The sequence below is a fragment of the Natrix helvetica genome (assembly GCF_964273705.1).
Source record: "Natrix helvetica genome assembly, chromosome: 3".
Classification (NCBI taxonomy): domain Eukaryota; kingdom Metazoa; phylum Chordata; class Lepidosauria; order Squamata; family Natricidae; genus Natrix; species Natrix helvetica.
Window position 1 is genome coordinate 91,907,161 of NC_138549.1, and position 227,952 is coordinate 92,135,112.

At 39.1% G+C, this 227,952-nt stretch overlaps 4 protein-coding genes and 1 long non-coding RNA gene across 11 annotated transcripts; 3 read left to right on the top strand and 2 right to left on the bottom strand.

Moving 5' to 3' along the window:
* Nucleotides 1-1,686: 1,686 nt before the first annotated feature.
* On the bottom strand, nt 1,687-4,822 carry CCN1 (cellular communication network factor 1). Its single transcript, XM_081948484.1, has 5 exons — nt 4,363-4,822; nt 3,776-3,992; nt 3,072-3,416; nt 2,718-2,920; nt 1,687-2,604 (listed from the first exon to the last, which is right to left on the bottom strand). The coding sequence occupies exons 1-5, from the start codon at nt 4,423-4,425 to the stop codon at nt 2,305-2,307; spliced, it is 1,128 nt and encodes a 375-aa protein (XP_081804610.1). The 5' UTR covers nt 4,426-4,822; the 3' UTR covers nt 1,687-2,304.
* A 2,170-nt stretch (nt 4,823-6,992) lies between these two features.
* Nucleotides 6,993-174,213, top strand: DDAH1 (dimethylarginine dimethylaminohydrolase 1). 7 transcript variants are annotated; one of them, XM_081946098.1, is made up of 8 exons: nt 6,993-7,192; nt 7,976-8,950; nt 69,177-69,236; nt 151,981-152,080; nt 152,640-152,713; nt 154,071-154,190; nt 167,165-167,308; nt 169,761-174,213. In XM_081946098.1, exons 4-8 carry the CDS (start codon nt 151,990-151,992, stop codon nt 169,875-169,877), a joined length of 546 nt encoding a protein of 181 aa, XP_081802224.1. In that variant the 5' UTR covers nt 6,993-7,192; nt 7,976-8,950; nt 69,177-69,236; nt 151,981-151,989; the 3' UTR covers nt 169,878-174,213. The 7 variants fall into 7 exon arrangements, with proteins under 7 accessions (XP_081802224.1, XP_081802223.1, XP_081802225.1 ...); XM_081946099.1 differs by lacking the exons at nt 6,993-7,192; nt 7,976-8,950 and adding exons at nt 24,814-24,920; nt 49,371-49,467; XM_081946100.1 differs by lacking the exons at nt 6,993-7,192; nt 7,976-8,950 and adding exons at nt 24,904-24,920; nt 64,373-64,502.
* Nucleotides 174,214-186,380: 12,167 nt separating this feature from the next.
* LOC309389665 lies at nt 186,381-189,523 on the bottom strand. Its single transcript, XR_014174986.1, has 4 exons — nt 189,394-189,523; nt 188,442-188,546; nt 187,915-188,007; nt 186,381-186,517 (listed from the first exon to the last, which is right to left on the bottom strand). It is a non-coding gene; the product is annotated as an uncharacterized lncRNA (long non-coding RNA).
* BCL10 (BCL10 immune signaling adaptor) lies at nt 189,394-196,939 on the top strand. The gene is made up of 3 exons (XM_081948270.1): nt 189,394-189,586; nt 192,840-193,128; nt 195,045-196,939. The coding sequence occupies exons 1-3, from the start codon at nt 189,515-189,517 to the stop codon at nt 195,398-195,400; spliced, it is 717 nt and encodes a 238-aa protein (XP_081804396.1). The 5' UTR covers nt 189,394-189,514; the 3' UTR covers nt 195,401-196,939.
* Nucleotides 196,940-200,574: 3,635 nt separating this feature from the next.
* On the top strand, nt 200,575-203,853 carry LOC309388856 (UPF0690 protein C1orf52 homolog B). The gene is made up of 3 exons (XM_081946550.1): nt 200,575-201,036; nt 201,950-202,157; nt 203,269-203,853. The coding sequence occupies exons 1-3, from the start codon at nt 200,590-200,592 to the stop codon at nt 203,346-203,348; spliced, it is 735 nt and encodes a 244-aa protein (XP_081802676.1). The 5' UTR covers nt 200,575-200,589; the 3' UTR covers nt 203,349-203,853.
* The last annotated feature ends 24,099 nt before the right edge of the window (nt 203,854-227,952 follow it).

The window sequence follows — 227,952 nt, forward strand, 5'->3', positions numbered from 1 at the left end:
CAAATGTGTGTATTTTGTTGTTTTTTGACTTAGTGCTATGGCTAGCCTGTCATTTAGTAAATGAAGTTAAGCATAATTTTTCACTCTGTTTATACTCTGGTTACCAACAGAGGCCACTCAAACACCTCAAAAGGCCATAGATGTCAAGCAATGTTCTTGATTGCCTTAACATCTAATTATTCAAAGCTACACTGCCAGTAATCAGGGAGGATTCCCCCTAACTAACATGGTGGTTAACCATAATAGATTTGTTCCAATGGATTTTGAGCCATTTAAACTTACCGCTTTTAAGGCCTTACACTCCCACCTTTCATCTCCGGATTAACAATGGAATAATAGGTATTTGGTGGGTCCATATCTTAAACATAACTGCTATCTCACAAGGGCCTTGGGAATCAACTTTTATCTGTGTAACAAATATTAGTGGATGGAACTTGAAGACGATATTGTAAAGTGAAGTTCCATTCTGCAGGCAACTCAGTTAGCCATGTTAGATATTCTGTATTCCATTCCAGTCTCATCTGGTTTCTTATATTAGGCTATCAGCAATCTACCATCAGTAAGCATACCTGGTCTGCACTGGGTTATGGGAAGAGATATACCTCCCAGGATTTCTTTCTAAATATTAAACTGTTTATATTTTCACTGATTTATTTCCAACCTCCCTCAAGCTAACTGGTGTTTCCAGCTCTCTGCATTATTGGCCACACAGGGCTTTTTGCAAATGAAAACACTTGATAATACATCTATATCAGAATTAGAGTAAATGAGGCAACTAACTAATGTGTTCCAGTTTAGACTGGGTAGCTTCTAGATTGTGTGTGGCTTATTCACCAGGCCATTAAACCCCATTAGATAATGTAGAAGAATTCCAAATCCATCAGTCCTAATCCTTGCAACTAGAGGTTAAATATTAATGAGATTTGCTGCTCAATTATTATGGAGATTAATGAGAAAAGAACAATGTTGCATGGCTTAAGTGGGACAAAAATGTCTAAAAGTAATGGTTCCTTCTGTGCCCATCTCTTTAGTTATTTGCCTGAACAAAGGTTTATATTTGCAGGTAAAGGGGAAATCAAAGGCAAAAGGAGAAGTTAGCTCTTAGCCTGCAGCAAAAAGTGAGATGAATTCCTGGCATTCTTTTCTTTAATAACGTGTTTACTTTGAGTAAGACCAGTAATTGCTTCACCCTCATTTAAATTTGAATTTAGTGAAACCACCTCCTGCAGACTGTAGAAAAGCATACAAAGAGCCTATTCACTTGCAGGAAGTAACCGTAGAAATCATACAAAGCACTGTCCTGCTTAGTTGCTGCTGTCTACTTCACTGAATCATGAGTAGAACATGTTTTAAATTAACAGGGTCTCTACCAAAAAGCAATGGTTGATCATCATAGTTATTAAGAAGGCACATCCTGATTAGAGATCAAGAACTGATATGGGAAACTGTGCTTAAAGATTACAGGTAAAGAGGGTTTCCTATTGTGAAATATTTCTAATTCTTCCACTTCATTCCTGAAAAAATAATTAGTTCCAGGACCCTGGTAAGATGGCAGAACTTTTATATTTATCTTGAGCATGTTTATTTGAAAGCAGGACTCATTTGTATGTTAAAAGTGCTACACAGTAGATGGAGTTAGGATCCTGCTTACCCCCTCCGGCAGTTTGAATCATATTGACTGAAAAATTAGGTAAATATTTCTTTATTAAATGATTAATTCTATAAATAAACTTTCTTAATTCATTGAATATAAAATTAAATTATTTACAACTTATTCCAGTATTAAGGTTTTTTCTTCTCCCTCCAAGAACAAAGCTACATTTTGATAAATAAAATATTCAGCTTTAAAAACATCCAATTTCTGTTTGTTGATATGAAATATGTAGCTGATGTTTATAGCTGCCATAGATGGGCACTCCAAAAGTGCCCACCCTGGAAAGGAGTGTTAACTTCCAACATGACTTTCAAACAACAAAAATATGATGCTATGCTGAACAGTAGAAACTGAAGGTTTTCACTGCCCAAACAGACAAAACTTTGCATAAACAGATAGAAACAGAAATCAGTAATCACAAGTGCTCCAAATTGAAGCAGTAAATTTGCTCCAGTACTATGAAGCTTTAAGTATGCTCAAACTTTTGTAAGAGTAACCAGTCGCACAGTCTTTTCTTGTTGTTCTATGTTGCCCTCCACTGGGTAAAGGCATCACTTCAATAAGAGTTCATTTTTTTCCACACTGGTACTTCAAAAATAAAGTCAGATATTAATTACAATCCTCCTTCTCAAGCCTGTACACATCACCACTTAGTCCCTAAATTTGTGGATGTCATTGAATAGCTGGTAATTAGGATACGCCTCATTTCCATGGGGACAATTGTAGCTGCATCTGCAAGACTGGATCATCATGACATTCTTGGTGAAGGTCTCTCCATCATCACAGTGAAACTGGACCTTGATAGTCCTGGTTTGTTGAGGAGTGCAACATCGGCCATCCACACATGAGCCACAGTACTTTGGGCGGTACTTTTTTACACTTGAGCATCCTGCATAAGTAAACTTGACTGGAATTTGAGACTTTTTGGTCTTGGTGCATTTCTTTCCCTTCTGGAAGAAGAGAGATTGTGTGGTTAGGCAAAACTCTTGACTAAAAGACACACAGCCCCACCCAACTAAGAAATGACACAAGAACAGGGTGAATATAAGGAAGACCCATTTACCTTCAAGGAGTCGTAACTAGGCTGACCACATGGCCTCACTTCACATATCCTGGTCTCTTTAACTAGCCTACATCCAGGATTATCATTGGTGACTCGCGTAGAGACTCCAGTCCCACAGGTCTTTGAACACTGAGACCATGAAGTTGTTTGGACTATGCATTTTGGATTCTCAAAGGAATGGCTGCGAATGTCGGTTTCAAAGACTAAAAGACAGAAAGAAGAAAATAATAATGTAAGTTTCTCATACTTAGGACTTAGCATGCATAGCAAAACCCTGTAGACATCAATATATAACCCCACCACCATCACCACTTGGTAGCAGAGGAAAATGTGGAGCTAATATTTATAACTCACCTGGTAAGATTTTCACTTTTCTTTTTATTGTGGATAATTCATTGTTGCTGGTCAATTTTCCTTCAGAAGCATCCACATCAAAACCTTTGCCAAAGAATCCTTCCACATGTTCCAGGTTACCTTTGGAGTCATCACAGACCCATTCCTCACAACACTGACCAGGGACTTTTACTAGCCTTGGGTTAGGACATCCCAAAAATGGAAGGGAGACTTTTTGCAAGCAGAGTGGGATGCATCCAACAGCTCCATCAATGCATGTACACTGATGCTTGCAATTGGGCTGAAAGCTTTCTCCATTCTGATAAATTTTGGAGTTGTATTCGCAGGGTCTTCCTTCTGACTGTGCTGTAAAGATTTAAAAAGAGAGAGAGAGACCGTAAGTCGGGCTTCAAGTCTCCTCTAGCAGAGTGGTTCCCCCACCCCCTGCTCTATTAAATCCAATTTAATGGTAAAGAGCCCTACAATCCCCCAGAGCTCTGGGCTAGAACAATAAGTTAGTCAGGAATCACTTTTCCTTATGTGCTGTTACTGCAGTCCAGACATAGTGAATTGCATTCCAGACTGCTGAAGTAATATGCCCTTCTGCCAATCTACCAACAACAAAGCATAACCATACATGGACTGAAAATTGCTAAACTTCCCGAGGAGAATGTATGTATCTGCATGAATGAGATATTAAAAGAGCCAAGCTGCCAGCTTCTTACCTCTGCAGATCCCTTTCAAAGCTGTGGAACTGGCGCCAAAGTTGCATTCCAGCCCTTTCGTGTGATCACAAGGCTGCGTCTTGCTACAGTCCTCATTGAGCTGTTTAGCACAGACTTTACAGCATTTGCAACCATCCAAAACCAGACCCACTCCTGGAGCGCATTTGGGGACCTTCAGAGGACATTCACAAGTGTCTGGGCAGGAAGAAGAAATCACCTGCAGAGGAGAAGGAAATGAATCATAGCTATGAGATATAACCGCTACTGTAAACAAGGTTGTTAAAGCCATCAGTTTTCCTGCCCTAAATAAGCAAAACATTCAGGAAGTTCACTCAGTTACAGCCATTCAAGCACTTTCTTCATCTGGAAGTTATTGAATAAGTTTAACTTTGGAGTTGTTTCTTAAACCCCGAATAGGAATGCCAGCCCCCTGTTCTAACACACATTCACACATGCTGTGTTTTTTGTTCCTTGCAAGCAAACTTTATTTAAAAGAGGGAGGTGCACATTTCTCACTGAAAATACACAAGGAAGGGAGGAAAAGCCCAAACCCTGCACCCCAATTTGAAATCAAAATCCACACCTACCCTATTTACTAATTGAAGGACGGCAAAAGCCAGGATCCAACAGCTGGTTCTCTGCGAGTTCATCTTCAATCGTTTCCAGACGCTGCGGATACGCGGTCCTTTTTTTCCTTAGCTCAACCCGAAGGAAGGAGGGAGGGAAAAATAAGGAGAGGGAGGAAAAACAGCAGGACTTGGGGTTTCGTTCTGCTCTGGCGGCGCCTTTCAGAGACGGCTCGAGTCCTGGAGGAATGCTAAACGCCTTCGCCACCGGCTCTAGCTCCTTTTCTCGAGAAAGCGAGAGAGAGAAGACACCGGGTCTCTCTTTCGGCTGGTTTTTTTCTTTCTTTTGCTCTTCCGCCTGACGTTTCTCAGAGCCCTTTGCCTGTCTGAGCAGAAGCGGAGTGGGAGCCGCCTTATATACCGTGCCGCCGCCGCCGCGTGCTGCAGCTCCGCTGACGTCGAGCCAGAATTCTAAAGCATCAGGAATTCTAAAGCATCTCAGGAATGTTTCCTTGGCGCGGTTTGCATCCAAGCTCCTCCCTGTCTAAGGGCTTTATGCTTTGGGGAGGTGGAAGGCGGGAGAGCTTACAGCAAGGGCTTTCTTTCCTTCTTCCCCCCCCCTCCCCTTAGTTTCAACCTATTAAACCACCACACACACCGCTTTGGGTTTTTTTTTTGTCTCCCCTACGCGTTGTATTTCCTCCACTTGCGGCCTGGGAAACCGGTGTCTTGTAGCAGATTGTCCCGCGGACAATTGAAGCTCTAAATTAGCTTCCAACGCCAGAGGAGCCTGGGGATGGGGGGTGTGTGTGTGTGTGACGGACGACGGGGAACGGGAGAATGGGAAGGGTACGGCGGGGTAGAACAGCCATGCAAATCGTTTCGATGTTTGGGTGGGATCCAGGGCTGGAACTAAAGGGTGTATCCCCCCCCCAAAAAAAAAAACCTGGTGGCGTGGTTTAAGCTTTATGAATGGGGTTGTGAGGAGAAACTCAACGCTTGGTCGTCCCCGTTTTCTTAGGCATTTGAAGGGAAATATTTGTTTCTCTGCTTTTACGGTTTTTTTTGGGGGGGGTTGTAGTTACAATCCCGCCCCTCTGCTCCTGAAAGCTTTGTTCCCCCTAGTCCAGGTCAACGCAAGTTAGCAAGCAAGCGTTCTGATGTGCTTTTAACAAATCTTGAGTGTCTTCCATTATTTATTAGATTTTTTAACCTGCCTTTATTACTTTATCAGTGAACAGACTTAATGCTTCTTCCACACACACACACACACCCAACAACCATATGAAGTGGGTTGGGTTGAAAGAGAATGACTGGCCCAAAGTCACCCAATCTGTTTTCATACCTAAGGTGGAACTGGAACTCATGGTCTCTTACTTTCTAGGCCAGCATCTTCACCGCTACCCCAGCCTTTTGATTGGGCTGTTATAAGGCCTCTTCACCTGAGCAGTGGGGTGGACTAGAAGATCTCTGAATTCCCTTCCAATTCTATGATTCTAGGTTCTAAACTGGCTTTCATCTTTGCATTCATACTTGGATGAAAATGTTTTGGATTAGCTTTCTGCTTTGATTGTAATGCACTTTGGAAATAAAGGTTTTTAAAAAAAGACACTTGATTCTTGATGTGCCTGCAGGTTGGGATACAGGCTGAAGGTGAGAAGGGACAAGCGGTTTCAATAAAAGCAAATGTGAAACCTTCAAAGCTGTGCAAATAGAACAGTTGAACTTGCAGTGACCTTTATTCCAACCCTAAGTAAATATAATAAACACTTAAATTGCATGCTCCAATTTACACATCAGTTATCAAAGCAATGGCTTTAAAATGATGAAATAAATTGTTTACATCTACTTTAAAAAAAAAGCTTCATACTATATCTTGGCGTTTTAACATTTGCAATATGTTCAAAAATACATATGATTCCAAAGCTCCACTATTTAAAATTCTTCAGAATCCTACATTTTGTTGAGGGCCTGACACAGTTTTTTTAGGCCTGTCAGTAATGTAATGCAACAATACATCTTCAGACTATTTCTCCTGTTAATACTTAATAATATTAATATTTACTGATAATTAATTCTCTTTGCTAACAATTCTTATCTTGTTTGAAGCTGGGGGAGCCAGTTGTTCCTAGCTTTTGTTGTTACTATTTGACTTCAGGACTGTAAGTATTTCCAGATGGTGATTCAGACACTAGACGTAACAATATTTCCATATTTGGTAGAGCAGTAGCCTGCATTTTGCACATTTTTCTACTCTGTTATCCAACCACAAAGCATTCCTGACAGCTTCAGATACTGTTAAATATAGACTTTACTTTTGTTCCCAGGGCAGGAAATTCTTTGGAATTCCTGATGGGGTGTATTTCCACCTCCCTCCCACCCCCTTCTTCAGTGGTCTGCCTATTATGGTTTAGGAGGAACAGCATTGGAAATAATAATAGTGGTTTGCTGGGGGGGAGGGGGGTGGTTCCTTTTTTGTGAAATAAGGAATCCCATTTGAGTTTGTAGCTAATTTTATTTCAATAGAAGTCTTTTGTTTGTTTTCAACAATTAAAACAGACGAGCAATATGCAGAATGCACTTGCAAAAAAAAAGCAAGTGATTAATAGGAGGGGGAACAGGGAGGTGTTGGGATGGGAAAGCAATGGGATCGACCTGGCTGCCTTGTTGGTGTCTTACATGTGCTACTCAGTCACAGGGGGGTGGCCATGGAGGGGAGGGGAACTCACCCCTTGCCAGCCCTACTGCTGCTTAGGAGAAGGAAAACCCAAGCTGCCTGCTCTTGCCAGAGTTTAAGGAGGTTTTAGTGCATGGAAGGAGACCTGCCACGGGGCTGTGAACATGTGTTGGGGTAAGTTGCTCCTGAGTCTTAATTTGAAGAGGTGTAGAAAGATACACAGAGCTGTATGTGTCTGTTAGATATTGTGAGGAAGGAAAGGAAGGAAGGAAGGAAGGAAGGAAGGAAGGAAGGAAAGGAAGGAAGGAAGGAAGGAAGGAAGGAAGGAAGGAAGGAAGGAAGGAAGGAAGGAAGGAAGGAAGGGGTAGCGTTCTTGAATTTTAGAAATGATCAGATTTTCTTTTTCTCTCTCTCTTTGGGAAAAAGGTTTGGTTGCCTCTGCAGCCAGGGAGGTTGGAGCAGTATAATAGAGCCAGTGTCTTGTATAGGTGGAGGCTGGAAGCCCCAGGCTGACTCGAATCCAGTGATGTTTCCACAAACAGGCTAGGTTTGGTCTCAGACATAAAGCATATTTTCAACTTGGTTCTAGGCATCTCTCTCTGTCCCCCTTTCCCTCCCACCTCCCGCACACGTCTCCTTCCCTCTGCCAAAGAGCAGACGTGAGGCTGATGGATAAGAGTCCATCTTCGGGAGTAAATTCCCCACTCTCCATCTATTTCTGCCCTGCTGAAGGCAACATGAGGAAACCATCTGGTCCGCGAGGTTGCCAAAAAGAAAGAAAGAAAGAAAGAGAGAGAGAGAGAGAGAGAGAGAGAGAGAGAGAGAGAGAGAGAGAGAGAGAGAGAGAGAGAGAGAGAGAGAGAGAGAGGCTCGGGATAAAAATAACTGTTTGGGTTGCCCCCCCCCCCCGCTTTTTTTTCTTTCTTTCACAATTCCTGCCCTCTCCTCTTGTTCCAGAACGAATACCCTCCCCCAGACACTGGCGGCAGCGAAGGGGCTGCTTGGAGCAGGAGCTCGCTGAGAAACGGCCGAGGCTGTAAAGTACCCCTTCAGCTGCCCGGGTTGTGCGGTTGCTCTTTGGGAAGAGCAGGGAGAAGAGAGAGTCTGCTCCGCCCTCCCTCCTCTCCAGCCTGGCTCCCAGGACCCAAGACTGAGAAGCGGAGAGTGGGATGCGGAGCGGAGGGCGAAGCTCCGGCCAAAGTGATTTCCGGCTTCGGCTGAAGGAATTTCCAACTCCCGCCATATTTGGTGAAAGCTTAGAGGACCTCGTCATCGGCGCTTCTACTAAGACGATGGCGTAGAGGGATGGAGCTCCGCCAGAAATGCTCAGAAGGACCTTGGATTGCATACCGAAGATGCATGTCACTTGAGAATCCCTAAGAACGTGTTTTATCTCTCCCTGGAGAGGGTTAGAAATATTGCTTCCTCTCCTGACGGAAAAAGAGTGCTCCTTAGGCAGCCTTTTCCTACCTTTGAATGGCTCTAATGAGTCCTTGTCTAAGTTGTTTCAGGGTTCATTTGTGAATCCAAGCCAAGGAGTGTGGAATAGATGAAGTCTTGTGTGAGAGAAACGAAATTGATATTTTGGCAGCACCAATTGGTTTGTTTGCTGAACTTACACCCCATCTTTCCTTCAGGAGCTCAAATCAATTTGCACAACACACACACACACATTCTCCCCACCCCCACCCCAATTTTCCTCACAACATTCTGGTGTCAAGTTGGTGTAAAAGAAAGCGACTGGGGAAAACCACTTAGCAAGCTTCCATGGCTCTGGGTGACCTTGATCTGGCTTCAGGTCCCCTTTGTGAAGCAGCGAGGCCCAGAAAATGTGCCTTCCTTGTCATCCACTTGTTTGACGGAACATCTGCTTCTTGTAGATTCAGATGGCCATCCTTGTGAAAGGCTGTGAAGACCTAGCTTTTCCTCCAGGTATTTGGGGCAGGCTATTAATGGAGCCTAGCAAGATTATCTGGGATATGTGGATGTCATTTTTGTTGCAGTACCTTGACATTTTTTAAAAAATATTTTTTTGTATGATGCTTTTATTTTCTTTGCTCATTGGCCAGAGGTCCAATGGTAGATGGACAACCATTTGTATTTGCTGAATAAATAAAGCTGGACATCTCTGTGCCAGTCCAACAACTTCTGAAGAATGTTGCATTTTACTATAGTCATTTCTGCCTTGCTTGACCAAGTAATCAGAGGAATTTGACTGGAAATATTACTGTAGAAACATTAGTCAAGTACTAAGAAATCTGAGAAGGGCACTTAAAATCATTCTTGAAATAATGTGAAAACTTGACTTATTCTCCAGCTCCATAAAAGTACTTAAGAGGTAGCTCCAAGCCTTAGGAACAAACCTCTATCAGAAGCAATCCCTACATAAAGTAGGGGTGCATTTAACAGCCTTGACATTTTTACATTAACTCATTAAATATATGTCTTGATCCAGTTCAACATGCTGGATGATACATGCTATTTTCTTGTATGCAGAAAATGCAGGCATCTTCTTGGTGACATTAAGGCAATGAAAATGCCATACATGAAAGATTGATATTTAGATGTAAATTATTAGAAGCAAAGTAATTTTTTCCACAAAGGAAACCTGTTAAATGGCAATGTTTGTAGAGATTCTCAGTCATCCAGGTCATGGTTGTTTCAAGAGGCAACTGAACTTTCTGGTTTTTCTTTGAAGATGTTTGGCCATCTGAACCATTATATATAATGTCTTCAGCTCATTACATGTAATTGCCATTTAACAACTGTTAAATGGCAATTAGATTGTAATCTAATGAAACCAGTTGACTTTAGGTACCTAGAGACATTTTTCAAGCATCCACAAAGTGGAAAAGTTTAATGCTATCTCATCAGTCCCAGCTTCTGTATGGGCAATTGGGCTCTTCAGGCCCAAGCTATAACTTTTCTAGAGGCATTCTATATTCAGATCCATCAATCTGCTTTTTCCCCCTTCTCTCCCTCATTCTTACCAAGCATTTTTCTTAGTTCATCCACTCATATAATACATTCAAAACATGATTTTTGTTGCCTAAACATTGTTTCGAAGAGGCAGTCAGCCTTTACTTTTTTCAGGAATGATTGGTTCTTTTTGTAATCCATATAATCCTAATACTTATCTTCAAATCCATAATCCAGAAGTGTGCTTTCTTATACTCATTCTCAATGGTCAGTTTTTACATCTATACATCATGATTAGGAAATATTGCTTTAACTAATCTAATATCTATTGTCATAGACACTGCCTTAATATATAATACTTTATGTAAGCTTGACATTGCCTCTCCTATATTGTTCATTGTTGCCTATGCTTAAGATCCCAAAATAAATCTAAATACCACTTACACTTATTTACCATCAATTCTCAATATCAAACATGCTGATTTACATTATTTTTGTCTTGTTAAACTTGTAATATTTCCATATTCTACTTTTCACATTCTAGCTTTAGTTTCTTGATTTCTAAATCTTCTTTACTTTTAATTAATAGAGTTAAATAATAAAGTCTATAGTAACCTTCAAACTCTGGTTTTGAAGATGATGCCTAAGAATACTGTGCACAGCCAAGAAAAATAACCAATGGATTATTAATTATCTCACTCAAGGCAAAAATGACCTTGCTCAAAATATATCCTACTTTGGACACATTATGCAAAAACCTAGTTCTCTGAAGAAAGCTGTAATGGTGGGAAAGACAGAAGGAAAAAGAAGTAGCATGATGGCTGGACTCAGATACAGTGGCCATGTTTGCACCACTGGAAGACCTAAAAGACCACGTTAGGGACAAATCCTGGTGAAAATCTATCTGTGCGGTTATTAAGAGTCAATGCTAACTTGATGGTACATAATTAATTAGTCAGTTAATTTGCACATTCTCTTTCATCTTGTTCTTGTTATATATTAGCCGCTTATACCTTTCTTTTCCAAACTGTAAGTGATATAGTCTCATTCCATATTTGTTGGCATTGTGCTGTGAATCCTTTAACTGCTTGTTCTGCAGTTTGAAACAGTTTAAAACCAATGCCATTTTTTTTGCTTTTACAGTCTCAAATAATGTTGCCCCCAGCAAACTGCATTGATACCAAAATGAAGACATTTAACCAATGATATCCAAATGCTGGCATTGAATATGTATCCAATGCCAATCAAATGCTGGCATTATAGTTTTGTGTTACGATGTCTCATGCAGTTTTGTTAATTATTATTTTGTGTAATGGCATTGTCATGCATACATTGTCATTTGATTCCCTTGCTCTTGCCTCCAGATGCCCACGTGTTTCATACTTCTCTTTCTAGTAGAGTCATTTTGTGAATGGATTCTCCAGAAATATTTCTATCCTTTCATAATCTTTCATAATCTTCTTAAAACAACTTTATTTTCCTACTTTCTGTAATTTTCTAAATTTAATACATATTTCATTTTCAATTAATTCATAGATTGTTCCACAACCTATACATAGAAGCATCTTGAGTAACTGGATTTAACTTTTTTATATTATTTCTCCTATTGTGTTATCAATTTGATTGGAAATTGTCCACCTGATGTTATTCAATACAGTTTTCCAGTTTTCACACTTATGATCATCAGTGTAGGATTTTTATATTCATGAATTATTAATTAATATCATTATTAGCAACACCATCTTATATACTACTTCATAGTGCTTTACAGCCCTCTCTAAGCAGTTTACAAAGTCAGTATATTGCTCCCAACAATTGGGGTCCTCATTTTACTGACTTCGAAAGGATGAAAGACTGAATCAACCTTGAGCCTGGTGAGATTCGAACTGCCAAATTGCAGTCAGCCAGCAGAATTAGTCTGCATTCTAAGCACTGCACCACCGCGGCATCATCATCATTATTATTATGTTAATCTTTGGTGAGATTCACAGTCTTTGGGACTGGTTGGTAGCTCAACAGCTCGAGTCCTGAGCAAGGACCTAGGAACTGTTAAGGTAACATCGGAGGATATAAGCTGTTCCAAGTAGGGTGGCTTTTTGTAGAGTCAGAATGTTCAAGTCAAGTAAATTTAGAATTAGTAAATTATTATTATTATTATTATTATTATTATTATTATTATTATTATTATTATTATTATTATTATTATTATTATTATTATTATTATTATTATTATTATTATACAATTGTATCACAGTGGCCAGTTGCTTTGCCGGATTTGGCATTGATTACTAGTCGGGCCCCACCCAGGGGCCTAGGACATCGTAACATATTTTCGTAATATATGTGCGGATCCAAGCAGTGCAGCTTTTTGCATTTGACTGATGGTGATTTTGTCAAGTTTTAGCTGTTTTAAATGTAATTCCAGTGCTTTTGGAATTATACCCAGTATGCCGATTACCACTGGAATTACCACTGCTGGTTTGTGCCATAATCGTTGAATTTCAATTTTTAAGTCCTGGTATTTCGCAATTTTTTCATGTTCCTTCTCGTCGACTCTGCTATCACCTGGTATTGCGATGTCTATGATTGTAACCTTCTTTTTCTCAACCAGTGTGATGTCTGGTGTGTTATGCGCCAGTATTTTGTCCGTTTGTATACGAAAATCCCACAGGATCTTGACCATCTGATTTTCGGTGACTTTTTCAGGCTTATGTTCCCGCCAGTTTGTTGTTGTTTTAATATTATAATTTTTGCACAAATTCCAGTGGATCATTTGTGCTACTGAATTGTGCCGCAATTTATAATCAGTTTGCGCGATTTTTTTTACAGCAGCTGAGTATGTGGTCAACAGTTTCATCAACTTCTTTGCAGAGTTTGCATTTGGCATCATCAGAGGATTTTTCGATTTTGGCCTTAATGGCATTTGTTCGGATAGCCTGTTCTTGCGCATCCAGGATTAGTGACTCTGTTTCTTTCTTTAATGTACCTGTTTTTATTATTATTGTTGTTGTTGTTGTTGTTGTTATTGTTTAATGTCCTTTTTTCATTACAGCGTTTATTTTTCCAACCTGCCACAGGCAGTCCTCGACTTAAAACCATTTGATTAGTGACTGTCTAAAATTACAACAGCACTGAAAAAAGTGACGTATGACCATTTTTCACGCTATAGCATCCCCATGGTCACTTAGCAACTGGCAGGTATTTATGACAGTTACCCTGTCCTGGGGTCATGTGGTCACCATTTGCTACCTTCTCAGATGGCTTTTGACAAGCAAAGTCAATGGGGGAAGCTGGATTTACTTAACTGTGTGATTTACTTAGCAACTGTAGTGATTCATTCAACAATTGTGGCAAAAAGGTAGTAAAATGGGGCAAAACTCGGTTCACAATTGCTGTACTTAATTTAGCAGTAGCATTTAGACTTATATACCACTTCAAAGTGCTTTACAGCCCTCTCTAAGCGTTCAACAATGGAAACAATGGAAAGGCTCGATTGGGGTCAGATTGGGGTCAAAGACTACCTATAAATCACCTGAGTTCTCTTCCTTTTCACTAATTCTATGGAATCTCTTTCAAACTTTATATTTTATTCTGCATGAACACAAAGTAAATTCAAAAAGAGTACATATGGCAAATGGTGAACAAACATTGTGTTAGAAAATGTTTGTTTAAGACAAAGAAAATGCCCTTAAGCTCGGATAGTTCTGTTTTTTTTTCCCTTTGTCGTTTTTTCTTCCCCTCCCCTTCTCAATTTTTCCATAGATAATTTTCTGCTTACCTTAGAATAGGCCTCTCCTACTGCTTTTGCCAGACTACTGGTTCCTGCAGCCTTAAATCATCTTTTTAGTTTTTTTTTTTAAAGTGTTGGTTCCAAGACTCACTGGTGAGCTGAAAAACTGGGAAAGATAGTTAAACATGGAAATTCATAGGAAAAGACAGGGGAACTACAGTATGACCTCAGCATTTAATGTTAATGTGGTTTCAGGTTGTAGAAAGTTAATTCTTTTGGATGAAATGTATACATTTATATTTCCTATGTAACATCTGTATAAACTGGACTCCTTAAGAACTGCTTAGAGGGGTTTTTTTGGTTGCTCATTCTTGCATTAAGCTTTCATCCTTTGCAAAATTTACTTCTGGATCTCTCTGCTATTCTAGAATAATAACAATGGCACTAGACAGTAATAATAATTTTTAATATTATTAAACAACAACATCTGCCTATCACAAATCCTTGGGAAGGACTCAATAGGACACAAATGCCAAATGCAATCTAAAACTCTGGCTCTGTCCAATCAACCACCATAATTTATTAAACATGTATGCAACCTGACTCTCGGCAATTCTGAGCATCTCGCAACAAATAAAATCAATACAAAATAACATAACAAATATAAAAACATAAAATACACACAATACATAAATACAATAAAGCAAGGGGGCCTGTCTCTCCAAAGTTGTGGATGAAGGACCAGGTCTTTAAAGGTAAAGGTTGCCCTTGCACAAAGGTGTTAGTTGTCCCTGACTCTAGGGGGCAGTGCTCATCTCCGTTTCAAAGCCGAAGAGCCAGCACTGTCCGAAGATGTCTCTGTAGTCATGTGGCCAGCATGACTAAATGCCGAAGGTGCAGGGAACATGGGGGCATCCAGATTTTGGGAGACTTCTTGCTAGATTTTCAAACCTGATGCCACCAGGTATGTTATTAATTCTCAGATTTATATCTACAACACATCTGGGAAGATGTGTTGGGATATATATGTATTTATTTTCAGATTACAAAGTGATCCGGGAGAGGTCCCTCATCTATTTGAGATATACCTAGAATCTTCCAGTTTGAGTGAAAGTCTAATGATCTCTCTTCAGATTTTATCAAACACAAATGCATCTTGGACTGTGTGAGTGAGACATTTTACAACTAGGGGCGGGGGGGGGGGGGGCAGAAATACTTGTAAGAATTTCAATAGCTCTGCAAGTGTATCAGGTTTTTTAAATAGCATAGATTCAGATAGGTTCATCATTAGTTAACCACAACATCTTCAAAATGCCCCAGCAACCCAATGTTCTCTGTATCTACTAACATCTGGCTTGTCTAAACCTGAGTCCATGATTTACATAGCATTATCTTACTGCTGTTTCCTGTAAAACACCTGTTCTCTGCAAAACAAATAAAATGTTTTGCCAACAGTTGTTTCTATTGCCATAGTAAAGCTTGGGTTATACTAAAGTTTGTTAGTGAGGAAAAGCTCAAAGTCCACCTGGTATAAAAATAAACAAATTTTCCAGGCTATTATGGAAGTGAACACTCCTAAAATCGAAGTTTAAAGAAGTAGCATAGCCTCAAACCACAACTTTCCACCCTGCAGCTTGATTTCTATTGGCACATTGGTCTCTGTTAGTGGTTTGAGCTCATACTTTTCTTCCTGGGGTTCTAATCATATGTGTTGTGTGTGTGTGAGTGAGACAGCGAGAGTGAGAGAGAGACAGAGAGAGGGGGTGGAGAGAAAATTTCAGCTCCCTTGGATTCTAAGAATGACATTAGCAATGTGACATAATCTCTAGATTCCCATTCAAAGCTAATGTTAGAAAGTTTTCCCTGTCAAACTTTATGAGTTTCAACATTGCTGCTTCTCAAATTTCAGGAAGCAGCAATCATTTTGGAATGAACTTTCTATTCTTTTACTTTCTATAACAGATATGCAAATATCCTGTTTTCAGATTATTCTAGACTGGAGTCTGAGTGTTTTAGACTGTCAATGCTCAATGGAGATTCGAGATTTAATATCTCCATCAGACATTCTGTCAGAGAAACTTAGATGTTTCTGAATTGGTCGCAAGTATTGGTTGAGACAAAGATGGAGAGCAAGGAAGCGTAAACTTGATCTGCTATGAAATTATATTAGGTTTAATAAATTTTAATAATCATCTCAAGTTATCTTAAAATTAACTGTAGTGTTAAAATAGCAAGTTGCCGGGGAAGAGGTGGAGAGAGACATTATACACTACTATAAATATATTACTATAGAAATATATCTTTATAACAATTTCATTATCATAAGAACTTCACTTTTCCACAAACCATTTTCTAAAACAAGTCCACAAATTTCTCAGCTGATTGACCCCTTTATAAAGGTTCAGATTGTTCATCAACCCCCAAACATTTGCAATATGAAAATAATGTAATGAATCATTATTTAACTAATTGTTAAATTAATTGTTGCTAATTATTTAACTAACAAACAACAACAACAACAACAACAATAATGCATAGTCCTATTTATCCTTAGGTTCCATATTGATCACTTTGGAGGGTCCTAGTCTATAATCTAATTGAATTCTTCCTTCCCTTTTGCCCATCTATGTCAATATATTTGAAAGTAACTCTGTAGTTATCAGGTACAAAAAAAACCTGGTCCATATATGCTAATTAACTGATTTATTTACAAGAGCCATGGTAGCAAAATGGTTAAAATGCAGTATTGCAGGCAAAGTCTGGCCACTGCCAGGAGTTCGATCCTGAGTGGCTCCAGTTTGACTCAGGCTTCCATCCTCCTCAGGCCGATAAAATGAGGACCCAATTGTTGAGGACAATACACTGATATTGTAAAGCAGGGGTGTCCAAATTTGGCAACTTTAAGACTTGTGGACTTCAACTCCCAGAATTCCCCAGCCAGCTCTGCTGGCTGGGGAATTCTGGGAATTGAAGTCCACAAGTCTTAAAGTTGCCAAGTTTGGACACCCCTGTTGTAAAGCATTCAAAGAGTGCTGTAAAGCACTGTGGAATGGCATAGAAGTCTATTGCTCCTATTCCTTAAGCCTATGCACAGGAATTTTCTCAGTCTATGGTTAGCACCTGGACAGAGGTAGGTAAGTGTTAGCAGTGTTCAGAGAGGAATGGCGGATTTTGTTCTTTTGTGGCTATGTAATGATTCCAAACTGATACCTTTTTAACTCCTTCCCCTAGCTCTGCCAATCTCTCCCCTATAGTAGTTTGGACCTATAACTGCTTAAAAGTCTTTCTGTTCCCACAAATTTTATTGCTTTGTTTTCTCTTACCACCATCCAATGTACTACATGCTTATTCTAACCTTTAAGACAAGCTTTTGGAAAGCTTGGTTGAGCATGTCCAATTTTGCACACATGGTATGGTGGTGTTGTTTTTTAATGGGAACCAGTATTGCATAGCTTTAAGACTAATGTTTATACTATGAGATATATTTTAATAAGTGGTATACCAATGTTTTCAATAAATAAATATTAGAAAAAATAGGAACACGTGTCAATACTTATTTCCTCAGTTTAAAGTCCATAACATCATTGCATAATAATATAGTGATTATGAATCTAAATGCTATTAGATAGAAAAGGCAAGTAGTGATTTTAAAATATGCTCATGATATTTTGAATTTACCCCTGGCATTTTCTATAGAAATTCAATATTTTGAACTGAAAGGGATACTCAGTTGCTACAGTCACTTTTAGTCTTTACTGGCAAATATTTATTTTACAGTTTCAATTCTCTGTTGAAAGTATTTTTCCTCAAAGATTCATTTATGGTAATATATTTAAATACATTTTCTTCATTTGCTGTAGTATATAACATTTATGTTAATAATATTCCTACATAATTCAAAATCATTTGAAGTTTTTTGAGTACAAAAAAGGTGCTGTTTTTTCTTCTTCAAGGAACAGAGAATCTAATTTTACACATGATGGGACTGTAAGACCAGGACAAACAATAAGAGAAATAAAATGAAAAAGAACTAAAGATAAAGTACATTAGGTAAAATACATTCACTCTTTCAAAGCAAAAAATATCACTATGTAATTTAGGTGAGTGCTGCTATATATAAGAGGTTATATTAATATTTTTGTGCTGAACACACACAAAGAACAATTACATATTTTAAACAATTTCCATATTTTAAATGCTAGAAAATAATTATATAATTCTGCTTAAAGTCTATAGGTTTTATTTAAATACTAGCTGAATATCAGTGCTCCACTATGAAACTATGTGATCAGGCTTGATAAATTGACACTTAACAGCTTGAAAATAAATGAGTAGTTACGATCAGCCTCTCCTCTCCCCTTCTCTCCCTCAGGTTTGCTCCACAGAGGCCTCTCCTATCTTATCTCCTTATCTCCCTCAGTCTAACTCCTTAGCATCAGAGCGTCTTTTTCAGATGGGGAGGAGGAGTAGAATGTCTAAACTCCCAGCCTGCAGGCCAGATGAGTCATGCACAGGCCATGCCCATGCCCAAGTGGCAATTGGAAGAGTTCTTTTCAGGTGGGAAGGGGAAGTAGAATGTCTAACTCCTTAGCATCGGAGCATGTTAATAATACTATAAGAAATACTAATGATCTGATGGTCATTTCAAAAAAAAATTCTTAGTGAGCACCTAGAAGCCAAGAGGAACAAATTTCAAGTTTGTAGGCTTTACGGTTCTGGAGATTTTGTGATGATGCATGAGTGGTATTTCGCTTTTATATATATAGATTTAATTTTTCTTATTCATGGAAGTGTTTATTGAATCTCTAATTTATTGTTTACAATGTAATTATAAAATAGTAGCAATCATTTACAAAATGTATAAAATAGTGCATGTTCTATTATAAAAGAGCATACAAATCTTATTTTAAATATGAAGTCATATTATCATGTTTGCATTACAAAGTGTAATTAAATGACTATATAATGGAAGTATGCTAAAGTATTACAGATTCAGCTGTCAAGTTGAACACTGCCCATGTCAAAACTATGTCTCAAACACTGTATTATGCCACTCAAAAAGTTGAAAAAAGTTCAAAGCAAAAGTAGGATAACATACAAGAGCCATAGGCAAATGATAATAATGTATGTGGATCTCCTTAGCCATGCGATTGGCTAATATTTTTGGTAATTCCAAAAGTTTACTTTCTCGGTATCTCTGATAATGGAACAGTTTATAAACTTGAGAAATCCATCCATTCATTCATCCATCCATCCATCCATCCATCCATCCATCCATCACATTTGTCCTACAAAGATTCATAGAAGAACACTGAAGTCATAGTTTCAATTGATGTTCTTTCCAGTATTGTCCAAAACATAGTGATTCTTAATATGGAGAGATATGTAACTTTAGTGAAGTTTTTTTAAAAAGAATTTTATTGGTTTTTAAACATTTTTGGGAAAAGATAAGAGGGTACATAGAAAATTTTGGCAGCTTCCACGCTAGTGGTAGAAATCCCTCCAAATCTCACAATTTTTACAATATTAAAAACAACGTGTAAAAGATAAACAAAAAACAGACTCTTATTCTACATTGTATCGAATCATGTGTTCAATCATCTTTTCCTTTGTCACTTGCTAGTATATCAACAATTACAAATATTTCAAATACATTTATTTTTGTGACCTGAGCCTTATTGATATTGCTCCTTCCTCCCTGTCCCCAGGTGGGGCCACAGCCCCCCCTCCTTCATATCTTGTGCCTTGCTACCCTTTTCACCACCTTCCCTATGTTCGTCCTCTAGGAGAGAAAGGTGTTTTTTAATGAAGGCTTCAGCTTCCTGCACTGTATTAATTCTAATTCTGTTTCCCTCCCCAAAAAATCAACATTCCCTCTGGCAATAGCCATCTAAACCAAACTCCTTTATTGTATAATTTTTTTGATAAAGAGGAATACTTCCTCCTTCTTTCTCTTATCTTTTTCGGAATTTGCTTAAGAATGGTAATTTCTTCATCTTTATATTTTAGTGGTCCCTCCCTTTGGGCCCCTAGCACCTCATCCCTTGTGGTCCTCCTGAGAAATTTAACATGTACCTCCCTTGGAACATTATGACTTCTAGCATATGCTGAATTAACCCTGTAAACCATATCCATATCTTACGACAACTGCTCTTTATTTCTCTTAATGTATTCTGCTAAAATTGTATTCATAATATCCTTAAAGTCTTCATTTTCTGTCTCTAGTAGGTTCTGGAATCTGAGAAAAAAGGACATTCTTTCAAATTCTATTTTTGCCATAAACTTTTCCAGGTCTACATTTCCCTTCCAGATTGCCTTAACCTCCTCCCCCAGCCCAGCCACTCCCTCCTCCAACACCACAATTCTCTGTTTGTTTTCTGAAATATGATGTTTAACATCTCTGAGTTCATCTTTGAGATCTGTTACCTCTTTTTTCAACTCATTTTGACCCCTCATTATTTCTTGAAACATTTGGGTAACAGATAGTTCTTTTGAGCTCTCTCCAGGCCCTTCTTGTTGTAGCAATGAAGTAATTTTCGTTTGCTGCATGCTTGAACTGAAGGTGGCAGACGCAGGAGCCAAAAATGACTTGCCCGTTGGTTGTTTCTTAGGCCCCATTTGTCTGAGTTCAGAGATGGTATAAGTCTTTTACAAAGAAAATGGCGTCAGCGGAGTATGCAGCCTTGCCGATCCAAGGAGACAGACAAATCCAAACGGGAAAGGCTAATTCTCCTTCACAGTTCCAAGGCATCGAGGTACAGCAGAAAGGGGAAAGTCAAATAATCAAAGCCCAGGAGGACCACGTAAGAGGAGAGATCCAGGTTTCCCTCAGAGAGGGTAATAAAACAGTACCAGAGGGATTTTTTTTCCCGAAGGTAGTTTCAAAAGGCAGACTTCATTTGTAAGTGCAAAAACAAAGACGGAAGGGAGCCATTTTGGCTCCTCCTTTCACAGGGAGAAAAACGGAGATCTCCATAAAGTTTTTTTTAAAAAGAACAGCTCAGCAATCATCTCTTGCAATTGTGATAGCAATCTTTCTCACATAGTTAGTTCAAGTGACGAGTCAGCATTTATTCTCTCTCCATTCCAATATAGAGAGAGCTAATTTAAATGCTGCTTAATCCGAGGAGGGGGTAAAGAGAAGAGACACCTCCCTCTAATCTTCAGTTTCAAATAAATTGAACACGAACTTACAATAGTCTGCTGCTTATCCTTTAATGAGAGTTAAGGAGATCAGGGTGGCTCCCCCACCACCAGCATTCAGCTGCTCTTCCTTGTATTAATTCCTTCCCCCCGGAGCCCATTCAGCAAAAGGGCGGACAGCCCAAAGCTGTACCATGCCCCCCCCGCTCCCCGGCTCCTGGGGCGAGGCTGAAAAACACCCCCGCCGGCTGCCGCCGAGTCCGGGGGGTTTTAGCGAGCCGCCCTGCGGCAGGAGACCCCTCCAAGCCCCCCTGTGCTCCTTACAGAGCGCACCAAGGAGACGAGTGGCAGACAGCGTGTCCGTCGCCTGCAGGAACTGGAAGTGATCTCCTTTAGTGAAGATTTTTAAAATAACCTCATACTGTAGTTCCTAATCAAGCTCTGTGAGTTCCATTCCCCACCCCTAAAAAAATTCCACTGGCACAGATGTCACCTAAACCAGCATAGCTTTCACTGTCATACTCATACTTTGACTATGAATAAAGTCTGGTCATGCAGGGAGGGATTGAACAAACATAGTCAATGAATGAGTTTCTTCTGTCAAACTTCAGAAAAATCTCCTAACACTGTAGGGCTTGGTCAATTTGTAATAGGATTTGAGTGAAGAGATGTGTCACTATTAACATATATGGAATCATTTCATTTCAGGAAGCCATGGGTTCGTACTTGTTGACAAGAGGCTTCTATAAATAGGATTAAGCATACAAATAAATAAATTACTCTGGTCATGTCAGCTAAGCCTTTCAATTTTATTTCACTGGAAATAATATCCATGTACAAATGATCTGTATAGGTTCTTTTTGTTGTATTGTTAAATGAAAGGAGTGTGGTATTGCATTTTGCTGCTTAATTGTAGTTTTTATGACACTCTGACATAGGAATAGATGAAGGTTAAGGTGCTGCATTAATAATAAGCATGTTGAACATTTAACAAAGCAATTCATCCTCATTTTTAAATAAATGTATTGCTGTTCAGAGATCTAGGAATAAATAGCAATCCTTTCCTCCCAGATTCAGTAATAAGGCTTAATCTGTAAAAAGCTTAAACAGAATATTCAAAAATCTTTCTTCTGTCCCTTTTCTTTATCTTTTTCCAACTGATACTTAATAGTCCTTAGCTTCTCAGTCTGTATTAAACCTTTAAATTAAATCTTATTAAATCTTCCCAACCCTTTTCCAGATTTTTTTCCTATCTCTGCTAAATATGCCGTTGTATTTTCCTTATCTCTTACTAGCCTTTTCTCTTACTGGCCTTTGTTACCACCATCTATTTTTATTATTTAAAAAATAGTGCAGAAACAATGAACAAGGTAGAGCAGGGCTGTCAAACTCATGGATGTGTCACATGCTGGCCATGCCCACGCTTGGTTTAGTGAAGGGGGAAAAAGTCCCGATACATCAGATGACGCTGCCGTGATGACATGAGTTTGACACCTCTGAGGTGGAGAAAAGGCTCCAAACAAATGACAATATATTTTTAATATATATAAATATATATGTTAAAAAAATTTCTCCTGGTTTTTGTGCTCTTTTTAAATAAACAAATTAAATGGAATTTCTAGAAACTGATTCATGTTCTATGGTTTGTACATTAGTAAATGTTATCATGTTGAGTGATAGATACAGCAGATGGATAGATGGATGACTCACAGACAGACAGACAGACAATCTTCTTGCACGTATTAAAAAAGCCATCTCTGTTTCTTTAGTCTTATAATCTATTTTATAGAATTTGAAAGAACTTTCTCCACTGTTCTTTTTTAATTTCTGTCCCACTGAGACTAGTGGTACTTTTTCTGAAGTAAGTGTGCACAGTTCTTATGTTTTCCTTTCCAGAATGCATGAAATAATTTTCATATTCATGTCTCCAAATATTTGGTTTATATCCCAGCCAGGGCCAGCAAGAATCTGGGTTTTAACTTCATCTCCTCTATGCTTTGCTGTTCCCTGAAAGTTACACATGTTTTTACTAGTTTCTATTAAATTATATGTTTTTACTTATTTAACTCTTTCTACTATGCTTTAACTTTGACTAGCTGATAACCTGGCGTTGCCCGGATTTTTATAGATGTCAAAGTGTTTGTCTGATAGGGAGCCATTGAGAAGGGCCTTTCTTCCCCCTTACTCCCATGCCCTTCATCCCAGCCCTCTCCCTTCCTCCTCCTATGCGCTCCTCTTTTCCGTCTTGTCTATGATCCTGGCACTTTGCCCTGAAGTGTTGTCTGACAGGGAGCTATTGAGAGGGGCCTTTCTTCTCCCTACTCCCATGCCCATCATCTCTGCCCCCTCCCTTCCTCCTCCTATGCGCTCCTCTTTTCCGCCCTTTCTACGAACCTGGCACTTTGCCCCAAATCTATCAGACGCTTCCCCATTGGTCCACTGGAGGGCAAACGTCATGGCTGGCTTTCCAGAGGAAGTGGCAAAGGAACTGACATCACAAAAAATTGCCGCTCTAGGATGGTGCACTTGTTCTCCTTAATGGCCCAGGCTCTCCCTTCCCCCTCCCATGACATTACAAACAATTGCCGCTGTAGGACATCACACTCGCTCTCCTTAACGGCCCAGGTTTTCCAGAGTTATGCTGGAACACAGACACACACACACCCCAGGGGTGTCTTACCCCCACTAGTATTTGTTTCCAGAGGGTAAGTCATCTGTGTACTGAGTTTGGTTGAAATTGCTCGAGGTGCTCCAGAGTTATGCTGGAACATACATACTTACATACATACATACATACATACATACATACATACATACATACATACATACATGCATGCATGCATGGATACAGATAGAAAAAAAGAAAAGATTGTGCATTTGCTGATGCAAGTTATCTCTTGAAGTTTCAGTATTTGGAAAATTATCATTTACCTTGCTGTTCTTACCATCTAAAAGTACTCAAGATAGTGATTTTTTTTTCTATTTCCATTCACTATACTTTGAGCAAAAACAGCAGTTGGTCTTGAAGCAATGTAAAGACTTTCAGTTTTGCTATAGTAGAAGTTTTCATTTTATGCCTTAGAATTTAAGGTGTCACAAAGCCTTTGATTCTTTGCTACATCAAACTTACTTTCTAGAAATTGATTTGAGGAATTGTATCATGGAATTCCCCCTGGAAATATTGTAAGGCCTTCTTTGGAAAGAATGAGTATTTGCAGTGTCAATGGTCTTCACTTTTAAGTGGTTTTGTATTCTTGTAAAGGAACTTGATGGTTTCTTAAAAGGAGAAATGTAAACATCTCACCCTCTCTGATAAAATAAGAATGCTGGCAGCCAAAAATAATAGATGTGTTTTAAGAACTATTATTGATGCAGGTGTTCTGTTTAGGAATGCACACGCACCTGCTCTTCTTAGCACTGTTTATCTATAAATTAAATGAATGGAAACCCTTTAGCTTGATTGGTTTCCAAATCATAATGATATTTCATACTTGAGGGAGGTTTTTTAAAAAATTTAGCTAAATACATAAGGTTGAGTTTTGGGGGAATTGGGGAGAAGATAAATTTTACAGTTGACTTACCAGAGCAGTGGTTCAGCGCTTAAGACGTTGTGCTTGTTGGCTGCCCAGGTTTGAGACCTGAGTTCCTCATGATGGGCTTAACTCCCATCCTCATCCTGGCTCCTGCCCACCTAGCAGCTCAAAAGTAAATAAATATGTATCAGTTCGGTGGGAAAGTAACAGCGCTCCGTGGTCACATGATCATGCAAATGTCTTCATACAGTGCTGGCTCAATGGCCTTGAAATGGAGATGAGTATCGCCTCCCAAAGTCAGCAACAACTAGCAGAGTAAAATCTGCAGGGATTCTTTCACTTTATCAGATTAAAATAGGGTATAGCAAAGAAGTCAAATTATGAAGCTATGTTTTAAACTATAGCGTATTTGACTATACAAGGCAAAATCTTCACTTTGATATATTCATTTAATATTCTAATCCAGTTTGCCTGAAGATGCGTTGTGACTCCCAGAATTCCAAGTACACTATAATTCCAATACATCTGTGTGATTCCAGATTGGGAAAGATTATGACCTAGTTATCTTCAGAAAAAGGTATGTGTGTGCAAACCATGTCCGTTTGAATTATCCATTATTCTAAAAGGCCAAATATATGTATTTTATTTGCTTCCGGAAACATTAAATATAATTTTAATTGTGGCAATTCTATTTTAGCCCCAGTGCGTTTTATGATAGTTTAGTAGTATATTCCAATCTATTTACTCCAAAAGGAGTCCCATTAAGTTTAATAAACCATCCATTCCAATACATTTAATTTAATTTTTAATTTAATTTAATGCTTCTAGACCGCCCCCTCTCCCGAAAGGGACTCGGGGCGGTGTACAGTTCATACAAAATATAACAAGATACAATAAAATTAAATATGTACAGTTGACAGTTGACATGGAGGAGGTTAAAATGCCGTTAAAAGAACTGTACAAAGCAGATATAAAATAAATTCAAACCCCTAAAAACAAATACAGTAAATTAAAAAAACCCTAAAATAACCAGATATAGTACGTTTGCCAGGAGGGACAGTTGAATTATGCCAGGCCTGCTAATCGGAACAGGTGAGTCTTCAGTTTTTGCCGGAAGGAGCGGAGGTCAGAAGTGGTTCTAATGTCGGGGGGGAGGTCATTCCAGAGGGTTGGGCCCATCACAGAGAAGGCCCTACTCCTCGGTGTCGCCCGCCGGCATTGTCCAGTGGATGGCACCAGGAGAAGTCCCTCCCTGTGTGAGCGTATTGGCCGCAGGGATGTATGTGGGAGGATGCGATCCCGCAAGTAACTAGGTCCCGTGCCATGGAGCGCTTTAAAGATGGTAATCAGCACCTTGAAACGCACCCGGAAAACCACAGGTAGCCAATGCAGCTCGCGCAGGAGAGGTGTTACGTGGGAGTACCTCGTACTCCCCATCACAGCCCGCGCGGCTGCATTCTGAACTAACTGCAGTCTCCGGGCGCGTCCCAAGGGCAGCCCCATGTAGAGAGCGTTGCAGTAATCCAGGCGGGACGTCACCAGCGCATGAGTGACCGTGCGTAGGGCATCCTGGTCCAGTAGGGGGCGCAATTGGCGCACCAGGCGAACCTGGTGGAACGCCCCCCTTGCCACGGCCGCCACATGGTCATCCATTGACAGCCGGGCATCAAGGAGGACGCCCAAATTGCGCGCCCGTTCCACAGGGGGCAATTGCTCGCCCCCTATGGCCAGCGATGGAATCAGCTGGCTGAACCGAGGTGCCGGTAGCCACAGCCACTCAGTCTTGGAGGGGTTGAGTTTAAGTCTGTTGTCCCCCATCCAGACCCCGACGGCCTCCAAACACCGGGACATCACTTCGACAGCCTCGTTGGGGTGATACTCAACCCCAAAACCACGGATGATCTCACCCAGCGGCTTCACATATGTGTTGAACAGGAGAGGCGAGAGGACCGACCCCTGTGGCACCCCACAAGTGAGTGGCCTCGGGGTCGACCTCTGTCCCCCTGTCAACACACATTGCCTCCAGTCGGAGAGGTAGGAGCCGAACCACCGCAAAACGGTACCTCCGACTCCCATCCCCTCCAACCGGCGCAATAGGATACCATGGTCGATGGTATCAAAAGCCGCCGAGAGGTCTAATAGGACCAGGATAGAGGAACAACCTCTATCTCTGGCCCTCCAGAGATCATCAACCAACGCGACCAAGGCTGTCTCTGTGCTGTGCCCAGGTCGGAAGCCGGACTGGCGTGAGTCTAGATACTCGGATTCGTCAAGGTGTCGTGGAAACTGCTGGGCCACCACATTCTCAACAACCTTCACTAGAAACGGAAGGTTGGAGATTGGACGATAGTTAGCTAGCTCCATTGGGTCGAGTGAGGGCCTCTTAAGTAAGGGCCTCACCACCGCCTCTTTCAAGGCGGTTGGTAAGGATCCCTCACCCAATGAGGCATTCACCAGGCCCAGAAGCCAGCCTCGTGTCACCTCCCAAGATGCCAGTACCAACCAAGAGGGACACGGGTCCATTAAACATGTGGTGGGTCGCAGCCGTCCACGCAACCTATCTAAATCCTCGGGGGCAACAGAATCAAACTCCTCCCAGGATGGTCTCACAAGACTCACTGTTGGCGGCTCGTCTGGTCCACTGAGTGGGGCCCATCCGCTCCGGATCTGAGCGACTTTGTCCTGCAGATATTCCCCAAATTCCTCTGCTCTGCCCTGTAAGGGTGCCCCCTGCGTCCTCTGTGACAAGAGGGAGCGGGTCACCCTAAACAGGGCGGCAGGGCGGTTATCCGCGGACGCAATAAGGGTGGCGCAATATCTACGTTTGGCCGCCCTTAATGCCACCAGGTAGGTCCGCAAGTAGGATCTTACCTGTGTTCGATCAGATTCGGAGCGTGAGGACCTCCACCTGCTCTCTAGACGTCTCCTGTGGCGCTTCATCACCCTCAGCTCCTCGGTATACCAAGGAGCCCGGGTGGGTCGCTGCCGCAGGAGAGGTCGCAAAGGCGCAACCCGGTCCAAGGCCCCAGCCGCCGCCCTATTCCAGGCGGCCGCTAGGTCCTCCGACCGAGCGCGGGTCAGGGCTACAGGTAATGGCCCAAGCTCCGTCTGGAACCTATCCGGCTCCATCAGGCGCTTGGGGCGGTACCAGCGTGGACCGTCTGGTCCCGCCTCCTCGCGGTGGGGGGTAGCGCCAGGGAAGTCAAGCCGGAGACATGAGTGATCTGACCATGACAGGGGTGTAACAGTAAAATCCCCTCTACCCAGATCACTCGTCCACTGCTCAGATACAAAGACAAGGTCCAATGTGTGGCCACCTTCGTGTGTGGGGCCCTGAATTAACTGGGTCAGGCCCATGGCTGTCATGGAAGCCATGAACTCCCGAGCTACCTCAGACGCTGCTCCCGTCGACGGCAGGTTGAAATCCCCCATGACCATAAGCCTGGGGATCTCAACCGCCGTCTCCGAGATCAGCTCGAGGAGCTCGGGCAGGGCTGCTGATGTATAGCGAGGAGCCAAGTATACAATCAGCAAACCCAACTGCCTCCGTGGGCCCCATTTCACACCAAGGGAGTCACACCCGGATATCTGAGGAACAGTGAACTCCCTCGGCTCTAGACCTTCCCGTATAACTACCGCCACCCCACCACCCTTACCCAGGGCCCGAGGCTGATGGAATGCACGGAAACCTGGTGGGCACATTTCCACGAGGGGTAAACCACCCTCATGGCCCAACCAGGTTTCCGTTATCCCTGCAAGGTCTAGCTCCCCCTCAGAGATCAACTCATTAATGAGGGGGGCCTTGTTGGTTACGGACCTTGCATTGTAAAGCATCAGCCGTAGGCCCGGGCTCTGTAGTTCCTGGCCACCTAGGTTGCGGGGGTTGGTGCAAATGACCGGGCATAGCCAACAACCACGGTCTCCCAACCGACCTTGTGATCTTCTCTTGTCCTCGCATCCCCCCCTCCCCGCGACCGTTGTAATCGAACAACCCTCTATTGGAATCACTTGTTCCCTCTCCCCCCCCGCTCCGCTCACTTCCTTCCCGGACTCACCTGTCCATCTGGCACTGGCACTGGCGCCTCTCCCGGTCTGGTTATCACACCCCCCCTCCCTGGAACCCCTTAATAACAATAAAAAACTTCTGAATAAAAAGCCCCTCAGCCTCCGTTTCTTCCACCTCTCGGGGTTCACAAACCCGTCATCAAGGCAGGCCCTTGAGAGAGCCAAGGGCCATACCTGCGAGAGAGGGGCCTCCCGCAGGCGGAGCAGGTCCAGCCTCGAATAAATAGTTCGTTAAAAGTCCAATGGAATCAGGGTGTTAATAAAGGTTGATAGAAAGTTGATAAAAGTTCATAAAAGTTGATGGCTAATGAGTCGGGGTCTTAGAGGGAGGAAGGAGATGTTACAGAATGGTTACAGAATTGTCATGTACATACTTATATTTATTTTATGGTAGCAATGAGATGTCTTTTTTATTCTTTGAATATATTAGGTTCAGAACTGAGTAGGTCCCTTGAGAACTTACACATTCCCTAGAACCACAGCAAGGAGACTGAAGGCTATATATTTGAACAAGTCTAGACATTTTTATACCTGCTCCAAGAGCCACAAGCAGGAAATATGATTGTGGTTGAAATATTTGTAGGTATATCACCATCATGACCAGTAATTGGAGAAAAACATGGTAACACTCCACTGGCATTTTATACATAGCGTGTTATAAAATTATAGCCTTGAGAAACGGGAAGAGATGACAAGGATCATGTAGTTCAACTGTCGGTAACGTGCATGAAAACAAATGAAAGCATACTTAAGAGGAGGCTGTCTAGCCTCGTCTTAAAAACTTTCAGGGATTAAGAAGCCACTGTTTTAGGTAGACTCTTCCAGTACTGTACAATTATTGCAGTCAGAAAGTTGTTCCTTATTTTTGAGCAAAATCTAAGTACCTACAGCTTGCATCTATTCATTTCTAATCTTAGTTTCTATGGCAATGGAACACTGACAATCTTCTCTATGGGATCCTTCTAGATACCTGAAAACTGACAACTCTCCTTTTGATCTTCTTTTCCTCATATTGAACAAGCTAATCTTGTGCAGCTTTTACTCCCAGGACATGTCCTCATTTAGTTTGCCTTCCCTTTAGATTAGGGGTGTCAAATTCACGTTGTCACGGCAACATCACGTGATGTATCGGGACTTTTCCCTCCTTCGCTAAACTGGGCATGGCCATAGCCAGCACATGATGCATCCCGGCTCGCGGGCCAGCAGTTTGATAGCCCTGCTTTAGATAGTTTGTTTTAACCTATCAGTATAATTCTGGAAATGAGGTGCCAAGATTTTTACCCAGTGCAGAGTAGAATAAAGACTTCATAAACCTTCGTTGTCATGCGTCTTCTAACACAGCCTGAAACTGCATTAGACCTTTAACAATGTTCTCACACTGATGGCTCATGTGTAATATCTTACATATCTTCTATTGAAGGTCGTCTTCTTCCTCACTTCCTAACACATTCACACACAACCATGTTGTGTTGCCCACAAATTTTATAACCATAGCTAGATCGTTAATAATAATATTGAATCAATATTATATTCAATAATAATATTCAATAATAATATTGAATTATCTAGCAATAATGAATGAATATGACTAGCTACCCAATTATGAACTATTTTACTCTAGAGCCATTCAAATGATACATTAACATTAACATTGCCAAACAGAATACAATATTAAACCCTACTGTATCTAAAGCTTTGCTCTTCGTCATCTGTTAATATTTCTCTGTTTTAAATATGCAGTGAGCCTCTCTGTTTTTTGTCTTCTTCTGGCTTTTAACATATTTGAAGAAAGCCTTGATATATTTTGTCTTCTTTGCATTCTTTAGATCATTTTTCTGATATCATTCCTACATTTCGGAGTTGAAGGTCTGTAGACTCTCTTGATAATTCTTTCTTCAATTTCCTATTATCAAATGAAGTTATTTTATTATAAATGTGTTTTACTCCTCTTAATTGTCAAAGCATAAAGAAAAAGTGCACCTGAAGCATTTTTCAGTATTGTACTTTCAATGTAGTTGTCTCATAAAGTTAGAGATGGGATCCTACATGAATTATTAACGCAATGCTAAAATAATAAATTACTATGGTGACAGTTTCTTCGAACAGATATGAAAGAAATGTCATACCCTAACCCTACATATAAATAAAAATATTAATTGACCCAGAGCTATCAGTTTTCAAAGCAATCCACTGTTATATGTCATTACACGTTTGACCTTTCTTTTTGCTAGACAATTTAGAGTTCATTCTATTTCACACATATAAGTATTGCTTTGATTTCTGAGAATTTATTTTACTCCTGATCTAGTAGCAGTCTATATTCAAGCACAGACTTCTTGATAATTCAGTAAGTAATTCTGGAGAACATAATGTTTTCCCAAGAATATAAAAAAAAAAACTTGAATTTTGTATCTGAAGTTGGATCAACGTAGTTTAAGAATTTGCATGTTCAGTATATATGTGTATATGTATATGAATGTAGTATAACATAATAATACACTGACTTTGTTCTGGAAACTTTAAATTTTAAAATGTAGCTTCTTTATTTTTCTGGGTGGTATCTTTTTAGTGTTGAACCTGGGCATTTTGGGGGGGAAATTTTGAATGTAAAATGTATTTCTCCATATTTCTCCTAATTTTTCTCTGCAATGAAAGTAGATAGTCTGTTTACATTGGGCTCCATGTAGTAGCACAATGCTATACTGTTTGGCTCTTGGTGTCAAAGGAGAATGTTCTAAAAATATTAAAAAGTTCCATTGACTTTTTTCTTTAGATCAGGAAAATGTACTGTAAATATTAGCTGGTGGAAAAACTTTCTTCTAAGAAAAACAACAACTCAGAACTATATTTGAGTTGTGTCATATTGATACAAGAGAAGGGACTAGTATGTTTCTAGATTCAGTATCATTGTATTCATAGGAAAGGGAATGTAAAAACAGAAAAAAATAATGGCTCCACCAGGGTCTGTTCCGGAAGCAGTCAGATTATAACCCTTAAATGCGTAGACTACAAACAAAAAGCATACTTTAGGAGAACAGGAAAAAGGAGAAAGCAAGATAATAACTTTGACTGGTGTTTGATTGTCTCTGGAAAACTCCGCTTATTATCTGCTGCTCCCGTACAATAGAGTTGTTACGCCTTTGATTATTCCATGACTTTAAATATTCTGTTCTCTTTTTCTGTATAAATCGAAAGCAATGTCTACAAGTTTGCTCCCTTGTGGTTTCTTGGCATTAAGTAACCAACAAAAAGTAAATTTGCCCTTTTATGATATGCCCAGGCATATTTTAGTTGTCACATTCAAATTATCCTGACCACACCCTGACCATTATGAGTTCTGAAAGTCTTGAATATTTTTCAGTTTCCACCCCATGATTATCATGACCACAGCCATTACATTACCATTGTGTTTATAAACTGATTTTCCATGGCAAACTGTGGTCAACGTTGATACTTAATAAAATAATGCAAATAATAATGTTCAACAAAATTAAAGTAATAAATATATAGTTATGTTTATCAAGCAAGTAGTGAGTCTATAAACCTAAACAATAAATATATTCCAAATTGTAGCAAAAATGCAACTCAAGAAAAACTAAACATTTTAAATTTCCATCGTCATTTCCAGTAATATTCCATTCTGTTAGCAATAGGCAACTTCCTAAAAGGCCAAGTATATATTCTATTGGTAAGAGTACCATAAAAATCAGTTACTTTAAATACCTAGATGTAGTATTTCATGCCTCATGAAGAAGACAGAAGATTCAGGTCAATCATGCAATCTTTTCATTCTGAAGGACTGCAATAATTATTCTGAGTTTTCTACTCTAAAGTTTGTGATTTTGTACCTGTAGCTATAAAAGTATTTGCATCAAAAACCACTGAGGCTTAGCTATAGCTATATTCTAGTTTTCTCATACTCACAATTATGGAATTTCAGAAATCCCTCCTTTCAGCTCCTAGATGAGCATCCAGTATAACTCTTCTCTTGGTAGCTAGATTGCTGAAGGTTAGCAAACTTTGATGATCTAAACTTAGCTACCGGACTGGCTATATAATGACAATTTTTAATTGTGTTGGATGAAGCAAGCAGTTATATAATATTTCACCAGAGCATTGCCTGCTCTGGGCTATGACTGGGTTAAAGAGATTCTTTGGGCGTATCCACACTCTCTGGTTGACCCTTCACCAGAACTGGACAATCTCAGTCTCTACTAATCTCTCAGTCACCATTGGAGTTACCTCAAGGTGTGTTTTCCTGCTCCACTTCCAAAGTACACTTTTCCATCCTATGCTACCTCCTATGCTACCTATACTTTTCCATCCTATGCTACCTCCTGTCAGTTTCAGAAAGCAAAATTCAGTATATTGTGCTGAATATCCTAGTAATTTATTGGCTACTTCAAAAGGGCAGCAATGCCTAGTAAACGCTCAAATGCCATTTAGAACTTCCTTTTCAAATGTTGAAATGAAATCAACAAAAACTATTAACTTATTTATTTTAAACATCTCTGTTTTCTGAGAGTTGCTGCTTTGTTATCTAATAAGGAAGATGCTACAATTAGAATGTGCAAAAGCTGTTAACAATTGTAAGGGGAATTTGCTGAGTCTTCTGAATAGCCTGGTCTATTTTTTTGGTTACATCTTGTGCTATTATCTTATCAATGGCCCTCTGACCTCAGACTTGCCTCGTTTTTTTTTTTGTATACTCCTTTGTCCTTGAGACATAGCTGCAGTTGGATTTTGTAGACACTTAATAATCTGTAACTAACTCAAAAGCTAAAGAAATATACCCAGAGACTAGAGCTGCATCTCTGCCTTCTTTTTAAGTACTTATATTTTTTAAAAAGTCTTATTTGTAGAAAAAAGATAGATGTGTATTTATCTTATTTATCTACAAATAGACTTTTTTCTTTCCTTGGCCATATTGGAAGAGCCATGAGTTAGCTAAGAGCAGTGGTGGGATTCAAATAATTTAATGACCAGCTGGGTAGATGTGGCTTGGTGATCATGGTCATGGCCAACTCAACATCACTCACATAGATGGGCGCTTCGCCTTAGCTGTTACAATGCAATAAGGCATTTATTACAATGTAATAAGGGAGAGAGGCAGTTTATGTAAGCAGGGCAATAAAGATTAGGCTAGAAACAACACTAGAATGTTTCCTTCTTGCCTTCTTAGTCCTTTAAAATGGAAAAAACAAAAGGAGATTTCTTCCAACAACCGGTTCTTCAAACTGCTTAGAAAGTTAACAACCAGTTCTCCCGAATAGGTGTGAACTGGCTGAATCCCACCACTGGCTGAGAGCTATTTTGTTCAATCCTCCTCCTCAGTTGAAAATTCTGCCTTCCCCTGGTGTCCCTCATACCACACTGAAGAATTGAGTTTGTAACCCTCACTAAAAGGATAGGCAACACCTTATTTGTAGTAACTACACCCATACTATTTTTGGTTTTGAATATAAGCTGGCTAAAAGCTTTGGAAATAAGGAACACATATGCAATAAAGACAGAGTTCACATGAAATAGGCAACCTATGGTTAAACAAAATCATTGATTCCAATGCAATCAGGCAATCCCCCCCCCCCCCAATGCCTTGTCCCTAGCAACCTCTCAGTTCATGGTAAGAATTAAGTGGGCATCTCTCTCTGTCTCTCTGTCTCTCCCCCCTTTCTCCCTCCCTCCCTCCCTCCCTCCTATGTCTCCCCTCCCTCTGTTTCTGCCTGCCTGCCTGCCTGCCTGCCTGCCTGCCTGCCCCCCCCTCTCTCTCTCCCTCCCTCCCTCCCTTCCTGTATGTGTGTATAATGAGTGGAAAAGAAATATCAAATTTGTATGGTAAGCAGGGCATTGATGAAAGTCAGAGAACAGCAAGTCTTGATGTTAGGACATGATATACTGATTAATTTTGCCTTCCTGAATCCTTGGTCTGTTCTGAAAGCTCTCTGCTTCACTGAATAGCAGGGATAGCAGGCACCTTGACGGAAGGTGTGAAAATGAGTGCTTTGCCAGCCTCTATCTGGATGTTACCATGACTCTAATGGTAATGTGGTTTCTCCCGAGTCTTTTTTTCTATCTGAATGTAAGGATCTAAAGCCTCTTGATATTAATGGGATTTTACTAGATTAGCTAGAAACCTTTAAAGCAAAGAGGCAGTTAATCCAGTAGCAGGGGTGTGTTAAAAGTGCCACCTAAGATAAAGCATTTTAGGAGTTGAGTAAGTATGAATAAGATCCTTGAGTAAGAAATGGTTTCTTATGTGCATTTGGGAATAAGGCCAAGAGTATGTCTAGGTTTTAGGGTAATTTATTCCTTGAGGTCAACTGTATTTCTAGGACTCGGAAGTTAGGATGGCAAAGAATTTGGCAGCTGAGTCAGGCACTTCCTCAGTCTCCCTGTTCTCCCTCCCCCCTCCCCCCTCCCTCACAAACACACACACACACATACACATTTTAAAAGTGCTCCTAATGATGCTATTTTCAATTTTGAATGTTATGCTTTTTAAATTGCAGCACATGGGTTAATAATTCTCCATCCCAAATGTAGGAGCCAAGCCAATTGTTCTCCTGAGAAGAGATACCATATGTTAATGGTACCCTAACCCCCTTTTAGAAGTGTCTTTTTTCTCTTATGGCGAGAAATTGCATCTAAACAGATATACTATTTGCCATCTCATTTAACCCAAAACACAATATTTGCTTATTCTTTTAATTTTATATTGAGTCAGACCATGGTTTCTTTAAAAAACACAAAAGACTAAGATACTTCTTGAATTGGTATCCAGTTTTGCATTAAATTTCTGACTCTGTTTGTTCTCTATAAAATGAGTCTAAGGCTTTTTGTCAAAAAAACAATGACCAAATGTATTCACAATAAGTATATTATGTAAACTCTTCTAAGTATTTGTTGCGCTTTTCCTAATGCACATTCTTAGCTAACTCTGACTTCCATTCTGAGTTTTCCTTGCACAAAAAAATATTAGCTCAGCCTTCTTCTATTCCTCAGTTTGGATCACATTTTATGACATTACAAATCCTGGGTTTTTTTTTTCTAACTCCTTTCATTTCCTCCTTAAACACATGGAAAGTTTAATGGGTCTTTCTATGAGTGTTGCGAAAATACAGGAAGTCACAAATGTTAAGGTGGCAAGGAAAGGGCCATGTTTTAAAAACTCCCTCTTCATTTGTATATAAAAAGAGCAAAGAAGTCATTATTGCTTTGGCTTTTCAGTAATTTGTACCACCCTGGCGCCACTGTATGATTTTTCATTTCCAAACAGTCAATCTTTTGCCTGAGATTCCAATTATTGGTCTTTCTCACTGTAATTCTCTTTCTTTCTGTCTATTAATGTTTCTGTGATTTATTTCACTGACATTGTGTAGATATATTTGGTTGGCCTGGGTGATCATCATATATAACAAAACAAAACTGTTCATAAATGGATTTCTATTGTGGGACATCAACAATCAGCTATATGTTAAACATCTCATTAGGGAAGCATACCAGATGGAAAAGATATTAATCTACCCAGCTAGGAATAGACTTCCAGAGAGTCATTAGTCATAGTGCCATTAGTTGTTGGAAAACACCAATTAAAATGCTTACTGATCTACAATAAACCTTAAGAGGCTGCACAGCAGTCTTGAGAAGGATGCTTTTAATTTTTAGCATGTCTTTTCTTCACTTCTGATCAGTTAAGTAGGCATGGGTATTGTCAAGGCTAACTGAACTACTATTTTTTGGCAGTTTCAAAATAATGTCTGGAGCAATTGAGGAAAACTAGTTCATCTTTGCCAATTCTTTCATATTTTCTGAGAAATTTATCTTAGTCCCTTTCATTCATTTCCTGACCAGCAGACTGTATTAAGGTCTAATCTAGTTATCTCACTAGCTTAGTTAACTTTTGGTTGTAAAGTTTTAAATTTACTTGAAAAAAAAATTCTGGCCTACTTAAAAGCATGTCTGTTTTTTCCCTATGAGCCAGCCTGTTTTCTGGAGTCTTATTACTGATATCCGCTGACTCTTCTTCTATAAGTCTAGGAATAAATTTCAGAAATTTCTTTTCTTTAACTTTCCATGCTTTGGCAGCCTTTTCAAGATACAGGTAGTCCCTGACTTACAACAGTTCATTTAGTGACCATTCAAAGTTACAATGGCACTGAAAAAAGTGACTTTTTCACACTTACAACTGTTGCAGCAAGCCAATGATCACGTGATCAAAATTCAGATCCTTGGCAACTGGTTATATTTACGAACTTTGCAGTTTCCTGGGGTCATGTGATCAGCTTTTGCAACCTTCTGACAAGCAAAGTTAATGGGGAAGCCAGGTTCACTTAACAACTGTATTACTAACTTAACAACTGCCATGATTCACTTAACGCAAGTGGCAAAAAATGGGGCAAAACTCACCTGACAAATGTTTTACTTAGCAACATAAATTTTGGGCTCAGTTGTAGTGGTAAGCTGAGGACTACCTGTAATTAAAAAAACCCTGTAAAAGTCCTCATGAAGAATATGCGAATTAAAGACTTTAGGATTAACTTTAATAAATTGTTATTAATCAGAGCGCACTTCCTGCACTTTATCCCAAAATGTTTTAATTTAACTTGTTGGTATCTCTTTTCACGCTATAGTGCAGTGATGGCTAACGCTTTTGTTGCTGCGTGCTGAAAGCGTGTACACGTACCCATAATGCAATGCAAGCGCAACGCCCGTGCATGTGTGCGTGACCCCCCTGCCCCCTACACATATCATGTGACTCCCTGTGTATGCCCCGCCACCGTGCATGCGCACATGAACCCCCAAACTCCCCTGCCCACCCACAGATGCATGCGTGTCTCCCGCATGTGCCTCACCCCCTCTGCATGCACAGCAGAGACCCAAAAACCAGCTGGCCAGTGGGAGGCATGCACGCATGCGTGGTGGAGCTGAGCTGGGGCAACTGCTTGCATGCCCACAGAGTACTCTGCATGCCTCCTCTGGCACATATGCCAAAGGTTCGCCATCATGGCTATAGTGTTTCTTTCAAATATTTAAAATACTCGCTCCCTACTTGGTTGAATCTGTTCGCCTGCCTTTTTCTCTATATTTCCTGCCATATAAAACAGCCTGTTCTGTAAGAAGAAGCCTCATGTTTTCATAAGTAAAATATCTCTTCTCAGGTTCATTTACTGGAACTGCCTTGTTCATTCACCAAAATTTGGCACACCTAGTTGCTGGTTTGTTAGCTTTTATAACAAAAAGTTCTCTATACTCTTCACTTTTGCATCTCCGTTTGCCAGTTACGCACTTTCTGAGAACTTTAACCACACATGCTTGATCAAGTCCATCTCCATTCATGGTCCCCAGGCCTACTAGCAAAATCATGACTTTTGGAAAAGCAACAGGATGGGGGACATTCATACCTTGGGGTGGTGGTGGTGCAATGATGTTTCATAGAGAAGGGGCCACCAGCAAGAAGATCCTTTTTTGTGGTCCCACCAGATTTACATCTCTAATAGATAGGACTTGCAACATAGTCTGCCGTCAGGTAGATGTAATAGGGTAGAGGCAGTCCTTCGGGTAGCCTGTCCCCAAGCCATGTAGGGCTTTAAAGATGATAACAAGCACCTTAAATTGAAAGAGGTGATCTAAATCTAGATTTGTGTAAAACTGCTCAGGCTGCTGCATTCTGAACCAAGTGAAGTTTTCAGATACTTTTCAAGGGCATCCCCATGTAGAGTGCATTATTGTATCAAATAATATGATATATGTTGTTTTTGTTTTGGGAGGACTTTTCCTTTATTATCTTTGAGCTTTGCTAATCTCATTGTCTGGCTTAGAAATTCTTTAGTTCTGTATATGGTAACATGGTTAGGATTAATGTGGGGAAGAAGTGCAATACCACCAACCAGATTTTTTTGGTTAACACAAAAATAGAGGAATAAATTGACTTTTATTAAATAGCTAAAATGTGTTTTAAACTGGTTCAACTCTACAAGGTATGTACTGTATATCTGGTCAATACTAGCAAACTTCAGATCTAAAATTATTCTTAACCTTGGAAAAGAAAGTGTTTCAGAGTTTGCATTCTAAAGCTCCCTTGACCCTATCTTTCATTAACTATTGAAATCCCTCCCTCTAGTTCTATCCTCCTTCTGGAACGTAACCTGTGAGGAGGTATCCCATGTTGTTACACATTGATTGGCTTGTGATTACCCAATCACAGGAATGTGCTTCTTCCAATCCCACTGGCATATAAATAAATAAAAGTTCATTGAAGCTTTCGTGGTGGAATTAAGTATGGGGAAAAATTCATTTAAACTGTATATGGTTTTTTTAATCTTATACTGAATTCTGAAATATTTCCAGTTCTCTTTATTTGGACACTGCTCACTGTTTCGTTCACAATTTCTTTTGCTCTAACGTGTGACAAAACTATTTCATTAAAGTCAACAGTTTGTTTAGAATTAAAAGACAGAACAAACAAAGAACACTAAGTGTCAGGCTCCGTAATTTATTCATTTCAGTTGAAAGAAGCCGCAGAGATTTAGGGCTTTAGTTCAAAAGGGTGAAGCTATTGTGATTTTTAATGAATTAAATAGCATTTGCAAGGCCATGTTTTCTTCTGAGGACGAATTAATATTTGTGTTCATGTCCATGCGGTGCATAACTAGCACAGTGGATACAAACATGATTTCTAAGCCAAGAGGATCTATATTCTGTAGACGTCACCTGTTCATCCTCAGCCTGGGTCAGCTCTCTGCTTCCAAATGCCTTTACAGTTTCTGTTGGTGTGGGGAAAGTGTTTTGCTCCCTCCCCTCCCTCCCCTCCCTCCCCACAAGTCATGGTTTTCTTGAACATCAATTTACAAAAATCAAGATATTTTAGTCAGTCTTAAGTAATAGCATTACTTAATAGTAATAGTAAGCATTATAGTAATAGTAAGCATTACTTAATAGTAATGTTACCAACAGAACTGAATCTCACATAATGTTTACAGTTAAAGATCTGTCCTTTTTAAATGGGCATAATGCTATGTAATTGTTCTTATTTATCTGGCAGGCTGAGTGTGAAGAGGTCAATAAAATGTACTCATACAGAATACATTTTGCTCATCTGAAGCAGAAAGATACTACCAGGGGTGAAATTCAGCAGGTTCTGACAGGTTCTGGAGAACCGGTAGTGGAAATTTTGAGTAGTTCGGAGAACCGGCAAATACCGTTTCTGGTTGGCCCCAGAGAGTGGGGAGGGAAGGGGATTTTGCAGTATCCTTCCCCTGGAGTTGGGTGGGAATGGAGATTTTGCAGTATCCTTCCCCTGCAACGCCCACCAAGCTACGCCCACAGAACTGGTAGTAAAACAAATTGAATTTCACCACTAGATACTATTATTTTAGTCCTGGGGCAGACATTCTAGAGCAGGGGTCTCCAATCTTGGCCACTTTAAGACTTGTGGACTTCAACTCCCAGAATGGCTGGCTGGGGAATTCTGGGAGTTGAAGTCCACAAGTCTTAAAGTGGCCAAAGTTGAAGACCCCTGTTCTAGAGGCAAGAACAGAACATAGATTGTACTAAGAGTTAATATGATTACCCCCTATTTATTTAGTTATATTCTATCACATTATACACTGCAAATTTATATATACCAAATTTTGGAAAGACTCTGGAGGCTACACCCAAAGTTGTAGGAGTGGCCTCCAAATATTTTGAATCGTTAAGTACCATAAATCCCAACCATCAGTGATGCTATCTAGAAATTAAGAAACATGTAAACATCTAGAGGGCATCATTTTACCCACTGACGTATAAAGCTGTCATGTATATTTCTAAGGATCTTGCTACCAAGTTTCAGTACTATTGGCTCTATTTCAGAATCAGAGCATAAATAATAATTTACACACAGAAGAACCAAACCACATAAAGAATGTATTACATAAGCAAGAAATTAAGCACCAAGAACAACTTGTAGGAAATATTTGTACATTTCAGAGCAAGGGACTATGCCACAAACCTCAAAAGAAGACAACACACATATAATTATCTGTTTCTCATAAGCTCACTAACACAGCACATATACAACATACACACACCATACACATGCAGGCAAAGAAACATCTCTCTTTCTCTGTAAATGGTAAATGGTACAGAGGAATAATACAAAATGCAATTGTACATTTCCAGAGTACTTTAGCTGAGTACTTTTGCAAATTGTACTGGCCTAGGTAAAGCATAGCTGATGAGACCCATGCTTGGGTATATAGATGTGGTGCATGATAAGACTCATGCATTGTCATGGGTTAAATGCTAGTATATGCAAGTAAATGTAGTATAAGCTTGGATCCACTATCAACTTATTCCTTGCCTTCTAAAATTAAACAAATTTGTATCTTTTTTTGCTACATGGACAGCCAGGAGGATAAAATTCAGTTACCCTTCCTATTAATTTCTTGGCTATGTTAGTAATCAATAATGTAAAAGTCATAAATACTTTAACATTGAAATCAAATGAATAGGCAAGCATTCTGCTAGCATGCTGAGTTCCAACACTGGAAATCACATGTGGCTTTTTCATTTGCAAGCTGCATGCCTTCTCATATTGGAAAAGTTCTAGGAAGCCTTTCTTAGAAGATATACAAGATGGCCTCTGTGCGAATATATATATATACGTGTGTGTGTGTGTGTGTGTGTGTATTGCATTTGTGCTGATAAATAAATAAAGGGAGACTAGTATAGATCTATTTCAAGCTATTTAGCTCTCATCAGCTAGCCATACCCGTACTGGGAATTGAACCTGGGCTTTATTACATATCAGGCAGTTGTATTAGCCACTAAATCACAGGCTCTCTTCCTTTATCAGCTAAGCCAGGGAAATAGGTATGTATTGTGTCACAACTCCTGGTATGCCCAAATATGGGAGGGAGCATACTGCTTCCCTTTTCTGTCTTTCGGCTCACCCTAGGAGTCATCCAGGCAGAAAGTCATTTTTTTAATGTTGCCTTTGTTACATTTGTGTTGCATTTGTGCTGATAAATAAAAAAGGTGAACTAGTATAGATCCCTCCCATATTTGGGCATACCAGAGTTTGTGACACAGTACATACCTATTTCCCTAGTTTAGCTGATAAAGGAGGAGAGCCTGTGGCTTAGTGGCTAATACAACTGCCTGATATGTAATACAGCCCAGGTTCAATTCCCAGTAAGGGTATGGCTAGCTGATGAGAGCTAAATAGCTTGAAATAGATCTATACTAGTTTCCCTTTATTTATATATAATTTAATTATTGTGGAGAAAGTTTTGCTTTCCATTTCTCCTTCCTCTCTTTAAAGTTTTAATCTTCTCATAAACTCTGTGCGTATGAGAAAAGAAAATTACATATACTTAAGAATATAATTTAATTAGGGTAAAACAATCAGCATCTGATCTAATTTTCAGCTACTCCGGTAAAATGCTATAAATATATACACTCCTGCACTAATACGGAAAGGGGCTGTGCGCCCAGAAAGTTTCTTGGCAGCTTCCGCTGTCTGGTTAGAAAAAGAAGCAAGCAACAATATTTGAACATTCAGTTCTGAGACTTGAAAAATCTCTGGATTTTATTATGGACTCAACAGGGTTTTCATTATGCATGTGCCCAAGTGGAGAGGGTTATGCAATGGGAACACAGTGCCATTGGACATGTTTGTAATTTTATGCATTGTTATGTAATTGAAATTAATAGATAATTTCAAATGGTACCCGGAAAACAAATGCCAGGTGGTCATGTTGAGATTAATTGGCAGAAAGAACAATGATGCATCCTGAATTGAGATCTTAATCTGTTCAATTGTACGAGGAAATTCTCCTTTTGTTCCACCAAATTATAGGCTGGTTAGATATTTAAGTAGATGTCGGGTCTTGTGGACATTGCAACCATGTCTCCAAACAATTCCAAGCAATTCTACTTTCTGTTTCTGACTTATAATAGAATCCTGCTACATCAAAAAACACCAAATTATGGAGATAATAATTTAAAAAAATCTGCACTCAGTATCAAAATGGAGAGTTCCTCAACCTTTCCAGTTTTGTGGCGGGGGAGGGATGGTTCTGTGTGAATGGCGGGCACGCGCAGCTCCATTTACGTGATGGCAGACATGCGTGCCTGCTGCTCGTGCAAATGGAGCTTGTGTGCATGTGCTTGCCTGCTGCTGGGGCAACTAGGAATGTGCACACACATGTGCGCTCATTCATCACTTCCATGACCCGGTTCCAAAGGGATCAGGCCCAATAGTAGGCTGCAGCCTGAGCATTGGAGACCCCTGTCAAAATGCTTTTAGTGCAGGGGTGAAATTCAGCAGGTTCTGACAGGTTCTGGAGAACTGGTAGTGTAAATTTTGAGTAGTTCGGAGAACTGGCAAATGCTACCTCTGGCTGGTTCCAGAGTGGGCTCGAGATTTTGCAGTATCCTTCCTCCGGAGTGGGGTGGGAATGGAGATTTTGTGGTATCCATCCCCTGCAACGCCCACCAAGCCACGCCCACAGAACTGTTAGTAAAAAAAAATGAATTTCATCACTGTTTCAGTGTTAATAGTGAAGAGAGACAAATAGTGAAAAGAGACTGTTGAAGGCTGGAGAGCCAGTTTGGACTAGTGGTTAAGGCACCGGGCTCTCTCTCTCACTCACTCTCTCTCCCTCCCCCTCTCCCTCTCCCTCCCTCTCCCTCTCCCTCCCTCTCCCTCTCTCCCCCCCTCTCTCTCCCCAATTCACTTCATAGGATTGTTCTGGGGAAATAGGAGGAGGAAGATGTCTTGGATACAAGATGTGTTGGAAGATGTGTTGGAGCAATACTGGAATAAGCCATGTCCTGCCAGTTGTGTTACCAACTGCCAATCACTAAACTGCTCTGACATCTCCGCACAAGCTTTACAGAAGGCAGAGATTTAGGGCAATAGTGATTTTGCACTATTTGTCTATATAAATCCATATACTGTGTATTACTCAGCAATCTTTCCTAGTATACCTAAATTCATCCCAAGGATCTCCTAATCTTTCAAAACTTTTAGTAATTTAAAAAAAATGTTTCTTCCCTGAAATAGCACCAGCTAACTGCTTCAATCTTAGCCAACGTACATGAGACTAAAGTGTATTGCATAGTATCTGGCTTGAAATAATTTTGTACAACATTTTCTTTTCACTTTGCTTGCAAATGGCTTGTCTCATATCACCCTAGTCCTGTGAGGGTGAACCTATGGCACATGTGCCACAGGTGGCACGCAGCGCCCCCTCTGTGGGAATGCGTTGGGGGGGCTGCAGGGGTACACACCTGTGGGGGACAGAGTGCATGTATTGCATTTTGGATGTTCAAGTGTTCTTGCGTGCATTCGCGTGCACACACAAGTGCTTTGGGTACTCAGTCAGGAAAAAGTTAGCTATCACTGCCCTAGTCTTTAGCGTGCTAACCAGTGGTGGGTTTCAAAAAATTTTAGAATCTCTTCTGTAGGTGTGGCCTGCTTTGTGGGAATGGCTTGCCAGCCATGTGACCGGGTGGGAGTGGCTTGCCAGCAATGTGACTGGGTGGGCGTGGCCAACTTGCAAAATGTGGTGAAACTCACTTAACAATGCTCTTGCTTAGCAACAAAAATGTTGGCTCAGAAACTCTGGCATTTGAAGCACGCAAGTCTTAAAGCTGTCAGTTACAAGACCCTTGCACCTCTAACCCTTTAGAAAAAAACCCCAGGGGTGTTCAAACTTGCCAGCTTTAAGACTTGTGGACTTGAGAGTTCCGGTTCCGGCGGCGGCGGCGACGGGCAGCTCTTTGCCCGCTCCGGCTCCCCGGTGGGCTTCCCCACTCCTTGGGGGGCACAGGACACCCCGCAGAGGGGTCCTGCCGGAGGGGCGGCATCGCGGAGGTCTCCTGCAGCGGCGGCAGCCGGCGGGGGCTCTCTCGCGCGCCCAAGGCACCGGGGAGCAAGCTCGGAGGGCGCATCGCGTTTCCACGCCTCGCGCCTCGCTACAAGCCGACTGGAGAATGCTACAATTGAAGGAAGCAGCTGCGGTGCGGTGAGGTTGCCTCTCTCTTCATCCCTTACTTTGCATGAAGATTTGATTCAGCTTTTAAAACTTTAAAACAACTTTCGGAGCATTTTGGAGGTGCGGCTGGAGGGAGGGGGGTTTTCCCCCCCCCCCTTGGACAAGCGGCAAGAAACAATTTTGCTCTCAGCCCCCGGGGAAGGAGGAGGGGGGAGAGCCAACGAATGAAGCCTCACTTAGGCTGAGATGATTTTCTTTTCAATTTAATTTTACATATTACAATGATTTGAGGACTTTTGGAACTTTTTAAAACTTTGTTACGCCTCTGTGCCCAAAACTGGCAGGGCAAGATGGCACACTTCCGTTGTCTTTATGAACTCTGAAACCTGACTCCACCTTTAAAATTCAGGCTTCCGGTCTTTGTCTCCGTGTCTCCCAGAGGAACCTCTTGTGGATTGGTATTTTTTTAACCTTCTAGGGGAAATTTTCTATCTATTGCCAGACTTATTGGAGAGATTCTCTTCTGCCTGGTTATTCTGCTCCCGGATTCACCTGGCTACCCTTCTTTTCTAATTGCTTACTTCATATTTGGACTGAACTTTTAACGTTATAAAGGATGGCATCTAAAAGACCCCCTCCTGGAAAACCTGGCTTTGCCACTTCTGCTCCAACATCCGCAACATCCAGTCCAGCCACACAGTCAAAGATAACAGAACTGATGCAACATAAGACTACAGAGATGGACTTTCAACAAATGCTTCAACAAATTCTACAGGGCCAGGAGGAAATCAAGAAACAGTTAAGGGAAATGAAAGATGAAATTAAAGAAAATCAAGCCCAAATATATAAGAACTCACAAAGACTGAATCTTGTGGAAGGGGGGGTGGAGGAGGTGAGGGGGGTGGTGGAAGCTGTGCAGAAAGGGAACAAAGATCTTGACATCCAACAGATGAAATTAGAATTTGAGAGAATGTCCTATTATCTTAGATTTCAAAATGTTATAGAAGAAGATGGGGAAAATATAAGGGACATCATGACAAACATTCTGGCTGACTATACACACAAAGAAAAACAACAGATGGGGTGGGATATAGATCTGGTTTATAGAGTGAACTCAGCTTATGCTAGAACACACAATTTACCCAGGGAGGTTCACATTAAATTCCTTAGAAAAACCACAAGAGATGAAATTCTGGGTGTACAAAGGGGGCAAGCATTGACATATCATGATATGGAGATAACCATTCTGAAGCAGATCCCTAAGAAGATTAGAGAAAAAAGAAAAAATTATTCGCAATTAGCGAATAAATTATACCAGAAAGGGGTGTGGTTTAGATGGTTGATGCCTGAAGGTATGCTGATATTCTGGGAGGAGACAAGAATCAGAATTAATTCACCCATAGAGGCGCAGGCCTTTATGGAAAAAAATAAAACACTCCTAGAGAAACCACCAGACACTACAACGGACACGCAGGACACGGGAGGGGCCAGAGCTCTGCCAGTGGAGGGAGATGGGGCAATAGCAAGAAGACTCAGATCACAGAAATAAATATGAAAATCATATTATTATAAATTGACCGAAAGTGAAAATGGAATTATATTTGGATTTTATATTGTAATGTTTAATTTGATTGAATTTAATAATAGAACTAATATGCTGATTATAATCAATTATATACTAATGCATTATATATAAATGTACGCTATGGGTATGGAGGGAGGGGGGCCTCACACACTTTGCAACTGCCAAAATTTGTATACCTGTCCATTTACCCTTTTCCCTATAAATTTTGAAAAACCAATAAAATTTTATTACAAAAAAAAAAAAAAAAAAAAAAAAAAAAAAAAAAAAAAAGACTTGTGGACTTCAACTCCCAGAATTCCTCCTCTCACTCTTCATCTTGATGATGGGCGGATGGGCGGGGGGAGCGAGCTGGAACCGGTTCTAAATGGCACTGTAGATTTGTGGAACCTCTTCTATAGAAGAGGTTAGAACTGGCAGGAACCCACCTGTGGTGCTAACATATGCAAATGTAAGCAATAATGCTACATAACTTGGTGATGAAGAAAATGATATCAAATTGTAAATATGCACACTAAAAATGATTTAAGAACAGCATGCAATAACCATTCATGTCTGCAGAAATATTTTAAAACAATAAATGCCAATTCTAACATTAGCTTGCCTCATTTTAACTAGTAAAATAATCTGCTGTTACATTTTAGAAGTTTGAGACATGGAATAGGGATAATTCCTTTTAAAATCTAAACCGAAACTTTCAAAGGATGAGACAAGAACCTTGCAGAGTTCCAATTTAATTTTAACGATTGCTATTAGCTTCTGGTATTCCTTCTTTCTGCCTAACTAGTTTCTCAGTTGACTGGCAGCCTAAATACTGGATGCTGTCACATGCCAGGGCAGCCATGAACCCTGGAAGCTGAGGACAACTGAAATTCTATATCTTTCAGCAGCTGATATAAAGGCTTAAGCACTTAATTATTCAACAAACATGGAAACATTTAATATTTTTCATTTAGCCGTGTCTTATATAATATCATATAGAGTAGGTTTGTATTCCACAATCTTTCTATTCTACAATTGCCAGATGATTTAGACCACCACTTCCATCTCCACTTTCAATATAACTATTTTCTCTGCTGGCTAGGGGCAGTGGTGGGATTCAAATATTTTTACTACCGGTTCTGTGAGCGTAGCTTGGCATGGCTTTGTGGGCATGGCATGGTGAGGGTGGCAGGGAAAGGATACTGTAAAATCTCCATTCCCACCACACTCCAGGGGAAGGATACTGCAAAATCCCCATTTCCTCCCGATCAGCTGGAACTTGGGAGGCAGAGAATAGTTGGTGGCGAAGCCAGTGGTATTTACCAGTTCTCTGAATTACTACTCAAAATTTCTGCTACTGGTTCTCCAGAACTGATCAGAACCTGCCGAATACCACCTCTGGCTAGAGGTGGGGATGGGGGTTCAGTACAGTGCTGTTCCCTTCCAGAATCTGCTTTCAGTAGCAATATTCTCATTTTTCACATTTGTTTGTTTATTTATTTATTTATTAATAATCTAAGATACAAAAATACAAAAGAAAATAGAAAAGATAGGAGAGGGAAAAGGGAAGGAAAAAGTGTAAGAAAAAGGAGAAAAAGAAAGAAAAGACATTGACTAAGATAATAACAGAACAATAATATAATAACATCAAACCTTGACTCTTTATTTTTACATAATAGTATAAACTAGCCAGTTCTAGAACAACTAACTTATCTAATCAGTAGAATCCAAAATCAGAGATTCATTTTTTTCCACCTTGAGCCCGAAGTCAACAGGCGGCTTCCAAGTAGTGTTTTTGCCTTTAATCAAAGTAATCAATTTATCCATCTCTACTAAACTTTTCCTAATGACATGGCTAGTCCCTGGTGATTGAAGAGGGTGTCTCTTACAATATATATTTTGTCAAATTCAGCAGCTTGGGCCAAAAAAGTTAGAAGCACGGGGAAGCAATTCTCTGTTACATATTGTTAGGGTTAGGGTTAGGGTTAGGGTTACATATTGTTACATATTGTTAGCAGAAATGGCCATCTGGGTTCAGTTCCAATTGGGAAGAAAGACACTGGAAACATGGAAACTGCTTGGAAAGATGGTTTAATGGTAGACAGGACCACATTGGGTTTTTTTGGGTCCTGGGCAAAAAAGTAGCACATGGGTGGGAGGGAGAGAGATTTATACCCTCTCTTGGGCCCCGCCTTGGAGCTTCCTGTTCCTGTGTAAGAAATGTACTCTGATTGGTTGTTAGACTCCCATAGGATCAGGTTGAATCTTGCTGGATGATGATGTAATGAAGGGGCTTTGGGCAATTCCTATTTTGGCTTAATGTCTTTGCCCTGGTTTGGATCTTGAGTGAGGGCTAATCCTATCATGTCCTGAGGGCCAAGTCTTTTGTGTTGTAGATAAGCTGGTCCAGCCTTTGTCTTGTAGATAGGTTGGCACCAAAATATCTGTTCAGGGAGCAGGGAGCTGAGGCTCTGAGTTATCTTTAGAAACATGTTTCTCCTTTAGGGAAAATATAATATTCTACCTTTTTAATATTTCCTAGAATATTTCATTTTCCTAGGAGAGGGGTGGGTGCAAACTTCCTACAGTATATTGTGTTCACATTCAAGTATATTTAATGCAATATTATGTTTTCCCAGTGTTTGCATGATTTACCCCCAATTTTTTTGTTCTACAGTATAGAATTTCAGATATACTTGCAAACATTTTCCGATTCAGAGATCTGAGCTAGTAATGCGGACTTGTTTACAAGTCTAGTTTTAAAAAGCAAGAATATAAGCAAAGCTTCCTAGGACTGTAACTTTGATGCCTTGTATTAAATCCTGAACTTTTTCTGTATTTGTGTGTCATCTTAAAATGCATACAAAAAGAATCACATTATGCACATTTCCAAATAATTCAATTACATAAGTAGTAAGCATTAGTGAGGCTTGATTTATGTTATTTACTTCAGCAATCATAAGAAGGAATTTGACAACTCCCTAATGTTACAGACAAGATACTTTTGGCTTGAATCATTCTTTGAGTTTGTTCAACCTGATTCCCACCATCTGTTAAATGCTAAGGAGCATCAGTAGAACATTTCCCCCCCTAAATATCGGTCTTGATTGGATAGATGGCCACTACAATGTAGCTTTATTTAAAATAAAACTTTTGAAATATTTTTTTCAAAACTTTCCAAATTTAAAAAAAAAATCAAAAATTTTGAAATCTGTGCCAATGGGGCTGAAAGAATATTCAATGAACAGGATTTTTCATAACCAAACTATTTTCAAAATCAGTTTTCATATCTCTGTAACGGAGTGGCATTCCTCCTTTCAAATGGCAAAGCTTAGGATCTTTGAATATATATTTTTTGACAATTACATGAATATCATAAATAAGAATTACCTGATTTACACTGAATTACCAATAGGAGAGGAAAATGAAAGACAAACAGAAAGGGAAAAGAACCGAAAAGGACAAAAAGCAGGAATGTGAAATCTCAGTAACTGGAAATCAGCCAAATTTAGGTAAAGCAATGGTTTTTTTCCACAGTTATTTTAACTGCAACATACCTGTGGCCTATATAGATTAAGCAGTAAGTAAACAATAGCAATTGAACTTATTTCTTAAGATGTAAAGAATGTAACCAAATCAATACCAGCTGGGAATACCTTTAGGCCATCTTCTCCCGTATGAACTTGTCTGTCTGTTCCTGTGTCTGCATTCCTATCCTCATCTCCTATAAAATTCAACTTAAAAAAAGAGAGATGAATTTGACCTATATTGAGCATCTTGGATTCCTAATAAATCTTCTCCACAGTAATCATGCTCATGCTTTATGCCATTGGAATTTGCCATAAGAAATAAAACAAGAAGAAATATTGCTCAAATGCTCTGATTTTGAGGAAAAATTATAGATTTGCCAAATCTTATTCATGGATGGTAGCAATGACAGACCTCACAAAGAGAAAATATTGGACTCAAACCAAACTCTGGCATTCCATGCAAAGAATTGATGAAGAATGATTAGTGAGACTTGACTGGAATGCTCATAGACAGAACAATTCTCACATTCGGTTACATCAATATATACCAATATATTTTTATTCCTGTCATCAAAAGGATGTTTCCAAAAAGAAATTTGATTTAGTTCATCTCTAAACAGTGGTGGGTTGCAGGGAGAATGCCCTGGTACGGGCATACCGGATGTCCACCCACCCACCCACGCTCCTTACCTGTCTTTAAAGTCTTCGGCTCTTCTGCGCATGCACATGGTGCATACAGCACCTGCGCAATGCTTCACTGAGCAGGTGGAGCATTGCAGAGGCCCATGGAGGCGTCGCTGGATGGTAAGACACATGTGCATGTGTGCGTGCTGCGCATGTTCATGTGGAGGACGCCGGGGCCCATTGCAACTGTACCGGTTGCAACGGGATCCGGAACTCACCACTGCATCTAAACTACATCTATAGAATCATATTAAAGCCATTTAAGGGTGCTGGAGATTACTTAGTGCTGAACGTGAGCTAGTGAAGAGGCAAATGTGTTCTGTATATGATAAGATTTTTCAGGGATTATTTATACTTTGTACTCTGCTCTTCAAGCTCTCTTTTGTAGGCCTCAAAGCCACTCAGATTCCTGCAGATGCGAGACAGTGGTATTTAAAAGAGTGGAAAATTGCTGCAGTAAAAAGTTAAATAGAACAAAAACCTTTGAAAAAATGTAAGTCAAGGATACATTCATCCATAACTGGTTATAATTTCTTAGTTAGATTCAATATTTTTTCTTAGTAAAGCATTTTGCTATATAGGAATATTGAGTATAAATATTATGCTCAAATATTACCTAAACGCTTTTGCTTATTTACTTTCTTGCTTTTGTTTTTGTTCTTGCATCATTTTTTCCAAGTGAATTATGTCTTCTGGAATAATACAACAATTGTTGTACCAAAATAACAGTAATGAGGTCAGGCTTTATAACATTTCAGTGGTAGCTGTGTGATATTATAAAAATGCTTTATGTCACTATTTTATTTTCCTTTCTAGCTCTATAGCTATAGTTTTGGCCTTTGGTCTTTTTATTATTCAATTTTAAAAAGACACTGAAAGGGCAGGAGAAGGGAAAATGTGACAAATAGGCAAAGTGTAGTTAGGAAAGCAAGGAAAACTTCGAAACTCTTTTTTATAAATCCTTCTCTACCAGCTTACTTGTACCCAATGTGTGGCTCTCAGCATTTCCAACAACTCCTGACCCCCACCCCAAAACTGTCTTTCTGCAGGTAGTATCCTTAGTAATAGGCAACTTGGCTGCAATCCCAAAACAGCTGAAGTACTACTTGAACACCATTGGCATTGAAAAAATTACTCAGTCAATTGCAAAAGGCAGCTTTACTTGGAACAACAGTGGCAATGCCTTTAAAACCATCAAACATTCACATCTGCTTATCCCAGGTCCTTAGGAAGGACTCGATAGATGGATGAAAAGATGACTGTGCGATGAACAACAACAACAACAACAATAAAGCTTACATCATGCGATGATACCTCTCACACTATTAAAACAGTATCTGCCTATCCCAGGCCCTTGGGAAGGACTTGATAGATGTATATAAATGCCAAATTTAGTCTAAACATCTGGCTGACTGTGCAACCAACCATTATAATAATACCAGTAAACAATTTACAAAGAGAAGATTTAATTCTTTGGTTGATGTTTTTGCCTCCAAATCCCTTTCCCCCATTCCATACACATTGTGGGTTTGAAGCATGTTTAGTCCTAAAACCCACAAGAAATTATTTTGAACAGAAAAATGTTGGAAAAAGAAATGTTGAATATTTCCTTTTATGAGCTAATTTTCCATTCAGCATTATTTCTGCTTGAAGCACATACAGTATACACACAAGTATAAAAAGTGTGTAAATACATTGTTGTAGTCTATAATCCCATTTATTTTTGGGGTGTTCAGAAGGTATCCTAATACCAAGTAGGATTTGGTTGAACAAAATGTTAGCGAAATCTGAGCTGGTGGCCTCTTCAAAGTAGAATTTATATGACCTTGGTCATAAAACTGTTCCTTTCTAACAAAGTGACATGTGACATTATTTTATAGTTTTTAAAATTTCTATACTGACCATGCAGAACAAATTCTTCATCGCCTGACTTGGAGCTGGGAGAAAAGGATTAATTCCACATCTTCCAATTCAAAGGCAGGGCTTAAGACTCTTCGTATTCTATGTAAAACTTCCTGGTCATCTATCTTAAGACATTATGCCTGAAATGTTTCTGGGAAATATCACTGGTCAGCCTCAGTGCTTCTCCCTTCATGTGATCTCTTCTGAGATAAAAGAAACCCATATGAAATTGCAGTTTTGAGAGGACAAGAAGTGCAATAAAACAGTGTTGAAATTCCAAGTAGCAGCTGGAGGGTGCCAAAGGACAGATCAAATGGCTTGTTGTGCTGATTGCAGGCTTCTAAAAATGCTTGTCAAGGACAAAGCTGTAAACAAACCTGAGATTTCTAGAGCATTTTGGGTCAAGCACTGATATCTGACAGGAAAAAACCAGTAACAGACAGGTATTTTTATTTCTTGAAGAAAATATTTCTCATACCTTTGAGGAAAGTCTTAAGACATTTGTCATGTTTAGATTTCATAAATATTCATAGCAGGTTCCAACGGAAGAGAATATGTGTAGTTTAGGATTGAATTGTGGAGTCCTTGGGTTGTTTGTTTGCTGACGTTTCATTACCCAACTAGGTAAAATCATCTGTGCTGCTGAGCATGGGGTTCGCTCTGAATTTATATGGGATGTTGCTGGGAATTATGAATGAGGAAATCACTTCCAACAACACTGGCAGGGCAAGCTATGTATATAAATAGGGAGCAAACACCACACTCATTAGCACAAATAATGTTACTTAGTTGAGTAATTGAACATCAGCAAATGAACGATCAAGCTCAGAGAGGACTAGGTGTTGTGTCTGGAGCGTCATGGCAACCGCAAGATGTCTATCAACAACAGTGGTTGCCTGGATTGGCTAAGACGCGCAGGCGTCGTCAACAAGAGTTGGTTCCATTCTGATTGGTTGCCGATTGACAGCTGCACTATAAATAGCTGTCAAACCGGAGTTGCTGGTTCTTGTTCTGTCAATGGTTGCTGTTAGTAATAAACGTGTCCTGTTCCTGCTTAAATCGCCTCAGTAATCTCTTCAGCTGAGTATTTAATACTGGCGACGAGGACTGGGAGTATTCTCCACGAACTATTCCAAGCCTGAAATTGTGATACAACATGTCTGCCATCCCTAGTTTTGCTCCTTTCTGTGCTCACAAAGAGTCTTGGGAAGCCTTTTTAGAAAGATTTGAATGTTTCCTGCTGTCCCATGACTTGACTGAGGTCACGGACGATAGAAAACGGGCTTTTTTCCTCAGTGTGTGCGGTCCTGAAATATTCAGCATGGCTAGAGCACTGTCAGCTCCTGTGCCTGTGAACACAATACTTTGGGAGGCTTTCTTAACTAAATTGAAGAACCATTACTCCCCCGTACCTTCAAAAATAGCGCGTAGACACTCATTCAGGCAATGTACTCAGCGTGAAGGAGAGACTATTTGCCAATATATGGCTACGCTTTGTCAGGAAGCAATTCACTGCCAATTTAAAGAATTAGACGAAGCTTTACTAGAGCAATTAGTTTGCTGAATTAGGGATGTCCGTTGACCACGCCGGCTTCTATCTAAGCCAGATTTGACATTGCAAACTGCTGTGGATGAGGCGAGGGCTGCCAAAATGGCAGAAAAATCGGCTGCCCAGATCCAAAATAGTATTAATGGGAATGGCCAAAATTTTGACTGCACCACAACAGCCCAACTAGCTGGCCAGGAAAGTGAATGCTCTGATGAATATGATCAGATCAGCCGTGTCAATACCAAATATCGCCTCAGGTCAGAGTCTGCCAAAATTCTTAACAGCGGCTGCCTGAGTTGTGGAGGCAAACACCTCCATTCTACCTGCCATTTCAAAACAGCTATCTGCAGGCATTGTGGTAGACAAGGGCATTTGGCTGCTGTATGCCGGGCTAAATTACAGGAGCCGGAACATCCCAGTTCACCCTACAATAAAAAGTCCAAAGCCAAGAGGGCTTCCCTCTCTCAACTCGGCTGCGCTATAGTGATGGGCGAGCCAGACCAACATGCATGGGATGTTCAACATGTGTCTGAACATTGCCCTAAAACCTCAAAGTTTTTCCTGACCGTTCGCATTGAGGGAAGTCCACGTCGTATGGAAATCGACACCGGCTCCACTAAATCAATCATTTCGTGAGCGTGTTTGAAACAAATAGTGTTGTCCCTCCATGGAGAAGAACTTCATATGTCTACCTGCCGCCTGCGGGATTACCAGGGCAACCTGATTCCTGTCCTGGGCCAATCATCTGTCCTGGTGGAGCACAAGAATTTCAAAGGACATCTCCCTATCTTCATTGTGGCCAAGCTGCTGGCTTCGTTTCTCGGCGTTGACTGGTTCCTCGTTGGGACGGGGCTGTATTTTCGTCAAACTTGACATGGCTCAAGCGTACCAGCAATTGCCAGTGGACCAGCAATATGCTGTTGCCCAGACAATTGTTACACATAAGGGCGCTTTTTGTTGTAAGAGACTACAATTTGGGTGTCTATAGCCCCGGGGTTGTTCCAAGGACTTATGGAGCAGTTGCTCCAGGGGTTGGTTGGAATCATTCCGTACTTTGACGATGTCCTCATTGCTGCCACCTGCAGAGTAGACCTCATCATTAAGGTACGGGCTGTCCTCCAAAGGTTCAGGGCAGCCGGCCTCAAACTTAAAAAAAGTAAATGCCACATAGGGGTTCCCTCTGTGGAATTTTTGGGATTCTTAATCGATGGTAAAGGCATCCACCCTACACCCAAAAAGGTTGAAGCCATTCATAAGGCACCTGCCCCGAGGTCTAAAGCTGAGTTACAGGCTTTTTTAGGACTACTTAATTTTTATGCGGTCTTTTTACCACATAAAGCTTCAATTGCGGAGCCCTTACATAGGCTCCTGGATAAGGCAGATGATTGGCATTGGGGAGACAGGGAGCACCAAGCTTTCACTGACATGAAGCGTTTTTTAACATCTTCAGCTGTTCTCATTCAGTACAATGAGAATTTGCCTTTAACTCTTACATGTGATGCTTCCCCATATGAAATAGGAGCTGTCCTGTTCATGTGTTGCCAAGTGGCCAGGAAGCTCTTATTGCTTACTTTTCCCGCACTATGTCAACAACTGAAGGAAATTACAGTCAAGTCGATAAAGAGCAGGGGTTAAGCGGTTCCATGACTATTTGTACGGCCGTCCCTTCCTCTTAGTAACTGACCATAAACCCCTCCTGGGGATTTTAGTGGGTGATCGTCAAACGCCTCCCATATTATCTTTCCCACATGCTGAGATGGTCTGAATTCTTGGAGGCCTATTCATATCAATTGGAACATCGACCAGGTAAGCAGGTAGGGCATCCCGACGCTTTAAGCTGTTGTCCGCTACCCTTAAAGGTGCAGGACCCGGTACCGCGTACTGTCAGTTGAGGACCTTCACTTGCCGCTCACTTCGACAGACATCAAAGCCCATACTCAGCACAACCCGAGGGGTTTGGGAAGCGCCGCCTGGAATTATCTGCACTTCAAGGATGTTTGCTATGGGGCAGCTGAGTAGTTGTGCCAACCACTCTTCGCAGGCAGGTGTTACAAAGGCTGCATGAGGGCCATCCAGGAGTTGTCTACATGAAGCCCTGGGGCGCAGTTACGTGTGGTGGCCAGGAATGGATGAAGCCATAAAGATTTGGGAGGGGCAGTGTGAAACCTGCCAAGCCTCCCAGCCAGCTTTGGCCATGGCGGAACCCAGGGAGTGGGAGGAACCCGCAAGGCCTTGGTCGAGGCTGCACCTCGATTTTGCTGGGCCTATTCAAGACACCCACATCATGGTGGTCATGGACGCCTTTTCAAAATGGGTGGAAATGGTGCCCATGACCACGACCATCACAGAAGCGTATTAAAAAAACTGTTTGCATGCCATGGATTGCCGGATATCATAGTCTCGTATAATGGGCCGCAGTGAACTGCAGCCAGTTTCCAGGGTTTCCTAACGGCACTAGGGGTTTGACAGGTGTTGACAGCTCCTTTCCACCTGGCCAGCAATGGCCGAGTGGAACGAGCGGTCTGCTCAGCCAAAGAGGCCTTGGGAAGAATGACCACAGGAAACATACAGGACCAAATTTGTAGGTACCTGTTATACCAGCACTTGATTCCCTGCCCGGTAACTAACAGGACCGAGCCCTGATGAGTTTTTAATGGGCAGGAAACTTCGAGTCATGCTTGATAGGCTTCAACACCAGTTTAGTAATGTCTCTGCGCCACCAAGGGCTCACCAGACGAGAGAGTTCTCGAGGGGAGACAATGTGTTCGCGCATAATTTTGTGGGGTAACCAAAATGGTTACCAGCCACCGTAATTGAACTAACAGGACCCTGTTCTTACAGAGTGCATCTGAATGACGGCTGGCAATGGCGGCATCACATTGATCACCTGCGCCTCCGCGAAGTTCCGAACGACTTTCCTGCAACTGTGTTCCAACCTGTCAACGAGAGACCGCCTGCCACCTGCCGGTCTAGCCAAGCTACAGATGTCAATCCCAGCATGCACCCTACTGCTGAAACTCCACCGGGGGTCTTACCTGGGGACCAACAGCCATTATCCAGGGCGGGGTCTCCGCAGCTGCACAATGACCATCAGAGTCTCGAACCCATCATAAGTCCAGCTCCTCCTTCTGCGCCGCCCCAGGAACTGCATCACTCTGAAAGGATCCGGCAGTGGCCAGCCTATCTAGTCGACTACGAATGCGCGTTCTTGGGGGGGGGAGAGGTGTTGTGTCCGGAGCGTCATGGCAACCGCAAGATGTCTATCAACAACAGTGGTTGCCTGGATTGGCTAAGACGCGCAGGCGTCGTCAACAAGAGTTGGTTCCATTCTGATTGGTTGCCGGTTTGACAGCCACACTATAAATAGCTGTCAAACAGGAGTTGCTGGTTCTTGTTCTGTCAATGGTTGCTGTTAGTAATAAACGTCTTCTGTTCCTGCTTAAATCGCCTCAGTAATCTCTTCAGCTGAGTACTTAATACTAAGGACTCCATAGTTCATAGCAGCAGCAAGCAGAATAAGCTTTTGAAATAATACTCCAGGACTATTCATGTTTGGTCATTCAGAAGCGTATTTTGAATTTTTTGTAACAAAAACAATTAAAATTAGCAATAATAAATAACATTAAAAAATTCTTTTAAAAATGAGTAGTTTTAGTGGCCAGCATTAAAAGAATACCTGGATGTAATGTACTTACTTTAGTTTGGTTTGACTGAATAATTCATATATCTATCCTGACCCTACAGGATAGTTAGACTAACAATATAAGAGACAAGGTGGGCTTTTTCTCAATTTTAGGAACAAGCTACCACACCATATATTTCCTATTGCTGAACTTTTCATAAAGTAGTTTGAAAACAGGTTTCCTATTCTCTCTTCCTTCTTCTTCCTCTCCTTCTCCTCCTCCTCCTTCCTCCTCCTCTTCTTTTTCATCCTCCTCCTGTTTGGTTTCTTCCTCCTCCTGCTCTTCCTCTTCTTTGATCGTTTCCTGTGTCAAGGTTCTGGTTCTTCTTCTTTTTTGGGGGGGGGGGGTTGCCTCAACCATTGTTAGCTGATGTAGTGTGTCTTTGATATTATCTCTCCATCTTCTTCTGAGTCTGCATCATGTTCTTTGACCTTCTCTTCTTTTTGTATATGGCTTGTAGGGTAAGGAATCCCACAGATGAAAAAAAACACTTTATTACATTTACTCTTAAATATGAAGGGAATGCCAGAAGTGTTTACCATATAGCTAATAAATATGAGTGTAAAAAAATATAATCCAACAAGCATCCTGCTCCCGGAACTACTATAGACTCTGCACTCTCTTTATTTTGACCCATTCAATTTCCATTCCAATTTGACATTTTCAGTTACACTGTGCGTATCTCTCTTGGCCTTGCATGCAGTTTGAGCATGTACTATAAGAAAGAGCTGTGTAGCCGCCAAACGTAATTTCTTCTTGCACTTAAAAGCTTGTTGCAAACTATGGTCATGAAATGATAGCATGGTTTCATATTTGCAACCAGGGACTTTTACCGGTAACTCTAACCATGACTTCATGCTGTTATGGTAGCTGGAGTCAGAGAAAAACATTGTAAACAATGTGTAAACACTAGCACTGGTATTGGGAAAATGAAGTTCAGGGCTAAGCGGTGGGGTAAGATTGAAGTTCCTGAAATACTCACAGAGTCAGCTTTAAGCTGAAGCTGAGTAGCTACTGGTCTAGGGTGCAAAGCTTAGAGGGTGACAACAACACTCTCCTCCTGAATCGTTTTAAAAATATAAATATTTGTGTTGTTGTGAGGTAGCATCATATACCCTTGATTGAGCACTATCTACAAGTTTTGCAAGGTTCCTGTTTTGATAAATAAAAGAGTTGCTCCAATTTCAAATAAACTGGAACAGAACCAAAGAAAAAAAGAGAAATTTCTCAAATATCAGTGTCCACTGAGGTCCCCACAATGCACTAAGGACATTCAGATTGTTCCTTTCTAATATTCAAGTTCATCTAAGATTATTCCTTAGAAATACTTTATTAGTATCAAGCCACCCCACCCCCTTTTTTTTTTTTACTTCCCAATTAATCTTGAAGTCTAGGAACAATACTGTCAGCCCAGGTTGATAGTATAAATAACTTATTTTCCCATCTTTTAGTATATTACATGACAGCTAAAAGAAAACTTGCTGGTTCTTTAATTATGCATAAAATAGGACAAAAAAAAAAACCCAGAACTGATAAGAGAGAAGAAAGTTGCCACCATAAATTGAGGCATGTTAAAGGAAAGGAAACGGTCCTGTCACATACTGACACCATTTCTTCCTGTGGAACAGGAAATAAAACCCCTTTCATGTACATCTGAAGCTTTTCACATACTGAGCATTTCATGGCTAGAGCAGAAGAGCTGACAGCTAACATGTCTGTGATCTTTCCCCTCTATACCTTCACCTCCCATCTGATGAAATCAGCCAAGAACAGCATCTTCTCAAGTAACACAAGAACTTGACTCAAGGTCTTGAAAGGAATTCTCACTATATCGGGTGTATCTCTTGGCGAAGGCCTTGGGTCAAGTACTGCAAGCTGTAATAATAAAACCTGGTTAAGAATGGTTACCCTGACCCGCAGTTGCTGTTGTCACCATAAATTTTTAGACTGCTTAAAATACACAGAAGATGAAGCGAGGCTTTATTAGTGTGTATGTGTGTGCCTATTAATAGGACATAACTGACTGCAATGTTTTAAATGCTTATTCAGGGCTTCTGCTGACGAACTCTGTGAGGATGATGAAATACTCTAGTTAAATTGTGGTGCTATTAACTGAGACTATACATTTCATAGTTTGCCTCTCGTAATCTTTTGGCGCAGTGAGGGCGAACCTTTTCAGCACCAAGTGCTGAAAAGGGAGTGTGTGTGGCACCTAGTGTCAAAAATGGAGCACTTTGCACCTCGTCTGGGCCGTGACCACGAAGAGGAGCTGCCCAGGGGGCATGCGTGCGCTGAAAAAAGGACTTCCTGCTTCGGGCACGCACATGTGCGCCAACCAGCAAGGCCAGCTCTTCCAGTTCCTGGCACTGCTGCACACACAAAGGCCAGATGATCATCGCATGAGTACCAGAAACCTGGAAGGGGAACGGGCAACGCCACTCATGCTGAGCGACATGGCTCCACGTGCCACTTCGGGCATACGTGCCATAGGTTTGCCATCAAGGTTTTGGAGACTGGGCCCTGAGCCCTTAGGCGCCTAAGTTCTCGTGAGTGAAGAATGGGATGTAAGAATTGTCCTGTGATAGGCTGGTAATAGAAAGCCTCTGGATTGATAACATCTTATATGAATGTTCTTGATATTACAGGAAAAAAGCTTGGCTATGATTTTTGCATCATCTACAGAATGTACGGGTAGTCCTCGACTTACAACAGTTCATTTAGTGACCATTCAAAGTTACAAGGGCACTGGAAAAAGTGACACACCTATGACCCTTTCCTGAATCCCCATGTCACATGATCAGATTTCAAATGCTTGGCAAATGATTCAGCATTTGTGACAGTGCTTTGCAGTGTCCTGGGGTCATGTGATCACCTTTTGCGACCTTCTGACAAGCAAAATCAATAGGGAGGCCAGATTCACTTAACAGCCGTGTTACTAACTTAACAACTACAGTGATTTACTTAACCATTGTGGCAAGAAAGGTTGTAAAATGGGGCAGAACTCACTGAACAAATGTTTCGCTTAACAATAGAAATTTGGGGCTCAGCTGTACTCTTAAGTTGAGGACTAGTTGTATCACTTAATTTGAAAAGCTGTTTGCAAATTGGTTGTGATCTACTCTGATCTCTGCACAGATCACTGATCATGATCTTGTAGAACAACAGCAGAACGGGTAGCCATGTTAGAGTTCATGCTCAGAGTATATTTGATGGATGGCATCTATGGAAAAAAAACCAAAACAGGGAAGATGATGGATGTTGGATCACAATCCAAGCTGGGTTATTGGGTTGTCATGCATATACACACCTCTGTAGACTCCACCGCATTTAATATAAACTTCCTCTTCCCTTTGCATTTCTCTTAACTTCATCTTCACTGAAGTAATTAATGTTCATATATTTTATTAAATATTTGTTTATTTTCCTGTGTACCTGTAATGTGAAAACAGCTTGAAGAGAGAGAGTAAGATACTTCATTAACATAAAATATGGTACACGCTAACTTGAATTTTTTGGGGAGTATCAAACAATGCAGGGGAGCATTTGCGTTTTACTTTGAATCCTAGTGAGAAATTCATGCTGTCTGTGGATTGTAAATGTTATTTTAAATACTTCTTGAACTTCAAACAGTAATATTTTTATGAGTGATCAGAGATAATTTCTTCCAGTTATTCATTTCAACAAGCTAATGGTATTTTAATGAATAAATAAGACAAAATTGAAACAACAGGCTGGTTCTTTCAAAAGAATCTTCCTGGATTTTCATCAGACAAGTTCTTCCCAATTAATGTCTTTTTGTGACAACTCAGAAAGTTAATTGGAGAAAGAAATGTTTATATGTATAAAGTAACATTCTTAGGAATGTTTAGAAAGCCTTTGAAATTTTTTTTCTTGTTCCTTTTATTAGGATTTGGGGGAGGTTAGAGATTATCTCATCTCATATTTTGCTAAATTACAGATACAGTTTGATTTAACAAAAAACCTGGAATACTGGCTTTTAATGAGGAACATTTTTTTATTGTTAGAAAAATAAAATTCACTATTCATATCAGCATCACACCCAGAGAAGACAGGTTAATTAAGCAGTGAAAGGAAGAGGGTTATTACCTTAATTTCTTTCTTGGGGCTTCATGATAAGAATGCAGAGAAATCTCTCTTTGATTTTTCTGCCCAACGCAAATACAGTAATCTACTAAAACATTCCATTGTGACATTTACAGAGATGATACTGTCCATAATTTATGGAATCTATTGGTATCAACCTGACATATGCTGGTTACCACAATTGATGTATATTTTGTTTTGCAGTTATTTGACTTCTTATTGATTTGTGCCCCCCCCCCTTCCATGGTTGCAATATTGTGTAAGAATGTAGCTATTTTTGCAACATCCTTTCTTCTTCTTAAGCAATGAATTTCTTTTTTGTCATAAACACCTATTTTATTATTTTATTTATCTAAAGCAATAGAATTTATATTAATCGTGGTTTAAGTCCCACTGATTTAAAGAGACTTTGCATCCTCTGCCATGATTATTGCTTTTTGAGGTTGCAGACCCTCAACTTTAGAAATCACCCAAATTACAGTGGTTGGGCAGAGGTGTAGAAGGGACAACTCTCAGCTAAATTCTCAGTCCAAGAAAGATTTAGATCAGGCGTCTGTATTGCAATTTGACATTGTTTTCAGGTTGCATCATGTGAGATTTTGAAGAAATCACATCATTTCAGTATCAGAATATGTTCTTATTTAAAGGTCGCATCGTTTTATTATAACATCTGAAAAATACATTGACTTGGAACATCTGAGAAGTATAGAAAAATATTAGTAAAGGTAAAGGTTCCCCTCGCACATATGTGCTAGTCATTCCCGACTCCAGGGGGCAGTGTTCATCTCCGTTTCAAAGCCAAGGGAGCCAGGGCTGTCCAAAGACATCTCCGTGGTCACGTGCCTGGCATGACTAAATGCTGAAGGTGCATGGGAACACTGTTATCTTCCCACCAAAGGTGGTTCCTATTTGCATTTTTACGTGCTTTCGTACTGCTAGGTCGGCAGAAGCTGGGACGAGTAATGGGAGCTCACTCCCTTATGCAGCATTAGGGATTCGAACCGCTGAACTGCTGACCTTCTGATTGACAAGCTCAACTGAGCCACGATATTCCCATAGAAAAATATCATGACAGATATTTTTGAAATAAAATGCAACTGGGGTTAAATGTTGTAATAAGAAAAACTCTTATGGCAGCCTGTGGCATGGAGGTAAAGAGACATCAAGTGTGCGTCTCTGATTACAGGTAGTCCTTGACTTACAAACATTCAAAGTTACAATAGCACTGAAAAGAGTGACTTATGACCATGTGATCAAAATTTAGACGTTTTACAACTGGCATGTATTTATGACAATTGTGCTGTCCTAGGGTCATCTGCTTCCAACAAGCAAGGCCAATGGGAAAAGCCAGATGATTAACTTATTAACCCACTTAAAAACTGTCTTGCTTAGTAACAAAAATGTTGGGTTCCATTGTGGTCATAGGTTGAGGACTACCTATACTTATTATGGTATTGAGATTTATGGCTGGCCAGAAATGGATTATACTTGCAAAGATACCACAAATGACAAGTGCCAGATTAACAACATTACCAACTGCTAACTCAAGATGCATGATGCAATATTTTAATCTTTTCTCTCTGGCTCATCCTGGCCTGTTACTTGTGTTCTTAAAATAGGAATCATCTCAGCAAGCAAAAGCACTGTGCATTAATGTTTCCAAAAATAGGCACAATTGTTTAAGAAACTGTTCTTTTCACAGTACTTTAGCATTAGGATAGGTTTAGCAAAGGGGAAAAAAGTCGTAATACGTTACATTGTTAGAGAATCTGAGATGATATGGCTCTTAATATCAGTGAAATGGAGAGTGACGTTGCCTTGATGTCTTCCTTGGAATTTTATTAAAAGAATGTACAGAATCTCTCCTTGATTTTTCAGAATCAAATGGAGAAATAATGGGATCTGCTAAAACAATCTACTCTGACATTTTCAGGGTACATAACAGGGGTGGGTTCCTGCCAGTTCTAACCTCTTCTATAGAAGAAGTTCCACAAATCTACCGTGCCATTTAGAACCGGTTCCAGCCCCCTCCTCCCTCCCATCCGCACCACACTTGCCCCACCCACCGCTCACTGATTGGTTGGCTCACCAATCGCCCCGCCCATCTCTAAGAGTCCTATCTAAACCTTAAAGTCTTTAAGCTGTCAAGTTTGAACATCCCTGGTTTTTTTTTCTAAAGTGTTAGGGGTGCAAGGGTCTTGTAACTTGACAGCTTTAAGACTTGCACACTTCAATGCCAGAGTTCCTGAGCCAACATGACTGGACAAGGAATTCTGGAAGTTGAAGTCCACAAGTCTTAAAGCTGTCAAGTTTGAACACCCCTGGGATTTTTTCCTAAAGGGTTAGGGGTGCAAGGGTCTTGTAACTTGACAGCTTTAAGACGTGTGCTTCAAATGCCAGAGTTTCTGAGCCAACATTTTGGTTGCTAAGCAAGAGCGTTGTTAAGTGAGTTTCATCACATTTTACAAGTTGGCCATGCCCACCCAGTCAAATGACTGCCAAGCCACTCCCACTTGGTCACATGGCTGGCAAGCTACTCCCACCTGGTCACATGGCTGGCAAACCACTCCCACAAAGCAGGCCACACCTACAGAAGACGTTGTAAAAAAATTTGAAACCCACCACTGGTACATACTGTAATATTCATAATTTATCGAAATCACTGGGGTCAATCTGACATATTTTTCAGCTTGAATATTGTGTTTAAAATGTAGATACTTGGGAAACATTGAAAGAAATCCATATATTTCTTTAAAATGTGGGAAATGTTGAAAGAAATTCATATATTTAGGAAATTCTAAAAAATCATACACAGATTTTTTTAAAAGCAGAATAATAAAGAACTTTGATAGAATACATTAAACTCTTTTTCTCATAAGCATTTGGTTTACCACTATAGCAACTGAATGGTTGCTATAAATAATCATTTGGCCTGGTCCAACTGAGTCTTTTTTTATGTTCTCAGGAAAAACATGACATGACATTTACTTAAAAACAGATACTGTGCAGTTTCAACATTTTCTGGCCACCCATTAATGCCATTTATCTATGATATCAAGAAAGTGAAGAACAGAAATGCATGCCTTGAATCAGAGGTGGATTGCTCCCAATTTTACTACCAGTTCGCTTTGTGCTCGCTGTGAAGAGATCTTTTTTTTTTTTTACAGTAAAGAGATATAGAGATAGTTTTTCAAGCTATGTACCTTTTTATGTATATCAAGATTCAATTTTGATTTTTTTGGTTTAGCTATGCAAAATATTCATTGATGCTACATGCCTGGAAATAGTTTACTTTGCTATAATTTAGTTTATACTGTTTCACAATTTGTCTCCCATTTGTTGTTTAAGACAATTTGTTCTTTTATAAAGTACACACTTGTACAATTTTTTGCTACTTTTGTACACAATATGCTTTCCTAGGTACATTTATTTCAGGACATATTTTTATTAGCTTATTTAATTTGTATTTTTATTCTTTAATGTACTTTTAGGTGCTACTCTGAGGATGGACTAATAATTTTTCATCAGTTATTTCCTGTTTGTCACCATTAGTATTAATTATTGACTTTCAGAGAGATGCCATCCTAGCAACTGAAAAATCGCTGAGGAATATACAGACATACAGAGACGGTAAACATGGTTGGAGAGATCAGGATAATTATCACTGGCCCCATTCTTTTACTGTGGCCACATTTGAATACTTAGGCAATTTCTACGACAGTGGAAAATAAAATAAAAATGTTCCAGTAGAATTACAAATTTGTATGCCAATGGACCTCAAATGCATATGAAATACATACACATACACACACCTGTGTGTGTGTGTGTGTGTGTATATCTTCACAAATAAAATATATGAATAGAGCCTAGAGCAGTGGGTCTCAACCCTCCTAATGCCATGACCTTTAATACAGTTTGTCATGTTGTGGTGACCCCCAAACATAAAATTATTTTATGTTTTCCATATTTTTTCAAAAATATGTGTTTTCCAATGGTCTTAGACAACCCCTGTGAAAGGGTCGTTTGACCCCCCAAAGGGGTCCCGACCCACAGGTTGAGAACCACTGGCCTAAAGTGATGGCTGATCTGTATTTTCAGAAGCAAGGAATATAGGCTGAAATCTCTGAGAGGCTGAATAGATATGGAACAAGACATAAATGAGTGAGATAAGAGTACCTGGAATCAATGGAATGCTACATGACAGCAGTCCCAGAGATGGTATTCTACCGGTTCGGACCGGTTCATCCGAACCGGTAGCAGAAATTGCGGGTGCCTTGTGACTCGCCCCAGCTCTACGGCATCCCATTTAGGTGCTTTTTTCACCAAAAGCACATGCATGGAAGGCTGTGCGCATGCACGGAGGTGAGCACGCACACTCACATTTATGAACCAGTAGGGAAGGTAAGTGAGTACCACCCCTGAGCAGACCTAATGAGAAGGGATATATGAAACATATGAGGGAACTATGGATGGACAGAAGAAGATCTATGTCTATACTAACTGAAAAACAGCTACTTACCTAATGCCTCAACATAATGAAGAAGAAGCTGCTCCCATGTACTAGAGAAATGCAGGCCAAGAAAATAAATGCTCTGTTCTCCAAAGAATCATCCATGGTATACTCCCAACTGCTGTGCCACAACATAGTAACACACAGCCACCAACAGTTGAAACTGAACAATATTGGGAGAATATATGGGACAAAGAGAAGACAAAAAAGACTAGTGCAAGAAAGAGAGGGTGTGGAAAATAAATGCTAAAGTGATCCCAGTGGTGATAGGAATACTTAGAGCTGTGAAATCTAAGTTGGGAGAGTGGCTCTAACAGTTCCCGGGATCAACATTAGAGCTCAGGGCAGTGAGTGCAGTGCTAGAACAGTTAAGATACTACAGAGAACCCTCAAACTCCCAGGCCGCTGAGGAAGACACAATCATCCATAGGGGTGAGATGGGATATTTTTAATATACCTCTTCACATATCAAATATCTGATCAGAGCTTGGAATGATATCTGATCTGTGGTCTCAGAATCAAGGAAGATAACCTGAAACCTGTTCTTCAGAGGAGGAGTGCCAGCAGTTCTTGGAGACTTGTGGGCTTGTTCCTCCTTGTGCTATCTGATCACCTGCCAAGAGACTTCTGCGAAAGGAGTGACAGCCAACAGATATCTTCTCTGTCTGTACATTGTGCCCATTGATTTCAGAGAAAGGCAAACAAATAAGCAATGGCAAAGAAAAGATGTACTCAAGAATAGTGCCCATCGTGAGCAACTTGACCTACAATTTCACAAAACATGAAACAAACATTTATGGTCTGATTTTTAGGTATTTTGTCACAATCATTTTAAAGTAGCTGTCCAACTCAGTAGCAAATATCTTGGTGTCTTGGGCATATTGTACTGCTTCTGATATTGATAACATTGACAAAATTAATGTTAGAGGAATAAACCTGAAAAGAGGCTCTTTTGCCATTCGTTTCCTAAGGTTTGTGGTCATCAGCTATATTATTGGGTTTTTTACTTACTCCTTTACTTACAGTGCTATTTCAGATTTCTTTACTCTGCTGCTGTCTGTTTAAGGTGAACTATAATTCCCATAATTCCTAGAGGAAATGACTATAGTTAAGTAGGGATTGTGTAAACAGTATTCTAACTAACAGTTTTGCAATTATATGGCCTCGACATATAGGTGGCCTCGACATATTTCACACGGACTGGTAGTAGTTCTTCAAAGCTAGAAGCAGCCTCATTGCACAGGTGCACATAGTGGTAGTGGAAACAACGTGTGGTCCATACATTAACTTCCTACTCTATAACCAAGATGGTGGAACTGCAGATGTCATCTGGATCTCCAGTTAAACAGGATCTCCAGCAATGAGGCTGCTTCCAACTTTGAAGAACCACTACCAGTCAGTGTGAAAACATTGGCTGGACCAATGTTCTGTCTCAATAAAAGGCTGATTCATTCCACTGTTTATACACACATTGCTGTGCAATGGAGGAGAAGATGTCAGTCTGAACATTCCGATGGCCTGCCACACACATAACCAAAGTGCTCATACTGTGTCTCTCTACATAAAAAATTCCAACAAATCCACTGTAAAGGAGCTTGATTTCGAAAGCAGAAGTACTCCTAGCTCGAATTTGCTCTGTGGTAGAGGGAAATGCCAAGGCTCATATCGAATGAGAGTTTGTGTAACAGAACTTCATTGGGATAGTTCACACTGATACTGAATTGGATACAGACACATTGGATGTAGTGCTTGTTTATGTATACAGCATAGCATGTGGTGAAGCAGATACACATACAGCTTTGTACATATTCGCCTCATTCTTGTGATTGTTTCATGCCTTCACTGAGGTACTTAAGGAATTAATCACAATTGCATACAGATGTATTCATCTGCAGGTAGGAAGGTCATTTGGCCTGGACATCAAAGTCAAAGAGATTTTCAAATTTAGGCAGTTGGCTTTTTAACTTTAAAATAATATACAAATTATTGGTCTCCCCAGTCCATTTTAAATGTGTACTTTATTTTCAAGTGTTCTCGTTTTTCATTTTTATTATAGCTAGGGGCCATAACAAAGCAAGCATCTTCGGCTCTCTTAACAGGGTTTTGTCATTGTGCATGTGCACTGCGACGCGGTGGCTAAGATGCTGAGCTTGTGGATCAGAAAGGTCGGCAGTTTGGTGGTTCGAATCTCTAGTGCCGTATAACAGAGTGAGCGCCCGTTACTTGTCCCACCTTCTCCCAACCTAGTTCGAATGCATGTAAAAATGCAAGTAGAAAAATAGGGTCCACTTTTGGTGGGAAGGTAACAGCGTTCTGTCATGCCAGCCACATGACCACGGAGATGTCTTCGGACAGCGCTGGCTCTTCGGCTTTGAAAAGTAGATGAGCAACGCCCCCTAGAGTTGGGAACGAGTAGAACATATGTGTGAGGGGAACCTTTATTTATCTTTACTTATGTGTACTCTGCATCACTGATGTTACTATACTACTATAAAATAAATTTCCATGTATGTCAAAGTCAGAGCTTTGAGGATGGAAAATCCTTCTGATGTACAGATACTATACCACACAGCTGGTCAACCAGAAGTTACTTACCATTTATGTTGCCAAATCCTAGCACTATAGGCTGTAACTAATTATTGGGTGAGTAATTAGCCGACATTGGTGCTTCTAGGTGAAACTTTTATTTGGCAGCATCCTCATTCTGGCTAATATAATCTTCTATTTGTCAGTCTTTCTTACTTTATCATCTTTGCTTTTACTTTTTTTTTTTTTACATACCTATAATAATCGTCTAAGAAGAGAAAGACAGTATAATTATTTCTGGAAGAGGTAGAAAGAATCCATTTGGAAACTGCTGCCTTTTTTAGTTTGACTCTTCTATCTTGTCCCAAAAGCTATTTGAAGAGCCAGAAAAAATAAATACTGTAAAAAGTAGACTTCGGGATATAACTTTAAATCAGGAAGTAGCAGGCTGAAGGAAATGCCTCATTTGAAAAATGTATTCAGCAGAATCTAAATATACAGATCTTTCCTTACCCATTCTAAAATTTATTTTTGAGGTGTTGGCCTTGAAAGCAGTTTGTGGAAAAAGAAGTCATGATGATCTGCTGGTCGGAAAAATACATTTAAAACTACTTAAACATCAACATTTTGTTTTATGTGTGGCTTTTGTTGAGTAAGTTGTCTGCATGACAGAGTAAGTGGTGGGATGTTATGGTAACTAGTAATGACCCTTGAATATTTTGGTTTACCACAGTACAGAATACCAAATGCAGGAGCTTTTCCAGGAAAATGATACCCATCCTCAGGATTAACTGTAAGTATCTGATTTCAATAACTTTTCTATTATTTCATTTCCCAGTTTTGAAGTTTTCTCCCTGGAAGGAAAAAAAAGGGATTTTGACTTTGACAAAATTCTATTTCCCTGGTTTTATTCCTTCCATAAGGAAAGGCATGTGAAATGAAAACATATTAGCCTGCTTTTCAGATATAAATCATACACAATATAGACTATAGCCTTACCTCACCTGTTCATAGTGGGGACTTTAAAGAAAATGTCAATTGTAAATTTAGATGTTCTAGTCTGGAAAATGGAATCTTAGTTTTCTCAAAATGACTCAAATTACAACTGGAATATATAAGTCACTCATGCCATAAACAGAAGTGGTTTCAAGAGCCCATTATAACAAGCCTTGGTGACTTTTGCTCTGTGACTCTCATGAATATAAAACAAAATGATTGAATTAATTATATTTCCTCCCATCTGGCATAGTAAAAAGAAAGCAGTATAAATCTGCAAACACTTAAAAGGTTTGCTATCATTTGTTTTTTTTTTGGAATCCCATAATTATAGTAATAATTCACCTGCAGCACATACTCAATAAGGCTTTTGGAGTGGGGATGTGACTCATGAAGTTAAAATGGCATATTATAAAATGTGTACTAGCAACCAATAACATTAAACCTCAGGAAAACTATCATTTCTTCTTCATGCTCATAAACATGTACGGTATTTTGAAAGAAGTGCTGCTACTTTTTAAAAAACAAAAGGAGGCAAACACAAATAAGAAAGATAAAAGTCTATTCTTTTCTCACCTGAACTCTGCCAAAAATGTCTGTCTTGCTGAAGAGTTAAAATCTCACAAAACTGCACGTCTGCGGGTCAGAAGATTGTCTGAAAACTGGGAATTTTGGAATAATAGCTAAATTAATCTGATGAGCTGAGGAGTCATATAATTTCAGGTCACAGTTGGATTTAGGGCTGGTTATACTGCATAGTTGATATTGTAATGCTGTTGTGGTGATGTTAGAAGAAATGTCCATCTGAGTACAGTTCCAAATGGGGAAAAAGACACTGGAAACTTGGAGACTACTTGGAAAGATGGTTTAATGGTGGACAGGCTCACATGATTTGAGGTCCTGGGCAAAAAGCCATTTGGGGGGAGGGAGGGAGGGAGGAGGAGGGAGGGAGGGAGGGAAGAAGAGAGAGAGAGAGAGGGGGGGAGGGACAGAGAGGGAGGGAGGGAGGGAGGGAGGGAGGGAGGGAGGGAGGGAGAGAGAGAGAGAGAGAGAGAGAGAGAGAGAGAGAGAGAGAGAGAGAGAGAGAGAGAGAGAGAGAGAGAGAGAGAGAGAGAGAGAGATGTATAGCCTCTGTTTGGCTTTGAATTTGAGCTTGTATTCTGATTGGTTGTCAGACTCCCATGGGGCCATGTAGGGGCAACTCTGTAGGCTGTCCTGAGCTTGGTTGACTCTTGCTAGGTGATAATGTAATGAAAGGGCTTTGGGATTCCTATTGTGGCTCTGCTTGAAGGAGGTAGATCTTTGTTATGTAGAATAGACTGGCTCAGGCCTTAATGGCCCATTGACAAAGGTGGGAGGGTGAGTTTCTGCTTCCCTTTTAGGGGCAATATTCTGTCCTTTTAATATTTCCTAAAATATTTCATTTTTCTAGGAGAGTGGTGAGTGATAATAATGATCACTCAGTACTAACATATTGTGGCAGTAGCAGAATAAAGTGAAGTGGGCAACCACAAGCAAACTCTCAGGGGCCACACTAAACAATGCAAATGGGTGGCATTACCTCTATAGCTGTATTGGTTGTTAATAAACATGCCATCAGCTAGCTCACTTTCCTTTTCTTGCATAGCAACCTTGCACCGTCTTAAAAAAGGCAACCTAGAGAAAATCCTATCCTTTCTGTGGAAGGGCACAGCAGTTGGCACAACATCTTAAGGATTTAGAAACCAAAGCCTCTTTCTTGCTTTCAGTTTGTTGGCTGGACCAGTGTAGCTTTTAAGTAACTTATAATAGATTTATTGCTGCTTTTTTTGTCTGGTGTCCTAAGTGGAAAATAACCAAAAAGCACAAATCACCATCATAGTGGGCACCAAATTATTTCCTTTTTGGAAAACTGCATTATCAAAACAGAAGCCTAGGGATCTTGCAGGGTGGAGGTTTTTATTTTCTTTACAGACACCCTTTGGTGGAAAGAGGCTATTTCTATAAAAAGTTAAATTGTGTCCCACATATCTAGAACAAATATGAGAATTGAATCAGGAAAAAGAAATATTCAGGTTCTTTAAAAAAATACTTTTTGCAAAGCACTGAAAAATAACCCAATTGATAATACTAATACAGGAACTTTATGTATGAAAAACGTTGTATTTTCAAGCAATTACAATTTATTTATTTTTATTTATTTATTTATTGTATTTATAGACCGCCCCCTCTCCCCGAGGGGACTCGGGGCGGTGTACAGACAACAGCTAAAAAACCATCTACACAGTGAAAAATATTAAATACCCCTTAAAAACAGATTAAATATAAAGCCTGTACAGTAATAATAAAAATTAAAAAACAGCTTAAAAGTCTACCCCCCAAAATTTAAAATACCGTCCAGAGGGATTGAAGATTAAGGCTACGGTTGGGCCAGGCCAGCTAATTGAAACAGGTGGGTCTTAAGTTTCTTGCGGAAGGAGCGGAGATCGGTGGTTGTTCTGATGTCGGGGGGGGAGGTCATTCCAGAGGGTCGGGCCCATCACAGAGAAGGCCCTACTCCTGGGCGCCGCCCGCTGGCATTCCCTAGTGGACGGCACCCGGAGAAGTCCCTCTCTGTGAGAGCGAATTGGTCACAGGGATGTGTGGGGTAGGATGCGATCCCGCAGATAGCTAGGTCCTGTGCCATGGAGCGTTTTAAAGATGATAGTCAACACCTTGAAACGCACCCGAAAAGCCACAGGTAGCCAGTGCAGCCCGCGCAGGAGAGGTGTTATATGGGAGTACCTAGTACTTCCCATAATTGCCCGCGCGGCCGCATTCTGGACCAACTGCAGCCTTCAGGTGCATCTCAAGGGGAGCCCCATGTAGAGAGCATTGCAATAGTCCAGGCGGGACATCACAAGCGCATGGGTGACTGTGTGAAGGGCATCCCGGTCCAATAGGGGACGCAATTGGCGCACCAGGCGAACCTGGTGGAACGCCCCCCTTGCCACGGCTGTCACATGGTCATCCATCGACAGCCGGGCATCCAGGAGGACGCCCAAATTGCGCCCGTTCCACGGGGGCCAGTTGTTCGCCCCCGATGGCCAGTGATGGAAACTGGTTGAACCGGGGGGCCGGTAACCACAGCCACTCCGTCTTGGAGGGGTTGAGCTTGAGTCTGTTGCTTCCCATCCAGACCCATATGGCCTCCAGGCACCGGGACATCACTTCGACGGCCTCGTTGGGGTGGTTCTGGGTGGAAATGTACAGCTGAGTATCATCAGCGTACAGATGGTACTCAACCCCAAAACCACAAATGATCTCACCCAGCGGCTTCATATACATGTTGAACAGAAGAGGCGAGAGGACCGACCCCTGTGGCATCCCACAAATGAGTGGCCTCAGGGTCGACCTCTTCTCCCCTGCCAGCACGCATTGCGTCCGGCCGGATAATACTAATACAGGAACTTTATGTATCTGTATACATACAGAGGTAGGAGGAGAACCACCGCAAAACGGTGCCCCTCACCCCCAGCCCCTCCAGACGACGCAGTAGGATACCATGGTCGATATCGAAAGCAGCTGAGAGATCTAATAGGACCAGGATGGAGGAGCAACCCCCATCTCTGGCCCTCCAGAGATCATCCACCAACGCGACCAAGGCCATCTCCGTGCTGTGACCGGGCCGGAAACCGGACTGGCGCGGGTCTAGATAATCCATTTCCTCAAAGTGGCGTGGGAACTGTTGTGCCACCACACTCTCTACAACCTTTGCCAAAAAGCAAAGGTTGGAGACAGGATGATAGTTGGTTAACATAGCTGGATCCAGGGAAGGCTTCTTGAGTAGGGGCCTCACCACCGCCTCTTTCAAGGCGGCCGGCAAGGACCCCTCTCTCAAGGAAGCGTTGACTAACTCCTGGAGCCAGCCTCGTGTAACCTCCCAGGATGCCAGTATAAGCCAGGAGGGCGCTTCATCACCCTTAGCTCCTCGGTAAACCAAGGGGCCAGGGTGACTCGCTGCCGCAGGAGAGGCCGCAAAGGCGCAACCCGGTCCAAGGTCCCGGCAGCCGCACTGTTCCATGCGGCCACCAGGTCCTCCATCCGGGAGCGGGTCAGGGCTACAGGAAGTGGCCCAAGCTCCGTCTGGAACCTATCAGGTTCCATCAGGCGCCTGGGGCGGAACCATCTAGGACATTCTGGTTCCGCCTCCCCGCGATGGGGGGTAGCGCCTGGGAAGTCGAGCCGGAGAAGTGAGTGATCTGACCATGACAGGGGTGTAATAACTAAATCCCCTATTCCCAGATCACTCTTCCACTGGCCAGAGACAAAAATAAGGTCCAGCGTGTGGCCTCCCTCGTGTGTGGGGCCCTGAATTATTTGGGTCAGGTCCATGGCTGTCATGGAAGCCATGAACTCCCAAGCCGCCTCGGATGACTCGCCTATCGACGGCAGGTTGAAATCCCCCATAACCAGTAGCTTGGGGGTCTCAACCGCCATCTCCACGATCATTTCAAGGAGCTCAGGCAGGGCCGCTGATACATAGCGAGGAGCCAAGTATACAATCAGCAAGCCCAACTGTCTCCCTGGGCCCCACTTCATGCATAGAGACTCACATCCGGAAATCTGTAGCACAGTGAACTCTCTCTGCTCCAGACCCTCCCTTATAATCACCGCTACCTCGCCACCCCTACCCAGGGCCCGCGGCTGATGGAATGCACGGTATTCCACATTTCCACGAGGGGTAGACCCCCCTCATGGCCCAACCAGGTCTCCGTTATCCCTGCAAGGTCCGGCACCCCCTCCGAAATCAAATCATTAATGAGGGGGGCCTTATTAACAACGGACCTCGCGTTGCACAACATCAGCCTCAGGCCCTGGCTCTGTAGATCCTGGCCACCTAGGGTGCGGGGGTTGGTACAAATGACCGGGCGTGTCCAACGACCACGGTCTCCCAACCGGCTGCAGAATCTTCGTCTATCCTTGCACCCACCCCTCCCTACGATCGTTGAGATAAAAAGACCCTCTAATGGAATGTTATTCTCCCTCCCCTCCCCCGCTCTGCTCACTCCCCTCCCAACCACACCTGTTCTTTTTTTTTTTTTTTTTTTAGTAATAAAATTTTATTGGTTTTTCAAGATTTATAGGGAAAAGGGTAAATGGACAGGTATACAAATTTTGGCAGTTGCAAAATGTGTGAGGCCCCCCTCCCTCCATACCCATAGTATACATTTATATATAATGCATTAGTATATAATTGATTACAATCAGCAAATTAGTTCTATTATTAAATTCAATCAAATTAAACATTACAGTATAAAATCCAAATATAATTCCATTTTCACTTTCGGTCAATTTATAATAATATGATTTTCTTGTTTATTTTTGTGATCTGAGTCTTCTTGCTATTGCCCCATCTCCCTCCACTGGCAGAGCTCTGGCCCCTCCCGTGTCCTGCGTGTCCGTTGTGGTGTCTGGTGGTTTCTCTAGGAGTGTTTTATTTTTTTCCATAAAGGCCTGCGCCTCTATGGGTGAATTAATTCTAATTCTTGTCTCCTCCCAGAATATCAGCATACCTTCAGGCATCAACCATCTAAACCACACCCCAACCACACCTGTTCGTCTGGCACTGACCCCTCTCTTGGCCTGGCTAACCCCCCCCCCACACCCTGGAACCCACTAAAACATATGGTTAAAAAACCCCTAAGTCTCCGCTTTCTCCACCTCTCTAGATTAATAAATCTGTCATCAAGGTGGGCCCTCGAAGGGGCGGAGGGCCATACTTGCGAGAGGGGGGACTCCCGCAGTAAAATCAGGTCTGACCTCAGATACATGGTGAGCTATGACTTCAGCAGGGCCTAAGATCATTTCTAGGTGCTGTAGATGTTATGGCATGTAAGTCTTTAAGTCCAGTATAGTTTAGAAGGCCAGGGCTTGGGTGTGAGTGGAAGGTGTCAAGTGCCAGAAGACCACAATCCTAGATGGGGGGATGGTGGCTGGTCAGATAATCTATAAGTGGAGGCTGGTGGGTGGTCAGTGGTGGGCAGCAAGGGGCAGATGGTCTATAGTTGATGATGAGCAGGGGGCAGATGGTCAGTAAAACAGTAGGGTAATAGATGGTAAGGAGGTGATCAGCCGGGTGCACACAGATGGTAAGCAAGGAGCAGATAGTTCGTAAATAGTCAGCAGGGGGTAGATGGTCACAACCAAGTAGGCAGCTAGCAGGAGGCAGATGGTTCTTCTGCCAACCTGGCGTTGAAGCCTCCTGCCAGTCACCAACATGCCCCCTGATCCCTGCCTGGCCTCCAGCGTCACAGGCCTCCCTCTTCCTACCAGACCTCCGGCGCTCCATTCCCGCCATGGCCTGCATATACTGTTCGTAGCTCCCCGCATGTTCGGCGACTCCCAGCCACCGCTCCAGGCCCCCAGCGCCGCTCCCATCGGCCTCCAGCGCCCCGGCCGGCTTCCACACTTCCCGCCGGCCTCTGGCGCTTCGCGCTTCGCTCAGCCTTCGCTCGGCCTTCGCTAGGCTTCCTGCGCAGTCCGCAGCAGGCCGGGGACTCGGCGTTCGGCGTCTCCAGCCGCCACCGCCACTCGGGTCACCGCCGCTTCAGGCTTGGCGTCTCCACCCGCCACCGCCTCAAGCTCCCGTCCCAAGCCGCAGGCCTCCGCCGACGCCAGCACACCCCCGAACACGCCGGCCGCCATCTCCCAGCCCTCTTACGTATCTCCTCCGATTTTCATACGGCGTCTCCCCATCAGCTGGTCGACTGGCCCGCTCTCCTCGCTCTCCCCTGGCTGTCAGACCACCCTGGGGGACCAACTTGGGTCCTGGAAAAAGCCAGGGTGATCGTTTACTGGATCCCCGGTCCTCAAGATGGGAAAGAGGACCGGCAGCATCCCTGCCCCATCAAAAGAGCCCCACAAGCATACGGAGCTCAGAGACAGACCGCCATTGCTCCAGGAAGCTCCTCCTCCTCCTCCTCAATTCAAGCAGGAACAAAATTGGTCCAATATTTTCTTAACTACCATATTTTTCAGACTATAAGATGCACCGGAATATAAGATGCACCAAGATTTTAAAGAGGTAATTTTTTAAAAAGTTTTTGCCCTCCCCTGCCCCCAGGAGCACCGTGCAGGCCTCCCAAACCCTCTGCACGCCCCATTTTGTTTGTGAAAAAGGGGCATGCAGAGAGTTGGAGAGGCCTGCAAAGTGCTCCTGGGGTAGTGGTGGATTTCAAAAATGTTTACAACCTCTTCTGTAGGTGTGGCCTGCTTTGTGGGAGTGGCTTGCTGGCCATGTGACCAGGTGGGAGCCAACAACTGGGTGGCGTGGCCAACTTGTAAAATGTGGTGAAACTCACATAACAACGCTCTTGCTTAGCAACCAAAATGTTGGATCAGAAACTCTGGCATTTGAAGCACGCAAGTCTTAAAGCTGTCAAGTTACAAGACCCTTGCACCCCTAACCCTTTAGAAAAAAACCCCAGGGGTGTTCAAACTTGACAGCTTTAAAACCTGTGGACTTCAACTCCCAGAATCATGTTGGCTCAGGAACTCTGGCATTGAAGTGTGCAAGTCTTAAAGCTGTCAACAAGACCCTTGCATCGCTAACCCTTTAGAAAAAAACCCCAGGGGTGTTCAAACTTGACAGCTTTAAGACTTATGGACTTCAAGTCCCAGAATTCCTCCTCTCGCTCTTCATCTTGATGATGTGTGGACGGGCGGGGGGAGGGAGCCAGAACCAGTTTTAAACGGCACTGTAGATTTGTGGAACTTCTCCTATAGAAGAGGTTAGAACTGGCAGGAACCCACCCCTGTCCTGGGGACTTGGGAGGACAAAAGCAGCCCCATTTTTGTGAACAACGGGGCCATTTTTTGCTTGTTTTTGCCTTTCCCAGCCCCCAGGAGCACTTTGCAGGCCTCCCAAATCTTCTGCGCATCCATTTTTGCGAAAAACGGGATGCGCAGGGCAGGGTTTCAGTAGGCCAAAAATGCTGTGTTCAGTGTATGATGCACCCAGATTTCCTTTTTTTAATAAAGAATTGTTTTTTATTTTTGAATAAGCACAAACAGACAAAACACAAAAAACCCCAACACAAAACCATCTTCCATTACAAATTGTAGAAAGTGTGTCGATTGGTTACAAAAGCTTCCGTGCATCCCTTCCACAGTCATCACGTACAATTTATATCAAATCATATATTTTAAATCAAATATATTTATATATATTACTATCATCATACCTCAACCTTCATTTGACTATAATTGTTTTTACATCCTTTTATATAAAATATTCCAGATTTAAAGCAAAACCACATAATGGCATTCCATTAGCTCTTCCCAATATCAACCAGTAACATTCTTTATTACATGTTATAAATAAAAATTGGTTATATTTAATAACAGAGTTTCTAAACCTGCTTTTGTAGTCATCATTTGCAATTTATATCAAATTTGCTCTTATCCAACCAATACATATATATGCATTATTATCATTATCAATCAATTATTTAACTGTATCCATTATCACTTCATTTTATACATAATGCTCTAAATTTATCTAAATTTGACTTAATTTTTTATTATAAGCTTTCATTACATCAACCTGTGTCTCTCCAGTAATAGTGCAGTCTTATGTCTTTTGCCATTTGTGGCATTAGTATTCTGTTATTTCCTTAGTAAGTTTTGTATGGACTTCTCTTCGCAACTTATTGCTTATTGCATATCTTGCATAAGCTCGAAACCCCCCATCTGCTTCTTCGATCAGCTTATCTTTGGTTATCACTAGTGTTTCTGACAAAATTTCTCTCCTTTGTTCCATCAATTCTTCTTTCTTTTCTTCTTCTATACCAGTGATGGCGAACCTATGGCACACGTGCCACAAGTGGCACGCGAGGCGCTGCCCTGTGAGCGCTTAAAACGACCCTCCGAGCAACCCGGAAGTCACTTCTGGTTTGCTCGGAGGGTGGTTTTAAGCATTCCGAAGGCTTCAGGGACCGTCCGGAGGCTTCACTGATGCCTTCGGAGCACTTAAAACGACCCTCCAAGCAACCCGGAAGTCACTTCCTGTTTGCTCGGAGGGTGGTTTTAAGTGCTCTGAAGGCTTCAGGGAAGCCTCCGGACGGTCCCTGAAGCCTCCAGAGGGCCTCCAGGGGGTCGGGGGAGGCTTCTTTCGCCCTCCCCAGGCTCCTATAAAGTCCCTGGAGCCTGGGGAGGGCGAAAAAAGCATGTAAAAATGCGGGGGTCGTGCGTTGTGTGTGCATGCGCACTGGGGGGTCGCACGTTGCATTATGGGTGTGGCACGCCCGCACTCGACCGCCCTGCGCTCCCCCCACTTGTGACACGCGAGCCAAAAAAGGTTCGCCATCACTGTTCTATACTTTGAAATCTGGGGTAGAGCTCCAGTCCATCTATCTCCCCTTTCCATATTCCACTCTTTCCATTTCCAACCACACTCAGTTCACTGTCAGTATCAACAATTTTCTTGTCTCTTTGTTTATTTTTTCCTTCAGTTTTTAGAACTCTGACCTCCACTTTCTTCATTTGATGAACATCCTCAATTTTTCCATCAAATTTTACTGTTCTACAATCTATGTTCTCCAATCTCTTCTCAATTTTCTCTGTTACTTCTAATAAGTTTTGAATTTCAAACATAATCTTTTGTAATGTTAAGGTTTCTTTTTCATGTTAAACCATTCTTCCAACTTGTAAACACTGCCACTCTGACATTCAAAACTTTTTATTAAATTTAAAGCAAGTTCATTTATAATCTTTCAAGACAAGGCTTTGTTTTCACTCCACTACAGCTGCCAATAAAGCTCCCAAAGAGCACCTGTATAAACAGCCCATGCTCTTCTCACTATCACTCTCTGTAAACAAGCTTAGGAACTTTGAAATGCAAAGTCAAATGATCAAACAGAAAAAAGAAAAGACAATATTTCTAAGCCTTCCAAGCCTCCAGCCTCCAAGTGGCAGTGTTACTTCCTTTCCCTCTGTTATTACAGCCCTCTTTGTATTCATTCTATATCTTCTTTATATTCTAGGCTTAAAGAAAACAAAATTCTTAAATGGAGCAAAAAAACCCCCCATCCAATCCAGCATTATAAAAATAAGGAAAAAGATTTTAATCCATAGGTATTAAAAAAAAGAATTTAAAAAGTAGTAAAAGAAAAACTAATCCATTCAATTTAAAGAATAGGAAACATTTGCAAAAGTTCCATCCGTAAAAGAAAAATTAAAAAAAAGGATAACACACAATGTAGCTTAATTTCGTTGCTTGTTCTCTTCTGTTTTCAAATTTAATTTAGCTTTAATTTTTTTGGGGGGTAGTCTCTTTTATAATAATATTTCCTCATCAGTTGGACACACTTTCTCTTTCTGTTTTCCTCCCATTCCGGAGCTGTCCCAACTTCAGCAGTTTCAATGGCTGCGCTTCTGTCGCCGCCAAAAAGAGATTCTCCTGGATCAATCAGGGACTTTGCGGTGTCCCTGAGATCAGCAGGACGTACTCTTCCCTGTTACTATCTCTTTGGGACAGTTTAGGTCCAAAAGGACCATCCAGTGGCAAAAGTATCATGTCGTTGCAACGTCAGCTCCTCCTCCCGACGCACCCAGATTTTCACCTTCTTTTTTTGGGGGGGGGGAGTGCATCTTATACTCCAAGATATATGGTATATGCAGACACTGCCACCAATTAAATTCCATTTGTTGCCTTGTTAAGTATATTCAGATAGATACAACTTTGCAACAGATTAAAATACGAGGAAACAACTGACTGGTGCTCATAATTCACAGTAAAACTGTCATTAAAAGGCCCTGTACATATGAAGTTTTAATATGTGATTATTAATTATGCATAATCTGCAAACAAAATTGCCAGACTGTTAATCTATACCAGTTTCTCCTTTAATAACATGAAACAATAATTCTATTTGGGGCATCAGATCATCATAGCTGATAAAGCTTTATATACACCTAGTGAAGAAAGTTATTCAATTATTTAAAGCTTAATCTTTCTTAATCTTTTAGAGAACATTAAAAGCTCCACATTATTCTGTATATAAAGAATTAGAGTACAGGTAGTCCTTAACCAGGGTCACATGATCAAAATTCAGACACTTGGCAACTGGCATATATTTATGACGGTTGCAGTGTCCCAAGATCATGTGATCACCTTTTGCGATCTTCTGACAAACAAAGTCAACAGGGCAGCCAGTTTCACTTAACCGTGTTACTAACTTAACAACTGCAGTGAGTCACTTAACAACTGTGGCAAGAAAGGTTATAAAATGGGACAAAACTCACTTAAAAACTGTTTTGTTTAGCAACAGAAATGTTGGCCTCAATTGGGATTATGAATCGAGGGCTACCTGTGTGTTATGCCTTTTTACCCCTGCCATTAGCTAAGAAAGAGTTATTGTGTCATCAACATATAACAGTACTTGCAAAATTGTGTGCCCGGTGTACAATTTTAGGTGAAGTTTAATTTTTGGTTAAACATTCAACCATCAAGTTAATATAAAATTTATATAGAGGTAGACTAAGGATATATTGTTGTTTAACCCATTTTATTAGGGCATGCTTAATGACAAATGACTCGTGTATAAACAAGAGTAAATAAGTGGGCAATTAGTTGTTACATTTTCCCACATTTTGTATCTGAGGAAACAAACAACCAAACCAGCATAAAGACCTGAGTTTAGCTTTTTGATCTATTTCTTCATCATTAGTTAATTATACCAGGCACTGAAACAGGCTATAAAGTTGACTTGCTCCTCTTCCAGTATATAGAGATGTCCAGCATAAATATTATTGATTGTATTTAATAGCCTATTTGAGTGTACATGATCATAGGGAGGTCTGAGTTACCCTTATTAAAAATAAAAATTATTATTAATACACAGGATTTCAAAATTCTGGCTAAACTTGTCCACATAAAGCCAGAATTGTAGCCCACCTCACAATATAGCTTTTTTTAACCCACAAGAGAGTCACTTGCTGTTCTGGATATCTTAATAAGTTTCAGCAGGCTGACCAATGAAACTTCTCAAAGTGGTTGGAGCCTTAGACTCTTTATTACTACCTGTAGCCCTGACCCGCGCTCGGTCGGAGGACCTAGTGGCCGCCTGGAATAGGGCGACGGCTGGGGCCTTGGACCGGGTTGTGCCTTTGCGACCTCTCCTACGGCAGCGACCCACCCAGGCTCCTTGGCATACCGAGGAGTTGAGGGTGATGAAGTGCCATAGGAGACGTCTAGAGAGCAGGTGGAGGTCCTCACGCTCCGAGTCTGACCGAGCACAGGTAAGAGCCTATTTACGGACCTACCTTGTGGCATTGAGAGCGGCCAAACGCAGACATTGTGCCGCTCTCATTGCGTCTGCGGATAACTGCCCTGCCGCCCTGTTTAGGGTGACCCGCTCCCTCTTGGCACCCTTACAGGGAAGAGCAGAGGAGTTTGGGGAATATCTGCAGAACAAAGTCGCTCAGATCCGAAGCGGATGGGCCCCCTCCAGTGGACTGGACGGGCTGTCAACAGTGAGTCTTGTGAGACCATTCTGGGAGGAGTTTGACTCTGTTGCCCCCGAGGACTTAGACAGGTTGCGTGGACGGCTGCGACACACCACATGTTCAATGGACCCGTGTCCCTCCTGGCTGGTACTGGCAGCCTGGGAGGTGACACGAGGCTGGCTTCTGGGCCTGGTGAACGCCTCATTGGGTGAGGGATCCTTACCAACTGCCTTGAAAGAGGCGGTGGTGAGGCCCTTACTCAAGAGGCCTTCACTTGACCCAATGGAGCTAGCGAATTATCGTCCAGTCTCCAACCTTCCCTTCCTGGCGAAGGTTGTTGAGAATGTGGTGGCGCAGCAATTTCCACGTCACCTCGATGAATCCGACTATCTAGACCCACGCCAGTCCGGCTTCCGACCCGGGCAAGCACAGAGACAGCCTTGGTCGCGTTGGTTGATGATCTCTGGAGGGCCAGAGATAGAGGTTGTTCCTCTATCCTGGTCCTATTAGACCTCTCAGCGGCTTTTGATACCATCGACCATGGTATCATATTGCGCCGGCTGGAGGGGATGGGAGTCGGAGGCACCGTTTTATGGTGGTTCGGCTCTTACCTCTCCGACCGGATGCAATATGTGTTGACAGGGGGGCAGAGATCGACCCTGAGGCCACTCTCTTGTGGGGTGCCGCAGGGGTCGGTCCTCTCGCCCCTTCTGTTCAACGCATACGTGAAGCCGCTGGGCGAGATCATCCGTGGTTTTGGGGTTGAATATCATCTGTACGCTGATGATACTCAGCTGTACATCTCAACCCCAAACCACCCCAACAAGGCTGTCGAAGTGATGTCCCGGTGTTTGGAAGCCGTCGGGGTCTGGATGGGGGACAACAGACTCAAACTCAACCCTTCCAAGACTGAGTGGCTGTGGCTACCGGCACCTCGGTTCAGCCAGCTGACTCCATCGCTGGCCATAGGGGATGAGCAATTGCCCCCTGTGGAACGGGCGCGCAATTTGGGCGTCCTCCTGGATGCCCGGCTGTCAATGGATGACCATGTGGCAGCCGTGGCAAGGGGGGCGTTCCACCAGGTTCGCCTGGTGCGCCAATTGCGCCCCCTACTGGACCGGGATGCCCTACACACAGTCACTCATGCGCTGGTGACGTCTCGCCTAGACTACTGTAATGCTCTCTACATGGGGCTTCCCTTGGGACGCGCCTGGAGACTGCAGCTAGTCCAGAACGCGGCCGCGCGGGTAGTCATGGGGAGTACCAGATACTCCCACGTAACACCACTCCTGCGCGAGCTGCACTGGCTGCCTGTGGTTTTTCGGGTGCGTTTCAAGGTTCGGATTACCATCATTAAAGTGCTCCATGGCACAGGACCTAGTTACTTGCGGGATCGTATCCTCCCACATACATCCCTGCGGCCAATTCGCTCTCACAGGGAGGGCCTTCTCCAGGTGCCGTCCACTAGGTAATGCCAGCGGGCGACGCCAAGGAGCAGGGCCTTCTCTGTGATGGGCCCAACCCTCTGGAATGACCTCCCCCCCGATATCAGAACCACCACGGACCTCCGCTCCTTCCGACAAAAATTGAAGACTCACCTGTTCCGATTAGCTGGCCTGGCATAATTATAATTGTTATAACTGTTACCTCCTGGAAATATACTTTAACTGGTTTTCTAAGGGTATTGTTTTAAATTTAATTGATTTTAGGGGTTTTAAAGTCATATTTATATTCTCGCTGTACAGTTCTTTTAATCCTTTTAACCTCCTTCATATTTATATTTATATTTATTCACTTATGTATTTGCTGTGTGGACTGTACACCGCCCCGAGTCCCTTTTGGGAGAGGGGGCGGTCTAGAAGTGCGAAGAAATAAATAAATAAATAAATAAATATTACGCAAGCAAAGTTTTTCCTATGCACATACAATCTATATGTACCACTCTCACATTACTGCTGGCACATGGCTTTCTAGACATTTCTAGACATGGTTTAGTGTCTAAAAGGGAAAGAAGATGGAATCATTTGGAAGCTGAAACTAATTGCTTCCTTACTTTATTAAACCCATGTTTCTATTTTGTTGCTATCAGTTGTTCATACAGTACTGCTTTTTATTTTGCATGGCATTCAGATGGGGGAAGATTAATGCCTTCCTGGTGAAATCATGGTTTTGAATTATGCAAGGGAGATCAACTTGCAGTATATTTATTTGAATATTTCTTGTCATTACTCAGAGTAACCTAGCCTGGCTGGTTTGCAATAATGGATGTTCTGAAACTGTAAAGTACAGCTGGAATTCCCAGTCTCTCCAAGAGAAAATGGATTTTTTCCCCTTGACCACTTTACAGAGGAGGATCAAATATCTGTTCTTAGAGTGAATTGGAATAGATTTTTCACAAACAGCTCCCAAGACCCACCCCCCAAAAGATTTAAAACTACTGGGAGATTAGTATTACTATCAGAACTACAATCAATCTTAAAGTTGCCAAAGAATTATAGCCAGAAGGGTTTGCTCAGTGTCAATGGCACCCAGAGTAGCTTTCAAACAGTTTGTAAATTTTCTAAGACAGCTCCTCCTGATTGCCCTATTTAAAGCATTTAAATCTAAACTTCCCTAAGACTGCTAAAATATTATATACATGCTTAGCTTGGTGTGCTACAATAGAGAGTGGCTCTCTTTTCTCAGGTTGCTGTTAGAATTTAAGGGGAAAGGACATATTATTATGTCTTATTATGGTATTAAATTTATCTCATACAATCCTATGGGTTTAAAAGATAAACAGTATGTTATTTTTTTCACCACAATAATAGTTTCTTCTAGGGTGAAACTATATTGGAATCTCTTCATGCTAAATAGAGCAAGCATGGTGATTTCATTCCATTTTGAAGATTAAAACAGAAATTAGTCTTAAGAATGATTTTCCTTGTTTTCTAATTGGTTTATCGTGATTTCCAATAATTTAGAACAAGATATAATTGTTGCTACTCTTTGTTAGCTTCCTGCCTTCAAAAGCAAGATCAATCTCACTTCCCACCTTCAAAAGCAAGATCAATCTCTTCTAGACAGGAGCAATGCTTGCCTGTGTGTGTCTTGGTGAAGATTACACAGTGGAAGCTTATCAATACTATCAAATGTTTATTGAACAGCTCAGGTGCAATTGTTTATCCCATTTGTGAGACACTCTTTGGAAGTAAGCTCTTAGAGAGACAGATTCTGAACTACTTTAGTTTCTTCAGCTTCCGTTAGATTAAAGCCTTCAGGACATCTAGTGGCTGTTTTGCCATACAGAAGAAGAAAATCTTAAGGCACAAAGACAGAATTACAACAGGAACATGGAACATAGGCATGAGCATGGAAAAGCTCAACACAGTGAAAAGTGAAATGAAACATCTGTAATTTAACATGTTAGGCATCAGTGAATTGAAATGGACTGATACTAGACAAGTGAAGTCAGAATATACCCTCTTTACTATTCAGGACCTGAAAACAAAAGAAAGAAGGAACAATGTTGCTTTTGTAGTTAGGATGGGTATAGCAAAGACAGTACCTGACTACAATGCAATCAATGACCAAACTACATAATTGGACTTTGTGGACATCCTTTAATATAATGATCATTCAAGTTTATTGTCCAACCATTGATGAAGAAGAAAATATTAATGAGTTTTTTTCATCAAGTTCAATTTGAAATCGACAAAGCATGCAAATAAGATGTGTTGCTTATTATTAGAGGCTGGAATGCCAACATTAGAAATATTGAAAAAGGAAAATGTAGTTGGATCACATGGCTTAGGACACCAAAATGAAGCAAGAGAATTACTTAACCATTTCTGCATTTAAGCAAGTTCTACATTAAGCTAAAGAAGAAGAAAGGCAGTTTCCATGATATAATCTTGAAGATATATGTATTTCAAAGAGAACCTCGGGAATTGCTTTGAAGCTCTGAGCCTTATTGATAGAGAACAAGAGCAACTGTGTAATGAACTTAAAGAAGTCATTAAGGATAAAAAGAGAGTGCCAAAGATGAAGAAATGGTAGAAAGAAACCAGTTATTGGAGCAAAGGGAAATCAAGGACAAAAAAGACAGGAAGGAATTCAATAAGAGTTTCAGACAGAATAGAAGAGAGAGATAAAAAAAGATCATGCTAGTGACATCATATAGAACAACTAACCTTAGAATTGGCAGTGATGATATGAAAGTGGGGGAAAGCTTCTGCTTTTTAGGAGCAGCCATCAACAGTAAATAAGCAGTCAAGAAATGTGCCACAGACTAACATCTTGTAGAGCAGCCATGAAGGGCTTGGGAAAGATGTTCAAAAACTGTGATGTGTCTGTATCTACAAAGATCAGAACAGTGCAACCAATGGCACTGTCTGTGATAATTTATAGAAGCAAAAGTAACTTTGAAGGAGGAAAGTAGAAAGTGTATTGAAGCTTTGGAACTTTGATATTGGGGGAAGTTCCTGAAAATGACATGAGCTGCCAAGAAAACAAAGAATTATTGAACAAATCAGCACAGAGTTATCTTTCAAGGAACAAATGGCCAGGCTCAAATTATCCTACTTTGGGCACGTTATGTGAAGAGCTAATTTTCTGGAGAAGGCACTAATGCTAGAAAAGATGGAGGAAAGATTGGAAGATCTGGTTAGAGTCAGATTGTCTTCTATCAATCTATCTACGTAGTCACTAAAGGCTGAGACTGACATGGTGACATATAATCAATCAATTGATAGTTCATTAATAAGTAATTTATAATAAGTTAACAACAACAACAACAACAACAAGAAGTTTAGATTTATGAGTAAAAATGAGTAAAATGAAGTTTTCCGATAATACATTTTTTGTGCCTCACATCAACTCAATCCAGTCATTTCACATTAGAGAGGCTTTCCTTCTGTTATTTTATGCCAAGATTGATCTATATTTTAATATGTCTTTATATTGACATCTTCTGCACCGATAAATATATGTATAGATTTTTCCATTTCGGTTCTATCTGCAAAGACTAAGATGAGGATTGTAACACCTTAGAAATTTCGTGAATTGTAAGAACCTTTCTCATATAAGAAATTCTAGAAACCTTCTATTTTCTGTGACATAAGGTTTTTTTAACCTATTTTTTTTTTCCTTTAATGACATACTATATAAAATTCTAGAAATTTCCTCAGCATTATTAAGACTAATGCCTTGGATCTAGATAAGTTTATGCTGCTTGTTGTCAACAGCTCAGCCAGGGCAAAGTAAAAAATGATGTCTTTATCTTCATCTACAATACATAAGCAACAACATTAAATGACAAGATTTGTAATCCCTAGACACAAAGGAAAATACATTTTGCCTTAACTTGTTTTTTATGATACTTAGTTTTTTATTTGCAGGACATCCATTAAAAAGTGGATTTTTTTTCTGGTCCTGGGAGATTTATGAGCTGCAGAAGTTTTTCCCCTTCTTAATGTAGCTATATAATTTCCACCAATCTGGGCTGTTATCTTTATGAGGATGTGGGGATATGGCAGCAAATCAAGCCAGAAACAAATAGTCAAAAATGCCTAAATAAATTTAGAGAAAGTTTGTCTTTTAATACCATTACAAAACAATATTATTTAATTCAATGTTCAGTAATATTTAATTCAGTTGTCTAGCAGCTATATTGTGCAACATAATTATATATGTAGAATCCCAGTAATTCTAACTGTATAGTATAAGTCCACATTATTTGGGTAACCATATCTATCCAAGATTACCTGTCCAACCCACCAAGTCAGACAGAGTGGATTTACTCCAGGTCTTCTCTATTACCAGTACATATTGTCATCTAGCATGACTTACAGTGGTGGGATTTGAAATTTTTACTACCGGTTCTGTCGGCATGGCTTGTTGGGTGTGGCGTGGCTTGGTGGGCATGGCAGGGAAAGGATACTGTAAAATCTCCATTCCTACCCCACTCCAGAGGAAGGATACTGTAAAATCTCCATTCCCAACCCACTCCAGGGAAGGTTACTGCAAAATCCCCATTTCCTCCTGATCAGCTGGGACTCTGCAGGTAGAGAATAGATGGGGCGAGGCCAGTCGGAAGTGGTATTTACTGGTTCTCTGAACTACTCAAAATGTCTGCTACCAGTTCTCTAGAACTAGTCAGAACCTACTGAATACCACCTCTGATTACTTAGGAAGTGAATCTTTTCCATAGCCGTGTCTATCCAAGGGAAGACTCTTTATCCTGATTTACAGATGGACTTTAGGTTCCCTGTCTCACAGAAGACCTTTGAGACTGACTCTTCTTTCAAGTGCCAAGATGGGAGTGGGGCTAGCATTTTGAGTATGAAAATATTTTTTTGAAAGGATGCTGTTATAGCACTGTGCTGGAATGTTTTAATCTTGCACTTTTATTATTTCTGGGTTTGTTAGCTGCCTGGCATTGTTTTGTATAATACAGATAGCCATATACATTTTTCAAATAAACAAAACAAACTTCGGTAGTTATAAATGGTAAGAGTTTAAGGAAGCTTTCTATCTTATCCCAAGTTTACAAAAATAGTGCTAGCAATAGCACTTAGACATATACCACTTCACAGTCTTTTACAGCCCTCTCCAAGTGGTTTATAGAGTCAGCATATTGCCCCCAACAATCTGGGTCCTCATTTTACCCACCTCGGAAGGATGGAAGGATGAGTCAACCTTGAGCCAGTGAGATTTGAACTGATGAACTGCAGCTAGCAGTCAGCTGAAGTAGCCTGCAGTACTGCACTCTAACCACTGCACCACCTTGGCTCATAAAATGTAATACAGAAGTAAGTTTCACTGAATCAAGGTATTATATAAACTCTTAAACTAGTAAATATCCCAACTATCTGTCAGTACATTGTATATGCCTCTAATTTGTAGGGTGGCAGGCAAAAATGCATCCACTTCCAAGAGATATTTAAAGTTGAATTCAGTCAGAATGGGTTATTTAGTATGTGGAGTAAAGCAGAAAAGAAGGAATAGTTGATAAATGAATGTAAATGAAAGTCTGAAAGAAGAACTTTGAGATGGCTTGGTCATATATAGAGAAAAAAATGAATTAAAACTGAATTGCAAAAGAAACATATAAAGTTAGAAAGAATGGCTTGAGAAGAAAGTAAAAATGAGAATTTGTGGGTAGGATTGATTTGGGTAGATTCTGAAAAAGAGACACATCTTTTAAACAGTAAAAGACAATGTATGAATTAACGCATAGATATGGTTGAATCAAGATGGTTTATAAGGAGACAAAGGTACAGAATATACAATAAGTTGAGTTGGTGTAAACCAGATTTAATTATATTTTCTTTTCACTTACTTCATACTTATACTTTTGTGTATTACTCTTTTTCCTGCACTTTGCTTGGCCTAGCTTATCATAAAACAGAATAGTATGAAAGACACGTGTATCCCACAGTTTTTAATATGAAAAAAGAATATAAAGTATAGTCTCTGACAGTTATTTCCATTTACACTATTGTAATTATTATGACCAAACAGGAAATAATATTTTAATAGCTCTGGGCATTTTGCAAATTAAATTTGGTTAATTTATTAACCAAATTAATAAAATTAATTAATAAAACCTCTTTGAAGATAAAAACTACTGAATGATAAATAATATTTAGATTTCAGGAAAATCTTAGATTTCTTGTATTTAAACTGCTTGCCAGATACATTTTACATGTCTTTTTAAAAAAATAACATACTACTATCGGTAGCTGAAAATGTGTGGTATTCTGTTTAAGCAATTTCTGATATACTGTATACATTTTAAAAACATAGATTTTAATGATATATAGGAAATTTGTAGAATTGGGGATTTTAATATTGATTTAGGCCATTTATATTTACAGACCACACAGAAATATCATAAATATATTGCTGTTTGCATTTCATGCGCTTTGAATTTCACTGTCTATATTTTTGTCTACCTATGCACAGATATATCCATATAATTTGATATACAATATACTAATTGAAGATGAAACTTCATTCTATGTTCATATTGCCAATCCTTCCCCTTTAGTCTGGTTTTTCTTCAAAAGGACACAAAACAATTACGGTATATGTTTTTTTAACCCAATTAAATAGCCCATTGCCATGTTAATAGATGCAGTTCATTTAGCTTCATTTCTATCAGAGAAAATATTTTATACGGGAATATATCATGAATAACTTTGTATACCTAAGATATATCTTAATTTTTCATGATTAATTGTCCCTGAAACAATGTATTTCCTGCTTTGTAATTTTTGCTAAGATAATATGCTTTTAGCTGCTTCTTAAGTATTGTGTTTAGAGGGCACAGTATTCAATCTCTTTCAGGAAATATTGCCAAAATGAAAGCTTTGCATAATAGAATAAGTAATAGTTTGTGTACAAGAGGTCCAGATTCAGACTATAAAATAAGTCTGCAAAGCAAAATACAACACATTTACTGATGGATAATTTAAACCATACATCCATGCAAATTTGATTGCTCATTACAGTGCCCAAACTCTTTATTTTCTTTTTTCGTGAATTATCTGGGTTTTCAGACAGAGATTGTGCTATGCATCAGGGAATATGAATATAATAGGAACAGAATGATCAGAAGGAAGGAAGAGGGTGGGGGCAAATCTAGATAATCAAGCTGCTTTTTCTAAGTGCAAAACGCCTCAGAATAAGCCATTCTATCTGGAGTCACAAATAGGAATATAAAATATAAATTATGTCTAGCATGTCTGCCAACCTGGGCTTAATTTTTACTTCATCTGTAAAGTACACAAATTATTTTTTTTAAAAGCTATAAATGATACAGACATGCTAACTTCATTGATTTCCTATGTTTTCAGCTTAGGATGGATTGCATATGAGTAAATACATTAATAACATATAAAATACATTACTAACATATAAAGTTCATGGATTAACACAAAATCTCCTTGGGGAAAATGGGTTTGCTTAATGATTGCCATATTAGTTTAATGGCTTCCACATTGATGTAATGTCCACTGCCAAATAGTCGTAAACTTGGGTATGGTCACGTGTTCACTTCTATAATGACTGCCACAACTTGAGTCAAAATTCTAGACACAATTCTGGTCGTAAATCAAGGACTTCCTGTAATTTAAAGAAATAAAACTAATCAGTACAAATATAATCAAAATATTAACAGAGGCTTTAAAAACAGTAGAAAAATATATTGTGACATGGTGCAGTAAGAAGAAAATGCATGTGGTCACAACAGAGCATTTTACTCTGCCTGTTCTTAGCATCTTGAGAGAACCCATGACATGGAAAATGTTATTAAAAGCAATGACTAGAGAGATATGAGGTTGTACTTAACCAAGAGAAATTAAGAAACTGTGGAAAAAAGAAGTGAACTCCATAAAATCTTGTGAGGAATTACTGAGTTAAGTGATTGCTGCTTCCAAATTTGAATTAAATTATTAGAATGTCAATTATGGCAAAGCCCTGCTTCTTGAAACTAACTAGAGGTTGCATAGAGCTCATAGGTACATTAAAAGCTTCTAGTTTTGGAATAATTTTACATGAAGATAAGATAGAAGAACTAACAGTCCATAAACACAGAAAGATGGCTCAAATTTATTCACAAATTGCTATTCAAATCCAAATCTAAAATGACCTCATCTCATATGATGGAAAAATATAAACATTTCTAAAGAGGATGTAACAAGAAAAATGTATAATCTATTATCTTTTTTATTTCTATTCAGAACAAATTTATTTTAGTTAAATATATAATAATTTTGTAGTATTGTAAGTACTTGATTGAGTTATCCACCTAGGGCAAGTTTTGCAAACCTCCAGCAATTGGGATAATTGAATTACAAGGACAGTCGGAAGTCACTTTTAACATAAGAGTCAAACTTACTTGCTTTAACACAATAATGCCCCCACTTACTTAAAGGCATTGGATCTGATCCAAACTTAATGGGTTATGATTTTGTGCAGCTTTTTAACCTGAATTGTGATTGATTGATTGATTGAGTGAGTGAGTGATTGATTGTATGCTATTAAGTCAGTATAGACTCTTAACAGTTGCATTTTTCTGCATCAGGGTCCCCTGGGGCGTGGCCCACTATTGGGCCTCTCTAGAGGTTGGAACCCGGCCGCATGAGAGACATGTGCACAGCTTGACTCGCACAGGTGGCAGCTCAGCATGCACCCAGATCTGCAACTTAACTTGCAGTTGAGCTGTGTGGCATGTGTTTACGCACTGGCCCACCACTTGTGTGAGTTGAGCGGCATACCAGCCTGCCACTCGTGTGGTCTGGTTCTCCTCCCCCCCCCCCGACCCATGCCACCAAGCTGCAAAGGTTGGAGACTATAGTTCTACACGATGATCTGTCTCTAACCTGGTCCTTCAAGTCTTTTAATAGTGCACCATTGGCATTGTAACTGAATTTGTTCACCTTGCTCCTGATTACCCTATAGCTGCTAGCATACCAATTTGAGTTTAGAATCTCCTCCTGATTTGACAGATGTTTTGGAAGACTTTCCATGGTTTTCCATGTCTGTTCATGTCTTCAATATTCAATGACAGAGGTCATTATAATATTGCTTCATGTCTCTTCTAAGAGATCACTGAAAGTCTTTCTTAAGTTCCTTCCTGCAATTTTTATCTTTTTTGGGCTTTGACTTCTATTTTCTTCATGGCAGTTTTCACAATTTGTTCTGATGTCCAATTTGACTTTGTCTGTTTCTTCATCTTTTGGAGTCTCTTTTCACATTCATACTTTGTGTGTGTGTGTGTGTGTATGTGTGTGTGTGTGTGATGTATATGTATATGTATGTATAATTGTTTTTGTAACGATACACATTTTAACTATATTTTGATCTTATTTTTATATGGTCTGAATTCCCTATGAAGCTCTTGTGTGCTTATTTCCCCCATGTTTTATTATCCTTTGTTTTTCATATTATAGTCTTATATTACTATACTTATTTTATGTTCTATTACTTTATGTTGGTCTTTCACTCTAATAGTTTGTTTACTAAAAGAAAAACATAATGTCATTTTCACAGAAAAAAAGATTCAGTTGCAACAGATTAATTAATCCAATAAATGGAAGCTAGAATTTTTTAAAAATAATTAAAAGTTAGTTTCCTAATAAAGCAAATGCTTTTTATCCTTCAAAAAAAAATTCTGTAGGAGACAGAAAAAATTAGCTATGTTAGCTCAAGTGTGTCAGAAATGTGATAGAGTGTTCCACAGTAACAGGAAAATATGGTAATATGTCAGAAGTTTCACAGTACAATTAGAGAAGAAAGCTACTGTTACCTGTAACTATCTCACAAATTATTAATTATATTTAATGAGACAAAGCATTTTTCTCCTTTTCCAAAATGGGGGTTCGGAGGGGTGGATCAGTTCCTGCTACAGATACTTCAAATATGCTGTTTCGGTTTGAGATCTCCTGTTCTGAAAGTCATCAAACCCAATTCACATTAGCCATGACTTAAATAGTTTGGATGAGATGCACGTTCACAGGGGCTCTTGGGTTATGCTCACCTGTTGGGATTATTGGAATTCCTCTATAGAGTTTTCTTGGCAACATTATTAAGTATCAGATTTTTTTTTCAATCCTTCCTTTATTACAGGTAGTCCTCGAGTTATGAATGGAATGGAGCCTGCCCATTCCATTTGTAACCTGAGGATTTGTGGGGGTGGATCTCATACCTTGAATGGGATCACTCCCTCCATGTGCCCATGCATTTGCTAATGGAATGTGAGGCTCATTAAGTGCACGTGAGGTATTGAAGGGTGGAGAAGGCTAGGGGGGGTTAGTGATGGAACAGGCCACCTGCCTAAGACCAACCAAGGCCTCCCCAAGCCACTGCAATACCTCATGCTCCCCACAATTGCTTCCTCCCCACACCAACCTGCCACGTCGGGTCACTTACTTTATGAAGATCTAGCAAGCAGTCTCCTCTCCAGCCTCTCATCCACACATGCCTCTCAGGAGCTCTGCAGGCCTCCCTCAGAACGTTGCAGGCCAAAATGGAGCTCCCGAGGGAGGATCTTCACCTCCGAACCTCCATTTTGGCCAGCAATGTGCAGGATGAATGTTGCAGAGCCTTTGCAGTTGTTCGTAAGGGCGAATAACTGCTGTGGTGCTGCAAGATTCTGAGATGGCCCTGGCCCTGGCACAGAGATAACACAGGCAGCTGGCAGTTCAATCTGCCCCTTTATTGTTTCAAATTTCCCCAAATGCTCACACGTTTCTGGCAAGTGCCAGAACAAAGTGATCACACACACACACACACACACACACACACACCTTAAGCAGCTTTTGGCTGGAAATAGTCCAGCCCAATGCTGTGAACACCATAGCGGCACAGCAATAAATCCAGTAGGACAAGTTGAGAAGTCCTGGAAGCAAGGGAGCATGGCAGATAGTCCAGAAAACTAAAAGAATGCAAGGAACCAGGAAAGTTCAAAATATCGGCACTCAACACTCCATGAATTCAGTGTTTGTTCCCAACAAATGCTCCTCCCGACAGCGTCTCCTTAAGTCTCAGTCCCCAGGTGTGCCTTGTGAAGAGGTGCGGGGTGCTCACCCCAAAATAGCTGGCTCATTCGACACTGTTCTCACCTTCTCTCCACTCTCCATGCTCGTGGATCAGGAGGGAGTGGTCCTTGCTCATTGCCTGAGCTCTGTCTATCATGTTCACTGCTTAGCCTCTCTTGGTCATCCTGCCTCTGTTCCTCCCTGCCTACAAGATGTCCTAATCCTGAAAAGCCCTGGCCTGCTCTTCCCCATTTTCCTCCAAAGCCAATCTTTGGCTCCAGTTCCAGCTTGTCTTTCCCCGCAGATTCAGGCTCCAACAGGGGCATGACAGATTCATAGTTTCGGGATTTGTTCATAAACACCAGGGGCACTTATCGCATAACTTCAAATGTTCGCTAATGGAACATTCGTAACCCGGGGATTATCTGTAGTAGAATTCTAGTCGTTCAATGACTATTTTGGTAACTGTGAATATTAATGACAACAATAACAAAAATGGTTTTTTGCAATGTTTTCGCTATTTATAAATGACAGTTTTAGAATATATAAAATAAGCTGAAGCTTGACTAGAACTTTGTGGTAATCAGCCTTTCACATGTAAGCCCACTGTCTGTGACCTTACCTATATGCTGCTTTAAAATTCTTGAATTACTTGGCTGAATTTTGGACAAAAATCTGACTACCCTTGGATTATTTCTGGAGCTGTGTTTTGTCACTCTGGGCTATGGAAAAGAATGCTTTCATGTTTTCATTTCCTAAGCAGAAATTTTGCACTTTGCAACATTTTGGTGTTACAGATTTATGACTGCAATAAATACCTTGTGTGTGTAATTGGCAAGCAGAAAATACTTAGATGCTTCCAAGTCTCAAGTAGTTCAGCTTTCAGGGAAATCAGCAACGTAAAATGAGAATCTGTACCTTCATAAGAAAGAATTATGGGCACAGGATATGCTGACATTAAAAAAAAGACTGACATCTGATTGCTTCAATTAAAAACTGCTCATGCTTTTATCCTTCAAAGAAAAAGAACAGGTGTATTGTAAATATATGTTAGGTAAACATTAATATTAGATCCGGTTACTGATTAATTTCATGATGATTTTCAGGCAGGTGCCTCTCCGTCCAACTCTAACACTGTAGAAGTAATTGTTTATATAGTTAATTGAATGGTGAGTGATTTATGTCCAGACTTTCTCAGCTTGTCTTAAGTAACTTGGAGATAATGCTACATTTAAAATATGCCTCATAGAATGAGGAAGATGGCTCCTCTTTGGACATCTTGAGCCAAGAAAAAAGGCTGGATGAATTTACTCTATTGAAATTCTGCATAAAGAGTAAAGAGCAATGGATTAAAGAGAGCTCTATTAACCCATGAGGTATTGCTGTCTCAGCAAGACCAAATAACTAGTGTTGAGTTAATGGTCAAACTTCAGTCCATTTCTAAGCGGATGGATAATAAATTACAAGTATGGAAACTGGCATATATGGGCTTCAGGGACACCTTTTAAAAAGCATGGGAGTTCAGGTCTTGACATTTGAGAAAGATTCCAAAGCTTGATGTGTGCGTGCGCCTGTGTGTCTGTGTATGTGTGTGTGTGTGTAAAGATCAGCATGTTGATAAAACTCATTACGCATTTACAAACTGTATTACTTATAGTATGGGGGAAGACAACTCGGATATAATTCAAAAATAATTAATATACATGGTCAGCTAAATAGTAAGTCCATGAAATAAATCTCACTGCCAGCTGATTTTAAACAAGAAAAATGGGCACTAACAGATTAAAAGCAAGAGGCAATATCCCACAGATATTTGTACCTATAATTGTTAAATTTCAGGTGTCTAGTGTTAGAGATCATATTTTAAAACCTTCAAGACAAGCTACTTCATTAAAACTGTATGGACATAAAATTATGATCTACTTGTATCTCTCTTTATATTCATAGAAAGATTTGTATTTTGGTACCTATATTTGAAAAAAATTAGACACTTAAATATATGTTCTGTTTCACTCTTGAAGGAAAAATCAAAAGATTTGCAAACTGCTTTGCTGCTATGGAATTTTAACATGCTTTGTCCTTTTCTAATGAGTAATAGCTATGAGTTTACAAGCTACTTTTGTGCTTTCTTCCCAGGGTTTGACTGGTAAAAGGTGGGTATACAGTAGCCCAAGCTAAAAAAAAAATCCATCTTATATTTTATGCTATATTTATCAACAATTTCATATGTTTACTACCGTAAAAAATGGCTGTTTTGCTGGGAAATTAACCTTAAAATATTTCATCTACCTGAAAATCTGGTACTTCAGATAGTCAGATGCGATGTAAATGAATTCGAATAAAAATAAATTAACCAATTTGAAACAAGTTGGAAAAATTACAGCATTAAGTGTCAAACAACATATTTGAAGCCTAGAATAGGGTAAACCTAGAATAGTGACTATTCAAATATAGCATGGGGTATGTATACCCATTATGTTTATTAACAGTTTTAAAATTGATTTGGAATTTGAGGTCTAGGAATCCAGAATTATGAATACAGGTAGTCCTTGACATACGACCAGTCATTTAATGCAGCAATCTCCAACCTTTTTGGCATCAGGGACCGGTTTTGTGGAAGACAAATTTTCCACCGACTGGTGGAGGAGGGGCGGGGGACACACAATCTGTGCATGCATTCCTCTCATGCACAGTTTACAGAAGAGTTTATGCTTCTATGAGAATCTGAAACCTAATAATTTGAGGTAAAGCTAAGGAAGTGATCCTAACACTGGGGAGTGGCTGCAAATACAGATGAAACTTTGCTCGTTTGCCTGCCACTCACCTTCAGCTGTGCGTTCTGGTTCCTAATAGGCCATGGACCTGTATTGGTCTGTGGCCTAGGGTTTGGGGCTCCTGGATTTTTTGCCTTTAAACCAAGGCAAAAATCCTTAAGGAAAATAGAGTGCAACAGAATATGAGCTGTAGTTTCAAAATTCCTTGTCTACAATAGCATGCTTTTAGCTGATAAAGAACTTTTTGTATGGGCTGTCCAAAACTACTTTGGGGAGAGCATTGAAGTTTATTAAAGTTAATATTCTTTGGAATTTGACAATGGTTATATGACGTAAGTATATTGCTGTTTTGTACAAGGGGGTTTGACCGCTCAGGAAATTTTATTAACTAGAGCAGATTGGTCCTCTTGAGCTAATACAATACTGAGGTGTTTTTTTGAAATGTGCTGTTTGTCATTACATGAAAAGGTTTGTTTTTAATTAAGCCTGGGACACAGCAAAGACGATAATTTTATGTAATTGAAAGAAATTTAATCTTCTGGTTTTAAAGGAATAAATGCAGAAACTGAGCTTATGATCTATTTCTGACATGTCTTTGTATTCTAAAAATAAAATAATACAATATGCTTCTATATGTTCCAGATAAGCTTAAGAATTCAATTAATTTTAATTGTTAGCTGCACTTTTTATATGGAGTTTTGTTCTGTTAATTCAGGATTTTTTTTTTGTCATGGTCAAGTTATCTTAATCACTGATATATATTAGATATTATTGTTTTTTTTATATTGTACCATTTTAATTTTAAAAGCTTGTTTTTTGTAGCAATATAAATTGCAAACTGACATAACTAACAAAAAGTGCATTAAAGAAAAATTTCTTACAATAAAGGTTGAAATAATATTTTTGTCCTATCTAATCTTGTTAGAATTACTGAATCACATTTAATTTATTAAATTAAGTATGGATCCAAATTGTAAAATATAATTTAATTTTCTTTAAGGTTCTAATATTACAATAGCAATTTATTTCTATGTTTGCAAGAAAAATGAATCAAACTTGGTGACCATGTGAGGAAAGTCACACAGTCAACCTGAATTTTTGGTGGCAGCAAGGTGATTCAGCATCCATAGCTCCAAGGGAAACACTGCAAGACTGATATTGGAGATCTCTTCTGAATCAACAGTTGACCTAAATGTTAACTGGATCAGCTTGTCAGCTGTAGTGGCAACTCCATCACTGCTTGAATATACCAGAGTGTGTGCATGCAAAAAGTTTGATTCTAGAGTAGTGTAGTAGCAAGAGAGTCCTGTTTGATATGCAAACAGCATCTAACGGATTATTTGAATAAAAGAATGTCTTAGTTACTGAAAGCATACGTTTAAAATGACATATTATTAACACTTCCTGCTCTTAAAGAAAATGGGACTTCTTTGCAACAACTCCATTCTTCTGGAATACTTCTAGGATTAGAACAGCTCCCAATCTTTTACAGTTTAGGACTTTTACAGTTCAGGAAGGCTACTAGCACCTGGTTGATTCAAGAGGTCTTCAGAAATTAAAGTAGATGTGGCCCGCAACATTTTATGCTTGCCTTGTGTATATATTGTTAAGTGGTTGTTATGATTGGAGTGTGCCCCATATAGAGTCCCCATATAGTTAAAGTAGCTTTTAAGGCCAGGCAGATAGGGTGGAAGGGTGGGGGGAAGGTCAGGCAGCATTCAGCAGGCATGTATAATTTTTATTATACATGTTTAGCAGGGATGGGTTCCTGCCAGTTCTAACCTCTTCTATAGAAGAGGTTCCACAAATCAACAGTGCCATTTAGAACCGGTTCCAGCTCCCTCCCCCCCACCCGTCCGCACATCATCGTTGAAGAGTGAGAGGAGGAATTCTGGGAGTTGAAGTCCACAAGTCTTAAAGCTGTCAAGTTTGAACACCCTGGGATTTTTTTTCTAAAGGGTTAGGGGTGCAAGGGTCTTGTAACTTGACAGCTTTAAGATTTGCATGCTTCAAATGCCAGAGTTTCTGAGCCAACATTTTGGTTGCTAAGCAAGTGTGTTGTTAAGTGAGTTTCACCACATTTTACAAGTTGGCCATAGCCACCCAGTCACATGGCTGGCAAGCCACTCCCTCCCGGTCACATGGCCGGCAAGCCCACTCCCACCAGGTCACATGGCCAGCAAGCCCCTCCCACAAAACAGGCCACACCTACAGAAGAGGTTCTAAAAAATTTTGAAACCCACCACTGATGTTTAGATACCTGTTTTGGCAAAATTGTTTCTTTTAAAACTTACTACATAAAAAGGAAAGCCAATAATGACACTATTTCAGAAACAAAATGCACCAATAAGCATTTTACTACACTTTGTGTGGATGTGTATTACTTAAAATAGATGTGATATGCTCCTTTATAGACTCTTGCCTCTGTTTCTTACTCCAGCACAAAATCTTCTCAATTTCTGTTTGTGGAGCCAAAATAAATTTAGCAGCCATGCATCTTTGCAGTCAATGAAGCTGAACATTATTGACCCTGCTGTTGTACTTCAGAACTCATCCACAAAGAAAGAAATGAACATTTCTTTTTGGTTCTGCTTTTGCCTTAGGTCGGATGACAATTCCAGTCCTGTGACTTATGTCCAAGTATATAACACATATATAAAACTCTTGTTGTCATGATCTTTAACTGGGCGAAACAGTGCCTCACTGGGCAGCAGTTTTGAACCAATGTAACTCAGATGGGCTAATCCAGGACCAATTATTCCCAGCAAACGTTCACATTATTTGAGAATGTTGTTGTGGCTGTTTTAGGGCTACTGGATACTGCTGCAGTCACCTGATCTTTCATTTTCAATGTTCAGTGTGAAGTTTCCCAGCCAGCCTTGCAATCCCTCCCTCTTTCCTTCCCTCACAACCAACTGGCTCTTAAAGTGGCTCTTAAAGAAGCAACCATTTTAATGTGCATGAAGAAAGGCCTGCATATTTTTTTTATTGCTTTATCTGCCCCTTCTCTGGCACACAAACATATACATGTATTTATATCCCATCTTTGTTTAGGGACTCAAGGCACATACATAGTGTTGCATCCTTCTATATTTATTCAGAACAACTCTGTGAGGTAGGTTGGGCTGAAAGTCACCAAGTTAATGGCTGGGGCTGCAGATGGAGTAGGAACTGGATTTCTCTAGTGTCAATCAAATATATCTGCCAGCAGTGGTGGGTTCCGGATCCCGTTGCATCTGGTATGGTGCAACGAGGCTGGGCATCCACCATATGAATGCGCGCAGCATGCACGCAGCATGCGCATGTGTAGTTGCATGATGCTCCAGCTGCTCGGCAGAGCATTGCACAAGCACCATATGCTCCATGCGCAGAAGTCCCAATTGGCTCAAATACAGGTAAGAACAGTGGGGGGGGGGGTGGGCCTTCCGGAGCACTGTACTGGAATAGTACCTGGTGCTCCCAGCAGGCACTGGTACGCCCGTACCAGGAGGTACCAGTCATATCCCACCACTGTCTGCCAGTATACTTAAGTTTTTGACCCTATTTTAAAACATTCTCTGACAGCTTCCTACAATTCAGTGGAGAAGCTGGCAAGGATTCTAAACTGTTCTGAGTTGAGAATGGCAATGTGCAGCACTGTGTTTAAAATAAATAAATATAGTCAGCATAATTACGCCGTGTGAAAAGAGAGGGGGAAGTCATGGTCAAGAGATAACATCAAATGTCAGGATGTGTGAGAGGGAATTCATAAACAAAGGGGTAAATAGATCTAACAAGACAACCTATGATCCACTAGGTCATCCTTTCAAAGACATTTCCTTACTTATATAAACAGAATGACCACAGCCAGATTACTATTGCTTTGGTTTTAAACTAGAAACAATAGCAATCTGCCTATGGACTTTCAGTTTCTCTGTTCATGTAGATAAATACCTCTGAAAGGGTGACTCAATGGGTCACGGGTTCTCTAATTAGATCTCATCTTGCAAGGCACGTTCCTCCTTAGTCTTTTCATATGAAAATCAGAATCCTGGCTTTTCATACATTATACATTTCTTATAAACAAGGAACGGGCAATCTTTTGATGGTAGAATTAACATTGAGTGGAGGGAGGGTTGAAGTCCATGGGGGTTTAAATGGGAGCACAACGCTAAAGGGTGAGATGTAGTGCTCTTCTTTCTTGTGATAGGGATGTTTAAATCATTTTTTAAAAAATTTAAATTTATTTTAGGGTTACACATCACTTTTTTTGGTGTGTCCAGCCAATGTTGAAGAATGAGCTATATGAAAATATCCTTATAAGTTAATCTTATATGTGCATTTGAAGTATATCCAGAAAAGATAAATAGATGAAGAGTTGAAGAGTATTATGCCAGAACACACAATAAAAACTAACCTAATGACTGTTTTCCAGTAAATGAAAGCAGGGAAGTGCAAAATCTGTAGTCTAGTTTTCTCTGGTATATATTTATCTAGAAGAGAATGTTCTATATTCACTTACAGAAAACTATAGAATAAAAAGCCCTTTCCGTAATGGAAATTTTCAACTTTCAAGATTTAAATAAAAAGTCCAGAATTTCCAAACATAAGATTAAGGCTGAAATTTATATGTAGTTATTTGGAAATTGAACTATGAAACTTAACGGGATGTATATGTGAATATATGTACATAATGCTGAATTGTTACAGTGCGAGGAAAGGAAAGGAAATCTTTAAGGAACAAAGACAATTTAATTAAAACATAAAATGATTTATGAGTGACTTCATAGTCCAGGTGTTTCAAACTCGTGGCATCACAGCAGTGTCACATGACATATTGGAATTTCCCCCCCAGTTGGGGGTGGGGCCAGCATGTGACACAACCGGCCCGTGGGCTGTGAGTTTGACACCCCTGTCATAGTCAAACATGGTACAAAAATATATTAACAGAAGTCACCAGGTTTAAATTTTGGCAACATTGATTAGGGTAAGTAAAAGGGTTGTTTTCATCCATTCTATACCCAAATGTAGCAGATGCTAAATTATTTTTATTCTTCACAAGTTATTAAGACAATCTGGACATATTCTGGTTCACTTTTAGCGGGGTTTCCCCTCCCCTCCAATTAAAAACTCCCACAAAGCACAAATCTGTAAAATGTGTGATATTACCAGAAGGAACAAGCGTGATATTTGTACACAGGTTCTCTTTCAAACTATCTTCAGTACCAGGCAGGGAGTAGAGTACACAATCTCTTTTTAGCCTGGTTAAACTGTTATGCCGAGGAAGAACTTAACATGCATTTGAAAGTCCAAAAGGTGCTTTTTCAGGAGGCAAGTGTTCTTGGGGTTTTTTTTGAAGACATTTTGCTTCTGATCCAAGAAGCTTTTTCAGCTGTGACAGAATAGTGGGGAATGGAAGGATTCATATTCTTTTCAGACAAGTGGTCATTTGCATCCTTTTAGAGCAGTGGTTCTTAACTTGTGGGTCGGGACCCCTTTGGGGGTCAAACGACCCTTTCACAGGGGTCGCCTAAGACCATCGGAAAACATATATTTTCGATGGACTTAGGAACCGAGACACCAATTTTATGGTTGGGGGTCACCACAACACGAGGAACTGTATTAAAGGGTCGCGGCATTGGGAAGGTTGAGAACCACTGCTTTAGAGGGTCGTTGAAGCACTTGGAGGTTATCCAAAATACAAGATAAACAAGATACCTCCAAGATACAGATAAACCTCCAAGTGCTTCAACAACCCTCTAAAAGGATGCAAGTGACCAATTGTCTGCAAGGAATATAAATCCTGTCATTCCCCATCATCCAGTCAGAGCTGGAAAAGCTTCTTACATGAGAAGCAAAACCTCTTCAAAAGAAAAACCAAGAAAGTACAGTAGCTTCCTGAAAAAGCACCTTTGGCCCAACCATGACCTGGATGACTGAGAATCTCCACAGACGTTTATGCATTTTGAAAGCTATTCTTCTCGTCCAGCCATCAGGGCGAGCCCAGTCATCGCATCCGCCACCGATGGGCCACCGATTACAGGGATGCCATTAAACAATCAGCATGTTTCTCCAAGGCTATAAAATCGGTGCGAGGTAATTTGAACCAACCAGGTATCTCAACCCAAATAACCGGCCAATGGACGCTTCTTTGAACGCGGAGCATGATGTAGGTACTATATAGCAAGGCGTGGCCAATCCAAAGCCGCTCCGGCTTGTAAGCGCGCTCGCGACCACCTCCTCCTGTTGGGAGGGGAGGGAAGGGAAGGGAAGGGAGGCCATTTCAGCTGGCTCCGGGAAGAGAGAGGGAGGCTTGGCAGCAAACAGGGCTTCCTGACGGCGGTGCCCGGCAGCGCGCGGAGCCAGACACGCAAGGGCAGGGCTGTGGCGTTTCTCTCGGTTCGGCTTGAGTTTCCCGGCTAATACCCCCCGTTTTGCGAACATGGCAGGGCTGAGCAGCGGCCCCTCCAGCTTCGGGCGGTGCAGCCACGCCGTGGTGCGGGCGCTGCCAGAGTCGCTGTGCCAGCAGGCGCTGAGGCGGGAGAAGGGGAAAGAGGTGGACTTCGCGCGCGCCGAGCGGGAGCATCAGCTCTACGTGGGGGTGCTGAAGAACAAGCTGGGGCTGCAGGTGTTGGAGCTGCCCGGCGACGAGAGCTTGCCCGACTGCGTCTTTGTGGAAGATGTGGTCGTGGTGTGCGAAGAGACCGCTCTTCTCACGCGCCCGGGGGCGCCCAGCAGGAGGAAAGAGGTAGAGCTGGATGGTGGTGGTGGGGGGACACAAGGAGCGGGTGGGCACCTCCGAGGTTGGTTGGCGGCAGGAGGGGAGGAATTCTCCTTTCTTTCTCTCTCTCTCTCCTTCCTTCAAGCAGTTGGGGAAGGTGTTCCCAGCAACTTCCCGCCATAGAGACCGGAATGCGGGCGGTCGCGCGCGCGCAGAGGGGTGCAGGTTGGATGGGGATACGGCGCGGTGAACAAGCGCCTCCGGCCGCGGCTCCCCTGCTCCGTTTCCTCCACTGACAGGGACGGTTTGCCTGGAAGGGGTTGGAACCCGGCAAAACAGGCGAAGGTAGGGGGACTTGAAAGGAGGGCTCTCCCCACATTATACGGGGAGGGGCAGCTCCGGAGGCCTCTGTCTGTTGAAAGGCCGACACCCCCCGCCCGCCCGCCCGCCCGCCCGCTCGCTCGGTTGGCTGTGGAGTGCAGTATTATTGTAAGGCGTGGCAGCTGTGCTAGAAGGCGGTGGAAGGATGCGCGAGAAGCGAGAGGGCGGAAAAGGTGATGGGAAAGGGAAGATGCTCAGAGAGAATGCCACTTCTCCTCCTTGAACAGTTAACCAACCTTCCTCAAGTTAGCGCACTCTGGGCGAATTGGAATGTCGAGAAAAAGTCTGTCTGCGTTAGCGTTTTCCTTACCTGAACCAGATTTCAACCCCTGAAGAGAATGCGGAGCCTAGATGAACTGTGTCCTGTTTTTGAAGCGTTTAGTCTAGTCTGCCTGACTCCTCTCTTGTTTGCATCCTCCTCCCTCCATCCTTCCATGCTTATTATCTTAATTAATTTATCTTAATCAATTATGCTTTTAGGAGAAACTGGATTCAAATTAACATCCAGTAAACCTCTTCTTTTTTTAAAGAAGCAGGATCAGACATTATTACAAACGCTGGGGATCTTAGTAAGTAAATCTGTCTAACAAACACAATGAAAAAACTAGGCGTGGATGTTGCTGAGATCATATTTCTAGTTCTGAGTATGTCCTTTAAAATACAATTTTTGAAAGAATAATAATGGATACTACACAGATAATCATAATGAAGGAATAAATTAGGATTTTTGTTAAACAATTTGTAGCATATTAAGCTGCTTTAACATTACTACAAATAAAGAAACAGGTCAAATGTACAAAGCTCATAAGTTATGCTCAAAGGGTTATTCTAAGGTAAGTAGTTGTAAAATTGCAAACTTAACATGTGAGCCTTACACGGTTTTGAAAACTTTTGTATACCTTTTTATTATAACAGAAGAAGGTTTTACCCAACATGGTCAAGTATATATGCCAAATGTTAATAGTAATAATGGTTGGGTTACTTAATTGAACTATAATAAGCATGCATAAATGATGTCCTTGCTCTACTATGTATACAGGAGGTTCTTTCATTTCTTATTCCATTGATTATCTTACATAAATTCAGACTTCTATTTATTTTTATAAGCAAAAAGATACATGGTGAGAATTCTCCAGTATTTTTGTAGCAATCATGTGTATTTTCCTTTATTCTGTTTGTGATACAATGAAGTGGGCAATAATCTGAATACTTCAATCTTTATGTGTGGTGCAATACATGCTTCAATGTTTGGTTTTGCAATAAATTTTGTTAATATTAAATCATTTTATATTTAAATATGTCTCATTTTGTTTCACCTTTTTCAGCTTGTTGATATACTGAATGGTCTACGCTTTTAAGACAGAAATTGACATTTCAGAACCCACTTTCTAATTGATTCAGGCATACAGAGATAAGCTCAGTGAACTGGAAAATGAAATAAAAGCAGTCAGCATTTTTGGTCATAGCCAAAACAGATTAATAGCTAACTAAAAATAAGCAAAATAAATGAAATACAATTGGACATAGAACAAGAAAAACAAGTGTATAAATACAACCTAGAAAAGTTAAATGGACTTAAGGCTCACTGAATTATCATGATTTCAAATATTAGCTAAATTACTTTGAGTTCTTTATGGTATGTTGCTTCTACTGGTTGCATATTCTATGCTTTGAATGTGATAGTATGTTACAAGAGGCTTAGAGGCTAAAAACATATTAAACACTTGAATCCAAAGTATGTTCATATGTACACACAAACTCATTTATTTTATTGACTTTCAAATGCAGTGTAAATTCAATTAGCTTCAAGATATGTAATCAATATCTATTATAATGTCATATATATTTTATTTAAAATGGGTTAATTTTTGGTCATAATTTTGGCAACTATAGAAACACCTGTAATGTATTGATTCAGGCACTTTAGATTTCAAATTGGGGCTATATCTCGATCAGAGTTAATGTTCTGGCTTGACTTCCAATTAGTGGGGATACACAGAACAATGCTTCAGTGCCTTCACTCAGGGTGGGAAATAGATATCTTTTATAAAGCACAACTGTTTGGGTATAGATATCTGTCATACCTCTAGAATCTAGATCATATCTAATTTTTAAAAGCAGAAGAGCCCAACCTGAGTTCACAAGCAACATGTAATAGCCTTTAGAGATTTTCCAAAGTGGGCACTGAATTGCATTTTATTGAAATAAAAAGTGCAAAGGCTTATTCTTGAATTTTATTTGTAATTAAGAGAAATGTAGTAGCAATCTAGCTTTGAAGTTTAAATGTGATTCACAGTTTCTGGGTAACACATAAAGTACTTGTTGGAATCACTTAAACCAGCTGCATCTTTTTCTGGGTTTGTTGAATAATTCTGCAAAAAAAGCTATATTTGTCCTCAGAAAATGCTACATTTATACCTATGCAAACTCTAAATCATATTTTCAAAGCCAAATCAATGTTATAAATTTTACCATAACATTTATAACATATAACATATAATGTAAATGTGGCTTATTTGCTCATGGATTAATGATTTTGTCTTCTCAATTAATATTGCTTTAAGCAAAGGAGAAGAAAAAATGAAAACCAAAGTAAAATGGAAGAAATTAAATGAGTAATCTGCCTTTTGTATGTGTTGCAGATTGTAGTTTATGAATTAGATAATCCTTTGGTTTCTATTTGTATTCACTATGTGTTGAAATAACATAATTATACTAATCAGAACACATACAAATGTCATTCTATAAATTTCAAGCATACACCTAATATCTAGTAAATACATTGTGCTTGTTGCACAATGGAATATATAAAAGTTTTTTTCAAAGGAATATAGATAAACATTCAATAAACAGGTATAAGTGACTATGGCAATTTATTTCTAGTAATCTATTCAGATCATGCTGGGTTTTGCTGAAACTCTAAAGATCTTTCACTAAATCTGCTGGGCACTAACTTATCCCTAATTTGTCATATGTTACTTGATTTTTTCTGTTTGCCCTTCTGGATGCCAGAGGTGAAGCGAAGAAAGAGATGGTCAGTAATTAGCATAAATTACATAGTTAAAGTGTACAAAGCAGCTTTATTCGAAGTGCGTTTTTTAAAGACTAACTTTGGGTAAAGCATTAATGGAATGGTCATGTTGACCAAGACATCATTGGATAAAGAGATGGACTTGGATCTAGAAGGCCTTTATCCCGATTCCTGTTAAAATTTGTTTTAAACCAAGGAAACTTGGCAAAAACATTGTGTCCGCTTTGCTTTCTGGCATGTAGAATGTGGTAATAACAATTTGCTCTACAAGGGAGGGTATGTTGACTTTCAGTTGATGCTTGTACCACAACGGAACGTAGCCAGAATCTAAGATATGTTTAGTGCAATATTGACAACTTTGTCATTTATTCAAAAAGAAAGCAAGATATGAACTTCGTTCGCTAAGGATACTCAAACAATTTATTATAACATGTGGTGTTATGCATAGTGATTCAGATGTAACCAGAGTGCATCTAATTGACAGGTGAAACCTAATTTGGAAAGCTTTAGAATAGTATGTGTGGAGAATGCAGGTTTGCTAATTTGATTATTTCCTCATTCAGCTCAGAAGTTTATTTGGATGGAGAAGTTGCTTGCTCCATTGTTGCAAAGATAAAATGTAATCCCTGGTATTAAGAGTGAATACCTTTAAGAGAAAGAATGGAATATAAACATAAGTAATGTACTTGAATATCATGAATTCAGAGACTCAGGAGCAAAGTACTAAGAAAAGTTCATCTCATATAATAATAATAATAATAATAATAATAATAATAATAATAATAATAATAATAATAATAATAATAATAATAATAATAATAATAAATATTTATTTCTTAGCCGCACCCTCTCCCGAAGGACTCGGGGCGGCGTACAATGAAACATATGAAATAAATATGGACAAAACAAACATATAACAGAGACATATACCGAGACATACACAAGGAGGAGGTCGGCTGATAAATAAAACAATTAAAATACAATATTTAAAAACCCCTAGATAATTAAATATAATTAAAATACCCAGTAAAAGCCCGTCAGGAGCGATATGGTTAGATCAAAGTTGAGCCAGGCCAGCTGCTTGGAATAGGTGGGTCTTAAGCTTAATACGAAAGGAGCGGAGGTCAGAGGTATTCCTAATATCCGGAGGGAGGTCATTCCACAGGGCTGGGCCCGCCACAGAGAAGGCTCTACTCCTAGGCGCCGCCCTCCGACACTGTCTTGTGGACGGCACCTGGAGGAGGCCCTCTCTGTGCGAGCGGATTGGTCGCAGGGATGTATGGGGCAGAATACGATCCCGCAAGTAACTAGGTCCTGAGCCATGGAGCGCTTTAAAGATTATTATCAAAACCTTGAAACGCACCCGATAGACCACAGGAAGCCAGTGCAGCTCGCGCAGGAACGGTGTCACATGGGAGTACCTAGTACTCCCCATAATTACCCGCGCGGCTGCGTTCTGGACCAACTGTAGCCTCCAGGTGCATTTCAAGGGAAGCCCCATGTAGAGAGCGTTACAGTAGTCCAAGCGAGACGTCACCAGCGCATGAGTGACTGTGCGTAAGGCGTCCCGATCCAGTAGGGGGCGCAATTGACGCACCAGGCGAACCTGGTGGAACGCCCCCCTTGCCACGGCTGTCACATGGTCATCCATGGACAGCCGGGCATCCAGGAGGACGCCCAAATTGCACGCCCGCTCCACGGGGGCAAGTTGAATGCCCCCAATGGCCAATGATGGAATTAATTGGCTGAACCGGGGAGCTGGTACCCACAGCCACTCCGTCTTGGAGGGGTTGAGCTTGAGTCGGTTGTCATCCATACAGTATATGCATATTTTTATTGATTTTCATAAAAATGCAGGTTTAAAGATAAATAAACATGGAATCTTAAAATGTTCAAGAAAGAGAAAAAAGTAGAAATGCAGAAAAGAAACAAGAAAACAAATAAGAAAGATAGAAAAAGAATGACTTCAGACTTTTCTTGGTATAGATATGAATTAAAAAAATACATCTGAGGTTTACAATTATCTATATTATTTCCATGTAATCAACTTTTCATTTCTTTTAGTTTCTTACAAAAATATCCAAAAGTGGCTTCCAAATAGAAATAAAATTAGACCTTTTTTTTCTTTCATCAAGACTATCAATTTTGCCACCTCCACCAATTCCATCAGCTTCACCTTCTATTCTTCCATTGTAAAAAAAAGGCAAAGGTAAAGGCCTCCCCTGTCCAGTCATGTCCAGCTCTAGGGGTCAGTGCTCATTTCCGTTTCTTAGCACAGAGAACCAGCATTGTCCAAAAATACTTCCATGGTCATGTGGCAAACATGAGTATACACTGAGGCGCACAGAACTCTGTTACCTTCCCCCAAAGTGCTACCGTGCTGCTGTTGATATGTATGAAAACAAATTTCCATTTGTTTATCCATTAGGCCTCAATGGATAATGAAAGTCTCTAGTTTCAATTGTATATTCATTTTAAAATCTTCTTTATCATAATGCATACTTGGTCTGAATATTTTAGACTTTGCAAGTCCACCAAAAATGGGGAGAAAGTACTCTCGATTTTGATTACATTTCTAACACATATTTGAAATTGCTTTATACATTTTTGACCATTTGCCATGTGTCAGCAGTATATTATTTTATAAAAGTTATCTTTAAGATTATAATTCAAAGTAAATTTCAAACATTTTCCCCACACATTCTCTCTCATTGGTCTAAGTCGACACTGCAGCCAAAAATTATTTGCCCATTTTATCATACACACTGTAATTTTTTTCATTTTCCGTTTCTAATAAAAGTTTATACATCTTAGAAATAATATGATTATCATTTGTTTCATGAGTTTCATAGGTGATTCAGTCTTAGCATTTTCAATTTCATAATTATTTTTATCCAACTTAAATATTTCCATTAGCTGAACATTAGGAAATCAGTAGCATGTAAAATTTTCCAACTCCAAGTTTTCTCTTGTTTATAACTTAAATTCTGAATTTGGGAAAAATGCAGCATGTCAACATAGGTTAACCATTTTTGTTTAACTATCATTTTCCTTCTAAAAAAGACTTCTTTGGTTGCCAAACATAAAAGGACTTTAGAAAACATTTTTGCCTTATATCACTTCCAAATTCTCAGTATGCATGTCTAATAAAACGGTTTTTAAAATCTACATGAACCTTAACTTTATGATACCACAAATAACTCTGCCAATCAAATTTTGAATCATGTCCTTCTAATTCCAATAACCATATAGTATTTATTTCAATTTTTTAAATTCCCTAAAAGAGGAAAAAGTAACAAAAACAAAACAAAGCTAAATACAGGTGAAACTCGAAAAATTAGAATATCATGGAAAAGTTCATTTATTTCAGTAATGCAACTTAAAAGGTGAAACTAATATATGAGATAGACTCATTACATGCAAAGCAAGATAGTCCAAGCCGTGATTTGTCATAATAGTGATGATTATGGCTTACAGCTCATGAAAACCCCAAATCCACAATCTCAGAAAATTAGAATATTTTGAAAAGGTGCAATATTCTAGGCTCAAAGTGTCCCACTCTAATCAGCTAATTAAACCATAACACCTGCAAAGGGTTCCTGAGCCTTTAAATGGTCTCTCAGTCTGGTTCAGTAGGAATCACAATCATGGGAAAGACTGGTGACCTGACAGTTGTGCAGAAAACCATCAATGACACCGTCCGTAAGGAGGAAAAGCCTCAAAAGATAATTGCAAAAGAAGTTGGATATTCCCAAAGTGCTGTATCAAACCATATTAATAGAAAGTTATGTGGAAGGGGAAAGTGTGGAAGAAAAAGGTGCCCAAGAAGCAGGGATGACCGCAGTCTGGAGAGGATTGTCAGGAAAAGGCCATTCAAAAGTGTTGGGGACTTTCACAAGGAGTGGACTGAGGCTGGAGTCAGTGCATCAAGAGCCACCACACACAGACGGATCCTGGACATGGGCTTCAAATGTCGTATTCCTCTTGTCAAGCCGCTCCTGAACAACAAACAACGTCAGAAGCGTCTTACCTGGGCTGAAGAAAAACAGACCTGGTCTGTTGCTCAGTGGTGCAAAGTCCTCTTTTCTGATGAGAGCAACTTTTGCATCTCATTTGGAAACCAAGGACCCAGAGTATGGAGGAAGAATGGAGAGGCACACACTGCAAGATGCCTGAAGTCCGGTGTGAAGTTTCCACAGTCTGTGTTGATTTGGGGAGCCATGTCATCTGCTGGTGTTGGTCCACTGTGCTTCATTAAGTCCAGGGTCAACGCAGCCATCTACCAGGAGATTTTGGAGCACTTCATGTTTCCTTCCACAGACGAGCTTTATGGGGATGCTGACTTCATTTTCCAGCAGGACTTGGCACCTGCCCACACTGCCAAAAGCACCAAAACCTGGTTCAATGATCGTGGGATTACTGTGCTTGATTGGCCAGCAAACTCGCCTGACCTGAACCCCATAGAGAGTCTATGGGGCATTGCCAAGAGAAAGATGAGAGACATGAGACCGAACAATGCAGAAGAGCTGAAGGCCACTATTGAAGCATCCTGGTCTTCCATAACACGTCAGCAGTGCCACAGGCTGATAGCTTCCATGCCATACTGCATTGAGGCAGTAATTGCTGCAAAAGGGGCCCAAACCAAGTACTGAGTACATATGTATGCTTATACTTTTCAGAGGTCCGATAATGTTCTATGTACAATCCTTGTTTTATTGATTGCATGTAATATTCTAATTTTCTGAGACTGTGAATTTGGGGTTTTCATGAGCTGTAAGCCATAATCATCACTATTATGACAAATCACGGCTTGAACTATCTTGCTTTGCATGTAATGAGTCTTATCTCATATATTAGTTTCACCTTTTAAGTTGAATTACTGAAATAAATGAACTTTTGCACAATATTCTAATTTTTTGAGTTTCACCTGTAAAACTACACCTAAATAGTGCACAGACAAAACAAAACAGGCATATACATAAATTGTCTCCCCTTGCAAAGCAGGCATTCAATTTATAAACTTCTACAACACTATTATCCAAATCATTTAGTCTGACATCTATGGTAATATATGAAAGCATAGTTAACAGATAAAATCAAGAGCGGAATTAAACTTGTAAACCCAATCTGTTAACAATCTGTTTATTGTATTTCACTCACAGTCCACAACGGCTTCTGATCTACAATAAGTCATAGGAATCACTGTCTCTGATCCATCCATGATCAAATATCCTCAGTTAATTCTTTTCCTTAAGATAATTAGTGGTATCTTTTCTAACAATTGGATTTTATTCCTCAATGTCATCTCCACAGCATTTGTTGCACAAAGAAGTCTCCTATAACCTATAAGATAACATTTCTTAACATTTATTTTCCAATTGGGTATAATCCAGGGATCCTCAAGCCCCAGGCCGCAGCCCACTACCACACTATGGCCTATTTGGAATTGGGCCATGTGAGCAACAGGCTGGTGGGAACTTGTCCATGTGCAAGTCGACCCACCACTCATGTAAGTTGAGCTGTGCACATGTACGCCAGCTCACCACTTGCGTAAGGGCTGTGTGTGTGCGTGCCGCCATGCGTGCCCCCTCCCAGCTGGGCCACCAAGCTGCAAATATTGGGGACCACTGGTATAATAGATACATTCCTCAATCTTCTTCAATCTTCTTAGAAAAGTCAAGTTTACCACTGGTCATTTCTGTCAATTCTGAATCTTTACAATCCATGCCTTTTTCAGAGTCCTCTAACCAGCTTGTATTTTCCCAGTCAGCCTCATCTTTCAGGACTGCTATCAGTGCATTGCATTCTAATCCACCTCATTGTAATTTTTTTTTTGCAGTGCTGTTACTTGTATCTGTTTACCATCTTCTAAGGTCATTGTTACTTTATCATGTTTTTTATCCAAATTTTGAAGTTGAATTTGTAAGCTGGAAAATATTCTTTCTGTCCAGCTTTCCCAATAAGCTTTGTCTTGGTATATTGCTTGCATTTTGACTATATTTTACTATAGTCCAAAATACTTCAATAGTAAAACTTTAGAACTGAAACTTGCAGCCTGTCGTAAACAACTTCTCTCAAAGACAGGAAAAGCACCGTAACAAATTGAGCTTAGAAAAGAGTGAGAAGAGCTTTCAACAGAAAAAAAGAGATTTTTAAAATCAGAAATTAAGGGAAATTAAGACAGAGTTTTCTTAATAAATTTATAAAATACAAAATCTCTGTAGTGGAAATATGATAGCAATGTAAATCAAAACAGATCTTTTTCACTATGCAGAGTTACCATGGCTTTGACAGGGGAAAGACAGAATTGGCTTACAGCAGCTAATAAAACAATAAAAAGCATAAAAAGAAACATTTTAAGATCAGAAGGAGGTTAAATAAAGTCAGCATTCAACCAGTGAATTAAAGTTTGAAAGTAAAAGTCAAAAGCAAAATAATAATAATAATAATAATCAAAAAGCATAGTTCTTAAAACCAGCAGTTCTTAAAAAGCAGACGGTGGGAAGGAAAAGATAACGACTCAATTCTCCAATCTAGAATTGTTATCTTTTAAGTCCTCTGCTCTGGTACTTCAATAACCATATATTTCTTAATGCCATCATTTTCATCCAAATTAAAGAAGCTTCAAATTTTAAATCTGGTAATCATAACCTCTCTATTTCTTTAGCATCCTGCAGCAGCTTGGGCTTAATTATTGTTTCTTGCTTTGACAAACAAATTTAGAAATATCTTCTTGCCACTACTTAAATGATACATCAGTTGTCAATTTCTGAAATAGAAATAACATTCATTTTAACCCCAGAAATTCTTCCTAATGAAGACAATTGCAATTTTTCCCATCTCAGCATATCTTTTTCTACTTCATTGCATACATTAACATTGTTATTTTGAAACAACATGCAGTTCATATTAGTCAAAGAAACACCCAAATATTTAACCTTTTCTTAGGTTTAAAACCATATTTCTTCAGCAGGCCATCTTGTTAACCAACATTTTTGTTTGCTGTTTATTAATCTTAAAACTATTTAACACACATCTTCCAATTTGTTCATGAAAAACTCAATACCTTTCAAAGGATCATATAAAATTGTCAGCAAAAGCTCTCACCCTAAAGGTCTCATTTTTAATTTTTACGTCTGTTATTTTCTCAGAGAAAATTTAATCTCTCTAGAAGTTCCAAGAAAGTTAGATACAGAATGAGTCAGATCATTTATCTATTGGATGTCAGGATGTGTAAGCATGCATGAAATTGTATGATAAATATCTATTTGTCTGAAGCTGAAATAAACTAGGTTTTTTTCAGTTTAATATTAGCATAACAATGACAGTAATTGATCACTCAGCTGTAAAAATAAGTATCCAACTATGCTTAAATTCCCTAATTATATGTATATTTGAAGAGTAAGGGTATAATTCACTTGAGCAGTAGAAATGAAAATTAAAGTAGCCTTAGAAAAAATGTTACATGGAACATGTAAGCAAAAAGAGTATACCATTTAGACTTTACATGGGATAATCTGCTTTGGACAATGTAAATTAAAGGGTTGGATCCTATGTTTAAAATACTTTTTTCTATTAAATTTATTTGTTTGCATTTGTTGATATCTTAATTGATCAAAAGGCTGTATATTGGTATTTAAAATAAATCAGTAATTATATATAATTCTTGAGTTAAAGAGGTATTATTTTATTAGATTTATAGCAATGAATCTAAAGTCAGACTAATTTTATGTATCTCTAATGATCATATAATCAGATTCAGTAAATAAGATGATAATTTTAAATGTATTTCAATTTTTTAAGAGATTGATGGTCTCAGTGAATTGAATTATCACTTTTAGGGTATGTATAAGGGCACTGTCAATTCAATATCACAGAAACCCAATAACGGAGACCCAATATCACAGAAACCCAAGACGGAGCTTGGGCCATTACCTGTAGCCCTGACCCGCGCTCGGTCGAAGGACCTAGCGGCCGCCTGGAATAGGGCGGCGGCTGGGGCCTTGGACCGGGTTGCGCCTTTGCGACCTCTCCTGTGGCAGCGACCAACCCGGGCTCCTTGGTATACCGAGGAGCTGAGGGTGATGAAGCGCCATAGGAGACGTCTAGAGAGCAGGTGGAGGTCCTCACGCTCCGAATCTGATCGAACACAGGTAAGAGTCTATTTACGGACCTACCTTGTGGCATTGAGGGCAGCCAAACGTAGATATTGCGCTGCTCTTATTGCGTCCGCGGATAACCGCCCTGCCGCCCTGTTTAGGGTGACCCGCTCCCTCTTATCACAGAGGATGCAGGGGGCACCCTTGCAGGGCAGAGCAGAGGAGTTTGGGGAATATCTGCAGGACAAAGTCGCTCAGATCCGGAGCGGATGGGCCCCCCTCAGTGGACCGGACGGGCCGCCAACAGCGAGTCTTGTGAGACCATCCTGGGAGGAGTTTGATTCTGTTGCCCCCGAGGATTTGGACAGGTTGCGTGGACGGCTGCGACCCACCACATGTTTAATGGACCCGTGTCCCTCCTGGTTGGTACTGGCATCTTGGGAGGTGACCCGAGGCTGGCTTCTGGGCCTGGTGAATGCCTCATTGGGTGAGGGATCCTTACCAGCCGCCTTGAAGGAGGCGGTGGTGAGGCCCTTACTTAAGAGGCCTTCACTTGACCCAACGGAGCTAGCTAATTATCGTCCAGTCTCCAACCTTCCCTTTCTAGCGAAGGTTGTCGAGAATGTGGTGGCGCAGCAGTTTCCACGACACCTTGACGAATCCGATTATCTAGACTCACGCCAGTCCGGCTTCCGACCCGGGCACAGCACGGAGACAGCCTTGGTCGCGTTGGTCGATGATCTCTGGAGGGCCAGAGATAGAGGTTGTTCCTCTATCCTGGTCCTATTAGACCTCTTGGCGGCTTTTGATACCATCGACCATGGTATCCTATTGCGCCGGTTGGAGGGGATAGGAGTCGGAGGTACCGTTCTGCGGTGGTTCGGCTCCTACCTCTCCGACCGGAAGCAATGTGTGTTGACAGGGGGACAGAGGTCGACCCCGAGGCCGCTCACTTGTGGAGTGCCACAGGGGTCGGTCCTCTCGCCTCTCCTGTTCAACACATGTGAAGCCGCTGGGTGAGATCATCCGTGGTTTTGGGGTTGAGTACCACCTCTACGCTGATGATACTCAGCTGTATATTTCAACCCCAAACCACCCCAACGAGGCTGTCGAAGTGATGTCCCGGTGTTTGGAAGCCGTCGGGGTCTGGATGGGGGACAACAGACTTAAACTCAACCCCTCCAAGACTGAGTGGCTGTGGCTACCGGCACCTCGGTTCAGCCAGCTGATTCCATCGCTGGCCATAGGGGGCGAACAATTGCCCCCTGTGGAACGGGCGCGCAATTTGGGCGTCCTCCTTGATGCCCGGCTGTCAATGGATGACCATGTGGCAGCCGTGGCAAGGGGGGCGTTCCACCAGGTTCGCCTGGTGCGCCAATTGCGCCCCCTACTGGACCGGGATGCCCTACGCACGGTCACTCATGCGCTGGTGACGTCCCGCCTGGATTACTGCAACGCTCTCTACATGGGGCTGCCCTTGGGACGCGCCCGGAGACTGCAGTTAGTTCAGAACGCAGCCGCGTGGGCTGTGATGGGGAGTACGAGGTACTCCCACGTAACACCTCTCCTGTGCGAGCTGCACTGGCTACCTGTGGTTTTTCGGGTGCGTTTCAAGGTGCTGATTACCATCTTTAAAGCGCTCCATGGCACGGGACCTAGTTACTTGCGGGATCGCATCCTCCCACATACATCCCTGCGGCCAATTCGCTCACACAGAGGGGGACTTCTCCTGGTGCCGTCCACTAGGCAATGCCAACGGGCGACACCAAGGAGTAGGGCCTTCTCTGTGATGGGCCCAACCCTCTGGAATGACCTCCCCCCCAACATCAGAACCACTACTGACCTCCGCTCCTTCCGGCAAAAATTGAAGACTCACCTGTTCCGATTAGCAGGCCTGGCATAATTACAACTGTTCCTCCTGGCAAATGTACTATTAACTGGTTATTTTAGGGGTATTGTTTTTAATTTATTGTGTGTGTTTTAGGGGTTTAAAATTTAAATTTATATTTATATACTGGCTCTGTACAGTTCTTTTAATTCCATTTTAACCTCCTCCATTCCAACTGTACATATTCAACTTTTTATTGTATTTTGATATATTTTGTATGGACTGTACACCGCCCCGAGTCCCTTTTGGGAGAGGGGGCGGTCTAGAAGCACGGTAAAATAAATAATTATGGGGAATAAATTATTGGCATTATGAATACATATGTCAGCCTTACAAGGTAGACATGAAACATGACCAGATTAGCTAATTCTACATTATTGTAAGGTTATATTAAGTGAATCTTGCAAAGTCTGAAAGTAATTCTCTTTCACTCCCTGCTTTACATACTAAGAAACTAGGGAAGACTTCTTGCAATAGCAATAGCCCTTAGACTTATATATTGCTTCATAGTGCTTTACAGCCCTTTCTAAGCGGTTTACAGAGTCAGCATATTGCCCCCAGCAATCTAGGTCCTCATTTTACCAACCTCGGAAGGATGGAAGTCTGAGTCAACCTTGAGCCGGTCAGGATTGAACCACTGGCAATCAGCAGAGTTAACCTGCAATATTGCATTCTAACCACTGCACTACCATAGCTCTTGCCCCATCCACATCTCTGTTGCAGGCTAAATTGCATTTTATTGATGGCTGCTTTGGCTGCGTCTTGTTGTCCCTTCTTCTCCCCAGGTCATTCCCACATGTTATTACAAAGTACCACAAAAAATACTAGATTTCCCTCCCATAGGTAAAGGTACAACTCTAGGGGGCGGTGCTCATCTCACATTACTAGTTGAGGAAGCCAGCATTATCCGAAGACACTTCCATGGCCATGTGGTTGGCATGAGTGTACACTGAGGCAAACAGAACACTTACCTTCCTATCAAAATGGTAAGTATTTATCTATTTGCATTTGCATACTTTCGAAATGCTAAGTTGGCAGAAGCTGGAGTAGAATGGGAGCTCATCCTATCATACAGTACTTGGGTTCACAACTGCCAATTGTGCCCAGTCGATGAGCCCAGTGTCTTAACTGCTAGACTACCATCCTGTAATTAGCTGTATCTGAGGAAAAAGAAGAGTCATTCTTCATTCCCTGTGAAAAATAGATGACAAGTAGTTGGGTGGTAATGGAAATAATGGTGGTAATGGAAATGGAAAGAGGTATCACTGGTGTTAGAACTGAAGAAGCTTCTTGGATGAGAGGTGAAAGGGTTTCAAAGAAAAAAGCAAGAAAGTCCAGTTGCCTTTTGGTAAAACACCTTTGGGACACTGGTGGATACCTCTGAAGATAAGCCTTTTAATGTTTATCTTTATAGAATATTAAAGGTGTACTTCTATGTAAGGTTTTTTTGGGGGGGTGTTGTCCCTCTAATTATTTATTTAAACATTTTATTTGTCTACCCAGTTCAAAGCAAAGATTCCAGACAGTCTACAAGAATTAAACAATAACAATGAAATCAATAATTGGGTTTGGGGTTTTAATTGTGATGTTTTTAGGATTAGAATATATTTATTTCTTAGTACAGCCTATCTCCCCCTCCAAATGTATCTTAAATGTATTTTATTATTATGACTGATTTTATTTGTATTGACTGTACACCGCCCCGAGTCCCTTTCTGGGAGAGGGGCGGTCTAAAAATCTAAGAAATAAATAAATAAATAAATAAATCCTCCATATAACATATACCCATGGCTTTCTCCCTTCAACTTAATAACAGAAAAGAATAACAATAAAGCCAGTGAACTAGCAAAGCTTGTTTAACCGCCTTGCCCAAATATTTAAGGGAACAGCCAGATCTTTATTACCTTGCAAAAGACAAGTAGGGTTATGCTGGCCTGGGATATTGAGATATATGAAATGCCACTGTAATGATTTCATTATATGCCCTGAAAGCTCTATGTTAATTAACAATAAAAGTTGTTAATAAGGAAAAACTAATGAAAGTGTTGACCATATGCTATTTCATGTTATTAATGAAAATAATGGACTTTTAAAGTATTACATTAGTACTAGAATATATCTCATTACATTGCTGATTTAAAATAGATTTTCAGTGTTCTGTGCATTTCAATGGAGAGTTAGCAATTAGATTGGAAATCACAGATGAAAAATAAGGTTGAGGATTATTGTTTTACTGTTGAATAGTTTTGTTTTTTTTAAATAAAATGAAACAAAGTAGTGTTTTCTCCTTCTCTCTCCTTCCCCCCCCCCCCCCCCCGTCTTTCCATTTGGAGGTCAAATAAAAATTACTTTCACAAAAATTGTGTGCACAGCAATAGGTCTTCTTAAATTCCTTTTTTCTGTGTATGAAATAATTTGATCTTTAAAGAGTGATGAACTTCCAGAGATAAGGGGACCAATCAACAGGCTATATTCAGTCCCCTTAAAATGCTACCTTCAGGCTGTATTGTAGTCTTATTAGGTTATTGTTATTGCTGATAGATTAATTGTTCCTGTGAATTTATATTGTTACTCTGTTAGTCCGCAGGCAGTATACATTGTCATTTGTGCAGATTTAGTGGTGTTCTTCCAAAAATTTCAATAAAGCAAGTAGGAAGAAAAACAAAAGAACAAAAAATAATCTACTCCTAGTTTTACTTGTTGGATGAGTAGAGAAGACACAGCAATTATAAGTGGTGGAATTGAGCTTTTGAAAAGTGAGTTTTGCTTTATGTCTGAACAGGAAGGAAAGGCATTGAAACAAATGAAAAGAATAATAATAAAGAATTGGTCATGGAGAGTGAACATAGTGAGAAAGAACTCAGCATGGTAGCTGTTTTATTGGAAAAAAATAATGTTGATCTGAAATAATCAGAAATGCAGTTAAAAACAAACACAGGAAAAGATATTCCAGTTGGAATGATTTCTTTATCTCCAGCACTACAACAATCAGCAGCCTATAGTGAGCAGATGTGCCTGCACTTTGGGTTCATAATTGACTGAACAAGTTGCTACTGAAAGGGGATTCCATCTACATCATAGAAGCTGAACTAGATCTGATGGATGCTGATTTATTTATTATAGGTTATTGTTGGAGCCCTCATCTGTGGCACCTGTTGGCATGAATAAGCTATCAGAGTTTTGTGGTGGTTTTAAAGCTGCTTTTGATTCACTATTACATGCTAAGCAATATCATTTGCCTCGATTCAAGCATATTTTTGTAATCCCTTCCATTGTGTACCATGCCAAAATTTAAACAAAGTGTTTACAAGAGGGGTGTCAAACTGGCAGCCAGCAGGCCAGATGTGTCATGTGCAGGCCACACCCACCCCAGCTCCGCAAAGGGGAAAAATGTCAAAAAATGTCAAAAAATGTCACATGACAGCAATGTGACACAGCGAGAACTTTCTGCAGAAACTATCAGAGTTGGTTTTCACCAGTTTGTGCCAATATGATATCTCCAATAAGACTGTTCTTTGAGGAATATACGTGCCTGCCTCGGAGTTCTGCTTTTTATGGAGCTATTACCTGGAACCCTGACAGTAATTGTTCAAAACTACAACAGCACTGAAAAAGTGACTTATGGCCATTTTTCACACTTCCGACCGTTGCAGCATCCCCAGACTCGTGCAATCAAAATTTGGGTGCTTGGCAATTGGTTTGTAGTTATGACTGTTGCAGTGTCCTAAATGAGCAAAGTCAATGGAGAAGCCAGATTCACTTAACAACCATGTTACTAATTTAACAACTGCAGTGATTCAGTTAACAACTGTGGCAAGAAAGGTCATAAAATGGGGCAAAACTCACTTAACAACTGTCTCACCTTAGAAATGTTGGGCTCAATCGTTGTCGTAACTCTAGGACTATCTGTATTTCAGATTCTCCCCACAATTTCCAATTGTATATTTTTCTCTATTCGAAACTGTGGGGAGAGTCTGAAATATATAAATATAACTTCAGAGAAGATGCAATCATGCAATGTGAATGGCACTTTGCTGTTTACAAGTTGTAATCATCATGCGGAAACAGGACACTTCTCTTTTGGACTAATTGTTCTATAGTAAGTGGACAACCTAAAACCATGATGGTGAACCTATGGCACACGTGCTGGAAGTGGTACGCAGAGTTATCTCTCTGGGCACGCAAGCTGTCGCCCATTGCTCTTTTGGGTTCCGGGGCACCAGAAGCTGGGCTTCACATGCACGGGAAACCGGAAGAGCAGCTGCACGGTGCACATGCACGCGCCGGGAGGATAATCTTCCAGTTTCTGGCAGGCGCATACGCACTGGCCAACTAGTCTTCCGGTTCTTCATTTTTCCACTGCACACATGTGCACTGGGTGGCTGATCTTCTGGTTTCTGGCATGCACATACGCTCCGGCCACTTTGTCTTCGAGCGTGTATGCGCACCAGAAACCGGAAAACCAGGTGGCTGGCTCACACATGTGCACTGGGCAGCTGCTGTTCTGGTTTCTGGCACACAAGTGTGTGCGCGTGCTCCCGTTTTGGCACTTGGTGCCGAAAAGGTTCACCAACACTTTCCTAAAACATCAAAAAAAGATCCATATATACTGTAGGGAGTATATATTAAGTTGATACATTAACAAGATGTACAGAAAAAAACAAGTACAGAATTTGCAACTTACATGGTTGAATAAATAAACAACAAAACCTCCTACTGAAATAGACATATAACTGGTAGTTACCTCAATCACTGGTACCATTGAACATACCACATTCAATTCTGATCAGAGTTCCAGTTATGTGGGTTATGTTGGTACCAAGCCATGTAAAGCTTTATAACTCAGAATTAGTACTTTGAATTGCAACCCATAAACCTATTGGTAATCAGTGCAGACCTTGTAGAAAATCTATAATATGAACTTAGTAACTAGCACCATTTTATTTTGGATGAACTGTAATTTCCAGGTGAACCTCAAAGGCATCGTTGCGTAGAGTACATTGCAGAAATTGGTGATGATATCCAATGCGTAAATTACCCATGTCCTCTTTCTCCAGGAACGGCTGTAACTGTAACCAGCTGATATTGATTAAAGATTGTTCTGATAATGGCCTTCACCTACCATGCAACAATAGTTGCAAGTCACAGACCTATCCCGCAGAGGAAGTCCCACTCTATTGAAGAGCAATCTGATATGGCAATTAAACTGCAATGAACTGTCTTGTTAGGGTTCAGTTTCAATTTATTTTTACTTATCCAGACTTTATTAGTTTCCACACTGCAGGGGAAGACTTTGACAGCATCTCCAGTTGACATAGAGATAACTATACAGGGCTAAGTATCATCAGCATCAGAGGTGGTATTTATCCGGTTCTCTCCAATTTGGGCAAACTGGTAGCAGCAGCTGCAGGAGACTCCGCTCACCCGGCATAACATAATGTGTGAGCACTGTGCATGCTCGGAAGGTGGTGTGCATGAGTAGATGCAGTGTATGCGTTCACATTTGCGAACTGGTAGGGAAGGTAAGTGAATCCCACTGCTGATCAGCGGTGGTTATTAGGGAAAGTCTCAGACCTCAGGAGGTCACTGTGCCTCAGATAGGCGGGTGTGAGTCCCTTTGTGTGAAGTGGGGCCTTGGAGCTCAGGTGGGCCTTTTTGTTACGTACCTGTCTCCCTGCTATGTTTCATCGGCCCTGCCGGAGCTGCTGGATGTATTAGCTGGATTGGCAGTTGATTTCCCCAGGCTCATGGTTCTGGGGGATTTCAATCTGTCTTCCATTGGCGAGACATCTGAGTCAGCTCGGGAGTTCATGGCTTCCATGACAGCTATGGACCTAACTCAGTTAATTCAAGACCCCACCCATAATGGGGGACATACGCTCGACCTGATTTTTGTCTCTGGGCAGTGGATGAATGATCTAGATTTAGGGGATATTTCTATTCAACCCTTGTCATGGTCTGATCATTTCCTCATCAGGCTTGACTTCCATACCGCTACCCCTCGCCGCAGGGAGGCGAACCGACTAGATGGTTCTGCCCCAGGCACCTGATGGACCCCGAAAGGTTCCTGATGGAGCTTGGGACTTTTCCTGAATCCCTTGCTCACAACTCGACCGAAGCCCTAGTGGAAGCCTGGGATAGGTGTCGATCCCGGATGGCTCCCTGGTTTACCGAGGAGCTCCAGGAGATGAAACGCTGGAAAAGATGCCTAGAGTGTGGCTGGAGGGCCAGCCGGTCTGAATCTGATTGAACACTAGTAAGAATTCATATTAAATCCTACTTAGTGGCGATAGAAGTGGCAAAACGGCAATATTTTTCCGCTCTTATTGCGTCCACAGATAACCGCCCAGCCGCCCTGTTTAGGGTGACCCGCTCCTTACTTAACCAAGGAACTGGGAAAGACCCCTTGCAGGGTAGGGCTGAAGAATTTGTTCAGTATCTGCAGGATAAAATCGCTCAGATCTGACTGGGTAGATTCGGGCGAGCCGACGGGGATGAATCTTGAGGAGACAATCTGGGATGGGTTTGACCCTGTGACCCCCGAAGGCATGGACAGGATTATGGGGAGACTCAGTGCTGCCACTTGTGTGCTGGACCTGTGTCCCTCTTGGTTAGTTTCAGCTTCCCGGGAGGTGACACGAGGCTGGCTCCAGGCGATTACCAATGCTTCATTGAGAGAGGGGTTCTTTCCCACCACCTTGAAGGAGGCGGTGGTGAGGCCCCTCCTTAAGAAGCCTTCCCTGGACCCAGCTTCTTTAGCCAACTATCGTCCAGTCTCCAACCTTCGCTTTGTAGCAAAGGTTGTCGAGAGTGTGGTAGCACGTCAGCTTCCCCAGTACCTGGATGAAGCTGTCTACCTGGATCCGTTCCAGTCGGATTTCAGGCCCGGGTACAGCCCGGAGACGGCATTGGTCGCGTTGGTCGATGAACTCTGGCAGGCCCGGGACAGGGGCTGCTCCTCTGTCCTGGTCCTATTAGACCTCTCGGCGGCTTTCGATACCATCAACCATGGTATCCTACTGCGACAACTTGGGGAGGTGGTTCTCCTCCTAACTGTCGGATCGGTCGCAGTTTGTGTTGACTGGAGGGCAGAGATCGACCCCCAGGCGCGTCACTTGGGTGCCCCAGGGGTCGGTTCTCTCACCCCTCCTGTTCAACATATACATGAAACTGCTGGGCGAGATCATCCGTGGTTTTGGGGTATGGTATCATCAATATGCTGATGATACCCAACTTTTCATCTCTACCCCAAACCACCCAAACAATGCCCTCGACGTGATGTCCCGATGCCTGGAGGCTGTGCAGATCTGGATGGGGAGGAACAGGCTCAAGCTCAATCCCTCCAAGACTGAGTGGCTGTGGTTTCCGTCATCCCGATTTGTACATCTTGTCCCATCTTTGACGATAGGGGGAGAAAATTTTAGCCCCCTCAGAGAAGGCTCGCAATCTGGGAGTCCTCCTGGATACGCGGCTTAGTTTAGAACAGGGTTTCTCAACCTTGGCAACTTGAAGATGTCTGGACTTCAACTCCCAGAATTCCCCAGCCAGTGAATGCTGGCTGGGGAATTCTTGGAGTTGAAGTCCAGACATCTTCAAGTTGCCAAGGTTGAGAAACACTGGTTTAGAAGAACACCTGACGGCCGTGACCAGGGGGGCCTTTTACCAGGTTCGCCTGGTACGTCAGTTGCGCCCCTTCCTGGATCGGGATGCTCTGTGCACAGTCACTCATGCCCTCGTCCTTTCTCGCCTGGACTACTGCAATGCTCTCTACATGGGGCTGCCCTTGAAGAGCACCCGGAGGCTTCAGCTGGTCCAGAATGCGGCCGTGCGGGTTGTCATGGGGGTAACTAGGTGCTCCCATGTTACACCCCTTTTACGTGGCCTGCACTGGTTGCTGGTTGTTTTCCGGGTGCGATTCAAGGTATTAATTATGACCTTTAAAGCGCTCCATGGCTTAGGCCCAGGGTACCTGCGAGACCACCTACTGCCACCAGTAGCCTCCCACCATCCAGTACGATCCCACAGAGTTGGCCTCCTCAGGGTGCCGTCGGCCAGACAGTGTCAGCTGGTGACCTCCAGGGGGAGAGCCTTCTCTGTGGGAGTGCCTTCCCTCTGGAATGAGCTGCCCCCGGAGCTTCGCATAATCCCTAACCTCCAGTCCTTCCGACGCACCCTAAAAAGTTGCCTTTTCCAGCAAGCTGGCCTGGCCTGTTAATTTTAACTTATTTTAAATGTATTGTCTTTTAAATTCGGTTTGTTTTTTTGGATATGTATCTAATTTTTTTTTAACTTTTGGGATGTGTGTTTTTTAATGTTGTACGCCGCCCTGAGTCCTTTTGGAGAAGGGCGGCATATAAATCCAAATAAACAAACAAACAATTGATGTTCAGTGTAAGCTGCACACTTGCATACGGCAGCTGTCACATGTCCATGAACAAACTGAGTCTCCTGCTCACTAAGATATGTGCTTTTAATTAGAATGTGTCAGGATTAGAACATTTCATTAGAATGTTTAGAACATTTAGAACATTTAATTAGAATCAGGATTGTCTATTAAAAATGCGTAACAAAAGCCTTCTATATCCTTTCTCGATCATCATCTTCCTATTCTTGATTTTGAGGAGTATTTATTTGTAGCCATTTCTTCACATGAAAATGTTCTGGACAGGTACTAAACTTGCCAAATAGATTTAACTTGTACAAAGAAAAAAGTAATTTTGAAAACTGCATCTTGAAAGTAGTGTCTAAGTTCAAACATCTACTGGTAGCTATTTACATCTTTGTTAATTGCAAGGATTTACAAAAGCAAACTACTGAGATTCCACATCATTAACATAGGTTTGCAAAATCAAGACATGCAAGTCAGTGATTTCATGTTTGCAATAAAAATAAAAAAGCAAGCACCATTAAGCAATAAAACAATCACGTTTGTATAATTACTGTTATTACGTCCTATGGCAACAGTAGAGCAGGTGGTGTCTTTCAAGTTATATACTATAGTCAACAAAAGAATAATACACATAAGAAAATAATTCATTATAATTAGATCAAAACTTCTAAACATATAAATAACAAGTAAAATGGAGTTCCACCTCAACAAAACTGTATCTCTTATAATTAGTACAAATCCATGATACAACCATATATGCAAGGTTTCTGAACACTACATCTCAAGAAATAATGCTGTACAGCTGGAAATAATGCTGAAAGGAAAAATAAAAAGATCATGGAACAAATCCTAAAAAATGCTTTTGGCTTTTTTCACTAAAATTCTTTTGTTCTTCTAATGAAATTCTGTTGTCTCTATCTAAGTAACTGGATCTGCCTAGATGCCACACCCATTTATAAGTAAATTTAGGTTTTTTGGTCATAGTTTTATATTGGCTTCAAATTTATGTACATGTTAATATAATTTAGGAAAGAAGAAGAAAAAACCAATCTGATGTAGTAATTACAGTGTTAGACTAGAAACTAGGAGACCATGAGTTCTAGTTCTTCCTCAGGCAAGAACATTTGTAAGGGAATTGGTTGACTTGGTATCAGTCTGTCTCTCAGCCCAACTCAACATTTGGGGTTATTGTGCAAAACAGTAGAAGAAAAATTATATACACCATCTTGGATTGTACAACATAAAGCTGAGACAAAAATCAACTATATTATTTAAAGATCTAAATGTGATGGTGAATTCTAGTCCTAAAATAAGAGCTTTAATTTTATTGACCTTGAAGTATAGAAAAGAAGATAATTTTATGAGGTATAGAAAAGAAGATAATTTTATATATCGAGTCATTGTTCTAATTTTAAGTAATGGATCTAGGATATTAATTCGTTATCTATTTTTGAAAGGTTTGTGCAATCTGTAAATGAGAAGATGACACATTAGATTGTTATACAATACAGATTTAATATGTTTAACAATTAAATTAATTTCATTATAGATATTTATACTTAGCTATGTTTTTGTTATTCTATTTTTTGTTATATTTAATTTTTCCACACAACATGTTCAGCTTTTTTTGTTTTAAATTATCACAGTTCCATGTACATTTTTCTTTTGTATTTCATATTTTTAACAAGAAAAGGAGTTTTTAAAATCCTCTAAGTTTTTGCTTCAAATTCCTATTCTAACTTGCTGTGTTAAAGTTTCACTCTCTTAACCCATAAAATACTAAAACATTGCTAAGTAGAAGGGGTATTTAGTTTTTTGTGGTGCAAGAACTATATTTAATGTTTGGTGTTTGGAATCTAGTGTGATTTTTTATGGAGAGGAAGGTATGTATGCATGTATGTATGTATGTATGTATGTATGTATGTATGTATGTATGTATGTGGATTAGATAAACAAAACAGGCAGGCAGACAGACAAACAATAGATATTTTCAGGAATGGAGTGTCAGGGATTTTTGTTTCTTAAAACTGTTGAGTCTTATACATAAGAGGTCAAGCACCACTTTTTCTAATTACATAATCAAAAATTAATATATAATAGCAAGGAGAATCAAAAATGGGATTTGGAGGTTGTACATGGTACTGTCACTGTAATTCCAATCTCTGTTCCATAAACTACTGTAGTAGCCACATTCAGGAAGACTTAATCATTTAGTGACAACATTATGAATACTGATTACATGATACTGAGTAGTTTTAATATTATTATTAATTTGGGTAACTTCTTAAATAATAGGACAGTTCTCTTCCTCTTCCTGAAATGGTAAAACAGTTTAGGGAGAACATATATGGAACTGCCTTCTTATTTGGAATAAAATAGATGAAGCCTCTGATTATATTGCATCCAAAATTATGGGCATTTCAAAGTGCCTACACCTGCAGGCTCTGCTTATGTTTCATCCTATTAATTAATGGATATGTACGGATTTCTCTATGAATAAATCATTGATTGTGGAATTTCAAACTATAATGCCTCATCTGGCTTTGTAGCAATATTTTAAGTAAGAGAAGTTGAATTTAGTAGCATAGAGTTAACTACAGAATTTGTTATAATAGAAACGGGTACATAAATGGGCCAGAGAAAAAACTGATTACAGATAGTTCTTGACTTACCACAGTTTGTTTAGTGACCGTTCAAAGTTATAATGGCACTGAAAAAGTGACATGACCATTATTCACACTTACGACCATTGCAGCATCCCCATGGCCATGTGTTCAAAATTCAGATGCCTGGAGCAACTGATTCATATTTATGATGGTTGCAGTGTCCTGGAATCATGTGGTCCCCCTTTGCACCTTCTGACAAGCAAAGTCAATGGGGAAGCCAGATTCACTTAACAACCTTGTTACTAACTTAACAACTGCAGTGATTCACTTAACAACTATGGAAAGAAAGGTCGTAAAATGAGGCAAAACTCAATGTCTCATTTAACAACAGAAATTTTGGGCTCAGTTGTTGTAAGTCAATGACTATACTATAGTAAAATGTATTTTGTATATAATAGCAATTGTTGGGGAAATTGTGTTGTTAACTGTTAGCACACTGCTCAAATAGAAGGTGGAATACAAAGTAAATTAAATAGTGGAAAGAACTGAAAAAAACGATGGCCTTATGAACTGGATAAAAATTAATATTGTTTAAATTACTGCTTATGAACATTTTATCCAGTTCATATTATTTCCTGCTAGGCTGTTGGGTTCAAATATAGTAATGCAAGTGACAATAACTTCACCATTACGTTTCAAACAGGCAACAGTTTTTATGGCTTGATGCTGGCAGTGTGTTTTCAAGTATTATAGACCGTAAAATATCAGATTGCTGAGTCTGTGGCTTGAGCAGAAGCCCAGCCAGTGGAAGGAATGGAACAAAATGTTGCTTTTCCGTTGACAAGTCTCCCTTCCCCTTAGTTGCTTCAGTGCTTGCAAATGAAAACATAAATAAATGTTCTCTGGCATTGTATAAAGACAAAAATGAAGCTACATTTTTGTAGAATTCTGCCACAGCCTAAAAACCTGTAATTGTACAAGTTATATTATCAAGCATGATCAGGATGTTAACTTAAGACAAAATCTCTGAAGCCCTGTGACGGTGTCTCTTTGTCTATGGAGAAGCCAGATCAATTCCAGTCCTTAAACAAGGGGAATCCTGAAGCCAGGTTGTCAGAATTACCTGAGCCAGTTGATATGAACTTAAAAATGGGGTTGGAGGGAAACATGAATAAAAGGTTTCTGACCCCCTCCCATCATTTTTGTTCAGCTGACACTGGAATTAGAAGCTTCCTTGGCAATACTTCAAGGACACAACTAAGCATATTTCAAGCAATACTTCAAGGACACAAATAAGTATGCTTATTGCAAGAACTAGAAAAGGCATTAAAGAAAAATCCAGCAATAAATAAACCCTATTTAACAGAGACAAAGTTCAATTTTTGTGTCTCTTATTTCCAAACAAGATAGCTCATGCTTTTGAGTATGGTGAACTGTGAAGATCTGCATTGACATTATCACAAATAGTTTGATTTCAAGGTGCTTGTTTGCCATATCTCGCAATTAAATTGGTGGGTCAAATCCTCAGGATTATTTGGCATGAGTGTCTGCAGCAGCATTATCAGGTAGGCTTGGAGTTGCCATGATTAATTAGATAGATGCCATAAAGTATGTCTTGACTCTTTACAATTCCCCATCTATACCAATATCTTATACTCTAACCTCTTCAATCACATCCATCTGCAACTGTGATTTTCCATAGTTCCTTGCAATATCTAATTCAGAGACATGAGAAAAATTAAAATGGACTATAGTAGAGTTTCTACCCTCTGTAGCCAGAAAGGATTTTCAGACCTATCCAACCAGTCTGGAAGGATTATGGTGTCTTTAGTTATTGCATTTATGTCCTTTTTTCCTTTTAGGACAAAGCAGTTTACATGGTGGTGGAAGGTTCCCTTAATTTTATTCCTAAAAACTTTCAAGCAAAGCCAATTTCTGAAACCTATGAAAACCCTATGGAAAATACTTGATTGATATCTATTTAGTTTAACTTTTTTCCTTTTCTTGGTGATGTACTGATTCTTGTATTGAAAGCTCTTGGATGTAGCTTTTGTAAAGATCGATTATGAGTGGGCCAAAAAAAAAAAATCTTGACCATTTTTGCTTCCAGAAAGGAGAAAAGTTATTACCAATAATCCTAGACAGTCACTTTCTCCCCTTCTTTTTCACATTTAACACGAATTATTAAACTAAAGAGTTGGGTTAAAGGAGAAAAGCTAAAAAGTAAAAAATAATCAATAATGGACAAATTGAAAATATATATATTAAACTTTAGAAATACTTTTAAATTAATCCGCTTATGTCTTATGTTGAAACTTTTAATCTTTACAAATGCCTGACTTAATTACAAAATGGATTGTGCACCTCTCATGCCTTTAATTTCTTTTCTTTGCTAATTCTTACAGGGTATTTTGCAGTTTGCACAGTGTGCTTACCTGTAAGGGGATGGATTTGTATAAATGATACAACTATTAGTTGGTGGCTAGAAGTAGGGTGTGTTATGATGATGGGCAGAAAAGTGCTTCAGAATATAAGGGAGAGCATGCACTTAACCACCTCTGCAACTACATACATCAGATACATACAGGGTTGAGCTGCACCTTTGAAGAGCAGATTTTTGATCCTGGGAAAATATTCATTTGCTTTAAGGAGACACAGACAGATGTGAAATGGGTATCCTGTGAAGCATCTTTTTGCCTTCCAAAGCGCTGGACAGCCTTAATATATGTATAATATACGCAATATTTAGATGTGTTAAACTTTATTGTTTTTTTTGGAGAGGTAGATAACTCAGAGGTTAAGACTAGTCTCCAAGGATAGTTGGTGAATGCTTGGCACAGAACTCTAATATATAACAGATTACATATTACCGGTAAATCAGAATATGCAGGACATAACTAAGGAACCAAATACTCGAAGGAAAATAATCGCACATACATTTTCCTGTTCATTCAAATGTGAATGGAAATGCTCTTTTTTAACCTTTCACGCACATGTATGCTCTCCTACATGTCTGAGGCTCTAAAAGGATCCAATATGTGATACGTTGCATCATATTTGTTTTGGAGGAAGGTAGTTATGGCATTATCTTCGCACATTCCCAAGTATGAAAGGTCCAAGAAGAGTTGTAGGCACTATAAATAAATGTGTTAGTAACTTTGGTTTTGGTTGTTAACTAATGTTCTCTTTGACTCTGAAAATATAAATATATGTAGAGCTTCTTGCTTGCTTGTTAAGCACTTCTTTGAAACAGTTTCACTATTCATTCTTTGTATTATACTAATATATTAACTCTAATTAAAACCATTATTTCATTGAAGACAATGGGAGTTAATTCTATAATGGCTAAATAATTGGATATAAATAAATAAATGGAATATAAGTTTAACCTAAACTGCATGCTAAGGAATCCAACATTTAAAGATCATAGTGCTAGAATAGTTTTATTTTGAATATGGTTATGAAACATACTGTTGAACTGGTTTTTGGATGACACGCCTCCCTTTAGTCTTTAATAATAAACAGAAACCATAAATTTCACAACACAGTAGCTTTTAATAAAATTGTAAATAGGGCAAAAAGGAAATTCTAATATCATAAATTAACTTATTAAATTTTCCATTGAAACTGAGCGTTGGCCTGAACAAATAAGGGCAGAAGAAAAGTGCCAGAATACCACAAAAGTGTCTGTTGTTTTCTGGCCCAACCAGAAGCAGGAAATTCTTGTGAGATCCTGTGTTTCTGAGATTGCCAGCTAGCTCTGAGGCTTGCCTGTTATTGGTTATTAGAGAGCAAAGAATGTAACTGAATGCAGTATTTCTGGAAATGTAAAAAGCAGCGGGTAAAAGGGTAAAAATTGTGCTATTTTTTGCATTTTTAAAGAAATGGCTCCTGTGCTTTTGATTTTCCATATAACATGTGGCACTGCTTGCTAATGTTGAATTATCTATTTTGCCTTGCTACATTCACCCCCACTTAAGTAGTTTATTCCTCTTGTATTATCATTCTTCCTGCTCTGCTCTCTTTTAGCACTCTCTAATCTGGGTGGGCCGGGTGATAAAAGTTCCACTAGAACGCAATGGTGATTAAAATCTTATTTCTGACTTCAGAAACATTAAATTATTGTTGTCAAGAGATATATAACATTGTGATAGTACTGTCCAAGAAGAGAACATATGGTATCACTCAGTGGCGGATTCCTACCAGTTCAGCTGAACCAGTAGTGGTTTGGCGGCCTGAATCGCTGGAACCAACAGCGACCCAGGCCTGCCACACCCCATAACTGGTTGTCCGGGGAGCACCCATAGGGGCCACCATCTTGTTTTCTGCTTCTGTGTATGCGCAGAACAATTTTTATTGCACTGTGCATGTGCGTGCAATGTGCATCAAGTGCGCGCACGAAGTGCACATGAGCGAACCAGCAGTAGTGCCTGCCAGAACCCACCCCTGGTATCACTGTATCACTGGTACAAGGAAAGGAAAACGTCCTTGGCTTTCCATCAAAGAAGAGAAAGAATATGATTAGTAACACATCTCCCCTTTCAATAATGTTTTGAAAATGGTATTGAAACTCAGGCAGTGCCATAATTTTTTCAGGAATATATGGGAGTTAGACTACTATGGATCAGCATTTGTTGATAGATAACTGCTTTGGCATCAAAGAAAAATAATACTTAATGCCTTACAGCTGGGCTATATGAAAAAGTGAGATTATGTAGGTATGCAGCTGCTTCTATAGAGATGGAGAATTTTGAGTTTTTTAATATTTACATCCTGTTATGCAAACCATACGTTGTTATTGTATGCACACTCCTGATTAACCCTAACCCTAACACTCTTCACATCTCTCTTCATTAAATCAATAACATATGAACAGGGATTTATATATATCCTATATATATTTGCACTTTCAATTATCAAGTGGAGGTTTTGTACAAATAAGAAAATATACTGTGGTGTACTGAATATTAAACATTTATACAGGTCTCAGTTTTCAAAACCTATCTTGTATTTCTCTATATTTCTTCATTCTACATGTTAACTTGGTGTATTGAATTTGGATGAATAGCAGATTGAATTGACCTGATTCAATTTTATCAAAACCAGGAGCAGTGTATAAATACCTTTGAAATTAATGACACTCATTAATCACAATTAACTGTATTGATCCAAGAGAATGTGTCTACTGTTTGTTTCTTCAAAGCACTTTATATTCAAGCCCTATTTGTTGGGGCAACATAGACAGCTGCCCAGATAATATTCAGTAATTAAATCATCTATCTTGTACTGTGCTACTGGAACAATGAATTCTAGCTGACACTAGGTTTACTGGCCTAAAAGGCTCCATAACTAGCCAATCATTTGAATGCCAATTTCTAGTATAAAAGAACTGTCTGAAAAAATGAGATTGAACTAAGTATGCAGAAAATAGGCCTTCCAATGCTGACCATGATTCAGATTATTAAACAGGATTTGAATTCACATGTTGCATAATTTATTTTAATTGAAACATTTCAACATCTGTATATCTATAGCTCTGGTTTTATCCTTTAAGATTAATTATATTAATTAGACTAGAAGTGACTGCAGGAGAAAATGTTCTGTGCTTTTCAAGCCTCAACTTCCATGAAATATGTTAATTCCAGATGTTAAACTTGGGTTTTCTTTCAGCAGCTTTGTTACAAATGCCAGACTATTTTGAATTTCTTGAAGGATTTTCCAAACCCCAGCTGATCATCACAATATGTTGCAATTCATATTCAGAGTTTAGTTATGAAGTAATCTGTAGTTGGGGGGAGAAAGATAGATAGAGACTGGTTTATAAACTTACCTTCCATTGCTGGAAGGGAGGGAGGGAGGGAGGGAAGCTGCTTTTTTAGTCTGCCTTTCTGCTTTTCCTTCAACTTTCATGTGATCCATTTTGGTAGCATAGATGAAAAGATCAGTGTATCAGCAGAACATTGTAATTGTTAATGATGTTTAAACTTTCTTTTTCTTCTAAGTATGTTAATTGTTCATATTGTAGATGACCTGTGAAAGTCGAGTTGAATTCAAAGTGCACTTTAGATGTATTGTTATTTGCCATGATTTATGAAGTCAGAAACAAATAATGTATACAGTTTTTCTCTTCTGTCTTATATGTTGACATAGATGCAGAGATGCAGAGTTCTTTTTAAACCTGATTTTTAAAAAAATAATAATAATAATGTTGGTTGTAGCCAAACTGTAGCATTGAGTTTTAGATTCCTTGTTACCAGGCCACTCTGTCAAATTCTGATTTAGTCATTTGAATAATCTCAGCTAATATGTGAATTGTTCAATAAAATATGGTTCAAAAAAACTAGTTTACCACAATGTATGAACTACATTACATACAAATATGCAGATTTCTGTAAATTTTCTTATTTTCTTTATCTGCCCTCATTTTTTTTCTTTTATTTTTCTATCTTTCTGCTATGCTTAAGAAGCATGATCCCCTCTAGAAGCAAAAATGGAAGTCTAGTAGTATTTGTTGCCTTTTATACCTACTAGCTGTTGGGTCTTGCAGAGATCACTGTAGTTTGTTTTTCTCTATCTAGATTCTGTTGGCCTATAACCATGATTGCGAACCTATGGCATGAGTGCCCACAGAGCCCTCTTTGGGGGCATGCGAGCTGTCGCCCCAGCTCAGCTGCACCGTGCATGCACACGCACCTTCCACCGGTGAGCTGGTTTTCGGGTCTCTACCACGCATACGCAGGGGGCAGGGCACATGCTGGACATGCTTGTGCATGCGGGGGTCATGCACACATATGTGGGAGCCGTGCACACATGTTCAGGGGTGGGGTGCATGCGGGGGGTCATGTGTGCATGCAAGGGTGGACAGGGTGCATGGGGTCATGTGTACATGCACGGGGGAGGGGCAAACATGGGGGGTCCACACGCACATGCATGGGGGCAGGGGTGTGCGGGGGCCTCACACGTGCATTGCATTATGAGTGCGCACGCACTTTCGGCACACAGGTATGAAAAGGTTAGCCATCACTGGCCTATAGTCATTAAGGAAAAGCCTTAGTTACTTTTCATGTTTCTCCTGTGGGGCAGGTGGTTTTCTTTTGCAAGAACTTCTGCTTCATTTTGTCTTCAATGTCCTTCAATCCCCTTTCTACCAGAAGTGTCATGATTTTTTACCACCATTACTGCTATCCACTTTAATAACTCCAAAGCCACTTCATTTATATAGCACCCAAATGGGATCTCCCCTTCATCTCTCCATAATGAAAAACAGTTAGGAAAGCATGAGGGAGGTGCATTGACTGACTTTTCACCCTTCTATTGGCCAGCTAGAGGAACCATTGAGTTCCATGGAAAAATTAAGTGCAGGAACATAGACAGTGACATAGCAACTGAAAATACTGAAAATAGTTTGAGGGCAAGGCTCATGGCTATGTGGAGACATCCATAGAAAGGAAAGTCTACCCCAAGGAGACCTGGGTAAAGAAGGAAAGGAAATAGTTAACCAGTGGAACGGTTTGCCTCCAGAAGTTATGGGTTCTCCATCATTGGAGGTTTTCAAAAAGAAATTGGACAACCAGATGTTTGATAGCCATTTGTCTGAAATGGTATAAGGTTTCCTGCCTAGGCAGGGGGTTGGACTAGAAGATCTCCAAGGTCCCTTCCAACTCTGCTATTGTAATGTATTGTATTGTATTGTATTGTATTGTATTGTACTAGTCTGAAGTGGTATAGGATTATCTGCTTGAGCAGGGGGTTGGACTAGAAGACGTCCAAGGTCTCTTCCAACTCTGTTATTCTGTTAATGTTGCCCCCAATCAAAACAGATGGTCAAATAGTACATTTGATTTTAGGTATTTTATGATGCTGTAACATCATAAAACAGGAAATTGTTTAGTTTCCTGTTTGACTGCTAAATATGGAAAGCACAAATCGATAAAAGTACCACAAGATTTAATTCTCATGCTTACATTTCCTACATTAATATTTAGAAAAGATCAACTGCATGTTGCATAAATGGTATAAAGTACAGTTTGACTTAAGAGTTCAACAATATCTAGTAGACCATAAACGCCCTGTCTCTGTTTTGTTATACATGAACAATAATGATTTGTTGTTGATTTGAAAATATGCATCTCCATGAATTCCAATAATATCATATGTATTTAGGGAGGATACATCTTGAGATCTGATGTGACAGCCCATTTGTGACATTTGTTTGGGATTTACAACCCTCTTAAAAGTGTACCAACCCATTTTGTATCCCTATAGATTCAGATCCCAAGCACAGTTTGTTTTAAAAAGGCAAGATTCTGCTTCATCAATGTTGCTTCGAGATCTACCGTATTTTTCAGAGTATAAGACATACCTTTTCCCTCAAAAAAGAGGCTGAAAATCTGGGTGCGTCTTATACACTGAATACAGCATTTTTTCCTCCTGAAACCCCACTCCCTTCACCAAAATGGCTGTGCATAGCCTTTAGGAGGCTTTCAGAGTGCTTCTGGGGGCTGGGGAGGGCAGAAATGAACGAAAAATTAGCCTTTTGGGGGCAGAAAATGGGCCTGTTTTCACAAAAAATGAGCCTTTTTTTCTCATTTTGGGGAGCCCCACACCCCAGGAGCACTCTACAAACCTCCTAAAGGCTATGCATGCCCTTTTCTTGAAAAAAATATGGGCCCGTTTTAGTTAAAAACGGGCCGTTTTGGGAGGGCAGCAGAGTGCAAAAACTTTTTAAATTTGCCTCTTCAAAATCTTGGTGCGTCTTATACTCCGGTGCATCTTATACTCCAAAAATACAGTACTTTTACATCTTCTTACAATGGCTTGCGGAAACATGGTGGCTCAGTGGTTAAAACGCTGAGCTTGTTGATCAGAAAGGTCAGCAATTAGGCGATTCAAATCCCTAGCGCTGCGTAACGGAGTGACCTCCCAGCTTCTGCCAACCTAGCAGTTTGAAAGCATGTAAAAATGAAAGTAGAAAAATAGGTGCCACTTTTGTTGGGAAGCTAACAGTGTTCCGTGCGCCTTCAGCATTTAGTTATGCTGGTCACATGACTACGGAGATGTCTTCAGACAGTGCTGGCTCTTTGGCTTTGAAATGGAGATGAGCACCGCCTCCTAGAGTCGGGAACAACTAGCACATATGTGTGAGGGGAATCTTTATCTTTACCTTACAATGGCTTGCAAAAGGGAAAAGAAAGAAATAGGAGATTATACATTTGGTCTCAGCATTAACTTGGCAATCTCATTTTATGGTTACTGTGTCTTTGTCTTCCTCATGATTCAGAGTTATTTAAGTAGGGCCATAAAACTGCCCCTATTGAATCAATTTACTTGAAATCTATTTTCAATTTTTTTTCCTTTTTTCAGAGTTTGCAGAGAGTAGTTCAGAGATATTCTGAGATAGCAGTTATCAAATAATAGAAATGTACTATCAAGTAAACTGTTTTTCATAAAATCAGAATTTTCATGATTAATTATATTTTCTGGCATTGACTGGATTGTTTAAGTACTTATAATTCACTTTTCTGTTACATAAGAGTTTAAAGGAATTAAGGGTACATAATGTGTAGCAATATGAGTTCATCAAGATCATTTGGCAGAGGATTCTGTGCATTTTAAGCAAAACTATAAATCATGCATTGGCTCTATTCTAATTGCTAGGGCGTTATAAAATATTCAAGGAAGTTTTAATTCTGACCTGCTTTGAGAAGGAAAAAAAATTAATTTGAAACAACATGTTATGTGTTTTTTAAGGAAAGAATGTCATTTTGGTTGTGAGATAAACTTCTGAGAAAGGAATTAATGATTGAAATAAACAAACTGGATTGATGTCTCACTTTATGGTGTTAATTTCTTATGGAGAAGAGAAATTTAGCAACATTTTAACTGCATACAAACAGCCTGGAGCTGACCTTGACAATGCATCTGTAGGGACAAATCACTGCAAATAATAATACATAGAAATGCAACTAAAAACAATTACTTCATTTAGGGCAGCACTTTTTTCCCCCATTTCCTATTGGAATAGGTAAGACAAGCAGTGCGGTAGCCTGGTTGCCTCAGTGGTGGTATTGAAATATTTTTACTACCGGTTCTGTGGGCGTGGCGTGGCAGGCATGGTAGGCATGGCATGGTGGACATGGCAGGGTAAGGATACTATAAAATCTCCATTCCCTCCCGATCAACTGGGTCTCGGGAGGCAAAGAATAGATGGGGGTGGGGCCAATCAGTGGTGGTATTTACCGGGTCTCTGAACCTCAAAATTTCTGCTACTGGTTCTCCAGGACTGGTCAGAACCTGCTAAATACCACCTCTTGGTTGCCTCCTACACCATAGATTGAGAGTACAATCCTAAATAGCAGCAGATGTTTCTCTCCTATGCATAATGAAAAAATATCTGCTGCGAACTCCACCTAGGCATCAGGAAGGGCATCTGGCCAGGAAATGCTCAGCTCCATCCAATCACCCAAACTCTACCCTAAATAGGGATTATAGGGTCATAAAAAGGGACTTTTATTGGAATAGGTAAGAGTGCCTATGGGTATTTCCAGTGATACAACTAACCTGAATCATTTTTTATAAGAAATGTCTCCAAGATCTTTCATTAAAATAAGTAGGGGCATGGCTTTAACCCAGTTCCTTATATGAGTTTTTCTACCCACCCAGAAGAAGACAGACTGTTGAGATAAAAAAAAACAGGGGAATGGTAATATTGGAAAGTAATTGCACATTGGTTCTGAAAATTTGTGCCAGAATTAGATTTTCTTTAGAAAGTTGGCCCATTGCTGCTGTTCTGTAAGAAAATATTTGGGTATTCCATTTATTCCAAAAGAAAAGAAATAGGAAAATATGGTTTTTAAACTATTGTTTTTTAATTTCTTTAATGTGTTCCTAAAAACACCTTGAAATAGTTACCTCCTTAAAACTAACAAACCAGCAGGCTCTGTTCACAGGATGTCATTTACCTGGAGAAGATAAGGCTAACCACATTTTGCTGCAACTCATCTCCCCTCCCATCACTCTGATGTTTCACTCTGGGGTGCTGGAGGTCCATATGATTTGGGAATAGGCAGCTTCCCCTTTCATTAAGGCTCTTTTTTCATTGCATCTTCTGCCACCTGAACTTGGAGATTCCACAGGCAATCTTGATTTGAAGCCAGTCTTAATTCTTCTAGTCAGTCTTTCACAAATGTCACAATCTCTGTTAAAAATAAAAACAGCTGAACTTGACTCTTTTGTTTATATAAGCAACATGCTTGAAATCTTGCTATACCATATATCTCAACCTGTAGGCTTAAGAGTATTACAAGTGTATTTTCCCTGCTGCATGCTATAGGTAGTCATCAACTTTCATCCACAATTGGAACTGTAATTTCTGTCACAAAGTGAGGCAGTCATTCAGTGAATTGAACTTGATTTTATGACTTTTTTTGCCACATATGTTAAGAGAATCACAGCAGTTGTTAAGTAAATCATGTGGTCATTAAGCAAATCCATCTCCATTGACATTTTTCAAAGCCTCCTGGGAAGGTCATAAATGTCGATCATATCAGGGGTCACCAACCTTTCAGACCTCAGGAGCCACTACATTCATAACTTTAAATTCCACGGACCACTAATACGAATTTTTTAAAAAAGATAAATACTATTTAGTCCAATATAAAATGCAAATAATTTTTCTGTGGACCACCAAAATTTTCTCACAGACTACTGGTTGGTGACAACTGGATCATATGACCTCCCCACCAAGGACACTGCAACTGTTGTAAAGGATACCAGTTGCCAAACACACAGATTTTGATGTAACTGTGGAGATGCTGCAACACTTGTAAGTGTAAAGACCAGTGGTAAGTAATTTTTTCAGCACTATCATAACTTTGAACATTCACTAAACAAACGATTATAAGTTAAGAACAAGGGAGATTCTACATTACAACCATTGTTATAATACTTGGGGAAAGCAATGGGCTGTGAAACTATACCATTCTTCCATTTGCATGGTGTTCAATGGAAAGTTAAATATTGAAGTAGATCCAGGTAGTTTCCAGCATTTGTTTCTTAGAAAAAAGGCCAAAGTATATGCCAGAGTTGGGGTGTGGAGTTAGTATGTAGTGAGATAAGGGATGATTGTTATTCCAAGAGGTAGTGTACTGACTGTATGAATGTTCTTTTCTTTATTCTTGGTTGGTTGGTTGATTGTGCAGAGTTTATAGTGCAAGGGAAACCACAATGATAACAATACGTATTATTGATGCCGTGGTTTGAGCAATTTTAACATAATAAAAGCTGTGAAAAATGGCCCCTTAAAAAGTCTAAATGAAGACAAATGGATACCTTTGTGTTGTGTTGGTGAAAACTGTTGAGAATATCTTGGATTGCAAAAAAAAAAAAAAATTCAACAGTAGATAAAGAAGAATTACTAATGTTTGACCTACGACCAGTCGCTTAGCGATTGGTATGAAAAGGAGAACTTACAACCCAGATTCAAAGTTCCAAAGATCAACCCAACCTACATAATCATGTGACCAAAGTTCATGCATTTGACAATATGGCTGTATTTATAGCTGTTTGCAGATTCCCATGTCACATGATGATTTTACAATAGTTTTGCCAAAAACCAGAACTTACTTCCAGTTTTTGACAAAACTGCACCAATAGTGAACATTAGTTCACTTAATGACTGTGCTGTTTGCTTTACAACAGCTGCCACAAAAAAATTGTAAAATTGGATTGGTCATGTGACTAACATATTTTCTATCATCACAACATATGCCTGTAAAAGGCAGGCTCCATTATGTTCATATCTTGAGGACCACATATAGATTGTCCCACACACACAAAAAAAAAATAACAATGAAACTAAAGCTTTAATATTTTGAATAATATAAAGATAAAGTGGAAACGATTCTGATGACTGAAATAAATAACTGGATATATAGCTGAAAACCAGTCGAACAGGACATTTTGGCTATAGAAGAAATTAAGGCTATTTGGGAACAATATACCCAGAAATTACTTACAAGATTGTTTGGTACTATAGTCGATGATTTACAGTAACAAACAAATATTTTATTTGATTGGATAAAAGAGAGACTGAGATTGATTTGGATGTGGACTGAGAGTTTTAAAAATGAATAATACAAAAGTGATATGGAAAAAGATGCTGTGTGGATCTGAAAATCAATTTAAAACCGCCAAAGTGTAATATGAAAAAGAATGCCAAAATGAATTTACAAGTGAAACCCGTTGATGTCAATAATTAAATGGGACATACAAATAATAAATCAAGAAGAGTGACTTGGTAAGCCTTTTTATCTTGGATTTATAAAAGGAATGTGTGAAACCAAGGAAATTCTTTATGGAAAGAGATAAAGAGGAGCTATCCAAGCTGTTCCTGAAAAGAGACAAAAAGTAAATGATACAAAATCAACATGTGGGAGACTACTTGATGGGACTAAGGATCAAGCTTTTTAAAAATAAAACTAAATTTTGTAAAGTTAATCTGATTGGGATTAAAATGTGTATCTAGTGGTTTATGGCAGTTATTATTGGGATTTCCTTTGACCAGGACTGAATGACCAGACTTTAAAGATCTGTTTATGACAGATGTCTTTGCTTAATTTTTTTTAGAGAAAGTGATACATTTGGATTAGAAAATTGATTTTTTTAAAAAAGATTAATATATATATATATACTAATAATTCTAGTTGCTCTTAATAGCCTTTTGCTGTTAAGGACTGAATGATGTATTTTTGCAATTTGCTTATTGGTAAGGGATGAGATATGGAAAGAAGAGGGTTTTTAATTCCAACAGTGGTCATAAACTGAGGACTACCTATAGTGAGAATCTTGACAGTATTTATTTTAATCCGTTCCAAATATATATTCCACCCAGTTATTTAAAAAACAAAAATATTTTCTGAAAAGAATAAATAAAACAAAAGTATGTTTAATTGTATTAATTAAATAATTTTATAATTAGGAAAATCCTTTGTGTGGGGCAACACATACACATAGAAAAATCATTTATAATCCTAATCACACTACTAGACAAATTTAGTAAGATTTATTGAATAAATATGTAGAATTGCAGTGCACTATTTAAACTTCTATCTGCTAACAGAAACAAATTCTATCTATCATTATTAGGTTATTTGATTTATTTAAGTGGCAAGTAGATTTATTTGTCTCAAGGTGACTCTAGCTGGTTTACAACATTAAAAACTGTAAAACATTAAAACATAAATATTTCTAAAAAATAATAAAAAGGATTGCAATCAACAGTAAAATTCTACAGTCTATATACCTTCTTTAATCAAGGTTAAAAGAAATATATTGCTTTGCCCTTTTACTGGTACTGCTTGGGAAAAAAAATGCTTGACTTTGTGTTGTTTCTCCTTCCTTCCTATCTTAAGGTGCATTTTAGCAGTCTCACTGCTTTTTCATGTTTAAGCTAGTAAGAAGCTATTTGAGTCTGAACTTGGCTTTCATTAATTAAAATCAAGAGGGTCACCACAATCCCAGAGAAAAAATTCCTCAAGCCTTACTTCTATGAAGTTTACATAAGGTAGCAAGAACTATTTTCTAATGTGTTCTGTTTTGGTAGCATCAAATTCTGCTCCTAAGCAAGTTGTTGAAATATATTACTAGGGAAATGCATCCATCACTGTAATAGTTTGTTACACTTAATGCTGCCTGACTTCCAATGCCTCTCTGTCTCTTTCTATATGCATACAGTATGTTGGATTTTGCATTGGCTTTGATCTGTGCTGAACTAAGGCTGTTCCTCATTCAGCATTCCAAGCAAGCTTCAGAATATTTTGTTCCACTAAAACTGTATGTATGATTCAGTGAGCTTAAAAGATTCTGTGGAAATACTGCCCTTATAAATATTAAATAATATTCATCTTAAGCACTGTTCTTAAGAGGGAAAAAGAATAAATCCACCACAGCATCTTAATTAGCTCTAATATTCTATTGTCATCCCTCCTTCCCAAATCTACAGCTGTTCCAGTGAGTAAGGGAGCTATACAATAAAGTGGAAGGGGTTTTCTGTTTTCATGACTGCTCATAACCCATCCAATGGATTAGGTACTGAGCAGGCAAGGAGAAATAAGTTCAGATGACTCAACTTGTGTTGCTCTGTGAAAACAAAGGGAAGAGAATACATGACAGAAGTGTCCACCCCAAGGATAAAACACCAAGACACAAAAATTGAGCAATGTGGTATATGCAGTACAATGCAGTGGGTCATATGCAGATCTGTACTTTGGGGAAACAAAACAATCACTTCATAAACACATGGCACACCATAGGAGACTAGACCATCAGGACTAGATTCAATAGTCCATCTGCATTTAAAAGACAAAGGCCCCTCTTTTGAAGATAGCGAAGTCCATGTTTTGGACAGAGGGGACCACTAGTTTGAAAGTCAAAGAGGCCATCTCTGTTCAAAATTGAACAGCCCTCTCTTAACAGAGTGGGAGGGATACAACATCATCTATCTCCAGTCTATAAACAGGCCTTTCAACAATTCCAGGAAGGCTCCACACCCATCTGCACTACTTGGGTGACCCTGATGACACAGATAAAACTCCAGGTGGCCTTAACACTAAACAAATGTAGATGACCAGCTGTCTGCAAGGAGTATAAATCCTTCCATTCCCCATCATCCAGTTAGAGCTGAAGAAGCTTCTTGGATGAGAAGCCAAACGTCTTCAAACAAAAACCAGAAAATCCAGTTGCCTCTTGAAAAATCACCTTTGGACAACCATGACCTGGATGACTGAGAATCTCCATAGACACACTTTCATTTGGTGGCAAGCCAGAACAGAGGCTATAGAGGCAGGATAAAAATTGTCCGTAGGAACCCAAAATGTTATGCCACTATAGCAGTGGTTCTCAACCTGTGGGACGAGACCCCTTTGGGGGTCGAACGACCCTTTCACAGGGGTCACCTAAGACCACACATATTTTTGATGGTCTTAGGAACCGAGACACCAATTTTATGCTTGGGGGTCACCACAACATGAGGAACTGTATTAAAGGGTCGCGGCATTGGGAAGGTTGAGAACCACTGCACTATAGTTTTCTGCTGGCTTAAGAATGAATGGATAGTACTATAACTGAGCCATAGAAAAGACCCTCAAATAAGGTGTTTCATACCATAATTTTCCTCATTTGTCTAGATTTTCATTAAATTCCTTTCTATTATTGTCATCTATTTCTTCTGCTAAAAACCCATTGGATTCATTATATGCTCTCTCTTATTTAGTTTTTTAAACTAATCCAGTTAGATTACCTCATTTAATCAGATTTATGCATGTTTGAAATTCTCAACTAGCTGATTTTTAAATTGGAATATAAGGCAAATGTGGATAAGATCAGAAGCATGTTTCTTTTAATCAGACCAGTATCATTTGTCACAATGCTACAAAAACGTTTTAGTACAATTGGTACTTCAATCCCATTTAGAGAATCAACCAAATTATACTCTAATTACCATATATTTATACTGTAAATGTATGCTAATTCTGGAAAAGCAGGCCTACCACATAACCTCATCTTCCATTTATGTGTTCTGATGTCTTTGGGAACTATAGTCCAATATGTGCATCTGGAGGATAACTTATTAAGGAAGACTGCCTTAGTATATTTACCATAGTATGTTCCTACGTCCATTTCAAATAAACGTAGCTACCAATTTGGTAATTTTTGTTAGCAAAAATTCTGTTCAATTGTCATTAAAATGGAAGAGTTATTTAATATTATGAGATTTTCCTTTTCGGTCTTTGACAACTATTAATTATCACTTGGCCAGTTGACATGAATCATTTTCATGATTCAGGCAGTACTCCAATGGTAAGAGTAAATTGCTATTTAATCTACACAGGGAACACATTCAATACTGGATAGGGTTATGCATTCCTATGAATCATAACTTGGATATGAAATAAAGATTAGAGAAAGAGTCCTTTTAAATCTTCAAGATGTGAAGAATATTTTTGGATCATAGTCTTCATTCTATCATTTTAATCCCAAACTCAGGCAATTTATTATTATTATTATTATTATTATTATTATTATTATTATTATTATTATTATCGTAGAAAATGTTTTCCTTTTGATAAATAGCCATGTTCGATGCTTATTATTTGGCTTTATGCATAAGAATTCTTATTTATTATTTATTTTATAAAGTTTCCTTTCTAAATAAGAATGATAACTAAAAGGGAGGACTCAATATGAAGAGTTTCTAGGAGCAGGAAAAGCAGGCAGTTAAAATAGAGTCACTATTGTTCTCTGAAAAGGAGTAAGTGTTCTGAATATTTTGTGTCAAGCTCTGAACAAACAACCCAGAAACAACAAAACTATAGAACAACTCATTGTTAGGAAAAAGGAATGTTCTTACATGGTAACTGTTATCAACATTTTCAAGCAGGTCTATTAGCAATTTAATGGAATATTGGTTATTCATGGACAATAATAGCTCTAGTTGAAATGTCCATTATGTTCTCTCTTTCCCATGCACTTTGGAATGAGTAGAATGTGATAGCTGAGCTTTCAGCAAGCTTCATGAATTTTAAATACTTTTCATTGCCTCCAAAAGGGGGAGGCACATGGCATGTGGTCAATGGTGCACTTGGAATTAGCAGTCACTCTAGTATTAGGTGTCTCAAAAGATAATGAATGCTTGGCTTATGCAGGTGCATTCTTGGCCTGCCGTGCATGTCCAGGCAGAATAGATTATGCCTCTTTAGTTTGACATCTTGCAAAATAGTCAATTGTTACTTTGTGCAGAGAAAGGTATTCAGAATATTGCTTTGTCAGCATACGTGACTCTGGCTTAATTTTTTTCCCCATCATCTTTATTCAATCAATTTTTATCCGATGTTTTTGCAATATGATAATGAACCCTCATGAAGTGTTTCTATACTTCCATAATGTATCTCCATAACTTGCCTTGATACTCTAGAGTTCTATCTTTCTTGTTCTTCTACATCATTAGTTTTGAATGGGAATTTTCTCTCTTGCTGTGTGCACAATTATATAGCAGCAGACCGAGGCACATCACACACAAGAGGGAAACAATATGCATAAAATTATAGTGAACACTATAATTTAAATAAAAATGGAGTATAATTCACCATAAGAGAGCCAGTATGGTGTGTGGTTATTAAGCTGGCCTACAAACCAGGAAACTGTGAGTTCCAGTTCTTCCATAGGCATGAAAGCCAGCTGGGTGACTTGGAGGCCAGTTACTCTCTCTGAACTTAACCCACCTCATAGGGTCCTTGTTTGAACAGATCAATCCTTCAAACAGAGAAGCTCTTCAGACAGAGCAATGCCTTCTGACAATCATTCAAATACAGGCCCGGGCTCTATCTGCTTACATCTGGAGTCCATCATGCAGATTCAAAACTAATGACAGCATGTAATGCAATTAAGTGCTGTTTTGTGTGTGTGTATGTTTTAAAGATCAGATCACTGTTTATGGCTCTTGTAACAATCATTTGTTGTTTGGAAGATATCTAAAAATGACTAAAGAAGAAGAAATAAAACTGAAATTACTGGTTTGACTATGATCTGTGTAGACTATGACTTCATTCTTGATACTTGGATGATATCTTTTTTGATGTATGCTAAGAGTATGGTAGCATTTGTTCCAATTAATTGCTGCTCATGGACATATGACAAGAAACACAATGCAATGTCACATTCGTACATTATGTATATATTAAAATTGCATTCATAGTATTGCAGGTCACTATTGCTACTATTTTCTATGAGTTAAAAAGAAAAATGTGTTAATTATACCTATATCTTTCTTTGTCTGTAATTCATGTTGACAAGCATGCTTTTTTTTTCCTTTTAGAAAAAGGTACTAATTTATTGTATCCTGGACCTTTTAGAAAAGTTTTTTGGCAATATTTATGTTAGATACTAACTTGTTATTAGTACCATTGCTGAATTTTAAAAAATCATTTCCCCTTTATTAACTTTACCCCTCTTAATAATTATGCATTCTTCTGTGAAGTGCACCTGCTTGGAAACCAAATCAATAACTGTCCAGATTACTCTGTTCCCACTGCTGTCTGGGAGTTCGACGATGAAGTCCATTGCGACCTCTTCCCATGGTCAGTTAGGGCTGGCCACTCGTTGTAGTAGTCCAGGGGACTTCTCCGGCAGTGCATCATTGCACAAGTAGTACAGCTTTTTACGTAATCTTCCATCTCTGATTTCTTTTAGGAATATAACTGCAGGCCTGACAGCTTCAGTCCTTCAAACATAGAGGCAGACTTTCCTTTTCCATTTTTTTCAATTGCTAGACCTTGAAATGATTCCCATCAGTAAGAATGATAATTTAAGTAGTCCTTGCATAACGACCATTCTTTTAATAACTGTTTCAAGTTGCAATGGTGCAAACTTATGATTACTTCTCGCATTGACAACAGTCACAGCTTCCCTGTGGTCACCTGATCATGGTTTGGGATATTGGCAATTGTCAGACAGTTATGACAGTCACAACATGTTGCAGTCATGTGATTTTGCCACTTGTGACCTTCCCAGCTGGTTTATGACTAAGAATGGTTCACTTAATGACTGAAACCAGGACTGCTGGAATAACACTAAGCAGGATGGCCATGTGTTGTTTTGCTTAACAGCCATTTCACTTAAAAGCCATTTCACTTAATGATGAAGTTGCTTGTCCCAATTAGGGTACTTAAGCAAGGATTAATTGGTCTACAAGGCTGAAGCCTACTGTAGGCTTTAGGACATGCCTAAAAGCAGTATGTGAAAAAATGAATCAGTATTCAGAAATGTAGCTCTGGGAGGATTGATTGGCCATGTATGATATGCTTTCTGAATGAGCCAGATGGCACAGTTCCATTTGTACATATTGGCTTCTTGGAAAATGCAGAGTCTGTAGTAGGCTCATGCATCACTTTAGATTTGATTCCAGAAAGGGCACACTCTGAAACATTTTTTGTAACTGACTCCAGAGTGCTGCATGGTATACTGAGTGATAGATTAAATCAGACAACATATCTGGGTAATATTCAGATCAATGTTTGTGCATTAATACATGTGTATATAATTTTAATTATAAATGAGAAGATTCAAAGCACCAAAAAACTTAAATCCATAACCTGTAGTTCTGTTGTGATATCTGCTTGAATTAGAGGAAGACACATATTTGGGGATAGTGATAAAATTTTAGAATATAATGATGAAAAAATAAAAAGAATGCCTTTTAAAGCTTACATATCTCTTTGCTTTACCAATTTTCTATTATTGTTATTGTTAGTTGCACTCAGCCAGATGTTGAGGCTGAATTTGGCATTTTTGGTCTACTTATCGAGTCCTTTCCAAGGACCTGGGATAGGGAGATGTATTGTCTCAGGTTGTAAGCTGTTCCAAATAAAGCTGCCTTTTATTCCAAGTAAAAATGACTTTTATTGTTGTTTGTTGCTAATAGCTAGCTTGCATTGTCACTTCTTTGAAAATGGTTTGGGGGTTGAGGATGATATTCACATACTTTTCCCAATTTTGCAGTGCATCAGTAAACATCAGACAAAGCAATTACATGCTGGAAAATTTATTCCCCATTAAAAGACATTTCAGATTTCTTTTAGGAGTTTAGGTTACAATAGAGTTGTTGTGCTAACCATTTCAAAGAATGCATGCAAAGGAAAGCAGAGCATCTTGACTGTGGATCCACATTTTTATAAACATACTTATAATCATTACAATTACAAATCTGTTTTGTAAATTGTTCTATGCTATTTGCAGTGAAGTATTAATTTTCCTCTCCTCCTCCTGCTTATCAACCTGTCATATTTCCTTTCAGTTGAAAAACATTTGTTTAGTTGCCAGAGCTGTGATAACTGAGCACCGGGAAATAATTTCTAAGAAATGTCTTGCATTTGAAGTATGTTGGCACAAATATAGAGAAGACAGGTATTTTACATGCAGCAGTTGAAAAAAAGAAGATAAACTGCATCTGTGCAGTGACTGATGAGCTCCATTTTTAAGGTCCAGGGATTGAAGAAACCAGATTCTTACAAATACCATCAAATACATTTAGTATTCTTTCCCTTCAAACAAAGTTCAGCTGGCTTAAACCCAGAGTCTCTCAACCAGACTTATTATGGATTAGATACATTCCATCTCACAACAGGAATGTGCTTATTAGGAAGGAGGGAAAATGGGGAACAAAGCAATAAAGGCTTAACCATTCAAGTGCTTGGTATATCAGTGGGAAATGCTTATTAGAAAATATTTGTATTTTATCTTAAGCTGAGGTGATATGCAGCTTTCGTGTAAAGGATATATACAGATGCACCATTTAGAGAATGGTAAACACAGTTTCTTTGTTGTTATAAACATGAATTTTCACTTCCTAGGGAGCACTTTAAAAAGATACAGGGGTCAACATGATGATATTTAAGTGGGAAAAGTGCACAAAGTGAAATCATCTGTTTTTTTAAAAGCTGCAATGTTATAGATCCATCCATATTTAATGAAACAGAGTCAAGCTATTGGTATCAATGAAACAAGCTATTTACAACTGAAGTTTCATTGATTTCATTTAATCAATAACAGAGTTTGCATCAAACCCGAGTTTATCTTCTGTCAAATATATACATAGATTATCCTATGAAAGTAGCCATTGATTCCACTGATAACAGATCAAACAGAACTACTTTCCACTGAAGCATCATCCCATTGTCTTACATATGTAAAGCTTTCATTGTCAAAATCAAAAAAGGAATTTGTTTACATTGTTCAGCATTCCTGACATGTAATACAGTATGGATAAAAATTAATCAAAAATGTCAACTACACTTCTCATAGTATTGTTTAGAAGACTAAACAATGAATAGCAATTCACTTTTTTGCAGACATCTGAGAAGGAATAATTTCAAAATTAGATCTGGAGATAAATAATCAGGTTACCTTAAAAATACCAGAACTTGAAGCAGAATTTAATTGAGGATCTGATGAGCCAACCTATCCTACCATTCTTTTTTCTACTTAGTTCTGCCAAGGTGCACTCTATAAGTAGATGACAGCATCACAAGATAGAGAGGAAGTAATTCAATCACTTGTTGAGATTCCAAGAAATAAATATATGTCCCAACTGCAGCATAACCAAATTTAATTTCGCCAACCTCCACAGGGTATTATTTACTAATTAATTAAAGTATTTAATTAAACCAATTTATATTTTCTGGGCCCGATTTAAGGCTCTATTGCAGTAAAAGGCTAGTGTCATGTTTTAAAACCTGACATATCATCACTGCTTGTGATTTCTTAATAAATATAGTACATTGATTGTGTTGGTGATGGATGGGCAACCTTAAGGATGGGCTTAAGGATTCAGTCTTGAAGGAACTGGGCTTAAACATATCATGGGCTTAGGTTCAGTATTAGGATGTCAGATCGGTGCTCAGTGTAAATCTTCCTCACTTATTTCATATATCCTGGATTGAACAATATGGGTTTATATGATCTGCATTTAATGAAAAAATAAGGCTTGAATTAATCCCATAGTAATGCCCCTTCCTGGGTTGGGCAGCTCTTCATACAGTTCTCATGTCCTAGTTACTGATGACTGAACTATTGCAAAGCACTTTTTACTTTTTGTACTTGGTTAATATAGGAACATACTTACATAAAGCATTAATTTATACTATTAAAAATGGCTCCATATTTGAATTTTGATAGCATTAGGAAATTCATTTTTTTTAAATGTCATTTATCTTTATTTCTTCTCTCCTTTTTTCAGTATTAACAGAAAAAAAATAGAATGCACTCAACCTTAGAGAGTTTTCTTAGTATTGCTTTCCATTAGAAGACATTGCAGTCTATGTACCAGGACAAGTATTGACATTTCCAAAAATTTGTATCTAATTTTGCTTTCATCCATCTTGTTAGTCTGATAATTATTTCATTAGCTTGTGAGTTTAGTATGCTGAATGCAATCCAGTCTGGATGCAATCCAATGAAAGACACAAAATTTGGATTCCGCTTATTTTGTTACCTTTCAATTTATATAAACTGTGAGTATAGTTGAAATCTATACTGTGTAATATAGTTGCAATTATCATCCATGATCACTGAAGAATATTGCACAGTTGAAAACAATTTATTCTTTGTGAAGTGGCAAATATTGTTTTATTTTCCTAACAGTCACACCAAAGCATCTAAGACTGACCGTATTGAATATCTAATTGTAGTTCAAGAAATAATTTGCTAGACTTGATACAAAAATTATAACAAAGCAGTTCTATATTTATCGATGTGTATTTGGACTACTTAGCTACTTATTATATGTACTGCTCTTTTTTATATCTCCATACATTAACATAGTCGACATTTTTAAACAACAAGTTCAAAGATGGCATAGAAATATTCTAGTTCTAGTTCAAACTGGGATAAATGTATTTTTTAAAAAAATGATTCCCCTAAACAGTTTATTGAATTTGTCTTTTTTTTCAATCTATACATGAAGTAGAATTTTGGAGCAGTAACAGTGGCAATACTATCATTTTAAAGTTTAATAAAGCTGACTTATTAAAAGAAATGTGGTTCAGTTAGGGTAGATCTGAATTTCAGGTGTGCAGATATTTTAAGTTGGCATCACTAAACCAAAGTTTTGCTTCATTTTTTTCAAACAGGTTGAAGCAATGAAAACAGCACTTAACAGTCTTAGCCTGAATATTGTAGAGATGACAGATGACCAGGCAACCTTAGACGGAGGAGATGTTTTATTTACAGGTATAGTAAGGTTAAAAATCTTTTTAATATTTGAATTCTGCAGACAGGTTGATTATAACATATTCACTTATTATTCTCCTAACACAATATTAAATTTGTAAATTTGCTTTCCTATCATTCACATTAGACTTTCAATACAGTAAATCTTTTTCTAAGATAAAATTTGGTCTTCTTATAATAACAAGTGACAGAGAACAAATGTAATAAGTACTACCTGACATTGACCTTCTTAGTTGTAACATACATTGTAAATAACAAATACTTTTCTTTGTACAATATTGGTAACATTTAGGTCTTAATGGTCTACATAGTTTATTGCAAGCAGGGAAAAAACAAAAACAATTTCATTTTAGATAAAATGTTAAATGTTTTAAAAGTGTTATGTTCAGAGCCTGAACAGGAAAGTGGAAGTAAAACCATAGACTGATTTGGAAAATAGTAATGATGAAAGATAATGAAAGAATGTTTGCAATAGCCCCCTTTTAATAGACTTTTGATCATTTCTGGATCTTCTAGTCCATGCTGTTTTTAAGCTAAATGTATCCTTTCTGCTTCTAAGGTCGGGAATTTTTCGTGGGTCTTTCAAAACGGACCAACCATCGTGGTGCAGAAATTTTGGCAGACACCTTTAAGGTTAGCAGATTTACAAGTGTTCTTTCTGGGGATAGATATACAAGTATAAAGGCATAGGAATTTGTACAGTTCCCCATTTCAGCCTGCCTCCTAACTGTGATGATTGCTCTTCAACACCAGACCATCATGAGATTTATTCTAACCAATTGGGATTTATTAAACATACTCTCACACACATCACCATAAGCCATATACAATGGTAACAAACAATTGTCATTGGGTTCATATTAAACCAAAGCCAAACAATAATTAGGAATTACCCTGGAACCCAGTAATTAGGAATTACTGTGATGTGTGAGCCAAGCCTATTTTAAGATTTATCAGCAGGATAAAAAATGAGCAATGTGATATACGATGCTTTCAGCTAGTATGATTTTTGAATAAGATTCCATTACAAATGAAGGTAAAAAATACCTGGGAGCTATATGCTTACCACTTTTTAAAAATAAATAAATGCAATAAATTATCATCCAAAATTACCAAAGATTTTTGGTATTTTCATACTAAACTTATTCTAACAATATATTCTAACAACAATAAACAATTTAGTTTATTTTCACTGTATGTTTATAGGATGAACAGTGTCCAAAAAGTGTTTTAACTTACAGAAAGTCAATAAGTTTGTTTTACAAATCATGCTGGTTTCTATTTTTTCCGGTTCCTGTTCATAAGAATGGGTGCTTTTAATGCTTTCCAATATTGTGATATATTTATTTTAACTGATGTAAGGAAAATTCAAATAAATTGTAAGTGTACAGGAGTTTTTCTTGGAATAATAGTTCATTTTTTATTTGTTTTCTGAAATAATGATAACATACAAAAGAAAATTGTCCAGTGAAATGAGCTGTGTTTCTAGAACTGAGTGCATTTTACCTCCAAAATACATGCAGATATGCAGACAATGAAAAGTACAATTTACAGGTAGTCCTCATCTTACAACCATAATTTGGACCAAAATTTTAATTGCCTAGTTGTTAAGCGAGCCTCGCCTGGTTTTACAACCTTTTTTTGCCACAGTTGTTAAGTGAATCACACAGTTCCTAAGCGAATCCAGGTTTCCCCATTGATTTCTCTTGTCAGATGATAGCTGGAAAGTTCACCAATTGTGATCATGTGACCCTAGGATGCTGCAACCATTATAACATACATGTCGCTTACCAAGCACCCTCATTTTGATCATGAGAATGCTATGATTTGTCATGCAAGGACCGGTATTAAGTCATTTTTTTCAGTGCTGCTGTAACTTTGCATGGTCACTAAATAAATGGTTGTAAGTCAAGGACTACCTTTCTAATTGGCTTAATTTATAAAACAATTAATCTAAACAATTCTTTGCAAACACCTCATTTATATGCAGGATTATGCTGTTTCTACAGTCCCTGTTGCTGACTCTTTGCATCTGAAAAGTTTTTGCAGCATGGCTGGACCAAACCTCATTGCTATTGGTTCAAGTGAAATTGCGCAGAAAGCCCTCAAGGTAAACATGATGAATATTGGCAGTGTATTGTTTATGTAGCAGTATTTTCTGTAAAAAACAACAACGACACAGTCTTTATAGGCTGTAAGTATAAAATTCTGGTCTTTACAAACTTGAAATGAAGCACCAAATTCAGCCTGATATGGCTCAGTGCAAGTTTATATGAATAAGCAGGTTTCTAAAGTTATAAATAAAATCACAAAATGGGGTGGGGGAGTTGTTCATTATTAGAATAACCGCAAGAATGGAGAATAAATCTAATCTCCCTGGTTGCAGTCATGAGGGGGGGGAAAAACTCTGACATTACAGTTCTGCTTTGGGAGTAAAAATCAATGGAATGCGGATTTACCTATTTACTTACAAAATGTATTAACCTGAATATTGAAAATCGGGTAAAGTACAATAAATAAATAAAAATAAACAAAATGAACAAGTTCAGTCTAATTCAAAACCTCAATAGGTGGGCCAGAAAATTGCTTTCATATCACTCTATTCATATCTTCCCATTCAACCCAGGCCCAAAGTCCAAGTAAAAAAAGCAGATTTTTATGTGTTTCTGAAGGCTCCACAATAGGCTGGACATTAGAATGGCTACGGATCTCTGCTCCTTCCGTCAGAAACTTAAAACTTAAAACCCACCTATTCCAGCTAGCCGGCTTGGCCTAATTCCATCTTTCCCACCTCAGTTTTATTTCTAAATTTTTAGGATTGGTTTTAGGGTCTGTTTTTAATGTTTTTAATTTTTATAAATTCGTACAGGGGTTGTTTAATTTGATTTTTAGCTATGTATATGATTGTTTGTATGTTTTTAAATGTATTCCTGTACACCGCCCCGAGTCCCTCCGGGGAGAGGGGGCGGTCTAGAAATTAAATAAATTATTATTATTATATTAATAGAAAAGGCATAGCTAATAGGTCTCACCAGAGAGCATTGTTTCAGAGGTGCACCCACCCTATTATGCTGGGTAATGCAACGGAAAAAGCAGGACAAGAGAATACCATGGCTGGCTTCTCATTGCAACAAAATATTGTATATCCTATGGCTGGTCGCACTATCAGAAGTGATAACTGAAGTATCAGAAGTGATAACTGAAGTATCAGAAGTGATAACTGAAATATTACATTTTGTATTATAGATAGTTTTGTTTGATATTATACTTGTACTACAGAATCAGTGTTCATCTGCCTGTGTCCCACATTCTGAGGGTGTTAGGGATTAACCGAGATATATTCAGAACTCAGATGAACTATAAAATGTACCTATAAGAGTGCAGAGAAAAGCAACAAGATGGTCAGGGCATGTCGGCTAAATCTTATGAAGAACAGTGAAAAGAACTTGATATGGTTAGCTCAAAGAAAAGAAGGCCAAGGGGAGACAACATTTTGTCACATGTTAAATGGAGATTTATTCTTGCTAAAATTAAGGGTAAGACAAAAATCAGTGAGTGGAATCTTTATAGTGAGAGACCCAAACCTGAACTAAGGAGGAATTTCCTGAATGTAACAGCTATTAAGGGGTGGGGGAACGGACAGAGTGGAGGGGAAACAACCAGACTGCTGCCTAAAATTGTAGATTCTCCATCAGTGGAGATATTTGAGAAAAGACTGGAAAGCCATTGATCCAGAATTGTATAAGGATTCCATACATAGCAAGAAGCCCGCCAAGGTCCCTTCCGTCCCTATTATTTTGTAACAATGAAAGCATTTTGTATTGATAATAGCTGTTTTCGAGAAGTTAATCTCTTCTGGATGGCATTGCACTCTGAAGGAACAGCTGTGCAGGTTGAGTTACTCCTCAATTCTGCATTATGACTAGAATTTCAAATGATCTCAGTGTCATTAGGTTGTCAACCTCAGTATTTCCTGGAAAAGTCCCTAAATTAGATTAGTGTAATGTGTTTTTTTGCAAGACATCTTAAAATGGCTTTAAAAGTATATCAAATACAGGAAATTAGCTAGCCTAATCTAGTATGGAGTAATGTTTTATCAGTTCTGAAAGGTTTCATTGGCTGACAGTTCAGCTTAAAGGCCATTTCAAAGTATGATTCTTTTTTCTAGAGCTCTAAATGGCTTGGAATTGAAATATTTGAAATAATGCACCCTCTAACACCAGCCTGCATTTATCTATAGGCAAGATTAAAGTCTTCTCCATATAACAGATAGAACAGAAGTAATATTTTCACTCACAAAAATATAGAGGACTGTTCCCTGAAACAACATCCTGACTTAAAATACTTTTCTAACGAATGCATACTTGGCATCAGCATTTTATTGTTTGTTAAGGGTATAGCAATAAATATACAGCCCTATGGTAGTGGTGATAATGATGATTTTTGGATGAAAGTGCCATCCACAAAATGTGGAAACCAATTGTGTGGCAAGGAATAGTGCCTTAAGGTCTCAATAATGCCTTCTTTGACTTAAAAGAATTTAGACCCAAGAATGCAAAGATTGCGTTCAGATTTCACAAGAAAAAGAACTAATATAGATGGCTCCATCTAGTGACTGACCAGTGTAGAGTATCTCATAGCTGTTTTTGAAAGGGTTTTTCAGCTAAGTTGAACAAATGCTCCTAAACAGAAAGGGCTGAATAAACTTCTTATGAATATTGTCTTTTTTACAGATGCACACAAGCATTTGTTTTGCCTTTTCCTTCTGCTTATAGCCAATGAAATATTCCATAATGTGTGTGTTTGTTCCTTGATGTGGTACATGTAGTCCTTGACTTACGACCACAATCAAGACCACAATTTATTTATAAGTCATAAATATGTTGCCGAGTGTCTGAATTTTGATCATATGACCATGAGGATGCTAAAATAGTCATGTGAAAAACTATCATGTCTTTTTTTTTAGTGTTCTTGTAATTTTGAAAAAAAACTGTTGTAAGTCGAGAACTATCTGTATTCTAGAACAGTATTACTGTATAGCAAGGCAGAGCTTTAAATTATGACTTATACCTGCAGTCTAAAGTTGAAATGTTCAGAATTTAACTTGGACTCCTGCAGACAGGTTGGCTCTTAGTTGGCAGTTTTGGAAGCTGTGGCTCCACCCACAGACAAAGTGTGCTAGGCTGGAGAAACATGTAGAAGTATTCTTAAAATTCTTAGCTTCATTTAATATTCAGCTTTCATGGTGCTATTTTTGCTCAGTTGTGAACTGAGACAATTGCACATACCCGTTTTTAATTAAGGAAGAAACAGAATGGAGAGAAAAAGAATAAACATTTAGTCAATGTCAATATACAGAGAGTGTATAAGGAGATATTGTAATCCCAGATCAAGATTGTGCCCTGATCGCATGTGTTGTATTGGCATTGTGGGGAAAAATGAAGTATGGTAACTTGCATTCTTTTATTTGAATAGATCAGGAGTAAGAAATATATTTTTTTAACTTCAGAAGAGCCTGCATTATAGTGGGACTAATTCTTATCAAATTGTTCTTTTTTGCATATAAACCATCCTCATGGTCTCTAAAGTAAGAGAGATGTCATGCTAGTCAGTAGATCTCTTCACCAGTCTAATGCTTTACATAACATAATCACACTATCCTGTGTTTTGCGCCTAGAGTCATTTTCAGCACTTTGTAGAGCCCTGCTGAAGCAATAGTTGAAATGATGCTAATGAACAAATCCCTTTTGCTGCAAGCTACCTGTCATTTCAAACACTTAGGATTTTGTGTATTGCAATCTACATTCCCTATATGACTTAAGTAGTACTATATATATGTATATGCCAGGAAATAAAATTAATATTTTCATGCCTCTTTGCTAGAATATTTTCTAGCAAATATTTTCTACTATTACGAGAACTGAAAGAGTGATACATTTTACACCTGAAATGCTTGGCTGGTGCGGATCATTAGGTTTTCCACTGCTGAATTCTTCTTCTATATTACTTTACTTATTCTCCATATTTTTGCCACCTCATCAAACATCTCTAGGCAGCATCAAACAAAATACATAGAAAAATAAAATTATTAGAACAGAGAATATATTACACAGGGCATATTATTCCACATAAGTTTTTCTTACCTCTTTTATAGGTCTTCATGCAGGATTCAGCTAACATTGTCTTCCATTTATCATCAACCCTGTGTCTAGATATTTGGCATGAGACATGGAGAAATAGAGACTTGTTAATGACCAGAAACCGGGCCAGTATAAGAAGTGTCTTGAATAGTACTGAATACTGAGTTGTGATGGCCCAGTGGTTAGAATGCAATGTTCCAGGCTAAGTTTACCAACATCCAGAGTTTGATCCTGACTAACTCAAGGTTGATGTAGCCTTCCATTATTCTGAGGTCGGTAAAATAAGGTCCCACATTGTTGGGTGCAATATGCTGACATTTGTAAACTGCTCAGAGATTGCTGTAAAGCATTATGGAGCTATGTACTGTATATGTCTAAGCACTACTGCTATTGCTAGTATGAGTATGATTGGCTAAAGATGGATGATGTGATTTGGAAACATCTGAGTAGATTGTATAATGGCTCTCCTTGAAGATGCTTAAACCTGGTTAATTTGTTGGCCTGGCAAAATGGAGTTCAGGTTCAAGTCCTCCTTAGCACATGGACAAATCGATGCCGATCACAATCTCTCAGAGCAATTTACCTGATAGATTTGTTATTGGACTAAAAATGAGACTAGCCTTATAAAATGGGATATTAAGGTAATATAATCCAAAAATAATAAATGGCATTAGCTAACAGGGTTTGACAAGATTTTTATTAGGGAGGTATGTAAGATGTTTATCCATAATATATGAATTTTGTGGCATACTTCAGCGTGGCGGTTATTACTACTATTACTGCTATTTTGGTATATCCTAAACAGACTGTTGCCAAAGATGCTAATTTCAGTAAATTTGTAGGAACCACAATTTTTAACAGGTCACATTTACAGTAGGATAATAAGATGGCCATGAAGTATGGAGCACAAATAAGAGATGCAAGAATCAAATAAACAAAAATTTCTTCCAGGACTAGAGTGGAATTGCTAATGAGGCAGTGTATTTAGCATAATTTTAAGTTGCAAATCTTTTAAGTTGCTTTTTAAATTTTAGTTCAAAATGCCATGGTAGCATGTGGCATTGTTACATAGCTGCTATGTTATCAAGATAAAAGGAACAATAAACAGGAAATAAATAGAAAGTTCAGGGAATTCCTAATTTCTCCTAACATGTAATTATGAAGAATGAGGTAAAAGTGTAAAAGACCTGACTAATTGCTTTTGAATAGGACTTTTCCATGCAGCTACTGTTTCTTTCACCCCTTCCTGAACTCTTTTTCTGAAAAATTATTTTCATTCAACATGTTAATGGCTCTGTACATAAGCCATTGTTCTTTAACTGGACTCAGTCTTGTTTGCAAATGACTTTATATAATAAAGCTTGATAAAAGTAAACAATGCATGGGGAACAAGGGATATGGATCTTGATGTCTCAGGGTTACCTCTGAGCTGAGGAACGCACACACCCAGTTGTGCAGGGAGAATAGTGGGAGAAGTTTAAGTCTACATTGCGTAAGTGAAACCTGATCCAACAGTGCTATTCCTACTAAATTCTGGGAATATGTACATGGTTTATGTTTCAGAGAAACATTTGGCCACCTATATACAAGAATTATCTTAGCTGAAAATTGAGCTTATATCTGATTTTGTGAAAGTTGTGGAATGGTAGACACTTCATCATGCTATAATTTATGACAGCTAAATATATTATGTGGCATAATCAAAGAGTCTGTACTCTTGGACATAGCTTTATAGGTATTGGGATTCTGGTTCTCCCTCTTAAGCAGCCATCTAGAACTCTAATACATTTTGGGCTCAAGTAATGAGTAAGATAAATAATAGCAGTGTTAGCATAAAATCTTTAATTCAATCATTGGGTTAAAAAGTATTTTCTTTGCCTTACACTATAGAGAACTGTAAACCAGCACTCCAAATGTGGTAATTAATATACGCATCCCATTCATTGGATGATGATCTGTGCTTGGGGATCAACTTTATACACTAGATTTAATGAGCACCTAGGTAGCTGCAGAATATGAAATGTTTCATAACATGATACAGTCTTCCACATTCTAACCCTACACAAGTGTAATATTCTGTCCCTTCTTTTAGATTCTCACTTTGTACACATACTTGTAATTTTTCATTTATGTTTTGTATCTTCTAGCTTTTTAATTTTTTAAAAAAAATTCTTAATATATCCTTTATGTTTTTAATGAATATACCCCACCTTCCCAATGAAGGTGATTTATGACCGTAATACAGATTTGGTTTGATATAGGCATTCCTGTGCTCCAAAGTACAACTATTGTGGGAATGCAAAGAATTCGGGAAACCTCTTAGTTACGCATCTTTAAGCATCTAAAGCGGAGGTAGCTGTCGACTTACGTAAATAGGAACTTTGTTCCTCTTGTTCGTTTTCCTTTGCTTTTCTGAGGATCAATTTCCTATTTCTTCCCTTGTGCATGTTCCAAGAAACAGGATGTTCATTCTTAAAAATTTTGTCAGCACAACAACAATTTTAGTCATTTCCTTGAGCCTTTTCCTGGATCGGCTTTTTCTTTTTGCAGGACTTCTTATGAAGCAGTTAATGCTGAGCAATTACTGTGACCTTGGCTCAAGGTTATTTGAATGAGGTAAAACAGTTCAAGGCATATTAAGAATACTGCAGAACTATTGTGTCCCGACCAAAATGCCTATTTCTGCAAATCTAAGGAGACAAGGAAGGAGATGAGAGGTGTATAAGTTAAAAAAGATGTAGTGGACTTTTTAATACTCTGTCTGAAGAGATGATCTAGGCAAAGAGCACAAAAGTGTGTTTCCTGGAGAAGTTTTCATTTTGGAACTATATACTTGCAGCTTCAGATAATAAAAACCAAGAGTAATATCTATTATTCTGGCGGAAGTCAAAGCCAGACAGCTTGATGTTTGTTTTGGGGAGAATTTTTTCCCCCTATATTCAAGACCTAATAAAAAAATTAAATATTATTTAAATGAGACATCATGTAAATCTGCCTTTGTGCCTGCCCTGTCTCCTACTATTCAAGCAAATCTCAGAAAATGAAGGTGCCGATCCCAAATTTAAGATACCCAGGACTCAGTGGTGGGTTCCTACCGGTTCAGCAGAACTGGTAGTGGTTTGGCAGCCTCGGCCGCTGGACCCAGGCCTGCCACACCCCTGAAACAGTTGTCCGGGCACTGCCATAGGTGCCACCATCTTGTTTTTGGCTTCTGTGCATGCGCAGAGCAATTTTTATTTATTGCGTGGATGCACCCACAAGCGAACTGGCAGTAGCAACTGCCGGAACCCATCCCTGACAGGACTGAGTAGTAATCTCCCTGCTTCACAGTCTGAAATCAGCTACTCCAGGAAAAGTGAACTAATAAGTACTGTAGTCTTGCCTATAGATGAGACAATAAAGTACAGGTCCTTGACTTACAGCAGTTTGTTTAGTGACTGCTCAAAGTTATAGCACTGGAAAAAAAGTGACATGACCATTTTTTATACTTACAACCATTGTAGCATCCCCATAGTCACATAAACAAAATTCAGACAATTGGCAACTGACTCATATTTACGACAGTTGCAGTATCCCGGGGTCATGCAATCCCCTTTTGTGACCCTCTGATGAGCAAAATCAATGGGGAAGCCAGATTTACTTAACAGCTGTGTTACTAATTTAACAACTGCAGTGATTCACTTAGCAAATGTGGCAAGAAAGGTTGTAAAATGGGGCAAAATTCACTTAACAAATGTCTCACTTAGGAACAGGAATTTTGGGCTCAATTGTGGTCAGACGTTGTATTTGGTGCTAAGTGTCTGAGACCGAATAGTAAAGAAGAAACAAATAAAGCTTTCTGAGCATCCAATCAAATGTTTTGGTTGTTCCTGATTTCATAAGATTTGCATTTTAATGCAACTGCTTTGTTATGTCAGCTTATCATTGTTTGTATTTTGTGATGTGATTTGTTTTACGCTGATATCTGCCAGCTTTTAAATTCAGTAATGATTTTTTTTGGGGGGTGCAGGTAGGTCAGTCCAATTTGACATTTAGTGGTTGATTTAAAAGTCAATTTAACTTTTTTTATAATACAAATACAGGATTGATTTTACTATTTCATATTAATGAAAAGATTATTTAATTTATCTGTGCAAGCTTGGAGCCTTATCAAGTTGCAAAATTTCCCTATATTTTTCACATAGCAAATTGTTCGTGTGTTCCTCCTTTTGTTGGAAAAAAATAGCTGAAATAAGATCTTTTGCGGCTGTATTTCATTTCTCAATTAAAGTATTGTTCAGTAATCTTACTGAAATGGATCTTAACTCATAATGAAAGCGAGGATGACAAACTGATAGAGGAATATGATGCTTATTTTAGCAACTTTCCTAATCACATTTTAATGTATTATTTACTCAAGACCTTTCATGGCAAAATGTACTTTGCAAAACACAATAGGAAAAATTAGATTGGGGAATTTGTGGATTAATTTGCTAAACATCAGAAAAGCATGAATCGGTTTTAGGGAATATGCAGCAATATGATTTATAGAGAGAGAATTCCCAGAAATAATCAATATGCAGGAAATACTATTGTAACCCGTCATGCAAAGATCTTTCTGGGCAGGAAATCAGACTCACATAAAATGAATTTGTGATTCTTATAGTCTTTACAAAGAAGGAAATTTTCCTCAAAGTACTGCTTGCAAATAGCATGATCTGGCAAAATGAATGTTCATTCTTTTTGTTCTGTTGACATTTGCATTGAATTAATCACTTGTTATCAAACTTTTCTATCCCAATGTATTTCTATAACATTATTCCAGTCTGTTACAACTAATGTTTAGTTGCTGATTGATATAAATATTTTGGGAGAGATGGATTACATTTCCTGCTGGGGGGGGGGGGTTGGGAGCGTTATAAGAAAAATTATTTTGTGCCCACCATGGTAAAAGACCTCATGTACCATAACAGAAGCTTGTTTGTAGAACTACATTTTCACCCAACTATTCCCATAATTACTTGCATAAGTGTTCATAAATGCATTTGCACATTTGATAATATAAACTTTATATGCCAAGTCTGTACATCAGATTTATGCATTCGAGTGTGCCAGGTACTCAAAACCTGCAGCATTGTACATACCCAAATTTATCTAGTCTTATAGATTCATATGTTGATGCCTTCCTCCCTCCCTCCCTCTGCATCTGCAGTTAAAATGACTAACAGGTGAACGAAAAGACCTCTTTCTTAAATTTTGTAAAACAGATCTGCTTATACATATATGTTACAGATCTAGACCAATTAAAAAAATCTGCCTTGGACCTATACTAATAGTTTCTGTCCCTTTTAATGTTTTTAAAAATGGAAATAATTAAAGAAAAGCCTTATTCCTTGATTTAAAAAAAATGCAGAAGATAACCCGTTGGCTATTCCATTGTCGAATTTAGATTTAATTTGTTGCTGTCTTTAAGAAAGCTTATGTATAAGCAGCAGACACTATTGTCAAGAGAAGATGACTTTTTAAAAGGACTATATATTGTAAAGAAAGGCAAAATGTATTTTATTTTTATGCCTTCAGTTTAAGTGATTAACTGAATCAAGCACATTCCTGAAAGTTTTCACAAAATTTTCAGGAAAAATTCAATTATGGATTATATTTATTTACTATATTTATTTATTATTATTTTCATTTACAGTAAAGACAGCATATTGGTTCAGACCAAATTCAGTCTTTTTTTTCTGAGTTGATACATCAGTTTTATGCTCCATAAATTATAAACAGAGCCTAGATGGATGGAGATATGGACAGGGTTAATATAGTCCTTTATGAATTCTTAAACTAGCCAATTCAGATCTTGCTCCAAGAATCAAAATTTGGAATATTTGTATACATTATGTAAACATTCCAGTAGAGAGAAGTTCCCCGAGGAAAGCTCAGAAGTCTAAACCTCTGGTGAACGATCCAGATTGGATCCTGCATTATGTGAGGAAATTACATTTCCATATATTTGCAAACTTTTCATAATTTATCCTCCTAGTTGCCTGATTTTTGGATTTATCTACTTCATTGTTGAAAATGTCAGCATATATAAAAGCATGAAACTTGAAGAGAATGTATTTTCAGGACTTGCATTTTGACCCTACATGAACATTCCGAAGCAAACCTCAGTGAGTTCAGTTGAATTTATTCCAAAGTCATACATAGTATCATACACTGATCATTTTTATTTCAATTATCTCTTCATTTCTAAGAAAACAAAGGACAAAGACTGCAATACATAATGTCTTTGTTGTGCCTTTTTTCCTCCATCAGTACTGAACACCAACTTTGCCACCAAGATTGGGAAACTTTACTACTGCTTTTTTAATGCAGAGAATTAAAGGCAATATTTGAACGAAAAATGCTTGCGTTATTTATTTATTTTTGCTTGTATAGTCTTCTTCCTCTGTTGCTCATCTGAAAGATCAAATATATTTAAAGCTTTAACTAAAAAAATAGCATTGCAAGAAGAAAATCTAAAAAAAATGTGATTTGGTTTGTTTTATCTAAATTTGAAACTGAAAACCTGCTCTGTTTTAATGATTGCATTGTACCAGCAATTACTTATCTTCAGAATTGGTACACTGTAAAGAAATGCTTATTGGAAAAATTATACTGGAAAAATTATCTCATCTTTTAAGATTTTTCTGCCTGGGAATAAAATATGTTTATATGCACATAATTTATTAATTTTAACACATATGGACAATCTAAGGTTTCCAGGGTATGTGATTTTGGGAAATTATTGTAAAAGAGAGGATTATATTTTTAAATTTTATATTATATGAGATAGATATTACCAAAATTCAATGGTAGGAAAACTACACAAACATTGTATGAAATTCTATTACAGTGATGACATTTCCATGAAATTCTATTACAGTGATGACATGAAATTCTATTACAGTGATGACATTTCCTCAGGAATGTAAGACTTTGCTTAAGAGTCATTACAGGATATTTATGATTCAATCTCCAATGTGGCTAATGAGAATCTTAGAAATTCCATGGAATTGTTAAAAGATTACGTGCCATTTTTAATTCAGGTACAGATATTTCCAAAGGCCTATTTTGCAATATACACATTTATACCCATAAGACATGTACACACAAATATACACCGGATATACAAAAGGCATAGAAGTTAAACACTGTCATCCAGTGAATTAAGCTGCACATCATTATATTTGTTAATAAATGTGTATATTGTGTTTATGCAAGAAATACAAGCAGAATTAGCCTTACCATTTGGAGGAGTGAGGCACCTACCTCAAACAGCAATGTTGATTGCCATTAAAGACAGCAATTTATTAGTTGTGATAATCATCTTAGAAAATATATCCTGCCCTTACACATACCTTCTCTATAAATGGAATATGAAATAGAGGGTGTGTGTGTGTGTTTGTGTGTGTGTGTGTGTGTGCAACTATATTAGTTGCACCAAATCTTTTGCACCTAATGATCTGTCCATGGTACTGCAAGTTTTCTTTCTGTGTTTTTTTTCTTTTGCCTGAATTCTTGACATGCATTGTTTGCCTTTCCCTTTAAATAGTGCACTGGAGGTTTAGAAGTTTGATTTTATTTTATGTATGGTTAAAACTAAAGTACAAACAAAAAACAAACAAACATATGCTTATACGAAATATTGTACACTAAGAGAATGCACTAAAAATAAAAACTTTTTGTACAATTAACATAATTACCACATTATTACATTTTGACTACTAATGGAAATTGAGGGAGGGGGAATTGACCTTGATATCTAAGATAACCTGCCAGCTGAGAGAAGAAAGAACATTCTCCCCCTCATCAAAATGGTAGTGGGTATGTAGCAGGAAGCTGATTTTATTTCTTGCAATGGACAGTGTAAATTTACTGTTGCATGAGAATGTTGTTAAATCTAACAGCAAGGATAGAAAAAAATATTAAGTTGTGTGTAGGTGCTCTCGTGTGCATAGGGCAAAGAATATCAACTAAATATTTGTTGTGATGAATGTGTCTTCCAAATAGGCTTGCGCTATTCAAGATGGAAAATTGTTCTTAAGTGCTACTAAAGCACCATTGGCAAGGGTCTGTTTGCTTTAATCAAACTGCTCAAGATCAAGTGAAATCTAGTGCTACCATTCCATTTGAAATGTAGATCTACAGTATGCCTGTCTTTTATAAGAGCATAACATTTTTCTCTAAAACCAAGATGGCTAAGTAGTTTTGGTATTTAATTTTAATGAAAACTAACTTCAGCCATAATTTCTGCCTGATAGTTTTTTCAGTAGTACTATTTATTCTTTAAAACTTCAGTTATGAAGTAAAACTAGAATAAATTTTATGAATTCCTTTATTCCACGTCCAACTTTTTCCTTAGGGGATGTATTCCTGAAATCTCAAATATGACAAATATAGGAGATTTTGAAATGTTCCTCCCCAAAGAATAAAATAGGATAAAACAAAATTGTTTATTAAGAACAAATCTGCCTTTCACAAATGAAAATTTGAGTTTGTTAGTGGGACTATTTGATTCTATTAGCAATTCTCGGTAAATAAAACAGAATCATATAAATTACTCACAATGGCTGATCTTATGTACCTTAATTTTATAGGTAAATATTTCAAAGTATGCACAAATTTATATTAGTTATGACAACTCCGAGTTTGAATACATGCTTAATATATTCCACAGTAACATACGTGCCTTTCAGAAACATTGAGCATCTTGGAATTTGTGTTAAGAAACTCTTTTGTATTGTATATATCCCTTTTATTTCCTGTAACCTGTATAAGATGAATTTCTTATTGGGAACTGTGATGTTACACTACAACAGTTTTTGATATGATTTAAAAAATAAATAAAACTACTTCTCTCCCTACTTTCTGAAGAGCAATGAAGCCCTGCTTTATATAATCCCGACTTATCTTCTTGTAACAGACAATGCAACAGATGAGCGACCACCGTTATGACAAACTTACAGTTCCTGATGATGCAGCAGCAAACTGTGTGTATTTAAACATTCCTGGAAAAGGTCATGTTTTGTTGCATCGAGCCCCTGAGGAGTATCCAGAAAGTTCAAAGGTAATGGCAAAAAGGCTAGGCCTGTTCTTATATAATGCTGATCAGCTGTAAGTTAAGATTGCTTGGGAGAGAAGAATTGAATCTGTAATCTTTTTTTTTTTTCAAACACTGCTTCTACTGAAAGTAGCAAAAAAGAAAATACTGGTGGACTTTGAGGATGCATGATAAGTAGAAACCAGCACTGTCAGGAGACGGTAGTGACAAAAAAAAAAGTTAGGTGGTAGAAGTGCTGTTACCATGCACTTAAAAATGGGTCAAGCTTCCACCATATTGCCTTTTTTGCCCTCTCACCCTTTGTTGCCCATGGAACTGCTGTTAGGAAAGAATGCTGCAAATCCAGACTTTTATATAATCTGGATAAAGATGAAAACATCTATTCTCAATGTGTCATGGTGCAAAATATATTTGTATATTTTATTTTTTTCGCTCCCAGGGGTGCAAGAGATCTGATCAAGTCCATTTACAATCACTAAGCCATTACTTTAAACTTTTACTTGGGATAAGGGAGTCAACTTTTAAATTGCAACTCTCCATTGTTTGTATCAGATTCTGAATTAATCTAGGATTAAGAACAATTCCATTTCAGGTATCAGATTTTTTCTTGGTTATTCATTTGTTTTTCAGGGGTGGGAATGGTTCAGTAAAGACGTTGAATTTTTCAGTTGAGCTGACAGCCTGGGTTCGAGACCTGAGCTCCACACAATGGGGTGAGCTCCCATTATTTGCCCAAGCTCCTGCTCACTAGTAATGCAAAAGCATGCAAATGCAAATAGTTTAATAGGTACCACTTTGGTGGGAAGGTAACAGCATTCCATGTGCCTTTGGCCTAGCACCATGCTGGCCACGTGACCACAGAAATTGTGTTTGAACAATGCTGGTTTCCTTACCCAAGAACCAGAGATAATCACCATGCCCTAGAATCAGACATGACTGACAGGGAAACCTTTATTTTTTTATTCTTTATTCACAACCTGGCTCTCACTCTTTGGTTTCCCATATTCTTATTTTGTTTGAGTTTCTTAAGGTGAAAAAGGTTTTCCTGGACATTCAATGAATTATGCCATACAGAAATATGCGTGTATGCTTGCGCTATTCTCAGCATATAAATGCTGTGCAGTGTCTACCTCAGCATTCTTTTGGTCTGGTTGTGATGTTATTGCATATCAGAGGAGTCACTCTCTGAGTTTTAAGTATATTATTTCAAATGGACCAGAACATAGTTTTAAGCTGAACATGTCCATTTTTCTTATTCATTGGCAATCATTTAGTGTTATTGACTATGATATGCTTGGAAGTGACTTGGGCCCAAGTGAAGCATTTGATCTGATGTCATATTATGTGATTTTCTAGGGAACATTTATTTGGAAATTGTACAGATTGCGAAAGAGAGTGGGGAGGATAGATAGGATAGATAGAAAGAAAGATAGAAAGAAAGATAGATAGATACCCCACCTGTATAAATAGACTTAGTTGCAGCTTGGTGGCCCAACTGAGGAGAGGGGAACCAGGCTGTGTGAGCAGTAGGTTGACGAGTGCATGCGTGTAGCTTTACTCGTGTGAATCAAGCTGTGTGCACATACATGCTGGCCTGGGGGTTGGAGTCCTCTGCCTTACTGATACACCCCAATAAATATGGTAAATGTAAATCTTTACATTTCTCCTGAACTTTGGCTTTGGGCTGACTCAAAGCTTTGAAGTCTTTATTGCTTATTTAATCTTGATATTACTGAATATGCAACATTATGCTCGACAATTTTTATTGCCCAACATGTTGAACCTGTAGCAAAAGTACAGAATTGTGGTGTGACCACATCACTGTTCCACAACTCCACTAATAATATCTTAAGTAAGTAAGCATGGGATAAACATTATTCAGGCTGTCATTAGACATTAAATCATGAGATTGGTTTGTCATATATTCCTCATCACTTGAGGCATAATTTTATTAGAAATCGAAGTCAGCATTACTCAGTCCATATGATATATCAGTGACTTATGAATTAAAATATGACACAATAGCACATTTATCAGTCTTTTGCTCCCTCATATCCTAAAATGAATTAACATGCTAACTTGAATGCCCAGAGTTCCACTTTTGATCCAGAGAATCCAATTTGAGGCTGAACTGTTTTACTAAAATAAAAAAAAATAAAAAAGATTCCTTTCAAGTTGATTTTGACTTCTATCAATTGCATGGATATGTTAATATAATCGACTTAGCAACAGAATAGAAGTGATTTCCCATGGCCTTTTTCTAGCTTCTTAATCTAGCTGACAGCGTGCCATTACATTCAAAGACTGTTCAGACCTAGTCTTGCTAGTTTCCAAGCACGAAGGTCGGTCAGATACCAGTACTTGCTAAGTGTTTTCTACTAAAATTTTAAACTAATGATAAAGATTCAGTTAAAAAAGATTCTTAAATGTAACAACTTTTCATTTTTTTCCCTAATAGGTGTTTGAAAAACTGAAGGACCACATGTTGATCCCAATAGCAAACACCGAGCTAGAAAAAGTAGATGGAGCACTCACTTGCTGTTCGGTCCTTATTAATAAATCTTCACAATTATGAGTTTACAGATTACCTTCCTTGTATATGGCAATAATGTACATGAAAGGCAAATGAATCTGTATTTCACTTGTATTGGTTTTCTTGACAATCTACTGTACCACTGTGCTACTGACCTTTGTTTACAATAGTGCCCCTTCACTCGTAATTAAGGTTCGTGTATAAGCTTTTTCCTGACATATAAAGATTTGAAGCATGTTTGTCTGGATTTCCCCTCCCCCCAAAAAAATGTTATGAAAATTAATGGTTTATGTAGTAGATGTAAAATGATCTCAGAAGCAGAAGTAGGGGCCACTTCTAGCATCACTTTTGACTCGGGCACAACAACAACTAGATGCATATCTACTATGCTGAACATTCCTATATCCTAGGACTTGAGTTTAAAATCAAATCATTGAAGACATATGGCCAAATGCCATACAAAATGTAATACTGGACTTCCTCACAATCCGTTTTATGAATTTGTCATCAACAAATTCTTTCCATCGCAATGTAAAGAGTAAAACACTTGTTTTTATATTGCTAGTGACTTTGTCACAGGAACTTTATAATGCTCCCTGGAGAGTGTATCCACTCCTTTTCCACTGCTCTGCGTAAATTCCAGGTTTGCTAAGTCATCAAATATTTACCAGCTGCAAAAGACATAAAAGTGGAAAATTACAAGTGCTTACAATCACAGTAGTTAGTCTTCAAATATGGGCTATTAGGAAGATAAGGGCTGAGGGATGTATATCTTCATGCATTTATTCTTATGTCATCTCAAATAATTTATTTTCCTTGCTTTGGGGAAATTAATTGTAATTAGATTAGAACATGAGAGGGAGATCTGCACTGGGTAGGATAATGCCCATATTATAATTGTGTTTCTTTAACAAAAGTAAGGCATCTGTTTAAATAGAACAGCCTCATATATGGAAATGTTGTTGAAAGTAGCTTGAGTAGTTAACACTGATCCAAAAATGTCTTAGAAAATACTGAAGGATTTTAGAAGTAACACTGGAATTGGCCCAGTTTTAATCTACTCTGACCTTTGGTCACCCTTCTCTTTAGAGTTCCAAGTTATAGATAATCAAAAGGAAATTCAGTAACTCTTCCTTTAGTAACAACCGTAGTATAAAACATATTATAATTATCGTAGAAAATTATTTTGCTTTTAGTGCCTTGGAAGAAAACTGTGAATGAAATTAATTACAAAGTGTAGGTAGATTACTGTGAGGGTTTGAGGCAGTTGTGTGTCCAAAATGCTGATTTGTTTATTTGCACTTTTTTATTTCAGTAGATATTCAGGTTGTTCACAAGTTAAAACTTCTACATATTTTAAAGTTTTGATTCACAACGTTTTAACAAATTAATAAAACACTTTATTTTACTGCCACCTCTCATATTGTACTTTCACGCAAGTACTTGTTGTGATTTTAAATATTCATTTGATCATCAGAGTTCTTTTCTATTCAAACTCAAATGCTGAACTTTCTGAAAAACATAAACAAGACATGGCAGGGGATCTTAGATTCTTCCAGATAGTCTGCTGTGCAATGCTCTGTCTCATTTATAACATTTCATGTGGGGCAGAAGGAGCCTGATGATTTTGCCTTTTACTTGTAAATCTCCTATGTATTCCTGCTGCTAATTTCATTTATATTGTTTCTGAGAGGGGGGAAAAACTAAGAAAAGAGAGAATTACAAAATGTACTTTAGTAGCATTCTTGGGTCCTGTTGTTTCCCTGTAGTATATTGTATATCCGTGTCTTCCAAGAGATTCTGATTACTATTATGTCTAAGTATTCATGTTGTGCCTGGAAATGGATATCTTTATTTAAACTGTAATTCAGTTGGAAGAAATGTTTATTTTGGCAAATTCTGCAACATACTTACCCAATCAGCTGGTACATTTTAAGTGTTTATATATATATATAACAAGAATATAAAGTAGTATTCTTGGGAAACCTATTCAATCGTTTTAACAATGATGAGATTAAACAAAATAAATTTTCTTCAAGATTTGCCATTGCCTTTATCAGTTTCCCGTTAATACTCCATTTTGGGCACTTCTGGTAACTGGCTAATGTACAGTATCACAAACTTCAAATAACCAATTACATTAAAACTATGGTTGAAATTATTTATATGTAAGAAACACAGGGAAACATATGTAGAATCCAGGAAATGCAACATGAGGAAGGTCATATGTAACCTTATCTTTTAGCTGGATTAATTATACTTAACAAGTCTAATTATTCTTCTGACCCTTCCTTTGTGGATTTCAATTCATAACCGAAAGTAATAGAAATGTTTTAGAGATATCGTGAAAAGTCTTGCAAAGTAACAATAATGGTTGTGTGTATTCACTTAAGTCTTCAGTAGTTGCTCATTTTTATTAGCTAATGTCACAGCCCAAAGAATATATGTTCCGCTTTGTTTTTACATCACTTATACATTAATCAGGAACGTTAAACTAATTTTAGTTGGCCACCTTTCAATGAAATAAAGCCAGAAAATACTTGGTAAAAATGGTTTTACATTTTGCTTTGTTTTGTGTCTCCTGTGACAACTGCGTTGTCAGTAGACTTACACCAAACATACTTTTTCTACCTGAAGTATTGTAAATTGTGTCATCTGTTAGTGCATAGACTGCTTGCTGTGTCAGACAATTTTTTGATTAATTTTATGTGATAATGGATTCTACACTATTCTAAATATCCATAATTATGGATATTATGCAAAAAATATCTGCAGTGCCTATTATTTTTCTAGTTTTCCTAATGTTTGTCACAATGATCTGTAAGAATCACTGTAATTGTACTGACATACAGTACATGTATACAGCTGGTGAATCTTTTATTAAGTTTGAATTTTGTGCCCCTTTCTGTTCTATTCTTATGCAGTCTGAATTAATACTTATAATTCGAATTCAGCATAGCAAAATGCTGCATTAGGTTAGAACTATACAATTGAAAATGGAGACTTGTTTTAAAGTATCCCTGTTCTTGTCTTGCGGACTATAAAATTAAAAAGAAATTTCATCAAATAAAGTATCCTTAGGTATTTTAGGCATGTAAAAAAGGTAAGAATAATACCCCAAATGTAATCATATTTCAGCTTTAGATACTGAGCCTCTGCCTAAACAATGCTATCTAAATTTTTGTTAGCATGGATACCAAAGGCAAGTTGTACGATCAGTTCAATGAAGTTGTAAAGCCTTTTCTAATACTACCTCAGCAGTGCTCTGTATTTAAAAATAGCAGATCACCAAATGGGATTAACTTGTCCTTGCAAAATATAATATGTTCTTCAATGTGCAGAGAATGGGGAGTAAAGATAGCAATTCACAACAGCACTTCTCTGATGGCATAGACCACTCCTGAAATTACTGACATCTTAAAATAGTTTCCTTCGTGTTCTCCAATTCCATACTTAAAATATCTAACTAAAGAGAAAGCTAACTAGGCAAAACTCTCACTGATGTATCCTACAATTTCACATTTTGGTCCCAAAGCTTAAAAGTTGGAAGCCAGAGGTAGATACCCCTATTTGATCCCTAGCTGTTTAGATTGTTTTGATTTTTTTTTAATGGGGTGTGTGTGGACAAAGTGATGCAATATGTGGGTTTCCTTGTTGGACAAAATGTAATCAGTGTCAGCTAAAGTTCCTTTCCATGTGCCAATGAGAAGTGTTTATACATGCTGTACCTTATATTGCTATACTTGGCATCCTTCCACTCCCTCCCACACAGCAAAGTATACACTCAATTCAATCTTTCACAGATGCCGTGTTTTAGGAGTATAGTGTGGATTTTAAGGACATATGGAACATATCTCTGTGAGATTTGATCACAACTCCTGTAGAACACCATGTTCAGCTAGGTACAGAACTGTCCAAAATGCTTCTCTCTTCTCCTTTAACAACAAGAACAAAACCTGTTAATTCTTGTTTATTGAAACATGAGAACAGAATTAATCTGAATCAAATGTTTCTAAGGAGCTGGTACATATCCATTAATGATGAGAGGCAGTTCTTAAAGAGAATTTTTAATCTGTAAGGTGGCTGGGAACAAAATATGAGGGACCTCACTTGAACTCCCAGAAAGGCTTCTTGTGATGTAGGATGCAGTTTCAAGTCACATATGAAATGCATTTAGCCTTGTTTTCAAACATGCACTAACCACATAATTCAAATGTGTTATCTTTAATATATCCAACTATTTTTTTTGTGTGTCAAAATTTTGCCAAAACCTGTTAACACTGGAAAAAGTGCTGTTTATTATCCTTAATTTTGTCTTGTGCATTTCTAACACTATGTACACCCATCACTATCGAATAAAGTGTCAGCTGAAGCTAAACTGTATGAATGTTATTTAGAATAAAACTTGAAGCAACGTATTCCTCTTTTTCATACATTTTGCTTCATTGATCCAAGTTCATCTTTCTCACTGTACCATATTTTTTAGAAATGAAATGTGATTGCTACTGCTGCTACTTTTAAAAGAAGTGAATTTAGACGAAGGGATCTTAGAATGGCAACCTTAAGTTACATAGTCTCACATGGTGAAATTGCCTAGAAATTAAGGTGGCTTAAGATACTGCTGTCTAGATTTCAATCCATTTGCTTTGACCATTTTGCTATTCAGGTGTTCTATCCACATAGTGACTACTGTGGCCTTTAATTGAGGAATTTCCTAAGCCTTATCCTCCAACTCCTGCCAAGAAAGGGAGCACTAGATACTTTCCATGAGTACTAGGTCTTGGAGACCATGTGGTCCTGATAGAAAGAGTTTTGTAACTCTTTGTTGAGAGTCCATCAAATTTGACCCTTCCTGTCTACCACTGATGATTCTCTTTAACTAGCTGCCTATCACTTACCTAGGTGCTGGTTCACAAGGTGCATATGCAGATAGGTACAAGTGAACTGATTTTTTTCTGAGCACGACGTATCAGAGTTATAAAAACAACCCCTGTAATGCCTGAAACTTGCTTCAAAGCAGGCCAGGATTTCAAGTTTTACATTTGAATATTGCTGTCCTTTGATGTAGATATCCCCCAAAGTGGATGTGGAAAGTCCATCCAGTGACCAGAAGGGAAGGGAAATGCTGGCATGTCTGTACAATGCTCAATAGGAGCTCAAATATTTAGATCAAATCGAAGCACAGCAGAGAAACCAATACATGTCAGAAAACACTGCTTTGAAACAGAGAAGCATGACAGCAGGCCAGGATAGAGTGAACTGATGGTTTTGTTCATTCAAGCCCTCTCAGTGTGACTGCTGAAGTATTGCCTGCCCACAGTTACCTGTTTGGTGAGGTGTACTTAGATCCTCCCCCAAAATCAATTATGTAATGGGAAGTAGAAGCTGCTAATTTACTGAACCACTCTAAAAAGCCATTACTACTGAAGGGGTATTAAGTACAGTATCTCAGGTATTTCAACAAATCAACAAACATATTTTATTACAGCTATTGGCTAATCTGCAAAAACAATAAAGTTCATTATTTTTTCCACGATGTCTGAGATAATAGTGGTGGCGATGGACTTCCCAAAAGTCATTTTATAAATGCTGAAAATGAATTTCCAATCAGAAATGTGAATGTGCTTCATATACATGCAGGTGGAAAACAAGCTGGACTGGAATCAAAATAACGTAATTCACGTAATTGGTCCAACAAAAATTGGAACTCCACTCAGCCACTCCCCCCTGCTAGACATATGAAACCCTCCAGGTGGAAACCTTCTATTGGAACTAAGAACAAAACTGCCACTACATGTAGAGCAAAAGATTTAAACTCTCCTTACAGAATATGTAGCTTTAAATCTAATCAGGCTCCATGGCTGTTGTTTCAAAGACTTATGAAATACCTTGAATCATATTTATTGCAATTTATGCTTTATTATACAGGTAATCTCAATTTACAACCGCAACTGGGCACAACATTTCTGTTGCTAAGCAAGGCAGTTGTTAAATGAGTTTTGCCCCATTATACTATCTTTCTTGCCACAAGAGTTATGTGAATCACTGCAGTTGTTAAGTTACTGTAGTAGCAGTTGTTAATTGAATCTGGCTTCCTCGTTGACTTTGCTTGTCAGAGCGTCCCAAAAGCTGGTCACATGACTCTGGGACACTGCAACCATCATAAATGTCAGTGAGTTACCAAGCATCTAATTTTTGATCATGTGACAGTGGAGATGCTACAACAGTCAAAAGTGTGGTAAACGGTCATAAGTCATTTTTTTCATTGCAGTTGTAACTTTGAACAGTCACTAAACAAACTGTTGTAACTGAGGACTCAATTATAGAGCCCAGTGAAATCTATTCAACTTTGGGGTAGGAGCACAAAAAGAGCAATATAAGTGTTGCTAAAATATGAAAAATAACATAATATGTTTGAAAGAGATATTTGCGGTAACAATCTGTTGCCATCTAGTGATCATCGATGTAAATATTACTATCACAAACTATGTGAGTATAAAATATGGCTGGCATTTTTGCTGTGTTTTCTTGTGCCCTAATGTGTTCCATATGCAAGGACAATACCAGTTTGGGCACATTTTGGCTATTAATCCACAAGTGAAATAGGTCTAGCTCAGTGTTTCTCAAACTTGGTGACTTTAAGTCCTGTGGACTTCAACTCCCAGAATTCCCCAGCCAGCTATGCTGGCTGGGGGATTCTGGGAGTTGAAGTCCACAGGACTTAAAGTCACCAAGTTTGAGAAACACTGGTCTAGCTTTACTCCAGCTTTTGTGGCAACCTAGAATCTCTAATCCAAGTACTAGAAGCTGTACTATTGTCTGAAATTCACCAAATAGGGGGAATGTGAGATGATACTGGAAGTGTGTATTCATACAAAAACATTTCTTTAAAGGTTACTATATGGACAAACAAGATGACTTCGTGTGCCTGTTGAATCAGAAAACTATTGATGGGCAGCGGGCAATTTAAGATTCCCACTCTCTCTTCTAATGGCTCCTTAGGCTGGAATTGAACTAACCAGTCAGTCCTTCAAAATTCTTGTAAATTAGGACTTTTGATTTATACTGTCATCTATAAAAGGCAGCAAAAGCAGGTGGGCTAATTATTATTTTTTCAATGTAGAATTAAGTAAGACATGCAAGTATGATTAAACCATGAAGCAATTATGTTTTTCTATATTGTTGAGGTTGGTAACCTACTACATACTTTCTCTATATTAATAAAAAGTGTAATATAAAATCTCAGTTGACCAAAGTCATAGGCAGAAGTCAATAACTATGGTCACCATCACTCTGGGACACTGCATGTATATTGATGAACATGGTTTCTGAAAGACTGTGACTTTTAATGTTGGAGGAATAATTAAAAACATGAAGGAAAAGGGAAGAAGAAATGGATATGTTTTGTATCTGTGAAATTAAGAGAAAAAAGTTACATGCGATCTGAATGAAAATGGTCTAATCCAGTGGAGTAAAACTGATAGATAAGTTTAGGAAACTTTAGATTTAATTATGAATGAAAGGGCTTAAATATACATCATAAAATATGACTTGGTGTTTAGGTACGGTAGGTTGTAGGAACCTATAAGTTAGTGGTAGTTGCATGTTACTGCTAGGGAGCCAGTTTGGTGTAGTGGTTAAAACACCAGGCTAGAAAGAGGGAGATCATGAGTTTACATCCTACGGTAACCATGAAATCCAGATGGGTGGCTTTGAGCCAGCCACTGTCTCTCAGCCCAACCCATGTCTCAGGGTTGTTGTGGAGGAAACAGGAGGAGGAAAATGTGTTGAATATCTTTGCTGCCCTGAGTTATTTGTAAAAATAATAAATGCAGGAAACAAACAAACCAATTCTCCATCCAGATGAGAATGTGACCAGTTCAGTATAATAAAGATCTAAATATTAGTTTTGAAGCTTAATCTTAGTGCATTTTCTCTATATGACTAAACTAATTCAACAGAAATTAGTTTAGTCAATTGGAAGAAATGTCCTTCTGGGTTCAGTTCCAAGTGGAAAGAAAGACACTGGAAACATTATGGCTGTTTGGAAAGATGGTTTTCATGGTGGACAGGATCACATGCCTTGAAGATGTTGGGTGAAGAAAAAAGGGAAGAGATGCTGAGAGTGCCTGAGTTTTATACCCTCTCTGGACTTTTGAATTTGAGCTTTTATTCTGATTGGTTGTCAGACTCCCATGGGACCATGCAGGGGCAACTCTGTAGGCTGTCCTGAGTACCAGGCTTGGTTGAGTCTTGCTGGGTGATGTAATCTTCTCAGGTGCCATGTGTTGAGATGCATAGAGAGCTTAACCTACCTTTATTGGATCTTGGGTGAGGGCATTTCCTATGGATAGACCTAGCTACCTCTTTATCTCTTAAGTACGGACAGCTGCTGTGGGCTATTGAGGATGGGGAGGCTATTAAGAGTGACTCTGTTTCCTGCCTAAAAACATGTTTCTCCATTTCTCATCCAGGGAAATATAATATTCTGCCTTTTTAATATATCCTAAAATATTTCATTTTTCTAGGAGAGAGGTGGGTGCTAACTTCCTACAAGTCGTGTAGAGAAAATGCACTAAGTTTCAAAACTAATATTTGAAGGAAAGGAGAATCTATTGATACAAAGGGAAAGGCGGCTAAAACTGTGGTAGAAGTAAGAAGTTTTTTAAAAGACAAAAGATTATTAACTGGACATCTTTTGCAAATCTGTGCTCTATTTGGCTCTTTCATTAGCAAAACATGGGCAGTCAACCTAAACATGCGTTTTTAGAAGGCTTAGAATGAAGAAATTAAAACCAGTTACATAATGGTGAAAATATAAAGGGAGGATTCTTGTAAGAATACCAAATTAAGATTGCACAATAAATTATAATTGGATATAGCTGCTAAAAATAATTGGCTTCCAACAAATATACCAGTAAAAATGCAACTGGCTAGAAAAAATTAAATAATAGAAAAATATGCTGGGAAAGTAACGCTCTATATAACTTTTTCTGAAAATTACAAAATTTGCAATATTGGACTGTGAGAGGCGTAGTGTTCCCGGACACGCATCGTAAGGAAAGGACACACCAATGGTATGGAAAGAATGTACTTACCTAAGCCAAGTATTTATTATCTTTTGTCGTAAATGCATAAAAAGCTTTGTTTGCTCACTTCCAGAATAATGCATCACATTGGGAAGAAATTCTGGGTGGCTTTTCTGACTGAATTATTTGCTTTGTATGGAAAGTGACAAGTACTGGATTGACTCTTCTGAAGAGTGCCAGTGACATCCAGATCTACATTCAGTTTTATTCTCTGCACTTCCAGTTCTGAATAAGATCCTGGATACATAAGACTTGGGTGACAGCATATAAACCAAAGGGAAAACTGGGGATATTAATGGTTCCCTTTGCCTGGTACTGTTTTGGGGGAGGGGTGGGGGACAAGGAGAGATGTAGGGTCATACAAACGGTACTCGCTTTGAAGGGCTGTTTGTAGGGGGAAAGCGTTAGAAACTTCGGCCCAAGTTCTCCACATCCTGTAATGGACATCTGGATGACAAGTTAAAGAGAACTTTAACTGACCCTGAATGTGTCTTTCTTGGGATGAATATTTATGACTAGGAATTGTATTGTGTTTAGTCCCTTTACTTTGGCTCCCAATGTAGTGTTGCAACTGTATTAAGGTACTGCTTCTTACTTTAGTTTCTGTAATCAAACACCATATTTGCTGGTGAATGTACACTCCCAAGGAAGTGTTTGACTAAGTTCTATGCATGAATCCCCTGCTAAGAATATATGAAACTTTGATCTGCAGGCATTATAAATGCTTATTTGCCACAGGTTCCCTATTACAGAAATTGCATTTAAGGAGATATTCATAAGGTTAGCTCTGTTTTATACCTGTGTACGTGGTAGTATGTTCTCCCAAACATATTAAATGTGCTTCTTTCACTACCAAGAAAGTATAGTTGTTCTTAGTTGTTCTTTTGCTAGCATTCCACATACTGATGTGTCAACTTGATTAATTGCTATGCTGAGCTTAATTGGTTGCATGCGATCTATTTTACTGATTTCTGTGGTCACATTTCTGTTTTATACTTTTCATATTTTTATTATTTAGTGCTATTATTTGGCAAAAAAAGGGAATATATATTTAAAAAATAATGTTATTTGTTTCAGAATGTAAGTTTTAAATACCGGTAGTTTGGATTCAGGAGTTTCTAAGAAAATAATAACATTTAAAGTTAAAAGGGAAGCTATGGTCACTGTAGCAAATACGGTCTTGGATCTTTCCTGTTCTGCGTCTATTCTGCTACACACTAAACTTAATATCCCAAACTTCACCCCTCTGAACTACACTTAAACTGGGTTTAATACAATAATTAAGACTGTAGTTAGTTTGTAATTTACAAAAGATCTCCACTAAATATTCAGTTTCACCTCAAAAGAAAAATGGGATGCCAGGAAGCCCTCGATTTGGTGAGCAAGCTTGAGTCTGATAGAAGCAGTAAATCAAGGGTTGAGGAAAATTGCACTTATGGATTCACTTTCTGCATTTCCATTTTGGATATATGGCTGTAAAAGGGTATGTTATTGAGTTGTACAAATATGAGTTTTGCATCAGAGAGGAAATAAAAAACAGATGGTTTATTTATAATGCAGAGTCAAATTTAATGCGGCAGAAATGACATTCGCAGAGATGAAAGCTGTTACCACATTTCCAAGAAAATATCTTTGGCAGAACAGACAAAGGTCAAAAATGTGACATGTATTTAGACAGACATTTGCATCCACAACGTAATTTTCCTTAAGACTCTTTCCTATATTCCTAAGTGACCAGATGAACTGAAAGTATGGCATTTTCCAGAAGCAATCAAGTTACTTTTATGCTATGGAAATAAACCTTGAACCTCCAGGGAAAATGTGAAGAAAGTTACAGTGAAGCAGGGGTGGGTTTTGGCTGCTGCTACTGCCAGTTCGGTCAGGGAAGCTCTGTGTGCGCATGTGCAATACTAAAAAATGCTTCTGCACATGCGCAGAAGCAAAAAACAAGATGGTGGCGCCATAGGCACTGCCGAGAGAACTGGTTTGGGGGTGTGGCAAGCTGAGTCACTACCTACTCAGCTGAACCGGTCCAAACTGGTAGGAACCCACCTCTGCAGTGAAGAGTGGTTCATGGATCTCTCTCTCTCTCTCTCTCTCTCTCTCTCTCTCTCTCTCTCTCTCTCTCTCTCTCACACACACACACACACACACACACACACACACACACACACCACTCATGATGAACAATTCAGTTTAAGAATTACTCTCAGCATTAATATTAGTGGAAAATACAAATCATTCTTCCGGGAATGAAAACTGACATCTTCTACAGCAATGGCCTGTAGAAGAAAAGTAACATGGACTTCGGTTTAGACACGGGGTGGGGAGAATCAGGACTTCTTCAAGCACTCTGAGTGGTAACCAGTTGTGTAGGTTGCTGAATGATGTGCCTGACACTGAAGTGCTACATGGTCTTGCATGTAGCCATTTGCTATCTATCTATCTATCTATCTATCTATCTATCTATCTATCTATCTATCTATCTATCTATCTATCTATCTATCCATCCATCCATCCATCCATCCATCCATCCATCCATCCATCCATCCATCCATCCATCCAGTGTAGCCACCTATCTCACTGAAATGACTGTGGTAGTGTGTAAAAGGTAAACCAGAAAAATTGCCATTATACCCATGGATAAGACTAAGCAACTCAGATTTTATACACCTAAATAAAATTGGGTTCAACATCCTTGTAAATAATTTGCACAGAAGCATAGCTATTACCAGGCACAATACTAGGGCATCTTGTATGCTTGGAGTACAACATATTTTCTTCAGCGCAAAAGAATTTGGCTCCTTATTCTGAAGTATATTAACAATTTCTGTTGAAAAGCATCATGTCTCAGAGTGCACAGGTGAAGCTTTGGGAAAGATACAAATGTAGAATATTTCATAGGCAGTGAGGAATGAATTCTATTATTATTAAAACAATTGCATCCTATAGGAACCAATACACAAAGAGGATAATGCATTGCTTCATTTATAAAATCCTTCCAGCTCCATTTGACTTCCTTTAAAAACTGACTTTTTTATTTTAAAAATTGAAACCCAGCATGCTAGAAAATAATGCATCACCTCCTAACCTCATTTTTACCCCCCAACTTCGGGTTCCATCCCATGAGTTTTCTTAGAAAGCAAAACAGCTGACTACAGTTAGTGCTTTGCTTAGATGTATGCTCACAGGAACATCCCAGGTGGGTGACTAGAGGGGACAGTAGGTAGCCTTCTATTAAATCAATGCTTTGTAACTGGTTATGTGTCACAAGGCATTCTGTGGATGGCCATCTCTTTTAAGATACTGCAGAGTGCCTACAACATGTGTCAATGTGTTGCCCAATCTCCACAGGTTGGGAACTCCTCACATAAGTGGGGGGAAAGTCTATTGGATCTCCCCCCCCCATAAGTACCTACAAATCCAGGAATTAAGAAGAGACCACTGGATCTAAAAAATTCTAAGCAGAACTTACAGTACCTAAACAATATTTTCATACACAAATCTATTTGTCGTTATCCTAAGATAAACTTTTTTCATCTTCCCAGGCTAATTTATGTAAAAAAAGGTAATTTTGTTCTCAATGTTGTTGAATAATGGGGACATGAATTTACTACAAATTATAGATCAGGACTTGCTTTCTACCCATTTCTGATCTGGACAGGTGTTTGGATTTCCATTTGGATAGCAAATACTAGCAAGCAAAAGTGACTAAGTATACATTGGAACCAGAAATGAAATTTTCCCAAACTTGAAAGTCTATGGAGATTCTCAGTCATCCAGGTCATGGATGACTGCAGCATATTCATTGAAGAAGAATATTCATGGATGAGAAGCAAAACATCTTCAAAGAAAAAACTAAGTCCAATTGCCTTTTGAAAAGGATCTTTGGGACAACCAAACCTGAAACTTTCTGAGATGTCTGTGTAAATGGTCACTCTGTCTTTATCCTAGCCATTGTGGGAATGGCCACAGCCAAGCTGCATTTCTTCCAATAAAACATTGAGAGAGTGTAGAAATCAGCCTTCTGCTAAAACTGCACTCCAGCAATGGCATACTCTAGAGCAGGGGTGGCGAACACGCGGCTCGCGAGCCGCATGCGGCTCCCGGCCAAAATAAATGAGGCTCTTTGCCTCTTATCATTATTTAGTATACTGTGGCTCGGATCGCGCGCTCCCTTTCGGAAGCTGGGGAGGTCCTTTGCAGGCAGCTAGAACGGGCCGCCTGCAAAGGACTTCCTCAGACTTGCTTTGAGGAGCACGGGGCGACTGAGGCTAGTTGTGAAGCCCCAAAGCCCCCACCGCCACCGGAAGAACTGCTGCCACCTCCTCCTCATCCTCCTCTAACAGGCAGCACTGCCGGATTTGCCACCCGGCGCTGCGGCTGAGATGAAGCCGCCAAAGCTCCAGCCGGCATCTCCGCGCGTGGCAGCGGCGCCTCCCCTCCGCTCGGAGCAGCTGAGCTCAGTCAGCGCTGGGTTACCCCTGCCCCCTCCTCCTCCTCCGCCGTGCTTTTGAGGAGCCATGAGGCTGCAGGAGCCAGTAGGAAGGCGGGGGGGGGGGAGCAGGGGAAAAAAAGCCTCATGGCTCCTCAAAAGCACGGAGGAGGGGGAGGGGGCAGAGGTAACCCAGCGCTGAGCTCAGGAGCAAATCTGGTGATTCTGTTGGAGGAGGAGGAGGAGGAGGTAGCAGCAGTTATTCTGGTGGCAACTCGTACTCGTCGGCATCTTCAGCAGAAGCCCTGCCCACAATGAAGAAAGCAAAGATGGAGCAGATCCACGCAGATGACGTCGCTGCAACATGACTGGAGGAGGAATTCTGGGAGTTGAAGTCCATAAGTGTTAAAGCTGTCAGGTTTGAAGACCCCTGGGGGTTTTTTTCCCTAAAGGGTTAGGGGTGCAAGGGTCTTGTAACTTGACAGCTTTAAGAGTTGCGTGCTTCAAATGCCAGAGTTTCTGAGCCAACATTTTGGTTGCTAAGCAGGAGCGTTGTTAAGTGATACTGATATTATATAACACTTTGAATTAAGCGGGTACCTTGAAGAAACATAACTTTGAGTTTCAAATAATACTGATTTCGTTGTTGTCTTAGGTGACATCTGTGAAAAAAATTCGGGTGCTCAGGCATGAAAATGTGCCGCTCAAACACTATACTTTTCTGCTCACATCGAAAAAAAATTAGAGGGAACATTGCTTCCGGGTCTGTTTTGGCAGGTCACTGCGTGGTGTGGCTCTCTGACTCTCACAGTTTAAAATTTTGGCTCTTTTTGTCGAACTTGTTCGCCACCCCTGCTCTAGAGTCTAGACTGTGTTACGGTTGTAGGAATATAAACATACTGGAACAGAGACCATCTTTGGTGGTAATGCTCACTTGGTTGGTGGCTTTGGTTAAAAGTTATTAAATAAGAGAGGGAGAAAAGCCCACAACAATGTTCACAATGAATTCTGAAACTGGCATAGGGTCTGTTTTCCAACAATACAAATTGTTGCTGCATAAAAAATTGATTTGGACCTTGTTGTTAGTTGCTCATGCAAAATACTGGAAAATCAAATTATAAGAGGCATTGATCTAGAAACACACAAAATTGCTTTGACTGTAAACTTAACAGAAAATTATTAAAGGGGAATAGATTTCATCAGATTTGATCACAACCTACTAGTTATTTTAACAATATTTTTTCCAATGGACTTTTCTTGTGTACAACTCTATTTTCCACAGAAATATTGAATATAGATGTTTCAAATATTCATATATCTCAAGCATTTTCTATTTTGGGATTATTTTATCAACTTTTCCTCCTCCTTTTCTTCTTAATACTATTGTGATTGTTTAATAATTAAATTTAATATGCTGATTTAAATTATTACATTTTTATTATTATGTAGAATTGGATATGTTTGCAAAAATGATAAAAGGGAAAAATTGCCAATGTTCTCTTCTCCTATTCGTGCCTCACTGAATTTTTAAATAAGTCTGCTTGGCTAAAAAAAGCACCAGAGTTTGTGCCTTTAAACTAAAAAGCAGAAGCATCTTAGTGGGAAAAATGACCCGGTCAGCTCAGCTGCCCAAGGAACAGAACATTAAGTAAACGCTTCAGAGTGTTATCTGGAAGCTCCAATTTCTATATAGAGTGGCCAAAGTCTAATATTTAAAAATGCAGGCAGCTCTGCTTAAATAAACAGAACATATTATTGCAGGTAATAATGGAGTTTCATGCATATCCAATTTTCCTACCGCTTATATATCAGCTTTATATATCTTATATATTACTTTTATCCAAAAGTAAAACGCCATTACATATTTCCAACCTACGCTACTGTTTCAAGCATTACATAACTTATCCCTGGTATCACTTACAAAAAGAATTATGAGCTAGTTGGGTGGTTAATCATCATCTCAGAAGGTGATAATAGGAAATTATTTCCATCCTGCTGCCAATAAAACTGTAAGGCTGCACCAGGAGTCAAGATGAATATACCTTTTAAGTTATAAAAAGCACCCTAAGTCCTTATGTTTCCCTTATTTGTATGTGACAAATTATTTAACCTTATGTTAAAAATTCAGTAACTTAAAGTAGTAAACTAGGTATACTACAATTAGTATAATACAGGAAGAACTCACTGCTACTAGAATTAAATCTGCAAATAGCACCTGTTGGCAACCACTTCAACCAAATGTGCTTTCCTAGGGGGGGGAAACATTTTTTTAAAAAGTGCTGCTAATAGCTGCCACTTGTGTGCCCATGCTCATTATTTTAATCTGGATCACTCACTGCACAGTTCTGCTACTGTAGAAATGACTTGAAAAGGGGAGTGGAGAAACAAAAACATCTTCATATACTCAACTGCAGAGACCTCTAGTGGCAAGCCAACATTTAGCACGAGCTTTGAATGACGTCTATATGGGATCACCATTCCAAAAATAAATGAAGTCAAGACAAAAACTACATTTGGTTTCATTACAATTCAAGGCAGAGGATACAAATTAGAAGCATGTAACATCACAATGATACAAAATGATATTTTAAAGAAGGACTAAGGCAAGCCAACACCCGCCTTCTCCAGAACAGACCGATTCTCTCATTCCAGTAAGAATTCTTACAACATCTGTGGCTTGTTTATTGAAATCCTAGCTTCATTGGACCCATTTTGAAGTGGGTGTTATGCTGTCAAAAGGAGAACAGCAATAAGAACTCTGTCCACATTCTCAGGCCCAATAGGCTCAAACTCCTTCCAGATTACCTGACATATTTCCCCAAAATCCCCAATTGTGCTCCACCAAGTCCCACTCTCATCTGGTTCTACTTGGTCTCTCCGTCCAGGAACTCTGTTCGGGTGAGCCATCTTTTTACCTGGAGAAGGATGTTGCTCTTTCTCCTTATCATGACCAAGTACATTCTTCTCAAAAGTCCATTTCAACTTCCTGTTTCCTCAGAAAAGCACAATTTTCTTCTCATTGTCTTGGGGCAGTTTGGAGCCCACCAACAGTCCTTGGAGCACTCTCCACCATGCTTTCAATATCACTCCTTCATTGGATGGAGTTCTCTTCCCCAGAACAGATCTCAGAATGGCCATCTTCTTGCTCTCCCTTTTTCCTGGAAAATCATATGTAATCAGATGACAGCAATGTCAGCAATGAGATTCACTCAAGGGTCAAAACTAAACATAATGTGTGACCCCAGTCCCACTGGCTACACTGTCCTACTGCGGCATGTTGCCCAAAGCATCTAATGCTCTCTTAACTTTTCCAGCTCACTCGTTCTCTCATAGTCAAAGTTGTTTAATTAATCCAGCAAATCTGGACAAAACAAAAAATACTGGCATCCCCATACAACTTTTCCTACACTTCACACCTTCTGTTCTTCCCCTGTCCTTGTCCCCTTTCCCTTCCGACAGCTCACTCACTCTTCACTAAAAGAGCATACAGTATTAAATTTAACATGCCCAAATTCCACCAGTGACAAAACTCCTTCATTTTCACGATTCCTTCCCAAACAACTACCATTTCTCAGTACCAACTTACCAGAATACTATGTATTTAAAGAAATATCCTGCCACGTTAACAACTACAAGGTGCTGCACTAGCATAGAGGCTCTAATCTATCTTCCACCAAGATTAAGTGGCTGACTTTGAGCCAGTCATTCTTTTTTTAACATACCTCAAAGATTTTTTTGTGGGATAAAATTGGGAGGATGGAGCACTGTATATTCTGTTTTGAGCTCCTGAGCAAAAATAAGGATATAACAATAACAAATTAATTAAATGGCAACTTTTAGAATCCTTGGAGACAAATGCAATCCCAAAACAGCTATCTGTTCATCCCTTTTTAATATGCCAAAAACTATAATTATTTTAAATATGTTGGAGTAATCCTTAACAGAATTATTCTACTTAACGTTAAGCCAAGATTTATATATATCCATAAGCCATAATCATTTTTAGGCTGTTCTTATTTCCCATATGTGTAAGGTTTGCAGCTAAAACACACATTTCATTTAAAAGCCTTTACATTGGAAACAGGAGCCTTTGACACAAGAGAAGTTGGCTGCCAATATTCACAAGCAGCATGACCCCAAGGGAGCTCAGTTTCCCTGTGCTTGCTTTTAATTATTTTTCGGAACTAAATGTTATCATCCACTGAGATTGCAAAACATCACTCATAGAAACACTTGTAGGCTTGCAAAACAAACCTTAACAGCTGGCAGCAACTAACCCTGACCTTAGTGTGGAAGTTAAGCAGAATTGGGATGTTAAAACAGCAACTGAGAAGACATTTTCATCTTGTGAAAGTAGCAGTATAATAAGACCTTACAAGCTGCTCCAGAATGTGATCAGGTAAACAATTAAGAATGTACATTAGTACTTCCATGCAATATCTCTGCTCAGAGTCCACTAGTTACAAGTCATAATCCGGGTATAATTCTAATTGGAGTTGTGATTAAGAAAGTTCAACATGATCATCTACAATATTGCCTTTCTCCAATTGCTCACCTATAAGATCTGACAGGGTCCCTTCAACCATCAATGTGAAACTGACGGCCCCTGGGCCGGATGCGTCATACGCAGGCCACATCCACCCCAGTTCTGCGAAGGGGAAAAACATCACGAAACATCACGTGATGGCAACTTGACGCAGCATGTTTGACACTCATGATTTAAACAATGCTATTTTGTGAGGTCCCAAAAATGTGCCTTCTCTGTTGCCATTCTTAGAATGTTATTTTCCAGAACTCCACTTGGACTCATCCCTCTCAGCAGTAGAAAGGCCTCAACACTTAGCTTTTCACACAGGCCATGAACTGAAGTGTTTACTCATATTGATGAGCGAGGAAGGATGACTGAAAGTTTTCTTTATGCACTTCCTCATAATATTATTTATTTTTTATACTGTTTGTACTTTGAATGTTTTAGTAGTGTTTCAAAGCAAACACTCTCTTGAGTCTCTGATTGGCAGCTATATAAATCTAACAAATGAATAAATAATCATGTTGCCAAAAAAATTAGTGTGTCACACCCACCGAGTTCAGGGTTCCCCAACCTTGACAATTTTAAGTCCTGTGGATTTCAACTCTCAGAATTCTCCAGCCAAGCATGCATGGATGCTGAAGCAAACTGCACAGCGGCTTTTTAAAAAGAAAAGAAACAGAAAAGATTTCTTAAGTTATCTTTACTGTAGATTCCTTACATGCGTATGTGTGTATATACAAATACACACACCACATATGTATATAGACTAGACTAGACTAGAATCCTTTATTGGCCAAGTGTGATTGGACACACAAGGAATTTGTCTTTGGAGCATATCCTCTCAGTGTACATAAAAAGACATTCATCATGAATCATAAGGTACAACACTTACTGATAGTCATAAGCAATCAGCAAATAATAAATATCAATATAAATCGTAAGGATACAAGCAACAAAGTTACAGTTAGGCAGTCATAAGTGGGAGGAGATGGGTGATACCAACGATGAGAAGATTAATAGTAATAGTAATGCAGCCTTAGTGAATGGAACGTATGAGAGCAGGCATCAGAATTTCATTTTTTAAAGTGTGCCAGTGTGTTCACAGGAAAAAAAGTGACAAAAAAGGTTATATTGTCTCATCTCATCTCATCTTACTACTTTATGAATAATTTACACGTAGTTAAGTAAAACCAATTCAGCCAGGCTATTCAAATAATTATTATAAAACAACCATAAGGCCTAGCTCCAAAGTTATCAACGGGGATAATCATCTCCTGTGTCCTCAGTCTCCGAGACCCAACGGAGACCGAGACCCACTTTGACACTCAGCACTGGGATACTACTAACTAACCGAACTCCAAACTTAGCACTGAGTGACAAACCGCGACGGAAATCCACACCCACGACTAAATAAGGGAGCCTTCTCCCGTGGAAAGCGCACGCGCGATACTAGGTACGCCTCCTCCGCGTGGGCCTGCCAGTTAGGGGCGTGGCGTCGCTCACCTCAAGACACAGGAAGTGGAGTTCTTCCCGAGGGAGTCCACCTCCGGCCAAGCCTATCTCGCTTCGCGAAAGGGTCGCTTCTCCCTCGTGGCCTTTTCCTGCGTTCTCTGTTGTTTCCGCCATGGGGGACGCTGAGCCGACGGCGGCCGCGCGGTCGCTCACCGAAGACGAAATGGCGGAGGTGAAAAAGGAAGTAAGAGAGGCAAAGCGACGGCGGCGAGCTCGCGACTAGGGCGGGCGCGCTCGCGCTTGGCGTAAGGGGACCTGGAGTTCCTTGTTTGGGAGAAAGGGGGCGCCTAAGGGGTCCTTAAAACATCGGAGGACGGGGGGGTGGGGGGGAAGGAAGGGCAGTGGTTGCCAAGCATTGGCGCGTCAAGTTTCCGCGTGGCGGCGGATTGGCGGTTGGTCTGCCGAGAGTCGCCGTCGCGGGGAATTCCGCCAGGTGTGGCCTTTCCTGCCCCAGTGACGTCATTCTTCCCTTGCGTGGGGCTCCCTTCTGCTGACTGGAAAGCTTCAAGCAACGCTTGGTGGGATGCTGCTTTGTCTCCATCTGCTAGCAGAGGAAGGACGAAATCTGTTACAATTTGGGGAGGGAGCCTTATTATTTTTTTACATTAATACAGGTGGCCCTCGACTTACAAAGTTTCGCGTAGTGACCGTCGTTTGAAGTTACAATGGCACTGGAAAAAGTGACTTATAACTGTTTTTACACTTATGACCATCACAGCATTCCTCATGGTCATGTGATTTACATTTGGATTCTTGGCAAGTGGTTTGTATTTATGACAGTCACAGCTTCCCGGGGTCAAGTGACTTTCTAACAAGCAAAGTCAACGTGGAAACCAGATTCACTTAACAACCGTGTTACCAATTTAACAACTGCAGTAATTCACTTAACAAATGTGGCAAGAAAAGTCATACAACGGGCCAAAACTCACTGAACAAATTTCTGATTTAGGAACATAAATTTCAGGCACAATTGTGATAAGTTGAGGACTACCTATACCATACATTATTTAGTAAAGTATGTTTCCCAGTCAGAATTTTAAAACAGACAAATGAGAATTAAAAATTGAAGCAAATAAAAAAAAGTATCTTTGTTTCTAGGAAATGTCAATAGGTTTTAGGAGCAGGAGGCAAATCTGAATCTATTCAGACGTCTCTTGACTTTTTATTTTATTTTATTTACTAGATTTGTTTGCTGCTTATCTCGCATTTATAGAAGACTACCTAACATAATAGCAACAAAATGAATTATTTCCTAATTAATTTCCTTGTCCCTTCCTCAAGGGACAAAGGGTAGATTCCCAAAAACCCCAGTTTGAATTCCCAGAAACTTTAATTAAATGCGTCAGTTAACCAAAGAGAGCATTCAAAAGATACTGGATGGACTCTGTTCCCATCCTTCTGTACTCTTAGAACAGGGACTCCCAAATCTCTTGCCATCAAAGCTCCTTTTAGTAGAATCTTATTGTATGTACCTCTCATAAAGATTCAAATCCACCAAAATGGACAAAGAAAACAATGCAATGAAACTTTGCTTTTAATTACAAAATTTAAAACAAAAGATTTTGCCTCCTCTATTACCATGTTACTTACTTGAAGCTAGTATTTTTGGAAAGGGGGATTTATGGTAACAATGTAGAACAAAGGTTCTTCACACCTCTCCCTTACTCTGTCTCACCTCCCTAAGGTAGGTATACCTTACAGTTTGGGTAACCCTGCCCTAGAAGTTCCAGTTAGTGTTTATAGCACTTCCTCCTCAGATTTTCATGCAACAATTGGGTCCTTCTGAGATAGTACATAACGATAACAATTAGTTCAAACTCATCCAGGGAACTTCAGTGGCAAAGGATGGATTTGATTCTTAGTTTCCACAGTCTTTATTTCACATCTTAACTCCTACACCATACTAGATTTCCTTTCAATATTCCGTTCATTCTCATGTTACTCCAGGTCCCTTTGTTTTCCTTAATGGATAAAAAGTCTTTCTGTTATAGCAGGTTGACCTGGAGTGTTTATAGGAATTCCCCTTCCTAATCTCTGAATGTTGCACATGAATGAGTCAATGGAAGTTGGTTTTGCCTTTGTCCTATTTTTCTAGCAAAAAGTATAGATCTACAATATATAGAATATTCACTTTTTGTTCAAGATCATGTCAATTTCTCTTGTGATCTTGTAGATTGTATTTATTGTTTTATATTGGAACTGCATTCAGAGAATATATTACATTTTAAATAAATAGATAAGTATATTAAATAATACATTGAACTCCTATTTATTTGATTAATAAAAAAAGAATCCGTAAAGGTTCTAACCAAGCTACACTAGCAAATGTTGAGAATAAAGGCTATTTAATCAATCAAAACAAGTTTTGACTGAGTGTGCAACCTATCACACAATATTCTTAATTTTACATCTTAGCAAAATAATGCCTAGGCTCATACAGTGCAGAGTTCTATGTGGGAAGGAGATGCCAGATGTTCAAGTGGGCTTTTAAAACGGCCAAGAAACATGAGACATTGTAATGAGACACTTGAAAACTGAGACAGCCAATAAATACAATAAGTCAGTATGTATTTCATTGTTTATTCAAAGGCCTTTATCATATCAATTGCATCAATCTGTGGAATGTGACTATAAAAAAATAGGAATCCCAGAACATCATCTCATGTAAAACCTATATAAGGGTCAGGAAGGCCTTGTAAGGACAAAACATGGTGAAACAGACTGGCTTTAGTTTGGCAAAGGAACTGTAAAAGTTGGAATACATTCAGAAATGCATCATGTTGAACTATATAACAATTGCTTGTATTATAAATTGTTTTATTTTATATGTCATATATGTTTTGTAACATTTGCCAAAATTCAGTGCCATGGGAGTTATCCCATCTTTTGGATGCATTCTGTAAGTTAGTCCATTTGAACAACCTTAGTTCAAAAATTGTTGCCCTAGGTAGGATGCACCATTTCACCCAGTTAAATGTTACTGAAATGAGAGTATAGCTAGGCTAGTATAATATAAAGTATGTTACCCCGTTTCCCTGAAAATAAGACCTCCCTGGATAATAAGCCCAATCGGGCTTTTGAGCGCATGCACTAAAATAAGCCCTCCCCGAAAAATAAGCCCTCCCTGAAAATATTGTAACACAGCAGCAGCAGCCGTGAGGTGACCATGCTCGCTGCCTCCTGCACCTCAAAAATAATATGACCTCCCTGAAAATAAGACCAAGTGCTTATTCCCGGGGTCAAAAGAAAATAAGACCCTGTCTTATTTTCGGGGAAAGACGGTAGTAGTTTTTACCAAAGATTGTACTGCAAATTCTAACTAAAACTTATTTGTCAGGAATTATTTATGATTCATTGCTCCTTCATAGTAATATAAACAATAATTTAGGCATTGATAAAGTTAATCTTTTATTAACACGCTGTTATTTTTATGCTAGGTTTTAGAACGATTACGCCGCTATCTGTGTGACAAAATAATTGCAGAAAGACACTTTGACTACCTACGTTCAAAGAAAATACTGAGTAGAGAGGATACTGAAGAAATCTCTTGTCGAACCTCAAGTAGGAAAAAGGCTGGAAAACTGCTGGATTATTTAGCAGAGCATCCAAAAGGACTAGACACTTTGATAGAATCTATCAAATGTGAAAAAACACAAAACTTCCTGTTAGAAAAAATAACTGATGCTGTCTTGAAAGCAAAAAATGAAAAACTTGAAAGTCTTAAAGGTATTATTTAATAACTGAATACTGTATATTTTAAAGGACTTATAAAGTATGTAGCTACATAGCCTATTCCTATGCATATTTACTTTTAAGTATGTTGCTATGAAATTGGTAAGTCGCGAACAAGGTAAGTCAAAGTAATTTGCCTTTAAATCAATAAAGGAGCAGAAATTTAGGAATAATGATATGTATTCAAATATAAGAGCTACAGAATGATTTTTAAATCGTGCTTTGATTGACAACCTAGCTTCATTCCCTTGAGGTCTTTAATGTGTACTGAAAGGGTGTGATGTATTATTATCATGTCCTTATAGAATATTTCTGATTCTCAAGCATTGAGAATGTTGACGTAGACTAGGCAATGATAGAGCACTTGCCACAAGCGGTTATGTTTATTGTATGACCGTAGCTAAATCAGAAGCCTCCTTTTGTTGCTTCTGTTGCATTTATTAGTAGTATATCTTGTGGGTTTAATTTGAATGGTTCAAAGGTTACTAACATTCAGGGATGATATATATGTGTGTATATATAATAGAGTTATAAAAAGTCTATTGAGCTCTTCAAAAATAAACATTTTTGCATGACCAAAAGGACAGATTTCAGAAATAAGATTTTAGGTCCTTGCAGTTATAAAATTAACATTCTGACATTTCAGTTCCTGTCCTTAATGGCTAATTGTAATTAGATGTGGACTATATATTGCATAGATCTAGATTTTGATAAGTACATCACTGAGTAATCAATAGATTTAGAAAATTCAGTAAGAATTTCTCAGTTGTTTATATCTCTTTTGGATACAAGATATTAAAATGGTGATAGCAGTTGAGTTTCTGTTACTCTTAGAGAAAACTGGTTCTCTACATCTATTTCAGTTTGAGTTCTGGTCTGGTTTTTTACTTTGGCTTTCCAAATTGACAACATAGCATTAAGAGAGTGCAATCCTATTAGCTTAGTTGATGTTTTGGAATTTTCTGGCAGTTTTGACCAGAAATATCACAAGATATTTTAACACATTTTCTCTCCAGTGTTAAGTCAGTTGGGGCAGTCCCCAGGACATGTGGAGCACATTTTGTTGATGGCATGAATACAGTTTTTTCTTTCAAAAGAAGCTGTAGAGACATTGAGATTTATGTAACTGGATGACAGTGACCGACCTAAATTTTATTAAAATGGAAATTTTATGGATGCTTAGTTCCAAGTTCCTGAAAATATACTAGTAATTTTCCTGACATAGGTGGGATTTGTCTCTTTTCAGCAGAGGAAGGTTTATAAATTAATTGTTTCTAAAATGCCAGGGATATAAAGCTCATTACTACATAAGACGTAACCTTTGGTTAGTATGGCAGCTACTGCTGTTCTGGGACATAAACAGCAGGGGTTTTTTTGTACTCCATGCTCTGGTAATGCCCTATATTAATTACTGCAGTGTGCTATATATGGTGCTCCTCTTAAACATCATCCAAAGTAGTTGCTATATATAACCCTATAGTTAAACGATCTGCATTGGTCGCCAATTTTCCACATTGACAAGATTTCATTTTAATAACTTCAAGGTGGCAAAGATACATTTTTTATAATTACTTAGCAACCTGATCCCAGGGCTGTATGGGCAGTCTGGATAATAACTGTGGTTTCCAGACATTTTCTTTCCAAACCATCTCATTTCTTCAAGAAATAACAATAGAGGTTATTTCTTAAGCTGAATTTTATTTATTTATTAAATTTATATGTCACCCACCTCATTGTCAAGCGAGTCTGGGTGGTTAATTTTGAGATTAAAATTCCATATAAATCTGAAACGTCAAAAAAAGCAATGAAGTTAAATAGATAAAAATGTGTCTAAATGATGCAAGTTATAGCAATAGTTAGAATATCTTTTACAAGTATCATAACTAAGTAATCCAATATATTTTTTACAGGAACACGTTGCAGCAACTGCATGGCTTCAGTATGTGAGCAAGCAAACAATCTCTCTAGATCGCAGTCAAATGACTCAAATTTTTTTGAAAAACAAAGAGACAGAGAAAACACCTACCTTCATCCAGAAGAATATAGTACAGCTGCTTTTGTATCTGCCTCTTCTCTTTGTTCAATGAATTTACCTATTACAGAGGTGGGAAACATGGAAAATTCTGTTTTCTCTACTCTTCCGGGACCTGGAGATCCTGGAGCGCCTACTATTCCAACAGAATTGCAGAGTGAGCAAGAGGAAATATCCACCACTTCTAGTGACAATCCCTTTCTACCTTTACGATCCCGCTCAATTCTTCCATAGTGGGTTTTTTTCTTGAATAACTTTGAAAAGATAATAATGCTGAATGTTGCCTTATATAATTTTGCAAAAAAAAAACCAAATGTTTTATCTTTAAAATTTCTTATTGTACTTGGTTGTACTACTTTTGAAAACTGAAAGTAGGTATTTTCAAAAAATATTCATGTTTAACTAATCATGAAGCTGCTTGTATTATGCAAATCTTAATACAGTCCTGTACATAGATATTCAGAAATAAGCCTCACTGATTTCAAAGGGATTTACAGGTAAATAAATAGTGGCATTGCTATATTGAAAAACAATATGGGAATACTTAAAAGATTTAATATATTTCTACACTTTAGTAAAAAGTTTACTATGTTCATCGGTTCATAATGTCAGGCAATTTATTTTCTTCTTACATAGTGGTGGAAGACAAAATAGTTGCAGAAATTATGTCACATAGATTCCTGACTACTGTACTAAAAGGTTTATCTAATTATGCAAATCAATCACAAGGACAATTATTTAGCATAAGCGAAACTCCAGTTTAAGGTTTGGAGTTATTTCTCTTACAGTTAGTACATTAGAATAAAGTTTTCAACTGAACACTTAATGTTCAGAAAATATTGCATTCTGTTTGAACAGAAGGATCAGGAAGTAATGAAAGCCTCAGCAAAGGGGGGGGGGAAATCTGAATTACAGTATTATGACTATATCTATGAAGATTGATTGGCCTCATATTATATAGGTGCTCCTTGTTTTAACAACTGCTTGTTCACTGACCTGCTAAATGAGTAGTACTTAACCAATCCATGAAATTCTGGCTGTTGTGGCACCCCTGCAGTCACATGAACGTAATCCAGGCACTCGGCAACGGGCCTAGATTTCCAATCATCACTGCATCCCACAGTCATGTGATCCCAATTTGCTTCCCTCCTGCCTGTTTCTGACAAGAAAAGTTGAGGAAACTAGCAGTTGCAATAATTTGCAGTCCTTGTTTAATAATGTAACTAGCGACTTCTGGAACTGCCGATAACTGATCAGTGTGGTCATGTGATGTACTTTATGATTGCATCACTTGATGTAAAGTCTTAATTATGGCTTTTAAGCAAGTACTGCCTTTTATTCTGAATGGTTGAATTCTCTTAGTACACTTTTTGAAAATAATAGCAATTAAGAAATCCCTTTTGAATTAGGGAGTTTATAAAATGTTAGGCATTAAATGTATACAGTTCTTTAAGAATTGGAGCTTAAAATATCTGTAGCATGCTTACTTGATAGTCAGTTTGAGCTCAGTGGAGCTTACTTCTAGTTTGAGTTTGCACTTTTACAATCTTGAGAATATTTCTAAAATGAAACCTCAATTTCTATGCTTGTTTCTCAAGGTGAAACAATGTTGTGTTGGACAAATAATTTCTACTAAGCCATCTCAGGGAGTATAAAATCATATATCAATATTGTTTTTCTCATGGTTTGATTGAGGTGCAACACTGTAAAGAAGAGATTCACTGAAAAGCATATTTATTTTCTAGGTAGCATAAAAGCATTTCTTTCTCTTCATCTTTTGCCATTTTTGTTTCTTGGCCTTCCTAAAGTACTGTTTCTTGGAAACAATACTTTAAATTCAAATTTTACTAGCCAAAAGCAAAACAACTTCAGTGGGGCTTGTGGGACAGCAAAACATTTATTTAAAAAATGTTCTTCTACAACATTTTGGATGAAACTGCCACCAGTTATCTAAATTAAATAAGTAGCTTTTTGTTTGCACATGTTATTTAGAAAGCTATTTCACTCAGTTCTACAGAACTTGTTCCCAGTTAGACATGCAGAAGATTACAGTCCAGTATTTTAAGAAGACTATATTATGGGTGATCAGCCTTTTGGCTTGCCTGTGCTGCATTGAGTGAAGAGGAATTGTCTTTGAGCAAATATAAAATATATACTTAACATATATAAATCACATAATGTTAAAAGTTTATAACCTTTTGGGGTCACTTTACTAACTGTCCAGAGCCAAACCTGTTCTATATGAATTCAAATTGGTGCTAGGCTGTGTTACAGAGTGCCCTGTCCATGTTTCAGGACACAACTGTGTCAAGTCACAATCAAATCTAACTGATTTTTAGGTCTTCTGTAATCTGACCATTTCTGTTAACAACTTTTTAACTCAAATGCTACCTCAGCTCAAACTTCCATGATGTTTTACAGAACATGAACTTCCTTTTTTGACTACTAACTGCAGATGTTGTCAAATTTATAAGAAAATACTGTATTTGCATACTTATGGACTGATTGCCCCTATTACTTTGCCATATTTTCTTTTAAAAAAATTTCTAGTGCCTTAGTATTCAGGGTTCTTTCTCTCTATTGCGCTTCATTTCATGTATGCCAAAACCTGTGTGAATTATTATAGGTACATAATGAAAAATAACATACTGTTCTATTAAATTAATGTCTTGGATAATCATCATATTCTTAAATCATACTTTTAAAAAATATATGCTTATATAAAGCAATGTTGAATTGGAAAAATATTTGGAAGTTTGTGGTTACTATTTAATGCTTTACAAATATTTACAAGTGGGCAATCTGTGAAGCATTTGTATAATAAACTGAATTGATTTTTTAGAAATAGCTTTCTCAGTGTATGTATAAGTATAATCTTTATTGTCATTGTACTTAAAATACAACGAAATTGGTTTTAACCTCACTGGTGCAAAATTATAACAGAAACAAAAAAAGAAAAAAAACTATGGAGTGATTGTGGTTGTGTTTAAAAGTCTCACAGCCCAAGGATAGAAACTATCTTTAAACCTGTTTGTTCGGCTGGCTATACTTTGATGTCTTCTGCCTGATGGTAGAAGTGCAAAGAGACACTGACCAGGATGTGAATAATCTCCACACAGTTCCCCTCGATATGCAGTGGGGAAGGTTCCTCTGTGCTTCCAGAAATCTAGCACCATCTCCTTTGTCTTACTAGTATTTAAATGTAAGTTGTTCTTGAGCACCATGCGGATACCTTCTGGACTTCTTCCCTGTATGCTGATTTGTCCACTCGAGTTATGAGACCCAGCACTGCTGTGTTGTCCACAAATGTTATTATGATGTTGGATGGATCAGAGAATATGCAGTCATATGTCGTGTCCTAATCTTGGCTTCTCTTCACCAATAGTTACTATTAGGCAGCATTTTTTTTAAAAAAAAAAGTATTTTATAAATATATTCAGAACAGGTCCTTTGTTGCAAGTCACCTTGTAATTTTTGGATGTTTTGGATGAAAAATTGCCTTCCAAGGGCGGGATGGTTTTGCATACAACTTACCGTATTTTTCGGAGTATGAGCCGCCCTTTTTTCCCCCCTAAAAGAGGGTGAAAATTTGGGTGCGTCTTATACACTGAATGTAGCCCCATTCACCCACCGGCCACCACCCTTTGGCCTCTACCTCCCAGCAATTTACCTCTTTGCAGCAAACGGGGGTTTGGGAAGGCTTCAATAAGCTATAGCAATCTTTGCAGCCTCTAACACAGTGGTGGTGAAGCTTTATAGGAGCCTGGGGAGGGCGAAAAGAGCCCCCCGCCCCCCCGGAGGTTTGCGCGGAGGGTCATTTTAAGCGTTCCAAGGCTTCAGGGAAGCCTCCAGACGGTCCCTGAAGCCTCTGGAGGGGCGGGGAGGCTCTTTTCGCCCTCCCTAGGCTCCTATAAAGCCTTGAGCCTGGGGAGGGCAAAAAAAGCATGTAAAAATGGGGGGGGAGTCACGCCTGTTGTGCGCGCATGTGCAATGGGGGTCGCACATTGCATTATGGGTGCGGCATGCCCGCACACGACCCTCCCGCGCTCCCCCCACTTGTGGCACTCAAGCAAAAAAAGGTTCGCCATCGCTGCTCTAACAGCTGATGATCGAAGAAATTGAAAGTGAAACTAGCTGTTCGCTCCATATGGCAAATTGCTGGGAAGCAGATTTTTTTTTTCTTGTGCTAATCAGGATGTTTGCTGCAAGGAGGCAAGTCAACAACTATAAATACCTATAGAATGTTCAAATTATTAGACTTATTTTTTAAAGACTGCTTTATTATTATTCTAGACAACTTAACAAAATGAAGAACCTTTTTAAAATAAATGCTTGATCTGAAGAGGCCTAGTGCTATTGTTTTTAAAAGTGCTATTCTTTTAAATAGCAGAGTATAACTATACTTCCAGAAAGCACATTTTAACACATTTTTATATTGTCTGTACTGTTTGTTACAAAGAGGCAAATTCCTGGGAGGTGAGGCAGATATTTTCCCCTTGTTTTCCTCCTCAAAATCTAGGTACTTCTTATACTTTGGAACGTCTTATACTCTGAAAAATATGGTAGATCCCACACATGCACAGATGAAGCTTCGCTCTCTCACTGCTTGAACAGCCTGGTTCACAACAGGCCAAGGACTGGTACCGCTGGGCAGCCTGGGGATTGGAGACCCCTGATTTATAATACACTATCTTAAAAAATACTTTTATTGCTTTCTTATTGCTTGCTATCCATTTTTATCTTCCATGACAGTGACTATCCCCTGCTGCTTCCACATTCCTTTGTATTTGTTTATTGGCTTTACAGTAAGACTAACTAAACCAGTTATATTGTAATTCTATAGATAGTTTTTGAAACTATTACTTTTCTGTTCTGTCTTCTAATCGAGTTATAGAGCTGTGCTCTCTGTATTTTATCTTAACCATGAAAGGGGCCAAGTTTGAGCAGTTCCTACTTTAATCACAACACAACTCCTGAATAAGTTGTTACTCCTGAATAAAACATACATGGAAGGATCTTTTAGTAAATATTGTAAAGGAAAAAGGGGACTTTTTCAGTTCTACTCAAACGAATGACCGACTACACAGCCAGAACTTTTCATTCCAGATACGTTTACAGATACAGGTAGAAAAATATAACTGACTGCATAGTTTTTGATTTGGGCTGTTAAATTTGGGACAACCACAAGGAGCGATGAAGAATTTTATATCTGTTTTCATTTAGTCGTCCGGATTTCTGCCGCCTATATACGGCAGCCCTGTTTCGATGCTTTTCGACGTTTAGAATGGATAAATTCGGCTTCGGAACTATCGAATTGAAGGTTCGGAAAGAACATAAAATATTCTTTATTATTTTCCTTTAAAATTAAAATATAAATGGATTATTAAACTCAGAGTTTATGAAATCTAAGCCCGTATAAACCCATGGCCGAGAAGAAGGGAATTCTTCGGAGCGGAGGCAAGAATCCGGCCGGGTTACCCCTGGCAGGTAGTACAGGCTGCAAGGAACTTCCCGCATACGCCACGAACTCGGAACTTTTGTCTCGCGTGCCCCAGTTCCCGAGGACTGGTGTTTCGGTTGCACGAGTCTCTGCCATGGCAGCAGCGGAGGGTAAGGACCCGCTCAGCTTCTTCGCGGCGTACGGTAGCGACAACAGCTCGAGTGGCGGCTCGGATGCTGAGGACGAGGAAGGCTCCGGCCGAGGGGCCAAGGGATCTTCGCAGCAGTCCCAGAACGGCACCCCCGAGGGCAAATCGCGCTTGCCTGGGCCCGACGAGCTCTTCCGCAGCGTGAACCGACCGGCTTTCCTTTATAATCCGCTGCATAAGGAGATCGATTGGGAGAGCCGGGTCCTGCGAGCTCCCGAAGAGGTCAGCAAAGGTTCTTCTCTTCCGTATTTCTCCTGGCAGGGAAGGTGCCTGGCTCCCCCATGATTGAGAAAGCCTTAGGATTAGGCAGGCTTTAGAGAAGGGTGTCCCTTCTTAGCCAATTGCAGCAGAAACACCAGAGGGTTTGATCTGGCTACCTAGGTTAACTGTGTAATGTGGGATACACTAAACAAATTGTCCCCGTGGCACACATCTTTCATTAGCTCAAAGTGCTAAATAAATTGGAATGACTTTTTCATTCAATAGTATTACTTTACGCGGGATATGGGACATGAAACTTTCCAATCTTATATGACAGTGATGGCTAACCTTTTTGTTGTCATGTGCCGAAAGCGCACGCGATAGCATACCCGTGGGCCTGCACCCATAATGCAATGCCTGCGCAGGGCATGGGGTGCTGCACGAGGCCCCAAAACACAATGCAAGTGCCCCCTGTGCATGCATCCTGCCCCCCACACATGGCAGAGACCCGAAGACCAACTGGCTGATGGGAGGTGCGTGTGCATGCGCATTGGAGCTGGGCTCCAATGATCAACACAGGACATAACAAACCACAGCTCCCAAAAATGTGATAAGGTCAGATTTCTAGGAAAGAAAGCTTGGCACCATCAGCCTTCCATTCTAGTGACCTTAGTTAACTGCTACGTTATCAGAATTTAGGATTGTTTTTTTACATTAATATTTCTTATTTTCACTTTTTCTTATAGCGAGTACTTTTCTTACAGTGAATATTTTGTTTAAGCTATTTGTATACTTAGATAGAACTAGCATAAATGTTAAATGTTTATTACAGCTTGGCTAGATTTTCAGATGTAAGAGCAATTTGTATCTGTAATAGCCATACCTTTGAAATATAATATTTCCTGTACTGGTCTTTTGATATTTCTTTCAACAGCCTCCTAAGGAATTCAAGGCATGGACCACAAATGCTGTACCTCCCCCCGAGACTTACACTATCAAAGAAAAAAAGCCTCCACCTCCTCCTGAACGTGATATGGCAATCAAATGGTCAAATATCTATGAAGATAATGGAGATGATGCTCCAAGGCATGTAAACAGCGTACATTCCTTACCAGAAGAAGAACAAGAAACTCTTGAATCAGGTAATAGTAGTCAATTTCATTCAAAATAAATAATGTTGTTTGTTTTTGTAAATGAGTCCTTTAATGGGAAAATATTTCTCTATTTGAAGATTGGTTTCTCTTACCTGAATTATGTAGAATAGTTTTGAATCCAGTTATAATAGTAGTATTAAACATAATCCTACAATCAATGGCAGCTTCTTATGAAATTCAGAAAGTCCAAATCTTTCTTTGCACATTCTTATGCATATTTTGATTAGCATGATTAATGCATTCAATTTTATACATCAACACCTAGATGAAATTCCTGTATCCCTAGGGAAATTTTAATAACAAGTAATAATATTTCTTGCTGGCAACAGAGTCATGCTGCTTCATGTCTTTTAAGAATAGCCTTATCTACCTGTGTCTAAAGATGATGAAAGATTTGAAATTGAACATGCTTTTAATAAACAGGAACAGTATTTAAAGATTAAATTAAACAATAAGTTCTTAGAGAAGGGTAAGATTGAAAAGTTGATGCCACCTCGGTGCTGGAATAGTCTTTCCCAGTCTCAGCCCCTGGCTGTGATTAAAGTCTAATACAGTGTTTCTCAAACTTGGCAACATTAACATGTAGATTTCAACCCCACAGTTGAAGTTCACATGCCTTAAAGTTGTCAAGTTTGAGAAATATTGGTCTAACACATCTGGAAAGCACCAGGTTGTAAGCCATGTTATAGGAGGCTTAGTTCGAATATCACAAGAGTGATCTGTTTTAAAACATCACCATTAGTCCTTGAATTCATAGTTGGACTGCTGTTACGGCTAAGGAAATTTCCTTAATCTCTATTCCTGTAATTTCTTAATCATAAAAGCAATTTGATGATGAAGAGGCTAAGAAAGGTTGGATCTAATTAATAGTTGGATGATTGTTTATTACAAATTTCCCAGATCTGTAGTCTAGATTTGGTCATTTCGGGGGTGGGGAATCCAGGAAATGGCAACAACTTTGAACTGCCTTTGTATTGATGCCAATAAGACTGCATGGCTGCCAGGCCAATGTAGTCATCAAAAGATGATACTATTGATAATATTTTCCACATGTCGCTTTTGAAAACTTTGGTTTACATACACTGTTGCTTCTTTGAAGATGGTGAAAAAGATGAACCCAGCTCAGTTAAGAAACGCAAATTAAACCCTGATGAGCAGCCAAAGAAGAAAAAGCAATGATGAATTGGACAAAGACTGATGAATTTATCAAGCAAAGTTGTCAAAGTTCTGATTTGATTGATGTTCGATGTAAATGTCAAGTCTATTAATGCAAATGTTTCTAGTGGAAACCTTTTAATTGCAACACAACTCTTTAAACATGTTGTGGTAAGTGCAGTATTTTTGTTCATAAAGACTTTGGGAGCTTGTCATATTCTCTTCCTATTTAAGACAAATTCTTGCGACACTATAAACCTTAACATACAAGGTATAAGCTTGTTGGCATTTAAAGATTAATATTTGGAGCAATAAGCAAATATTATGAGAAGTACTACACACGAACAGTGATGATATGTGAAATGTAAATGTAATAATTGTTTTACGGGACTACTATTGTGATAGATTTTTTTCTCAATAAAAATGCTATTTTGGGAGGAGGGAGAGTTTTTAACTGCATTGTGGTGAAAATGAATTGTTTGAAATGTTTGTAAATAGTTTTAAAATAAAGCTGCGTGTGTCAAAGGTACATTTATTACAAATTTCACTTATTGAAATTGTAACTGAAAACTATTTCTCTGTAGTATTAGACAAACATGTTTACTGTATGTAAGTTGAATTAGTGGCAACTTAGAGACTAAATTCAGAAATATTATCCTTCATAGTTTCCAATGGAGTTCAGCCCAATCAGCTGAATCAAAAAACAGCTATACAAATAAATGTATGATTTTAGAGAAAATATTCTCATGCTATTAAGTGGACAGGATTTAAGTTACATTTTCCCTAAACCCAACTTGCCCTTTCCCTTGAGACTTTTCTTGGCCTGCAATCATGGATCAGATCTTTGATGTTTATACAGAATTTCTGCCTGTGAACCCATTTGTTTTATATAGTGATCCTTTTGTTTTATCAGTGGTGGGTTCCTACCGGTTCGGATTGGTTCGGCCGAACCAGTAGTAGCTTGGTGACCTGGGTTGCTGGAACCAGCAGCAACCCAGGCCTGCAACGCCCCCGAACCGGTTTTTCCGGCGGCGCCATAGGCACCACCATTTTGTTTTTTGCTTTGCGCATGCACAGAGCAATTTTAGTTGTACTGCGCATGCGCGCAGTGTACATCAAGCGCACGCACAGGGTGCGTCCCTGAGTAAACCGGCAGTAGTCTCTGCCGGAACCCACCATTGGGTTTTATACTGCAAATTGACTTACTGTTGTCCAATAATTATCCCAAGAGTGTTTAGGCAATTTTGATAAAGTACTAAAATATATCTCTAAAGAATAAAAGTGATTGCCCCTTGTTTATACTTTAGGAACTTCAGGGTTACTTCCCATAGTATGAATTAATTCTGTGGAATTAACCCCATACAATGGTGTACTCAAGCCTTTCTATTGATTTTTGTTTCAGTACATATTTAGGTTATTTGCTCTGCAGAATATCTCCAAGCTCAGATTTTTAAGTTGCAGTTTTTCTTCTTATATTTCCAACTTTATTTTTTAGTATGTCAGTCTTAAAAGCTTTGTTTTTCTGTTTAAACCATGGTTAAGAACGGATTGAGCAATTAACAATATTCATGGGCATTTCAAGTAATTGGGAAAAAAATGATTGCCATTTCTCCCCTTTTTATACACCCGCATATAAAATAAACTTTGCTCCCACTTCGGTGGTATATGAAATAGAACTTCTTCCATACTGTATCCCATTTTTGGGATACATTTCTATATGTAATAGAAATAAAATTATATATAGAATGAGTATTAAGAAGATGCTTCAATTGTTGATTGACAAAAAATAATATATGGATATATAGCATTTCTGGGGACTAATTCTTCCAGCTTTTGATGTGTGTTTTTATATATATTGTACCTCTATATTTTGAAGTGAATTGTTTTTAAACAGGTAGAAATTATCCAGCTAGATCTTCACGTGAGATGTTATCTTGTTTGTTCATTTATTTAATAAACTGCATCAATTTCAATTATTCTAGAATCTAAATGATATATAAGAACAGTGGCAACATTCAGTTTCAGAGTTAATGTTAATATGTGCTTTTTGAGAAAATTTAATAGACTTTTTAAAAGGATTTTTGGTATTTTAAAGGAATAATCTAACTGCAAAAGAATGGCCAAGATCTGGGAGAATGCCATGATGTCTAAAATAATACCATATTTCAAAAGTAACTGAATATAATTCAAGTTGGAAATCTATTTTAGATTATAATTCTATACATAATTTGTATCACATCTGAAATTTGGATTCCTCTTAACATAAAAGTTTTTATATGGGTCGGAGACAGAGGTAGTATTCAGCCAATTCTGATCTGTTCTGGAGAACCAATAGCGGAAACTTTGAGTAGTTCGCAGACCCGGCAAGTAGGCTGGCTCCTCCCCCGCTGCCTCCCAGCTGATCTTTTTTTGTTGCCCTGAACAGGAGAACGGAGCTGGAAAGCAGGTTAGTGGAGTGGGAATGGGGTTTTTGCAGTAACCTTCCCCCAGGAGTGGGAAGGAAATGGGGATTTTGCAGTATCCTTCTCCTGCCATGCCCACCAAGTCACACCCACCAAGCCACACCATACCCACCAAGCCATCCCTACAGAACCAGTAGTAAAAAAATTTGAATCCCACCACTGGTCGGAGATAAATTACTGTAATTCTAATTCAAATATTAAGGACCTCTGGAACAGCAAGTTGCAAGGAATTCACCAGGTGAGTTTCCTTCAATTTGTGATGAAAGGGTATTTTATTTTATTATTTTATTTTATTTGGAATTAACAGCAAAAGGGCAATCAGAGTGTTAAATTTAGACAGTTATAAATAGACTAAGGGTCAATGCCTAGTTAAGTATCTTACTTTAATATCCTAGTTTTAAAAAATGACCCAGATTTCTGACAGACAATTGGGTATTTTCTGAGATCCAATCTAAAAATGAGGAAGGTGAAGTATATTTTAATAGTAACCAGATATTTCTGTGTTGGACTGCAATGCAAAAATAAATTAGGAGGAGATTTTTCTGAAATTTATTTTAAAAACATAAAAAAGATTGACTGATTCACTTAGCCATTATCCTCATTCATTTTTTTGGATGATTAGGGCAACTATTTTAGTGTTTACTATATCTGAGACTATATATATGGATGTAATTGCTGGGAACAAAAAAAACCTTTAAATGCACCCATGATATATTTTTTGTGGCATTGATTTAAACAAAAGTTGGGGATGGAGTTTCATGTTTGCCTTTTTTTTAAAACTGCAGGAACTGTTCTAAATGCAACAGATCACTTTACTGAGCAACAAATCCCTTTTTCCTACCGGAAGCATATCCTCCTGCATGAATGCCCAATTTCTTCTCCCCCTGGAACTGTTAAGCAAGAGTAAATAGAAATGTTAGTATGTCTGTAAAAGTGGCACTCATTCATGTAGCATATGCCTTTGCTAAAAAGAAGCCAGATGAAAGCATTCCAACTTTGGGGACCTGGCTTGTACAAAAATGCCAATTGCTTGCATTTGGCCCATTTGGAGGTGACAGATGCTCTCCTCGGGCAGTCTGTGTTCTTGGAGAACAATAAATATAGTCAATAACCTGGATTGTTGTGTCCTTTTGGGCATCAATAATAATCTACCCTCCAACTTTGAAAACGAACTGTTCACTCCCTCCACTTGCAAAATACAAAAATTAATTTCTGGAAAACATAGTTGAGCTAGAAGTTGGTTAATAGTCCACATTTTTTGTACAGAAAAAAAATATCTTGTTCAATTCTTGGCATCTCTATGTAAAACTGAGAAAGTTTTGTATCTTAAAATCTGGCTGAACCAGATGGGGCTCTCAACTTCACAACCAAGCAGAAAATACATGTTTTAAATTGCTCTTTGCTGTTCAGCAGCAAAAAACTTGCACTTGGCTTCTGAAACTACAGGGACTTTGAATACTGGGGTAGATTGGATTTACAACAGATGAAATGCAGTATAATAAATGAAGAGCCAAATTAAAGATGATAAATGAATAAATATATTACATATTATGGCACAAACTGTTAGGAGCACATTAGGGGGAAATGTATTCCACTAGAGGGTGCTGATTACTGCATTAATACTTTCCCATTCAGTTAAAAAATCTTAATAATGCAAATACCTATGTTAATTTTGATGAACAGTCTTCCAAGAACTGTTATCTTGAATGCAAATATGACCCAGATATTTGCTTAACAGTCTTTACTAAGTTTTTTTTAATTTGTTCCTAGCCACTTGTTTAAAATGTCTTTTATGTATTTCAAACAGCCATGTTTGCATTTCTTAACTGAAAAAAATATGTATAGATAATGATTTAACTCTTAGGTTTCAGCCGTTTGAGGAAGTTAAAAAAAAGTGTTTGGGATCCAAGCCTCTTCCAGCTTTAGTTCTTTATTTGCATTTTGCTTTCAGCGTGGCTTTTTATGTATAAAACATCTTTTTATACTCCCAAAGAGAAAAACCATCAAAGCAGTCTACAATTTTGAAAGCATAAAATAAATGTAATGAATTAATGAAGCATATTTTTGTGTCAGTACATTACACACACTCATACACACACACACTTGTATATTATAGGCTTACATTAAAAATCAATCAAAATGTCCAGATCTTTAATGTCCAGTTTGGTCTAAAAGTTTATTCGGGGGGGTGGGGGTGGGGGGAATCATATTCCACCACCAAAGAGGAAATATCTATCCATTGAAAAAATCAAGCATACCCATATAGGTGTGAACAGTCCATCAAATAATTTATTTAGCATATTGCCCCCACCATCTGGGTCCTTATTGTACTGACCTCGGAAGGTTGGAAGACTGAGTCAACCTTGAGCCGGAGAGACGTGAACTGCCAAATTGCTGGCAGCCAATGATCAGCAGAAGTAGCCTGCAGTACTGTATTCTAACCACTGTGCCATCCTGGCTCTCGTATTTGGTATTATATATGGTATTATGTCATATTCTGGGAAAATATGCTGATCCCCGAGAAGAAAGCTTCTGTATCAGGAAAGAGGGTAATGTGTGGTTTCAGACATTATATGCTAATGGGTAATTCCTCTTGAATCTTCTATGGCAAAGTTGCATGAACCACATAGGTTCATAAACCTAGTGGGGAACACTATCACCAATGTGTAAGATTCATCTGCCAATCTACCTGGAATAGGAAACCTTTGCCATGCTGTCAATCGCCTTGGGGAGCAAAATGTCTTCTGCTAGCTAGCATTTGCTAATAAGCTGAAGTTCGGATAAAGACCTCTTTGCTTCACTCAACCAGATTTAAATGTAAACCAACATGGAGGCCCTTAAAGCAGCTCTTGCGATTACTTGGGTCAGGTTGTTTGGCTTGTGGGCGACATGTTCTGTGTTCAGCTGTGGCACACACAGAGAAGATTTTAATCAGTTTAGATCTGGAAGGGACCTGGGAGGTCTTCTAGTCCAACCCCCTGCTCAAGCAGGAGACTATGCCATTTCAGACAGGTTGCTGTCCAGTATTTTCTTAAAAACCTCCAGCGATGAAACATCTACACCCACTGGCTAATTGTCCTCACCGTTAGGAAGTTTCTCCTTCATTTCATTTTGCTTCTTTTCTTTGATTAGCTTCCATCCATTGTTTCTTGCCTTGCTCTCTGGTGCTTCGGAACATAGCTTGACTCCCTCTTCTTTGTGGCAGCCCCTCAAATACTGGAATACTGCTATCATGTCACCCCTAGTCCTCATAGTGTAATTTCCTTGAAGAGAAGGTGTATTTCCTACTTTTTACCCAGGACCTATCTAATACGTGCTACTCTCTTTCCCCAAGAGAAGATAAGGGGTATTAAGAGGTTGGAAGGCTCGTACTAATTGCCCCTGTCAAACATTTCTTTCAAGTCTCAAATTATGAGGATAATGATTTTTTTTTTGCTGTTCTATAGGTGAATGTGTGAACAAACATCTCTTCCTTCCTTTTATGGTTTATCAATTGGACTTATGCTAATGGTCCTTGCAAAGAATTCACTGTTTGTCTGTTTGAGCTGCCGTGAAACAAGGTAAACATAGCTCAACTCTCTTCTCTGGTTGATCTGTAGGAAAGGAATGTGGGAAAAGAACCAAAAAATGGGGAGAATTGGAACATGATGGGAGGAGACAACTCCTACTCTTTTCACATGGCTAATATTCCAAGCTGAAGCAACAGATGGGGGACTCAAAACACTGAAACACAATAAGCGTAATGTGCTGCAAACATCTGCTTTTAGTATATGTGCGATCCCTCTCATTCTGTATTGTATGCATTGCCAAGTATGGACAACCTGTAGCTTTCTAGGGTCTGTTCGACTAGAGTTCCTACCATCCTTGAATATTGGCAATGCTTGCAAAGGGTGACACTTTTGGGTCCTTGTCTCTTAAATATGGGAAAAAACAAAGAATAAGTAGTAAAACAATTATATGCTGCCTATAGTGGTTTGAGGGATGCGGTGGCTCAATGGCTAAGACACTGAGCTTGTCACAAAGGCCAGCAGTTCAGCAGTTCGAATCCCTAGTGCCGTGTAACGGATTGAGCTCCCGTTACTTGTTCCAGCTTCTGCCAACCTAGCAGTTGGAAAGCATGTAAAAATGCAAGTAGAAAAATAGGAACCACCTTTGGTGGGAAGATAACAGCATTCCGGCACCTTCAGCATTTAGTCATGCCAGCCACATGATCATGGAGATGTCTTTGGACAGCACTGGCTCTTCGGCTTTGAAACAGAGATGAGCACCACTCCCTAGAATGGGGAACGACTAGCACATATGTGCGAGGCGAACCTTTACCTTTACCTTATGGTGGTTTGACCATATTCTACAAGTAGCACTCCATATCACTATCTGTACCACCTACCACAATCCATGACACATGCCCACCCAGAAGACCAAAGCAAAGATGGCAGGACACAATTAACGTGGACATAACTATGGCATTTGTTGATCTGAAAAGCAGACCCTGCACCTGTGGGTAAAGAAGGAGGGAGGAGGAGGCGGGAGGGGGAGGGGGAGGAGGACATCCTGGTGGTATCATCTCTTGATGGTCCCAAATGTGCTTTTCAGAAGGCAACTGGACTTCCTTGTTGTTGCTTTTTAATACATTTCCCTTCTCAAGGGAAGCTTCTTCAGGTCTGAGAGGATAGTGGGAAATCTCTTGATGGAATAATCGGGAGAAATGTTCAGCAAACATTCTAGCTGGGAATATGGAAGAGACTTGCTGGTGTACAATATTCCTGCAAAACTGTAATAATTAATTGTTCAGCAGACTCATAACAAGTCTATAATGACAGGTCAGGTTGCTTAAACACCTAAAGCAGTTTTCAAAATTAATAAATAGTTGGGATGGGCTCAAATTACATTAGTTGTAGTTGGTTCATATTGGAAGCCAGTGGAATTTAGACACCACCGGGAGCTTTTCTCTCACTACAGATAACAAGGCCTCTGATTGAGATTGAAGCATGTGGGTGTTAAGGCATCCATACTACTGTCTGTCTCAGCTTTTTCATATTAGCTTCTTTAAAAGTATGATTACAAATGTGAATAATGGATCTAATTTATAATTAATGAGTGCATTTCAGTTGATTTTAGCTAATTAAGAGAGTGTAATAAAGAGTCATAAACAAACTATTAATGGAATCTATTTCCTGCTTTGCTGCAGTTCATTAAAGGAACCAGTACACACTTACAAAACACGGAATTCATTTTGGTTTTTGTAAGTCAGTCTATGGACAAGAATGTGCAAGTATCAATTTTTCAGTGTCTTTAATATTCCCTTTCGTGATTTGAAAGTCATACCATGGAACGTGGCTGCCTATTCTTAGGGGCGGGGGGGGGGGAGTACATTGGAACAAGTAGGCTTACTTAGAAGAAGAAGCAGATTAAAGTTCTTGTTTCACTCTGTAAAGGAGTTTTTTTAGGATAAATATTTGTATTAATTAAAAATGATTACAATGATCATTTTGGTCATTGTAAACAAACTATAATCCATAGCTGATGAAATACATTTGTTCTAAAACTACCTGTCTACAATATTCAGGTGTCCACCATGTAGAGTTCTTCAACAATCAAATATTACAACAAGCAGGGGAGCAGGATGTCCCTAAGGTGCTTTTTTCAAGAGGCAACTAGACTTTTTGGTTTTTCTTTGGAGACGTTTCGCTTCTCAGAACTAAAGAGCTGAAGAAGCTTCTTGGATAAGAAGCAAAATGTCTTCAAAGAAAAAACAGGAAGTCCAGTTGCCTCTTGAAAAAAGCACCTCTGGATAACCATGAGCTGGATGACTGAAATCTCCATAGACAGGGGACCAGGAGGAAATGAGAAATTCCAAAATTTGGGCTGGATTTCTGAAACAGTTCTAAATGGGGATCAAGATGGAAATTTTAGACCGAATTCAGTACTGCGTGAAGAATTTGAAAGCCATGTTTTACCAAGGGCAAGCATGTTACGAGGCATCCGTCTCTAAAGCATTAAAGCAGCTACATCCTTTGAAAGGCCTGAGAAGCTGCCCTGAAAGTTTTCTGAGTCTGTGTATGTCACAATAATGTTGTGGATGACCCAATGGTAAGCATTTTTTTTCTCCAAACATGCATCCAGAATATTACAAATGTCATATTTCTATTCATAATATTCTGAATGATTAACATTTTAGCCGGTCAATCTTAGCTATTTAATACAATACAATAATAAAAATAATACAATATTAATACAAACGTACATGCAGTCTCTGCTTTACAACCACAATTGAGCCCAACATTTTTGTTGCTAAGCAAGACAGTTGTTAGGTGAGTTTTACCCTATTTTACAACTTTCCTTGCCAATATGTTAAGTGAATCACTGCAGTTGATAAATTAGCAACATGGTTGTTAAGTGAACCTGGCTTTTCCATTGACTTTGCTTATCAGAAAGTTGCAAGAGGGGATCACTAGACACTGCAACTGTCATAAATTTGAACCAGTTGCTAAGCATCCAAACTGTAATCATGTCACCCTGGGGATGCTGCAATGGTTGTAAGTGTGAAAAATAGCCATGTCACTTTTTTCAGTGCCACTGAAACTTCGAACAGTCATTAAATGAATGGTTGTAAGTCAAAAATTACCGGTACCTTGTATTTACTAGGCTTTGTTAACAAATATATTGTAGGGATTTAATTAATACAGCTTTCTCCTTTATGGTGTCTTTGGAGTTCTAATCCTGTGTTTCTCAAACCTGGCAACCTTAAGATGGATTTCTTTTCATCTCCCAGAATTTCACAGCCAACATGGTGATGCCATCACTGCTGTCTCTTTTCTACTGTAGCATTCTTTATCAGGTTAAATGGGGAACCATTTGCAGTCACAGAAATGTCTGCATTTCGCTTCAATTGTTTGTGCAAGAATGTCAAGTTGGCTAAACGGAGGGGCTGTTCTCTTAGCATGATGTCAAGTTGGCAGACCTAGATAAATTGCAAAAAATATAGGGAATACCCCTCCCATCACTTGACTTTATTTATGCTATTTTCCTAATTGATTGAGATGGAAGGAATTTATTTTTATATGCAAAACTAAACAGTTCAGGTGAAACTCTCAATTATTAGCTATGCAATAGCTGAAATACCAAGTAGCTGAGACATCTAGGAAAGTCATATTCTGATTGACTGTCAAATTGGCAGATGTGTGGTATGGAAATTTCTATTATATCCTGAGGCTATGTAATGTTCAGAGATTTATCTGCCTTGAAAAGAGCCCGTGTTGAACTGTATAGCACAAACATCAGCAGTTGACCACAGGAAATGTTTCATGCTTTATTTTTATGACATAAAAAAGTTTTATAACATTTGCCAAATTTCAGTTTCACAAGAGTTGTGGGCTCTGGATTTCCGTAAGTTAGCCCATTTGATGTACCATATTTTTCAGAGTATAAGACGCACAGGAGTATAAGACACACCAAGGTTTTGAAGAGGCAATTTTTTTAAAAAAAAATCTGCAAAGTTCCCCAAAACAGCCCGTTTTTCGCGAAAACGGTCCTGTCCCCCCCCCCCCCAAAAGGGCATGAATAGCCCTTAGAAGGCTTGTAGAGTGCTCCTGAGGGGGGTGGGGGACCCAAAAATGAGCAGAAAACGGCCGGATTTTCAACAAAAAAGGGTATTAGGAAACTTATAAAGTGCTCCTGGGGGGGAAATTGAGCGAACAACGGGCCATTTTTTGCTCATTTCTGCCCTCCCCAGCCCCCAGGAGCTCTCTGAATGCCTCCTACAAGCTATGCACAGCCATTTTGGTGAAGGGGCGGGGTTTCAGGAGGCAGAAAAATGCCGTATTCAGTGTATAATACGCACCCATATTTTCAGCCTCTTTTTTGAGGGAAAAAGGTGCGTCTTATACTCCGAAAAATATGGTACTTTGGTTGATATGCCATTTCTCCAAGTTAAAGGTAACAAGCATGACATTTTTAGTAGTATATAGCGAGAATACGGTGAGAAAAGCCCATTCTATCTCGGCTGCAGTTTGATTGTGAAATTAGACCTGGCCAATCAAATGGCTGTGTATATGGAAGAATCTTGCCTCTTCTCACTTTGGAGTTTTACCTGACTGCTTTAACAGTGAGTAGTCGCTACAGAACAGGTTGAACGGGTTTAAGCTGTCTAAGACAGAGTATGCATTTGTGTGTGTCTATCTCCAGGATTCCTTAAGACCTGCAGGCTTTGACCTGCTAAGAGGTGCCCAAACAGGGGCCCATCAGTCACACAGGTATGCAACTATATTGAATCAGAAAAAAAAAACCTGCAATGCAGTGCTTGTCCCTTATCACATAGTTTTGACTACAAGCAAAATACAGTAGAGTGTTATACTATAGGTGTGAAGCTGAATGGAATGAAGGCTAGCCAGGGTGAAGTAGTAAGAGTTGGGTTTTTCTTATTGGTCTTTGGTTGGCAGGGAATTCTCACATCTCTTAAGCCACTTGCGTAGGTATTTGTAATCCCTTTAAACCTACCATGTTGCTTTGAGGAGGGTCCCCCCCCCCGTGTACTTGGGAGTGCAATCAAAGTCTCTCATTTATAGGATTGTGTTAGCTATTCCTGAAGCCAAATTATTTTCAAATTGTAGACTGTAAAGATAAATCCTAGTCCTAGCTACTTTCTCTTCTGGATTAAAACTGGCATGCATTTAAGTTAAGCATTTCAGGCCATTCTATCCCTCCTATATTTAATGTCTAAGGTTAGTCTCTCTAGAGAACTGAAGTAGCTGGATATTCCTTTTGAGTGGATGTCATTATGGATGAACTTCCAAAGCAAATAATCGATCCCTCTTGCTACAGAACCTTCTGGTTGAGACTGCCTTCTACAGCTCTCCTTCCCCAATCACGTTATTGAAAGTAGCTTTCTCATGACAAATGTTCCCAGGATGAAATTAAGAAACCAACTCTGCCAACAGGGCATGTCTTGTAGGGGTGGGTTCGCTCATGTGCACGCCCTGCAGGTGTGTGTGTGTGTGTGTGGTTAATGCATGCTGTATGCACATGTGCAGTGCCATTAAAATTGTCCTGCGCATGCGCAGAACCAAAAAAACAAGATGGTGGCATTTATGGCGGCACTGGGAAAACCAGTTTGGGGGTGAGGGCGTGGCAGGCCTGGGTCGCTGCCAGTTCCAGCGACCCAGGCCGCCAAACCACTACCGGTTCAGCCGAACTGATAGGAACCTACTGATGTCTTGCTATTATTTCCCACCCAAGGTCTCTCCATAGTGAACATACAGATGATCATATGAAGATAACTATTCAAACGGAAAGTAGAAAGGGAGCTTCGGGGAGTGTATTCCAACAAATCTGGAAAGTACCAGACTGAATTGTAGGAATACCACCCCAAAGAATACCTGAATATGTTGTGGGACCAAGTTTTCTTTACAGAACTTGAAAAGTCCCCTTCAGCTCTGCAGCGAGAAGATTTTTTTAACTGGTAGGCTTTCCCCCCTGCAAATTAGGTCTAATTAGCAACTTACGGTTACTACTTTCTTGGCCAATAGGAAAAATTAGACTTTCTTTTTGTTTTGCTGTTGTATTGAGCAAAGTATTCTACTCCATGTTTTTACGAGCCCACTATATTCAGTTAGAGAACACCCTCCATTCTGAATTACAATCCCCCCCCTGCATATTTGGTTTTTCCTTTTGTTTTTAAAATAAGCAGCTCCTTTTATTTAACCTTTTCCCCCTCTCTCCCCCAAAGTGGCCATATAATAAATCTTTTGTATGCAATGCTGCATTTTTACTCAACTGGGGGGAAAAAAGTTAAATGCATAGAACTCATTATGTGCATCCTAACAACATCCTACAGTCATATATGGTATTCAAAGCCTTTGGTCTGGTTTCCAACCACCTCTAAAAGTTGCTGCATGGTAAGTATTATATTGACATCACAGAAGACAAAGCATTAAATATATTGGGAATATACCAGGGGTGGGTCACTGCCGGTTTAACTACCGGTTCGCCACCCGGGCGCAACGTGCTCTTGTGTGTGCACTGTTCAAAGTAAATTATTCTTCGTGCATGTGCAGAACAATTTACAGTGAACTGCACACACACAGTTACTAAAAAACAAAATGGTGGCAGCCCAGCAGCAGCGAGGGAACCGGTTCGGAAGCATGGCAGGCCTGGGTCGCTGCTGGTTCTGCGACCCAGGCCTGAATTCCACTACTGGTTAGGCTGAACTGGGCCGAACCAGGAGCAACCCACCCCTGGAATATACCATATAGATTGCATTAACATATTTACTCATTGGAAGACTCTGGCGTAGGGAATGAGTGAAGGCAAAAGAAGGGGACAGCAGAGGATGAGGTGGTTAGATAGGGTCATTGATGCAATGAACAGGAATTTGGGCAAACCCTGGGAGATAGTGGAGGACAGTGGGGCATGGTGTGCTAGGGTCCATGTGAGTTGCAAAGAGTAGGACTCAACCTAGTGACGGAACAACATATTTACATTTTAAATAAATTGCCTTTTTGACTATTTCTTTGACTATTCTATTAACGTTTTGGCTATTCTTTTGACTAATCTATTGACTATCTACCTACCCAACTATTGCTTTGTCTCAGCCTCACCCATTTATTGGAATGCAATGCCCAGTTTGCTTCTCAAGTCAAATTTGTGCTTATGCCAGTAAACAATTTCAATATTATGCAAAATGAATCGTATTTCCTGAGCCATTCCTGGACATCACTGTGCCATTTACTTATGAAACAGATTTTAATTATGAGGCTTAACAGCAGTTCTACAAATACTGTATGCAAGCTTGAAACAAGCTATTCACCAGAGAAGCCATCTGGATTGTTTGTAGTTAGTGGTTTCTGGATTGCAGCCATTAACCTTAAAATGGCACACTAGGCTTATAAATAGTGAATTACTATATAAACCGGGCTACACAGCACAGCCCCTTTTAAAAAAAATTATACTGAAGTGCTGCAGTGTTTTTAGAAATGAATAGGAAAGATTATGCTGGAAGAGGACTGTGAAATCAAACTCTGCTAGAAACAACATAGAATAAACCAGTGTTTCTATCCATAGGGGAAATAAAAATATTTTGAATATCCTTGACCTTTAAAACATCAAATCCTCACCAGCAGAGCAGGTTTAGTGTGACAATCATAACGGTCAGACTTTTAAATGCAACCACAATCACTCCATGCACATGCTAGTTTTTTTTTTTCTTTCTTTTTTGGTTTCTGCTATAATTTTGCACCAGTGAGGTTAAAACCAATTTAGTTATATTTAAGTACAATGACAATAAAGATTATACTTATAAGGAGTGGTGAGTAGAGAATTATACACTTGGTTTTCTGTATATGCCTATGTGTGTGTGAATACATATTGAGGCTGAAATCATGATGATCCAAATGACCTTCCTCCCTTATAGATGTTTTATGAAAACCAAATGAAAAGTAATGCCTCCAATGTTATAAATTGCCAACAGGTGGCAGTACTGATGTGCTAAAAAAAACCTGACATGTTCTTTAGCATTTGTTCTTTCATTTGAGACTATGAGAAGTTGTTTCAAGAAAATATTGTATTGCTACTGTTTGTGAAACAGAAGCCTGCAATAACTTGTCACAATGCTTTAAGCAACATGCCATAGTTCAATTTTTTTTTTAATTGTGGGAGTTTTTCCAGCTGAAATTTACCACACAATGTAAGCTATTTATGCTAATCATGTTGGCCTGGGTAACTGTGTGTATATAAAGATGGTGAATCAGGAATAGCTGATATGTATGATCAAAACTAAAGTAGAAACTGATGAGTTGCTAACAGGAAGGTGAAACTCCTTGCCCCAACAACAAACCTCTTATTAATTTACTGTGAATTCTTCTCATTGACATCCAACAAAGTCTTTCAAAGGAGGATTTACAGTCACAGACCTTATCTGGCTTGGAAAGCTGCCAGGCCGATATCTGCAAAACTTGTCAAGGAGTCTCGCAGAGACACGAACCAATTAAGCGAACTAATTGTCTCCTGCAAACTCCACTCCCCTTTCGTTCCTCTTTTATTTCCTCTGAGAGGGGCCATTCATCGTCCACCAGTGGCCTTACTCCCAAGTCAACTCCTGTTCTTTAACTATTTCCTTTGTCTGGCAACTCTGTGCATGCGCACACTGGGAACAGGCTCCAACTGTTCATCTGCCTCACTGATGTCTGACTCTGAAGGCAGCTGACAACTGGCATACAGCTCTCTGCCTCCGACACAGAGCCATCAGAGCCTTCCCCAGACTCCAGGACTGCCCCATGTTCCTCCCCAACCTCCTCACTGTCTGAATCTGCTGCCAGCTCCACTGATTGCTGGCGGGCCACAACAGCTAATGAAACATAGGCTCATCATTATAACCAGAAATGAAGTGACAGTCCATGGAATAATATCACAAAGCTTCTCCTACAAAACAAAATTCAAAACCTGGGCTTCGGAAGAATGGTCAGGGTTGTGTTGGGTTTTTTTTTTTTTTTTTGAGATATGGATATTGTTCACGTGGATTTTCTTGAATCTGGTATCCCTATCAGTCAGGGTGCTACCTGCAACTTTGACAACACGATTAAGTAGATTTTAGAAACACAAGAAAATGTTGCTCTGACATGACAAAATTAAGCCTCACACCCTACAAGCCACCCAGGTGGCAATTGCAAAGTTGACTCTCACTATCTTACCTCATTCACCTTTCAATACAGACTTGGTGCCATGTGAGTTTCATTTCCCCAGAATTCAAGGAACCATGGACACCTGTTTGTGACTCAAACGAAAAAATGGAAACGACTGTCAGGACTTGGCTGAAAAGAAATAATGTGTGGTGTTCTTTCATCACAGCTTTACAGTAGCTTATCCATTGTTGCAGAAGTATGTTGCAAAAGATGGTGATTATGTGGAAAAGTAAACAGAAGAGCTCATTTCAAGGACAATTTTCTGTTTCATTTATTAAAATATACATTGGAAGTCTTTCTGTAGTCTATATAGAAATGAACAGTTCAAAGTTAATCAGCCTTGCATATGCTCGATTTCAATCCCAATTACTATGCTCTCAGTGGGAAAAAAATGTAAACGTTCACAACTTCAGGAAGATATCCATACAATTTTGGTGGAAATAAGAGGGTGTGACTTACAATTCCTTTCTGAGATATCTTTTGTCACTCCAGTTTAAAACAGTACTATGTCATAGTGATCTGCTCTCCAAGTATTAATCAGTACACAAACATCACCTAGCTTACCAAGGTAAGATGATGGCCATCAACCTCACCTAGCTTACTAATTATGATGATGACCATCATCCCACATTTTTATTATTAACCTCCTAGCTATATCATAGTTACCTTTGAGGTCAATTGTTAAAACACGGAAGACACGTAACGTAATCATACAATATGTTAATGGACAAATTTAGCTTTTGCACAAAAGCAGCAGTGCCTACAGTCAAGGAATGTATAAGGTCTCCTTCTGATTTCAGTGAAAGAATAGCTTTAAAAAAAAGTCTGTGTGTAACTTAGGGGTGACTCACATGTAAAATATTTCATTTGTTTAATTGCACAGCAGAGTAAACAGACCTAGAATTCCACATGCCTCCAAGGCAGACGAAGTTGAAGCTTTGGACTTTGCTAGCTGGCTTTGTAATTCTCTGTCTGGTTTATCATCCTTGTGTGTGGGTTGCTGAAATTGCCTCCAAAAAAGCCCTGAATGAAAAAACATTCCCTATTTAATAAAAGAGTGAAATATAGAAGCAGAAACATTGCAAAGAAAGCATTAGACTTTTTAGGTATCACCTTAAACCAGGGGTGTCCAAACTTGGGAACTTTAAGACTTGTGGACTTCAACTCCCAGAATATGCTGGCTGGGGAATTCTGGGAGTTGAAGTCCACAAGTCTTAAAGTTCCCAAGTTTGGACACCCCTGCCTTAAACCAAACGGTTTGGACATTTTATAACTCCTAGTTGACCAAGATGGGGAAAAGAAAAAGAAAGGAGCAGGCTGTTATAATACAACATTGATTCCTAAATTGACTTCAGTTCCATAAGCCTTCCTAGAGCAAATTACTTATTAAACATAACAAGGTGTCTGACCTATGTCACCTCTCCATCACAGAGGACATTTCTTGTTTTTATGAACAAAGCCTTTTGAAGGGCCATTTACAAAGTGTCTGTCTCATATCCCAAACAGCAGCACTTTTGTTGGATCAAGCTCAGATTAAGGCATTAATGCATCAAGGTCCTGTCTTTTGAAAATTAGATTAGACTTTTCTAGATTGGAACTTTGTTCTAGGCCTCTTCTGTTAACATTGGTTTACTATTATTTTTTTCAATTCATTTATTATCTAGGGAACTCCAGGATCACTCACTTTCAGATCCAGTTAAAATGCCAGGGTTTAATAGTCCCTAGAATCCACAACAAAATTATTGTCTTATTTATTAATGAGAAACGCAGTCCCTGAATGCTAATCTTTCTATACCAGGAATATCAGCATCCACATTAAAAAAAAAAATGAAACAGACATCAGTACAGGTAGTCCTCAACTTACAACAGTTCACAATTCAAAGTTACAACGGCATTGAAAAAAGTGACATGACTGTTTTTCACACTTACAACCATTGCAGCATCCCCATAGTGATGTGGCCAAAATTCAGACACTTTAGCAACTGACTCATATTTATGACGGTTGCAATATCCTGGGCAGGGATGGTATCCATTACTTTCCCTACCGGTTCACAAATGTGCGTGTGTGTGTGAGAATAAGTAAGAGTGGACTAAACCACAATACAGTCTATTGGCTTGCGGCTTTGACTTAGCATGTTTTAGGAATCCAGTTATTATCTTTGTCAACCATAGTTTAGGATTTAACGTGTCGAACCTTGCTAACTGTAGTTGATTCAACCAGCCATCATTAGCCCAATTGCTAATTAGCCCAATGTGACAAGTAGATGTATATTGAGTGCATGTTGAGCTCTGGTACTTCAATGTTTGAAGATATAGAAGCAACTCTCTGGAAATCTGCTGCAAGCCAGCCTATTTGCTTTATTGGAGTGTAAAGTTGAAGGCATCCACAGGTATAGACAACACTCAAGCCCTATAGTCCTCCAAAATCAATTCTGAACTTCTTTGTTCTTCTAGTGAGGATTGTATCCAGCAACTAAGCTCATTTCCAACTGTACTGCACTACATCCATGGTAATGTGGTGGTGTAGTGGTCTCTCAGTGTTTAGAATGCTGTATTGCAAGCTAATTCTGCAGACTGCCAGCAGTTTCATCCTGACCAGTTCAAAGTTGACTGAGACTTCCATTTTTCCAAGGTTGGTAAAATGGTGTTCAAAAGCCATTGAATGATAGAAAAACCCAAAGGTGGGAACATGACAAGAAAGAAAGCATATTAGCAATCATAGATGCCCAATAAAAGCCATGATACAGTGATGCCACATGTCAAACATTCATGAAATTATTGCAAGATTATGTCATGTCAATTGCTGTTTTGGCCTCATGTGGATGCCCACGCTAAAATCGGACGTTAGCCAGCAGAAATGCTCTGTAATGTTCTCCCCTTGTCAGTACTTTAGCCATCAGTTGCGGTTGCATCACCTTTTGTATTTGTGGGACTGTTCAAGAGTCAGGTGCGACACGTTTTGAGATACGTTAATGATATGTCATTAGGTAGCCTTTATGGCATTACAATAGACATTACTATGTTTTCCTTTTGCTGCATCTTCTTGTAAAATTATACTGTGCAACCCAACCCAGGAATTTTTTTAAATTTGATTATAACAGCCACCGCCACAACGAATAATTGAGACAATTAGCATATTTTAAAATTCAACCTGAGTGTTACTGGATTAATAGCACAATGAGATGTATATGTGTGTGTGTATCAGTGGTGGGTGCCAATTTTTTTACTACCAATTCGGGAACGCTTGTACGCGCGACTCTTCTGCACATGTGCTGAAGCATCTGGGTGGGCGGGCAGAACCCCCTGCCACCGCTACTACCAGTTTGCCTGATCCAGTACGAACCGAGAGCAACCCACCTCTCATGTGCATATTGAAAAGAGTCTTCTTCTGAGTCTTTGGTATTATTTTAGAAAACTGGTAATAATTCCTATCTAAGACTGGAAATTTGTTGTCAATTCATGCAAGGCTTTCACAAATCCACCCACTTATGAAATGGACAACAGATTAAGATCAGCCAGAAGGCTAACATAAGGTTAGGATGCTACTTAAATTTCCAACTCCAAATTGATTGATTGAATTTATATCTTGCTGCAGTTTCAGAACTTTCAGTGGTGGAGAGAGAATAGATTTGTGTGTGTGTTTGTGTAATAGGCTGATGGAAGCTAAATAAAGCACAATTGTAAATTTAAACACTTTAAAGAAATTAATGCAATTGAAATGATGGAACGTCAAGAAATATGAGCACTCAATTGTAATAAAATGACATCCTGATCCATAATCACTCCGATTTATTTGTCAGTTTTTCTTAACAAACCACAAATTTTTCCCCCCATTCTTCATTTGAATTTTTGTTGATACAAGTGATTTTGATCCTTTTGCCTTCGGCTTGTCACAAATACAAACTCCTCTTAATTGAAATCCTTCAACTAATACTCTCAGGATGCTAAATACTGGTTGCAAACTTGAAAAAATAGTTACTTTCAGAGCAATCCCAAAGAATCATTCCCGTGTTTTGAGCTGAAATCTTAGGCTGCAATTTGGATGCACAGTTTTAGGTTGCTCCTGTGTGATTGGAGTTTTGCTTTACAAGGGAATTTTATCACTCACGTCTTGAATCTTTTGCCCATGGGCAGCCATTAATATTCCCACTTGATGATTACTGCTGTATCTGATGGCTGAGACACTTAATAAATTCAAGCTGAGATTTTGGTTGAAACTGGCAAGGCTCGATCTGCAACTTCCTAGAAAAAAATATGCGACTGAATATGCATTTAGGTTTTTAGCATTGCTACGTTAATGTATGAATGAATTCAGTCTAAGCTCCTGCAGTGTCTTCCAAACAGCATCCTGGCATGCCTTTGTGGATATTAAGCTTTTTGTTTGTTTGTTTGTTTGCACAATCTCTATCAAATATGTAAGGATAAGATTGTGGATTATTTCATTCAAATCAGTTTAAGACTAGTTTACGGTATGAGCTGATATCTATAAAACATTTGCAAAAAAAAGCAAAGCAAAACAAAATAGCACTTATGTTTTGTGTACTGTTTTTGCTGTTAGCAATCTATTGAAAGAGAATATCTAAAGTTAATTCATTTTATGGGTGATAAATATTATCATCACAGACCAGAGGGTTTTTTTAAGGCTGAGTAGAAATAATTTAAACGTGCTGAACTTTCTTATTGGAATCAAGCAAAAATGCTTAACTTTCCCTGGATCGTGCTCTAATTTCTCTTTTGACAGCAATTCATTCTCAAGCTGTATTCTATCAATGTGAAAAAACCCCTAACTTTCTGTTTAGTTGAGGCAGCCTAGAATCATTTTTAATTGTTCTAGTTTGGAAATAATGTTTTTCTTCTTCTACCAGCACAAAATATCCTATGAGGACAATCTAATGAGTCTTGAGGACAATCTTGGGACACACCTTTTCTGTGTCTATCCCAGCCCTTTACAACAGCCCTTCCCCCTGAGATTCAGAGTCCTCTATTTAACTTCCAGAAGGCTGTGAAGACCTGGCTCTTCACCCAGGTTGAAATGAGCCCAGCAATTGTAAGAGTGTGACTATATGATGTTCTAGTGCTGAGCTTTGAGATATATGGTATTGCGGGGTTGGTTTGCTCTTTCTATTTAATGTTAATGTGAGCTGCCTTGAATTACCTGCTCTAAGATAGTTGGCTATAAAAGGTAAAGGTTCCCCTTGCACATATGTGCTAGACGTTCCCGACTCTAGGAAGCGGTGCTCATCTCCATTTCAAAGCCGAAGAGCCAGCCCTGTCCAAAGACATCTCTGTGGTCATGTGGCTGGCATGACTAAATGCTGAAGGCACGTAGAGCGCTGTTACCTTCCCACGAAAGTGGTCCCTATTTTTCTACTTTCATTTTTACATGCTTTCGAACTACAAGGTTGGCGGAAGTTGGGAGCTGACTCCGTTATGCAGCGCTAGGGATTCAAACCGCCGAACTGCCAACCTTCTGATCGACAAGCTCAGCATCTTAGCCACTGAGCCACCGCATCCCATTTAGTTGGCCATATAAGTTTCTAAATAAGTAAATTATGGGACAATAATCTACTGAGCTCCAGTTCACCTAGCAAGTATTTTTGACTGCAAGACAGACCATTCTTTTTACTCTGGATTCTCAAAAGCTCAGAAGACTGAGAGAGATCTGACAGCTTGAAACCCCACACTCTGTGTGTGTTGGGGGGGGTGCTGGGAAGTCCCTAAAGTATGGAAATTACATAGGACATGCAATACAATGATAAACAAAACTGACATGAGCAAAAATGAATCCCAGGGAAATTGACTTCGAGAGGGAGATGAAGAAAGAAAAGGATATAGGGTTGAAGAATATTGCAGGATCTCTGATTTCTGAGGTTTTCTGATAATTCAGGCAGTTTTTTTTTCTGGAGGGGGCCTCTTTGATATGGGTTTATCAATCTTCTATTTATTTAAGAAAACTGTCAAACTCCCAGGCCCTGCAAGAAACCTGATAACCTGTAGATTTCAGCATCCAGAAAGTAATTTCATAGAACTATCAGTCTTATGAGAGATCAACAGTTGTGTCAAAATATACATACAAAAGTAAAAATGAAGACTTGGAGGCCCAGGTTTGCCATAGCACATATTCAGAAAAGCAAATTCTTATTTTTTATGGCATTGTGTAAGTAGGTAACAAAAAATTGGCAGAGAATCCACGAATTGCAGTCTTGACCTTCCCCACATTAAATTGGGTGAGAGCAGCCGCACTGCCTAATTTCATTGTGCAGGTATGGTAAAAACAGGCTCTTGGACCAGCACAATTTATATATCTATATTTCCTATGACAGGAGAGAAACACCTTTATGTGGCTATCAAAAACATAATCTTCAGTCTAAGAGTTCAGCTTAGATCTGCACAATTGCTACGCATTCAAATGATTATTCTTTGATATACATATCTGTTTTTCCATATACTTTGTAGGGTTAAAAATAAGTCATCCAATTCCATGATTTCTCAGTGCAATTTGAAGTGGTTTATGTTCTCATCTGCACCAAAAATTAAAGTTGGTAATTCCTTTCTATTTTTTAAAAAAAAAATCCTATTCAAGGAGCATTCAGGCAAGGAAGTTGTTCTTTGTAGCTGGCACTTTAGCTTATATTAAAAGTTCCCATCAGATGAAGATAAATCAGCAGGCTACAAGGTGTTCTATGAAGCTGTGTTTATAAATGGCTTGTATAAAGGCCATCCATTTTAAATAGGGGACATCTGGTACCCTGTTTCAAGGTTGTTTTCAATCAAATGATTGCGCATGATGAAGTTGTGTCAGTGGGAGACAACTGACAGAATTTTTAAGATCACTTTGTGAAGCCCGTTCAAAAGGTTTTTCCTCCAGTCCATATTGTGATCAATTCCACGGCACATTTGCTACTACACAAGGCCAGCTGTTGCATCTGTTTGTCTTCTTTGTTAGTATCCTCACACAAAAGCAAACAAGAAAAGCACGCACACACTTTCTGAAACTCCACCATCACCTGATGATTCTTTCTTTTGTGTAGGTGTGGGAGGGAAAAGATCTGGCTTGAAAGTTAAATACCAGGAAGAACTAATTGTTGCATCATGTTTAGAGTACATTGTGTACTTATTAGGTCTAATTCATGTTACATTATAGTGCAACACGTTTACCAGCATTTATGGATATTTATGCATAGTGCATTAATGAATGTGTCACTAAAGAAAGGAGAAAATATTGGAAAAGAAAAACAATCTCAGGTCCTTTACAGCATCCTTTGTGGATGTTAAAAGAGTATAAGCGTAGTCATTACATATTTTTCTGGATGTATGTTATTTTTTTTTGTTTTGTTTTGATATTTTTCTGGATATGTCGTTTCCCCACCAAAAGCAACATTCCAAATTATCAGGGGGGTGGGGAGCAAAAATAACGCTTGTGTGTAATTTTATAGCTGTGACAATTGCCAGGATAACTGTTTCATTCTAATCTTTTCACAATTTTTGAGCTCAACTGGAAAACAGTTTTAATTTAACGATAGGCCTTGTAGTTACTGAAATGCTTTTTTAAGGGTACAGGCCTCGCAAAATGACCTGTTAATTTTTGGGACTAATAATAATAATAATATGTAAAGAGAGACAGAGGGAGAGGGAGAGATTACAAAAGCAAGGAAAGTAGAAAACTGGAAAAACCTTGTCCTGCCCACCCCTACTGTTGTATAATTCACTTTTGTTTGTAATTAGTTCAGTCCTTACCTTGCAGTTTCCTCTGGCACAAAGATTCCAGCCTTTTGAGATGATGTCTGATCATACAGTGTCCTTACTTAACCTCGGAAGGGCCAGGAGACAGTAAATGCCCCAGCCAACTCCTCTGGCTGGCCAGCTGCTTTATCAATATGGAGGGGTGAGGCTTTCTGGCAGAACCAAAGACAGTTGAGACCCTTTTCCTGACTGTGATTAATGAGAAGAGGATGTTGCAGATTCACAGTGGATTCCAAAGCATGAGACCGAATAGCCTGTCCTATGATTAGGAGCAAAAGAAGTGATTTCAAAAGCTGGATGATGTTTTTAATTTTGAAATGTAAGGACTGTGATTCTATTCTGATTTGAGCAGCTTGGGGGGGGGGGGGGAGAAATTTAGCTTCCACTTTCTTTATAGTTACAATCTACTTCGGACACATAATATGAAGAATCCAACTGTCTGGGAAAGGATCTACTGCTGGGAAAGATGGAAGGAAAGAAAACAGGAGAACCAACGAGCAGGTGGACTCAGAGTGGCAATGAGTGCACCACTGAGAAACTTGAAAGAAGAGTTTAGAGATAGATCGTCACAGAGAAAATCCATATGGTAGCTTCTTCTTCTTGTGCCCTATCCGTCATTGGATGTTGGCGATCATGTTGGCAATCCTATTTTTGTCAACAGACGCATGAAAAAGTGCTGCTGAGTTTTGTCCAAACCAATCTCTTAGGTTTTGAAGCCATCATGTTTTTCTTCTGCCTGAACCTCTTTTGCCTTCAATTTTTCCCTGGAGGATTAAGTGAAGTATGCCTTATTTTCTGGGTGTCGCATCACATGTCCAAAATATTTTAACTTTTGCTTTTTAATGGCTTTGATGATTTCCCTTTGCTTTCCCAGGTGGCTTAGGGTAGCTAGGAGTAGAAAATGACTTGATGGGACACAATCAATCTCTGTAGCTGGAAGAAGCCATTTCCACTTTCTGAACCTTATCTCTTAGCTTCTGCATAACACAAGTCTAGAAATGCTCTGGGTGGCTCCAAGCAAGCTGAATAAAATGGTTGGAAAACAAATGTCCCATTTCATAAATGCAGTAGTGCAAATCTCAGTAGTTGCAGTAGTGCAATCATCAGAACACATACATATAGATTGTGAGGGAAGCTCCATGTAAGGTCTTATGCATCAGAACAAGTCACCTGGCTGTCGTTCTCCAAGGCACAGGGATGTTTTTAAAATAAGTATTGAACGATCTCTTGCACTGATCCTCTAATGCTCATATCCCTGCCGCGTAACAAGCAGGTACAGATAGTCCTTGAGTTATGACCATAATTGAGCCCAAAATTTGTGTTGTTTAATGAAACATTTGTTAAGGGAGTTTGCCCTATTTTACAACTTTTCTTGCCACAGTTGTTAAGTAAATAATTGTACTTGTGAAGTTAGTAACACGGTCGTTAAGTGGATCTATCTTCCCCACTGACTTTGCTTGTCAGAAGACCGCAAAAGCTGATCACATGACCCCAGGACATTGCAACCTTCATAAATATGAACCATTTGCCAAGCCTGTGAGTTTTGATCACGTGGGGATGCTGTCACGGTCGTTAAGTGTGAAAAACGGTCATGTCCGTTTTTTTCAGCGCAGTTGTCACTTTGAACGGTCCCTAAAGGAACTGTTGTAAGACAAGGACTACCTGTATTTGTCAGCTGCACATTTCAACTTTGAGAGCTTTTTCAATGACGGCGAGGGGGAAGAAGCTCCTTTGTTGCATCGCTAATTC

What these genes read in the sequence shown, in the direction of transcription:
- CCN1 (XM_081948484.1), bottom strand. Translation starts at nt 4,425, where the DNA reads ATGAACTCGCAGAGAACCAGCTGTTGGATCCTGGCTTTTGCCGTCCTT. An exon ending in TTTGAAAGGGATCTGCAGAG is followed by an intron (nt 3,417 to 3,775) that starts GTAAGAAGCTGG and finishes AAATCTTTACAG; the next exon opens with CACAGTCAGAAGGAAGACCC. An exon ending in CTAGTTACGACTCCTTGAAG is followed by an intron (nt 2,605 to 2,717) that starts GTAAATGGGTCT and finishes CTCTTCTTCCAG; the next exon opens with AAGGGAAAGAAATGCACCAA.
- BCL10 (XM_081948270.1), top strand. Translation starts at nt 189,515, where the DNA reads ATGGGGGACGCTGAGCCGACGGCGGCCGCGCGGTCGCTCACCGAAGAC. An exon ending in TGGCGGAGGTGAAAAAGGAA is followed by an intron (nt 189,587 to 192,839) that starts GTAAGAGAGGCA and finishes TTTTTATGCTAG; the next exon opens with GTTTTAGAACGATTACGCCG. An exon ending in AAAACTTGAAAGTCTTAAAG is followed by an intron (nt 193,129 to 195,044) that starts GTATTATTTAAT and finishes TATTTTTTACAG; the next exon opens with GAACACGTTGCAGCAACTGC.
- DDAH1 (XM_081946096.1), top strand. Translation starts at nt 103,627, where the DNA reads ATGGCAGGGCTGAGCAGCGGCCCCTCCAGCTTCGGGCGGTGCAGCCAC. An exon ending in AGGAGATGTTTTATTTACAG is followed by an intron (nt 152,081 to 152,639) that starts GTATAGTAAGGT and finishes TCTGCTTCTAAG; the next exon opens with GTCGGGAATTTTTCGTGGGT. An exon ending in TTTTGGCAGACACCTTTAAG is followed by an intron (nt 152,714 to 154,070) that starts GTTAGCAGATTT and finishes ATTTATATGCAG; the next exon opens with GATTATGCTGTTTCTACAGT.
- LOC309388856 (XM_081946550.1), top strand. Translation starts at nt 200,590, where the DNA reads ATGGCCGAGAAGAAGGGAATTCTTCGGAGCGGAGGCAAGAATCCGGCC. An exon ending in TCCTGCGAGCTCCCGAAGAG is followed by an intron (nt 201,037 to 201,949) that starts GTCAGCAAAGGT and finishes TTCTTTCAACAG; the next exon opens with CCTCCTAAGGAATTCAAGGC. An exon ending in ACAAGAAACTCTTGAATCAG is followed by an intron (nt 202,158 to 203,268) that starts GTAATAGTAGTC and finishes GCTTCTTTGAAG; the next exon opens with ATGGTGAAAAAGATGAACCC.